The 288,358-nt window shown below is 38.8% G+C and overlaps 2 protein-coding genes, 1 long non-coding RNA gene and 2 pseudogenes across 15 annotated transcripts; 1 reads left to right on the top strand and 4 right to left on the bottom strand.

The window, feature by feature from the left end:
- Positions 1-82,789: 82,789 nt before the first annotated feature.
- CDC7 (cell division cycle 7) lies at positions 82,790-109,548 on the bottom strand. 4 transcript variants are annotated; one of them, XM_003990296.6, is made up of 12 exons: positions 109,418-109,548; positions 108,501-108,695; positions 100,261-100,344; positions 98,688-98,823; positions 95,424-95,517; positions 95,196-95,338; positions 93,586-93,835; positions 92,888-92,983; positions 91,936-92,114; positions 90,999-91,081; positions 88,169-88,318; positions 82,790-84,555 (listed from the first exon to the last, which is right to left on the bottom strand). In XM_003990296.6, exons 2-12 carry the CDS (start codon positions 108,613-108,615, stop codon positions 84,161-84,163), a joined length of 1,725 nt encoding a protein of 574 aa, XP_003990345.1. In that variant the 5' UTR covers positions 108,616-108,695; positions 109,418-109,548; the 3' UTR covers positions 82,790-84,160. The 4 variants fall into 4 exon arrangements, with proteins under 4 accessions (XP_003990345.1, XP_003990346.1, XP_019692980.1 ...); XM_003990297.6 differs by having other exon boundaries at positions 108,501-108,678; positions 109,418-109,543; XM_019837421.2 differs by lacking the exon at positions 109,418-109,548 and adding an exon at positions 109,146-109,271.
- Positions 109,549-109,935: 387 nt separating this feature from the next.
- On the bottom strand, positions 109,936-111,044 carry LOC123379695. Its single transcript, XR_006584543.1, has 2 exons — positions 110,912-111,044; positions 109,936-110,178 (listed from the first exon to the last, which is right to left on the bottom strand). It is a non-coding gene; the product is annotated as an uncharacterized LOC123379695 (long non-coding RNA).
- Positions 110,172-280,011, top strand: HFM1 (helicase for meiosis 1). 10 transcript variants are annotated; one of them, XM_045036174.1, is made up of 45 exons: positions 111,079-111,287; positions 123,334-123,496; positions 123,597-123,701; positions 124,543-124,651; positions 127,415-127,512; positions 142,690-142,799; positions 187,115-187,212; positions 191,226-191,338; positions 192,541-192,853; positions 201,714-201,979; positions 202,356-202,403; positions 208,443-208,513; positions 208,982-209,114; positions 209,772-209,923; positions 210,509-210,586; positions 210,797-210,955; positions 213,419-213,619; positions 213,702-213,790; positions 218,466-218,509; positions 218,617-218,718; positions 219,115-219,260; positions 220,145-220,239; positions 220,871-221,004; positions 221,977-222,024; positions 225,202-225,282; positions 227,139-227,230; positions 229,378-229,484; positions 229,576-229,623; positions 230,223-230,320; positions 230,404-230,535; positions 233,011-233,096; positions 234,232-234,315; positions 234,472-234,629; positions 236,274-236,377; positions 236,979-237,125; positions 253,740-253,820; positions 254,043-254,158; positions 256,310-256,389; positions 257,368-257,468; positions 263,671-263,916; positions 265,294-265,384; positions 272,025-272,136; positions 272,229-272,383; positions 276,409-276,571; positions 279,652-280,010. In XM_045036174.1, the coding sequence occupies exons 4-45, from the start codon at positions 124,560-124,562 to the stop codon at positions 279,751-279,753; spliced, it is 4,974 nt and encodes a 1,657-aa protein (XP_044892109.1). In that variant the 5' UTR covers positions 111,079-111,287; positions 123,334-123,496; positions 123,597-123,701; positions 124,543-124,559; the 3' UTR covers positions 279,754-280,010. The 10 variants fall into 10 exon arrangements, 9 of the variants coding, with proteins under 9 accessions (XP_044892116.1, XP_044892109.1, XP_044892111.1 ...); XR_006584541.1 differs by lacking the exon at positions 279,652-280,010 and adding an exon at positions 273,060-273,213 and having other exon boundaries at positions 111,082-111,287; positions 225,202-225,297; positions 276,409-276,601; XM_045036176.1 differs by lacking the exons at positions 276,409-276,571; positions 279,652-280,010 and adding an exon at positions 273,063-273,657 and having other exon boundaries at positions 111,081-111,287; positions 225,202-225,297.
- On the bottom strand, positions 245,019-246,117 carry LOC109502459 (annotated as a pseudogene).
- On the bottom strand, positions 279,760-281,445 carry LOC101095908 (annotated as a pseudogene).
- Between the last annotated feature and the right edge of the window lie 6,913 nt (positions 281,446-288,358).

The following is a 288,358-nucleotide window of genomic DNA, read 5'->3' as shown; positions in this document are numbered from 1 at the left end:
CAATCATGTTTAAAAACACTGTTGTTTTAAGGATTTTCTTTGATTTAAATGTTGTTTCTCTTGGAAAGGGCTTGTTATTTTTCTAAGCAAGTTAGGTCATTAAACTGGGCATACCGGGAAAGAGGCAAATTAAAGAAGACATTTTAAAAACAGAAACTATGGTTACTTTACTGTATGTGTCTTGACAGAGTTTCTGATGCCTTAAATTTAATTTTACCAATAAATTCTCTTTATTAAAAATAGACTGAAAATATAATTTGAAATAAAGTATTTAATATTTAATCATATCTTCCTAATGGGGTTACTATGAGGAGTGAATGGTCTAAAGAATGTGAAGTACCTGAAATATACAAGATAATCATTCAACATAGGAAGTTTATTACTCTAGTGGGCAGAGCCTATCCTTATGTAACATTTTGATATTTTGTCATGGATTTTCTAAAGGTAGTTTGATTCTTTAAAACATTACATTAAGGGGCACCTGGGTGTCTCAGTCAGTTAAGTGTCTGACTTTGGCTCAGGTCATGATCTCATGGTTCATGGGTTCAAGCCCCACAACGGGCTGTGTGCTGACAGCTCGGAGCCTGGAGCCTGCTTCAGATTCTGTGTCTCCGGCTCTCTCTGCCCCTCCCCCGCTCACGCTCTGTCTCTCAAAAATGAATAAACATTTTAAAAAATAAGGGAAAATAACATCCAAGAACTATTAAAAATAAATAAATAAAACATTACATTAAAATATCACTTATCTTGATTACTAAGTTTCTGGGTTTCCCTAAACTTTGTGTCTGAGGCAAGTGTCTCATTTGCCTTACCCTAATCCTGTCCCTCGTGGGTGACTGTGATCCAGGGATGATTTATCAAATATATATATATATATATATATATATATATATATATATATATGAACTATTCAATTGTATTTATTTTTTTTTAAGTTTTTATTTTCATTCCAATTAGTTAACATACAGTGTTACATTAGTTTCAGGTGTACCATATAGTGATTCAACATTTTCATTCATCACCCAGTGTTTATCATGACAAGTGCACTTCTCAATCCCCATTACCTATTTCACCCATCAGCCCCACTACAGCCCCTTTGGGAACCATTAGTTTCTTCTTTATAGTTAAGAGTCTGTTTCTTGATTTGTCTCTCTCTCTCTCTTTTCCTTTTCCTTTTTGCTTGTTTGTTTTGTTTCTTAAATTCCACATATGAGTGAAATCATACGGTATCTGTCTTTCTCTGATTGACTTATTTTGCTTAGCATTATACTCTCTAGCTCCATCAGTGTCATAGATGGCAAGATTTCATTCCTTTTTATGGCTGAATAATATTCCTGTGTGTGTGTGTGTGTGTGTGTGTACATACCACTTCTTTACCCATTCATCAATCAAGACAGTTGGGCTGCTTCCATAATTTGGCTATTGTAAATAACACTGCTATAAACATAGGGGTGAATGTATCCCTTTGAATTAGTGCTCTTGTATTCTTTGGGTAAATACCCAGTAGTGCAATTACTGGATCATAAGGTAGTTCTATTTTTAGCTTTTTGAGGAACCTCCATACTGTTTCCCATAGTGGTTGGACCAGTTTGTATTCCCACCAAAGTGCAAAAGGGTTCCCTCTTTCTCCACATCCTAACCAACACTTGTTGTTTCTTGTGTTGTTGATTTTAGCCATCCTTACAGGTGTGAGGTGATATCTCGTCATAGTTTTGATTTGCAGTTCCCTGATAATAAGTAATGATGACCATCTTTTCATGTGTTTGTTGGCCATCTATATGTCTTCTTTGGAGAAATGTCTGTTTGTGTGTTCTGCCCATTTTTTAATTGAATTATTTTTGGGGGGTGTTGAGTTTTATAAGTACTTTTTTTTTCAGGTTTATTTATTGATCTTTAGAGAGACAGAGAGCATGAGCAGGAGAGGGGCAGAAAGAGAGGGAGAAAATCCCAAGCAGGCTCTGTACTGTCAGTGTGGAGCCAGATATAGGGCTCAATCTCACTAACTGTGGGATCATGACCTCAGCCAAAATCAAGAGTTGGATGTAAGGTGCCTGGGTGGCTCAGTCAGTTAAGTGTTTGACTTTGGCTCAGGTCATATCTTGTGTTTCTTGAGTTTGAGCCCCACCTGCTTGGGATTCTCTCTCTCTCTCTCTCTCTCTCTCTCTCTCTCTCTCTGCCCCTTCTCCTCTTGTGCTCTTCCTCTCAAAAGAAATAAATTAATGTAAAAAAAAAAAAGAGTTGGATCCTTAACCAACTGAGCCACCCAGGCATCCCTCTAAGTACTTTATATATTTTGGATATTAACCCTTTATCAGATATGTCATTTACAATTATCTTCTCCTATTCCAAAGGTTGTCTTTTAATTTTGTTGATTGTTTCATTTTGCTGTGCAGAATATTTTTATTTTGATGAAGTCTCAATAGTTTATTTTTGCTTTTGTTTCCCTTGCCTCAGGAGATATATCTACAAAGAAGTTGCTATGGCCAGTGTCAAATAAATTACTGCCTGTATTCTCTTCTAGGATTTTTATGATTTTAGGTCTCACATTTAGGTCTTTAAATCATTTTGAATTTATTTTTGTATGTGGTGTAAGAAAGTGGTCCAGTTTCATTCTTTTGCATGTTGCTGTCCATCTCTAGTCATTCTTGATGGCACTGTATGGTCATCTTACCCAAAGGCATCCAACCAATGGGCAGTCAAGTAACCATTTGTATGGTGAGGCTTGAAATGATGAGATAGGGTAATCAGATTCCTTTTTGATGAAAAAGATCTAATAATTTGAAATATGGAAATTCAATAAAACTATTAAGAAGTTAAATGAAATGATTTTGAGGATTTGCTTTAAATAACTCTTTTAAAAAAAAAATAAAAAAGAGATAGAAGTTAGCAAAATGTTGATCATTAAAAAGTAGACGATGGGTTTTTGGAGTTCCATTATCTATTCTCTCTCTATTCTTATCTATTTAAATTGAAGCTATTATAAAAGTAAGCCAATGAGGGGTGCCTGGGTGGCTCATTCCATTAAGCATCCAACTCTTGATTTTGGCTCAGGTCATGATCTCATGGTTCATGTGATGGAGCTCCACATCAAGCTTAGCACTGTGAGTGGAGAATCCGAGCTGGGATTCTCTCTCCCTCTCTCTGCCCCTCCCCGGCTTGCATGCACATGCATTCTCTCCATCTCTCAAAATAAATAAATAAATACATAAACATTTATTTAAAAAATTAAAAAACTAAGCCAATGGACAGTGAAGGCAAAAGCCAAATATCTGTATCAAGAGTTGCCATTAGATAGGATCGTGGGTGGCCGTAATAAGCAATAGGTATTCCAAAGTTATGAGAGATTTAAAAGAATGAGTAAGTATTGGAAACTGGTCAGCCTAGAGAATAAAATGGTTCTGTATTTCAGAAAGGCAGATGCCTTAGGAAAGTGACCTCTGCTCCTTGTAGATTTCTAGTTCCTGGTTCCTTTTCCCATGGGGCTCAGCCATACTATAGCTTCTGCCCTTGAATTCCTATGCCATTCCTGATTCTCTTTTTCTTGCCTCATGTTTATCTTGTAAAATTGATTTCCCTTTTCTTGAGAAAGCTCCAGTTATTTATTTAAAAGAAATAATTATTTGTATTTGTTACGGTTAGAATCTGCCCAAGTGGAGTGGCCCTACCAATGTTGGAGTCAAATGGTATTCAGCATCTCATGGAGGGTTAGGAGAGACCCTTGTGGGAAACAGGATGTCGGGTGATCAAAACCAATTCAATCTGCCCTCTAGGTACAAAGGCACCAGGAGAGAATTAAAAGCAGTTTTCCTAAGAGGTCTTGACAGTAAACAGGCAGAACTAATAGACAGTTTGCCATGACCATTTCCTGGGGGAATATGTTGATCTGAGAAGTAAATATGGTCATTGACCAGTCAAGTTGACCTAGAGGCTCTGTGTGTTAGGCCAGTCTTCTCGCCTGAGGGGGGCCTTCCATTTTGAGTGCTATCACAGCAAGGTAATCTCCCATTTGGATAAAGATGAAAGGCTTGGAGGACTACCCTTTTGCCCTTCAATTTACCACAAAGAATAAAGGGTTTCTAGGCAGGATGAAAGAAGTAATCTAGGAAAGAAGCCAGAAAAAGGATTCCAAAAGGCAGTGTCAAGAAGCAGGTTATGGGGAAGTTAGAACAGAGATGAAATAGGCAGAATTTGGTGCCTGGGGTAGGACAATTCTCTGAGGAACAAGTTGTGATTATCTGTATGCATCAAGGGCACCAAAGGGAGAGGGGCCAACTTGGCAGCCTCCGTGTAGGAGATCTTGCTAGAGCTAGAAGATATACATGTAATTCACAGAAATCTGGGCTGGAAAAGAATATATATTTGTGCTTCAGAGCTGAGCAAAGGAGGAATAGCCCACTTTATTCCTTTCAGGAAAGTGCGGTGGTGCCATATACTTCCTGTATCAAGGAAGGTCATGTACTCACAAAGCAAGGAAGAGACACAACAGAAGTGAATACGAGTATCTGTAAATTTAAAGAAGGAAGTAATATCCAACCATGCCTCACCACACAGAAAGAACCACCTTAAACAATTTGGTTTATTTTCTTATTTTTTCCATGCATTTACTGAGTCAAGAATATATGCTGATTTTTAAGTGTCATTTAATTCAAGAATATTCACAAATCACTTAATTTAGGAAGAGGCATTTAATGATATTTAACATCTGTCCCCAAATGATTTATTATCTTTCTTCATCAAAAAAAAAAAAAAACACACCAACAAGTTAGGTCATTTAACATGAAGCCTAAAGATGCAGAAAAATAATTTCTCAAGTTCTTTAGCAATGAAAAAGTTCATTATGTCATTCTATGCAATACTGCTTTTGTGGAGAGGGAGAGAAAAGACCTTTTGTTTAGTAATTTTCTTGGCACAAGGTCCTCACTATGTAATAAGCTTAGCCATTGTTAGCAAAATCTGGACAAGAACAGCACCAGTTATTGTTATAAGTGATCATCAAATAAGGCAAGAGATTCCATATGAACTGTAGGTTAAAGGATATGGCTCAAGAAATATGTTTCTTGGTGCTGAGAGAGGAATGGAACCAGCAGAGGAATAGCTAAGTTAACACTTCAGGGCTGTGTCACTTGGGATGTTTTTTTGCTGTAAGTGGCAGCAAATTTTGACTCATTTTAATTAAACAATAAATACATATAGTATCACACTGCATGCCCAGGTTTGGTTAATTTAGCTAACCAATAATGTCAGCAAGGACCCTGATTCTCTATATCTTCGGCTTTGCCTTCATTGGTATATTGGTGTGGGCCTTAGTCCAGCCCCTCTCACCGCTGTGGGATGACTCCGGCAGTACCCACACATCACAACAACCAGGGAAGATGAGCCAGTCTTCTATGAAGTGTCTCTCTTTAAGAGAGGGGAATCTTCCTAGAAGTTTCCACCTACAGACTTCCCTTATGTCTTATTGGCTGGGATTATGTCGTATGTCCACATCTAAAGCAATCATATACAGGAGGTCACCCAATCACAGTCCATATCCTGTGTTTGGATATGAAACTAGCTTTCTTTGAAGACTGTGGTTTGTAAGGAGATGGATATGAGCAAAATTGGGGTGGTATTGGAAAGGAGGGAGGAGGGAAGATGTCGGGTAGTAAGCACCAGTGTCTCTCACAAGGGCTAAGTGGTCTCTGAGCTACACAATGTCCCACATGACATACACAGTTTACTGAGTTCCTGAATATGGTTCCTAAGCATATAAGAGAAGTCCTGCTCCTTTGTGCATATGTGTTATTACTTTTGATTATTTTATCAATTGGTCAGTGTATGTCTTCAAATAATGTCCAAGAAAAGACCATGGGCTGATCTATTTTCTGAGTCCCTGACTATCTGAGCATTTCTTTCTATTGCCTTCAGTAATCAGTGACAACATGACTAGATATAAAATTATAAGTCACAATTCTTTCTCAACAAAAGTTTGTAGATATGGTTGCATTGTTTTCTGTCAGCATGGCAGAGAAGTCAGACATTAGATTAATTTATGCTCCTTTGTAAGCAAATTATTATTATTTTTTTAATCTGAGTGCCTGAAGGATTCTTTTCTTTATTTTCTCAATTTAAAAATGTGCTCAAGATAAATCTAGATGTGGGTCATTTTCTTTAATTTTACCTAGAATATAATGAGTCCCATCCGTCTGCAGACTCCAATGTTTTTCATGACAAGAAAGCAAAATTTTTATTATGTCTGATTTGTCTCCGTTTCTCTCGTTCTTGTTCCTATCGTGCTCATTGGGTGGAATCATATCTCTGTCCTCTGTGTCTATCACCTTCTCGCTGCCGTTTTTACTGCCTCATTCTGCTCTATACTATAGAAGAACATCTCAAGTATGATCTTCTGAACACTCACTTGCTTTTCCACAGGGCTTGTGCCACTCTTTATTCATCCCGACACATTTGCATGCTATATTATTTGGTATGAAACTATTCATCCCGACACATTTGCATGCTATATTATTTGGTATGAAACTTATTATAGCTTTGGTACTGTTGATATTCTTAATTATCTCACCCATCTCTCACTGCCTTTCATCTCACTCTGTTGTCTTTGCATCCCATCCTTTGCTCTGTGACTATGCGCACCTCTTTCCTAGAAGCCATGTCTCCTTGTGTCTTTCTGAGGATATCACACAGGCTTCTAAAAATGTTTGCTGGTTCCTCTGCAGGAGGTCATTTTCGGAGGAATGTTCCTCATCTGGTCTTCTGTGTAATTGTTTTTCATGTTTCCAATGACAGTTTTTCTGATTACTCATTTTTGAATGAAAAAACCAAAAACGAGTTTCAGATTCACCCACAGGCAGGGTGTGTACATTTTATTTGGTCTTATTGATTGGACATTTGGGTAATGATGGAATTTTCTCAGATTTATAGCTTGATAAGAATGGGTGCCTGTGAAATTCTGATAATTTAGCTGGCATTCCTGTAGTGTGGCTCTGCTGTGCCGAGTTCCTTCCTCTGGGTCTGGTCCTATGATAACCTCCTCGCTGTGCATTGCTACAGAGACAATTCTTTCTATCCTCAGCTACAGCATTTTATTACTGGGGCTATTCCTTCAAGAATTCAATGCAGCCAGCACCCCCAGTCTCATACACTTCCTAGAATTAGTCTCTGAATGAATGTTGACAGAGATGGAAAGAAGTGTTTATATCAACTCAACATCTAACATCCACATGGTGAAGAGATAACTAGTTTCTTCTAGGGATTAACTAGGGATTCACAGGTTTCTTGTGGTGTAGACTTCAGGTCTCTGAGTAGGGGAATAGAGCAGCCAGGAGGAACAAAACCTCTTCCTGCCTTCCTTAGGATGGCCAGAGATCCTCTATATCTTGAGAAAAGGCAAGACTGTTAGCCAGGTGTTTTCCCCTCCTCATTTAAAAAATTTAAGTAAAACTTCCTTCTAGATTTTAGCAAGTGGTTTTATGTTGGTCTTAGCTTTAGGTGGTAAATGGGGTTTTTATATTTATGTCTTCCTAGGTACTTTAGAAGAAATTTAGGCGAGTTTCTATCAGGGCAGTTAGTCTGGTGCTGTTTAAAATCAGAAGTAGGGGCACCTGGGTGGCTCAGTCCATTGAACATCCCACTCTTGATTTGGACTCAGGTCATGATCCCAGGGTCATTGGATTGAGCCCTGTGTCGGGGCTCCGCTCAGCATGGAGACTGCTTAAAATTCTCTCTATCTCCCTCTGCCCCTCTCTCACTCACTCTCTCTCTCAAAATAAAAATAAAATCAGAAGTTAAAAACAAACATTTTAGTTGATCCAAACTGCATATGAGTGAGCCAGTAATGTACTTGGCTGCTAAAAAAAAACACAAAAAAGAGGTACAGACCAAGGTTGGCAGTATTCTGATTGCACTCTCTCAGATGTAACTGGGAGTTTGGGGTCCACTTATGGCCCCTATTATTAACAAAACTGCCAAAGAATATTTGGTAAATAAGAGCAAGTTCAAAGGTAAATAACTAGGATGCTGGATGTCATATCATGTTGATGGCATGGAGGTAGTTCACATTTAAAAAGAGATGGTGTGGGAAGGGAATGGGGGAGACCTAGTAACTGTGATAAAATATTCAAATGGTGGTCAGGGGAAAAGGGATTACATTTATTCTGGTTTTCTCCAAAGAGCAGAGAACAAAGATCACTTGGAGAAAGTTATAAAAAGGCTCCACATAGAGTTGACTGGTGATGGAGTGGGCACCTCATAAAGAAGACCCTAAACTGCCTGGCTCTCTCTGGAAGGTCAAGAAGATCCTGGCTGATCACCCATCAAGGAAGCTGCAGGAGAAATTCTGTGGGAAGTTGGGTGATCCTGTGACCCATATTTTAAAGGTTTTGGAGTTTCGTCCTTGAGGTTTCTAACTTTCAGGCTGGGTGAGTGAGTGATTTGGATTCTCCTGCCAAGAAATCACCAAACTGTGAGAACTCAGCTGTTCTGAAGACTGGGCTCCATCTGGACAAACGAGCCCCCAGGAGAGGCAAGTACCACTTTCTCCTGGGCTCTACCATTCCCAGAGAAGGCTACTTCAGAAGCAGACCACGACCAAGCTTCTGTCAGGGAAAGTGGAGAATGGGAGCAAACAGGTGGTTTATATGTCATCTCATGTAGTCCTCACCATGGCCCTGGGGGTTGCTTCCCAGACAAGGTACCCGAGATGAAAAGGGGCCAGATAACTTGCCAAGAACAAGAAGACATTCATCCATTGAGCCAGTGGAGGCCCAGAGTTTCTCTGTAAGAGGGGTTCAGGGGCAACAGTTGAGTTGGAATGAGCATCTGGAATATTATCGTGAAGCTGCATTTACTTCATTTGCACTTTCTAATGACGCATTTCATCACACTGACATTGTTTTTTTAAAAACCTTTTTTTAAAGGTTTATTTATTTATTTTGAGAGAGAGTATGTGTCTGTGCAAGTGGGGGAGGGGCAGAGAGGGAGGGTGATAGAGAATCCCAAGCAGGCTCTTCACTGCCAGCATGGAGCCTGATGCGGGGCTCAAACTCACAAACTGTGAGGTCATGCCCTGAGCCAAAGTCAATGCTTAACCCCCCGAGCCACCCAGGTGCCCCCACATTTTACACTGTTGACATACATAATGCTATTTTTATCTTGTCTTGGAGTGACTTGTGGGGGCACATGAAGATGGGGTTAGAGCCCCTCCATCCCACCCTCAGGCCCTCCTTGGCATCATGTGGGGTGAATCAAGATTTGGGCTCTGGTCTGACTCCAAAGCTCACGCTGACCTCATGGTGAGCAGAAAAGCCTCTTTAAATGTTACTGGGGATTTGTTTTGTTCTGTTTTTGTACTTCATCTAAACGAATATAACTAAATAAGGCAGGAGAAAGCAGACTGCATGATTTAGCCTATTTTCCTGAAGACTCCCCAAATACAGAAAAGCTGGCCTGGAGGCTGGCCCGTCTACACTCCGGCTCTGTGCTGGCTCCGGCCCCTCTGCTGGCCCCTTCCTCTGACCTGCAGGTGCTGCCTCTTGTTACATGGACAGGAGGATCCCCCACCTGCTGCTTCCCAGGGGGACGCTGCAGTCAGTCTGGGTCGAGGCTGGAACTCTTTTTTTCCTTTCCTCCTACAAACAAAAATGCCTCCCCTGTTTGTCCCATTGGGCTTGCAGTCCCAGATGTGTCAGGAGTTGGTTCCCGTAAAGCAGCCCAACCAACGGGCTCTTCCACCGCATTACATAATGGCAGGGTTCACGTCATTTTCCATTGGTTTTGGACTGTGATGCATAGTCCGTTGGGGATGTTCTGAAGTTCAGCCTCCTTCAGAGCCAGGAGAGAAAAGCCCAACAGCAAAACAAGTGGAAAGAAAGAGAATACTGGCCACGTGGCCTTGGGTCTCTTCAGAAATGCCTGCCGGTTTCTGTATTTTGTTTCTGGAAGGTTGTGAACGGTCTTAATGCTAGGTCTTTTTTCGCTCATTCTCAATCCTCCTCCCCCGTCTTTGAAGATTTAACACTGCTCGCCACTTCTTTTCTGCTTGAGGCTACTTCCCCCTTGATTTCGGTAACCCTGTACTTTTGGAATTTTGTTTTCCTACTCATTCCTCTTCTCTCCTTAGCTGAGCATTCTGCTTCTGTGCCCCCTTTGCCTTGCCATTCACTTTCAACTTGACATTCCTTAGGGGGTCCGCGTGGTGGACCAATCTTCTGTAACAAATAGTCCCTCAAATTAGAATGGCCTCATTACAAAAGAAGTCTATTTCTTACTCACTTATGAGTCCACAGTGGCTTGTCCTCTTGGCAGGGGGGCTTCCTCCACCTGGGGACCCAGGCCCCTCCTCTCTGTGGCTTCACCATCTCCCTAGACTCCAGGACCTCACTGTTACCTGCATCCAGTCAGCCAAAAGGGAAGAAAAGAATGGAGAAGGCACAACGGATTGAAAACTTCGGCCTGGAAGAGACACACTTCACTTCTGCTCCTTCTCCGTTAGGGATAACTAGTCACGTGGCCCTTTTTAGATGCAAGGGGGGCTGGAAAATATAGTTCATGGCTAGAAAGCCCCTTCCCCAGCAACAGGTCTATCCTACGGTAGGGAAAGTGATTGGGGTATATAATTGGCCATCTCTGCCAACAGCTCTGGAGTTTTCTCACTAGATCTCACTCTTGGTGAGCTACTCATCCATTCTTGTAATTTCCTTTCTTACCTCAGCATTTATGACTCCTAAATCTCCACTTCTCTATCTTTCCCCATCCAAAGCTGGCTCTCTTTCTGGCCCTCCCCAGTTCTGTCAGTGGATCACCATTTTTCTGGCATCATCTATAATCCTTGCCTTTCCTCTGGGCCTTGATCCAGTGCCTCCCTGAGTCCTTGCTGATTCATCCCTTTTCCTGACTCCAGTATCCCACTTTTCTGATCTATTTAGAATGCTTTTGAAAGGCTAATCTTTCTAGAACACTTTTATTATGTCACTGCCAAGAAATTCTCTTTAAGAACCTATGATTCCTTGTTGCCACTTTAGAAATGAGAAACAGTTTTAAATAGTAACAGCCTATAAATAAGACAGCTTGTTAGGCAAAATAGTTATTTTTTAATCTGAAGGGCAAGTCAAGTTCAGTGTGATGAGGTGGAATAACCAACAGACAAGGCAGCCAGAAATTGGTTTTTTTGTTGTTGTTTTAATATACCCTTTTATCTATTTTATTTATTTTTGAGAGAGAGAGAGGCAGAGAGAGGGGGGAGACACAGAATCTGAAGTAGGCTCCAGCCTCTGCACTATTAACACAGAGCCCAACACAGGCCTTCAACCCACAAACCATAAGATTATGATCTGAACTGTAGTCAGCCGCTTAATGGACTAAGCCACCCAGGCACCCCCAGAAATTGTGATTCTAGTTTACCCTCTACCTCTAACCAAATCTCTGAGCCTCAGTTTTCATTTTGTAAAATTAAGAAGGTAGCATTTTAACTGTTTGAAATCCATGTACAGATGACCTCTTTTGGTTCCTTCCAGCATTAGAATGAATGATTCTAAAAATACAACCTCCTGTGCCTAATTTTTTAAGACCCTCCGTGATTTGACTGTACTCTTTCTCCCGCCTAGTCATTCACACCTTCTTCAAGGCTTTCTCTATTCCATCAACTTGTTTTCTCTCCACATCTCAAATATGCCGAGTGTAGTCTAGCTCGTTGTGAGTACCATGCTGCTTCCCCTGTCCGGGATCCCCTCCCCCTGCTTTCTGCCCATCTAAGGCCCACCCATTCTCCAGGCACTGTCAGTAGCTAGCCTGGGCCATCTTGGAGGATTTGAGGCATTTAGAAGGACATTGTCACCCACCTGACTCAGCCACTTAGGAGTTTCATGACATCAGTTACACATGTAAATTTCCCTTTTAAAATGCTGTCACTACATAATTCAGTCCTGTGATTGCTCCATGAGTTAGTTTTGTTTTCCCAGTTAACTGGCTGGCTGGTTGGATTAATTGATGATTGATTGATTGATTGATTGATTTCACCAGTCAACAAGCCTTGGCATAAGGTTGAGCCATGTGAAGTTGCTGATATTTGACCGCTTTTGACCTGCGAAGAAATGGCAATTTCCTATGTAAACCTAATAAAGTATTCTAAAAATATTTGTTATTCTTTCCACTCAGCTTAGTCCAATCCTCTAAGGCAGGGGAAGCCAACATCTGAGAATAAGAGTCAAAATCCTTGTGGAGGTAATTGCTGCATTTTCTTTTACTGGTCATTTTCTATGCTGTGATTTGGGGGAAAGAGGAGTGGCACATTGTATCTCTCTCTGAGGTGGGCCTAGGCTTTCATCTGCATCAGACTGAAGGCCTGTGGTATTTGGAAGGGCAGATTTTAGACCTTGGTCTTGGAAACTGGGCTCCCCGCCTTAACTTTCCACACAGCAGCTAGAGTCAATGAGTGAAGACTTTAGGAATCCAGGTCCTTTTCTTACTTTCTTTTTATCCCTATTCGGTCCTCATCAGAAATTAATAACTATCACTGTGCATCACATGAAGGGTTTTGGTGAGATAGCATGAGTTTTAGAATCAAGCAGACCTGTTTCAAAATCCTATCTGCCACTAACTAGATATATACACAAGTTATTAATTTCTTGAATCCTCAATTTTGTTATCTGGAAAAGGGGGATAAAAATGGTTAACCAGCAGAGACATACCTTTTCTGTTAAGAGCCCCTTCAGGTATTTTTTCTAAAATACTTGTCCTTTCTGGGACACCTGGGTGGCTCAGTCGGTTAAGTGTCTGACTTCAGCTCAGGTCATGATCTCGTGGTTTGTGAGTTCGAGCCCCACATTGGGCTCTGTGCTGACAGCTCAGAGCCTGGAGTCTGCTTTGGATTCTGTGTCTTCCTCTCTCTCTGCCCCTCCCCAACTTGTGCTCTCTCTTTCTCTCTCTCTCTCTTTCAAAAATAAACTAAAAAATGTAAAAAAAAAATTTTTTTTTAAATACTTGCCCTTCCTACTGTAGTAGTCCAAGGCTAGTGTCTCATTCAAGACCTGGGCTCTTTCCTTTCCTCTAATCTACATATTGATACTCATACTTCCCACCTTGAATTCTTCCTGAGCTCCTGCTGCACAAAAATACTAAAACAGGATTTCAATGTAACATTATTTTAAATATGGTTTGCTTATTACACGGATCAAGTCAAGTCCTAGAAGTATACTGGGAAAAGCCACTTACCATCCCACATCAGCAGGGAGGGCCTGGCTTGTGGGTACAGATGACAATTATTCAGTAAAAACATTTACGTTATTGTTATCTCATAAACAAAGCATGGAAGCTATTCCTCCTGTACTAGAGATAGGGAAACTGAGGAGCAGAGGTGTGGCTTGTCTGAGCTTCCGTGGGTTGAGTTTGGGTGTCTCCTGAATGCCGGTTTGGGATGCTGACAGCAGGCCATCCTCTCCCCATTGTGCGTGGCCTTGAGACTCCCTGGGCATCGTGGCCCTCCCCCTAACTCCCTCACGCCATCACTTGCCCTGGCAGGGGAGCACTACCAAGTTGTGCTTTCGCGCAGAGGAGGGGAGGCTATGATTTATTGTTCAGTCGCTCCTTCATTCATCCTGATTTTTTTGCTCTTTAGCAGAGCCAGAAAGTAGGGCAAGTCCAGGGTGGCACTGGAGTCCCTTAAGCTTCTGGGATTCTCTTGTGGGCTCCGGAGCTGGGGATCCCAGAAAGTCTAAAGCTTTTCTACCATTCGCCAGCAACTGGCACCTAGTCCTGATGACATGGGCTTCTCCCAGGTCCCCCAGATGCTTAGGGTGGGTCCAACTCACACTGAAAAGGATCCAGCGGGTTCCCAGTCTGGTCCACACCCCTAATTCCTGGAGTCCAGTGACTCAGGGTTTCATAAGATACCTCTGTGCTAACTCACCCTCCCCGTCTGAGGACGGGTGTTGCCCATTAAAGGTTGTGTCACCTGTGGGCTGGGAAGAAGTTCTAGACCTTTGCACCCCAGCTTTCACTTAAATCCTGGGGTTCACAATGCAAGCTGGTATTCAGCTACCCCATTTCCAGCCAGAGAAGAGTGACATTGTCACAATCTGTGAAGACTCCTTAGTGGCTTGTGGTGTCCTTGACCACCCTCTCTCCTTAGCCAGTTTTAAATTTATTAACTAGAGGAGGGGCACCTGGCTGGCTCAATGGGTGGAAAATGTGGCTCTTGATCTTTGGGTTGTGAGTTTGAGCCCCACATTGGGTGGGAGATTACTTTAAAATAAAATCTTTAAAAAATAAATACATTTATTAACTAAAGGAGAGAAGTGTAAATTGTCTACATGGAATCTGAGGTAAAGAAGGGTGTCTACACAGCCTGGAGACCAACCTGCAGGAGACTGTGGACTTGGCTCTCAGTCACACACTGTAGGTGTGCGCACAGCTACCCTCAGTCTGAGGTTCTTTCTGCTGTCAGTCCCTTGTGCTCTAATCCAATGGAGCTCTGGACCTTTAAGCTGAGTAGCTGAGTTCTGTTCCAGCCCACCAGTGACACAGTCCCTGAATGTGAAACAACGTGCCCTGGGGGTGATTTAGCACTGAGGAATCTTCCAAAGCCCTGAGTCAAAAGTCTGCTCAATGCCTCAGCCACAGGCATCTCACAAGACGTGCCTCTAGCTTCAGCTGAGAACACACCGTGTCCACGGAGGACAAGAGTATTACCCAGACACGGGGGACACACTGTTCAGAAGACACGCTGACATTAATGGGCATTCCCTGCTGGAATCTGTCAAGTGGAAGAGTGAATGCTGAGTGTGGCCAGAACCCTTACAGTTTGATGATTTCCAAAGTTATCATTACTTATATATTTATATATACCTTTATATGTATATAAACAAGACGCTGCTTGTTCTGAGGTGGAATCTGCAGGGCACAAATTTTGGAAACACAGCTTTTAAGCAGCATCTCATCTTGCATGTCTATGTGCCTACCTTTGGCCCACCATATATGTTTACGGCTATATTTTTATTCTATTAATAAATCACAAGTTAGTGTGAAATGTCTATTTACAGGAGAATGATTAGGTAAATTGCTATATGATGGGATAATCTGTATCCATTAAAAATTAGACTAATGGCATGGAGAAGTACTTATGATATCTTGCTAAGTAAAAAAGAAAAAAGACTGAAATATTATATGAACTGAATTTTGAACCCCTTCTCACACAAAACCAACTAAAAGCAATGTATTACATACATCTATTTTTATACATTGAAAAATAATTCACCTGATATATACCAAGATTATGTAGTTATTTTTCATGCTTTTCTGTGATGGTTATGTATTAATTTTATCACTTAAAATGTTACTGCTTTTTAAAAGGGACACTTAGAAATTGTTTATTTTGGAAACTTAGGGGGAAGACTCTGGACCTCCCACCAACATTCGCACACTGTGCACTGAAGTCAAGTGCTGATGACGTGAGTTGAGTCCAGGGAACACAGGCCAAGGTTTGCTGGTCACAGCTGCAACTTTGCCCTTCATATCCCTGAGCTGATTTGTCCCCAAATCAACCAATAAAGTAAAACCATACACTTTGTTCATAAGGGCAGCATAACTCACATTCTTAACCCGAGCTGTGGAGCATACAGGCCTGTGAGGGGCTGTTTCTCTGCTTTGCTGCCCCTCTTGCCCTGGAGCCGGTCCACATTCAAGGATAGGCAGGCAGCACCTGCTGGGGGGGGGGGGGCACCTACGTCTGCTGGTGGCTTAGGTCTGCTTGCCCACATTAGTTTGCTTAGAGACAAAAGATCCTGTTTATCCTTACGCAAACACCTTAACCAAATCAACCCCCAGGGTGAGCTGGAAGGGTAAGAGGGGGTCACAAGATGGCAGCATTCAGCCTGAAAGGTATGGAAAAGGTTGGATGGCAAGGTGCCTCGGGCGGGGTGCAGTATGTAGAGTTCCTGCCGGCTCTGTTCGTGGTGTCCCAGGTATCTCTCTCATCGGTTTAAAGCTCTTCTGATCCATTGCCCAGATGCTGGTCATAGTAAAAATCCCTCTCCTTTGCCCTCTTAAAGGGACAAATCATAAGGCCCAATCCCTTTTGGATGTCTTAGTCTCTGAAGGATTTGACCCTTTGGGTGATTTATGGAATTTGACTTTTGAGGGTCTAGAGGGCCCATGAGTGGTGCAGGTGCTAAGTAAGGATAGCAAAGGGGCGCCTGGGTGGCGCAGTCGGTTAAGCGTCTGACTTCAGCCAGGTCACGATCTTGCGGTCCGGGAGTTCGAGCCCCGCGTCAGGCTCTGGGCTGATGGCTCGGAGCCTGGAGCTTGTTTCCATTCTGTGTCTCCCTCTCTCTCTGCCCCTCCCCCGTTCATGCTCTGTCTCTCTCTGTCCCAAAAATAAATAAAAAAACGTTGAAAAAAAATTTTAAGTAAGGATAGCAAAAACAACAAAAGATGCCACTTGTTCATTCATTCATTTGTTCATCTAATGCATATTGAGTGTCTACTATGTGCTCTTGGGTGACAGCTGGGAACATGACAGATGAGGACCCCGCTTTCATGGAGCTGGCATTCCAGGTTGGTGGGAGAGAGATGATAAGTAGGCCAATAATAAATTACAGTGGAAGCTATAATAATGAAACTATAACATCAAGATGTGATAGAGAATACCCAGGGGTGGGGGTGCATGGTTCTTGCAGAACACCTGCAATGTCCGTAGGGGCCCCTAGGGGAGAAAGGGAAATGATTCTCAGTAAAGTACAAAGGTGCCCTTTTGCTGTGTATATGTATATGTGATCATGTACTGGGGCTCTCCCCTGTAACCTAAGTTTTCCTCCTCAGATTTGTCTCACTTAATGGTAAGAAGGACTCCTGGAGTCGTTTTACATGTGGGTCTTTCCGAGAATGGAAGGAGGTCAAAGAAGCATTGGGGTTCCATGTAGATGGAGAAGAAAATAGGGATCTGGCATGGTATCTCCTACACCCCCTTTCCCCTGCCTCAGAGTCCAGCTTGAGGAACCCCTGTCTGACCTTTCTGGAGAGAGGCTACAGACTAAAGCAGGAGAACCTTCTATCGCTGAGGACTCCAAGAGACACAGGGCCATGGCAGTTCTGACTATGCATGTTGTATGTTGTGTGTCCAATATAATACATGCTCATCCATGCTAATTATTGTACTACTATTTTAATGACAAAATATGAGACAGAATTAGGGAGGGGAACATTCCATACAAATGTACCGAGTGTGGAGGTTCCTGGGCATCTGAAAGGCCTGAAGCTCTGGGAGGATCCAGGGCCCGCCCACTCTATGCAGACATCAGCCTTCTTATGGGAGAGCCACCCTAAGAAGCCAGGACAGCAGCCAGGCGCCAGACAGGGACCTTACCAGAAGGTAGGAAGAGGGAGAGAAGAAGCTGTAGGAGGAAAGGCAGAGAGGAGCTTCCTTTTCCTTTCAGTCCTTCCTATTCAGAGAGTGAAGGCAGAGAGTGTTGGTAGAACGTGTACATAGCAAGATGGGAAATAAAACAATTGCATTAGTTTTGTGCAGTGTCTCTACTGCTTGGTAAGAAGGAAATACATACAAGCTATGTAATATAAACTACAAAATTTTAGTGATTCTTTATGAATTAAATGCTCTTATATTTGTGTGTAAAACAGGTATTGCACAATATAGAGATGAGTGGTAAAATTCATGCTAACAATCTAAAACGTTAATTTTTCTTTATTTAGAACTCTATATAGCAAATAGAAAATACCACGGCAAATAAAGACCACAGATGAAATGAAAAAAGTTTTATATTTTAGTACTTTTGAAATATTTTATTTATTTATTTATTTACTGAATAATCTCTGCACCCTCTGCGGGGCTCGAACTCACAACTCCAAGATCAAGAATTGCACATTTTGACTGAGCCAGCCAGGCACCCCAGTATATTTTAGTATTTTTTTTTAACGTTTATTTATTTTTGAGACAGAGAGAGACAGAGCATGAACGGGGGAGGGTCAGAGAGAGAGGGAGACACAGAATCTGAAACAGGCTCCAGGCTCTGAGCGGTCAGCACAGAGCCCGACGCGGAGCTCGAACTCACGGACCGCGAGATCATGACCTGAGCCGAAGTCGGACGCTTAACCGACTGAGCCACCCAGGCGCCCCTATTTTAGTATTTTTAAAGGCACTTTTTCCCTCTGCTTTTTAAATAAGGAACTCCACATTTTCATTTTGCACGAAGGCCCACAAATTATGTAAGTGGCCCTGGCAGGAAGTCTGTGTACATAGCTTCTACCATCCTTGGACCCCAGGAGAATCTTGGGACCCTTCCTCACCTCCACCCCCAGGAGAAAGAGATGCCTGGACCACTGATAGAACAACTCTGCAGTCGGGCCATGTTGTCAGAGGGAGCCTCAGTGGGACAAACAGCCTCCTCTTTGATTTATCTTTCCTTTCGTCAAGAATGTTAAAGTCTAGGGGCACCTGGGTAGCTCAGTTAAGTGGCCGACTCTTGATTTCAGTTCAGGACTTGATCTCGCATTTCATGGGATTGCTCCCCAAATCAGGCTCTGTGCTGGTGGTGGGGAGCCTGCTTGGGACTCTCTGTCTCTCCCAAAATAAAGAAATAAGCATAAAACAAGAAGAAATGTAAAGTCTAGAGGGCTAAGATGAAGTCAGCCAGACTTTCAGTAAGGCTGCAGATTTGCCTGTAGGCTTGAAAAAATACTGTCTCCTCCTACCTCATCTGAAACCAATTTGAGGGCTTGTGGCTAAAGACCATATCAGGAATATAATTTTATCCCCCTGTGTGTGTTTGTATGTATATGTATCTGTGAATCTCCTTCAGGGCTTATCTTCATAGTTAAGGCTCAAAGATTTGAGGTTCCTGGTTGGGACCCTCAGACTAACACCTCAGTGTGAACAAGTGCAGACTCAGCTCTCAGAATCCAGTCCCAGGCATTTCCCTCCTGGGAGTCTGCGCCAGGGCTGCGGAGAGAGCGGTGAGGACTGAGGAAATGGTGAGTGGCTCTGGGAGGCAGCACAGGAGGATGGCCCTGAGAGGGGGAGCGCCTTCCTCCCCCACTGCAGGCAGGCAGCGGATGTGGGGACGGGAGGAGCCCTACTGCTAACAAGTGAGTGAGGACAGGGGAATCAATCACCGGGGCCAGCTGGGTGACACCACGGCAGGCCTCCTGTCAACGGGCTGGCCTCTCTCCTACCTGGGCCGGGCAGGGGGGAGTCTGGAGGGTCCTAAGCCAGCAAGACTTGTGCCAAGGCAGGCCCTTTCCAAGGCTGCAAACTGCTCCCCCGGGGCTTTGAGCACACTGGTGGTTTTTTATGCCGATTTGCCTATGTCCAAAGAATCCACCAGAGTAAACAAAACCCTTACAAATGACTGAGCTCCTCACAGAGAAAGGGGCAGGATTGCAGGCTTGTCTTTCTATGGCACCATTTTTTGGTCAATGGGAAATGAAGGAATATTATTAGGAACATTCGTTCATTCATTAATTCAATGTTTATTATCTGCCTACTTTGTAAAAGAAGAGGCTATTCTGGGAGATGGCTACTCCAGAAGAGGATATTCCAGGAGAGAATGAGAGAAGAAAACCCAGGGCCGTGTTTGGAGGCGGAAAAGTTCAGCCAGCATTTAGAGAAAACGGATAGTATAAATAATCAGAAAAGATAAGGGGTTCTGGAGTTTGGACTTTATTTTAATTCCTTGGGCAAATGGGAACCATGAAAAGTTTTTTGTTGCTATCATTGTTTTTGAGGTATGATATACATGCAGTAAAATTCATCCTTTTTTAGCATTCAGATGTTTGCAAGTGCATATAGTTGTGTAAATACCACCATGACCAAGCTACGGAACATTCCCATCATGCCACAAAATTTTCTTGTCTCTTATTGCAGAAAACCCTTCCCCCACACTAGCCCCTTGTAACCACTGATCTGTTGTCTGTCTCTATAGTTTTGCCTTTTCCAGAGTGTCCTATACATGGAATCATATAGCAAGTCACTTCTTGATTCTGACTTCTCTTACTTAGAATACCACATGTGAGATTCATGCAGGTTTTTGTATGCAGTTAGTCAGTTCCCTTTTTTGTTCGCCACTGTTCTGTTGTGTGGTTGTGTCACAAGTTGTTTCATCCTTTTATCAGTTGAAGGACTTTTGGGTTATTTCCAGTTTTTGGTGATTATGCATAAACTCACTGACAACATTCATGCACGGGTTTTTGTGTGACCATTAGTTTTCAATTTATCTGGGCAAATATCTAAGTATGTAAGAGTAAGATTGCTAGGTCAAATCAGTGTTTATTAAGTGTATATTTCACTTTAAAAGAAAACCTTGCCAAACTGTTTTCCAAAGTAACTGTGATGTTTTTCCTTCCCCCCAGCAGTATATGAGGATTCCAGTTATTGCAAATCCTCACCAGCTCTTGGTATTGTATTTTTACTTTTAACCATTCTAATGGATATGCAATAGATGTGTAATAGGTTGTGATTTTAAAGTGCATTTCCCTAAAGACTAATGCTGTTGAGCATCTTCTCATGGGTTCATTTGCCATTTGTATTTGTGTTCAGGTGAAAGATCTGCTCAAATCCATTCAAGCGACATGATCATAGTTATGCTTTAGGAAAATCATTCTGGCAGCAGGGCACGGCCCTAAAAACGTTGAATCAGGACCAGCAGCACCTGCATCTCCCAGGAGCTTTTTAGAAATGCAGCACCTTGGCCTCATTCCAACATGATCTCCAGTGGTTAGAATGCATGTTAAACTTTGAGAAACACTCCTGTACAGGAATAATTGGAGGAGAGGGAAAAAATGTAGGGATTCATTGTTGCCATTCAGAGAACTGAGGGAGGCCGAGTGGTCAGAAGGCCAAGCAGCTAAGAATCTCCCCGTTTCCTGCTGACCCCCTCTGGAAACTTGGCTCATAGTTTGAGTTCCTGGGTTCCACTGCTGGGTGAAGGCCCATGTGGTAGCAAAGAGGGCCTTCAGAAGAAACCATTGCCTGGAACAACAGATACACCTGTTTAGGCCTCCAGTAATAGCCTATGGGACCAGAGTATAGGGAGACCTGTCAGTAAGGTGGAACAGGATAGGATTCTGAGGATGCCTGGGTGACTCAGTCAGTTAAATGTCCAACTCTTGATTTCGGTTCAAGTCATGATCTCACAGTTCATGAGATCAAGCTCCACATCAGGCTCCGTGCTGACAGTGCAGAACCTGCTTGGGATTCTCTCTCTCCCTCTCTCTCTCTGCCCCTCCTTGGCTCATACTCTCTTCCTCTCTCATAAATCAATAAATAAACATTTAAAAAATGATAGGATTCCATTTAATCAATTCCTCCAGCCAAGACTGAGATTGTCTCTGTGTTGGCATATGGATAAGACTCTGCCTAATCCTCAGATGTACCTCAGATGAAAGTTCATGGTCTACATGAGGAGACAGACACAATTACCATTCAGTATGATGAGTGTCATAGCAGAGAGATGTATAGAAAGTGCTGTGAAGCCACCCTCAGCACAGGCCTGTGAGGTGGGGACTGTTATAAGCCCCATTTTGTGGAAAAGGCTCCATGGGTAGTCATAGAGGGGTTCAGGAACTCCCTTAGGTCTCACAGCTTGATTCCCACTGGTCTGGCTCCAGAGTTTGTGATCTTAACTGACCATGCACTATGAGCCGGGGGCTGTCCAAGAGAACGCTGAGGTGAACTATTGCAGAACCAGTGTCCCCGGCCCAAGCAGCTCCCTGTCCTTGTTCCAGCCCCAACTTGGCCCAGAGGGACTGAAGACATAGAACAGATGCCTAGATAAATCCTTCTAGCTGCCTGTGGAAGACTCGGGCCTAGGCTGAAGGCACCAGGCTTTCCTGTTTGCTGTTGAGCTGCCCTTGGTCAAGGCTCCATGGTCATCCTCTGCTCAGGCCACTGCCTTTCATTGCAGGCAAAGCTGGACAGTATCAGAAGTTTGGCCCTCCTCAGATCCCACATAACTGTGGATTTCTCCTCTATGTAAGGAGATAAAGCCAAAGACAGGGTTTTTCTGTTTCTTAGCCTCCCTTGACAGCACGGAGTCCTGAACATTGTAAAGATTTCCAAAAAGGTAAATATCACACAGCATGGCCAAGGATGCCGTCTTCTAGGTTTCTGTGCGATTGGCCTTGGGTGGGTGGTCTGATGAGGCCTTTTATCACCTTAGTCTTCTGATGCCCCTCTACTGTGCCCACAGCAGTGGGGCCCCTCCACCCCTCTGGGTACAGCCTTTGGAAGCCCCTGAAGGAGGGCCACATGGAACTGGGTGGGGGGAGGGGGTGAGAGCTGACTCCAGAGAGGTGCACAGGGTGGGATCTCAGAGGGTCTTGACTGCAGAGGAACCTAGTTTGTGTTCTGAGGGCAACAGTGAGCCAGTGATGGACTTGAAGCAGGGAAACAAGGATTTGATGGATGTTTTAGAAACTCCTTTCACAGCTGTGTGGAAGATAAGCTCCTTGAGAATATAAAACGTTGGCTTATTTTTTCTTAAATATACCATATTTTCCAAGTTAAGCCTAAATCACTGACTTTGCTTTTCTCTATGTATTTTTATTTGATCTCTTTAAAAGTTTAAGGGAAACTTTTATTATCTTAAGCCCCTGATGATGCCCTAATCTGTCCTCTCCCCACCATGTGAAACAAGGCGCAGTGAAAGAAAGCAGCCTTTTCAAACTTGTGCAGTGGGTTTTGGCAAAACCAGGAAGGATTTGACACGGTCTGGATTCTCAGAATTGTGCTCTAACGAGATCCTATGACCATCCACCCACACCAACAGGTTCACACTCACCTCCTAAGAAGTTACTTTGGACAGAGAAAAAGGAAGAGCACACCCGAGCTTTGGAAACTTGGCTCTGAGTCCATTACACATTTGCAGGCCACTGCCTCAGTTTCCTTCTGCGTCACTGGGCTCCTGTTGTTAATGTTTCTCGGGGAGTTTCCTGCCAGTTCCTTCACTGTATTATAAAGGTAAACACAGTACCAAAGTTGGCCTTTAGCCCAGTATGGCTCCTTAGGAAATGTAAGTGGTAAACAAATGTCGAACAGAGAAGTCAATGCTGACTGCCTTCTTTTCTAATATTGCCAACATACCTCTCTCTTTACCATGAACATTGGCCTCAGCCCCATGAGTCTGGCAGCAGCGTCATAACTGGGCTCAGAGCTGCGATGCTGCTTTGAGGTCCACCCACTGCTCTCTGTCTCCGGAACACACCCGACAGGAAGGATCTGTACGTAAAGGCTGTTCATGAGACTGCATTTATAGCGTACCGTGGATTTCATGCAAATGCTTCCACAGTTTGAAGTGGAAAATGGTATACCATCCATCACTTTCGCTAAGTGATCTCCAACTCTTATCTGTGCTGTTCCTGAAGGCAACATAAATGCTCCGCTGTCCTTTACACAAAAGCCTTCCAAATTGTACAGTGACAAACACATGTGCTTCTGAACAGTACTGTACAGGATATACTATAATACCGTACAGAACTTCGTTCCCAGTCCGTACCTCATTCATACTCAAGGAATACCCTTGAGTCCTCGGAGGAAAAAAACCAAACAGGTGAAAACCCTTAGGGCACATAAGTAAACAAAGTTTGAGCTTTTTAAACAGGACGTTGTTGGGCTCAAATTGGACTTTGGGTTAATGGGACGAGCAATGCCTTTAACCACAACCCAGGCTTCCAAAGAAAAGTAAGGCAGGCTTGAAAGGAATCTAGCTTCAGGCAAGTTAGGAGTAAAGAAGAGAGAGAGAGAGAGAGAGAGAGAGAGAGAGAGAGAGAGAGAGAGAGGGAGAGAGAGAAAGAAAGGGAAAGAGAGAGAGAGAAAGAAAGAAAAAGAGAGAGAAAGAAAGAAAGAAAGAAAGAAAGAAAGAAAGAAGGGAGGGAGGAAGGAAGGAAGAGAAAGAAAGAAATCTGTCCTTTTTGAGCAAGAACTGGTAAGATATTCTCAGCGGAATAAAAGTGACTTAAAACCTATCTCAGAGACAGACTTATAAAACATCCTCCCAGAAAGCAGAGATGGGAGTGGGGAAAAGTGGGGGAGGTCACTTGATTTTCCCTCAGAGACCGAAGCATGGTCCCAACAGGATACAGTGTTCCCTGGATCTGAATAAAGCCCTGAGCAACACACCCTCTTTCATGGTGACACCATCTGGCCCCTGTTCTCAATGCTCAGTATCCTCATTTTCTGTAAATGACGCACTAACCTGCAACAAGGCAGAGTTTCCAAGAGGACTCACATTCAGCTCAGTCCTTGATGGGAACGGGTAGCAAATGGTGAGCACAGCTGGCAAAACTCCAGGTGGGAGAAACACCCTCCTGGAGGGTGAAGTCTAATGTGTCCCATCCACACTGTACTATAAGTTTCTCCTCTATCTTGATTTTTAAAAACTTCGGAGGCCATGTTTATATTTCCAACCTGTCACTTAGGCGTTTTGTTTCACTATTGGATGTATTTCTATCACTGAATGATAGTTTTGTAGCCTCATTTTAATTTTTCTATTTTACCCCAAGCCTCCTTCCCAGGCCAGATGGGGACCCCAAAACATGATTACCATCAGTTACTATCCCAGGGAATTCAGGAAAAGCTTAGAATAATATCCCCTAGGATCACTTTCTGGAATCAGCATTTAACAGCAAGCCTGAATATTTCTTCCTCTTGCCACAAGAAAAAAATACTTCACTGGAGTAATCATGTTGCTGATGAAACCAAGAAGAGTGCATAGAGGCAAATGTCCCCCATAAATCTGACAGCTGGAGAAATGAGAAGAGCTTCCCTAAAAAGGGAGGAGGCTAAAGGGAATTGTGTTATCATGTTGAGCCATGTTTACGATACTCAAGTTTAGGGTAAACACAATGATCAGGGTAAAACCAGCTTGCTAACCTTGTTTTTAAATGTATTTGAAAAGTCAAATAAAGCAAAACTAAAAATTTATAGAGGGCTGGGAGAGTGGCGTTTTTTTGAAAGTGGGGAAGGCTTTAAAAGCTTTAAAGCCTTTGCCCAAATTTCCATTACTGGTTAGCATTTATTATTAAAATGTGAAACTGATGTTTGAAAAGCTCCATATAAGTTTAGACCAGGCTTGATTCAGACAATGTCTTTGCCAACTTTCCCCCTACATTATAACTACCTGTTCTTTTTTTCCTCCCTTTTATCCTTGTATCATAGGCATTTCCCCATATTATAGACTTCGTAATTATCCTTTAATGTATATGTTAATATTCCCAACCACTAAATGCACAATACATTTGTTATTCTCCTTTTGGTTGCTTCTAATTTCTATTATAAATGCTGCTGCAATGAGCATTTTGGGGACTTTGGCTTGTATTTCTAAAGGTAGAAATAATGGATAAAATAGTATGTACATCTATATGCGTCTGGATATTGTTTGCTATTTGTTTTTCAAGAAGATTGTACATAGTCACCCAGTCATTAGCAATGAATTAGAAAGTTGTTCTCACCAGCTTTGGGTATTAATATGTGAAATTTTCTTGTTAACAGCAAAATAACTTACCTCGAAGCTTTAAAATTTTTAGGAATGCAAACATGGCCATCTCTGTCTCTGCTTTCTTAAACTGCTTTCTGCTTGGAAAGTTGTTCCCTTCCCCCTTTCAGAGACTTTGGATTTGCAAATGTGGGGAGAGCAGATTCTCCCCACAGGGTTTAAGCCACACCTCAGAACAATTACATCAAAACATCTGGAAGTGGGTCCTGGGCCCCAGGTGATTTCCATATGCATCCAAACCTACCATTGGGATAGAAGGTGGGGTTCAAAGTCTGCTTTGAAAGGGCCAAATAAGGGGCGCCTGGGTGGCGCAGTCGGTTAAGCGTCCTCAGCCAGGTCACGATCTCGCGGTTCGTGAGTTCGAGCCCCGCGTCAGGCTCTGGGCTGACGGCTCAGAGCCTGGAGCCTGTTTCCGATTCTGTGTCTCCCTCTCTCTCTGCCCCTCCCCCGTTCATGCTCTGTCTCTCTCTGTCCCAAAAATAAATAAACGTTGAAAAAAAAAATTAAAAAAAAAAAAAAAAGAAAGGGCCAAATAAGACAAGGGATATTGGGGATGTAGAGGCAACATTTTCCCTTTCACGAAGTTTGATGAAAGGCAAAGAGATAACAAAAGTAGCTTGAAGAGGCAGCAGTATCAAAGAAAGGTGCTTTTAAGAAGGAATAGGTGAGCTGCATATGTTTGACGGCAGAGGGAAGGATTCCATGGAAAGGGAGAGAATGATGTGAGAAACTGAGAGAAAGAAAGATGAAAGAAAGAAAAAGATGGAAGAAAGAGAAAGAAAGAGATGTGAAGGAGAGAGTACGGGGAGGGGGGAAATGCAAGGACATTTTGAGGTGTGGGAGTTTGCATCAGCTGGCCCCGATCTTTTCAGAGGAGCAAGAAACTCCTGGGAGTGGGGTCAGGGCAGTGGCAACCATTGTGGTCAACCACTGTGGAGAAAGGAAAAAAAGGAAATAGAGTGTACTAGATGCAGGAGATTCAGTCAACTGGTCAACAACACTCCTGATGAAAGTCCCTATTGAGAAGGGACAACAAACTAATGACTAAAATTAGGGTTGGAGATTATTAGCTGTTATTTATCCACTTTATCCTTGCAAGTTTGTGCTTGTGAGCTGGCTTTATACATAATATCAACCAGGGTTCAATCAGGAAAGCCAAGCCACTATGCAGGACATAGAATGACATTTTTAAAAATGTGGGTTAGAACTGAAGCAATGGTGGGATGTGATGGAGGTCTTCCTAAGACTGTTGCCTCTGCAGGTGGCATTGGGATTATAGGTCAGCAGAGACTGAAAGCAGGATGTGCAGTGAGGGAGAGCAAAGACAAACTGGAACTCATGAGGGCAATTAGTACCCACATTTGTGTGACTGTCTCCACCTTGGATGTGGGTGACCTGCAGAAGTAGTTGGTTTTGTCAAAGTTGCACATGTACCCGGTCCAGGACCTGGAGGAGCCGAGCCCCACAGCCAACAAGGTAGACCAACAGAGGCCCCACAACAGTTGTGAGCTGCCATGGTGCCTGGGACCTACACAGAAATGGCTGCCTCATTTTTGCCTGGAACCGTGGGGTGGGAGGTGGGGGTGGCAGGGAATTCTGGGAGAGTGGGCTTCAGTGTGCTGACACCTTACGTCACCACACACACACACACACACACACACACACACAGTCTCTACCTACATAGTGTTTGAAAGTACTCCACAGACTCAGGCAGGAATCGGAGACACGAAGTCGACTGCAAGCACCATTTGAGTTCTAAAAGAGCAGAAACGCCAGCCCCGAGGTTACAACGTGGACCCAAAGTCACATCTAGCGTTTCGACTGGAATGGTGACATTTAAAACTTTATTTCCTGGTCCGGGTATACCCATGAGCGAGAATGGAGACGCCCTCTCCTGGCTGGCGGCGGAGTGCCAAGGAAACTCCTCGCACGAATGTTTTGCGTCATTGCAGCAAGAAGCGTGGAGCCAAAGGCATCCCCGGCGTTTCTAGACATGTGGCCTTAAGGGAGCTTTTCTCCTCTCAGCACACCCTTGGAGCACACGTGGAGGTGCGGAGTGGGAATGGGAACACCGACCCTTCCCGAACAGGGCTGGGCGGGAGAAGCTAACTCTCGTGGGGCATTTCCGCGGTGAATCTGAAGACGCCACAACGTCCCAGATTCTCATAACGCTGCTCACATATTTGTCGTCCAACGAAGCATGGCTGAAATAACACAACCACCTTGTTACAGGTTTGGGGAATGCAGCGTCAGCTAGCCTCCTGGCCCCGTGGCTTCCGTTCCCCTCCGCGGAGGTGGCCAGCTGAGGAGCCAGGCCCTCTCGGTCTGAGGGATTGGTGACCACGTCTGCTCTGGCCTGTGCCCTGCCTGTTTCCTCTATCACGGGGAATCAACGAGACAGAAATTAGCCAGCCAGCTCTTCCTTCCTGTAGTTCAGCCTAGGTAGCCACGTGCAATGCCTCAGAGAGGCTTCTGTGTTAGACTCGGATTGCATTTACTTTTACTCAGCAAGTGCAACCAAGCTAAACTGGAAAGCAGAGCCATTTAATGGGACCTGGGTTGGAAGCATTTTGGAAAATGTTCTTGGAACCATGAAAGCCTGGCTTCCCAAAGCTTTGCTCAATGTCTCCCTTTTCTTCCCTCCTCCTTGGTTTTCTCTTCCTTCTTCCCTCTTCTCTTTGTCCTTCATTCTCATTCCAGAAATGCATAACCAGCCACGGGAGTGTTTACTGGGCCCAGGCCTGTGATGGGACTGGGGATACTGAGAAGATACAGCCTTCTTCCTCAAGGGACAGATTAATAAGCACCACATTGCCCTGGCGGGGCAGGCACAGGGGGTGGACGCGTGTCAGGTGAGCTGAGCCTTGAAAGAGAAAACACAGTTACCTGGTGGTCTCCTTTGTTTTTAGTTCTCATTTCTCTGCCCAAATGTCCTCTTTTTGTGCCCTTTGCCACCATTAGACTGAAGAAAGAGAGCCTGGCAGCTGATAGTCAACCCTGAAGGCACACTTCTTATGTGCATCTCTGGGCCCCATATCCTGGGTAAAGAAAGCATTCTCAAATACCAAACTCTCCAACTCCCTGACTCCCCAGAGGCACCCAAAGCAAAGTTCCAGACACCTAATCATTGGCCCACTTTTAATTAAGGCCTCTCAGCTGTGCCGGCCTGTTAAAATTTCTGCAATTCTCTTAAAATACAAACATACTTCACTTTCAAGGCTCTTCCCTGTTATTCACAGTTTTCTGGGCTGCTTGTGCTAGATTTTGTTGTTGCCTTTACTTTCTCTCTACCAAAGCTGATAAGGTGGCCAGAAGCTTAAACAGAATTTGGCTCCCAGGCTGAGAAGTGGATTTATCATCCACCCCGTCCCCTGGTATCACACCTGTCCTCCCAGACACCCCCTCTGGTACCCGGCCCAACTGTAACCTGAAGGTGCTGATTGCCAGGGGATGGGAATCAGCCGTTAAGGGAGGGGCTTGCGAATGCTCACATGGTAGCACCAGACCTACAAGAAGAGACTGAGCAAAGTTCGAGATTGCTCCAAGGCTGGAAGTGAAAGTTAATAAACAGGTAAGGCTTTGAAACGAGGTACCAAGAGAGGCAGACTTTCTGTAGATTCTTTACGAGCAGCATGTCACTTATCTGCGTTGCCTTCGGGGTGCTGCAGCTAGACAATCCGAGGGTCTTGGAGGCTGCTGTCAGGCTGATAACCCGGAATGCTGCCCTTCTGTTATATGGTAAATCCGGAAGTTGGGGGGGGGGGTGGTGTCCTTGGACCAGCAACATCTTTGCCGCCTGGGAGCTTGTTAGAAATGCTGGCTCTCTGGCTCCACGCCTGATCTACGGAAACAGACTTCATTTTAACAAGATCCCCAGGTGATCTGCATGCATATGACCATTTGTTACAGAGCTTTATGGCTAATAAAGCCCTGTCACATACATGAAATCCTCATCTGAGGAAGGCAGAGGAAACTGCGGATTTGAGGTGAGTGATTCATCTTTAGTTCACACAGCTGGAACTAGACATTTCTTACCTTCTACTGGTTTGGAGCTGTATCTTTGTATCTGCTGTATCTTTGGCATCCTGGCGACAATCAAGAAAGAATCATGGTTCACAGGGTCCTTATGCTGAAGCTCTCCCCTCATGCCATCAGCGCTCTATGTGACTTGTTCATCTCACTGGACTTAGGAGGTGGGGCTTTTATTTTTCTCATTTGTTTTTCCACTAGTTAAGTGGCGGAGCACCAGAAGCAACTAGTGCATTCCAGACTGTTTGAGTTACCCACCTGAGAGTTGGGTTTTGGATTTCCCAGTAGTGACGGGGAAGCAGCAAGGAACAAGGGGATGACACAGACATGGGTGTGACACTGGATAAGTCACCTCACCATCCTGCCCTTAGCCTGCTGGCCAGCCCCAGCCCAATCTGCTGTGTGGCACCTTGGGAAAATTTCCAATACAGCTGTCCTACAAAAGTACCTGCGACTGAGTTAAAAACCCTCCTTGCAGCTACATTACAGCCTTCCAATTTCAGCTGGCAAAAGGGTACCTTTCAAGAAGGGAAGGTGGTTGAGCCTGGAGTGTTTCCTACAAACCCCACACCACAGACTGAGTTTACTGCCAGTGAATCAGGAACATATGGTACTCAACAAGCTTCCCTCTGAACGCGCACTGTTTAATAACCTAGGGAATCGCTGTTTCTCAAAACAGTTGGGGTTTGTTACCAAATCCAGGCCCTCTGAAAGCCAGTTTGAAATGTACTGTCAAACACACCACACTCTCCAGGGCCAGATTAATGCATCTTTGCTTTATCCACAGGAGATTACTTCCCAATAGTACCATTTGGTGGCTGTGACTCAGAATGGGGTCTGATTAGGACCAAGGTTTGAAAAACACCTGACCAGTTATGCTGAGTAAATGCAGCTTAAAACAAATCACAAGCACTGCTTTGGTCACAGTGCAAAAGAACACACACTTGCTGCTTCTATTTTCAGAAAATTAATGAACGATTTCAGTTATGGCAAAACAGCCCTGCAGACAAGGGTCAGTTTGCTCTTTTAATCAAGAAGCTTTGCCAAATATTTACTAAAATAGGGCAGACTCCTTGTAAAAGTATAAATAGTTTTGTTTCTTATTTAAAATAAAAAGGTCCCCAGCACCTTATATGGTCTGGTCCTTTGATGGCACTCAAGTGTTTTTATAGTAGGATTTCCATTGTGGTCTCTGCTAAGGAAAAAAGAAACAAGATTGCAACACGAGTTCAGAGAAAAATGATGCTTCACATAAAAATCTGATAGAAAACTCTGCAGAGTAAACTGTGAGTAATGTTGTCTCGAGAGGATAGAGCATGTGGTAATGCACTCAGACTCAGTGAAGGCCAAGGTTTTTGTAGCAGACTCAGTTGGTTGCTTACTCAAGATCTATCCCTCCTTCTTGATGTGACTTTGCTCAGTTATCTGTCTCTCCCCAGCATGATTCAGTGGATGGGCTTCATGGGCAAATTCTGTTTAAAGACAATCATGGGAGTACTATCGATAGGTTTAAAAATAGGCATGTGATCCAATTCTGTCCAATGAAAGGTGAGAAATCTGCTGAGGGGGTTGGGGAAAGATTTCCTTGCACCCAAGAAAGAAAAGTAAGAAACAGATTCTTCTTCCTGTGGTTATGGTCACATTTGGATATGATACTTGCAAAGAGGCAGCCATCTTGCTCTCCAGCAAGGGTAAAACTGACACAGGGGTGGGGCAAGGCAAAGAGAGTCAGTGAGACATGGGAAAGAGCCCTGACACATCCCATCTGGAGCCCACCTGCCTCTTGATTTCCTGTTAGGTGAAGTAACAAACGTCCTTCTTGTTTAAATCAGTTTGGGTTGGTGTTGGCAGTATTGGCTGCCCAAAAAGCATCCAAACTTACTATTACGTTGTCCTGAAAACTTCACCTCACCTGTTGTGTTGCCAAAAGGCTTCTGAAAGGTTAAAATGTCCTTAAATGATGTAACATAAAGCTGTAGGTTAAATAATAAGTCTAAATGATGGTCTATACTGGCTATAACTAATTTCGTTTTCATCTCTCAAGGTAGGCAGGTCTGAGTGGTATCCTAAAAGACACTTTCTATAATGAAGCTAAGGTTGAGTCAGTGGTATATGTTGCTAGGACTGGCTGAGTGAATCTCTTCACCTCCCTCATGTGTCCGCCTTCTAACATATTGCTGAGAATGTCAAGACAGCTGATGGGTACCAGTTCATGGTGGAAGGCCTAAAACAGCAAATCTTACTGGGTCATCCAGGAGTTCAACCTCTGGCCGAGGCTGCGGGGACATCTTGAGATACAGACACATAGGTTTACTATCCCAGATCCCATCTGAGATCTCAAGCTCAAGTTTTAGAGGAAAAAAAAAAAAGAAATCTTTGCTACATGTAAAAAAGTAAAAATTAAGGATTCTCAATTATAGTCTGGTAGCATTTATGCCTCTGATTGCATGTATCCCAAAAATAGGCTGCTAATTTTCCCCAACAGAAATTTCATCCCAAATTGTTCTTTCTGCATGGAGTCAGACGGTTGACAAAACAAATAAGAGATATATTCTGTATTTGATATTCGGAATGTCTTTTTTCTCTCCCCTACCCTTTTGTTACCTTCTTCAAAGGTCTTTATACAAATATTCCAAAACGAAACAGTGAAATAAAAAGAGTCAAAGGGAATTCTAAAAGCGTCCTCTGCCTGTATCTGATGAATGAAACGGTTAGAGTTTTCACCTGTAATTATTTGGCTTAGTGCCTGAATTTCCTGTTTCCTCCTATCTAGGAAACCTGGTTCAGCACTCCCCACCAAGTCCATCACAGGAGGTGATTACTGAATGTGCTACCAGCTCTAGCAACGAAAGGCTCAAGGTTTAACTCTGTAAGGGCCCCTGGTTCTTAGATTACAGGTTGGAGGACTGATGGGTTGCCCAACCAAAATCGAATCTGGAAATATTTTTAATTAGAAGTTAGAATACAGGGGCACCTGGGTGGCTCAGTCAGTTAAGCATCCGACTCTTGATTTCACCTCAGGTCATGATCTCAGGGTTTGTGAGTTTGAGCCCCGTGTCAGGCTCTGCACTGACAGTGTGGAGCCTGCTTGGGATTCTCTCTCCCTCTCTCTCTGCCCCTTCCCTGCTCCCGTACCCCCGTGCTCTCTTTCTCTCTCTCAGAATACATAAATAAGCTTAAAAAAAAAGTCAGAATACTAAACTTTGTTTCTGTATTCACTCAATTATAAAATAGGGGTTAAATTCTGTGGAGGACTGCAGCAGAGGTTGTGAGAATCTATTGGCTGAAGAGCAAAACTCATAAATCATTAACCAGATGTTGGTTATGATTCTGTGTTGATGCATTCTCACAATGGCAAGGATATCTCTGGTTGTGCTGACATTTTGGTGCACACCAACACTCTCTTCAAAGACTGTAAACAGTGTGGTGTGAGCTCTGTTTAGAAAGAATTACTGCTCTATGAAGCTAGACACTGAGAGTCTTTTCATTTCTTTCCTTCCTGGAAAGGTACAGTGCCTTCCTTGCAGGCACTGCTCCGGGCAGCATGGGGCACAGAAGCAAAAACTATACTCTGTAGCAGGCACAGCCTGACCTCACATACATAACCTTTGGGTTATCTTTAATGTGAAATCCAAACAGAAGGCTCAAGAACTATGTTAACACAGGCCTTTATCCACTGCATTTGTTACAATTCAAGCCAAGAGAGCGTGACACGGCTGCCATGGTAATCATGTCATCTAGAGCACACCTCAGTTTGCAAATGGTTTTCCATGCATTATTTTATTTGAACCTCTCAATAATCCTGGTGGAACTTTATAGGCCAGAAAAGCAGAGAGGAAATCAGAAGGCTCGAATTACCCACCCAAGCTCACATTTGGAGGGCAGAACTGGCACTTGAGCAAAACCGTCTTACTCCACATCCAGTGCTTCTTCCATGAAACCCTATTGTCTGGACGAATGTAGCACAAGAGCCGTATTACATAAGCCTGAAAAGCACAGTAGATCTAGGCTCAAATTCTAGCCCCACTACTTATTGGATCTTTGAACACAAAGTCCCTACGTCCCTGCCGTGGCTTCCCATCTATAAAATGGAAATAATAATCTGTATATCACAGGTTTGGAGGGCTGGATGCATTTAATGCACGAATGGCACCAAGTGTAGTGCTTAGTAGGAAACCCGGTACTCAGCAATTTCTCAATGAATAATAGTTATTAACAAACAAAGATTAACTTTGGTTGACAATTTTGAGTGCAAATCCCTTTCTGTGGCTTTTCACTCTGCTACTGACTTTTAGTCAAAGATGTCCTGTGAGCTCTATGGAGTGTGTGGGTGGCTCAGTCAATTAAGCATCTGAGTCTTGGTTTTGGCTCAAGTCATGATCTTGCAGTTTGGTTAGTTTGAGCCCCATGTTGGGTTCTGCACTGACTCTGCTTGGGATTCTCTCTCTCCCCATCCCTCTGCCCCTTCCCAACTCACGCTGTCTCTGTCTCTCTGAAAATAAATAAAGAAAAAAGATGTCCTATGATTTCTAGCTTCCTCCCATACCAAATGAAGGCAACAGGGGCTTCATACAAAAACCTGGAAAACCCTTTCTCTCTGACCTCTGTTTTTGCACAGGGCTCTCCACAGTCTGTGAGGTGTGTAGGTGTGTGCGTGTGTGTGCACCCTAGGTGTGTGTGAGGGAGAAAGAAGTGAAGGACCCTTGTATCAAATTTACCAGCTTTTCCTTCATGTTAACACTCACCCAGCACCTAGCCAAGGACTTTCCAGTAGGGGAGATTAAAATGCAAAGGAAAGTGGTGACATTGGGAAACTGCCACAGGTCTCTTGGAAAATAGACACCAGGTCTCTTGGAAATAGACAATACACAGACAAGGCTGCTATTGATTTCAAAGACTTATTGATTCTAGGATGGCAACAACATGATTTGGTAGTTCATTTTCTTAAATTTATATCATTTTTTTAAAGCACTATAGGGCACAAACAAGTAAACTCTGATACTCACATCACCTGGGAGGAATGATAATACAGGGAGAAAGCCAGCACAGAGAAGAGGCTGTTCTTATTACCACACCAAAAGACCTGGATATTCAAAGTAGGGCTGGTTTACTGTGTGCCAGAGAAACCACTCTAACCAAGGCCCAGGAGGTGGTGGCAGTTCAGAGTCCTCCCTCCAACCCTTTTAAAGGTAAATTAAGCAAGTACTTGCTGGGATGTGCAACATAAGAGAAAAACAGGAAAAGCACAAATTCCTGCATGGCGTCAAAGTGATTCTTGAAGGAGGACAACATTCCTTAGGGTTATAATTGGCCAAAGGGGTCACAGCTCAGGCTCCCAAAGCTGTAAGTCTTTATATTCAATGGTTAGTTGTTCCCAAGAAGCCCAACATCACTGGGGATGTGGAGGGGATGGTTTCTGTTCAGACCTTCAACGTTTATTTATTTTTGGGACAGAGAGAGACAGAGCATGAACGGGGGAGGGGCAGAGAGAGAGGGAGACACAGAATCGGAAACAGGCTCCAGGCTCTGAGCCGTCAGCCCAGAGCCTGACGCGGGGCTCGAACTCACGGACCGCGAGATCGTGACCTGGCTGAAGTCGGACGCTTAACCGACTGCGCCACCCAGGCGCCCCTCTGTTCAGACCTTCAGATCAAGTGTTCACGCTCTATACCTACCATTCCCCTTTGACACCTCAGGATCTGGTATGGATTCCAGGGTTCCACTTGACTCCCCTTCTCCTGCCTGTGAGTTCACACATGGAGCCCCCTGGTGTCCTTTCCCAAAAGCAGATTTTTGGTTTGGGCCCTCTAACCTTGGAGATGCTCTAATAACAGGAGCCTCTGCGTAACGCCTGTATGGATGGGCAACCTTAGTCAAGCCTCAAAAAATGTTTCTGTTACCATCCTCAGCTGGGAAGTGAGGGCCTATGGGCTTTAAGACAATTAAGTAAGAGGAATCAAAAGAGGACCATTCACGCAATTTAAAAATAATAGATAGTTATGATCACTTTTCATCAGCATGATTGTTTTGCTTGGGGGCAAATTAATGCTCAGGGACTGAAATTCTCTTTGCCAATAGTTTATTTAACACAGTTTCAGTTACGAATTTCACAAGCCAGTAGTATACAGGATAACGTCTCTTAATAAGCCAATGAAAAAATAACATACTCCAAATCAGTGATAAATTAATCATTGTTCCAAGAAAGAGATGAAAGGAATAAAGTCCAAATTTAGTTGAGGTGTACCGTTATAGCAGCTGGTACTCGTGAGAGTGGCTTAGGCAACTAAGCGCTGTTGTCCACCTGCCCGCACAAAACTAAAAGTCCTGTGTTGCTGGAACATATTGTCAGGAAACTAACTCACCCCTGTCTCCATTGCCTTCAGTTTGTGATTTAGTCAGCTCCTTCTTCCACACTTTTTTTTTAAGTTTATTTTTTTAATTTATTTTGACAGAGAGCAGGGAAGGGCAGAGAGAATCCTAAGCAGGTCCTGACATGGGGGCTTGAACTCACAAACCGTGAGATCATGACCTGAGCTGAAATCAAGAGTCTGATGCTCAACCGACTGAGCCACCCAGGCACACCCATCCTTCTTCCATATTTGTAATGAGTCACATGAACACAAAGTCACAGCTTTGAAAAGCCAACTAACCACAGGGAATTTAATTCCTACTTATAATTTCAGAACACCTTCTTTCCCTTCCCTGTCTGTATCTGGCCACAGCTGCACAACCCAAAGTTACTTCAAACTGGTCTTTCTTTTTTAGGGAAGTATCTTCATACTGAGCACACACTGAGATCGGAAATTAAATTCTCTGTTTGGTTAGAATTACACCTCTCGGTAATCCAGGAAATTAAATACAGCCTTAATCCATCACCCACCACCTAAACTATGTCTCATTATCATATCAAATGATGGGGCTCGGGATCCCAGTGAGAGATCTACTTTTTCTATAGTGTTTTTGTTGGTAGCAATTAGTTAGCCAAGAGCTGTCTAATGGAAAGGCATGGCATGTGAATTGATCAATGTTGTTGTTTTTAAAGTTTAAATCATTAATCGGTAGCTTCTCACCTGACAGAAAAACACCCAGGAGGGATTCTTTATTACTCATGCAGTGAAATTAAATGATCAGTCACTCTATAACCCCAGTACATTCTGGTAAACTTTGAATCAAATAGATTACAGATTTTATGTTTAATTTAGTTTCAGTATGAGTTTATAGTTCTCTAACAGCTGAGCAGGGAGCAGACTGTGTTTTTTGTTTATTTGTTTGTTTGTTTGTTTAGTCTATAAGAAAAGGAAAGTAAGGAAGGAGGGACTAGGGACCAAAGCTGACTTTCAAGCCAGCTGTGTTTCTTCTTCAAGAGGGACCACTGAAGAGGTGACGGTTTGTTTAATCTGAGAAATGTAAACAGAAGGAAGCCTGTCACAATTAAGTTAGAATTTAAGCACTAATTAAGTCTGATGCAGGATAATGGAGATTTAGATTTAGTAAATATTGGTCCCAAATGGCTCTACTTTCTTTATACGTCTCAAATTAATCTTAATGTAAACCAAAGTGCATGTGTTCTTTTCAAAGTAAAGTTTACTCACATCTGTATTCTACAAGAAATGAGATTGGAAACCACAAGGATTACATTTCCCAGGAACGTATATGAAAGACCACAGCCTTGCGGCCGTGCTATCTGTATTTCTGCACTATGCTTGAGGCCCGTCTGTTCACACAGACCAGCCACACATCACAAAGGAATCCTGGGCCAGATTAAACACACACACACACACACACACACACACACACACTCTTATATAAACTGACCTTAGGTGTTATAGACTCTGAGATTTTAAGATCTACTTTTTAAGATTGGTTGTATAACTGGAAGAGTGTGTTAAAAATATTTGAAAACGAAAATTCTAATTAATCTACCAGCAACTACAGCTCCCATTTCAGTGATGGCTAACTGAAAATCCAGATTGCCTTTGAGGGCACGGAGAAATAAACAGTTCCTGATACTTCACAGAAGAGGAATTTATTTAACGCTGTGAAGGGAATTTGTGATTGCCCAGTTTATTTTAAGACCATCTTTGTCACTGAAAAATACATTCTTGTTGAATACGTTAACCTTTAACTTTGGTTTTTATGTAAAGATGATATACCTATATTATATTCTTAAAGTTGTATTGTTTTTTTAAACAGCTGGCATCAGGAAGGAAAAAAAAACCCAACCTTCACTTAAAAAAGGTGAATGATTTTCCCAAGAGAAGAATTTTGTCATATGAATTGGTGGGCAGACCAGGAAATATTTTGGTAATGGAATGTATGGCATCTTAACTTTTAGATCAGAATCACAGACCTGGAAAGGACAATCCCCCTCTTCTGAGTAGGGCTTTCCCTGAAAAACATTAGCATTTTTCTTAACAGTTTGATAACCAAAATAGACATTAAGAAAGTAAATCAGCTGGGCTACCCATTTTACAGGTGAGAGGACTGAGGCCTTCTCAGTGAACCCACAAAACAGATGACAGCTTTGATGAGATCCAGGAGGGATGTTGGAGGGGGAACCAGCAAGAATCAGGCAATGGGTAAGATGTGGAGGGAGGAGAAAAGAGCAATCAAGGATGACTTCTAAGTTTTTGATCCGAGCAGTTGGGCAGGAGGTGAAGTCATGTCCTGAGATGGTGAGGACTGGAGGCAGAGCAGGTTGGGAAGGTGGTGAAACACAGGGTTCTGCTGTGGATGAGGGCTCAGGTGCCTGTTAACCATCTGAGTGGAGATGTTAAAGAAACAGTTGAATATGTGAATCTGGAAGCTCAAGGGGGATCAGGGCTGGAAATAAAAAGTGGAGAGGATTAGGATGGAGAGGAGAAGCAAACTCAGGACTGATTTCTGGGCAGGGAGTACTTCTAGAAGGAAATTCGGAGTTGGAAAATTCAAAATGTTGAGCTGCTCTACTGAGTATCTTTACAATTTTGTTTAGAGTTGTAAATTCCTGGACTAGCAAATATACTCATGTTCAAACGTATGATTCAATTACATGAATGAAAGTGTATTCTGGGTCCAAATGTTGATGGGTTTTGGATTAATTGCTTTAGGATTATTTTTAATCATTGCAAATTGTAAGTTGACTATATTCATACCTTCATATCCAGTAGGAACTAGTTCAATGAACTTGACAAATATTTAGTAAATGCTTTAGAATCAGACATCCTGGACTTGAGTGCTAGTTATATCACTTAATTAGCTGTGCTTTCATAGGCAAATAAATCAGGGTCTGAGCCTTGGTTTCCTGAGGTATAAAATGGCATTGGGAGGGTTAAGTGAGACAATTTACCTTAAATTTTACCTTAAAATACCTGGAACAATTCCAAGCACAGAGTAAGAGCTCACTAAGAGGAAACTATTATTATTTAGATAAGGCATGTTCTCCCAGGACCTTCCAATCTGGTGAGAGGATACAGACACTACCAGGAAATGCCAGAAAGAAGTTTCCAAAGTGAGCAGATTTGATATGAACAGGGATCTCCTTAGAATACTTTCATTCCCTTCCTGTCAACAGGAGTCAGAAGGATGGTTCTAGCCTCCCCTGCTCCCCTTCATGGCTCAAAGCCAGATGGCAGCCCGGCTCTAGTCCTTGGAGAACTCTTTCTGGCCACTGAAGAGACACCAACTCCTCAGAACCTGGGGCCAAGTGCAGCTGGCAGGCCCTTTCTCAGTGCCTTCCTTCCCTTGGGTGCCTCTGCCCTCCCCTTACCGGCCTGAATGTCTTCCCCACCAGAACCTTACTCTACCCCTCCCAGAGTCACATTGGGTTCCCTGATGTGCTGCTGTGTCCCCGGTTAGCTGTTTCAGTTCCCTCTCTGGTCTGGGGTTTCCAGTAACAAAGGTTGTAGCATCCAGAGGACACGTTCTTACTGCTGTGTTGGGGTCCTTCCAGCTGAGCCTAACGTGCAGCCACCTGGCCTAGTGATGCTGAGCTCAAACGAGGGTTGTTTGGGGACCTGGGCTGAAACCCCTGTTGAATGGTTTACCCTGGTCTAAGATGCCACTGTACTTTTGCAGGCACAAATTTCATCCCTTACAATGGCAGCGGCTATTTGTCGCTCCTGGGTATGACTACCTGGCTCATTCACTGGTCTAATTCACTCTGGATCTTGAAATGTCCCTTCTTCTGTTTATCATATCACAGTAGCTTCAGTAGCCAAAGGATCAAATCTAATCAGGAGATGAGATGTGCGTTCTGCCTTAGACATGCCCTATTGGCAGCCAGGCCAGTTATAAAGGCAAAAAGCAGAATTTAGTCTGTCGCTTGGTATGGAGCTCAGTAGCAGTTCAATACCTGGGTGTTGGGGCCCAAAGCAATGGGTGCTCAGATTCTCCAGAGATTGATGGAATTGAAGAATAACAGCCATAACAACAAAAATTTATAAAATGTAAAGTGTATGCTGGTAAATAAACGTGTATGTTTATTTAAAACAGTATATTTTAAAATGATTACTTTTTAATTGATTAACCCAGTGCTTCAATCTATTGATAGTCCTCAGCCTTGCCAGGTTACTTTGTACTCTGATCTTCCTAATTTCTACTGTATGCTTGAAAATCAACAATTAGGCATCTCTGTGGGCCAAGGAAATGAGGTCAAGCCTTGCTTCCTACTACCAGACAGGAGCCATCAAAGATCTCAGGTGGTCAGAGCTTGAGGAGGGGCAGAAGTGGGTTTACTTAAAAGGTAGGTTTAAGCATGAGGACTTGGGATTTTTTCAAGGTCCTGTACTTGATTTTGTATTTGTCATTTTACATTGTTTTTATTTTAAAGGCACAGAAACTATATGAGCTTGAGGCCTCACCAAACCTCAGTCTACCTTTGGAAAGAGTGAATTCACTCCAGGGCCAGGCAAGGGACACCTCTGGCTCCCTCCGGGGCACCCTGTCTTGAGGGGTCAGGGGGCTGAGCTGTGAAACCATGATGGGTACAGTCTCCATGTCAACAGGACCCAGGGCACTGAGCAAAGGCAGTGTCGGGAGAAAGGTCCCAGGGTGCAGGATACTGCTGGAGAAATTTGCAGGACACGAGGCAATGGACATTCACATCCATCTGAGTACCAAAAGGGGGTGTTTTTGATGGAGTGGTGAAAATATAAATTCACATGAAATGTAGGTTGTGAAGTAGGGCCCTGCATATCCATCTAGTCTCCTAAAGGAGCCTCCCAAGGCCTTCTGTCTCCCTGAGCTTGCCCACATGTGACCCGAACCCTCTTCATTTGGGAGACTTACATCTGGGGTTCCCTGGTCTTTGCATGTCCCATTTGGGCTCCTTGTTATTGCTGTACATTTTGTGGTTTCTATTTAATCCTAGCTGTTTCCCCGGGACTCTGGCCAAGTTCCTAGATCCATCCTACCTGCACGGAGGGAAGGGAATGTAAATAGTAATAGATTTTGAACAACATTGTAAATGCTTTATGGACTGTGTGTTACAGGGAGTAACTGAGCTGTAAAATTGGAATTAAACCTATGTGTTTACAGAAATGTGCCAATTGTAAAACTTTTCTACTTTCTAAATAGAGGCCTTTGTGAATGCAGAGCTTTGGGTACACAGAGGGTGGTTCAGAACCGAGGACTTCAGGACCTCTCCGGCAGCCTCCTGTGAACATCTGAGACGACATCTTGGTTCCATTTTCCCCACAGCCCTTTGGAATAACTCTTCTTGGGGGGCATGCAACTTCTTCATTGAGTCTGTAATGCATTCTTCATTAAATACCCCTCATATGTGCCCTTCCGTGTGAGCAGGAAATGCCCCTCCCTCTGAGGTGAAAATGGTGCTGTCAACACCCCTCTTCAGAGAACATATGCTTTCTGAGTGATAGTGATGAGCTCCACCAGCTGTCATGGTCTCCACCCCCTTCACTGACGAGCCAGCTGGAAATATCCCTCTGAGTCACTGTGACCAAGACAGCTTCCTTCCTTCCTTTCCTTCCTTCCTCCATCCTTCTTTTCTTGTTCCCTCTTTTCCTTCCTCTCTCCCTCCTTCCTTTCTTCCTATGGCTTTCCTTTTCTGAATGCTCCAAGACTCTTGGCTTTGCTCATTTAATCACTAATTTGACTCCACAAGCAGTATGTAAAGTAAAAGAGGATTCTGCTAGCTGTTCTGGGCCCAGAGGACACCCCCACGCACGCATACACACACACATCCAAGGAGTAATAGGAGAGGGAGGTAGCTTAGAATCACAGAAAATAAGTCAGCCAGTCCTAGCTTTGAATCCTGGCCCAGACACTTACTAGGTGAGAGACCTTGGGCAACTCAGCTTCTCTGAGCTTCTGTTCCTTCCTCAGATGCATAATGGGGAGAACTTGGCAAGGGCAATATAAGAATTAAAATCCATATAATAGGTGTCCACTAAGTGGTACCCATTGCTATCTGTATGACCTGGACAACTGTTCACAATTTTTCCTGTAGTCTTAAAGAAGGAAATGCCCAGAAATCAGTTATCCTTTGGGTTTCTGACAGATACAGATTGGTAGGAAATAAGTGAATCAGTATTTCAGAAATTGGCATAAAGCCGTGGGAGGCTCAATTCAGAGATCATTTTAGACTGGTCTTGGCTCACTGCAGACCAACCCACCAAAGTTCATTCACTGGGAGTCAGATTAACGAACTAGAATTGAAATGGGAAATATTTAGGCATGTCAGATAACTAAGTGTCATTCTACTGTGGACTTGTGGGAGCTAAGCATTCTGGAGCAGGTTCCAGGATATTCTGTCAGTGGAGTATGCACAATATGACCTGGGGGGACACTAAAAATCCTACCCTGCCCAAGAGTGTTTCTCCAGCAGTTGGTACCCACGTTGGCACCCTGTGTTCAGATGCTAAGTTTTGATACTTGCCACCCTCGAGTCTAGGCTGCCCCAGGCACTTGTGTTCCACATCTTTCCCCAGCCTCATGTACCATCAGATGTTCATCTCTGCATTCCATCTGCTCTCAGCTGACCGTAAATAACACTAAGAAGCCACCCAGCAAACCAACCCTGATAAAGGGATTAATGGCTGGCCACAAGAATAATAGCACTAAAAAGCATTTATTTTGTACCAGGAACTTTACAGAATATATCAATTTCTAATCTGTATGAGAATTCCACATGGTAGTTTTTCCCTGCATACTGTTATATAGATGAGGAAACTGAAGCTCAAACAGGTTATTAATTTGGGCAAGATTGCAGTCTAGTACCTGGTGGAACTAGGATCTGAACTCAGATTTGTCAGTGACTGTTGAAATATTCACCCACATATTGCCTAAAGTCAAGGCTGCACGAGGGGTGGTGTGGATACCTGAATAACAGTGTAGGTACTAAGGGAGGAGGGACTGATGTTGGGGAGGCAGGCATAATGGCCATTGCAACTCTGTACCCAACCTTCATGCCCTGTGCTTTAAAGGAAAATTCTTATTCCTTCTGGGTAAATTTTCCCCTCCTCCATGCTGAAGCCAAAAGGTGACTAGTACTCCACTAAGAAGAGGTCAACATTGGGGCACTTGGGTGTCTTAGTCGGCTAAGCATCCAACTCTTGGTTTCAGCTCAAGTCATGATCTCATAGTTTGTGGGTTCAAGCCCCACATCGGGCTTTGCACTGACAGTGCAGAACCTGCTTAAGATTCTCTCTCTCCTTCTCTCTCTGCCCCTGCCCCCACTCCCATGTGCACTCTCTCTCAAATAAATAAACTTAAAACATTTTTTAAAAAGAGGTCAACATGATGATAAGTAAAGGGGTATGATAAAGCAAAGGGGCATTAACAGGGGCAGGAGCTGTTTCAGAAAGGGCATTGTCAATGTGGAATACAGGCAAGCCACTTGGTCCTCAGGGAGTGGCAAGGAAGAAAGACATGTGGCAGTGGGGAGGGCTCTCAGAGCTATCTTGGGCAATGTGTGTGCCATCCTGGGGGGACTACGGAGTCTGAGTGCCGCCAATTAAGTTGGGACTGCTGGTAGGGGCTTCTGTATTGGTGGTGCCAACAGATTATTTGGTTTACCCAACCAGACGAGAGAGTCCTGGGGATTGGATAATATACCTTGGTGATGAGCGGGGCAGGGGGCGGGTATCCTTGTTGGAGTGCTTGGGTCAGATCCCAAATTGGCTGTTCATGCGGAGTGTGAGTTTTGGTAAGTTAATAAACCCTTCTCACCCCTAGTTTCTTCATCTGTCAAATGCAAATAATCACTGTAACAATACTTCACGAGGGTACCGTGAGGATTAAATGGGTTCATGTATGAAGATACTTAAGACTTAATAGCCTTGCACATAGTAAATACCCAATAAATGTAAGCTTTTAGTGTGATTTGGTTTCTTCATGTAGTATGGTTGTTCTCAACTGGGGGCAACTCTCCCCCACCCCTAGGACACTTGGAAGTATCTGGAGACAATTTTGGTTGTTACAACTAGGGGAGTGAATGCTACTGGCGTCTAGTGGGCAGAGGCCTGGGATGGTGCTAACATCCTGCAATGCATAGGACAGGACCCTATAAAAAAAGGATTATCGAGCTCGAAATGTTAATAGTGCTGAGGTTCATAAAAACCAAACCATGTGGATCTCCCATTGTTTACCAAGGATTTGATGAGATATTTGATCCAACATGAGACTGGCAAGAGCTGGATTCAGGAGGTTAGCAAACAGCCTCTTTGGTCTGGATAAGCGGAGCTAAGCTGCACATCATTTTGACCCAATTCTCAAATTCTCCTTTCAGGGTTGCTTCATCTGCTGCTTGTATCATCCAGCAATATTTGACTACTTTGACCCCCGCACTTTTATCTTTTTTTTTCGGCAGAGAAGATCACCAGCGTTCTGAAAGGCCCGTGAATAGCACCCAGGAGCTAAAATAGGCCATGGCAGCTCCTGAGGGTGGCAGGTACCCTTTGCATTAATGGAGGTCCCCTCCCACCACTGGTTTCACTCATTATACTTGCAGGGCATTTAATAAAATCCTATTTGCATTTCTTTTTTCGAGACAATTCCTCTACCAGGAATTCGGCTCTGTTCATGTATCCCATCTCCCCAGTCACTTGCCTATTGAAATTGGAAACATTGTCCATCTGGTAGGGTCTGCTTCACACCTAACCTCCTGCAACATCACTGATGTAATTGGAAACTGTCTCTCCCTCCCCTGAATTCCTGTCATGATCTGATCACACCCTGACCTAAAGGAAGCTGCCTGATAGCTTTTCTGGGCAAAGACTGTATCCATACATCTCCCCTGGTTTCTAATGCTCAGGCTCAGTAGGTGCTTGAATGAAGAGATAGCCATACAGAGCCCCACAGGAATGCTCCACCACTGCAAGCCAAGTGCAAGTCCAGTACAAGCCCGTGGAGACCTGTGCCCAGGCCCATGCCTCTGCTATGCGTTTCTGGGGTGCCGCATGTCTCTCTGGTGAGGCCATTTTCTCTTGGATTCCTTGGGAAAATGTCCCAGGCATGTACGATAAAGGTCATCACTCTGGGCATGGGACTGTCCAGCTGAATTTATGTTTCTACCCTTAAGGACCCTGGAGCTAAACTGCAAATAGGGTGGGACCCAGAAATAAGAGAAGATTGTGGTGTGAATGTCAGCGATTTAGAGCGCTGGGCCCTCTGCCCCTGATGCAGCCAAAGGCCACTGCCCACTCTCTAAAGGACTGTTGTTAACAGCCCAAGGGTGTCCTGCGAGTGTCAAAGGAAAGTTCACATTTCCATGCAAGGCCCAGAGGCCAAGGGAGAGGTCAGATGCGTCTGTGGGGTTTTTGTCTGGTTGTTCTTTGTTAAAACCCACCTGTGGGCCTGTTTTTCTCTCGCGCATATCTGCATGTGTTTCTGGGTGGGTGAGAATGCTGTGCAGCTGGTCCTGCGAAGTGGTTCCGGCCGACAACGAGGTCGAGGAGGAGCCGCTTAGACAGGGTTGCATTCTGCTCTCGATTTCCAACTTGGCAAAAGAAACTGCATATTCATCTCATCAAGTAAGGGGAGAGTTAAGGGCGTTGCCACCAAATTCTTCTCCCTTCCTACATGTGCAAGTCAGGAAGGAAAAGTTCTGACTGTGTTTTTCTGTAATGCCAACTCATACCCTAGGTATGGCAATAACCGCCTAGTCCCTGGTACATAGTAGGTATTATTTCCTAACTTTTATTATGGAAAATTCAAGCATGTATAAAGATAGAATATACAAGAAGATTCCAGGCATAACAAAGGTACCTATCACTCAGCCTCAACATTTGTGAACCCATGACCAGTAGTGTTTTATATACACACCCCCACACTCACTTCCTCTACCCTATCTACATTATTTTGTAGCAAATTCCAGACATCACAGTTTCTTCTATAAACAGCTCTGCAGGAATCTCTGGAAGAGAAAGACTCTTTAGGGGAAGGAAAAACAAAAAAACAAAAAAACAACCAAGGGGCTCCTGGGTGGCTCAGCCAGTTAAGTGTCTGACTCTTGAATTCAGCTCAGGCCTTCATCTCAGCTCAGGTCTTAATCTCAGGGTCATGAGTTCAAGCCCTGCATTGGGCTCCATGCTGGGCCTGGAGCCTACTTAAAGCAAACAACCTGCCCCCCAGAACCTCATAGCTACAATTCCATTATCACGTCTACAAAATAGCAACAATCCTTGTTTCATCAAATATCTAGCCAGTGTTCAGATTTTAAGTTGTCTCATGACCATCATAATTTTTTTTTAAGTTTCCTTAGTTGATTATGTTCCTTACTTTCTTACGTTCGCCTTCTGTTTTTCCAATAAATTGGTAGTTGGATCTTAGGCTTCATCAGCTTCAGCTCTGATTTTTACTTTTATTTTTTTTTGGTAGGACTGCTTTATAGACGTGGTATTCTCCCATCAGGAAGTACATAGTATCTGGCTTCTCTCTTTTTGTGATACTAGCAGCTACTAATGATAAATTAATGATGCATTAATTCATTAGAAGTTGCAAAATGGTGATGATGATACTCTAATTCTACCATTACTTCCTCATTTATTAGCTGTAACACTTCTATCAAGAGAAGAGAAACTTCTTACCTACTGCTTGATTAGCCAGTACAATCATCAATGCAGGAAAGGCAAGATAAATGCTTGATTTTTTTTTCTCCCGTATTTATCACTGATTAAAAAAGAAAAAAATTGATTCACCAGCCTCCTTCGAGTGTGAACAATGATTATCTTTTAGAATCAACATGAACTCATGAATTTAAATGTATTTGATACATTTTAATCTATTGCAGGTACTATTGACTTTCAAACCATCCCATTTCTGGTCACTGGAGTCTCTTTAAGAGGCTTTTTTTTTTCTTTCCTTTTTTCTTTTTTAGTTTAAGTATAGTTGACACACGACGTAGTGTTAGTTTCCGGTGTACAACATAGTGATTCAGCTTCTCTCTGTGTTATGCTGTGCTCACCTCACGTGTAGCTACCATCTGTCACCATGCAACACTGTCACAATACCACTGACTCTATTCCCTATGCTGTGCCTTTCATCCCTGTGACTTACTCATTCCATAACTGGAAGCCTGTACTTTCCACTCCCCTTCACCCATTTTGTCCAACCCACACTCCCCTTCCTTCTGGCAACCATCAGTTTGTTTTCTGTATTTATGGGTCTGATCCTGCTTTTTGTTTGTTCATTCAATTGTTTTGTTTTTTATATTCCACATATGAGTGAAATCATATGGTATGTGTCTTTCTCTGTCTGACTTATTTCATTTAGCATGATATCCTCTAGGTCCATCCATAAAGTTGGCTTTTTAGTCCCTGGATGCAATCCTAGTAGTTTTCAATGACTTCCTATCTGGTATGACAAGATGTTCCGGGCATATCGTGTGCATCTCCTGCTCTAAATCTGGAGTCAACTGTTTCTTCAAAGAGCCATGTGCCTCTCAGTGGGAAATGGTGTTTCTGGAGCTCATTCTGGGCATCAGGGTGCTCTATGTTAACTGGCTGCTCATTTTTCTAGGAGGTTGCTCATTTTTAGTAGACAAGACCAGGAAATAGTTCCTTTCTTAAGATAAATATATCATGAGTTCATACTGATACTTCCAATTTAGAATCAGGATCACGGGGATTCTGCTTAACATCTTCCATCCTATATCTCCTTTCTCCCAAAGTTGAGAATCTTGATTTTCAAACACAATCCAGGTTTTCAAAAAATCACATAATTATGCACATGTTCCATACAACACACACACACACCTCAGAAAAATTGCCAACATCGCCACCGACAATGATTCCTGAAAAGAGTTTAAGTGGGTTTTCTTCTTGCTCTTGTAGTTCTTATTACCCCTAGAGTGTGTCCCCCTAAGGGACCTGTAGTCAAGCTGAAGTTTTCAAGTCCCATGGAATAGTTCCTCTGTGTGAGGTTATGCAAAGTGCATTCACATTTAGAATCATTTGTTTCATTTTTCTTTTCCAGAATTATTTTTCAATTGATTTAATAAAATATTTACATGGTTACAAAGTCAAATCTATAAAACAAAGTATATCTAACTTCTATTTCATATCTCCTTTACCTATGTTCTCCTATATCTTAGAGGAAATCATTTATTTTAAAATTTTATGATTTGTTCTTCTATTTTTTTTAAAAGTTATGCATACACACAGATATACACTTCCTTTTCTCAGATGTATACAATACACAAATTTCAATACTCTGCTTTTTTTACTTACTGTAGCTTAAAGATCACTCCATAGTGGTACATAGAGATATTTCTTACTCTTTTCTTATTCCTTACTTTAATAATGAATATTTGAGTTGTTTCATCTTTTTTGGCAAAAATAACAATAGTCTTGTACTCTTTCTTCTTTCTTTCTGTATTTTCAACAGTATATCTTTGGAATAGATTCCTAAAAATAGGATTGCTAGATACAGAGTAGTTTAAAAAGCTTTTTTAACAATCTCAAACTGAAAGAAAATTTACAAATAGAATACAAAGAACATTTTTTTTTTTCCGGCACCATTTGAGGGTAAGTTGCCAATATGATGCATTATCACCAGTGAATACTTTAGTATGTTTTCCCTATAAGCAAAGATATTTGTCCTCATAACAAAAACATAACTATCGAAATCAGGAAATTAACATTAGCCTAATGCTACCATCTAATCCTTGGACTCCATTCAGTCTTCGGCAATTGTATTTTTTTTAAGCACAAGGATCCAGTGTAGAATCACACAGTGCACACTGGTGTCCCCCAACTCTTAGTGTCTTATCTTGCAACAGTTTTCTCTTTCCTTACTTTTCATGACCTCTATATGTTTGATGATTATGAAAAGTCAGTTACTTTGTTGTATGTGCCCCAATTTGGGTTCATAGAACTGCTAGGTTTTTTTTTTGTTTTTTTTTGTTTTGTTTTGTTTTTTAAGATGTATTAAATTAATGTTGATCATGTTCTTCTTAGGTAGCGTCAGGATCTTGGGGGAGACGGTGGAGCAAGATGAAGGGAGGGAAGTATCTCTGGAAGAGAGGGGCCCATCTCCTTTGAAAATGTGTTTATCTCATTGTACACAATGGATGAAGGCCTCTTTTAATGAAGGGTGCGGGTAGGGGAAAGGAAGCCGATTCCCCAGGAAGCTCTGCCAGATAAGAAATCTGTGACTCTGTAAACTCCTCTGCTTCTGTGTTTTTGTATTGTCCCTCCTTAGCTTCCTCCTTAGTTCCAATACAGTTATTTGCGGGGGGGGGGGGTAATAATCCAGCTTTGTTTCAGTTGAACTAAAGGGGGAAAAGGATTGGTCAAAAGAGCTGGTCAAGAAGGAGGGCTGGTATGATGGGTCTACCTTCTTTAGGAGTCAAACTCATCAACTGGCTCTTAAATACAAACGGAATGAAATCATGTATGAAAGATGCTTAAATATAGCAAGCACTGGATGGATAGCTGCTATGTAGACAGTTAGGAGCTCCTCCTTCCTCCTATCAGGGCTCTGCTTATAGCCCGCTATAGGCCCTACCCTATTGGACCTGACAGTGTCTCCTTCTTTGTGGGCCTGGGGGTGCCTCCTGGATGGGGACTGTGAAGTCTTATCAGAGCTGAGCAAGGGGAATGGCATGTGCTGAATAGCATCACATTAATCTGACTCTCAGCTATGCAACCCATTAGTTGCCCTGCTTAGGGGGGCTTCCTTCAGACAGCAGGAATGTTTTCCAGAAAGAAGCTGGGTGAGGGCACAATTGATATGGGAGAAGAAAGGAGAAGGACTGGGTAACCATCTATTGATGATGCTTTCAGGTCCATCAGCCAGAGTAATTTCATTTAAATTGAACTTGAGGGGTGCTTGGGTGGCTCAGTCGCTTGAGTGTCCGACTTTGGCTCAGGTCATGATCTCGTGGTCTGTGAGTTCGAGCCCCACGTCGGGCTCTGTGCTGACAGCTCAGAACCTGGAGCCTCCTTGGGATTCTGTGTCTCCCTCTCTCTCTTCCCCTCCCTGGCTCATGCTCTCTCTCTCTCTCTCTCTGCCAAAAATAAATAAACATTAAAAAAAAATTAAACTGAACTTGAGGAGAGAAGGAAGAGGGGGGAAATTGGAAAGTTAAAGAATTTGTGATTGGTTTCCTTTCATGTCCAGAATGCAGGAGCTCAGGTTGGCTAATACTGTCAGGAGCCCCTGCAGCTGGAATGCAGCCAGGCCCAAGCCTGACACTCTAGTTCTGAGTCTATCTGAGAGCTTAGTGAGGCAGGGGGCAGTTTACCTTAACAGCATTTTAAAGCTGTGTTTTCTTTTCTGGCAACAAACAAACAAAAACAGGTAAAACCTTAGTGCAATCCCAGTGTTTGCCCTGCTTGCCAAAGATAGAACAGACATAATTTCCCCTTAGGAGGGATGGTGGAAGTTTGGGAGATGGTGTCTCCGTGTGCATTTATTTCTTTATTTTTAAATGTTTATTTATTTTGAGAGAGAGACAGAGACCCTGCGTGAGGGAGGGGCAGAGAGAGAGGGAGAGAGACTGCCGAGCAGGCTCTACACAGTCAGTACAGAGCCCGATGTGGGGCTTGATCCTATAAACCATGAGATCACCACCTGAGCCAAAATCAAGAGTCGAACACTCAACTGACTGAGCCACCTATGCGCCCCTGTGCGTACATTTAATTGGGTAGATTCCCCCAACTTGAATAGAGCATGCAAAGACTGTGTCCTTTTGTTACTCAGTAGAAATTCCAACCCACTCATCAAGGGATAATCAAGGTCCACCTTCAAACAACACCTTTGAGATAACCTCAAAGACTTAAAAGCCAATATTGGCTTATAGAAACTCTATGCATATTCCACATATTTCATACATTGGTATTTAAAAATTCCTTGTTTCCAAAATAAAAAAAGTTAAGAAAAGATGAGGGGTGCCTGGGTGGCCCATTCAGTTGAGCGTCCGACTTCGGCTCAGGTCATGATCTCATGTTTCGTAGGTTCGAGCCCCTTGTTGGTCTCTGTGCTGCCAGCTCAGAGCCTGGAGACTGGGTCTCCTGGGTCTCCCTCTCTCTCTGCTCCTCCCCCACTCATTACTCTTTCTCTCAAAAATAAATAAACATTTAAAAATTAAAATTCCCTGTTTCTGATGAAGTACAGTTTGCAGATCACCACTCATCAGAAGGTTCCTATTTCCCTCCCTTCCCCCTCTTTTTCTGGACAAAGCATGAATTTTAAACTCTAATGATTGGTATTTGGCAGTAGTAGGAGCTCTCAATAAGAGGGGTTTTGGCATGGTTTGGCCTATTTGTGTATCATTTTATGAATTGGGGAATGATGGCACAATTTGACAGTAGAGCTTGTAGATATAAAAGATTTTGTTAAAACACTTGGAATTTAAAAGCTCTTTTTGCCTTGTAATGAGTCCTTTGAAAGATAATCTGTTTGAGGCCTTATGGGGTTTCTGAGGAAACACGCAGCTTTGAGGGGAAACGCGCTCTCTCTCCCCTGGTCCCGCAAGTGCACATTTCTCAACCCAGTGCTCTCACTGGATCGCTCTGCTTCCTGATGCAGTAATCAGATATTTTGGTGAAGGAAATTTTAAAGCCTAATCGTGCTGTAGTGAGGAAGGTGAGATTTCTTTCCTTGCATGTAACTCAAGGGCACATTTTTCTCAAAAACCAGGTATTGCTTTTTGGCTTCCCATAAGATGTCCAGCCCATTACTGTGAAAGAGCCCATAGTCTCTGCCCTTGGAGAGATTACCATCCAGAGTGGAGGAGAGGCAGCCAGCCAAATAATTTACACGTGTGGTAATTGCAGTAAACTTTTATTACTGTTGTCAGTACATTCAACACATTTATTGCATTTACTGAGCCCAGTGCCTGGGGACACAAAGGTAAATACTAAAATTTATCAAATATATATTGTATATTACTGTCACACCACTACTCCTTTTTTGGGAGGGGGGGGTCTCACCAAAAAAGAACAAAACACTGCCAATTGTAATATAAATGCATCCGGATTCCAGAGATGCTAAAAAACGGAAAATCTGCATCTTAGAATGAATGAGATGCAGTAATCCCTTCCAGATTTACCCAGTAGGCAGGTTGAAATCAACACAAAGCAAGGGAAGAAGCATCATCACATTTGAACAGTGTGCTAGGTTGGTCCACAGCCAGGAACAACTGATGCAAGAGGCAAGGAAGGTAGGCTTCACAGAGGAGGTGACATTGAACAAGGTCCTAATGAGTGAATAAGGATTTGCAGATGGAGAAGACAAGGCATTCCAGGCTGAGGAATCTGGGTGCGAGCTTCAGATATATGTCTCAATTTAAGGCTCACAGGAATATGTTAGGTTTTATTATTACTTCTCTTTTACAAAGGAGGAAACAGGCACAGGGTTAGTAATTTGCCTGCTTCTCAGCTGGTGATCAAGAAATATTAGCTATTGGGGCACCTGGGTGGGTCAGTTGGTTAAACATCAGACTTCTGATTTCAGCTCAGGTCATGAATTCAAGCCCCACGTTGGGCTCTATGCTAGACATGGAGGGAGGGAGGGAGGGAGGGAGGGAGGGAGGGAGGGAGGAAAGGAAAGGAAAGGAAAGGAAAGGAAAGGAAAGGAAAGGAAAGGAAAGGAAAGGAAAGGAAAGGAAAGGAAAGGAAAGGAAAGGAAAGGAAAGGAAAGGAAAGGAAGGAAAGGAAAGGAAAGGAAAGGAAAGGAAAGGAAAGGAAAGGAAAGGAAAGGAAAGGAAAGGAAAGGAAAGGAGAAAAAAGAAATAGTAGCTATTGTTCTTATTTTGGTCCAATTGTAGGGACAGCTGGGCTCTCCAATATGGTAGCAACTAGCCCCATGGACTATTGAGCCACATGTGGTCACTTGAATTGTGGCTAGTCCACATTGAGATGTACCGTAAACATAAAATATACACCAGATTTTAAAGACTTAGATGCCAAAAAAGGTGTAAAATATCTAATAATTTTTATATTAACTACATGTTAAAAATGACAATGTTTTGGATATATTTGGTTAATAAATATGTTATTAATGTCAACTCTTCTCACTTTTTTGAAATCAGCTTTTTAAAACCATATATGTGGCTCACATTGTTTTTCTGTTGGTCAACACTGTTCTAGAGCAGTCTGCCTGAAGTGGTGTGGTGAGCAAAGAAAAGCAGCTGTGCCCATGTTCGCTACCTGCGGCCGCTGGAGTCTGTGCCTCATATACTGGTGCCTCACTGGTTAGGTAGCTTGCCCCAGGCTCCACAACTGCAAGTGGCAGAGCTGGGCTTTGAACCCAGGCACCCTAGCTCTAGAGCCTGCCTTTGAGCTCCAGAATTGTGAGCTGTTGGTGACTTTGAGTGCAAGGGGGCAGGGTCAAATCATTAATGTGTTACTCCCTTCAGGGAGCAGGTATATGCATGTTTCCAGAAGGCCTCTGAGGAGTTGGCGGAATGCTGGGAATTTCTGGCACCAGCCTCCAGGTCTCCAGGAAACAGCTTCAGTCCTGAGCCAGGCTCCTGTGAGAGCTGGGCACCTAGGGCATTCCCTGGAGGGCAACCAGGTTTTGGCCTAGACAAGTGAGCTTCTGCCTGAAGCCTAAGTCCTGAGCAAAGATCAAGCTCCTTCACATCCAGGAACCCCACTCTTGAATATCACTGTTCTACCACCCACCCCACCCCCTACCTGCTGCACATACCCCCCATACTTTGAGGTGACTATACCTCCATTAATGCTTTCCCTCAGCTTACTGGCCCTTTTTTCTGTTGCCTACAAGGCCAGTTCATCCTTCAAGACCCAGCACAAACATCACCTTCTCACCAGCCTTCCCTGACTCACCCTGGGGCAAAAGGTATCATTGCTCCCTCCTCTGCTCCATGTCGTAGTTACTAGTCTCCATAGCAGTGGCCCTGCTCGATGACACATCCCACCTGCACACATGCTCACTGCCTGCTTGGAATGGAATGGAATCGAATCACATTCAGTCAACTAAAGGAGACCAGCGACAACCCCCTCACAGTCAAACTCCCCTCTGCGAATCCTCAGGGAGGCCAGCAGCTCCTGCTTTTTGCCTGTTAAAAAGCAGGACTAAAAGAGGAAACGGGTAGTAGTTACTGTTTAACCTCTGAAGTGATTGTTAGAGAAGCAAATCATACAAGAAGAAAAAAAAAAACCTACCATCACGATTTAGTGACGGGGCACATTCCAGGAGACGCGCAGGTTGGTTTAACTCACAGGCTCTTAATCCCTGAAACTCAATCCCTCTCACTCACAGGTGTCACATGCTCTGATGTCTTGGGGTTGGAGGCACAAACAGTGGCCCGTTTCTGTGACACCTGGAGGCTTCTGTGCTTGATTTCTTGGTTCATTTGTTTCTCACAGCAGACTCATAGAGTGAGGTAAGTTTTGGGATATTTCCATTGGCCTTAAAGTTTTGTCTCAAGAATCAACCACTTGTGACAACTTCTCCCACTTCCCCGTGGTTTGATGACACCTGACGGTCAGTGCTTTGGATTACACCTCTGAGTCAGTTCTTGCTCCTCCCCTGCCACAGCCAGAAGCTTACAGCAGTGATTAGGTGCCAGGTAATATCTTTAAGATGGCGATAGGACCTGGAGGATGTGCCTGCCGGAGGCCCTAAAAGGAGCCCCGAGTCAGACCCAGGAACCCCGGGCACGCTGCAGTGTCTGTGGAACTGTCCCCCAACACTGTTTTCACAACAACAAAGTAAAACCGACTCTTATTCCAGAAAGGAAAAATTTGACCCCCAAGCGCACTGTTATTCCACCCCAGGAGCCTATCTCCTCCATCACCTGAAATATTATTTTGCATTAAAATTTCAGTTATTCTATAACGTCTAGCCAGGGTTCAGCACCTTGAAGCCAGACAACTCAACAGGACGATCTCTCTTCTTTCTGATTGTGAAGATTCTGATTGTGAAGCACTGTATTTTGGGACGTGTACAATTTAGAGAAGGAAGTCTGCCTTCTGCTCAGGGAAAGCAGGGAATTTGCCTTGCATTCGGTGTGTGAAGAGCTGTGTGGTGGCACGACATGAGGATATTTAGCTTCTGTTCTCACTCTTCTCTTTCCTCATCTCCTCTTCTTGCTTCTCTTCCTACCGAGAAAGGTACTATAAAGCCTGGGAGGGTGAAATGTCCTGAGGAACTGCATTAGCTCTCTCCTCCTGCGGGCAATAAGGCCCCATAGAGACCATCAGGGTGACCAATCTTAAGAAGTGTTGGGTAGCCCTATCTTCTGGAAATGAGGAATGACAAGGACCTTTTGTGTTTCAAGGGTTGAAAAGGAAAAGTTGCCAGGCCTGCAGTAGTGTGATCCCTAGGGATGGAACATAGAAGTTTGGGGTCTACAGGGCTGGACAGCCTGGTAGAATCTGATGCAGCCTATTTGGGTGACTGGATCTTTGAGGAAAGGTCACATAAAGGACTGAAAGTTAGCAGGAAAAGCTGCAATTCGGGGAACGTGTGCTGAGCTGAAGACAAGGTAGAGGATCATTTTCCCCATACTCTTTAGCAGTCTGTGCAGAGCCCTAGACCACCGTCATCTGAAGGCTCTATCGGGCACCATCCACAGCCACATGGCAGTCAGTGTTCAGCAACAAGTCTGCTACTGGGGTGTAGAAGTCAGGCTGACCTCTCTTTACGGATTATGTGAGTCTGAGATTCTGGACGAGTCACGGGGTGGGAGACAGCCCCAAGACAGAGATGGCTGGACTTTCTGTAAATCCCACAATCTGCTAAACCACAGGAATTTAAGTCTCTTGTTCTGTGTAAAACAAAAAAAAAAACAAAACAAAAAAAAACAAAAAACAAAAAACTAAACTAAACATGATAGTATTTGCCCCCAGGTTTGTGAGTGGTCTTATGGGTTGTCACCTCCAGAGTATGTGTACACATGAACGATTTGAAAGCAAAGAAGTTTTCACCACCAGCCCCAAATTGAAAGTTGGTGAAGGGGCTGACCCCAGGCTTCTGTCTTGATGGTTCTGAGGCTCACTGAGTCAAATACAAAAAGTAGAAGCCACTTGATAGATACTTTGTGTTTATAATGGGAACGAAAGGGGTGCCTGGGTGACTCAGTTGGTTGAGCGTCCAACTTTGGCTCAGGTCCCGATCTCACAGTCCGTGGGTTCAAGCCCTGCATTGGGGTCTATGCTGACATCTTGGAGCCTGGAGCCTGCTTTGGATTCTGTGTCTCCTTCTCTCTCTGCCCCTTCCCTGCTAGCTCTCTGTCTCTCTCCCAATCTCTCAAAAATAAATAAACATTAAAAAAATTTTTAATAAAAAAATGAGAAGGGAAAATAATCACTCTGGGGAAGATGGTGCTATAACAAAGCAAAATGAGAGCATAAGCATTAAGACAGGTTTGCCACTAGTCATTCTGCATTTAATAAATATTCCCATAGTATCTATTCTTTTTTTAATGTTTATTTGTTTTTGAGAGATGGCAGGGAGGGGCAGAGAGAGAGAGGGAGACAGAGAATCCCAAGGAGGCGTGCACTGTCAATGCAGAGGCTGGTACAGGGTTTGAACCCACAAACTGTGAGATCATGACCTGAGCCAAAATCAAGAGTCAATTCTCCACTGACTGAGCCATGGAGGCGCCCTCATAGTATCTGTTCTTCTCCATGCACTGTGCTATGTACTAGAAAATAAAATGATGAAGCAGATATTGTCCTTGCCCTCTGGAACAAAGGTGGAGAAATGCATTAATCAATCACTCAAGTAACAGTTGTTAGCACTGAGGACTAATTACTGTCTATTTCCAGGCTGATTTATTTTCAGTTAAGAGACAGGATAGATGAGATTCTATATATACAGCTCAAGATAGGAAAGAGTTAAGCCCTGCATGGGGAGCCTTGCTGAGGCTGTCCCAGGGGAAAAGAGGGGCCCATTTATCAGTCCTTGGGCAATGGGTTGGTTCTTCCTCTACTGTCATTTCAGAGAATGTGTGTTCCCTCCGGCATCCTGGCTGGCCCGGAAGGTCACTGCAGGCTCAGGGTGCCACAAATGTAGGATTGTTCACTCTCTTTGGCTGGGGAACTGGGCTGGAGACCAAGCTGGCCCACAAACTCAGGTTTTCCCATTTCATTTCAAGAGCAGCCAACTTCAGGGCCTTAAAAACAGGTTTATGGTAACACTAGGAGTGATGGCAAGGGGGGGGTCAAAGTCAATGCCATCGACAGTCCATCTGTCTTCAGAATAATTTCCCAATTTTGAAATAACTGCAGAGTGATTGCCAGAGTAATTCAGAGGGGAGGAGAGATGGAGTGACTTTGGCTAGCAAGGCTGTATGTTGAAATAATATGAAATAATAAAAAGAATTTCCTAGGGAAATTCTAGTCTATTTTTGAACAGTGTGGTTTTGGTTTCTTGTTATAATTCTAGGGCAAAATGTGAATTAATTTCCTATTAATTAGCTAATAAACTCCACAAATATTTATTGTAGTTCACTCTTTTACTAGCTGTAAGACCTTAGGTTACAATCTATCCACCACTCCTAGCATCCAACCAATAATATTTATTTAGTGCCTACTGCTGCATGTCAGAATTTGTGCTACCCTCAAAGAGGGGAGCCTAACCCAACCTAACTCTGAGGTAGAGTAAGGGGAGAGGAGCTGGGTACAGTAAGGGAGACTTCCCTTTAGCAAAGCCAATGCTTACAGTTTACCTAATCTCTTGCCATTCACCTCTTCCCCCAACACACAGGAAAACTACATTTCCCAGATATACTTAGACTTCTTTATTTGGTTGGGTCCACGTGACTAGATTCTACCTATTAGGAAGGAGCAGAAATGGTGTATGTTACTCTTAGGCCTGGCCATAAAATTCCTTGTGCAATTGTCCTGGGTCTCACGTTCCCTTCTGTGGTGAATCCAGATGGCATCAATATAAGATGCAAGGCATGTGGAACCCTGAGTTACCACTTGGAGGAGAGCCACGGAAGGACTGTGGTGTGGAATTTATTTGTTATAACCTAGCCTCGCCCTCCTTAACTTATGCATACCCTCTAAACATAAGGATGTCTAAGTTTAAACTTAGTGTTAAAGGATAAATTATCTTGGCTAAGTCAGGTAATGTGGCCACTTTTAATTATATTTTTGTAGCTAGAAAAAAAAAACTATATTAAAAAGAGCCAACTTACCACACAAAGTATTTTGACCAAATACCAAAGTCTTGAACGAACCCCAGGTTTCAATTTGAACAACTGGGTATAGTGGTTGCATTCACCAAAATAGATACTGTAGAGATTTCCTGAAAAATTCTAATTCACCCTTTAGAAAGTTTTAATATGACTGAAGAAGGTAATAGTTTAATTGAAAGAATCACTTTCTCACCACAGTAATGGATCATCCAGTCCTTGACTATTTGGAGTTTACAATTTAATGAGGTAGAATAGAAGAGAGCAGGAAGAGAATACCAAGTTCATTCAAATCCGAGAGCCGGCACCTAGATTTCTTTCCCCTTCCAGGAAGGCTCTTCTTATTCACTTGCTTTCTCAGAGAATGCTTTCTGACACCTTGATATAAAGCAGTCTCCCAGTTACTCTCTGCAGTTCTAATTCTCTCTGCAGTTCTCCTCACTCTCTGATAGTTCTCTTGTTTATGAATTTTGTTTGTTTTATTAGCAGCTGTCTCCTCACACTAGAATGGAGAAAAGAATGTTATCTCCAGCACAGTGTTTGACATTATCTCCAGCATGGTGAACAGTGGCTAGCACATAGTAGGAGCTCCATACATGTTTATCAAAATAAATGAATGGCATGTGGCCAAACAGGAGTAAAAAAGCAAATGTTTTATTTCAAAGCAGATTTGTAAATATCTGTTTACAGATGGCCAAGCTTGGGATGTGTCCCAAACGAGAACAGTGAAGTGGCCATGTTTATCATTTTGCATCAAAGAAAAACCGATGTCAATTGGCATCAATATCTTATCTTTTGAAATTAAATTTTCTCAAAAGACACACAGGAACAAGTCCATTTCTGGAGAATTCCTTCTTGACAAAGTCCTACAGATGTAAATGGTTTTGAATTTAATGTTATTCATGTACGTTAACCCTCTTTTTTGCAACATGTCTTAGACAATTCAATGCCCAAGATGCAATTTTTTGCTGTAGACGCTAAAAGAAGCAAGAACTGTCTTTCAAAAGGGACATGAATTCTTGAACTTGGACTTCTTCTATCTGACTTAATTTCTCTGGACCCTGAGGCATGGGCATTTCAGATTAGAATTATCAGGAAATCATAAGAACATGACCTAATATTGTCTTCAGACAATCAGCTAAAATCTCAGTTTTGAAAGTCACATCTGGTAATGTAAAGACTAAAACGATGTGGCTGCAATCCTGAAGCTAGAAGCTATAGCCAGAAAATAGGTCAAGAAGAAATTCCCAGGGGCGCCCAGGTAGCACAGTAGGTTAAGCATCCACCTCTTGATCTTGGCTCAGGTCATGATCTCAGCTGGTGAGACTGAGCCCCGCATCTCAAGCCCCGCTTGAGAATCTCTCTCTCTCCATCTTTCTCTGCTACTTCCCAGCTTGTGCATCTCTCTTTCTCAAAATAAATAAATAAACTTAAAAAAACAAAAACAAAAAACCCTTCTCAGTATCTTCCTAAAGCCCAATAAAACCTGAACTCTTAAAAAAAAAAAAATTAAAAAAAAAAAGCCAAGCAAAAACTACATTGAACTGGGCCTTCCAAGGACTAGCCTTGCTGGTTCACCAAACAAGATGGGCTTCTCAGGAAGCCGCATGAGTGGCCTCATTTCAAACCAAGCTAACCAAGCACTAAAGAGAGGTTTATATAGTAATAGGTTTAGTAACAGTTAAAACAACTAACATTTACTGGGTGCTCGCTGTGTGGCAAGCCCTCTGTCAAGTGCTTTACATACATCATCTCATTTAATTCCTCATGACATGTGCCAGTGAGGGAGGGGTTAGTAATTTCTATCTATAGGGCATGAAACAGGTTAATTAACTTGCCCACATACAGACAGATTTTCCTGACTCTCAGGTTCAAGGTTTTACCCGTAACCTCTCCAACTCTCCAATCTTAACATACATTGTAATTGTCATAAGAAAATGGAACACTTTGGGAGTGGCAAAAATAAAAACAAAAAACAAGCAAGCAAACACGGGCTATGAAAACATATAGATATATTTCATTTGAGTCTTCTTATAATAAAAAGGATCAAAATGTGCAACTCAGGAGACAGTATTTGGTGTAGTGGAAAGAGGAAAGCATGTCAAAGCCTCTGTGTCCTGTCTCACTCCTTTATTAACCATTGGTATGACTTCAGGTCCTCACTCACTTTCTCTCTGTCTCAGTTTCCTGGTCTATAAGATGGGACTAATCTGTCTCCTATATTTCTCAGTCCTGAGAAGCTTTCTGAAAGGCCTAACAAAGGGGAAGATTCTAATTTCAGTTATCTAAACAGTTTCGACCCATTTTAGTCTCTAGGGTTTGTTTTTGTTTTTTTTTCACTATCCACTACGTACACAGAAAAAAAGACATGTCACAATAGAATCACAATACAATCAAAATCTCGTCTACACTACAAGAAATCATTCTTTGTGGCCTATACTGTGCTTTTTCCCTTTAGAGGCATAGAAAAGGGAAAGTCTCATGATCTATGCCGAGGAGGATCAGGAGGTAGCTTGGGAGAGGGGGTGGACAGCAGGTTCTCACCTCACAGCCATGGTGGGAGGCAGCTGGCATGTGTGGAAGCCCTTAGAGCACCAGGAGAGTAGGAGTTGTGCCATATCCATCTACTTAAATTCCTTCAGCATTTTTATTATCTGCTATATAAATTATAAAGACTCCGGATGGTATTTCTTTGTCATGTTTGGTTGATATAAGTCTTAAATCAACTCCATATACATTATACTCAGACAAGATGGAAAGGGAATTCTTGGTCTGGCTGTCTGTCTCTGAGAGGCAGAGGTAAATCAGGGAGGCCCCAGATGGGGGTTTGGGGGGGAAGGTCTGTGGGTCAGGAAGACTGTGATGCCCAAGAGGTGCTGAGGGATTTCATGGCTGAGCTTGATGGGGCTCTGTGTTGAAGGGTGGAACCCAAACGATGACTCAAAACAACATTTTTCCTTCTTTCCACAAATGCTGATTGTGTGACACATGCCTAGGCACTGTCCTGAACACTGGAGAAACAGTGATGAGAAGACAGTCTATTATAGTCCACTTTAAGACAGACTTGAAGCAATCAGGCTTGGGCTTAAATCCTGCCTGGGCCACTAATTAGCTGTGTGGGGGGGGGGGGGGAAATCACTTGACTCTTTGAGCTCAGCTCCTTCAGTGAGAAAGTAGGGACAACCTCACAGTTATGACTGTGAAAATTAAGTTAGATTGTTTAAGTGAAGTATTTAGCACAGTAGTAAGAGCATCCACGCAATGCTGGAAGCCCTTTGAGGGATAGGGATTGGGTCTCGGATTCACTTTGAATCCTCACTGCTTACCAGGGTTATACAGAAGGTACTAAAAGAATTATCTGTTGAAGTTTTGAAGGTTAATGAGAGAATCAGATTGGAGACCAGGAAGCAAACTAAGTTCTAGAACAGGATTAAAAAGTCACAATGTCAAGAACTAGAAAAAAATGGAACCATGATGTAGGAACTGAACATTCATAGTAACCGGTTCCTGGGGGAGACCTCCACAGGAGGTGGCGGGTATGTGGTGGTCATGGAATAAAGGGTTGTGGCAGATACCGCGGTCTCCTCCTCACACCAGCCCCATAGGCTGTTAACAGTTCTTCTTGTTCCCACAAACATGTTTTGACTCCTTCTAGCAACCATAGACCTGCACTGAAATAAATAGCTTCCCTTCATGAGTTTCTACTTGCCTTTTCCACCAAACCCTTTCTTTGGATTAGGAAGTACAAACAGAAAATTAACTATCAACCTAATGAATACACCTTGGTCTACATGCAGGAGAAAGTATCAGGTGACCTGACAGTTCTGAGATGGTGGGTCTTGGGAGGGTAGAGCTCTACCAGGTCCAAGGAATCCTCTGGAGTTTTCCTTCAGATGTCCTAGGGTTTGGTTGTGAGGCACATGGGAGGCTTTGTGGAAGTTGGCCAGTATACTCTGGGCCAAGAAGTGAATGAGGCACTGTGCAGGATGGGGAAGGAATGATCTCTGTCTTTCAACTAAGAGGTAAGATTTCAGATCCTTTGAAAGCCCTGACTAAATGCATGCAAAAGAAATCAAACACGTAGGGAACTGGACTGGATGGCATTAGAAAAGAAAGACTTACAGGTAGAAATGAATTGCACACAGGGTTTTGCAGGAGATAATCCAGGGGGATTAGTGAAAGGGATGAAGGAGGCTGCTGGGTTGAGGGGCTGGAAGGTGGAGGTGCGGAGGCAGGAAGGAACAAGCTGTAGGAGCAGCCTCCCTGGAGAGCCATCAATTCGGAAAGAAATACCTCAGTCTGTCAAGGACCCACAGGGCACTCTATTACTTCCGAGGGTGAGCCCCTGGGACAGCGACCAGCCCACATCCTTTCCTCCAGATCATGATGGTCCAGCAGCACACAGTGCCCAGGGTTTTGGAGACCTCCCCAAGGGTGTTATTTTGATCATTCTTGCCCAGCAGCAAAATAACACCCAACTAATGAGTTGCCAACTGCAAAATATTTCCACCGCCTTCCTCCCTCCCTGTCCCAATTCTCACCTACCCCGGAGAGGCCCTGCGTTGATTTTCCTCAGAGGAGGGTCAAGTGAAAGGCACAATCAGGGCTTCTGGGGAGAGAGGAAGGACAGGAAAGGGCTGCCTTGCTGCAAGACAAAGCTGGGTGAACAATTGAGTCTTTGCCTCATTGACAAAAGAGAATGAGGGATGAGTGCCAGGCTGGCTTGAATTGACTGGAGAAAAGTAACTTTTGTAATTCACGGCCCTCTGCGTGCTATGGAAATGCTGGCAAGGCAGGGAGATAGGCATGTAATTTGCAGGCAGAAAGAGCATGAACCATGAAACAATTTCGGGTCCCAGGGTCAAGGATGGGAACCTCAAGGACCAGGGGAGCCTCAGGGAGGCAGGGACTGCCAGGGGAGGGACTTGGTCAGCACTGTAGGCCCCAGGGTCTACAGCTCCCCCAGTACCACCTGCTGGGCCATAAGGGCTGGCACCACCCACTTCTATGATGACATGAGTCAATGTTAGCCAATCCGGGATGGCCACTGCGGGGTTCTGCAAGGTGTCAAGGGGAGCCATGAGGCTGCTCTGTAGGGAGGGAAGGCACCAAGAACAGGTCAGATGATAGGAGGAGGGAATCCAGTGCCCTCCATCTGTCAGTTGGTCAACAAGGCATTACTGGGCTCAGCATGACAACTGCACTTTGCTCCCACTGCCTAACTAACTCATGGGCTTTGAGGCATAGTGAGTAACTTAGCAGTGATGGAGTATACTGAAGACTTGCCCCCACAGCGACTACAAGAACTCCAAAGAGGGGGTTGGTGGCCGAAATTGAATTAATCATCAGTGTTGTTGGGTACTTCCAAGCTGGAGATCGTGTTTAGAACAAATAAATGTGAAATTTCTTACAACCAAGTGGTCTGGGAAAATCTGTACTAATTATACAGCACAAACCTGGCGTGAGTTGGGTGGCAGTTGAGTACAACTGTGGTGAGGTGGAGAGCTCCCTAGGGCCCAGAGTGATCAGGAAATTGGAGTTAGGTGCTGATGGATAGGTAGGCTATGGACAGGCAAAGGAAAGTGGGAAGGCATTCCAGGAGGGAGGGGGCAGCATAACCAAAGACCATGAGATAAACATGGTGAGTTTATGGTGCTTTAGAGGGATTAGGCTGTTTGGGTTCAGCAGGTGCTCTCAAGAGCATGGGAGAGAAGAAAGCACAGGCACTGGGCAAAGAGCTCATTGCAGGACCTCACAGTGCCTGGGAAGGTCTCAGCTGTCAGGATCTTCTCATGAGACTCATCCTGAGCAACTTTTAGGGCTTTGGGAGATCTTTCATCAGAGTTCCAAGTACCTCAGTTGATTTTTAATTCCCCCTTACTGAACCCTATGGAAAGGAGCCAAAACAGCAGGTGCTCCACTGAGATACTAAAACTGGTGTTGAGTGTCACCTGACTGTGGTGGAAGGAAACTGGGCTTTAAGATAGGGGGCAGGGTTTGGAGAGAAGAGAGATGACAAGAGTCTCAAGCCACTGGTAGAAAGTTGCTATAATGAGATCCTGGGTATCTGCAGTACCTCCTCCTTTTCTGGAAGAGGCATCAGGGATGCTTTTGAAAAGACATCAGCCAAGATCTGTCAAAAGGACAGGACAGAAAAATAGCAAGAATGTTTGTTCTCATCACTTCAAATCAACTTTATACAGGAGATCCTAGTCAATATGGTTGAGCAAGAAAAAGACATTAAAAACTATACATACAGATTAGAGAAGAAGAAGCAAAACTGTTCTTTTTTTTTTAGGTGACATGCTCTTATATGCAGAAAAGCCTAAAGAGTCTACAAAAGTCTATTAGAGCTAATAAACAAGTTTAGGGGCATCTGCGTGTCTCAGTTGGTTAAGCATCTGACTTCAGCTCACGTCATGATCTCGTGGTTTGCAAGTTCAAGCCCTGCATCAGGCTCTCTGTGGTCAGCACAGAGCCTGCTTTGGATCCTCTGTTCCCTTCTCTCTCTGCCCCTCTCTCGCTTGTGCTCTTTCTCTCAAAAATAAATAAAAACATTTTAAAAAAAGAGAACTAAAAAGCAAGTTTAATAGAATTGCAGGATCATTATTAACAAATGACCAAACAATGAAATTTTTAAAATTCCATTCACAATAGCAAAAAAGGATAAAATATTTAGCAACAACTCTAATAAAAGAAATATAAGACCTGTACACCTAAAACCTCAAACCATTCCTGAGAGAAAGTGAAGATCTAGACAAATATAGAGATATGAAGTGTCCATGATACTGTTAAGATAGGAATTGTCCCCAAATTGATCTATAGTTTCAACACCGTCCATATGAAAATCATCCTACCAGCTTTTTTTTCTGTAGATTTTGACAAGCTGCCTAAAATTTATATGAAAATGCAGAAGATCTAGAGAAATCAAAAGACTTTTGAAAAAGAAGAACAAATTTGGAGGATCTATTATAAAGTTATAGGAATCAAGATAGTGTGGTATTGACCTAAAGATAGGCATATAGATCAGTGGGACAGAATAGACTCCAGAAATAAACCTTTAAGTTTACAGTCAATTGACTTTGATCTGAAGGTGTCAAAGCCGGGGTGCCTAGGTGGTTCAGTCAGTTAAGCATCTGACTCTTGATCTCTGCTCAGGTCATGATCTTACAGTTTGTGGGCTGGAGCCCTACATTGGGCTCTGCACTGATAGCACAGAGGTTGCTTGGTATTCTCTCTCTCTCTCTCTCTCTCTGCCCCTTCCCCACTCATGCACATAAGCACACTCTCTCTATCTCAAAATAAATAAATAAACCTAAAAAAAATAAAGGTGTCAGAGCAACTCAATAGTCTTTTCAATAAATGGCAATGAAACAATTGAATGTCCGTAACAAAAAAACAAAAAACAAAAAACAAACAAACAAAAAAAAAAACTTATAATGGAGCACCTGAGTGGCTCAGTAGGTTAAGCATCCAACTCTTGATTTTGGCTCAGGTCCTGATCTCATGGTCATGAGATTGAGCCCTGTGTCGGGCTCCATACTAGGTGTGGAGCCTGCTTAAGATTCTCTCTCTCACTCTCCCTCTCTCTGTCCCTCCTCAGTTGCACACTCTCTCTCTCAAAATAAATAAACAAACAAACATATCTTTGCCCCACACCATATGCAAAAATTAACTCAAAATGAATCATAGAGCTAAATGTAAGAGCTGGAACTATAAAAACTTCTAGAAGAAAGCATAGGAGAAAGGCTTTGAGAGCATGGATTAGGCAAAGATATGACACCAAAAAACATAATCCTTAAAGGAAAAATATTGATAATTGGACTTCCTCAAAATTAAAAACTTTTGCTTTTCAGGAGATGCTATTGAAAAAATAAAAAGACAAGCCACAGAACAGGGGAAAATATTTGCAAATCATATATCCTATAAAGAACTTGTGTCCAGAATATAGAAATAACTCTTACAACTCAATAAGAAGAAAATTGATTTTTAAAAAATGGGCAAAAGATTTGATTGAATAGGGACCTCATTAAAGTAGATATACAAATGATCAAAGAACATATGAAAAGATGCTCAACAATAGTCACAAGAAAATGCAAATTAAAACTGAAATGAACTGATATTACCTACACTAGGATGGCTATGATATCATTGACAATATCAAGTATTGACCAGGATGTGGAGAAATTGGAACTTTCCTACCTGGGTTTTGGAAACAAAATGGTACAATTAATTTGGATAACAATTTGGCAGTTTCTAAAGTGTTAAGGGGCACCTGGGTGGCCTAGTTGGTTAAGCGTCCAACTCTTGATTTTTACTTAGGTCATCATCTCAGGGTTGTGAGACTGAGCCCCAGGTCGGGCTCTGCTCTGGCCATAGAGACTGCTTGGGATTCTCTCTCTCCCTCTCTGTACCTCTTCCCCATGCACGCACACACTCTCTCCCTCAAAAAATAAAAATAGTAAGATGTTAAATATATATTTCCTATATGACCCAGACATTCCACTTCTAAGTATCTACCCAAAAGTAATGAAGACATATCCACACAAACACTTAAGTGCACATTTTCATAACTACATTATTCATAACAGCCCCTGAAGGGTAGCAGAATATGCCACCCCAAAATATGCCTCTTTGGTATAAGGATTATTTTAAGAAACATCAGACACAGGAGAAGTTCTGAAAATAGCAAATTACCCCTTTGGAAGGGAAATTTACATTTATAAAGAAATCTCCATTTGTAACGATGTATCCCTTTCTGTACCAGGAAGAGAAGGATGTTTCTAAATCACAAGAGAATCTTATTAATAGAGAGGGCACTGACCTAAAGCTACATAACAAATCTTCCCCTGTTTTACCATGCTTTTTCTAGTAACCTCCCATAACTAACTGGCCTCCATCCCTACACTCCTTCCTCACACACGACTTTCTTCTTTCTTTAGCCAAAAATGGTATTTCAGCTGGAAGTTTAGGCCACCTCAGGGCATTACGCATTATTCCCTGGGTGTCTCCCATGTATGCACAAGGTATACAGTTAATAAACTTCTGTTTGTTTGTCTCTTGTTCATTTGTTTTTTATTACAGGGGTCTTGGCCAAGTAGTCAGAAAAGTAGAGGGAAAATGGTTTTTCCTTCCCTGCACCCCAAAGTGGAAATAATCAAATGTCCATCAACTAGTGTGTAAATAAACAAAATCTGGTTTATCCATACAAGGGGAGGGACAACTACGCACCAATAAAAAGGAATGAGCTGCTGATCTATGCAGCAACCCAGATGAACTTCAAAAACGTGCATAGCAGAAAAGGTCACTAAGAAGACAACATTTTTTGTATGATTTTGTTTATATGGAATTTTTAGGAAGGGCAACGGTATAGAGACAGAAAGCAGATGAGAGGAGTGGAGGTAGAAGTGGGAATGAACTGCTTAAGAACAAGAGGGACCATTTTGGTGGCACTAAGGCATTCTAAAACTGGATTATTATGATAATTGTGATTGGACCGCTGTTTACATTTACTTAATCAAAGGGCACCTTGGTGGCTTTGTTGAGTAAGTGTCAGACTCTTGATTTTGGCTCAGGTCATGATCCCAGGGTTGTGAGATGGAACCCTGCATTGAGTTCCGTGTTGAGTGTGGAGCCTGCTTGAGATTCCCTCTGTCTCTCTCTCTCTGTCTCTCTCTCTCTGTCTCTCTCTCTCTCTCTGTCTCCCTCTGCCCCTCTCCCTTGCTCACTCTCTCACTCTCTAAAGTAAAAAAGTAATAGTAAAAATTCAAAAAATATAAGTTTATGTAATCAGGCTGTACACATATGATGAGTGAATTTTATAGTATGTAAATTACACTTCAATAAAGCTTTGAAGGATAGGAAGGCTCCTAGAGAGGTCTTTGGGGTGTGTGTGTGTGTTACAGGAAGAGAGAAAACACCCACGGGAGGTAGTTATGAATTTAAGTGCAGTGGAAAAACACAGGGGTTCTGGAGCCAGACCGCTGGGTCTGAATCTGGCATCTACCACTTACTACTACCTGTAAGGACTTCAGACAAATTACTTAACCTCTGAGCTTCCGTGAAGTGGGGCTAATAGTAAATACTAAGCTAGCTGTGAGCACTGAAGGCAATGTACGTAAAGTGCTTCGCTGAGGGTCTGACAACATAATAGGTACTCAGTGAGAGAAATTTCTAAACCAATTACTTCTACAGAAATTTCAGGGCTTTGTTTTAACTATAAAATTATGGGCTCTCTGGGTGTATCATAGCAGAATTACAAGCCTCTCACTGACCTGATTTAGCAGCCTTATTAATGAAGAAGCCTGGGACCATTGTCCAAAAGGCTTGGTTTCCAGTACTGGTTCTACCACATCACACCATATGACTCTAAGGGGGTTTCTTAAGCTCTCTAGGTTCCTGAGGTATGTCTACTTACCAAACAGGTTGCCAGGATGTTCTGGAAGTCAGAGCTTATTGCCAACATTAAAAGTGTTCTGTATAAGGGAATGATAGCACAGAGCACAGAGTCAGGGCTGGGGTCCAGTGTGAGAGGAACACAGTCTGGCCAAGGTTACTGTGCCTATGTGCTGGGATATGTGAACATCAGCCTAGCGGGAGGCCGTGGAAATTTTCACAAACCAAAATTGGCATTTGGAGCTGAACTGGGAAGCTGTGAACACAGGATGTTGCTGAAAATGGTGCTGGGCAGGGCTGCTACCTGAGGTTTTGGCAGGCTTCACCCCCTGCCAGTTGATTGCAGAAGGATGTTGGACCATCAGGAAACAGGGATTTGAAATGATCCCACGGGAAGTGTGAATAACAACAGAGGCAACAAACAAAGGCAGCCAGGCCAGGTCTGCCAGGGGGGTGTTGGGTTGGGAGACATGTGAGTTCTCACTTTCTTCAATGCTTTGGGAACTTCTAAGGAGGAGCCCATCAGGCATTCAAAGATGGCTTCGTGATAGATTCCTCCACACCCTCTGCCCTCCTCCATTAACACCTGCTGGAGGAGCAGATGGAAAAGTAGCAGCTTGAGGGGACAACTCATTTCTGGCCCAGGATGCTGGCAGTCCTCCATGGAATGCTTTGTAGCGGACACCTGCTATATTTTGGGATGCCCAGGACACACTCCTACTTTTTTTCTGGTGAGATCATGTGGATTCTTTCTGGGGGGGAGTTTCCTCTCCCCGTTACTACACTCTTGGTGGGACCATCAATACAGGTAGGCTGCCCTCCTCTGGCCAAGGAAACTCTCCCTCTTGGACTCCAAGTTGAGCTGTTATCCCTAAGAATGGAACCAAATCGATTGGAGAGGATCTGACTCCAGGCCCTCACTCAACCTTTACTGATACCAGCTTCTGCCCCAGGTTCTTAACTCTTCTTCTATTTTGTGAGCCCCTGATATCATCCCAAGAAGTTCTGTTTTGCTTAAGTTAGCTGTGGTCCATTTCCATTTCAAAGAACCAACATGGAGCTTGGCAGGGAAGGACGTGCCCGAGGAGCATGACCATGTGGCCACAGGCAAGCTACTAAATCCATCGGAGCCTCAGCTTCTTCAGCAGAATGGAAATACTCTTTCTTTGTAGAACTATTAGGATGAAATGTATTTATTCACTCATTCATTTAATATTTACTCATAGCCACCGTTTTCTTGATACTCTATGAGGAATGAGAACAGGGACTTCATGAACAAGTCAGAATACAGTCCCTGTCTTCATGGAGGGACACTCTAATGGGAAGAGAGACAGTGAACCTAGGTTTACAAGTCTGATGATGTTATTCTGTATGGTACAAGGCACTGTAGGAGTGGTTAATAAGGGGATTCAAAGAACCCAGTAGAGGGCCACATATGGAAGGAGCTTAATGTGACTTCCTTTTCCCTTTCTTTCTCCTTTCTTCTTCATCCTGATACCTTCACCACTGAATGATCTTTGCCATGTTCTTACAGTAGAATTAGGATACTCCAGAGAAGTCCTGATGAGATTCTGCTTATTGTGTCTGAGGCAGAAATTGGAAGCCACTCACCCCAACACGTGGGCTTACCCAAGCATAAATGGAGGCCAAGGTTAGGAGGACGGGAAAGGGAATAGGAAAGCACTTACACCTTTACAATTGACTGCTTTTAAGGCTAACAAGGTCTGGTACCACTAGGTACCTTTCTAGCATCACAAAGTCTTAAAATTCATAAATTTGTTAGAAATGATTCCTGTTAGCTTGAGAAAAGATCTTAGAGAACATCTAGAAAGCCCCTTCATTTGCAGAGGTAAGGCAGTCTGTTATGAGTATCCTGAGTGTGTAACTTTCTGACACCTTTGGTAGGCAGTGACAGAGACTGGTTCCGTTTTCTGTGGACAAGTCTGGTGGCTGTACCTTCTGACAAATAGTCTAGGTTAACCTTCCAAAGGGCAGGGACAAAGGGAGTGGGGCTCTGTGCTGTGTGTTGGGGTAAGACAAAGACGGTAAGACACAAGTCTTTTAGGGTTCTTTTGAAATAGCTGGGGAGCTGAGATACGCGTAGTGCCATATAATCACACAAAGCAACAATACTTGGGAACTGCCTATTGACCACCGTCACACAGCACAATATGCTGGTGCCACTTCCCTCCTGACATCTGTGAAACCTATCCCATCATTTCTGCCCACTTCCCTCCCAAGTCTCCTGTTGGGGGTGCCTACTCCTCAGATGCCCCTATCTATTGATAGTAATACTATCTTCTAATCACAAAGGCTTGAAATATTGGAGTTAGTTTTTACTCCATTCTTCTCCCACCTCCCCAAATCCAGTTAGTCACTAGGTCCTGTTGATCTAATTCTTAAATTCTACCTCATCCTGTCCAAAGGCACCAGAATAGTAGTCCTTTTTTTTTTAAGTTTATTCATTTATTTTGAGAGAGGGAGAGAGTGGGTAGGGGGTGCAGAGAGAAGGAGAAAGAGAGAATCCCAAGCAGGCTCTGCACTGTCAGCATGGAGCCCAAGGTGGGGCTCAATCTCATGAACTGGGAGATCATGACCCGAGCCGAAACCAGGAGTTGGATGTTTAACCGACTGAGCCACCCAGGTTCCCCAGAATAGCATTCCTAATAGCTCTTATATCATCCCCCTACTTAAAGTCCTTCAGGATGCTGCAGAAGAATTTATAAAATGAAACCCAAACCCCTTAGCTTAATGTCTGTGGTGCCTAATGATCTAATCCCAACTCCCATGTCCTCTCTCAAGTCCTTCTTCTTTCATACAGGGAGGTATCAACCATGGCTTTTTGTTTTTTGGTTGTTTGTTTTTGTATTGTGATTCTTTGACATCTAGGCCTTGCTGACCCTGGAGGGACTGCCCCTCCTAGGGCCTGCTAATTCCTAGAGATAGTAAACAACTAGCCCCAGAGTTCACTTTTGAAAGGCAAACCAGGGGCAGTTGGCTGCCTCATTTGATGGTGAGACTCTTGATCTCAAGGTTGTGAGTTTGAGTCCCACGTTAGGTGTAGGGTTTACTTTTAAAAAGGCAAACCAGGGTGCCTGGGTGGCTCAGTCTGTTAAGTGTCAGACTCTTTTTTTTTTTTTCAACGTTTATTTATTTTTGGGACAGAGAGAGACAGAGCATGAATGGGGGAGGGGCAGAGAGAGAGGGAGACACAGAATCGAAACAGGCTCCAGGCTCTGAGCCATCAGCCCAGAGCCTGACGTGGGGCTCGAACTCACAGACCGCGAGATCGTGACCTGGCTGAAGTCGGACACTTAACCGACTGTGCCACCCAGGCGCCCCGTTTTTTGTTTTTTTTTTTTTCAGACTCTTGATTTAGGCTCAGGTCGTGATCTTACAGTTGTGGTATTCAGCCACAACCGTGTGTGTGTGTGTGTGTATGTATGTGTGTGTGTGTGTGAGCACGCACGCACACACGTGTGTGCATATGCCCTCTCTCAAAATAAATAAATAAATAAAAATTAAAAAAAAAAAGACAAATCAGGGCACCTGTCTGGCTCAGTAGAGCATGTGACTCTTGATCTTGGGGTCATGAGTTCAAGCCCCCACATCAGATATAGAGTTTACTTAAAAACAAAACAAAACAAAAACCCAGTCCAGAGCCCACACCCCAACCACCTCCTTTATCAGTCTCTCACCCTCAGGACGACGCTCCTCTGCCTGAAACACCCCAGGGCCAGCCCCTAGGCCCCTGAACCCCCCAACCTAGGTGGTTACTCCACCTAACCGAGCACTAAACATGCTCATCCCATCTTGCCTATTCCTTCCCATGGAAACCACACTGAAGGCTCTTGGCCATGTTTTGCCCTGCTCCTGACGAGCTGTGATGCTTCCCCATGTGGCCCCCTGGCACATGGTATGTATGACCTTTCTCCTGGGATTGTGAGTATAACTCTTTTCAAAGGCAGTCTTCTCCTGTCAGCCTTGTCATATGTAAGTAATAATACAACTTATACTTTAAAACGAGGAGTCTCAAATAAATAAATAAATAAATAAATAAATAAATAAATAAATAAATAAAAACAAGGAGTCTCATCCTCCAGAAGAGCCCTCTGCTTCCCAAACAGGTTCCTGCTTTCCTGCATACATGTCTTTGCCTATGCTATTTGTCATTCTCAGAACGAACTCCTTCTGCCATTTCCACATCTTACAATTGCATCCAAACTTCAGTGCATTCTCACCAGCATTGGTCTGGATCATTCACGTAAAGATGAATGTGTGAGGTTCAGAGTAGGGCATGACTTGTATTATAACACACAGCAAGTGGAAGGTAGTGTCAGGTCTCAAAGCCCAGCAGGCTTTCTTTGTGTGCTTTTCCATCACTGCACTGGCTCAGATCCTTTGAGTATGTGCAGAAGAAACTAACCCTAGCCCACCTGAGCACAAAAGGATTTCCTGGAAGGATGCTAGGGCAGCTTACAAAACTGAAGGAGCTGAAGGCCAGATCGCAGGTGAAGCGTGAACCAGCACAGACCTGGGAATGAAAGTCTGAATCTTCCATTAAGATCCCAGTCTTTTAAATTTTTTTTTTCAACGTTTATTTATTTTTGGGACAGAGAGAGACAGAGCATGAATGGGGGAGGGGCAGAGAGAGAGGAAGACACAGAATTGGAAGCAGGCTCCAGGCTCCGAGCCATCAGCCCAGAGCCTGACGCGGGGCTCGAACTCACGGACCGCGAGATCGTGACCTGGCTGAAGTCGGACGCTTAACCGACTGCGCCACCCAGGCGCCCCAAGATCCCAGTCTTTAATAGGACCCAGCTCAAGCCCACTCCCTCGAAGTTTCAAACATCTGGAAATAAAAATTTGAAGGAAAGCTGCCTGGTCAGGTGTGAGCCTGGGATAAATCAGCTTTGGTGGGGTGTGTTCAGGAGAGGGCAGGGTAACAACACTGCTATGATCACTGGGGGACCACTCCTGTGTATTAGGGAGTTCCCCAAAGAAAAAGGGAGCTGTTGAGACTTAAGCATGTACCCCAACTTGAGTCTCCTACAATCGTTCTAGCATCTTAAATACTGAATTCCCCAAATCAGACTGGGTAATGGAAGGCTTGGATGAAAACAGCTCTAAAGCGACTTGAACTATCCCACAGAGTCACTGAATGCCTATTCAGTGTAAAACCTATGTCAGACACTGGGTGGGGAAAAGGATGAGTTTGGAACGTGAACACCAATGAGACATGGCTCAAGGATAAACTAGGCATATAAATCAGGACAATGCAAGGCTCTAAAGGAGGGAGAAAGTCCTATGAGATTTTGCAATATGGAGAGATTTCCTAAAATTTATATCCAGAGGAAAACCAAAAAACTAAAATTCAGATTTTCCTTCTCACCGCGACTTTATCGCATGCTGGAGAAACTATCCATGATTCCACATGGAAAGGAACACGGTGTTCTCATTTCCACCTACTGCGGTCCAGCCGCCAATTCAAACATCTGTCACCCCTTAAATGTGCACTCAGGGAAGCATCAGGTTCAGGGGGCTCATGTGCCACTGCCAAGCCCCCGCTTAGGTGGACTGTATAAACATGGTGTCTGGGAAGGAAAAAGGGAATTGCCAGAGGATTCTTGCCTCTATTTCCGCAGGGATTTCAGGTGTTTGTTCCATCAGGGAGACGCTTTTTGAAAATCTGCGAGCACAGACAAGAAGAAAGCCCTCTCGCATCCTTACTGATAGGGTTCAGGACGGAGTCCTTTGCTGATAACATCGCTGTACGAGGAGAGTTTGCCACAACATTTCATAACTCAAGAGCCGCAGGCCCAAGGCCACGCTGTTGCAACATATTTGGATCCATCTCACGTTGTGGTGGTGAGAGAGAGAAGAACGTAAACATCTTGGTCCCACTGGGGTGATCAAAACAACTTGGCTTTATTGAGGGCACCAGGTGCACCTCATGATTCCTCGGGGTCAGGGAAAATCAGTTTAGGATTTGATGTTGGGGTGGGAAATACCATGGCCTTTTCACTTACTACCAATCTTGGCTTGCCTTTCGTCAGTGGCTACAACAAGAGGCGGGGCCGGGGGGATGCACAGGAAGGGAAGGCTGAAGAAGCAGGTGAGCGGGGAGCCGGAGGCAGGAGGAGGTAAGAGGGAGCAGGGAGAATTGCTCAGCCCCATTTTCACTGCTGAGGTGGGGGAGAGTGGGCAAAACAGAATCAGTGTTAACTTCAGCGGGGGGAGAAAATGAGCCACTCAATATTTCTGCAGGCATACTACGTGTCAGGCCCTGCTGCATTTTCTTCCACTTGGGAACTTAGGAACAGAGAAGCCTCCAGCATTTGTACTTGGAGACTAAACTTTGATCAGGCATCTCCTCATCCTTAAACCATACAGAGGCTTCATCTCTAGAACGTGGCTTTCTTTTAGCCAGGTGTTCAGTCTTCACCCATGGGGCAAAGAGCTTAGAATGCTTTTGTCTGGAGGCTCACAATAAGCACTCACACACAGATGCTGTTGTAGCAGGGAAAAAGCCGAGCATAAATAGTAGCCCTGCGACTGTGTCTCTTCCTCTGCTTCGCTGAGCAGCTCAAAACACAATTTGCTTCACTCTAGTCCCACTGTGTACAGGTGTATATTAGTGTTATGTATGCTCAGTTTTCAACAAATATTTACTGAGGCCTCACTGTATGCTAGGCATTGAAGATACAGTGGTTCGTGAAATAGGCACAATTCTCGTTGTCATAAACTTTACAATCTAGTAAACGATACAGGTAAGAGACTGATGATTTACGCCGTGAATGCCACATAGGAATGACTGGAGGCTACAGGGTGCTGTGGAAGTACCATCACTTCTTACCACAGGGTTTTGATGGTCCGCTTGTCCAAAGCACTGCTCTAGGTTCTAGAGGAAGAGATGATAAATAAGTGGGAGACCTGTTTGAGGAGGCAACATTCGAACAGGATGCTAATGATGAGCAGGATCTGAGGGTTAGGGAGGAAAGGCATGGGGCACTAAACTCAGAATGAGAGGTCAAGGAATGATTCCTAAAGGTGGTGATGTCTGAGCTGAGCCCTAAGAATGAACAGGAGTTATTCAGGTGACCAAGGCCGTCGTTTAACGAAGTATTCCAGGCAAAGGAAGGAGGATATGAAAAAGCCCAGGGGAGAAGGAGTAGAACATATGAGAAGTTTGTGGCTGGAAAAGATGAGGGTGTGGTATATGATCACTAGCCACCCCACCCACATTCCCCTTTGCCTGGCAAAATTGTTTTAATTGTGTAAGGGCCATTATTTTTGTGTATGTTTTGTTTGTTTTAATAGCCTTACTGATGCACTAGTCCAAACATGTCAGGACACCTGATAGAACATGCCAGAGGAACTCCTGCCATCTGGTGGATGGAATATCACCAGGTATAGAAAATGAGCTACTAGTGTCAGGCTCACAGCATCCCAGATTATGGCAATCTTTGATTCAGTGGTTTAAAAAGTCCTAATAGGAGCTTGAAAAAGAAAAGTTAAGGAAGAAATATGTAAGAATATTCTTAGGCCAGGATCCCCTGTAGTGGGGGAAATGAAAGGGGAAGAAAGAAAGGAAGGAAGGAAAATAATTATGTACTGTGTCAACATTATACTGAGGGAGCATGCTTCTTACATTCCTCCAAGTGCTAAGGTGGGTATATAAACCCCACTTTACAGCTAAGCAAACCAAGGCTCACAGTACAGGGAAAAGCCAAACTTGGCTGACTCCTTTGTTATGCTGCCTCTAGACATGGTTTATTTTATTTTTTTCTTTTGGCATTTGCTTGAATTTTATTTATTTATTTATTTATTTATTTATTTATTTATTAAGTTTACATCCAAGTTAGTTAGCATATAGTGCAACAATGATTTCAGGAGTAGATTCCTTAGTGCCCCTTACCCATTTAGCCCATCCCCCCTCCCACAAGCCCTCCAGTAACCCTCTGTTTGTTTTGACCCCTCCCTGTTTTTATATTATTTTTGATTCCCTTCCCTTATGTTCATCTGTTTTGTCTCTTAAAGTCCTCATATGAGTGAAGTCATATGATATTTGTCTTTCTCTGACTAATTTTGCTTAGTATAATACTCTCTAGTTCCATCCATGTAGTTGCAAATGGCAAGATTTCATTGTTTTTGCTTGCCGAGTAATACGCCATTGTATATATATACCACATCTTTATCCATTCATTCATCGATGGACATTGGGCTCTTTCCATTCTTTGGCTATTGTTGATAGTGCTGCTATAAACATCGGGGTGCATGTGCCCCTTCGAAACAGCATATTTATATCCTTTGGATAAATACCTAGTAGTGCAATTGCTGGGATGTAGACTAGTTCTATTTTTAATTTTTCAAGGAACCTCCATACTGTTTTCAAGAGCGGCTGTAGTTCCCTTCAGAATGGCTGCAGTGTTTTCCAGTTTGCATCCCCATCAGCAGTTCAAGAGATCTTCTTTCTCCGCATCCTCTCCAACATCTGTTGTTGCCTGAGTTGTTAACGTTAGCCATTCTGACAGGTGTGAGGTGGTATCTCATTGTGGTTTTGATTTGTATTTCCCTGATGATGAGTGATGTTGAGCATTTTTTCATGTGTTGGTTGGCCATCTGGATGTCTTCTTTGGAGAAGTATTTATTCATGTCTTTTGCCCATTTCTTCACTGGATTATTTGTTTTTTGGGTGTTGAGTTTGATAAGTTCTTTATAGATTTTGGATACTAACTCTTTATCTGATATGTCGTTTGCAAGTATCTGCTCCCATTCCATCGGTTGCCTTTTAGTTTTGCTGATTGTTTCCTAGACATGGTTTATTTTTAATCGGTAACAGGTACAGGGGCATTGGTTTCCCAGTTGTTACATCTATGCTTTTAACCTCAATGAAAATATTTAAGGCCCTATGTGGTGTTTAAAAGACACTGGAAGACTGTCTATTTTACTCAAATCAGTTGGTTCCCACAGCAGAAGAGAGACTCAAGTGCCACATTATAGCAAACCTATATATATATATTTTTAATGTCTATTTTGAGAGAGAGAGAGAGAGACCAAGCACACCCAAAAGTGAGGGGAGGGGCAGAGAGAATCTCAAGTAGGCTCCACACCCAGCTCGGAGCTTGACATGGGTCTGATCTCACAACCCTAGGATCATGACCTGAGTTGGATGCTCAACCAACCCAGGGACCCAGGTGCCCCATACAGCAGACATATTTTGTTTTTCAACGTTTATTCATTTTTTGGGGGACAGAGAGAGACAGAGCACGAACGGGGGAGGGGCAGAGAGAGAGGGAGACAGAGAATCGGAAACAGGCTCCAGGCTCTGAGCCATCAGCCCAGAGCCTGACGCGGGGCTCGAACTCACGGACCGTGAGATCGTGACCTGGCCGAAGTCAGACGCTCAACCGACTGCGCCACCCAGGCGCCCCAACAGACATATTTTTAAAGCTAAAAAACTAGAACACATTTCTAAGAATTTTATACTACTTCTAGTTGACATTCTTAAAAATGCAATTTGGATGCAGAAATGTTGGAATCCACAGAACACATCAAGGACTGACATTTTTTAACCTGAAGCAGTCTCAGGAAAATCTGAGATGAACAGGGTCCTACATGTATGAAAATGAATCACTTTGGCACAGCATAATCAAGTGTGTGTATGATGCTTTCCCATAGTACTTTATGCATACTTACAAGTCCTTAAATTGATTTGATTGTTATGGCACCTGGCACATTGTGGGAGGTAAAAACACAACTGTAATAATTATGAAATTTTTGCTCACTAGCCTCTTTCACAAGGATGTGAAGAGTTACTACAGACAGAATGTCCCCCAGCTGTTCTGTCTCCACTGAGGTCAAAGCAATGGGAATGGAACACCAGTAAAATGGAGTGGAGGGAAATTAGAACTGATAGAGCTAGGATGGGGAATCAGGAAATCAGGAGATGTTAAATCCTGTGGATGTTTAAGAATAAAAGGGGTGGGGCACCTGGGTGGCTCGTTGGTTAAGTGTCCAGAGTTTTGATTTTGGTTCAGGTCATGATCTCATGGTTTGGAAGTTTGAGCCCTGTGTTGGGCTCTATGTGGACTGTAGGGAACCTGCTTGGGATTCTCTCTCTACTCCTCCCCTGTTCATTCTCTCTCAAAAAAAAAAAAAAAAAAAAAAAAAAAAGAGGCTGTTCTTAAACTGGGATTATTCTGGTTGCATTTGGAAATACCTCCTGGTGTCAGGTTCCTAGTCAGCCCCAAAGTTTTGACTGAGTACTTCTCTAATGTGATAAGAAATGTGGGATGGAGGAGCGGGGGACATAAAACAGTCTCCACCTTCCAGAAATTTATAATCTGGGTATAGAAAATCAAGGAGATGATCATTTGGAGTCATGAGGGCAGGTTTTTTAGAGGAAGACTGACGTCTGACAGCCTACTAAGAACACATTTGGGATACGCAGGAGGGAAAGGGGTTGTAGGTAACAGCAACTAAAAGTCCAAAGGCTCCTTTAGGTCTCTTCTGAACCTAAGTCCTGCAATCAAAATACTGCTTTCATTTAAATTACGTATTTTGGGGAGGTAATGGGAGTGGGCAGAGACAGTCTACTGAAAAGAGATTATGTAAAAAGGAATGAGGCGTTTCATTTTTATGTCACTCCCTATCAAGTAAATTGTACCAAACTTAAGAGAATAGGCATCCTTATTAACAGAGGTTTTTGGCTTAGTATCTTGCCAGGAAAGCAAATTAATTAAATGTAACTTAAATGTATTCAGTTAACAAATATTTATTGAACGCTTGCTCAGTAAATGCCAGGCCTAGTCTTCATACTGCATAGGGACAAATAAGAAAGATGCTTCCTCAAAACACACAATAGAGATATAAGATGCTGCTCTTTATTTTTACACATAAAAGTGATAATGAGTTTCTATTTTTTGAGTGTACACATTTCATATGCCATTTATCTGTGGAGTTTTAAGAAATTAGGGACCCCTGGGTGGCTCAGTTAAGTGTCCAACTCTGGCTCAGGTCATGATCTAGCGATTTGTGAGTTAGAGCCCCGTGTCTGGCTCTGTGCTGACAGCTCACAGCGTGGAGCCTGCATCGGATTGTGTGTCTCCCTCTCTCTGCACCTCCCCCCTCTCAAAAATAAACAAACATTAAAATAAAATAAGAACTTAAAAAGACAGGACACTCACAGAAACACCAGGCATTCATTTCACAAAACTTGGGGGAAAACTGTAAAGGAGTATTGCTAATATTTGTCTAAAGATTACTCATACTCACACACACACACACACACACACACACACACACACACACAGTGGGTCTGGTTTTGTTTTTAATCAGAATATTTGAGTGTAGGAAGACCAGCTACATGCCAGAAGAAATACAGAAACTTATGGGAAAAAAGCATTAAAGTGAGTATCTAGAGAAATCTGGAGGTGGCTGGATTCCCCTCCTTTTGCTTATGGATGGAGCTAAAAAAAACAATGTGAGGCTACATAGCCCTACGTCTGCTTCTGATCTACTGTCTTAGTCTTGTCTGAGCTGGAGTCATTTCTAGTCTTAACAGAAGTTACAGAAGAAATTTATACAAAAGATGAATACATAATTATACACCTATAAAAACACATCAGTAGAATGTAGGTAAGGAATATATACAAAAATTCTGATTGGAAAGAAATTATAAGGTGGCTCTTGCATTTTCTGATTTCTGCAACTCATTCACCAGCTGACAGTGCTTTTTCTGTTGATTTCAGGTGTCAAAAGCCCATCCCTTGATTCATTTTGGGTTTCCTACTAGAGGGAGTGACACTTGCCTTCTCTAAATCTAGAATTAGAGATGAATCTAGAAGTTATTTATTCTGTTTTCCTTCATAAGATAGTATTAAATTTTCTAGTGCTAAACTTGCTACTTTTCTCAAATTGCTTCAGTAGGGTCCAAGATGGAATCCACTTTAAGGGCTGGGATGGTGTGTTAAACTTAAAATGGCACTTGCACATGGTATATTCTTAAATCTGAATTCTAAACCACTTACAACTGTTTTCTAGTCCTCTTCCTTGCCTTAGAAAAGCTATGTACAGGGGCGCCTGGGTGGCCCAGTCGGTTAAGCCTCCGACTTCAGCCAGGTCACGATCTCGCGGTCCACGAGTTCGAGCCCCGCGTCGGGCTCTGGGCTGATGGCTCAGAGCCTGGAGCCTGCTTCCGATTCTGTGTTTCCCTCTCTCTCTGCCCCTCCCCCATTCATGCTGTGTCTCTGTCTCAAAAATAAATAAACGTTAAAAAAAAAAAATTAAAAAAAAAAAAGAAAAGCTATGTACACACACACACCCATGAGATTTTTACTTATCCTTTTGAATTCTTTTCCATACATTATTTTATTAATTTTTTAAAACACTTAAAACAGTTGTCAAGGACAATTTATTCTTCTAATGCATTTTCTTCTATTGAGAAAAATTTAGGTCACATTAAGCTTTTGCCTTCACTTTTCTGAACTTCTCATCCAACCTGCAACTGCTTTCCTAAAATAATGTCTTTTCATTTTAGATACCTAAAATGTCATTATTTAGTAAATACTTGCCTTAGCACTGACCTTTGTGGTTACTTTGTTGAAAATCTTGCTGTAATTTGACACAGCATTAACTACTTCTGATTACTTATCTATCACATGGGTGATAATACCCACCTTTCAAGAAAGGCAGGCAGTTCAAACAGAATTTGACAAAATTAGGAAATGCCAACATCAGTTCTTAGAACAGAGAAAAAAATCTGAACAGTTGAGTTGACATTTCTGCCGAATGTTAGATAGTGTTCTTTAAAGACCACAGACGGCACGCACAAATGTAGGCGGAAACAATACATCTGCAGACACTGGCAGACAGCATTACCCGCCAAATTTGGCCACAGTTTCTTAAGATAAATAACTTCTCGGTGACGCGTAGGGCTGAAACTACATAAACAGCAGAAATTACTAAGACCTAAGCCTACATGTTTTGTGGGTTTCAAGATTTTATGCAATCAATTTTCTGACATCTGTAACACCATTTTGTTCCTAAAATGCTAATGCCAGAAACATGAGATTAACATCACTTGATGACTTTTGTTCAGATTTTGAAACAAACTAAGTTTAATTCTTTGGAATAATCATTGTTGAGCCACATTTTTATTTAGGTCATTAAGACAACCATAATCATCTCCATATAAGGAAAAGTTTCATTAAAAATGCTAGAGAGCTGCAATCTGTTTCAAAAACCAACACTTGTAGTTTGTTATATTAATAGTTCTAAATGTCTAAGCCTTATTAAATGAAAACACCCTTAACAGTTTTATCTCAATAGTGTGAGCAATAAGAATTTTAAAAAGCTGACAATGAAAAATAGCTGAATATTCTGGGAACTTCCATCATAATAGGAAATGGCATTAACTAGTTACCTTCTTAACCTTTCCCTAGAAATGACTATTTTGACTAAAATCTTGTAGGGCGATATCCGCCATTATAAAATGGTGTTTAGAAGGCTGAAAAACTTGGAAGAACATGTGTATGGAAGCTCCTTATTAATTTCTGCCTATACAGCACCACAGATGGAGGCAAGATTCTCTAGTGGGACTGAGACCCCCAAGAACTGATTTATAGCACTGGCTCCCTTTTACCTCTCACCTCCCCTTCCATATCAACCAAGTTCTATTCTAACAGTGATAATGATAAAAAGTGGAAAAAATTTTTTTCTTTTAATGTTTGTTTATTTTTGAGAGAGACCGAGTGTGAGCAGGGGAGGGACAGAGAGAGGGAGACACAGAATGTGAAGCAGGCTCCAGGCTCCGAGCTGTCAGCACAGAGCCTGATGCGGGGCTTGAACCCATGAACCATGTTATCATGACCTGAAGTCGGATGCTTAACCAAGTGAGCCACCCAGGCGCCCTGAAATGTTCTTTCTTAGATATTAAATTCTCTTAGAGAATGTCTCCTTCCCTGCACTTTTGGTAGTTAAATTTTTCTTCGTTAATTTTCTTAGAATATGTTAACTTGATTGTGAATCACACCAAGAAAATTTTTTTTAGCTAAGACTTCTTTCTGTTACTGAGATGACTTATTGTTTTACTATTTTGTGACAAATTTCCTATAAATGAGGTCAATGAGCACCTTTTCTATAAAACAATCTACTTCCATTTTTCATATATTTGTTGAGCCAGGTCAATTTTTGTTAATCTGTCTACTATTTGCTGGAGAGACAGCATTCATTAGTCTCAAGAGGAAAATATGTCCAGTGACAAATGTGTTTTTAAAAAGAGGTATTTTTCAAATGAATAGTTTGACATAAGAAATAGAAAAGAATAACTTTATTAAACATACAAATTCAAGAACATTCAAGTTTTTTTTTTAAAGATTATAGTATGAGAAGAGTGAGTACATCAGTGCTAATGGCTAAACATATGCCATACTTACCAGAGCAGGTAGACACACTGACTTGAATGTACAAAATAACAAAATGTTCTGTATCCATAAGCTGTTTCTATATTCTATCCTCACTAAATGGGAAACTTCTCCGTGGATCCACACCCCCAAACTTATTTCCCACAAAGAGTTTGATATGCTGTCACTGATATATATCATTTTGGAATGTAGTAATTCATAAGTCTCTACCTCTGGTCCTCTTCTCTGCCCACTTCATTATCTCTCTTCCCAATCTGCCCAAGACTGTAGTAATCAATCTTCTTTGAGCAGGAGCAACTTATTTATAATAGGATATAGAGATCCTGATGGCTCCACTCAGAGGAAAGACTCTCCAATAATATTCTCAAAGCTGTATTCACTTTTCCTTTTAGCAGCTACCTAATTACACCTAGGATGGTGAGAAAAATAAAAGCATTTTGGACTATCAGTCTTCACCTTGGCCCTGCAGCTTTCCTTTAATCAATCCGTGTATGCATGAAGTACCCAACTGTAAACATGTGCAATATTTAACAAAGCACACAGAAACTTTGTGGAAAGCACCACGTTATTTTCAGAGAGAATTTAGGTGTGGGTAGAGAAGGCAAGAAAATCAAGAGAGAAACCATTAATGTGGCAATTCACACAAAAAATACTTTAACAAAATACATTAAAAAATGGATAAATTCAATTTTAAGTGGTATTACCTCCAACATTTTCTCATTAGTTATTTTAGTGTTCATAAAAGGTGTAATATATGCCTCTAGAAGAGGAAATGATCGCCTTTACCTATAGAATGGTTAGAGCACCAACACCAGGTTGAGTTTTCTAAAAGTACACATAGCTCATTGCTTAAAGAAACCAATAAAGTAAGTCTTTTGACTCATTTAGTCCCCATTACATCCATTAATTTTAAGATCACATCCATTAATTTTAAGATTTGTACCTCAAACTTCTATGTACTAAGGCTAAAATAGCTTCTTTCTCTGCATATGGCAGTGACAAGTAATTAAGGAAGCTGAAGATCTAGTTCTACTTGGGTAGATCTAACTCAAAGATCATGTAGTTAGCCCTAAGAACTATCCTAGGCATCTCTGATCTTAGTCCGTATTTCAGCATTTGCCAGACAGCAAATACTAAAATTTTAAAATAAATTATTCATCCTGCCCTGGTCTCTAATCAAGAACTTATGGCTATTACAAAAAACTCTTTTTCATCCCATCTCATAATACACAATAGCAAACATTATAAATAAGGAACGATAATCACAAGCTCATATCTTTAAAAAAAGGGTGCAACAAAGCCTCTTCAGCTGTTATTCTTGAAGCTGGATTTAGATCTAGAAGTTTATCAAGCAGGTCATAAGCTTCATCAGGTACCTCATTCCAGCCTGCTAAATTGGTAGTATCTGTATCCAAACCACCCCCACAGCCATTACTGTCTCCTTTATACAATGAATTTCCTGAATGCTGTGCTTCAGGTGTTTGTATAAGGTGAGAAACTTTATGGTCAGTCTTCTCTGAAAATGTTGGGTCACGAGAAGCAGGCCCTTGTACACCGCTTGTTAATTTCAGAGTGTTAGAATCTATACCTCTGAGCTTCTCACAAAGTTTTCTCAAGTCTTGTGCTGGGACTTCTTTGCTACACAATATCGACTTGCCTAAAAAAGAATAAATACATGTACATTATTTGAGTATACCAGAAGCCTCTCTAACGGGAAACATCCATGCCCAATTGTGTGCTTTGGGGATATATTTGCCCTGCATAAGAGCTAGAGTACCACATGCTAATATTTGTGTCTTGTACTACATAGTTGAAGGTCAAATCATAAAGTGGGCGGTGGTAAGTAGAAAGCAGTGACTTACTAAGCTATGTAAGGGACTCACTTGACTGTCAACTCCTTCAGCTTCACCATATCCTTCTGTAATCTTTCCTCAGCTGCAGCTCCTGTTCCCTCTCCCCCTTCCTAGCTTTTACATTCCTCTGGCTATATGGTTCCTGTCTTTGCCTAGGATCCCCTGTGCTCCCCCATGTGCTCGGGATACTCCAACTTATATCCTCACTCAGCTTCAGGCCTCTGTGAGGCCTGACACTCTGACAGAATTGAACATTCTAAACTTGTGTCGCAAACTGTGAAAATTTCTATTACTTTTGTTAGCCTGTATTGTAACTGTAGAGCTGTCTCCCCTACTAGACTCTGAGCTCTTTGAAGACAGGGTCTATTTTATTTACTTTTGAATCCTCAAAGCCTAGACAATGTCTAGTACATACTAGGTCCTCAATTAATGGTGGCTGGACTGGATAAAAAAGCTTTATTCAGTCTCTCAGGTCATTGTTCAAGTATCACATCCTGACAGATACTTGGGTCCCTGACCAACCCATCTGAAACAGCTGAGCCCTCTTCTCTCCCTTTCTCCTTTTATCTTTCTCAATACTACTCATTTGTCTGACAGATTTGTCTCCCCGGCTAGAATTTAAGTTCTGTAAGAACAGATTCAACAATACTACCTGGGCCACATAAAGTCCCAATAAATGTTTCTGAATGAGTTAATAAGCCAGATCTTAGTTTTTAAAAATATAAATGTCTCCGAAACAATTTCCTGACAATTATTCACATATGGGCAAAAATAAGCTAAGCACACAAACAGGCAAAAGTGTATTGTATTTGCCTTATATATTTCCTTATTAAACAGAAATGTGGCTCTAAACAATGGAGTAGCACAGCATACAGATTTCTGGGGTACATGGGTTGTTAAAAAAACAATCTAGCTCTGGATGCTATAAAGTTACTTTTACATGTCCTGATCTAACTACTGGATTGTTACATAAAGTTACATTTACATGTCCTGATCTAACTACTGGGTGTTCTAAGGCAGGGAAAGAAGGGAGGAGGAGGTGGCAGGCAGGGGAGAGACCAAGGAAAACAAATGACCAAAAACTAAGTCTGCTCAGGATACAACATGGCAATGCTTTTTTACTCTAAATCTATTTTATCATTCTTATTCTCTCTAGAAAATTATAGGCAGAGGAGAATAGACACATAGTTTTATTCATTAATTTATAGGCTATGCTGAAGTTATGAAATAATTAACAGTATGTATTACAGTATCTCCCTAAGTTATACAACATGCTTAAATTTTTTCACATGATCAAAGGAGGGCTCATTCAGGGAAAATAATACATTCAATCAAAATATTTTGTTACAGACCAAGTGTCAGGCCATTTGTTTTAGCTCAAGGTTTTTCTTTTAAATTTTTTATTAAAAATTTTTTTAACGTTTATTTATTTTTGAGAGACACAGAAGAGACAGAGAATGAGCAGGGGAGGAACAGAGAGAGAGGGAGACACAGAATCTGAAGCAGGTTCCAGGCTCTGAGCTGTCAGCACAGAGCCCAATGTGGGGCTCGACCCACGAACTGTGAGATCGTGACCTGACCCAAAGTCAGTTGCTTAACTGACTGAGCCACCCAGGCTCCCTTCATTTGAATTTATTTGATATAACGAGTCCTTGATGACAATCCACAGTGGGGCCAGGTCTAGGTGTTGAGGGCAGTGAGGCACGTTATACACAAGAGAAGTACAAGTACTCTCACTGCTAATCCCAAGCAAGTCATTTCTTTGAGTCATAAAGGAGAACACAAAGGTGACTACTGCAGTTTTGAGTCCTTCTGTATTCAGCCCAAAGTTATAGTAAGATTTGACTGAAACAGCTGCAGAAGTCATACTAACAAACCGAGACAAAAACTACGTGGCATTATTAGTTTCTGAGAACAAACATTATGATGATAAATCTTTAAAAGCCTAGGCCTGCTATCATGACACTTGCCCTTAAATGCTTTTGCATCACTTGTTGTGCTTCCATTGTTGGTCCTCATTATAACTTTGACTACAGATAAGGGAGAGTTAAAGCTCTTCAACAAAATGTTTTGATGTCCATTCTCTGATAAACTTCATAAACTTCTCATGAAGTTTTTCAACACTAGACGAAAAGTTTTCTCAATCAGTTGAGAGTAAACATACTCACGTAAGAATACAATTTCCAAGGTATCAATCCATCTTGCTTTCCATTTATGGTCATTTTCCCTTTGTGTATGTGTATTATTTCAACCTATTATCCTTTGATAACATTTTCTTATATTAGGTGCAAGAAAGTGAGAAGTTGTGGATTGACTTTGCTGAAGAAACACTTTTTGGTAAGCTTCCATCATGGAGCTTTCTTCATAACCACCACCAAGCTTTTCTGATGGATTAGACCATAGCAATGGTGTCTAAGTAAGGGGCAATCATTTTTGCAGTGGTTCTTAGAAGTAGTTCTTGGTTAAAATCACTTGTTTTTCCAAACTAACAAGCCTAGACCCTTCCTATGTATCATATTTTCCTGAATCTTATTTCCCAGGAAGGAGTAGAGTGAGATAGGCATATGTATTTAAGTTCTTTAGATAATTCTGATATGGACCCGATTAAGACCTACTGATCCTGGAGCTGGGCACAAGGGCAGCCCAGCTACTTATGAAGTGGGTTGTTTGAAATTTTGTCCCACAGGGGTATTCTATATTGTGTGGTACAATCACAGCCACCCACTTTGGAAAATGTTAACTATAACTGTGCATGGAGAATAAAAACAAGGTGAACATGTGAGTTAAAGTCATTGGCCAGAACAATGTTGAGAGAATTCACAGGTGCCCCATGAAGTCTTAGAAGTATAAGAACTTGTGTAACTAAGGAGATGACTTCCCACAACATATTATTTATATGCTTAAAATAATACTCCATCAGCAAAGGTGTTCTGCACATTTCTCTTCCTTGCTCCCCTAACCCTAAGGAACCTAACAACCCACATTTTATTATCTTCCCTACTGAGTCCTTATTATTCTGTCTCATAATTAACTGTTTACTTGTGAGTATAAACTGAGATCAATTAAGGCAAGCCCAAGAACACCTGATGCTTAATAAACATATAATAAACTAAAACATCTACTATTAGAAATATTTATGTAATAAAGTCAAACCATAACTACAGGGAGTTAAGATTTTATTCCTTATCCTTTTAAGATTATAAGGTTGAACTTTAAAATATTTAAATAGCACTTTGTGCTTGCTGAGATTAAATGATTATATAGAAGAAAAATGGATAAATTATTTTCTTACACAATGCTATTAGTTTTCAAGCAACAGAGAAATTTTCTACATAACATCAGAGAATTTCTTAATAATTTGATTTATAGGAAATTAAAAAAGGCATTTCTTTTGTTCTATAATATAAAACTGCTTACCAAAAGTTTTAGCTGCTTGGATAGTTTCCCTGGATCCACGAATTGTCATAATTTGAGCCAAAGCAGTTAAATCATCACTTGCTTTATAAAATGGATACCGCCCACTAAGCAAAGAAAGGAATATGACACCTGCAGACCACATGTCAATTGCTGTAACAGAAAACAAACTTTAAAAAAAATTCCATATCTATAACTTTATCATCAGTAGTCAATTTACATCATTGTTACATACATAGTTCTCAACCTTCGCTATGCAAATCTTGAGCCTTTAAAAACATTCTGATGTCCAGGCCCAATCCCTCAGAGATTCTGACTTAATTATGGAGTAGGGCTCAGGTATCAGAATTTTTTAAGTTCCTCAGATGCTTAGAGTGTAATACCATGATTGAGAAACCGTAGTCTAACATCCTTAATACAAAATACAATATTTTCTTTCTTGAGCAACATGTTGGTAAGTTTAAAAGGACATTTCATCATTATAAAACACTAAGTAGATATGTACTTTGTAAGATCAAAAGAAATCCAAAAATAGCTATGTGGAAAATTCTGGATGTTCCTCAAGAATTATGCACCATAGTGAAACTGGCTTATTTTAGTGAAGAGTATTGAATATTAGAAGCTTTTCTTCAGCCAGGTGCTTACCCTAACTTCTGCTATACAATCTTTCATCTCTAGAATTCTGACAGTTAACATTAAGACTAGCACAGGTTCATGTTAAACTAATTTTTTCTTTTAGGGACATCTCTCCTAACTGCTGACCCCCCAGTATCACCAAGTTACTTGCTCTCCATTACCTTGGCCATTGTATCACCTGCCTTTCTTTGTTCCCTCTGTAGCTCTGCCTGCTCCTTCAACATTTTCCCCACCCCTTAAGGCTGAGGTTCCCCACAGTTCCCACCTCTTCCCTGGACTGACCCCATCTACTTCACAGCTTCAACCATCTTTTATATACTGATGACATTTAACTGTATTTCCAGCCTAAACTTCCCTAAGTTTGACTTTTACTCTGTTGGACATCTCTATCTTGGTGTCCCCACCAAGATTGAGATCAAGCCAATTATGCCTCAATCCACCTTATCTTTCCCTGTAAACCAGTTACTTCTTTATTCTCCCCCTTGGCTACTGATACCCATTCAAGTCCCCCAAGCTAGAAATCTGATAAACATCCTGGGTGCCTTTTCCTTCACCACCCCACACCCAAATCTCACATCCAGTTATCCAATACGTTCTGCCTTTCCTTTACCTTTCTTTTCATTCCTATTACTAGTGCCCTCATTCAGGCTTTCATCAACTCTCACCTGGACCACAGCAGGCCCCAACTCTCCAAAACCTATGCTGTCTGCACACCTGCCAGAATAATGCAGTTAAAATATAATTATCAGGGCATCAGGGGGGCTCAGCTGGTTAAGCATCCGACACTTGATATCAGCTCAGGTCATGATCTTGCAGTTTGTGGGATCAAGCCCTGTGTCAGGCTCTGAGCTGACAGCATGGAGCCTGCTTGGGATTCCTTCTCCCCCTCTATGCCCCTCCCTTGTTCTTGTGCACGTGTGCTCTCTCTCTCTCAAAAATAAGTAAAAAAGGGACACCTGGGTGGCTGACACCGGCTCAAGTCATGATCTCACAGTTTGTGGGTTCAAGCCCAACAATGGGCTCTGTGCTGACAGCTCAGAGTCTAGAGCCTGCTTCCGATTCTGTGTCTCCCTCTCTCTACGCCCCTCCTCCCACTCATGCTCTGTCTCTCTCTCTCTCTCAAAAATAAATAAACATTAAAAAATAAACTTAAAAAACGTAATTATTACCATCTCTTTCCCTTGAATAACTTCCCAACACCTATAGGATACAGTCCAAGCTGTTTAACATGTGTGATCTGACTTGCCTACCTATTATCAGGTTTATTTCTCACCATTCCTTCACTTCCATCTTACATTCTAGCAACACTAAACTTGTTTCCAATTGACTAGACTAGACCATGTTGTTTCTTCAGATTCTCTGCTCATGCATCAATGCCAACCACCTACTCCAATTTAAGTTCTCTTCTCAGTGGTTTTCTCTTCAATGAACTTCCTTCCATATTCCCTTCAAACAGGAATAAATATCCCTAAAATACCTCATATAAAGATTTACAATCATGCTCAACAGGTTACAATTATTTGAGAGTATAAGCAGATAATTTTTTTTTTTTTTTTTTTTGGTATCATTAGCAAGTACAGAATACACACAATGGACGAATGCATTTCTTTCAAGTCCATTATCTAGGGGAATGGCAGGATTCATTTACTCAATGAGATTTTTCCTGGGTTCTGGCTTCATGACAACTTTGGTAGATTCTAGATTTTTTTCCTTTTTCAAAACTCTTTAACTCTTTAATTCTACTGTATTATTTTCACAATAACAAAAAATAATTTTAATCAAATACACACTCTTATGTGCAGTGCAGCACAGAAGACTTTTGGGGGGTACTGGGCAAACAGATAAAACGGTGCAAGTCTTAAGTTAGCAAAGACTACTAAACACAATTTTTCCTCTACAAATATGACATTAACAAAATTCGTAGCAAAATCATCTTGTAAATAGATAAGCAAGATGCATTGTACAGGAAAAAGTCTGTTACAAGAAAAAAAAAAAAAAAGCAAAAACAAACCCAACACTAGGAGTAGAAATTTTCAATAGCATTATCTCAAAAATGGGACTGCCACACTGCTAGAACTACTTACATAACTTATTAAAAGCAGAAAAACTTAATATTAGTAAAACATAAAGGTCATAAAATAAAATATACCTGGGATAACCAATTGTAATTGGGTTCTGTATTTCTAGTGCAACATACCTGTGGTTTGATTGGGGCACTTTGTCAAAACCTCTGGTGCTCTGAATCCTGGTGTACCTGCCCTAGGGGCAACCTGTTGTCGCCTTATGATGATGAAATAAGAGTTTTCTAGTTATGTTAAAGTTTAATTATTTAAGACCAAAAAGTAACATTTATCTATTTATTTCACAATAAGTTCTGCCTTGATACCTATATAAATAAAAGTTATTTATAAAGCAAATCATAATCTAGTGTGATGAAAATCCTAGATTCTGCTTCCTACTGGTCCCTCCCCCACTCCCCACCTCTCAAGTTACCAGGCCTTATTCCAGAAAAATTTTAAGGTAACTTCCAGGTGTAAAAGGAGGTAGCAGATTATAAGAACCGTAAGAGAAAAGTAAAATACACCAGAATTGAATGCAATAGAATTCAGAGGCATAAAAATCACTTCTGTTTGGAGTGATATTAGAAAATTAATTTGACATACTTATTGACTTATATACTTCAGTTAATCAGGAAAGGCTCAAGAAAGCTCATGCAAGTTTTGAAAGAAAGGGAGGAATTTATGAGACTAAGGGTAGGAGGTGGGAGTGAGAGAGACACCCTATTATTTGGTTCTGATTATTCTACACAGGTGGGAATAAGGTAACAAAAGATTAAATCAGCAAGTAAAATGTGCAAATCCAAGGTTCCAAAGAAACCATCCCTGCCCCCACCAAAATTACTTGCATACAAGAGCAAATGTGTTTTTCAAAGAGCAATTCATGTCAAATGAACACGAGATGACAATAGTTATCATTTGCTCATCATCGTACCTCTCCACTTTAGTGTCTGCGTAGTTCACAGAACCGTGTTGTTCTCTTCCTTGCACTAAATCAACTGCCCACCAAATCAATGCAATTTCTAATCATGTCTGGCAGCATGCTGATGATTTGGTAGCAGCATTAAATCACATTACCTTGAAAGGCAAATGCTGCAAACTTTATCTGTTGCATAGCAGTCACAGGTCAGGCTAGCTGGGCAAGAACTGGCAGTTTTCCTCATCACACCACTAGTCATAACTTTTGTAGAAATAGGCTTCTTTTTTGTTGCTAACTTTCTAGATAGTACATCCACAGTCTTTGACTGCTTCATAAGCTGTAAAAGAAAAGTCGCATTTCCTATTTCTGTGATATTTAACCTAATGCCTTCAAATGCTAGCATGGCAAAACGTAACAGCAGAAACATAACTTTTAAAAGTGCTGAATGTGCTGTTGGATTGTAAGTAAACAGCTGTCTATTAAAGTATTTAAAATCTTTTTAGTTTTCTTCTGTGGAATAAATGTATTAAAATTTACTAATCAGTCCTCAATTGGTAAATATGTGACTTACAATTTATTAGAATTTTTCCTGATAGGTTACACAAGTATAACAGTTACGTTCTAGTGTCTAACTCCATTTCAGAACTGTAAACTGCACAATTACATTGGCTAAAATCAGTTTTAATTTGTTGCTTATGCTATCTAGCTGTTATAGGATATCATAAGTCAATTTAAAACCGTTTAATATTGATGACAATTTTGTAAACTTTATAAACATCTTTACACCATCAACTGTGTGTCAGAAATGTGTTAGTTATTAGGAGCTCACATCCTAGTAATGAGAGAAAAGGCCTTAATGTTCTAAATGTTCCTTTAGAAAACAGCAACAACAGTCAGCTAACCAAAAATGATGAAAAATTCCACCAGAGAAGTTCAGGAAAAAAACTGGAGAAAATAAAAGTGTTGACAAGATGCTCAAAGCAGTAATACCTTCTGCCACAGCAAAACTCTACTTTTAAAAACGGAGTAATAATAAATGCTAGTCTACCAATCCCTAAATTCTCTTCAGTGTACTGACTGATGATTGCACTATTAAGCTACATTACTTACTTTCACTGCAGGGCTCTCATGTGAAATGGAGCTGTGTATATTGAAATTTCTTTCTCCAAAAACAGAGCGCTGGACAGAAAGGCCTACAGATCCCTCCTACAATACCAACAAAAACAAGGAAAATAAGGATTATATCTGTAACACTTTCTGCCAGCTGTACTCTGCCAGTTTTGAAAGAGTTAAGTGACATGAAACAAAAACAGCTGCATCCAAGTCATTCTCAGGCACCAAAACACTTCTGTGAAAGGAGAAAATAGTCTAGACAGAACTCTTAACACCCATATAACTGTTACCATAATCCACAAATATATATAACTAAAAAATTTAAAAACCACCTGCATGGATGTTACATTTTGCTGTGCAGCTAAAATGGAGATAGACACTTCAGAATTTTTCCCCTATAACTAATGTTTTCTTTAAAAAAGGATAATTAATCTGAACTTTATAACATGCAGGGAAAAATTATTTTCCATTTTTGTCACATAATGTAACATTATAGAGACATTATAAATCTACCAAGTAATTTGTTTTGAAACGATCTATTATAAATCTTAGTGGAATCTAATCAATTGAATATGTAACAGATGTAAAAACAAATTTTTTAATTGCAAGTATTATCCTGGTATTATATCTCCCTCTGTTGGATAAAGAAGTACATTTCTAAAACCGTATTAATACGTAAATAAAAGAGGTAGAACCTTTCCATCTTTTCCTTGTTTAATCTGACTTTGTGCATTTGCATAGGGCCTTTTCACGGTCTTCATGGTAGGCTGCTGATCGAGCTCCTTAGGTGCTGCTGGGCCACTCAAGGAAATCTTGTTTCCTGTGATTATATGGGATTTATTTTGTGAACAACTCTCCTGTTGAGCTTCAGAATGGACAAGTTTGAGAAGCTCTATTTTGGTATCATGGGTTCCTTGGGCCAAACCAAAGTCTACCAATGCATACCTAAGAAACAAAAGCAAGCATTTTTACTTCTTTGTAACAACTAAAGCATAGTAACATCATAATATGCTCTAATCATATTTACACAAAAAGTATAATTCTTTAGGGGATTAAGAATTTATAACATTCTTGGGGCACCTGCTCAGTCGATTGAGTGTCCAACTCTTGATTTCAGCTCAGGTCATGATCTCCCCATTCATGAGTTTAAGCCCTGCATCAGGCTCAGTGCTGCCTGCAGGGAGCCTGCTTGGGATTCTCTTTCCCACTCTCTCTGCCCCCCCCCCCCTCTCTCTCCATAAATAAACGTTTAAAAAAAAACAAACAATTTATAACATTCTTGAAAAAAGACAAGAAAAATGAGTTTATAGCCAAGGTAGTGATTTAAAAGCTAACTAGGCTTGAAAATTAAGGAATGATACATCCCATACACACACAAAAATCTTTCTCCCTTTTCTCCCATGGCCTGTGCGGACAAGACAGACAAGGACTGCAGGATACAAGCCCAATTCTTTGTTCTCTTATGATGGTTAAGATGGCATCATAGTAGATACTTTTTAATTAACAAGCTTAAAAGAAAAATTAATTAAAATCATGGGTTTAGGGGCGCCTGGGTGGCTCAGGTTGGTTAAGCGCTTGCCTCTTGATTTTGCCTCAGGTCATAATCTCATGATCTGTGGGTCTGAGCTGCACATCGGGCTCCCTGCTGCTTGGGATTCTCTCTCTCTCCCTCTCCTCTCTGCCCCTCCACCATTCTTGCTCTCTCTCTCAAAAAATAAACTTAAGAGAAAAAAATAAAATAAAACCATAGGCTTAAAACTTGATTCAATTAAAGAAAATTAAAGAGAAAAGTCAGAAGTGTAAAATCCAAGAAGTTATAGTTCTATACCTCCTACCACTCTCAGTAGGATCCATCATATAATAAACAGTATTTAAGCCAGGTTTTCAGCTTTACAACACCTCTATCAGTATAAAAAACATATATGTATATAAACATATACAATACAAACTTACATAATAACAGAACTTCAGTTTTGAAACAGGAAATTGGCTATCATGTGCTCTAATTCCCTCATGAAGCCCAGAGATAAGAGAAATGTGGAAGTTAAAAAGGCCTATACCGTTTTTAAGTTTATTTTAGCTAAGTGCTATTTCCACTGAACCATGGTGTATCTAATAATGGACACTGCTTTACTAATATAATTTTATCTTTTGTTTCACTGTATTTCCATTCCCAACCACAATGAAAATTTAAAACAAAAAAATCTGTGCATGGCTGTTATAGTATGTTTTCTATCTCCCAGGTGAACCCCATAGCACAAATTCATTCAAGTGTAAATATCTTCTAGTAACTTTTCATACTTACTTTTTTAGGCGCCTATTATATAAAAAATTGCTGGGTTTAACATCACGGTGAACAATACCAAACTGATGAATGCGTTTCAAAGCTCTGAACAGATTAAACATATATTCCCGTACTTCTTGAAAAGAAAGAGAATTCAAAATGTCCTAAAATAAAGTTATGAATAAGATCATAAAATTGCTTTCAATTAAATATTTAGCCAATAAAAAGTCAGTAAGTATTAAAACCTACCAAAAAGGACTCATGCTCCAGATACGGCATAGCAATAACCACATGATCATTTTTCCTAAAGCAGTATTTAACTCCCATGACATTGTCTTGCCCCCTAGTGGAAAAACGCATAATGAACTTTAAAGGAAAGGTCAAATGAAATGAAACCTTATGCTAAGTTTCTTTAAAAATGCAACTTTAGCTATGCATAAAATGCTGGAAAACTACTTAAAACTACTCTCTTGTATGACAGTATACATGTTTAACTGACTTGTACAAAAATAGCGCCATTTATGAGGTTAGTATAATAATTCAAACATGAGATCATTAGTTTTAATTGGGGAAGTAACAGAATGAGAAGGACAAGATGAAAAACAATAATGAATTAATAAGCCTTTGTAGCAGATAAAATGGCAATAGTAATGAGTAAGTTAATTAAAAAATAATAGCTAACATTTATTGAGCATTCACTATATTTGCCAAGCTTTGATCTAAGTAAGCAGTTTACATCTATTAACTAATTCACTTAATCCTCACAATAGCCCTATGAGGAAAGTGCTATTATTTCCTCCCCCCCCCCTTTTTTTTTACAATTAAGGAAATTAAGGCACAGAGAGGTTAAGGAACTTCCCCCCAAGTTAAGTTAAGGAACTTAACTAAACTACTAAGTCATGGAGCCAGGATCTGAATCCAGACAGCTTGCTCTAAGGTCTTATGCTCTTAACTACTATGCTATATTGCATCATAAAAGATGAAGAAATTAACTTTACATGGTTTTGAGTCAGTAGAACAACATGGATACCACCTAAAAATGTAGAGAGATCAGGAAAAGAAGCATCAAAAACGAAGACCTCCCTCTTTTTGATAAAAAGTTCTAGATACAGAACTAAATCTTATGTGAGAAGTGAGAGGTCAGTGACAGTGCTTGTGGAGAAGTGATACCTAAAGCTGTGAAAATGATTAGAGAGAAGAGCAAATGAGCCTTGGAAAATTGCCAAGTTGGAGGGCAAAATAAGGAAAAAGGGGCAGAGAGCCCAGAAAGGGATGTCACCCAGATGAGGAGTTTTAAAAGAAGTAGTCATCAGTATGAAGGTCATAGAGAATAAGGACTGAGGGAAGGCTTTTAGTTTGGCAAAGAGGAATTAACTGGTAATTTTTCTGAGAATAATTTAAGTGGAAAGGAAGAGGCCAAACAGGACTTAAGAAGGGAAAATAAGATACACTGGAAGTAGAACATACAATTTGCCTAAAATATCTGGCAAAGAAAAGAAGAAAAACCAGTGTGGGAGCTAGAAAGGAAGCAAGATCAGATAAAGACTTTTTTTTAGCATGAACTTTTTTTGAAGTACATGGAATAGAAAAGTGGTAGAGAAAAATATTTAAAACAGGGAAAAAGGAACAATTTTATTCAAGGGAGTAGAATGTATGTAATTATGCCTTACAGAGGCCATCTCATTCTTTTGTCTTCTCTAATAAACATAGGGGCAAAACAAAGAAATAGGACTGTCCATTCACTCAATAAATATTTACTGGGCATGGTTATTTGGCAGACAGTATGGTAGATATTAGGGATGGGAAGGTGAATTAAACTTAACATGATTTCTGCCCTCATGGAGTTTACTATCTAATGAACAGTAACAGATAATAAACAAGACAACAAAGGACAGATTATGAGGGTTTTGAAAGAGATCAAAAGGTGCTGTGACAATAACAAACAGGTGAATCTAATTTAATTCAGATGACATCTTTGAAGCTTGCTCAGATCAGAAAGATCAGCCCGCAAAAACTGGGAGAGGACTTAGTGACCAGGGAACCGTAATGGGTAGTGACCCTGAGATGAGAAAGCTCGAGACAAATCTGAGGGAACTAAAGTGACTAGAGCACAGAGAGGGAGGTAGGAAGAGTGCATGATACAAGGTTGGATTTTTTTTTCAAAGAATACTGGGAAACCACTGAAGGATTTTAAGAGGGGGAAATAACAGTATACAATTTATATTACATACATACAAATTTTTATATTTCAAAGATTACTCTAGCTGTTCTGTGACCATGGGATTCAGGGGGAAAGAGAAGAAGCAGGCTATTGTAGTAATCTAGGTTTGGTCTGAGGTAGTGGTTGAGAAAATAGATATGAATGGGTTTTTAGATATATTTTGGAGGCAAAAATAGCCAGGACTTGATGATGGAGGCTGAGATGAGCAGATGAAAACAGGCTGTTGTAGTAGGCGTTTTTGTGGGGGTTTTGGCAGGCAAAGGAGTATTAAAATTTAATTTTCAGCACATTAGGTTTGAGATAATTATTAGGTACTCAAGTAGAAATGTCAAATCAGTAGGTGGGTATATACAAATCTGCAGGTAAGAGGTCTGAGGCAAGATATACACTTATGGGAATCACTATCATACACTTAAAGCCACATGGAAATACATGATACTACCCAGGGAAGAGTACAGAGCAAGAGAGCCTAGGATAAGGCACCAAGAAACTCCAACATTTAGATGTCACGTAGAAGAGGAAGAACTGGCAAAAGATATTGACAATGAAAGGCCAAATAAAGCAGGAAGAAAACAAGAAGTATGTGACAGTATAGAAGTCAAAAGACATTGGTTTAATCAATTATGTTAAACTCTGCCTAGGGTTCATGTGAACAGAAAAAGAAACTGGCAAGATGGAAGTCACAGTGGACTCTTATCTAAAGTGGTTTCAGTTTAGTATAGAGAAAAGTAGACACACGGTGAGAGTAGTGAAGGTAGGGTATGGAAGTGAAAATAGTATGTACAGATCATTTTTGAGAGGTCTGGCTGGGAAGAGCAGCAAAGAAATGATGAAACAGCTGGAAGAGGGATGGCAGTACAGGGGGATAAGAAATACTAGATCATGTATGTTTGGAGATAGGAATGACCTAGAAGAGAAAGACCAATGGGAAAGACATGCCAGATGATTCTGCTGTTCAAAATAAAATATGAGATGGGGCTGTCAATAGCTGGGGAGATGTGAAATAGGAGTTCCCTACATTTTAAAAAATATCTAGACCACCGTTTGACTTGGCAGGAAGATTAGAAAAAGAAGTGGTCAGAGCACAGGAAGTCAAGCTGAGCCTCAAGGATAATCCATTCTAAAAATATAAATTCAATTAACCATCCCAACATTAGAGGGGGAAAGTGCTACCAAACTGCAGACTCCTGACTGAAAAATATATTGAATTCATGGACAATCTAACCACCCCTGTTAGATATCCGCTTAAAAATCTTAAATATACAGGCAGTTCAGTTAAAGATAATGCATACCCAGCCACTGTTAGGCACTGAAGTTCAGCTGCAATTCTTATAGGATGACTTGTTGGAATTAAATGTTTCAGAGCTATTTTCTCTTCAGGTCCTACTTGTAACTGTGCTGTGGCCAAATAAACAGAGCTAAAAGTGCCTGTAAAACAATGTATTCAATTTTTCAATATTTGGTTTTTAAAAATGTTAATGAAACAATGCTAAAATAGATCCTAAAACTGGAGCCCATGAAATTATCCTAATCTATCATTAATATATTTAAAGATATTATACATGACGAGCAAAAACATCTAAAAATAGGACTTTCAATTTTTAATAAATTCTTAACTGTCTTCAATTCTTTAGGGGATATATTAATTTACCAAAGCTCTACAGTAAATCTGCCTGGGTTAGCATAAAATATTTCCATGGTCATGATCCATTCTAGCAAGTATTTTTCTATAGTATTGTCATTTGAAATTACTTCCTTTAGAGTTGGATACAGGTCTGTTAGAAGTAGACTTGTTAATAGTCTTGGAGGGAAAAAACTACAAAACCACCTGGGCTTTTAAATTTAGCATTAAACTAAATAGAAAAAATAAAAGAGCTGTGGTCAGTTAAATTTGAGAAAACTGAGTTAAAACAAATTGATAAATTTCTTTACTACAAAAATTTCCAAAGCTAGAGCTTTGTGTGCTTTGTGTGTTTAAGTACATCACAAATAACCAAAAGGGAGCCATACATACTACATTTTCCAAACTTATTTAGCCTTAGAACACCCTTCTCCCCTCCCCCTCTCCAGGAATAGCTATTAATGTTAGGAGGACAGCAGTGTTTTCCAGAACAAAATTTTTGAACACTAAGTCAGTGTTCAAAAAAGGTAAAGATGTAAAGATCTGCTTCTTACATCCCAAAACATCTCACCTTCTAATTTTTTTGCCCAATGACCTAGGCTTCTTTGTGTTTGACACTTTTCATTGTGAAAAGCAAACAATGAAGTAAATGGAAGCTTTTTTGTTTTTAACTATTTAGGCATTTCCTAACATAGCCACCAAAATCTTTTATTATCTTTTACCTTCTCATTCACTTCACATCTGATAAATTCACCCTTCATTTAACCAACAAGACTGCCAGTCTCTCAATGACATTTATGTCGATACTGACCATCTTATAAATATTGTTACCACTTGATTTCCATCATTTTGTCACCTTAGATTTCTCTGTTTCAACATACAGTTCTACCTAACTACAACAGAGGAAGAAAAAGGAGGACTTTCCTTGATCAAATTCCCCCACATGAATCTTAAATTTTTCATTTTCAATAATTATCCTTAACAATACATTAGTATATCAACACTTTTTACGGTATAACAGCATAAAGATTAAAATAGGACTATTCATTTTACTGTAAATATTTATTCTTTCATTCTTTCCAGGGGAAAAAGAAAACCTGATGTCATAATTAGTAATATGACCATGATCTTATTATTTTAAAAAGTATATACTTTTCAAAAGGAAATAGTAATGAAAATCAAGATTATACAAAGCAAAAACATAAGGGAAAAAAACTTATAAATAAAGTAGATCTCTAAGTTACCTTCTCCAATTTTGTCCTTAATCTTAAACAGATTACCAAGCTGTGGTACAGCTTCATAAAGCTTCTCAATATCTTTTTTAACACCTATCAAGGAAAAAGAATTTATAGTTATAATTAATGAAAGTATATTTTATACTTTAAGTTAAAAAACCTCAATGAAATAAATTCTAAAACGTAATTAAAAAGTTAAAAAGTAGCTATAATAAACTTTAAAATCATGATAAAAATATTTAAAACCCTGTTAAGTTGCTGTAACACACTTCTTGAAAAAACATAAAACTGTTAAGTCCCAGAATCACACACATCAAATTTCTATTACTCAGAATTATATTAACAGATACACTGTCACTGCATAGAGTACAACACAATAAAGAAGCTTAATTTAAAAAATAACTAAACAATTTGTGCTGTGATCACTAGATGGCATGACAAGGACACAATGTAATTTTCTTGAAAACTATTTCTCTTCCCCAAAGATACAAAATCTTACAAGCTTGGGAAAGTTTTATATATTGAGTATTCACAGTGTACCCTCAGAGAGAAATTCTACCAAAGCTCTCAGGAATGTTAAAAATATTTTTAAAAAAACAACTATCCCAATTATCAATAGTATCCTTTATCCTTGAGACCAGATAAGATAAACTGCTACTTTTAAATACATATAAACTCTTTACAAAAATATACATGATTAAAATAAGAAAGGCAGTAATACCAAATGTGATAAACTACTGGATATAAAAGAAAACTACATACTTAAGAGTTATCGGATTTTATTACAGTATCTAAGACAAACATCAGCTACTTTTTAAGTTATAATAGTAATAATGTAAATAATGTATATAACAGTTTAAGACATTTTCAAACCACTTTCACATGTATTATCTTTTCAGATCTTCACAACAGCACTGGGATACTGGCAAAACAGGAATTATCTTGATTTTCAGATAAGAAAACCCTATTTAGGAAAGTGAAATTATGTGTCCTTTTAACAAACACTGTGTTTTAAAAAGTGCTCAGGGTCCTCTGGGTGGTCCAGTTGGTAGGGTGTCTGACTCTCAATTTCAGCTCAGGTCATGGTCTTGCAGTTCATGGGATTGAGCCCCGAATTGGGCTCCATGCTGACACTGGGGAGCCTGCTTGGGACTCTCTCTCTCTCCCTCTCTTTCTGCCCCTCCCCCACTCTTTCTCTCAAAATAAATAAATTTTTTAAAAATGCTCAGCGATGGGAATGTTAAAAAAAATTAACAAATTTGGTGCAACTCCTGTTCTCTAAGAGTTTAGTCTAGTGGAAAAGTCAGGTGTTAAAAGCTCTGAATACAAGACAGTAACTATAATAATACAAGAATGCATATGTTACTAGATATAAGGAAGGGGAGGGGAATGAATACAGCAAGCTCCAGGTGACAATTAAGCTGTGTTTTGAAGCACTCACCAAGTAGAAAAAGTGGATGAAGGCATTTTATGAAGAAGGAACTATGTACACAAAGGAATGGAAAAGGAAAAAAGCATGGATTATTTTATCCAAGGGGAGAGGTCGGTGAGGGAGGTAATGAAATTCAATGTGGCTGAAGAAGGGAGAGGGAAAGAATGCAATTGAAAGCCATGGAAAACTTTTAAGCAGGAAGATGACAAGCAGAGGATGAATTTGAGGGGGAAGAAGAACATTAAGAGCTGGAAACTAAATAACAAGCCAAGATCTAGTCCAAGAAGATCTAGTATTCTTTCCACTGTATCAATCCATCTAAGGAAATGGGAAGAACTTACTTTCCCATCTACTTCATGGGGAACTGGAGAAGCTTCATGGGTTTCAATACACGAGGCAATACCAGAACAGTAATTATGAGTAACAGTTTTGGAGATGAGAGGACTAAATTAAAATCCTGGCTATTATTTACCAGACTAGGTACGACTTTCCTTGAGCACACAGCTTATTACATTGAGCCTTAGTCTCCCCAACCACAGAAAAGGGGTAATAACTGTACCCATGCCACTGAGATACTGTGAGGATTAAATGAAATAATATACATTAAGAAGTTTTTAACACAATGCCTGACACATAGCAAATATTAAATAAAAGTGGTAATTCTTACTGTTGTAGTTATTAACATTATTTCTTTAGCACTTTTGTTTTACCCTTTACTTGAAATCTTTTTCCCTTATTATTTCATGTGGCTGGCTCAAAGGTCAGTTCTTCTCTGATATCTTATTTAAAACAGCATTCCTCTCGTTACCCTGTTTATTGTCTTTGGAGTGCTTGTCCACTATAAAATCATCCTGTTTATTTGTTTGCTCTCTGCCTCTTCCCACTAGAACATAAGCTCCACCAGTACAGTTCCCTGTGTGCATAATTCACCACAGTACACTCAGCTCCTAGTTAGAACAGTGCCTGGTATGCTTGTTCAGTGAATGAATTATTACTATCATTATGGGCATTCAGAGATAGCTGAAGGGAAGAAAAGCAAAAGTTTAGACGTTACAAAAGAGTGAAGAAGTCAAGACAGTAGCAGCTACCTCACTATACACTACCACACTACTTCACTCTAGAAACCAAAACCAAAGCCAGGGGGGAAAAGCCAGCCTCTAGCAGTCACTCTTGCCATAGTCAATTATAATCTTTCTTAATGGGTGTCAATTCCAACCAGCTTCAAATTCCGGTGTCACAGGAAAGGCACCATGAAAGGGTAATAAAAATGATATATTCAATTTTATATTACATGTCCTTGATTCTGAAACACAATTTTAAAAACTCTGAAATTGGGATGCAACTTACAATTATTGTCAGCCAGTATCAATACTTACAGAACAGGTATCAGTGACTTGACGAAAATCTAAGAAATCATAAGAGAGCATTCACATTTAACCCTTTAAGAGCAAACGGTTGTAGGGAAAAGTGGTAAAGGTGATGAAGCAGAATCAAATGTAGGCCAGCTCCACATAATTGGGCTCTTATGAGTGCATTAACAAATGGTAATTAAAAAATGAATTCTTCAAAGAAATTCTGCATCATTAATGTATAGAGAACATTATGAGGGGGAAAATGGGGTGTCAATGAGTGTGACTATACTCAAAGTGACTCAGAAAAGAAAGATGTTAAATATTTAATTTCCTTTTTAATTATGTACCTGAGATATACAATTATTTGTCTAATTACATCCAAAAGAACTCTTTCAAAAAGTATAAAATAAAAAATTCTAGGTGATAAGAAAGCACTGTGTCATAGTATAACTGGCAGCATTTCTGAGCAGCAGATAAAATGGGGTTATCTAACAATCAATGGTATTTAGGGGCACCTGGGTGGCTCAGTCAGTTAAGCATCTGACTCTTCATTTCAGTTCAGGTCATGATCTCACAATTCATGAGTTCAAGCCCTGCATCAGGCTCTGCACTGACAGTGCAGAGCCTGCTTGGGATTCTCTCCCTCCCTCTGTTTCTCCCCTATTTGTGCCCTCTCTCTCTCAAAATAAATAAACTAACTTAAAAAAACATTTTTTTTAACCAATGGTATTTATATACAATGAAATGTTAAGAACCGTATTTGTAGTCTCTTTACTACAAAATGTATTGAAGTGTTTGTGTGGATGTTTTGTTGTGTGTGTGTATATATGAGAATACTAAAAGCTCTGTAGTCATATGATACAGAGTTGTGCTGTCTTCTAGTTTCATGTAACTAAATTTATTTTTTAAGGATTTTATTATTATTATTATTATTATAGTGTTTATTTTTGAGAGAGACAGTGCACATGCGCAAGCAGGGAGGGACAGAAAGAGAGGGAGGAAGGATCTGAAGCAGGCTCTGCACTGAGAATGGAGAGTCCAATGCAGGGCTTAAACTCAGGAACTGTGAGATCATGACCTGAGCAGAAGCTGGACGCTTATCCGACTGAGCCACCCAGGTGCCCCTTAAATTTATAAATTAAAATTTAAAAAAATTAAAAATTTCCTGTCATATTAGCTATAGGTGACAACATAGAAACATTTCCATTATTACAGAAGGTACTATTGGGTGCTGAAATAGAAGAAGGCCCAGATTCAACTCCTATCATTAAACCACATTAATACTCATTTTCTTAACCTGAAAATCAAAGGGGTTAGATTAGATGAATTTTCCTTTGAGTTCTATGTTTTGGAACTTCCCTTTGTATTAGCATGAGCTGGCAGTCAGTAATAGAGACACTGGTTAACTATTAGAAATCACCAGAGAGGAAATACATGTAATAAGGAACTACTGTAATACACAAGCCACGTGAAGGACTATGTAAGCTCAAGGTGTTCTCATGCCACTACTAACTTGCTAGGCACTTACGTATCTTTACAAAACTCAAAATATGTTTATATTAGTTTCCTGTCACTACAGAACAACTCTGACATTTTCAAACAACAGTAAAACTTTCTGACAACCAAACTGAATGCAAAATCCTCATTTCTGAAGGAGATGAGAGTAAATAGCAAAAGAGAACATTAATGTTAAATGACAGAAAACACTACTAAAGGCAGAGACGAGAATGAATATATACTTTGAGCATCAGGGGGAAGATCCTGAAAAGTCTGCAAGCCAAAAACATTTACATGCCTATACTTTATTTCTTCTTTAAAGTTTATCTATTTTGAGAGAGTATGTGCCAGTGGGAGAGGGGCAGAGAGGGAGTGAGAGGGAATCCCAAGCAGGTCTCTGTGCTGTCAGAGCCAAAATAGAGTCAGATGCTTAACCAGCTGAACCACCCAGGCACCCCTAAATGCCTATACTTTAAACATGAAGGTCTAAGCTTCCATTTTGAAATTTTAAGGAAAAATATTTTTCCTGCTACATAATATATCCAAGTGGCTTTAATACTATGCTCTCAACTTTCATCATTGCTGGCCTGTACCATCTATTCGTAACATAGTACCCAGAGTGATCCTGAGAAAGCTAAGTCACCATGTCAGTATTTTGCTCAAACCTAGGAAGAGTTTCACAGCTTGCTTCATATAAAGGTGAAGGAACTACCTCCTCTCCTCATACCTCTCTTTGCCATCACTCCCATCACCCTCCAGCCTCCAGTGATGAGGACCTGGACAAGGCTTTGCTATTCCTAAATGCTAGGCACACTCCCATCTCAGGGCCTTCTCCCTTGCTGTTTCCTCTGCCTGGCATGCTCTCCCCCATATATCTATGTAGCTCATCACTTTACCACCTTCAAGTCTTAGTTGAAATGTTACCACACTGAAGTCTTCTCTGACCAATTACACTTCTTAAAAATCACAATCTCCTACTCCAACACTTCCTATCTCCAGTTCCCTTCTATATTTTCTTCACAATACTAACCACCTTTGAACATATTATTTCTTTTATCATCTATCTTTCCAGTAGATTGAGGGCATTGATTTTTGTCTGTTTCATGCACTGATTTATTCCAGCACCTAGAAAAGTAATTGCACATAATATTTAATATTCATCATATAAACAAAATGTTTTCAATTACTTACAATGGAGTAAAACTGCCACTCTAGGAATATATGTGATGCTTATTCTGAAGCTTTGTGTACTGTCTGACTTACATCTCTTAAGCTAGGAAGATCATATAATTTAGCCCAAACTTAGGCACTCTTGAGAGTGAAAGGGGACACTAATAACAATTACAGTGTGACAACAGGCATAAACTGGATCTGTCCCACACAAATCATACTATAACCCATTTTAGTAGCAAGAGCTAAGAACATCCATATAACACATCACAAGCGCAACTTATAGTATAGTTCAACAATACAGAGGAAAGTAAACATTAGATACAATATTATGCCCAGTATTTTATTCACTGTGGCATTTTTCTTAATAGGAAAAAATGGAAAACAATCTAAAGGCTTACTAAAAAGGGTAAATTAAATAAATTGTAGCATACTATGCAATGAAACATTAGCCAGTCAACTTAAACCAAGCTGTAGATAATTTACATAAGAAATGTTCAAGTTACATATTGCTAAGTAAAAAATAAAGACTAGAAATAAGTTGGTTATGATCCTAATTTAGTTTTGTTTGTTTGAAATGTATCTCGTTATGCACAGGATGACTAAAGGACTGTAACAAAAGGTCAATGGGGCAATATTTGTATAATAATGTATAAAATTTGGACGTTATTTCCTTATTTGAGTTTTCTACACTTTTTAAATGTTCATCAATAATCACATACACTTTTTATCAAAAAAAAAGAGCTACAAAAGCGACATATCCTAAAACAAAGGGCCATGTTATTTGTCCATTACACTAAGTATTTTACTTTATATCCTTGCCTTAAACCATTCATTCATGTATTTTTTTTAAAGATTTTTTTTTTCAACATTTATTTATTTTTGGGACAGAGAGAGACAGAGCATGAACGGGGGAGGGGCAGAGAGAGAGGGAGAGACAGAATCGGAAACAGGCTCCAGGCTCTGAGCCATCAGCCCAGAGCCTGACGCGGGGCTCGAACTCACGGACCGCAAGATCGTGACCTGGCTGAAGTCGGTCGCTTAACCGACTGCGCCACCCAGGCGCCCCTCATTCATGTATTTTTAAGCACCTACTCTGTGCTGGATACTATTAGGTTCTGGGAATACAAACATATACAAAAAGGTCCTACCATTCAAAAGTTATTCCACCAAGAGAAAGTGAATCATACTAGCTCATGAGACAGTTATGGGCCTGGATATCATTAGCTTTACTCCTTACTGAAGTTATTTTTTATATAACCTTAGCTTTTACTAAGCATCATATTAAAAATAAGTATGAATAAGATTTCAGCATGTTTTATGAGTTATTAAAGGTACTGCTTATAAGGTTCAATGTTCTGTTACATAAAAGTCACAAAACTTTAGAAATTTAGACTACAATTCACTTTACTCTTTATTTCCCAGATTTTCAAAATATTAGAATAGTAGCTTTCACCTGAACACAATGCTAAAGCCATGTCGGATTCATCTGTTCATACACTCTGCCTAAAGCACAAGATACACCAGGAGCTATATGAGATACTGCCTTCAAGGAGCTTACAGTATAAATGAAAAGACAAAATACACAGAGTGCTAAAAGATACAAGAAGGTTAACACAATGACTGTTATTATTGTATTATGGGTCCAATGACACAGGAGAAAGCTGAATTGTGAAGAACAGGACAAATGGAAGAGGGACAGCAGCCATGAAACTGGATGAAGTGGCATTTTAAGATTATTCTAGTAGCAGTGTACCAAATGAACTGGAGGATGGAAAAGAAGTGAAAGCAGGCAGTTTAGGTAAGAAACTTCATTGTAATCAGGAGCATGGTGTAAGAGAACAGATTACTGTGGTGGAAGTAGGAATAAGAAGCAATGCCATACATATTAAAAAAGAAGTAAGATAAAGTTGGATAATTTCTTATGAGAAGCAAATATAAATCATTAAGTCGAAGACAACTCTAGAGTTTTTAAAGCACAGGCAACTGGAACAACTGGGACATTAGAAAGGGTACTCATTTTGACACCAAAGAAGAGTTTAAGTTTTAGTCAGAAAGCAAAAGCATGTGATATCATTTTTCTAGAGTGGATAAATAGATCTCGTGGATAGAAGGTCAAAATTAGTATCTTCTGGAGAAGCAAAACATGCTTAAAACAAAGATGGAAAAGAAGGTTTAGCTATCTTTTAGGAAAAAGGAAATGGTCACCTGGAACTCCTCTATTTAACAAATACTTATTAAATGCCCATTATGTCCCAGGCACTGCTAGAGCAGGCATGAAGGTGCACACATTTTAGTGTACACGATCAGGTATTGTTTGACCCTCTCCTCACTTCAGGGTCTGGGTTAAGGTCAAACAACACTGAGATGTACACTGAGATACAGTGCTTTTGTACTGCTACATATATTTCATTATTTATTTGTCAGTGAATTCTGCTTTTCAATACTTCAAGTGAAAATTCCTCCATCGCCGACTTCTAAATCCAAGTTTAATGCAATATGAAGACAGATAAGAACAGAGATCTGGGAGAAGAAATTCTAGTTTGGGTATCAACAAACTGTTCTTGGATAACCACCAATGTTTAGACTCTAGCAGCTTCTGTAAAATGACATGGATGGATTACAATCCTTCTAAAATGCAATCCAATCCTAAATCTAGACCTCAGGAAGCTTTACTGATATGTAAAACACTCCCATGTAAACATACAACTCACTTTACCATTCGGGAAGTTCCTTTTAAAAAAAATAACCGAAATCACAGAATTGTTGCCTGCACATCCTTGGAATTAAACACATACCTGGTAGTTTAAAATTCTGCTCATGTTTTTTTAACGAGCCATCCGCCTGAACCTGGTCACGCTGGGGAGAAAAAGCCATTGGTTCTTCCATCTGAATCCCCAAAGATGCCTCCATCACAAAACAACTGGGATGCAAAATGTCAGCTAAGGGGTCATGTCCACCGGGGGAGCAAAGCAGCTGTGAAAATTAGAATACTGGAGAAGATGAGAAGTTTAAATCACTCACTGAACCAAGCAGTAAAAAAACGCCAGTCCCCACAGGGGCAGATATTTAAAAGCGCACCGTACGTCTAAATCCCCAAAGGGGGTAAAACTGTGGGCCATTTCTAAGGATTACATTTACTTCCCTTTTACCTTACAGCAACACAGGCGGGGGGGGGGGGGGGGGGGCGAGGGGAAAATGTTCTAGTCAGGGGAGCCGCCTCGGCGGCCGGCGGTGGAGCGAAGGGTGGTGGCGGTAACTGGGGCGGCAGCGCGACGGGACGCAAGCCAGCTGGAGAATAGGGGAGCAGGGGCGGGTACGGTAGGCCTTATGGGGAGAGCGGTTTGACCTGAGGGAAATTAAGGAGGAATGAGTACTGAAAAGGAGGGACAGGAGGTTCGCTCAAGGCCCCATGCAAATTGGAGAACTGATCCGATACTGGCCATCAGCGGAGGGGAGAGAAAGAGGGAATGAATGGGATCCTTCTGGGAGCACCGGCCGCGAGCTCCGCGGGGAAGGACCTTCCTCCTTCAGACCCGAGACCCAACGGGATGCTTAGTGCGCAGGCGCATGACTTTCCCGCCGTGGGTCAGCGGGATCCGAACAGGGGTGGGAGGATGGGTTACTGCGCTGCGACAAGACCGAAGTCACGATCCAGAATTCGTTTCTAGTCCCTCAGAATCCCGCGCCATGGAACAAACCGTCGGAAACTCACAGTTTAAGGGAATACGACTTCTGTGGCTCCCCAGCTGCCTGGGTCGCCGCTGCCAAGAGATCCCCACCTAGCGACTCTGCCAAAAGCGCCTGCGCAACACTTCCCGCCTAGCTGCTTCTAGTTGCTCATGCGCACTGTAAAGGCCTCGGAGCCGCGGCATCAGCCATTGAGCGCTTGCGCGGTAGGGTTGGGTTTTCTCCCCTAGGCGATGGTTGGTTAAAAGAGCGGTTACAGAAATAAAGCCCGGGAATGATTCTTTGCTAAAGAATAGTGAACCGTGAGGTTAATGATCCAGCCCAATTATCAGGAAAGATAATTCAGAAATAGAAAAGTCTCAGGTTCTAGGAGTACTGACACATCCTGACATACCGTGGCCACACAAGAAACCGGGCACACTCTGAGTAAAAGGTGGTTTCTTTCCCGACCCCCTGCTTTTCACTTCCTTTTGTTGACCCCCTGCTTTTCACTTCCTTTTGTTGAGTGCCCTACTTCAGGAAAACAAACAAAACCTGCAACCGTTGGTTGTTTATGACTTTATTCGCAGAAATGAGCCCAGAGACATTCAAACACTGATTCAGTCAGTGTATTTATTGAGCCTGTGGCTGCGAGGCAGGTTTCTGGAGGCTGAGGTTCCACAGGTTGAACACCACAGAGAACCACCATCTCTTTGTGAAGTAAAATTCCAGTAAGGAGGAACAAATTCCAATAAGGAACAAATGAACAAATGAAGAACAACATTCTTTCAGATATTCATCTGTGCTCTGAAAGAAAGTAGAAGGATGTGTTAGTGACTAGGAAGGAGGCACCATGATGGGAGCCAACAAAGAGAGACTGCCAGGCGAAGGATAGAGCAAGTGCAAAGGTAGAAATGAACTTGGTGTATTGGCGGGGTGTGTGACTGTAAATTCACAGAACATCAACATCAGACAAAGTCACTCTGACCACGATAAATCAAGACAAAAATAAAAATTATTTTTGTAATTATATCTGTAATCATATCTGAACATAGGCAAAACAAAAACATTGTCCAAACCACAAAAATGAGCAAATGCTTTCCTATCCTGGCTAATATGAGTGACTGCTGCTTCTTTACCTATTACAGTTATAGTCTCAGCCCAGTAAACAATACTCCTTATTAAAATACCCAACTATAAAATTACTCCTGCCTCCCTACAACTTCCAATCCAGAATAAAGTTCCTCTTCCTTGAACCCTCCCCTAAATTACCTAACAACTCCAAACTTCTAACACTCTTACTGAGATACCCACGGTTCTCCACGGTGGGTATTCTCACTTACTGAAACAATAAACCCAACTTGTTCAACTACAGTTTTATTCCTAGTGGTCTTTGGTTGGTAGGCATTGACAATAATCAAGTCTGAGATGCCTGTTAGGTACCCAAGTAAAAATGTCAAGTAAACAGATGGATATATTGGTCTGCAATGGAGTCTCAGTTGGAGACATAAAACTGGCAATTATGAGTTTATATATGAACCTTAAAACCTTGGGGCTAGATGAGATTATCTAAGCAGATTTCAGAGAGAGAACTGGTCTATGAGAACCTCCAACATTTCAAAGTTAGGCGGAGGAGGAAGAAAGAAGAGCCAGCAAGAGACCAAGAAGGAGCAGCCTGTGAGGTAAGAAGGTGATGTCATAGAATTCAAGAGAAGGAAGTTTTACAATTGAAAGGAAGTGATCAACTATGGTAAATACTGCACAGAAGTGAAGTAGTGAGGACACAGAAATGACCAGTGGATTTGGCAACATGGCAATCATTAGAACCTCTGGCAAGAATAATTTCAAGGTGTAGTGAGACAGAAAGACAAGCGTGTTGAAGAACAAAAGATGAACAATCAGCGACAAGTCTTAAGGTTTTGTTTCTTTGGTTGTTTTTTTTGGTGGGGAGGAGGATGAAGATTAGAGAAATAAGATGGTGGCTGGTGGGTTAAGTAGAGCAAGGGAAATTTTTTGTTACTGTTGTGCTGGCAGATAAATGCTTATGTTATGGTGGGAATGATGTAGTACAGAAAGAAATTGTTGATGTTGGAGAAAAGGGGAATACCTACAGGAATGAAATTATAGGGGAGAATGAAGGAATGGATCCAAAGCCTAAGTGGGCCTTTGAGAACAACCCAGATTCCCATCCTTTTAACACAAGGGAAAAACATAAGATGAATTCAGATGCAGGTGGTTTGTGTGTGGGTGGGGGGATAAAGTAGTTCCAACCAGATCACATACATTTTCTTAATAAAATGAGATGAGGTCTTCAGCTGAGAATGAGGCAAGAGGGGGTATAAGAGGTTGGAGGAGTGAGAAGACCAGAGGGATATTCTGAGAGTAAGAAGGTGAACTGCGGAAAGATTGTGCTATTGCCAGCACGGTTGAGTGCCCATTTTCAATTTAAAGTAGTCTGGGGGCACCTGGGTAGCTCGCTCAGTCAGTTATGTGTCTGACTCTTGGTTTCGGTTCAGGTCGTGATCTCACGGTTTGTGGACTTGAGCCCTGAGTTTGGCTTTGCGCTGACAGTGCCAGGGAGCCTGCCTGGGATTCTCTCTGTCATCTGCTCTCTCTCTCTCTCTCTCTCTCAAAATAAATAAACTTTAAAAATATATACAGTCCAGATGGCATACTGGTATGATTTTCTCAACCTTCAGTCAAGAGTATGCAGACATGGAAAAGAATAGTTGGATTGAACTAAGGATAAATATCACAGGGGCAAGTGAGGGTGTTTACAACGAAGTGATTGGAATAATGCACCATGGAATCTTTGGGAGGCAAGAAGGAAAAGTTATATAGGAAGGTGATGGATATTGGTATATAGATAGACAGGTCGATACATAGACAAAATACAAAGTGCTGGGAACTATGGATTGGAACTCTCTCTGTAGTGTAAGAATTGATATAATTGAAGTATATGGTTGAGTTAGAAGGATAGAGCTAGCAGATGGGGCATGGGGTGATGAAAATTGGGTTTTCTTAGATAAGAGCATTCAAGAGGGTAGTTAACTTTGCGGCAGGGGTTGGGGGGAGAGACGGGGGGAGGGGAGATCTGTTTTGGTGTGAACAGATTGTATTATCCTGAGTCCAAAACCCATGCTCAGGCCAGGGAGGTATCAGTTATTTTGCTTAATCCATTTTCTCCCCAGGCAGTAATACCCCTCCTTTGGGTCCCATTAGCATTTTATGCATGCTGCCATTTTAGGACACAGGTATAAGAAAGAAATGAAGAATCTGGGCCCCACCACAGACCTACTGAATCAGAATCTTCAGTATAATAGGGTCTCCAGGTTATTTGTATGATTTCTGGAGCCCCAGAAGCACTGTTCTAGAACACTGATTCTCAACCTTGCCTGCACGTTAGAATCACCTGAGAAACTTAAAAATTCTGAAGCCCAAACTACGCCTCAGATCAATTACATCAGAATTTCTGGGGTTGGAGGGGCACCTGGGTGGCTCAGTTGGTTAGGCATCCGACTTCATCTCGGGTCATGATCTGTGAGTCTGTGAGTTCGAGCCCCACATAGGGCTCTGTGCTGACAGCTCAGAGCCTGGAGCCTGCTTCAGATTCTGTGTCTCCCTCTCTCTCTGCCCCTCCCCTGCTCATCCTCTGTCTCTCTCTGTCTCAAAAATAAATAAACACATTTAAAAAAAAATTTTTTTAAAGAATTTCTGGGGGTGGAATCCAAACATCAGACTCCTATTTTATTTTATTTTATTTTATTTTATTTTATTTTATTTTATTTTACCCTGCTTTACTTTATACTTTACTATTTTATTTTATTTTATTTTACTTTATTTTATTTTATTTTTTAGAGAGAGAACACACAAGGAGGGGAGAGGGGCAGAGAGAATCTTTAGCAGGCTCCACACTCAATGAGGAGCCTGACACGTGGCCCTGGGATCGTGACCTGATCCGAAATCAAGAGTTGGACATTCAGCTAACTGAGCCATCCAGGTGCCCCCAAACATCAGATTCTTTTAAAGCTCCCCCATTTGACTACAATGTGCAACAGAGTGAAAACCACTAATTTAGATTTGGTCACATTAATCTGTAAAGCCTGTTATCATAATCCTTGCCAAAGTTATTTCTCCTCAATTATATACGTGTACAATCTTTAACTTCTTCTCTGTATCTTTTATACTAAGTGTGCAGTAACTACTTCTTTGAATGACTGTATCTTGTGTCTCAAATTATTTATAAGCTTTATACTAGCTGTGTAGCCTGCATGAATTACTCAGTATCTCTGACACTCAGTCTCTATTTCAAAAATGTAAAATGGACACAGTTCTTGCTTGGTTTGGCGTGAGGGATTGAGTTAGATAAGGTGAGATAAAACATGTAAGGTGCTTAGGGTAGAGGCCTGACTATGTTAGCTCATTTAATTTACAGTAGGTTTTTCCCCCTTTCCCTATGTCCTATCCTCAGTGCTGTCCACATAGTAGAGACACAATAAATAGCTGTGGAATTAATGAACAATTAGAGTTTAGGTTTTAAATGGTTACATTTATATCTCCAAGAGCAAATTGAAGATGGGTTGATTGTTGAATTTTGATTATAAAATTCAGTTTAATAATATACATGGGCATATACTTGACATTTCATTATTAAATAAAAATTTAGTAATTTTTGACTTGTGGGTTGAATTAATAGTTGTTACTTAGGGATGTTGCTAACTATGTAACACAAAGTTTTCTTTAGGGTCAGACCAGTGCCTTCACTATTTTTCCTTCACAGCATGTTTATTCAGACTCCACAGGCCTGTGTGTGTGTGTGCGTGTGTGTGTATGTGTGTGTCTTCTTTTTATCTTTTGTTTGTACCTATGCATCCTCCAAAGTTAGTGAAGGTTCCATTTCTTCAGATATCCCAGCTGAGGATTTGTCCCTTTCCTCATGGTTAACTCTTTATGGACCATCTACAAGTAAACTTATCACATGCTGTTTTGTTTTCTAATTAGCTGCATTGGACACTTTAGTTCCTTATTAAACATACTTTCATGTTCTCTGAGGTACACTGCTCTTCTGTGCGTTTCATGTTCCAACTTGACTGCAATCTTGTGAAGGACCTTGTCTTCCAAGGATTTCTTTAATTCTTCATAGCACTTAATTCCATGCTAGCCACAGAGTAGTTGTTTTACTAATGCTTTTTGCAGTCATCATCAACATGTACTGAGTTTTTTAAGTTTTTATTTTTTATTTTTATTTTTTTCTATAATAATTATTCCTAATTTTTATTTATTATTTTTTAAAATATGATTTGTTGTCAAGTTGGCTAACACACAGTGTTAGTAAAGTGTGCTCTTGGTTTTGGGGGTAGATTCCTGTGGTTCATCGCTTACACAGAACACCCAATGCTCATCCAACAAGTGCCCTCCTCCTCAATGCCCTTTAGCCATTTTCCCTTCTCCCCTACCCCCCCACTTAAGCTTTTACTTTAATTCCAGTTAGTTAATATACAGTGTTATATTAGTTTCAAGTGTACAATATATGTACTGAGTCTTTTTATCCTATTTAGATGAATTCATATTCTGAGGAAGGGAGTTTGTTTATCCAGTAGGTTGTTTTCTCTTTCCTCCACTTCCACAGGAGACAGTTAAGGATCTAGGAGGTAGTCTTATTTCAAAGGCATGAGAAAGCTCTGCTATGATTTTCGGCAATTGATATCAGAACAGGGCTTATTATTACATAGGTCCTTTTGTGGTTCTAAACTGGGTCAGAGAAAAGACAATGACTATGTAAAATAACTGTTTTGACTTCTTCATCTTCAAAAGTAAGAGATAGGGAATGGGAAAGGGAAGTAAGAAAGAGAAAGTGGAAGTAGAAAAGGGAATTAACATATGAAAATACAGGTCACTGTGCTGGCTTTAATCTTATTATTCTAGATGTTCTGCTTGGAAGGGAAAAGGTAAATAGGGGATTGGGGCGCCTGGGTGGCTCAGTCGGTTGAGCGTCAGACTTCAGCTCAGGTCATGATCTCGGGGTCTGTGAGTTCGAGCCCCACATCGGGCTCTGTGCTGACAGCTCAGAGCCTGGAGCCTGCTTTGGATTCTGTGTCTCCCTCTCTCTCTGCCCCTCCCCTGTTCATGCTCTGTCTCTCTCTGTCTCAGAAATAAATAAAACATTAAAAAATTGAAAAAAAAAAAAAGTAAATAGGGGAGGAGATAAGCGTCCTTCAGAGGGGTGTGACCAGGCTGGTAGGTCCTGTCCACTGGAGGGGGAGGTGGAAATCTTGAATGGAGAAATGACTCAGCAGTTAGAGGAAGACTGCTTCCCAGGCCTGGCAAGATGCTCATCCCTGTTGACAGGAGCAGGGAAGGACCAAGCAGGCTGGACAGTGGGTACCTTATCACTAACAGGTGGTTTCCTCAGTGCCTTGGTGCTGCATGAGACTCCCCACTCCCACCACCGAATCTTTGCATAATTCCTGCCAGGATTAGAGGGGAATGCAGATATTGAATTTCCTACCATCTCAGCAGAATGATGTCTCGGAGGTAAATGAAAGCAGATTCAGATAAATAATTGCAGCAGTTTTTTGAACAGCCGAGTTGGAAATTGAACCTGATCAATAAGTTCATGCAACAGTAAATGAGTCAGGCTTTATGATTCTCCTCTTTATGTCCCCAAACCTGCTCATTTTCCATTAGAGGAGTGAGCAAGTTAGGGGGACAATTAGCTATTGTCTACCTGGGCTGGGGCCTGGGTACCATATGGCCCCAAGTCCTCTTATGTTTATCCTATTGTGTTAGAAATCTCTCCCCTGTCAGCGCACCTCCTCTCACCCTCTACCCTTTAACACAGCTCCCTCTCAAAACCTTTTGCTCCTGAGTGCTAAGTAAAGCAGAAATTTTTATTTGACAAATAAGGAATCATTTAGGGCTGCCCTCCAAGGTGGCTAAGAATGAATTCTATAGTATCGGAGGCACACAGTTTGGGTAAAGGAATAAACTTTACTGGGAAAAGTTATTAGCTAACGGTGAGCAAGAGAAGTCATGGCCCTCTTGTTGCCAGTGAGACTGGGAGTCTGTTCTGCGGCAAAGATTGTCCTACCCTCCTACTGTTCTTCTTTCTTTATAGGGAACTCACGGGGACAATCTGATTAGTGGGATTGAAACTACTTGGGCATCAGGCAATCTGTGTTTAGACGCCAAGTAATTATAGACAACTTATCTGCAAAAACCAGGTACCCAGCAGGTGGAGACCTTGGGTCTTGAGGAATTTGAATCGGTTACAGTCTATCACTCGAGGAAAAACAGGGAGTTCCTGTCAGTTGTATAGTCAATTCAGAATAAGTTCCCAGCGTAACGTTCAAAGAATTCTGTTCCTCTTTCTTTCTCTCCACGCAGTCAACTAGTAACAGGAAAAGTTATTGGAAGTCTTATCCCCTCCCCCACTTTTTGTTTGTTTGTTTTTTACCTCCATTATTAAGCTGAGGCACTCTCTCAGGAAATCCTCAAAGATAGATAACCTAGGATAAAGATAAAGCAAATATGTAGCTTTTGGATGTGAACAGAAATTTTCTCTTAGGGCAATCAATAGCTATAGATTCAATGTTTCTGTGCCCCCTCCATTCACATGTTGATTTTGAAACCTAGTCCCTACTGTGATAGGTGTAAAGACGTGGTGCCTTTGCAAGGTAATTATGTCCTAAGAGCAGACTACTCGATTGGGATTGGTGTCCTTATAAAGACACCCCAAGGAGCTCCCTGGTCCCTTCCACCCGGTAAGGACATTACAGAAGGGCTGCTATCTGTGGACCTGGAATATGTTCTCATCTGTCTGGGTCTTGATCTTGGGCTTGCCAGCCTCCAGAAATGTGAGAAATAAATGTTTGTTTTTTAAGCCCCCAAATCTGCAGTATTTTATTATAGCAGCCTGAATGGACTACAACAAAAATAAGTAGATGAAATAAACCCCTACCTTATAAAATAAAATTCTACACATTCATTGTAAAATATACATGAAACATAGCATTTCATGGGAAGAAGCCTTTTCAAAAATAAGAGCATAAATTATTTTATGTGTGTGTGTATATTTATTTATTTATATATGGAGAGAGAGCATGGGAGAGTTCAGGAGAGAGGGGCAGAGGGAGAGAGGGAGGGAGGGGGGGAGAGAGAGAGAGGGAGGGGGAGAGAGAGAGAGAGAGAGAGAGAGAGAGAGAGAGAGAGAGAGAATCTTAAGCAGGCTCCACGCTCAGCACAGAACCCAACATGGGGCTCAATCCCATGACCCTCAGATCATGACCTGAGCAGAAATCAAGAGTCAGACGCTCAACTGATTGAGCCACCCAGGTGCTCCCAAAGTATAAATTATTTAAAAGTTAAAGAGCTATGACTCAATTCTGAAACTGCAGTGGAATAGCAAGGATTTTTTTTTTTTTTTGAAATATACAAATGAATGAACAGAAGTTCAGTTTCTCAACTAGTAATGCAGGAGGTAAAAAATCACTGCCTTGCAGAAATGTTACACAGATTAAGAAAACATTTAAGGTTTCTGGTAGAGCTTATAGATTTTAATTAATCATACATTGATTAATCATACATTACATTAAACTGTAGTCATACAGGGGCACCTGGGTGGCTCAGTCAGTTAAGCGGCCGACTTCGGCTCAGGTCATGATCTCGCGGTCGGTGAGTTTGAGCCCCACATCGGGCTCTGTGCTGACAGCTCAGAGCCTGGAGCCTGCTTCCAATTCTGTATCTCCCTCTCTCTCTCTGCCCCTTCCCTGCTTGCTCTCTCTCTCTCAAAAATAATAAACATTAAAAAAATTTTTTTAATGTAGTCATACATTTTAATTAATTCATTCATTCAACAAACACTTTCTCATACTCATGCCTAGCAATAGAATAGATCCTGTCATATGGAGATGAGTAAGACGAGGACTCCTCTCTCAAGTGGCATGAAGTCTATCTGGGGGTTGAAGGAGACAGTTTTCATATTCATCCTTTATGATATGACTTTAAGCACCTCTTTCTCAAGAAAGCCTCACCAACTGAACAGGTTAGGTCTCTAGGTGTATTCTTCCACAACATCTTGTACTCTTTCTTTTGTCACATTTTGTTATAATTACTTGTTAATGTAGATCTTTGTCATTACACTTGCTATCTCTTATGATGGGGACGAGACTGGTCTGGAACATGCATTCTGAAGCTGGACTGCCAGGGTGACCATGGGCAACTTACTTAACCTCTTGGGGATTCAGTTGCTTCATTTATACAATGGTGATGGTATCCACTTCACAAGGTTGTGCTTAGGTGAATAAATTAATAAATGTGTATTGTTTAGAACAGTGCCTGGCACATGGTGAACTCTATGAGAGTGTTAGCCAGGAGGATAACAGTGGTGATGAGATTCCCTAGCACAATATTTGACATATATTAAGTAAGTCAGGAAATACTTGTCAAATGTTACTGAATCTTGTCCAATGAATGAATGAGTAAAATGGAATAAATGCATAGAAGAGGGAGTTATTAACTTGAATCAGAGAACTTTTTCTGGGGAAATTGAAGTCCAAGCTGAGGTTTGAAAAATTAATATGAGTTTACCACTACACCTAGTAGTAGGGGAAGAAAGAGGCATTCTCTTAGCCATTGAAGAAGAACTGAAACAGACAAATGTGTTCACAGAACTATAAGTTATTTAGTATTATTTCAACACAAATAGAAAAAGATTGGAGAGAGATGAGCCAGAGAGTAGACACAGACCTCATCATGAGCATTCTTGTATGCTATTCTCAAAATGGGCAATAATTAGCCCTCAAAATGGGCTAATAAAGGTGTTAAATCAGGGTAAGAGAAATATAAACTTGAGTTATATTAACATCACTTTGAGGAGAGTACAGAAAATAAACTATAAGAGAAAGAGGTTACAAGCTGCATGACCTATTCAATAAATGTTTAGAGTCAGCAAGAGCGAGAACTTGAAATAGATGACCTGAAATCGTCTCTTTTTGGAAACGCTTCAAGTTTTTGAGTCTACTTCTTCATAAGGCTTTATGCTGTGTACAAGTCATTTCTATATTGTGTTTATATCTCCTTGAGGGATGTTGAAAGGAGAGCAAGACTATAGATTGTTTATGAATTAAAAGGTGTACAAGAATGAAAAGTAGCAACCATGTTCTCGTTATTGCTGACTTGACTGAAAGAATGTTGTTTCTAGAATTGCCAGTGTGGTTTCCTTTGCACGAGAAAGCGGTTGAAGCAATATTAACTAGGTCAGCGATTCTAATGTATGGATGTAGGAACAAATTAGCCAATGAAAACTATTTATTTTTATGTAGCTATTTTTACAGGAGGTAGATTAGTAAGCAGTGGGTCCTCTTGGAAGGAGGGGTTAGGGAGGGGACAATGTGAGCCCTGGACACACAAAGCGCTTCCTATGTGTGTCCTGCTTTATCTGGGTGATGGATTGAGCATTGATTCTACCTTTTGGGCTTCCTCCTGAAGAGGAGAGCTAGTAGCAGTCAAAGTCATTGGTCCAAGAAGTCACTAACATGGCACTTGCCTCCAGACATATCTCTTCTTTGAGAAAACACCCAAAACAGGAGAATATGCTACTCTAGAGTCAATGGTGAGAGAATATGAACATTCAGGATAGATATGCCCTGCATATAAGGTGTGGGGTCACATGAGTCTGGCAGCTGGCAGCACTGCTTTCTTTATTGGCTGCTTCTCCTCTAAGAAAGAGGCCTCCTTATTTTTAAGAACCTGGTGGATGGTTGAGAGAGAATTGGGATAAATGATTCCAACTGTTCCCCTTTCCTCAGGGTTTGGTTGTAGTTGAGGTAGGTAGATAATATTTAAGCTTAGTCCTGCATTAAAATAGTGTGGGGAAATGGGCATTTCCTGACATTAGGGGACATAATTATAGTGACCAAACTATAGGACTTTCCTCCCATTCAGGCCTCCTGAACAGAAATTAGGAAAGCTCAATAGCAGTGTTTTATGGGAAAACCTCCAAGAACTTCCTCTCAATCCCATTTGATGTATGCTCGAATTATTGGTATAATGAGAGAAAGAGAAGAAACATTAATGAGCACTGTCATAGGTAATGAGTTGGGCACTGAATTTTGTTTTTTAAATAGAAGCTTCCTAATGAGTGTGAGGTTGTATCTCACTGTGGTTTTGGTTTACATTTCTCTAATGATTAGTGAAGTTGAGCATCTTTTCAAGTGTATATCAATTGTATGATCAAGTGTGATCAATTGTATATCCTCTTTAAAGAAATGTCTATTCATGTCCTTTACCCATTTTTGAACTAGATTTTGCTGTTGTTGAATTTTAGGTGTTCTGTATATATTCTGGATATTAGTCCCTTATCAGCTATACGATTTGCAAATATTTTCTCCTATTCTGTGGGTTGCCTTTTTACTTTGTTTATAGTGTCTTTTAATGCACAAAATTTTTTCATTTTCATAAAATCCAGTTTGTCTATTTTTTCTTTTGTTGACTGTGCCATTTGGTGTCAGAGCCAAAAAGTCATTGCCAAATCTAATATTGTGAAGTTTTGCCCTTTGTTTTCTTCTAAGAGATATATAGTTTTAGCTCTTCTGTTTAGGACTTTGGTCCATTTGAATTAAGTTTTGTATATAGTTTTAGGTACAAGTTCAACTTCATTCTTTTGCATGTGAATACCCAGTTTTTCCAGTAGATATCAACTATATTTTTAAAAACATTTCATTCGGGGCGCCTGGGTGGCGCAGTCGGTTAAGCATCCGACTTCAGCCAGGTCACGATCTCGCGGTCCGTGAGTTCGAGCCCCGCGTCGGGCTCTGGGCTGATGGCTCAGAGCCTGGAGCCTGTTTCCGATTCTGTGTCTCCCTCTCTCTGCCCCTCCCCCGTTCATGCTCTGTCTCTCTCTGTCCCCAAAATAAATAAACGTTGAAAAAAAAATTAAAAAAAAAATAAAAAATAAAAACATTTCATTCAACATAGCTAACAAATAAATGGCTCAGATTAAGTTAAATTTTAAATTCAATTTGAAAGTGTAAGTAATTGCATGCTCTATTATTAAAAAGAAGATACTGATTTTTGTCTTATTATTTTGTGACATAGTTTAAAGAGATTTAATTATCTTAGAATTAGGTTAAAAAAAAAAAAAAAGAAAAAAGGAAGCCAAGCTGTTCAGTATAAAAATCTATCTTGTTGTCTTCTCTGTCTGTTCATCTGTCCATCTTTGTGGTACCTGTAGGTAGTTGTAGCCCAGTTTAAAAATTAAAAATAAGAAGAATAGGAAGCTTTGTAAGAAATATCTGGAAATCTGACAAAGAAGAAAAAATATTTATAGGATAAAATAACATCATGTTATACTTGAAGGTAACTGCAGCATACAAAGAAAACAACGTATTTTTTCCCCTAAAACATATAGATTTCAAACACTCTGGAATAAATCTTGTCATTGTCACTAAAATTCAGAGAACCATAGGAACAAATTCATATTTTTAAAATTTAAATGTAAAATTTAAATGTATGAAAGTTGAGTTTCGTTTTTATTTTGTCTTATTTATTTATTTCATTATATTTTTTCCCATTTACTGGGCTCCAATGTTAAGTAAAATACTACTATGGCTGGGGGGTCAAGGAGCAGATCCTGGGATGTGTCAAGTTTCATCTCCAGGCACTGAAACACTGTAGCATCTGGTACCACTCTGAAGCGTCTGACAATTTCAGTTTAGCCATTAATGGGAAGAATATTCACCCCAGTGAAGTCGTAAAGGTTTGACTTCCCATTCCTTGTTATCTTAAAGAAGATGATTTAAGGTTTTGAAAAATCCCTAGAAATTCCAAGTTCAGGGCCTTTGTCTTGATGCCTTTTTGCTGGAAAAGAAATACACTAGAGAGTAAATTCTTAAAATGATATATCAGTATTGTATAGAACTTTTAATATCCTTGTGTGTCTTTAAATTCCAGGATAAGATTTTAATTAGTCAACTTTTATTTTAAAAAATTCAAAGGAGTAAATGTGCATTATTTTCAAGATGGTTTATCAAGATATAATTTAACACAGTAATGTTAATTGGGGTTCAATGCTAGTGATTTTTCAGATGTAGAATAATTTTTTGTTCTAAGTACCAAACTTTAGGGTTGCCTGGGTGGCTCAGTTGGTTAAGCCTCTGACTTCGGCTCAGGTCATTATTTCACGGTTTGTGGGTTCGAGCCCCATGTTGGACTCTGTGCTGACAGCTCAGAGTCTGGAGCCTGCTTCGGATTCTGTGTCTCCCTTTCTTTCTGACCCTCCCCTGCTCGTTCTCTGTCTCTCTCTGTCTCTCAAAAGTAAACAAATAAATATTTTTAAATATTTTTAAAGACCAAACTTTATCCCAAAGAAGAATTTTACAGTTAGGTTGTAAATCTCTGTTCCTCCCCCAAATATTAAAATGTAATTTAAACTGGAGGCACAGGCACAATTTACTGTAGATGGACGGCGACTTGGATGTTTAATTTTGACACCAGGGAAGAGACGCAAGCAAACACTCAGTGCCTCCTTGAAGTGAAGTGAGTCTTTTCTTTCTGTCTTTGCAAAGCTGGGAATTGTGGTAAAGCCAATAAAATCACTTCAACGTCCTTCAATAGCAGTGCTTGTAATCCTTCTTAACAGTTTAAGTCCAGCTTACATTGTTACATGTACGTTCTAATACATTGTCTCCCCTAGCCACATGAAGTAGTACACATGCCATAAAATTTGGAGCCAATTAAAATAAGTTACATCACAAACTTTTATTTTTCTATTTTTTTTAATATTAAGTTTATTGTCAAATTGGTTTCCATGCAACACCCAGTGCTCCTCCCAACAGGTGCCCTCCTTAATGCCCATCACCCACTTTCCCCTCCCTCCCACCCCCCATCAACCCTCAGTTTATTCTCAGTTTTTAAGACACTTTTTAAAATGATTTTTATGGTACCTTTTGGGAAACCTGGAAGTTCTTCAGAAGGATAACAGGGATCTCAGAACATGCTACCAGGAGCTGAAGAGGATCCTTTGCCTATTAGCCATCGCCGAAGATAGTGAGCTGTGTACTGAGAAAGTGAGTGAGGGTGGCAACCAAAAAATAAAAGGAAAAACAGAGGCGCTGGAATTAAAATGGTAGGTGCCTTCTTACATGTGATGTATAAATGATAATATCCTAAATAAACAGTCTTACCAAGAAAGATTACAACAAAAACCCCATATATTCTATTTTTAGATCCTAGAAGGAGACAACAACTGCTTCTATAAACACTCATCTTCTATATAGCAAGAAATCACATCTCCATGATCTATGCTTGACTCCAGTATGTCAGAAATTCTGGTAAGATGCAGCACATCTGGAACTTGTCAAAGCAAGTTAACTTTACAAGATAGTTCCTTGTAGCAAGACCCCTGGCCAATGCGTTCTTTCCACCACATTTCCACTGCAGTTTACCCATGGATAGTCACTATGAATGTTAAAAATAAAGGATCAGTTCCCTTAAACTTTACATTTTGCTTGAACAAAGTGAGCACTTTATTGTAAAATTGGTCTAACAACCAGCATTCTAATTTTCCTGCCTTTTTTTTTTTTAAGTAAAACTTAAGTAGGCAGTTATAAAGACTAATGTGTTTATGGAATATGCCCACTTCCCTCTTCCATGCCATTATGTGGTTATCATTTTACATTTGCTCTTTTTCAATATGAGATTAGGAAGTAAGTCCTGTAATAGAAGTTAATAGGACTAAATGTTCTTAACACACCTGAAAAACATTGGTATTCTGTTAGAACCCAGGATCCCAGACTCTTTACACTAAACAGATCAGTCCTAACACTGATGCAACAATAACTCTTCAAATATTCTAGATATTAACTTATGGGAAAATAACAATTGCTAAAGCCAGGACATATAAGATGGTATCTTTGTCTGGGTTCTCCTTAAGGCCAGTAACGTTTCTTAAACATGACTCTAGGGAGCCAGGCATACAAGGCAGGAAAGAAGAGAAGGCAACGAGGATGTGTTAAGGGGTTGGCTACCCCATGGGTGATTGACATATCGTCCTCCGAGGGGGCTTTTATTGTAGAAATGTATGTAGAACTTTTCATCTGGGTTTAAAAGAGGAAGCAAGTTTGTATCTATTGGTTTCTGTTTCCCATTGGTCAACTTCCTCTTCTTTTGCAGGTTGCACATGCCAGAACATGGAGGGGGATCTTCTGGGTGTTCTACACAGGGGTGTCAGAGGTTCCCCACAGCAGACAGGTAGAAGGACGTATCACAAGTTGAAGCAAAGGTACTATCAACTTGCTTCTGCCCCAAATTAGGAACAAGTTGCTGCAGGAGTGGCTGAAGTGAGAGTTGTGGTCAACAGGGTTTGAAGAAGTTCACGTCAAGAACTGGAAAGAGCCCAACTTTTACCCTACCTGTGAGCTATCAAGTTAGGCTGTCACAGTTTCATGGATGCAGGCAGAAGACATGAGATTTCTGAGTCAGAGACAAAGGAAAGGGTGGGCTAAATGGGTGATGGGCATTAAGGAGGGCACTTGTGATGAGCACTGGGATATATGTAAGTGACGAATCACTAAATTCTACTTCTAAAACCAATACCACCCTGTATGTTAACTAACCTGAATTTAAATAAAATCTTGGGGGGAGGGGCACCTGGGTGGTTCAGTCAGTTAAGCGTCCAACTTCAGCTCAGGTCATGATCTCATGGTTCGTGAGTTAGAGCCCCACATCAGGGTCTGTACTGACAGCTCAGAGCCTGGAGCCTGCTTCAGATTCTGTATCTCCCTCTTTCTCTGCCCTCCCCTGCTCATGCTCTGTTTTTCTAGAAAATAAATAAATATTTAAAAAATTAAATAAGATCTTGGAAGAAAAAAATAAAAATAAAAAAGCAACCTCAATAAAGAATTGTTGAAGTGAATAAAGCAAAGGAAAAAATGTAAGTAATTATATTACCTTCACGGCAGGAAGAATTATTTATATCCACATAGCATTTTTTTGCAAAACTTGAATGCTAACATATTGCTAAGAGTGCTATGTTCAGAAATGAACACCATACGGGGACAAAATAATCTTAAAGAAAGAAACACGGAAAATAAAGAGACTCTGTTATGCCCATGGGTCAATTTTCTATAATTCAGTTAAGTAAATCGAGTCTATTGAGTATAGTCTTGGAGTAAAGATTTTAAAAAAGACAGAAATGCCCTTTGTTCTTTCTTTACCCTGAGTAAAAGATTGTACACAGGAAAACTCAACATAGGAGGTTTTGGGGTTTTTTGAGAAAGAATATGTAAGCATAAGCAGTACACGTTAGTAATACTTTATACAAAATTGTTCAAACTGGGATAGTTTTGAGGGTGAAAGGGGGAATCGTTAATAATTATGATGGAACAACAGGTATAAACTGGTGTTATTCCTGGAAAACTGGAGCCTATGATCACTCTAGATACAGCTTATTTAAAGGATCACTTCAGGATCACCTTGCTGGCTCAGTTGGTAAAGAGTGTGACTCTTTATCTCGGGGTTGTGAGGCCGTGTTGGGTGTAGAAATTACTTAAAAAAATAAAATCTTCAAAAAAAAACCAAAAAACCTACCACTTCAACAGCCTCAAAGTAGGTAGGAAGTTTTATCCAAAACATTTAAAAGCTACACAGTACTTTCAGTTTTTTTTTAAAGTTTATTTATTTTGAGAGAGGGAGAGAGAGTGTGCATGTACAAGAGTGGGGGAGGGGCAGAGAGAGAGGGAAAGAGAGAGAGAGAGAGAGAGAGAGAGAGAGAGAGAGAGAGAGAGAATCCCAAGCAGCCTCCTTGCTGCCAGCACAGAACCCGACACAGGGCTAGATCCCACCAACTGGGAGATCATAACCTGAGCCAAACCAAGAATTGGATGCTTAACTGACTGAGCCACCCATGTGTCCCTGTTTCAGGTTTTTAAATCTTCAAATAACCTCTAACTTAAATACATAGCACCAATAGTGAGACAAAATTCTGTTAATTTCATTAAGTCCCATTAACTAAAGCTGTTAACATTTAGCGTCATGGCTGGTCAAGATGAGACCACAATATTTTTTCTCCACTAAAACAATTGGAGTTCAGAGAGATGAGTAAATATATTACCTGGAATGTATTTTTATTACAATAGATTAGTGATCATATAAATTATATTGTAATACATTTTAGAATAAGCTTTAGGATACAAATACATGATGTTTAATGTTTGGTGGAACTCATCCTATAGGATAAGAGTATGCATGTGAAATGAGTTCTTAAACTATAAAACAAGGTGAAGGATAGTCTAATCCTTTGCTGCCCATTTATGGCTATTGAACACTCAAAATGTGGCTAGTCTGAGTTGAAGATGTGCTCTGAGAATAAAACACACACTTATTTCGAAGATTTAGTAGAAAAAAGGGTGAAAAATCTCAATTGTTAAATGTTGAATTCATGTTGAAATGATATTTTTTCATATATTGGGTTAAAATATATTATTAAAATCAATTGCACTTTTTTACTTTTGAAAATGTAGCTTCTGGCAACATTTAAAATTACATGTGACCCACCTTGTATCTCTATTGAATTGTGCTGGTGTAGCCTGTTTCAAAAGATGAAAATGAAGATGGAATATAAAACAATAGAGTTACAAATGATCACATGAGACAAATGAAACGATTTCTAGTGATTTTTTAAAAAATATTTATTAATTCTTGAGAGAGAGAGAGAGAGAGAGACATACAAGAGCATGAGCAGGGGGAGGGGTAGAGAGAGAGGGAGACACAGAACCTGAAGCAGAGCTTGAACCCACAGACTGTGAGACCATGACCCAAGCCAAAGTCAGATGCTTAACTGACTGAGCCACTAGGTACCCCTCTAGTGATCTTAATGTAACCTGTGTTTGGCTGAGTCTTGCTCCACCTACCAATGTAGGTTCCTAGCTCTTGGAGACCCCCATCTCATCCCATCGTTACTTCTGGGTATTCCCAAGGGGTCTCATGAGCAAATGTTAGTTCCTATGTGGTTTTTTTCCCTCTTGCTCCAGCCCTTTTCTTGTAGGCCTCACCTTGCCTTGGCACCATGGCTGCTGCTTCCACTGGGAACCATTGCATCTACTTGGAACTGCCACCTGTGTGACTTTAGAGGAAACTTCAAAGGTGCCAAAATAACACCTAACTGCAATTAGGGGAGAATGTTGCTCTGATCCTTTTGTGTATTACTATCAGAGAGAGAGAGAGAGAGAGAGAGAGAGAGCGAGCAGAGGCATACTACCTGTGCCCAAATATCTTCTAGAAGGTTTTATGTGCAACAGCTCAATACAATGTTAAAGTCTCTGTTCTCCATAACACAGACATGAGTCCATGGTGGGGCTAAACAGAAAATTCTGAGCAAGCAAGAATTAGGCCTCTTGTTCATTATTCAGGTTTTGCTACTAGGTCACACATGCCTGCCTGCATCTTCCCTTGTGCAGCGGCTGAACACTGGTGGGGTGGAATTCAACCACAGACTTGCTTTCTTTGGGAGAGTGCAGTATTGCTGTTTGAATGCTTGAAGGCAGAGAATGCATGCCCCAGTTCACCACACTTCCCGCTGGTCCCCAGCATGTTATGTTGTATCCTCCTCCATCGGCTGCAGGCTTGGACTTTGAGTTTGCAGCCCTGTTTTATAGCCTTGCTATTCAGTGTGTGCTCCTCAACCAGCAGCAGCAGCATTCATTGCTGGCAACTCGGGAGAAGGCAGAGGGTCTCAAGCCCCACCCCAGGCCTACTGAAGTGGAATCTGCATTTTTAAATGATCCTACATGATTCCCCTGCACATCAAAGTTTGAGAAATCCTGCCATATATAGGATTTATATAACTTATACATATAAATATATATATGACTTTACATATTTAATATATATATTTATATGGGATTTATACATTTTTATATAGACGCCATAGCCCACACTTGATAGGATTTGGCCTAAGTGATTTCCAGATACAACCAGACAAATCTGGTCTGGAGAAAGTCACTGCTTAGACTGTGCTCCCTGCTACTGCAATAAAAACCATTAACAACATAACTTTATATTAGACACCAAGCCTTGGAAATCAAAGAATTCCTCTCTGTTTTACATGGAGGTCACTATCTTTTTTCAGTTGCTTTCCTCTTTCTTAATATGGTTTATTCTCAGGTAGAATGTCCCATCTCTTTTTATTCTGTGGCACCTCCCTATGTTTATACCTTTAATGATAAATTGAGGGGACTGATATTTTATTTGTATATATGTTTTTTGGGTTTTTTTGTTTTGTTTTGTTTTTTTTAGTAATCTCTACACCCAACATGGGGCTTGAACTCACAACCCCAGGATTAAGCGTTTCATGCTCTTCTGACTGAGCCAGCCAGGCACCGTGATATTTTATATTTTTATGCAACTAAAACTGTTCAGCTTATGAATTTGGGGAGAGTGAAGAGCCTAGAGAAAGAGAACATCTGGATTTTCTTTTGATTTAAGATGGTTTGAGCCACTGGAATGGCAAAACTCTCCTTTAAAAAGTCATTCCTGTGGGCATCTGGGTGGCTCAGTTGGTTGAGTGTCTGACTTGGATTTTGACTCAATAGCACGGAGCCTGCTTGGGATTCTCTCTTTCCCTCTCTCTCTGCCCCTCTCATGCCGGCACTCTCTCTCAAAATAAATAAACATTAAAACACACACACACACACACACACAGCCATTCCCTGTTTGCAGGATGCTCTGCTGTCCTGCCTTTCAGAGAACTTCAGTTGTTGTAGGACAATATCAAACATATTTGGCAAACAATTTGGGGGCAAGGGTAGGACAGGAGGCTCTTTCTTAGCAGGGCATGGAAGCCCCTCATTAATCACCTCCAAACAGTATTTTTAAAAAGGCAAATACCAATTTTTATCTATTTTTTAATTTTTATTGAATTTTTTAAAGAATTTTTTCTTTTTAATGTTTATTTTTGAGAGCCAGAGAGACAGAGTGGAGGACGGGCAGAGAGAGAGGGAGACACAGAATCTGAAGCAGGCTCCAGGCTCTGAGCCTGTCAGCACAGAGCCGGGCATGGGGCTTGAACCCAGGAAGCGAAGCGTGGGATCATGACCTGGGCCGAAGTCAGACGCTCAACCGACTGAGCCACCCAGGTTCCCCTTCATTGATTTTTTTTTTTTGGTGTTTATTTATTTTTGAGAGAGACAGAGCATGAGGGGGGGAGGGGCAGAGAGAGGGAGACACAATCTGAACCAAGCTCTGAGTTGTCAGCACAGAACCCGACTGGGGGCTGGAACCGTGAGATCGTGACCCGAGCTGAACTCTTGACAACTTAACTGACTGAGCCACCCAGGCGCCCCGTAAATACCAATTTATAAACAGTAGCTTTGTGGAAAGCAATTTAGCAAGAAGTATTGTATTGAATATTGTCTCTATATCCACTGTCTACTCCCTCCACTCTGCTCTGTGCCCTGGGAGGCTGATCTCTACTGACTGGGTCACATCACGAACTGGTGTCTGGGTGAGGCTGGGTAACTGGTAAGCAAGAGGTGAGGAGCAGGAGAGAGATTGTGGATTTATTTCCTCAGCTCCCTCCCTACTAGGCCCCAGATTGGCTGAACTGTGTTCCCTACCTAAGGCCATACCCACCTATCCCAAAAGCTCCTCTCCTTCAGTCTTCATCCTCACCAGATTCCAAGAACAGCTCTCCATTCACCCTTCAGGTCTAGAAAATGCAAAGGCTTCCCCACCCTTCACTGCCCCCACCCCTCCCTGTTGTCAGAGCCCAGAAGTTTCACCAGCCCTTAATTCTCACTCCTTTGTAAGTAGTCCTTCAATAATCTCTCCTTAATTACTCTTTTGGGTGTGCCTTCCTTTCTTTTTCTTTTCCCCCAAGGTATTAAACTTCAAAATTTTGTGTACCTTTTGGGGCATCTGGGTGGCTCAGTTGGCTAAGCATCTGACTTTGGCTCAGGTCATGATCTCACCGTTTGTGAGTTTGAGCCCTACATTGGGCTCTGTGTTGACAGCTCAGAGCCTGGAGCCTGCTTCAGATTCTGTGTCTCCCTGTCTCTCTGCCTATCTCTCTCCCTCTCTCTCTCTCTCTCTCTCTCAAAAATAATAAATAAACATTAAAAAAAATTGGGGGTACCTTTTTCCCCCCGCAGTAATTCTACTTGTAAAATTCTTAAGAAAATCCTGAGAGCTACAAAGATTTATGACATGGCAGCCAGCAGTAGGCCCTGTTCACTACATTGTTTCCTGGCTATAGTGATTGTTTGGTAACCACATGATCCATGCATACCCAATCTAGGTGATTTTCAGGTCCCAGTCTCTTGTGTGGAAATTCCCTGTCAATCAGGGGGGAGCTTTGTTTTCCAAGAAGTACGAGTGGAGAAAGGGAAAGAAATTAGATCGCTGATGACAATAACTGGTTTCACTGACCCATCCTTACTTGCCACCTGCTTTTTTTTTTTTTTTTTTAATTTGAGAGAGAGCATGGACGGGGTGGAGGGGGGCGGGCAGTAGGGGCAGAGGTGGGGATAGAGAGAGAACCCCAAGCAGGCTCCAGGACCAGCTTGGAGCCCAAAGAAGGGCTCAATCTCACAACCCTGGTATGACCTGAGCCGAAATCAAGAGTGGATGTTCAACCAACTGAGCCACCCAGGTGACCTGCCCCTCCACCCACCCATCCCCACCCTGGCCCCTGCTTTTTAAAAGAGTTTTGTTGAGGTATAATGACATATGATAAATTGCACGTATTTGAAGTGTAGAATTTGATGAGTTTTCACATATACATATCCTGTAAAGCCAGCACCACAAACAAGATAGTGAACCTATCCATTACCTGCAGAAGTTTCTTCAGCCCCTTTGTAATCACTCCCACTCCTCCCCATTCCCCACCAACAGCTGATGTGCTTTCTTTCACTACAGATTAGTTGCATTTTCTTTCTTTTTTTTTTTTAGTTGCATTTTCTGAGTTTTATATAAATAGAATCATACAGATGTATTGGGGGGGAGTCTGGCTTCTTTCGTTTAGCATAATTATTTTGAAATTTATGTTGTAGACATCAAAAGTTCATTCCTTTTTATTACTGAGTATGATTCCTTATTATTAGCAGTATACCACTGTATGGATGTACTATAATTTGCATGTCTACTTACCTGTTGATGGACCTTTGGTGGTTTCTAGTTTTTGGCTAGTACAAATAAAATTGCTGTGATCATTTGTATACAAGTCTTTGTAGGGACATATATTTCCATTTCTCTTGGGTAAATACCTAGGAGCAAAATGCCCGGATTACACAATAGGTATATGTTTTAGCTTTGAAAGAAATTGCCCCACTGTTTTCCAAAGTAGCTGTACTACCTTACAGCCCACCAGCAGCAGCTGAGAGTTCCAGTTCTGCTACGTTCTTGTCAACACTTGTATGCTTAGTCTTTTCATTTTAGCCATCCTGGTAAATGTATAGTAGCATCTCATTGTGCATTTACCTATTAAGTAGTGATGCTGAGCATATTTTCATGTCTTGTGCCAAATGTCTATCTTCTTTTGAAAGTGCTGTTCCTTTCATCTTTAAAAATTAGGCTGTTTGCTTTCTTGAGTTTTGAGAGTTCTTTATTGTATCTTGCGCACACAAGGGCTTTATTTTATTTGCACATATTTTCTCCCAGTCTGTGGCTGGTCTTTTCATTTTCTTGACATAAGTCACAAGAGCCAAACTCTTTTATTGTTTAAGGCAATTGGAGGCCTAAATTTACAGTTTTACTGAAAATCTGGAAACAACTGGAGAATGAAGAATGAAACATTGAATGGGTGATAATACAAACTATATGAAAAATAAGAAAGAAAGAAGTGGCCCCTGATCTGACAGCTAGCCTGGTGCTATTGGCCAGACATTACTGTTTCCCTGTTGAACATAAACAATTTAATAAAACAGCAACATCAGTCAAGCCTACTCTGCAACTGGGATGGATCAAGGCAAAAACGGGACCCCTCCATACTTAGGTCAGGACAAAATACGAACCTTGTCCAAATCAGAAAAATAATCAAACATTCCCTGATCCTGGCTTATATGAGCGATTGCCTGAACTCCCCTCCACCTTCTTCTCCCCTACCCCTCTGCTTCCACCATCACATCCTTGACTATGACTTTTCTGCCTTCCTCTTATAAGGACTCGTGTGATTACATAGGACCCACCTGGGTAATCCAGGCTAATTTCCTCATCTCAAAATCCTTAACTAAATTTTACCTGTATTATATTCACAGGTTTCAGGGCTTAGGGCAAGGAGATCTTTGAGGGGTTTATTCTGTCTATCCTGCATAATAGGATTATTGTGGGCATTAAATAAGAGAAGACATGTAAAATGCTTTATAATTAAATATTATTATTAAACCTCAGCTTAGGCTTTTGAAATTCATAAGCCAAGAATTATTATCTGGGGCCTGCTGTGTCATCTTTAAAAAAAATTTTTTTTTAATGTTTATTTATTTTTGAGAGAGAGACAGAGAGGAGAGCGTGAACAGGGGAAGGGCAGAGAGAGAGGGAGAATCCAAAGCAGGCTCCAGGCTCTGAGCTGTCAGCACAGAGCCCCACATGGGGCTTGAACTCATGGACTGCGAGACGTGAGATCATGACCTGAGCCGGAAGTCTGAGGCTTAACTGACTGAGCCACCCAGGCGCCCCTCTATCATCTTTTTTTTTTGATCTCATATTCTATCTGCTACCTGAGTAAAGACAGGGTCGTGAGGCATGAGGAAACTTGGGGTAAAACATGTCAGTTAATTTGCAAAGATCCATTCCTGCCACACCTGTAAATGTTTTCATTTTTCCTGAATTGGCCCACATGCAAAGAAGTTTAATGGCCAGTGAACTAGTTGGCTTTGAGGTCCATTCCTCTAACACTAGGATCTTCACATTTAGATCCTCCTTTCTGAGTGAGTATGCGTTGGGATGGGACCCCTTGTGGTTTTTCTTTGCATTCTTTTCTCTCCCCACCTCCCTTCTGACCACATCCCCGGGGAGTGCCAGAGGGGGCGGGCGTAGTCACGGTTGGGGCATGGTTAGAACTGGCATCTGAGAAGGGACAGGGACAGCTCATTTGTGGTGGTAAGAGCCAACCTCACCCCACAGTGGGAAGTAAATACTGCACGGTGCTCCATTAGCATTACAGAGCATGAGCATTTCCAGGTGCCACTGAGAGGGGCTGAAAAGTGAAACCAAGGTTTGAGTGAGTCTTGCATGGTTCATCTGAGAAGAGCCAGCTGGTTCTCTCCCCGTGCTCCTTAGCTGTGCTAGCTTCACTGAGCTTAGGCAAGGCTGCAACTCATCAACTCTCAAAATGACAAGAAGCGGGCAGCATTCAGTTTTTTAAAGCCAGGACGGAAATTGTTTTAAAATGCTGGGAAAAATGTAAGAATGTATTCCCCAAAGCAAGGTCAAGAAGTCTCTAGAGGGGAACTGTGTCTCATTTTGTGAAATGATCTCTAGAAACCAGACATGTGGACCTTGTGGGAACTAAGGATAGCACCAAGGATTAGAATGAATGCTGAGGAAAGAAAGTGATAGCAAATAGCCTTAGGAAAGGAAGATGAGCCATTAATTTTAAGTTATTAGCAGCTGTGGAGATCTACAGCCGCACTGACACATAATTAGGAGGCACTAATAAATCCTGGCACTTAACACTGATAAAAAATTCTAAAGATTACCAGTCATTGAGTTACTCCTATGTTCAGAATCTAATACTTGGTGCTTATTCATGTTATCGTCAATTCTCGGAAAATCCTGCAAGTAATATTATCACATTATGTTCTCTCTCTTTTTTTTTTTTTTCAACGTTTATTTATTTTTGGGACAGAGAGAGACAGAGCATGAACGGGGGAGGGGCAGAGAGAGAGGGAGACACAGAATCAGAAACAGGCTCCAGGCTCTGAGCCATCAGCCCAGAGCCTGACGCGGGGCTCGAACTCCCGGACCGGGAGATCGTGACCTGGCTGAAGTCGGACGCTTAACCGACTGCGCCACCCAGGCGCCCCATGTTCTCTCTCTTTTTTAAATAATCTCTATGCCCCATGTGGGACTTGAACTCACAACTCCGAGACCAAGAGTCTCATGCTCTACCGACTGAGCCAGCCAGGTGCCTCTTGCATCCTATTGTATATTCACTTCTTATCTATAGTTTTCCTTTATCTTTGAAGCTGGAATGATAACATCTATCTTACACTGTTGCTGAGAAATCCGAATTTAAAAGTATATGTCAAAGTGCCTAGCATTTAGCAGGTGTGAAATTTATATTTGTGAAATTGTTGTTGAAATAGGCAGAAAACATGAGGAAAATAAAGACATTTTGATCAGTTATTTCGTTTGGTCATTGTATTGCGTACCTGATATGTTCTGGCCCAATCCAAACAATGAAAATAGAGACTTGACTTTAGGAGGCTCACAGTACAGTGAGCAAAAAAACCAAACAGAATCACTGATTAGACAAAAAAGTTAGTGATTAGAATTTAATACTAATATTTAGGATAGGATGCTTAAAAGGTGCCTCTAAAACCAGGAAGTACATACGTGGATTCCTAAAAGGAACAAATGGGAATTGAGGAGTGTGTGTGTGTGTGTGGGGGGGGGGGGGTGTCTTGTCCATTTATTTGGGTCAGGGGATAATCGTCCCTAGTTTCATACTGGCAAGGAAATATGTCTAGGAGATGGAGTGGACAGGTAGGCAGGAGGTGAATCATGTCCACCTCCGTATCTTTTTCTAAGAAGTTTACAGTAAAGAGTTAGGTAGCCATTGAAAGATTTTATCGAAGATGTACTCTGAAAGATTATGTGGGTAACAATGTGGAGGGAGACACACAATACTAGATGCAGGGAGAGTGAGGAAACTAAAGGGAGGCAGGGTGGTGCAGTGGTTAAGCTGGGCCCACATGTTTTTGGCTTTACTGTTTTCTAGTTGTATGGTCGTGGATCATTGACTTCTTTGCACCTCAGTTTTCTCATCTGTGAAATGGGGATAAAGATAGAACCTAATTGGGGCACCTGGGTGGCTCAGTCGGTTAAGCTTCCGACTTCGGCTCAGGTTATCATCTCGAGGTTCTTGAGTTCAAGCCCTGCTTCGGGCTCTGTGCCAACAGCTCAGAGCCTGGAGCCTGCTTTGGATTCTCTGTCCCCTTTCTCTCTGCTCCTCCCCCATTTGTCCACCCCCCCTCAAAAATAAATAAACATTAAAAAAAAAAAGATGGTACCTACTTCATAAGATTGATGTGACAGTTCAAAAAAAGTAATAGAGATACAGCAAAGAGTACAATGCCTGCCACATAATGAGGCCCAAGCACATGCTACCTTGTTGTTGTTGTTGTTAGTATATTAGTGCAAAAGGGAAATGATGAGGGCCTGGGCTAAGAAGGTGGCAGTGGAAATAGGAAGAAGGGGATGATGTCAAGGAAGCGGAGTGGAAAGGACTTGTTAATGGAGTGTATTAACCTGACTTTAAAAGGAGTGGAGGGGCAGGGGAGCTATTTGAATTCACTGGGTGAGTAAAGAAGGTCCAGATTCAAAGCTGTTCTGGTTTATGTTCTTCCTCCATTGTTCTCTGAGTGGATTGCATGTCCTTATCTATATAGGTAGTGGGTTCAAACCTCATCCACAAATACAGATATACAAGAAATACAAATGTCTTTTTCTCCAGCTCAACTTTAGATCTGTTTTTACCTTCGCCATGGACAGCAAAAACATAATTTCATTTAAATTGGGGTTTTTCCTCCCTTTTCCTAAGGTTATACTTATGTCCTAGGAGTTCCAGGATATGGGATGGGGTTCACCATTAGCTCCTTGGTGTCACCTGGCCAAACTGATACCATCAGCGGCTACCATCACCCCACTGGGTCTTCAGTCTGTGATCCATGTGGGCTGTATTTTGACTCACCTCTCAGGTTCATTCCTAAAGCCTGTTGGGTTCAGGCCCCTCCTCCTGGGCAGTAGCATGTATATTGCTTCTCAGTCAGGTGGTCCCATGATATGCTGAGCAGTGGAAAACTCTATAAGGTGTTGGGTCATTCATCACTTCTGTGACCTTTTTGGCAGGTAGAGGCATTCCATCATTTCTGCACCACACTGAGGCATGCGGGTGAGGCTGTCTAAGGTGCTAGTTCTTCTCCAGGCTCTTGCCACCTGCAGGACTTATTTCTGTTCTTGACTCTCCGAAACCCCTCCAGAATTTCTGTAGACTCCCCCAGGTCTCAATTCAACCTGAGGGATGGAGTGAGGAAGTGCAGATGCCCTTTCCTCAAGGATCCCAAGCTTTTAAGCTCTTATTGCTTCCCTCTCCAGACTCTCCTCGCCTTCTACCTTCCAGGCCTGAAGCCAGGTTCTTATCTTTGTTTTCTTTCTTCTTTTTCTTTTTTTTTCTAAAAACTGGCAGAGTCTGTTCAGTTCCCCTCAGGGCCTAGGTTTTGAAACTCAAAAGCAAGGAAGAGTCTCTTTTAAAATCTGCTTTCTTCTGTAACACCCCTTCCCTGAGGCAATGAAGGAGGGGAAGTGCTAAAAGATGGGAAAATGTCAAAGAAAAATATTCTATTAATACTTCATAGATATTATGCCACCACATTTTAAACAGAGTCATCAGGCGATAACCTACAATCTCTTTTGTCTTTAGCCTTTGAAAGTCTTTTATCTTTTCTCTAGTTGACAGATATGTTGTGTGTAATTTTGATATTCTTTTGATTTATTGATGCTGGATGTGCAGGCAGTGCTGAATGTTACTGATGCAGAAATCTCTCAAAGAGAAGATGAAGCCAGCCTCTTTGAGTTGGGGGGAAATTAGGGTAGGGATGAAAGATGGATTTCTCCCTCAATACCACCCTAGTGCCATGGTGTGGGACAGAAAGACATTGAGAAATGTGTATAGAAAGCTAGGATGAGAGAAAGAATTTGTCTCTAGCTAGACTAGGCACACTGCTGTGCCTGGGACAGTCCTATTCTATACTTCATTTCCTTATATGCCATCTGATAAGTGCCCCTTTCTTTTTCAAAATTGTCATGGCTTAGACAATAAATTATATGGCCACCTTTTTCTACCTTCTATAAGCCTGTTAAAATGTTCCCATATGCAGCTAAGCTAGAGACACCAAAAGCCTTAGTTACCCAGACTTTTCTTGACATAATGAAATCAACAAAATCACCCATGAGTGTGAGATTGAAAAGGGTCTTTGTTTTTAATTATAGGACTAAGTCAACAGTTACCTTGATATAAAAAATCATAATTTTAATATAAATAAATAAGGGTATACTATTTATCTACTTCTCCTTTGTTTCATTATTCACATATACCACTGTGGTTGCTTAAATCTTTTTGCCCATTCAATTTGTGGTGGCAAAGAGAATCTCAAATCATCTGCTGTTCTGTGTTTCATACCAACATTTTTAGAGTTCTTAATTATTCATGAGTAAAATAAAAACATATGCTGCCTATAAAATGTTCTCCTTTTCAGTTATTGATGTGATCTTCCACTAGGATAGTTTCTAGGAAAATTGCCAAAATTGTGTATGTTATCTGTAGGTGGCATATGCGTATATGTATGTCCTGTGAAGCTGATCTGATTCTGAAGACCAGAAATAAGAGATCCGAAGTCATGACGACTTTCAGTAAACACAAATTCTCTGCTGCAGGCCACATCCCTGATCCCCTATAGTGCCTCTTGGCTTCTTAGGAGATCAGTTGTCAAGAGTGGTCAGACAGTCAGCAGGTCAACAGGCATCCTAGAACCTGATGAACTAACTCTAGTGTTTAAAACAACTCTCTTCTTTCGTTTTTGTGTACATGGCATTATAGTTCCTCTTTCAAATGTCTCACTCTACATTTACAGTATATTTAAAGATCACTTTTTGGGGCGCCTGGGTGGCGCAGTCGGTTAAGCGTCCGACTTCAGCCAGGTCACGATCTCGCGGTCCGTGAGTTCGAGCCCTGCGTCAGGCTCTGGGCTGATGGCTCGGAGCCTGGAGCCTGCTTCCGATTCTGTGTCTCCCTCTCTCTCTGCCCCTCCCCCGTTCATGCTCTGTCTCTCTCTGTCCCAAAAATAAATAAACGTTGAAAAAAAAAAAGATCACTTTTTTATTTTTTATTTTTATTTTTATTTTTTTAGAGAGAGAATGAGCAGGGGAGAGGGTCAGAGAAAGAGAGAGAGAAAATCTGAAGCAGGCTCCACGCTCAGCGGAGCCGACGCAGAGTTCGATCCTATGACCCCCAGAATCATAACCCAAGCCGAAATCAAGAATCAGATGCTCAATCAACTGAGCCACCCAGGCACCCCTAAAGATCAGCCTTGATGGAAAACTATATTGGCTCTATTTCTGTCAAGTTTATGTAGGCCTAATATCCAGACAAATTTAAGAGATTCTGTAAGCATTATGAAATGATTTATTATTTTTTTAAATTTACATTTCAGAAATGAAATTGGGGTGCCTGGATGGCTCAGTTGGTTAAGTGGCCGACTTTGGCTCAGGTCATGATCTTGCGGTTTGTGAGTTTGAGCCCCGCTTCCGGCTCTGTGCTGACAGCTCAGAGCCTGGAGCCTGCTTTGGATTCTGTGTCTCCCTCTCTCTCTCTGCCCCCCACCCTGCTTGCGCTCTGTCTCTCTCTCTCTTTCTCTCTTTCTCAAAAATAAATAAACATTTAAAAATGAAATTTAATTGTTCTTCGCTCTGAGGAACTTATAGAACATGGCAATGCTGATAAATTTTTTAAAATTGTGAACAATATTTATAGTGAAACTGGGTAATGTAACTTGTACTCAAACAGTTATCAGGACAAGCATATAAAAATAATATGAGTGTTTTTTTTTTTTCTCAATGAAGCATACTCTGGCATATTTTCCATTGCTAAAAAGACTGGAATAAATGTTTTATAGGCTAAATGAAGTAAAGTTCTGTCAGATTCTTCTGATGCTTTGCAACATTGGAATCTGAGACAAGAGAAAGAATAAAGTAGGGAGCACATGGGGTAAACAGATGGGCAGGTATGGAAAAGAAGCCTGGCCTTTTGGTTGAATTATTTAGCATGAGGTAAACATTGGCAAAGAAAAGGTAAAGCACAGTGTCTGTAAAAAGCAAGTGGAAGGGAGATGTTGTGACAAGGTCTTTGTGATGATTGGCTCTAATCATAATGACAACATAATGGTAACAGCAATAAAAGTCATCTTTTCTGAGTCCCTATAAAGTGCCTATGAAGTACCTACAAAGTGCCAGGCACTCTGTGAAGTGTTTTTCCATGTGTTATCTTGTCCACAATAATATAACCTGAGTTCTTCTTAGAACCTTACCTACCGGTGTTCTTCAGAGCTCTCTCCTTACCCCAAAATATTTCTGGGTGTTCTCAGATGGGGCCTCACACACATTCACAGACAAGTTCAGCCAGTGACCATCTTTGCTGAGTTCCTCTGTGTCCGCCATCCACAGGCTGCTGTGGACTGTTGGTCACTCCTCTTGCTTCCTCTGGGCTTTGGTGAGAGCCTTGTCATTGTCCTCCACTGCTGCTTCTAGTACGTACCATTGACTGTGCCAGGTTTCACTATCAATTCCACTGACTACCACTGTCAACTGCCTGAGTCTTGAGGGTTTCAAAGTTACATGGTGTTCTATGTGAAAGTGATAGAGAATGCATTTGCCACATACTGATAAAGAGGTTCCAATGTATCCTAATTTTTTATACAAGAGTAGTTCTCTGTTTCTGACTTCCTGTCTCTGCTCCCTTCCTGCCTCAGTAGGTTCCATTTGACAAGTTAGGAAACTGAGTGTCAAAGAGCTAAGGAAGTTGAGTAATTTATTTGCTAGAATCACAGATTGGTAGTTGTGACTTGCTGGTGGAACAGAGGTTTGGACTTCAATTTGCTTAAAGCCTGGGCTTTCTCAACCCACTATGCTGCTCTGCCATCCCTGATTTTTCTAGGGCATCTGATGGTTCTGAGTGTCCCTTATTTGGAATTTGAAAGAATCAAAGTCAGATTTTAAAAGTTAAAAATTACAGAGAAGGGTCAAAGTAATGAACCTGGAAACTGAGGGAAAGTTCGAGATGGAGTCCTTCTACTCAATCTTGAAGGAAAATTTGGTAAGGTAGGCAAAGGATGGGTTGGGGTAAAATCAGAATGATCTAAATAGAAGAAGCAATAGTTACAAGATCACACAGTCTGGAAGCTACAATACCTATTGCAGAAACTTCAAGAGGCTCAGTAAATTAGGTGTGTGTGTGGAAAGAAGTAATAGGGAATGATAGGAGGGTATCTACAGGTCACAAACAAAAATGGTTGCAAAGTCTAAGCAGATGAGGCCAATGAGTGAAGCAGGCTGGGTGAAATACAATAGGGACCATGGAGACTGTGACAAACCAGAGAGCACAGACAGCATCCAAATGGGCAACTATTCCTTACGGTAGCCTGATGTTGCCACTGTGAATACAGACCCATGTGTTGTCAGATATTTTTTCATTTTTTGAGAGAAGCCTAATATATAGATTTTTATGTGAATTTTCCCAAATTGATTAAAATACTATGTGGCCAAACAAAATACATGTGCCTGCAACATCTGGGCCAAATCGTGATAAACTTTGTATGACTGAACTTCTTCCTAAACACATTCAGTGGGAAATTACTGAATGTTTTTAAGTGGAAACTGACATAATCAGATTTGTGTTTTACAAAGACTATCAGTTCATTGATAGAAGTATAGTGGATGGATTGAAAAGGGGTAAGACTGGAAAATGGACGACTTTCTGGATGTCTCTGGTAGGAACCCAAATGTAGTGATGAGAACAGAAGCAGTGGAGATGAACTGTAGGGGCAGATACAAGGAAAGCTTGGTGACTGATTAAATATGAAAGACAAAGAGAGAGGAAGAGCTAGGATAATTTCCTTGCCCTATAGGCCAACAATCTTTTAGAAGCCCAGAAATCTTTCTTCTGTTGCAAAAAGTTCCGCAGCTTGGGTAAGGAACAACCAAGTGTTCCAGAATCAAGTCTTGTGTGATGAAATGAAACAAAGAAGGGTGTTTATGAATGTGTTTTATGGACATCACCAAGAGATTCATGGTGCTGGGCCTGCATTATCTCTTCTACATGACAGCTGGTTAGAGCTGTGGATTGGGTTATTTTCCACTACATCACTTTCCTTTCAGAATGCTTCTCTTTTTTCTTATAGCAATCAATTTGGTTCACATCTTCAGACCCTGGTTAATATAATAGTCACCTGGTTGGTCTTCTTGATTCTCCGTCTCTCTCCAACTACGTCAAGGTTAAACTATTCTTCCTGGCTCTCAAGGCCCTCCACAATCCAGCACCAACCCTCGGTTTGAATTGTATTGCTAGCTAGGGCCTGATTTGCACACTCTGCCCTCTGCAGGCTGGTCTCTTTAAAGCTCATATGTGCTTTCAAAACTTGTCTGTGTGGAATGCCCTACCTTCTCAACCCTTGCAATTAGGGAATGCTGCCAAGTCCTCTGTCTATTTTGGCCTCATTGCTTCTCATCTTTCTTTCTTTCTTTTTTTTCTTCTTAATTTTTTTTTAATGTTTATTTATTGTTGAGAGACAGAGCACTAGACAGAGCACTACCGGCAAAAAGAGCAGAGAGAGAGGGAGACACAGAATCCGAAGCAGGCTCCAGGCTTGGAGTTGTCAGCATAGAGCCTGACTCAGGGCTCGAATCCACAAACCATGAGACCATGACCTGAGCCAAAGTCAGCACTTAACTGACAGAGTCACCCAGGCACCCCTTTATCTTTCTAAGTTCCAAAAGCAGTTTGTATTCTCTGCTGGATGAGCCAGTGGAGGACTCCTTGAAGCCTTAAAATACCTGCTGTATACAGAGAATGGCTAATTCTTTCCTGAGTAAGCTGCAATGATTCTAGCAGGATGCTTTCAGTAAGCCCAATTGGCGTCCTAGCTGTGGTAGCCTGGACTGGATAGGCACTGCATGTGCCAGAGATAGCTGTATTTGGGGTGGGTCCATCTCTGAGGTGACTTGTCACAAACCTGACCCCAAAGTCATCTTTCATGGGGTGGTTATTCCTTTTTGGGGGGTGGGGAGGGAGAAGGACAAGATTTTAGATGAACAAAGTCAACTATGTTCAGGTTACTATTATGAGAAACACCACATTCTTAATTCTCTGTGTAGCTACTATGTTTAACAGTGTAGGAGGAACATCACATCCAGGTGCTCTAAATGGCTGGTGAAGCAGCCCAGATTTCATCATATTTTTGTAAATAATCCCCGTCACTAAAGGAAGTCTGTGCATTTCTTACACTAAGTCAAGAAGTTTTGTATTTTTTTCAACTAATGTTTCATGGGCTTTAGGCATCTTCCCAAGAAGACCTCAGAGACATTTCAAATGGAAAGCACATGGGTATCTCCAGGCAAGATCAATTGGCTACCTTTCAAGAGGCCCCACAGGATGGATTATCTTGGTGAGTTTACCACAGCCTATGATCTGGCTCTCAGCCCTGTAGATTTAGAAACTGGATTTTATCAACACTTCCAACATAGATCTATTTGTCATTAGTGACTCACATTAATCAGCCCACAAAGACCGATGGAAAAAGCCAGAGCATCTATATATTAGTAACTTTCCCAAAGACTGGAATACTTGCTTAGAATATGAAGTCTGAGTAAGGATTAGAGTAAGGAGAGTTTCATGTGTCATACATCTGTGAGAAGGAAATGGATAGAGTTGGTGTTAGTGCCAGGAACTCCACACAACCTGCAGCTGATATTATCCTGGGCCAGCTGGCAGTAAACTATTATCCCTGGAGGTGGGGAGAGGAGGTTTTTGCCACAGATGTGGTCTTTCTTCAGCTCAGTGTTTGATAATAGACGATCCATAGGGGAGAGATACCCACCCCAAGGATTAGGATGCTTGCATCTGTAGTCAGGGGTACTCTCTCCATTGGATAATAATGGTAAATCATATCTAAAAAGTTGATTGATTGGATGTGAGGTATGGGGGAAAATTAGGAGTCAAAAATGACCCCAAGGTTTATGACTCGAGTAACTGGATGAATAATGGAGCCACAAACTGAGGTAAAGAACACGAGATCATGAGTTCAGCTTGGACATACTGGATGATTTGGGAATGCCTCTGAGACATTCAATTTGAAATGTCCTGTAGGCAGTGACCTATTCAGATCTGTAACTCAGAAGTGTGATCTGTGCCAGAGATATAAATTTGGATTTGTCAGTGTATAGAAAACTGAAGTCATGGGAATTGATATTTTCTTGAAAAAGCATAGAGAACAAAGAGTGGAGGGCCTAGGACAGAGTTCTGAGGAACACCAACATTTCATTGTTGGGTAGAGGATGAGAAGCTGACATAAGAGACTAAGAAAGAATAGCCAAAAAAAAAAAAAAAAAAAAAAAGCTGAAAGAAAATCAGGAGTGTGCTTGCATGGAAACCAAACCCAGAAACTATTTAAAGAAAACATGTAGGTGCTTTGAATGGTGACGTAAATTCTAAGTATAAAATGTCTTGGCATTGCACAGTTAAGTGTCTGAGATTTAGCAAGATTCCACCTGGTGCAGATATGGTCACTGGCTGCAGTATGTCCTATTAGGGACTTTGAAGAGTGCTGGAAAAATCCTCTGCATCATGCTGCATCTATCCTGCCATGGGTGGGTGGGAGGAAACACTTCATTTGAACTGAATTTCTGTATCTTTTGCTATATAAATAAGGGGATGAGGAACTTAATTGAATTAACAACAACAACAGAACTGAAAAGAGATATTGGAATTTAGTAATATAAAGTTTTCTGATGACCTTAACAAAGCAGTTTTAGTATAGTGATAGGGTGGGGATGAGAGGAGGCTGAGGAACAAAGGCCCACTCCCAGAAAAAAGAAGGTTGAGAGAGAGGGTGTGTGTATGTGTGAGAAATGCAAATATATGTTACTTAACCTGAGGGGAAAAAACAGATCAGATTATTGCTAAATACCTTTTAAAAAGCTATTGTGTTCTCAGACTCTTAACTATAGAGAACAAACTGATGGTTTGGGGAGGTGGATGGGGGGATGGATGGAATAGGTGATGGGGACTGAGGAGTGCGCTTGTCATGATGAGCACGCAAGTGTTGAATCACTATATTGTACACCTGAAACTATATTACACTGTATAAGTAACTGGAATTTAAATAAAAACTAAAAAAAAAAAAAAAAAAAGCTATTGTACTTTCAGCTTTAGAGATTGCACTTTAGCATGCTAGCTTGGTCTTTCTTTCCAAGAGGCATCAGTGATGTCTTTTAAAAAATGTTTGGCAATGGTAGACTGTTTCTGGGAATGTTTGATGCCCAAGGACTATGACCTGAAACACTGACACAAGAGGAATGCTGGTGTCTGAGCTCAAAAGTGAGTAGCTACATATGGCCTGTCTGGATTAAATTAAGGTCAAAGTTCACAAGTGAGAAATATTAAACACGCACTTAGGATGACATCTAACAACCTCAGTCTGTGGGTTGGAACTCTAATAAAATTAAGGCACCACGTGCTGCATTCAGTCACATACCCGACTCCCACTGCTATCTAGAAGCATCATTCTTGGCTTAAACCAGCAAACAGAAAAATAAAAGCATGCTGTTCCTTTGCATTCCATTTGGGAACAAGTTAACTTTGAAAAATTCCCAGAGATGTCAGATTCATGCAGGACCAGGTAAAGAGGAAAATCCAGATGTTACCATGAGCACGAGGGTAGTAGGTATTTTCTCCTCTTAGGGTGGAGGGGGTCCCTTTATTTCTCCTCAACAGTCATCCCCTCACCCTCACACAGTTTAAAATGGCTCTCCAGATTTCACATTCTCCTTCGTATTTTGTTGTCATGATTAAGCATAGCTGTTTTTAACCCATTTTCCAAAGGACAAGGGTCTGGTATACCAGGATGTAGCAGCTACTGCAGTACAATACTGCTAGAAATGTGACAGCTACTAACTATCTTGTTTTCCTGTTGTACAATTTCCATTTGTCTCTGGCAAGCAGGCAAATGCTAATCTGTACTGAAGATCTGGAAGATATACCAAAGGAAAAGATCTGCTTCAGTGCTTTGCTTTTCTGAAATGCCCCCCAAGTGGGACTACATTACTAGTAGGAAGACCCCACTGTAATATTGCAGATTTAAAGACCAGATGCTTTGACATTAGACAGACCTGGTTTCAAATCTTGGTCCTGTCATTTGTCAGCTGTGTGATCTTGAGAACTTTGCTTTGCTTCTCAGTTCCTGTTTTTTTAATCTACATAATGGGCACACATAGGGTTATTGTGAGGATTCAGTGAGGTAATTTATGTAAAAGCCCTGACATAGTATCTGACATAGAGTGAGGATCCTGAATAAATGTTAGCTATTAGTGTTAGTAGATATCTTAAAAGAGCTCGAAAATATATCATAAATTTAAAATAATTGGCGATATGATTTCCAATATTATAAGGGAAAAGTTATTGGAATTATAGCTTCATGAATGAGCTTCATATATAATAAAAATCTTCTAGAACTTAAAAATCTTTAAAGAGACTTTGATTATGATTTTCAAAAGAGCAAGGGTTGAATAGCCCTTTAATAAGACAGGATTTTACCACTATAAAACTAACCCAAGAAACCTTCATTCAAAAATTATCACAGCATTAATTTTAGGAACTCAGGTTGAGACACCATGTCTACCCTGCCCCAATGCCTCTTTGCAAACATGGTGGTTATCAAATTGAATAAATATGCCATGATAAAAGACATTTTAAAAATCCAGTACAGAAGCAATAAATTGCATTTAATTGTATATGGTAATGTAAATGCTGAAAATTCTTTTTTGTTGTTGTTAATTTTTTTTAACATTTATTCATTTTTTTAAATTAAAAAAAAATTTTTTTTTCAACGTTTTTTATTTATTGTTGGGACAGAGAGAGACAGAGCATGAACGGGGGAGGGGCAGAGAGAGAGGGAGACACAGAATCGGAAACAGGCTCCAGGCTCTGAGCCATCAGCCCAGAGCCTGACGCGGGGCTGGAACTCACGGACTGCGAGATCGTGACCTGGCTGAAGTTGGAGGCTTAACCGACTGCGCCACCCAGGCGCCCTAACGTTTATTCATTTTTGAGAGACAGAGAGACAGAGCATGAGTGGGGAAGGGGCAGAGATAGAGGGAGAAACAGAATCTGAAGCAGGCTCCAGGCTCTGAGCTGTCAGCACAGAGCCCAACGCGGGGCTTGAACTCACAGACCGCGAGATCATGACCTGAGCTGAAGTCAGAGGCTCAACTGAGCCACTCAGGCGCCCTGCTGAGAATTCTTAAGATCAAAATTTAAAAAATACAATTTTTATTTTTAAAGAAGAGAAAAGAGGAGAAAGATAGTTATGGAATGAAGAAAATAGGATGAACCTAGTTAACTCTGTTAGATATTTTATTTTCTGTAATTACTTCTAAAATTAGTTGACCTGTGCCTAACTCCATTTAATATAGCTGCCATTAACTAGAAAGGCACAGCTCTCTTACTTTCCACTTCCATTTATTTATTCATTCTTTTGACAAATATTTATTGATATCCACACTAAAGCTTGGTTTATGTGGTGGGCTAAAACAGTCTATTTAATAGTAAAACATTTCTTTGACCATAGAGTATCTTCATACATTAGCAAAAAAAGTCAATACTTAAATCATTTTTTAGTATTTGTGGTTCATTATGACTTCCAAAAGGCAGATGTTAGAGAATGAAGGTCAAGGTATTTTATATCTATGACACAAAACAATGTGAGAACAGACTCTAAAGAATTTAACTTGAAGTGGTTGCTCTTATAGCATACAAAACAGGCTTTGTCTCATTTTACTTGGCTAAGGGTGATAGAAAGGATAAGCAACAGTATTGTCCAGCATTGTCCAGAGGCCAAAAGATCCTAGGGGCAAAAAATTACAGATGGCTTCACAATACAACTCAAGTTCCTGGCATTTAGTAAAAGATGGATTTAGGAATACAGTAAATTTTTGTTTATCTTGGAATTCAAACAACCAGCATATGCAAATAGCTAGGATATTTTCCCTTCCTATTCTACACTCAATTTTTATGAAAAAAAGATAAATATGAAAAATGGTTGCCAGAATTTTGGTTTAAAAATCAAAAACAAAAAACAACAACAAAAAAGCAACCCCAAACCAATCAAAACCAGTATATACCATAGGTTCAGTACAGATTCAATGTAATTTCTCACATCTCCCATATAGCTAGCTCTACACTGAAAACTGTTCAGGGTCAAATAAATCTAATTACACCAGATCAACATATACTGTGCATTTATTCACACAGGTAATAAGTATACATTGAGTCCCATGTGCCAGGTGTACAATAGACTCACAATACAATTCTGTGCAAAGCACTTAGAGAATATACATCGATTAGAACCTTCATGTAAAGAAATAACGAGATAAAAGTTTGGGAAAGTAGTTTGGAACCTAACTCTGAAAGACTTTTGACTATCAGGCTGAATAATCATGGGAGGATTTTTGAGGCAAGGAATGATATGAATGTTCTGGGAATATTGTACTCATTGGGAAACATCGACAGCCTTGTGTTCTCCTTCTCCCCTTACATGAGACCATTGCTTAAATGGGCAAAGAACCAGGGAATGGTGTTCTGGGGGCTTAGGGATTATAACAGGATCCTTCATCTGAGGTGGTCAATGGATTTGCTGGGTCAATAGAAGTAAGCCAACTCACAAATCATAGCAGAAAGTTGAAGTTCAACGTGCCAGATAAGTGGTCAAGGGGTATGAAATCAGAAAGAGACAGGGAACAGAAATAGAAGCTGAGGTATGAACCAAGAAGTTAGAACCAGAGAGGTGAAAGTGAATGAAAGAAGTCAGAGGTGGAAAAGAAAGGAAAGGAAAGTGTTGGGAAACAGTGAACGGGTAGGTCTACTTGTCTTGAAGGGCCAGGAATGGTGGAAGTGGTAATAGAAAATAAGGGAAAAATGGGAAAGATACCATGTAGAAGACATCATTCAGGATGTCTGATCACACAGCTCTTTTCTAAGAACATGAGAGTAGATTGCTATATTTGCATTACACAAGTCTATTTCTTGTCCATAGCTGATTGCATCAAGGTGGACATGACCTAAACTGGGCCAATCATATTCTTTCCTGAGAATTTGCAATTTGGATTGACACACTGGATAAGTTTGAAATCTTCCCATGAACAAAGATGGTATTAATTAGAAAGTTATGTTGTCTACATAAAAATAAAAATGTTGAGGGCAGCTTTGGAAGAAAGAGATAGATTTGGGTGATGCCTACTTTCCTGATGGCTTTCTGGTCCCTTGTCCCTTTTTTCCCCTGAGACTCTGTATCAGTTCTTGCCATTTGAATCTGTAAAGCAATCATAATTTCTAACTGTGATATTGTGATTTATAATAAGAAATATGCATTTGGTCTTCATCCCCATTTCTGGTACAGAGCTCCTAAAAATCTTGGAATTTCCTAAGTGATGAGAGCCATAAAGGTGTCTTTTGTTATGTTAATGTAGTGGCTTTTGGACCCCACCTAAGGATGGGGGCTGATTGCCAGGAGAACTAACCATGCAATTAGAGGGGTGGGGGCTAGAGATTAAATCAATCCCCAGTGGCCACTGATTTAGTCAGTCATGTCTATGAAATGAAGCCACCATAAAACCCCAAAAGAATAGGGTTCAGAGAGCTTCCAGGTTGGTGAATATGTGGGGAATATGTGGAGATTCAGGGAGAGTGGTGCTCTCAGAGAGGTCAAGATCCATGTCCTCCCTTATACCTTGTCCTATATCTATCTGCCATCTGACCATTCCTAAGTTATTTCCTGAGGTCCTTTTATAATGTTGAACTTAGAGATAAAACAGTTAGCTCTTTTACCAGCGAAATGGGTTTATTCAGGAATAGCAGAGGAATTTCAATTCAGACATGTAAGCTATGGTAAAGCATTGTCAAGTCTAGTAATCAAAGGGGAGGAATGTTACTTTATAGGGAAAAGGAGGAAATTAGGAGAAGCTGCTTTGGAATTTGTTGTAGGAAAGTGGGAGTTCAGGGTGGTGAGGGTTTCTCATTGGCTAAGTTGTACCATTGTCTTATTGCCTGAGCTTGATGACAGAACAAGGAGTATTTCTTCCTTCTTCCTGCTGGAAGCAGTAAAGTAGGCTTTTTCTCTTTTGGGAATCCAAAGTACTATTCCTCTTTGGGTCTGCAATTGATCACAAGTGGTCACGTGTGAGAGCTCCCCCTCCTGGCCTCCGAACTTCATATTTATTTATTTATTTATTTATTTAATATGAAATTTATTGGTTTCCATACAATACCCAGTGCTCATCCCAACAGGTGCCCTCCTCAATGCCCATCACCCCCCTCTCTCGCCCCCCCCCCCACCCTCAGTTTATTCTCAGTTTTTAAGAGTCTCTTACAGTTTGGTTCTCTCCCTCTCTAACTTTTTTTTTTCCCTTCCCTCCCATGGTCTTATGTTAAGTTTCTCAGGATCCACATATCAGTGAAAACATATGGTATCTGTCTTTCTCTGTATGACTTATTTCACTTAGCATAACACTCTCCAGTTCCATCCATGTTGCTACAAAAGGCCATATTTCATTCTTTCTCATTGCCAAGTAGTATTCCATTGTGTATATAAAACAATTTCTTTATCCATTCATCAGTTGATAGACATTTAGGCTCTTTCCATAATTTGGCTATTGTTGAAAATGCTGCTATAAACATTGGGGTACAAGTGCCCCTATGCATCAGCACTCCTTTATCCCTTGGGTAAATTCCTAGCAGTGCTATTGCTGGGCCATAGAATTTTTTGAGGAACCTCCACACTTTTTTCCAGAGTGGCTGCGCCAGTTTGCATTCCCACCAACAACGCAAACAATGCAAAGTGTTCCCGTTTCTCCACATCACCTAGACCACTTTCCTACACCATTCACAAAAATAAACTCAAAATGGATAAAGGACCTGAATATGAGACAGGAAACCATCAAAACCCTAGAGGAGAAAGCAGGAAAAGACCTCTCTGACCTCAGCTGCAGCAAGTTCTTGACACATCTCCAAAGGCAAGGGAATTAAAAGCAAAAATGAACTATTGGGGCCTCTTGAAGATAAAAAGCTTCTGCACTGCAAAGGAAACAACCAACAAAACTAAAAGGCAACCAACAGAATGGGAAAAGATATTTGCAAATGACATATCAGACAAAGAGCTAGTATCCAAAATCTATAAAGAGCTCACCAAACTCCAGACCTGAAAAACAAATAATCCAGTGAAGAAATGGGCAGAAAACATGAATAGACACTTCTCTAAAGAAGACATCCGGATGGCCAACAGGCACGTCGCTCCTCATCAGGGAAATACAAATCAAAACCACACTCAGATATCACCTCACACCAGTCAGAGTGGCCAAAATGAACAAATCAGGAGACTATAAATGCTGGAGAGGATGCAAACTTCATTTTAAATGAAGTCTCTTGTATTCAGTTTCATAATAAACAGATGATCCAGTAAGTCCAGTCAAATATTTCTCTGAGTTCTGTGAGCCATTTCAACAAATTAATCGAACCAAAGGGAGTGGGACATTAGACCCTCCAATCTACAACCAGTTGTTCAGAAGCACAGGTGATAACTGGGGCTTGTGACTGGCCTCTGAAGGGTGGTGGAGGCAGATAGGTCTGTGGAACTGAACCCTTCACCTGTGGGATCTGATGCTATCTTCAGGTAAATAGTGTCAGAATTGAATTGAATTGTGGGACACCCAGCTGGTATAAGAGAATTGCTTGGTGGTTCTCCAACTTCCACTTTGGAACTGGAGTCAGAATCATTACCAATAAATTCTTTTGCAGAAGCTAATTTGAAATATGTCTGCTACTTTCATCAGAATCAGTAAAGTCTAATTGCCTGAATTTTCTCCACCATCAGACAAGCCTCCCACAATGGTGAAAGTGACAGATTTCATACTTCTTATCTTTGCTGAGATTCAGAAATTGTGCCCTGAAGGGATGCCAAGGTTAGAGCTAGGGCAAATCACCAAAATCAGGGTTACTAATCCATGGGGAAGGTGGAAGGTGAGGAATCAAGATACGGAAGGTACATGAAAAGATGCAGAAGGCAGAGAGAGGTTAGATCAAGTTTGGTAGACATTCCAAGGGGCTTTGGATGAGGCCATTCATGCTAGCTTATATAGTCCGCCTGGGTGCATTCAGAGCTGTAGTGGCTAATGGTGACTGACTGGAAATGGGGGCCAAGGACCTTGAGATGCTGCCAGATTCTGAGATACCTTTTAAATTGTTGAATAATAATATAAATTTGTTAGTAGGTACTGCAAATAATTAAATAATTAAGATTTTTGTCATTACCGAATACATTTTATTATAGTTCAATTTAACAATAGTCATTTTTTAAGCATTATTAATGTACTAGGTATTGTGTTAAGTACATTATTCACATCTGTAATCCTTAATAATAATAGTATCCTCTAATAACTCTAGAAGGCAGTTGCTATTATCTTACGTATTTGTAGTCCATAGATTAACTGGAAATATTTCAGTAAGTCTGAACTTTATATTTTGAATGCAGCCAGGGTAGCCGTAACTTTCCATGTCTTCTTTATGAAGGAAAAGCAAGCACATGAATATATAATAAAGTGGAGGTTTCATAGAAACGTGTATATTGTCTGTGTACAGGTGGTGCCACATTTCTGGGCTCACAAAATGGCCTGATCACAGAAAGCACCAAAGGTCAGACAGCTTTAATCATGCTCACAAATATGAATGGAGGAAAATTCCAAGAACCTGGACAAGAGATCTTATGTTCCTGCTTTTTAAAAGCTGGACTTGTCTCAGCCTTGCTATGCCTGTGGGGCTTGGTACAGAAAGCTGTGCCTGACACATCTCATCTTTAATTCTTTTCTATCTATTTCCTTTCTAAATAAAAGGACATGAGTTATTGCAGTGCCAGTCATTTATATTCCAGGAGTGCATTCGAAAAGAGAAGAGCTTTTGTTTTCCTTGTCCATCCTGTGGTCGAGGTACTAATGAGCAGAGAAATAACCTAAAGGCAAGTTGCACCTAAGAGGGTAACAGGGATTTGAGGTCTCCAAATTAGCTACAGAATTAATGCTCAGGCCCCAAATAATTGCAAGTTCTATGCATGTAAAAGGAAAGAAAATTATATTGAAAGTATTTATTTATTAAAGAATGTTAATGCTTTATCAACTCCAAAGGATTTTTATGAAAGAGACACTGACTTTTTTTTTTAACCATGAAGCCTCTTTTCATTTTTTTTTTTTTTTTTCCTAATGAAATGCTTCAAAGACAATGAGCATCTTTCTGATGATTAAGCTGTAACAATGTGGTTTGGAAAAATGTGTGATAATTAGACAGCTTATTCCTAATGATTACCATAGCAAGATATTCTGAGAATTTTAAAAGGCAGTGGGAAAAAAATAGCATACCAAGTTGGAAAAAGATAAAATGGAGAGGAATTAATTAAAATATATTAGTAGAAGTGGGAATAATTTTTTTAAAGAATCAAGTAAAGTCAGAGCATATTTATTACAATAAAAATATATCAATCTCATACAATTACTTGAATTTAGTCCTCTTTCTTTGTAAGGCAATTAGTGCCAGAATCTCCAATATTAAATTGCTCTTATTCATTTTTTGAGAGGATCAGGCCATCTAGTGGTAAGGGGATTACCACATGGGACAGTGTAAATTCACTGGGGTTAACATTTTTGCTAAATGAGGGTGGGGGTTATTTTGAGTCAGTCACTTATCTTTTTTACAGCAGAGAACAATGACACAAATATCACCTTAGCCCCAGACAAGATTTTGTAAAAGCATATCATTTTTCCTAGTGTAAAGAAAGGGAGAAATTCATCACAAATATTGAAAACAACACATAAGTGATATCTGATTTGATAGTAGAAAGAAAGTACTTTTATAATGAAGAATTAGTTTCCTGTGATTGAGTTTCTTTGATCAAATTAAATGTTGGAGCATCCAGGTTGCTGCCCAGTGGCTAAGATTTAGTCCTGACATATTTTTATTTGCATTAATTATTCATATCATCTAATAATTATAATTCCAAATAATCAAGGTTTATTAATTGACTAATTTAGCAAATAGTTCTTACGTGCTGGAGGGTAAAAATGTAACCAATTTATCTAGCAGTTTGAACTCACTGGGAAATAAACATGAAGTGATTTTATTTTTCTCTAATCATTGCTCTCTCAACAGACTCTTAGGCAAATGCATAACTTTGCAGTCAACTTCAGTTAAAAATCCTAATCTCACCTTCTCCCTCCAATTACCTCTGACTTGACTGTGGCTCAAGGGACAAGGATAGAGGGACAGGAGCTGTCTTTTTACTGCTCTCCCCTTCCCCTCCCTTGTCAAGCTCTCTTGGGCTTGAGGGCAGGGAGGAGAGGCAAAGGACATCAATCTTTTTGTTTAGTTGAACCCTTTGCTAAAATTGTGGTAAATCACTGCTTCCCTGGTTAATGTTGACTGGGCATTTGTGTCCTCTGTCTGTCCATCTGCTGGTTTCGGTGGGGGCACTTACGGTATCCTTCAGAGGAACCCCTTCCTTGACACCCTCAAAAACGGTGTACACCATTGCCTTTTGCTGCTGGGGTCACTTCAACCAGCAGAATTCTCATCCAGCTGGAGTATAAGTGAGATGGCTTAAAGTCCTCCTGCTCTCCTGATATTTGACCCATATGGAACTCAGGCACTGTTGCTAAGCCTATTCTCCCAAGACCCTTTCTCTCTATTCCTCTACAATTGTTTTTTTCCTGCTCATGTAAGATCATGTACAATCAAAAAGACCACTGCCTGGGGCGCCTGGGTGGCTCAGTTGGTTGAGCATCTGACTGTCAATTTTGGCTCAGATCATTATCCCAGGGTCATGGGATTGAGCTCTATGTGGGGCTCTGCGCTGACAATGGAACCTGCTTGAGATTCTCTGTCTCACTCTGCCCCTCTCCTTTGCTTGCACTCTCGCTCTCTCTAAAATAAAAACAAAAAAAGACCACTGTCTAGGAAGATGCCCACTTAAAGAATGTGATTCCAGTCTCTCTGTGTATCATGAGTACCCTGGTCTCTATAAATTACAGAGTTTGTAAGTTACTAACTCCAAAAGTTGTTGTTGCTAGTGATCCATTCATGACTTGGGGGTAGGGTATGCTTGGAGAATTTCCAGGTCACAACACAGGAAGGGGGAACTCAGGTGGAATCTGGAAGAATCCCTGAGTTGAGAAGGTAGATAGAACTGAGAGTCCAGGGAAACCAAGGCAGCTAGAGTTCACAAGAAAGAGTATTAGAGAGAAGTGACATACACAGAGAGAACTTCAGACGCCTGCAAAGGATCCTCTCAAATATTCAGCTGTGTATGCATAAACACAACCATGAAAGGAGAAAACTTTACCTGCGGCCAGGAAGTATGTGCCTTCGGCTGGGAAAGAATCACCCAAATGGATTCAAAGTAACAGGGCTAGGAATAATGCCCATGTCCCATCAGCCAGACAGGAAAATCTCAAGGTTTAAGGGGGACTAGACAGTGAAGTATATAAAAGCTACTTGCCTCAATAGTGGGACGTAATTAGCTCTAAACTCAATGCTACTCTGCTTCTGTCTACCAATCTTGTAAGCAAGACACAAAATGATTAAATTGTTTCCAAGTAATTTAGCCTGTATCCTAGAACACAGCCCCAAAATATTATAGAAATACAAAAGTATCTAGTATCCAAAAGTTAAAATTCACAATACATCTAATCCAACATTACCAGCTATATGGAGAAGCAGGAAGATATAAATTATAATAAGGACAAACTTAATCAATCAAAACTGGCCCCAGAGCTGACAAAATTAGAATTAGCAGACAAAGGCATCAGAATGATTGTTATAATTGTATTTCACACCTTCAAAAAGTGAAATAGAGACATTGAAGATGCAAAAAGACCTGACTCTAATTTCTAGAGATGAAACAGTATGCAAAACAATAACATACTGGATGAAATTACAGCAGATTAGGCACTGGGAAGAAAAGATTAGTGAACTCAAAATTACTAGAAACAATCTGAAATAAAAAAAGAGAAAAGAATTAAAAAAAAAAAAAAGAGACAATCAAGAAGTTTAATATACATGTAAATGGAGTCCCTGAAGGAGGAGTGAGGAACAGAAAAAAATATTTGAAGACATAGTAGGCAAAACTTTTTCAAATTTGCTGAAAAGTATAAACCAACGGAGCCAAGAACCTCAATGAAGCCAAAGTGCAAGAAACCAAGAAAATTACACAGAGGAACATCATGCTCAAACTGCTCAATCCCGATGAATAATAATAGCAATATAAAATAATAAAAATATATAATGTATTATGTTGATTATAAAATAAGTAGAAGTAAAGGGCGCCTGGGTGGCTCAGTCGGTTAAGTGTCTGACTCTTGATTTTGGCTCAGGTCACCGTCTCACAATTTGAGAGATTGAGCCCCACATTGGGCTCTGCACTGACAGCATGGAGGCTGCTTGGGATTTTCTCTCTCTCCCTCTCTCTCTGCCTCTTTTTCTCTGTCAAAATAAATAAATAAACTTTGAAAATAAATTAAGTAGAAGTAACATGATGGCAATAAAGACACAAAGGCTGCATGGGGGGGGGGGGAGGTAGAAATACATTATTGTAAATTTCTTACACTACATGTGAAATGCCAAATATTGCTGGAAGGTAGACTGCGACATGTTAAAGATGTATACTATCAACCCTAAAACAGCCCTAAAATAACAATACAAAAAAACATAGCTAATAAGCTTAAAAAAGGGGGGGGGGTAAATTATATTGATATAAAATGTTCAATTAGTACAAAAGAAGGTAGAAGAGGAGAATAAAGGGAAAAAAACATAAATGGAAAAATAGAAAACAAATGGCAAGATGGCACATTTAAACCTTCTTATATCTATAATTGCCTTGTAATTTCTTAGTTGTTAGGAGAAAATCTTAAATAATACAGTTATTTTCTGTTGTATATTCTGTGAGGAAAAAATAAAGAAGGATTGAATTAAGCCAGCCTATCCAAGTGAGGAAGAAAATTAGGGGAGATTTTAAACGATGATGTGCTGGGTTGATGTTAAATAAGGAACTCCAGGGAAAACAGGGCAGAAGTTAAAAGCAAGGCAGCAGCAGAATGGTATAAGAAAAAGGGAAAGGGGTAAGGATTAACTTTTTCTAAAAAAGATACTTTGGGATAGGGTAATTTTTTTGTCAAAAATTTTTAATATTTATTTATTTTTGAGAGAGAGAGTGCACATGCGAGTGGGAGAGGGACAGAGAGAGAGGGAGACATAGAATCTGAAGCAGGCTTCAGGCTCAGCTGTCAGCACAGAGCCCAACGTGGGGCTCAAACTTACAAACTGTGAGATCAAGACCTGAGCAGAAGTCAGATGCTCAGTCAACTGAGCTACTTAGGCACCCCAGGGATGGGGTAAGTTTAATTACATGTAAGAAAGAAAGTCAGGAGTCAGTATATTAAAATTTCTAGATAATATTATAAGGGTAAGCTGGGATAGTGCTTATCATGGATGCAGGTCTTAGGAAGATTTTTTTTTTTTTCTAACTTGTCCTTTGCTTTACTCTGGTTTTATAGCCTTGTTAGGCTGAGTCATTTCATTTAATTATCAAATTTATAGAATATCACTAAAGAAAGAATATTAAAAAGTATAATGTGACCTTCATTTGGCTCTTTCCAATGGATAACTTATTACCTCTGGTGACAGCGAAATGTATTATAGGGTAAAATTTAAAAGCCAGAGGAAAAATTAAACTATTGTTATTTAACCCATAACCTTAGAAGGATTGAGTGGATATTACATAAGCCTCTGGATTGTTTTTGGTTTTGCATTTCCCCTGTCAGTGCTAGTCCTGATTCCATACACATGTGAATATACAATACATTATTTTTGATAATGTTTAAATCTGATACTTCAGCATATTCTGTAGAAAATGACAGGTTTCTCATGGTCTTCATACCACATGTAGGAAGTGCTAACTTAGTATGGATACAGATGGCATACCTTTATAAATATATTAACACTTAAGTTCTTTTTCTCCTCTGACACTTCAGTCATTTGATAATAATGGCAATGATAGTAACAATATTCAGTTACAATGTTCACATTGGAAGTTACTGGGCCAAGTTTATTTATTTTTGTATTTATTTTTGAGACAGAGAGAGACAGAGCATGACCAGGGGAGGGTCAGAGAGAGAGGGAGACACAGAATCCGAAACAAGCTCCAGGCTCTGAGCTGTCAGCACAGAGCCCGATGCAGGGCTCGAACTCACGGACCGGGAGATCATGACCTGAGCGAAGCTGGACGTTTAACTGACTGAGCCACCCAGGCGCCCCTTCACTGACACTTTTAGAGGTAGGTATTATTGCTTCCCTTTTATAGGTGAGGAGATAAAGGCCCAGAGAAGTCCAGTGACTCATCCAGGTGCTGCCAGCTCTAACACAGGTCTGGATAATGCCAAAGCCCACACTCCTAGCCTCACCCTGTGCTCCTCTCTGCCCCCTCCCTATAATAAATGAAATGATGAGTTTGAAAGTCCAATTTTAGAGTATAGTAAGTAATCAGATGCTTATAAAGCATAATTGTTTCAGGCCTATGAGAGTTTCAAGGATTACTTTGGCATAATACTGATTCTAGAGGAAGAAGGAAGAACCTCCCGATGGCCTCAAAAGAAAGTAATTAATGTGAATCTGTTAAGCACCTACTAGGTTCAAACCTTGGAAAACACTATTTCAAGTTATAGCTTTTCCACAACATAGTTGAGTCTATTTAACTTGAGTTTTTAAGAAACCAAAATCTATGAACTTTTCAGTCACAAAGTTTATGGATTTTCAAAGCTTTTCCATTGTACTGCTTAGGCCAAAACTAAGCTATAATAGGGTTTCTGCTTATTTTTCATTCACTTTCAATAAGAAAAAAAGGTAGAGGATTTATAAGAAAATTATTTTAAACCCCAAGATAGAACAAAGAAGCACATTCAGAGAAAATCTGCCTTACCCCTAAATCCAACAGCTTGTCAGAAGTATATAGAAATCTCAGCAGGCAAATGTGAAATGTTTTTGCCATACCCAGCAGACCATGTGCTGAAACCCTGAGACATAAAGTAACTCATCAAAGCAGGAATCATCTAGAGAGAGGAAAATAACCAGTACATCACTTAAGGCATTGGGTTTAAAATATTAAAGATGAGGCAATACTTTAGAAAGGACTCTGTGGCTATTGTTAAAATGGAATTTGCTTGGGGACTATGGTTTAGTGTTCCAAAGTAGCTAGTTCCCTGAAGCTGTTCCAGTCTATCCCCACTCTTCTACTTCTATTCTAGGAGCACTATGATTAAAGGGCTACAGAATCACACAGAAAACTTTGCACCCTGTTTACTTCTCTTAACCCTTGAAGTTCTGTATCCAGTGAGCATCATAGTATACTATGGCCAGGCCACAAAAACAAAAAAAAAACAAAAAACAGAAAACAACCAGACAACTAAAAAACCTTTTTCAGCATTAATGATAACAATTTTAGTGGCTTTTAATTTTGAATAAACTAGACAAGTGTTATATAGAATTCTTAGTTTTACTAAATAATGATAGTAACTTACCAACACATTGTTATGAAACATTTAGTTGGTTGGTATGATGTGGCATGTTTTTCTTTTCTATTATTTGGCGTTGGAATTATGTTTACTCTTTTTTCTCAATGATGATAAGATTTCGTATTAATTTCAGATTACAAAAATTACAAAAAAGATATACATACTTTTCATATTTAAAGAAGTTATTGTCTTCTACTAGGAATTAATGAACACAGTTTTTAGAAAGGCGGTATATTCTTCCCTCCATCACTAATAAGTCTTGCAGTATAATATACGCTGTGGCTCTGGGTCTGGCCAGAAGTAGCAGGCAGTTCAGAACTCAGTGTTCAGTTTCATCTTCAAAATGGTCCTCAGAGCACAGAACTCATGACATTGGCAATGGCTCCTTATGAATGGTTGACTATATATTGTGGCTCAGAACTTAACTTTCTACAGATAGTCAATCACTTTTTAAAAGTGGGTGATAAAAAGACATCTTTGTAAAAAGTGCTGAAAGTTAGTAAGATGCCCAGAATTTTTTGTTCTCTCTTAAAAACCAGTACCAAAAAGTTTTAAACAGCTTCTTATTCAGAACCTGACCATATATTTGTCACTATTGAGCAGTGTTTCTCAAGTAGTGGGCAGAGATTCTATATCCACATTCAGGAAAGGGTAATAAACCATGTCCAGCGGTTAACTTACCTACCATGGGAAAAAAAGGACCTAATTTAACGTGATATATTTAACAAAATGAAGGGTACTAAATATTGGTTAAAAGGGATTACCACTTCCTTCCAGTAGGAAACTAATATTCGCTATCCAGGCAAATAGACGTGAATGGTATCACTGATCAGAGCAGCAAACTGGAAGAATATAAATATGGCATTTAAATGAGTCTTCATGGAACGACTAAGACTGCAAGGAATCCCTACCTCTGAATAATTCTCTGGAGCACGAGAAGAGAGACACGGGAAAGCCAAACAATCTGGGTGGCTGGAGTCCTGGGCCCTGGCAATTATTTCTGCTGTACCCTTAGTCAGAGCCACTCTGTTTACTGCTTGCTGAGTATTTTGGGCTTTTACACAAGATTATCTTTGAAAACAGATTAGCACCATTTTTTTTTTCTTACAAAAAGCTTGGGAACTATTGGTGCAGAAAACCTTCCCCTACGTGCTGAACAGGAATAAAATGTAAGAAATCTGGTCAATGTTGCCCTCATTCCCAGTCAAGGGCAAAGTTCATTTGAAGTTGAAATTATAATTCACATCATTGCTTTCAGGGCCCCCTATTCTTATCCATATCTGTACCCCATGTTCACGCCCTTACTCCCACATCAGTAGTAAGAATTTTAAAAATCAGTATATACTAATTTCTTTTCAATTTTTTCGATGACGTTTCTATTTTGCCAATAGGATTCTCTCACCAATTTTTCAAACAGAATTTTTTAACTTGGTTTATTTCTAGAAATCAGTACTTAGACTTAAAATTTATTATGTGTTTGATCCTGTCACTTCTCCCCTTACCCATCTTTTAGCATTTTAAGTTTGTCGAATCAATTTGTTTGATCCTTCCCAAATACTTATACTATGTTATTGGTGAAAGAAAGTATGAATATTATTAGAGATATTAAACATATAGTTCATATTAATAATCTATTCCAGACATCATCATTTCCTTTCCACTGGCTTGAGTAGAAGGGATGTCAAATCTTTCTGCAAACTGTTATCAATTCAAAATACTTATTGTTCTTTGTTTAAAACTAAAATGTAGCCTTTCATCTGTGATAAGATTCTTTTGATTTCTTCTGACATGTTTGTTAAACTTTTGAATGTTCTTTGCTATTTGTCAAACTTTTACCAATTTCAGTATTCCGTCATCAATCCTCAAATAACACATCAGGCTTGTAAAAATTATTTAAATTTAAATTTCAGCATTTCACTTGTGATGTGATTGTTTTGACTACACTTGAGTTCCACTGCATTTTTTTGAACACGATTTTTACTTTTCTAGCCTTATGATATTTTGGTTATTCTGTCTAATCCATTTACATGCTGGTCTGTGTTAGATGATAGGTTCAGCACCTAGATTGAGACCCAAATCAACAATTGCTTAACCAAGTCAGACACTCGTTTCTTCATTTCTTCTTATGAAACAGTCTATTGGTGTTCTAGTGCTAGAAGTGTAGCTTTGCTCTATGAGGTTGTCCAGGAATCCAGATTTCTATCCTGTTGCCACAAGGCACTTCCCATGTACATACTGCCCCAAATTATTCAGTATCACTTCTGTATTCCAGTTGGCACAAAAGGGTATGGAGGGCATATCCTTCCCTTTTAAGACTAGACCAAGAGGTATGTTTATTACTTCCCCAATTCCATGGGCCAGAAGTCAGTAGCGTGACGATGCTAGCTGCTTGGCTGACTGGGAAATGTAGCTTTTATTGTGAGCAGCTAAAATTCTAAGGTTGCATTACAAAATGAAGAAGGGGAGAATGGATACTGGATAACAAGCCTCTACCATACAGCCTTAATTGCATGTTTCTAAAAATTGGTAACCAAAATATTTCCTCTTCCTATTGATGAGGTTGTTCTGGATAATTTCTAAGCAATTTCATGTTTAGGGTGAATGTAAATCAGATTTGGGGCTCTCAGTTGTATTTAGGGAAAAAAGACGAAAGGATTTGGCTGTTGTTCATGTTTCAGCCAAGCCCAGTTTCTAAGGTGCATAAAATCTGGGCATGTTGGTGGCACTAAGGAACCTTAAGTGACTGTTGGAGCGTACCCTCACATCTGCTCAAATCCTGATGAGATTGGAAATGTTTTAATAAAAACGGTCATTGTCACATGAAAAGATGCTCAACATTGCTTATCATCAGGGAAATAGAAGTCAAAAACCACAATGAGATACCACCTCACACCGGTCAGAATGGCTAAAGTTAACAACTCAGGGAACAACAGATGTTGGCGAGGATGTGGTGAAAGGGGAGCATGATTGCACTTTTGGTGGGAATGCAAACTGGTGCAACCACTCTGGAAAACAGTGTGGAGGTTCCTCGAAAAATTAAAAATAGAACTAGCCTACAACCCAGCAATTGCACTAGTAGGAATTTATCCAAAGGATACAAAAATGCTGATCAAAGGGGCACATGCACCCCAATGTTTATAGCAGCACCAGCAACAATAGCCAAAATATGGAAAAAACCCAAATGTCCATCAACTGATGAATGGATTAAGAAGATGTGATACACACACACACACACACACACACACACACACACAATGGAATACCTCTCAGTAATGAAAAAGACTGAAATCTTGCCATTTGCAACAATGTCGATGGAACTGGAGGGTATTATGCTAAGTGAAATAAGTCAGTCAGAGAAAGACAGATATCATATGATTTCACTCATATGTAGACTTTGAGAAACTTAACAGATTAACACAGGGGAAGGGAAGGAAAAAGAAGATAAAAACAGAGAGAGGCAATAAGAGACTCTTAAATACAGAAAACAAACTGAGGGTTGACGAGGGTGGGGGGTGGCAGTGGGGAGTGCGTTAAATGGGTGACTGGCATTAAGGAGGGCACTTGTTAGGATGAGCACTGGGTGTCATATGTAAGAGATGAATCACTGGGTTCTACTCTTGAAGCCAAGACTACACTATATGTTAACTAACTTGAGAATTAAAAAAAGGCAGGGGGGAGGTGGAATAACAAAACAAAAATAAATAAAAAATTCTAAATAAATAAATTAATTAAAAGGGTCATTGTTTTCAAGGCTCCTTTAAGTATTTCCCTCTCCTCCTCTCCTCCTCTTTTTCCTCCTCTTTCTCCTTCTTCTTCCCATACTAACAGTTACCACTAGAGATGTGAATTATCCTGGTCTGAAAATCTTTAATAGAAGATCAACAGTGGCCACATCATTCCAATCTCTGTCTCTATCCTCACATCACCTTCTCTGTGTGTGTCTTCTCTGTGTATCTCTAATAAAGACATTTATCAGTTGCTAAGAAATATCATTTAAATAAAGTATATTTTGAACATTAGAAATATGAAACAGAAAATGCAAATGTTAGAGCACTACTCATTGCTGTCCAGATAGTTTTTAAGGAACTCCTGGGTGGAAGTCCCAAGCTGTCCTCGCAGAGGGTCAATATTGGCCTCTATCCACTCACCACACAGGCATAGTAATGGTGATGTCTCTTGTCTTGACACCAGTGATACACTTCTGCCTCTGGAGAAAGCCACTTGCATCTTAATGTGCAAACACAGCTGTTTTTCCAAATAGTGAATCTACAGGGAAGGAAAGTTGTCCATCCACTCAATTTTTGGCGAAAGAAAATAAAGATTTGCTCTGATATAAACATCCATAGTGAATGAAAGGGAAAGAAAAAGTAACCTGATAGACATTTTAATAAGTTTGCAGATTTGTGATGGCCATGTTTTTCCATATGATGGTCTGCTATGGTCTGCATGTTTGTGTCCCCTCAAAACCCACAAGTTGTAATCCTAAGGCCCGATACGATGACTTTAGAAGGTGGAGCTTTGGAGAGGTGGTTGGGTCATGAGCATGGAGCCCCCATTTAATGGGATTAGTGCTCTTATGAAAAAGATCCCACAGAGTTCCATAGCTCCTTTTGCCCAAGAAATCTACATTCAAAAGAGGGCACTTATCCAACCATAGTGGGACTCTGATCTCAGATTTCAAGACTCTGGAACTGTGAGAAGTAAATTTCTGTTGTTTATATGAAAAAAAAAAAAGACACTTATCATTGAATTTAGGGCCCAACTGTGTAAGCCAGGATGATCTCATCTCAAGATCCCTCATTTAATTATACTGGCAAAGATACTTTTCCCAAAAAAGGTAACATTCACAGGTTCCAGGGTTTTGGAGGTGGGCATATCTTTTATGGGACCATCATTCAACCCACTGCACAGGCTCTATAGTCTTTTTCAAAACTACTCAATTATGCAGTTGTAGCACCAAAATGGTTGTAGAAAATATGTAAATGATGGGTGCGGCTATGTTCCAATAAAATTGTAGGGGCTGGCTTTGGTTCACAGTTTTGGTTTGCTGACCCCTGAGAGCATGAAGGAAGAATTGGAAGGCAACAGTTAAGGTAATTAATCAAGTCAGGAGGGATTTATAATGCTTAACAATAAGGTTGAGAAAGAATGAATAAGACAAAGGCAGTAGAGATGGAGGGAAGAGGATGGAATAGAGAGCTAGTAAATAGTATCAACAGGATTGGGCACCTGGGTGGCTCAGGCAGTTGAGTGGCCAACTCTTGATTTCAGCTCAGGTCATGATTTCATGGTCCTGGGATCAAGCCTGGAGACCAGCTCTGCACTGAGCATGCAGCGGCTTGAGATTCTCTCCCACCCTCTCCCTCTGTCCTTCCCCATCTTGTGCATGCATGCACATGCATAAGTGAGCACACTCTCACTCTCTCTCAAAAAATAAAAATTAAAAAAGAATCCACAGGATTGGGTTGTAGACCTCAGGGGAAGGATCATTGAGGTTCATTACAGAGATGGAAATCATTATTTCACCCTATAGGTTAATACTTTTCAGGTTTCCAAAAGAACATGTCGATAGTTTTCAACTTTCATTGCTTGAAAAGTGTTAGTTTTACCAAGGCAAAGTTGTGTAACCCAGACAGATGAGTAGTAAATACAGAAAAGCTCAAAAGTGTTGAAAGGTTTTACCGTGCAGCAGAAGAATAGTGTATGCAATGTTTTGAAGTCAGAGAAGACAATAGTTAGCCGGTTGGTTTACTTCTTAGAAGGAACAAAACAGCAACAGGAAGGATGTCCTTTCCCATTAAACACTGCAGGGTGTAAATAGTCCCTCCCATCTTGCCAAGAGTGGGGTGATTGTGGGGTGCCTTGTTGGCTCAGTTGGTGGAGCGTGGGATTCTTAATCTGGGGTTGTGTGTTCAAGCCCAACATTGGGTGTAGAGATTACTTAAAAATAAAATCTTTTTTTTTAATGTTTATTTATTTTTGAGACAGAGAGAGACAGAGCATGAATGAGAGAGGGTCAGAGAGAGAGGGAGACACAGAATCCGAAGCAGGCTCCAGGCTCTGAGCTGTCAGCACACAGCCTGACGTGGGGCTCGAACTCATGGACCGTGAGATCATGACCCGAGCCGAAGTCGGACGCTTATCCGACTGAACCACCCAGGCGCCCCAAAAAGAAAATCTTAAAAAAAAAAAAAAGAGTTGGATGATTGAGGTTATCTATTATAGTGACTGTGTATGCATTTATATGGATGCATATATATATATATATATATATATATATATGCATATATATATAGTGACTGCTCATAAAATTCTCAAATGATACATCATGTCATTTGATTCTCACAACATTTATGAGGTAGGGAGGGCAGGTATTATTATTATACCTGAAGTGAGAAGTTAAATGATATTTCCAATGTCACACAGACAGCAGATTTTGGTTTCCCAGTTCAAAATTCCCTAAATCTTGGGCTATTTCCTTTTTTCCTTTTCAACTGTCTCTGAAGTTGGATCAGAGGACTGAGACAGTGTGTGGCCCCTGTGGCTGGGGTGGTCAGCATGACCAGAAAGATAAAGATGAGATTAATGAGGTTCTTGATTAAGCAGCCAGGGTGGCCTTCTGGTGGTCCTCGGAGAGCAGATGGCCAAAGAGAAAATGTGGCCTTGCGAGCAAAAGCAGAACACAACATGGGTAGTGATGATAAGAGTAACTGGACCCAGAGCAGCGTTAAAAAAAATTGTGGAGTGCAGAGATAAAGCAGCCATGTCATGAATGTGGTCCAAGGGAGTGGAGGCCAAACTCATGAGTGCAACAGTTACTTGCAGAGTTTGTTAGCAATGCAGCGTCCCCAGTTCCAACGTAGGAGTCTTCGGATTCAGCCAATCTGGGATGGGGGCCATGGAGGACCCCCCTCAGGAATTCTGGTAGAGAAGGCCCATCGAACAATCCAGAGGATAAAAACAGCAGAAAACATCTGGAGAGATGTTTGATGTTAGAGTAGAAAAGTGTTGACAATATAATAACTTCTATTTTAAAGAAACAGAAGAGGGAGACTAGGCTTCTTTTAGAAAATAATGTAATAATTTTTTTGACACTGGCCTTGTGCAAGGCTGCCAGGCCAGGTACTGGGGGTATAGAAGTGAGCAAGAAATTCAGATATGCTCAGTTCTTGTCCTCTCACAGCTTATATTCTAAGTGGGAGACTGATGTCAAATAATATATAATATTGCATAGTAACTAGTATTACTGTATAATAGTAGGTAGGTAAGCTTTGAAAAAGAAGTGCAGGGTTTTATAACAGGGGAACCTGACCCAGACTGAGAGATCAGAGAAGGTCCCTTGACGAAATGGCATATGATTTCAGATCTGAAAGGTAAGTTGAACTGACCAGGAAATGAGGAGAGGAGGACAGAAAAGGTATTCTCAGAACATTAACTAGCTACTTCAGAACACATTCACTGAGAACCTACAGTGTGCCACATATTCTTCTAGGTTCTGGAACACAGTAGTCAGCAAAGGGGACAAAGCTTCTGCTCTCATGGAGTCTACATCCCAGTTTCAGAGACAAAGAACATTTTTTTTTTTTAATTAAAAAATTTTTTTGGAAGTTTTATTATTTTTTTTAATTTTTTTTTCAATGTTTATTTATTTTTGGGACAGAGAGAGACAGAGCATGAATGGGGGAGGGGCAGAGAGAGAGGGAGACACAGAAACGGAAACAGGCTCCAGGCTCTGAGCCATCAGCCCAGAGCCCGACGCGGGGCTCGAACTCACAGACCACGAGATCGTGACCTGGCTGAAGTCGGACGCTTAACCGACTGCGCCACCCAGGCGCCCCAGAAGTTTTATTATTTTTTTAAGAGACAGAGAGGGACAGAGCACGAGCAGCGGAGGGGCAGAGAGAGAGGGAGACACAGAATCAGAAACAGGCTCCAGGCTCTGAGCTGTGAGCACAGAACCTGACGTGTGGCCCGAATTCATGAACTATGAGATCATAACCTGAGCTGAAGTCGGATGCTTAACCGACTGAGCCACCCAGGCACCCCTGTAAGTGCTTTAAATTTATCTGTTGTCTGCTTTAGTTATTTTCACATAATTACTTTGATTTTGAAGTTTCAATTAGAGGATATTCAGGTATAACTGAGGGAAAATTATTTGGTGTATTAGGATAAGCTATGCTATGACATAATAAAAATGCTCCTCTCCCCACATGCCCAAATCTCAGTGGCTTAAAACAAAAGTTTGTTTCTTGCTCCGTCAGTCTAATTAGATGTTTGGCAGGTGATGTTTCAGGGGGCCGGGCGCCTTCTGTCTACTAGCTCTGCTTTCCTTTAAGATCTTGAGTTCCTCCTGGACCCTCTCCATCTGGCCAGCCAAGGAGCAAAAACAAAGAGTGTGGAGAACACATACTTTCTTCTAACTGTCTTGGCCCCCAAATTCCTTCTAATTATATAATGAGAATTAGTCACTTGGCCCTATAAAATACAATGGGGCTGGGAAATGTAGGATGCTCTGTGGTAAGGAATAAACAACGATTTTAGTTATCCTGCAGTCATCTCTGACAGACCTGGAGCCCAAGGCAGACCACAGGTCACTGTAGAAGTGCTCAGAAAGGAGCTGCTGGGGATGGGGATTCTAACAGGAAGAGTTACAAAGTGGCATCTTAATCGGCAATCTTGTTGCATTCAAAGTTATAAAAATGAAATTGGAAAAAGAAATATCCTTTCGTGATTTGAGGGAAAGAGGTTGTTGTAAGAGAGGTATTCTTTAGACAAAAATTCAAAATGGAGCCACAATTGCATTGGAAGAAGGTGTGCAACAAGGTTAAGTATTTGCAACAGATTCTGGGAGGTTAGTCAGTTCATGAGATACTGTACAGATCAGTGGGTCATTAAGATGAGACAGATAACACAGGGAGACAAACCAGGCAGGACTATGGAATATTTTGCATTCTTTTGCTCTCAAGAGTAAAGTAAGCCAAGAACATGGTACAAATTTAAGCAAGAAGAGTTAAATTCTCAGGGTGCCTGGGTGGCTCAGGTTGGTTAAGCATCTGACTCGATTTCAGCTCAGATTCCTGAGATTGAGCCCCGCATCACATGGGGCTCTGGGAGCTCTGTAGGCTCTGAGCTGATAGTGCCAAGCCTGCTTGGGATTCTCTTGGTCCCTCTCTCTCTGCCTCTCTCCTGCTTGAGTGCCTGTTCCCCTCCGCACCCCCACCCCCTGCAAATAACTAAGTAACTTAAAAAAAAGAAGAGTTAAATTCTCACAAGGAAAGCTAAAACTTACAGCCATCTCCAAATGTCCCAGACAATGGGACAAACTTAATGGTAATAACAGTATAATAGGGAAAAACACTTGTAGGAAACAGTAATTAGACTCTGATGTAAAAGGCAGCTTCTGGGATTGATGGAAATGGTGCTCCTGAGCCTCTTAGCTTCACTTTGGGAGAAGCCTGGGGAGAAGTAGGGCAGGTTTGTGCCAGAGACACAGAACGAGGTCAGGAGGGGAAGAATGTGAGTTATTTTAAGAAGGTTAATTTTAACTCTCTTATTTAAGAGAGCTTCTGGGAATGAGGCATATCTGTTATTTCTTATGTTGACCTTGGTCAAGTTTCTGTAGACAATAACATCTGGCTACATTGTTCCACTGCCTAATCAGCTGACACAGTTGCCTGGAAGGAGTCTCATACTTGGAATGACAGGTGCTTTTTCTTCTGGTGCCTTGTGTAAAAGGGAGGGGGGCAGAACAATTGTAGAATCTGTGGCTTAGACTATTCTCCCTACCTGTACTATTACCTAGAAGATTTGAGACCAAACTCAAGGCATATTAGTTAGTGAAAGGCTGACCTATTGAAATAAAGACACCTACCACTAATTCAGTTTCTTAAAGAAGGTAAACATTTACTCTTCTAACCTATAATAGTGTACTGTGAGTGTTCCAGGCTGGCAGACAACCTTTCTGGTTGTGATCATTTACGGACCCATGGTCCATCCACCATATTGTGCTATCATCCTGGGGCATTGTTACCATCTGCACAGTCAAAACTGGGTCACTGTGGGTCCTGGCTGATGGGAAAGAGAGTGTATCTTTAGATCTGAGTTAGAAGTGACACACTTCATTTGCATCACAGTTCTTTGGTGGGACCTCAGTGGCTACACTTAACTACAAGTGGGAGTCACAAATGTTGTCCCTAACTAGATAATTCCAGTGGTAGCTTTGCATGGAATGTAGAAAAAATGGATCTCGGTAGACATGAAGCAGTACCCATCAAAAGAGAATAGAGGGAATAAAATAGAACCAATAAAATTATTTAAAATTTTTTAATGTTTAGTTATTTTTGAGAGAGAGAGAGAGAGAGAGAGAGAGCAGGGGAGGGGCAGAGAGAGAGGGAGACACAGAATCTGAAACAGGCTCCAGGCTGTCAGCTGTCAGCACAGAGCCTGACGTGGGGCTTGAACTCACCAACCATGAGATCATGACCTGAGCTGAAGTCAGAAGCTTAACTGACTGAGCCACCCAGGCACCCCAGAACCAATAAAATTATCTTATAAATATTATTAAAATAACACACCTATGAGCTTTGTTTGTATCTGGGCTACGCATACCATTTGTTGTAAAATATTCTCAAATCCTGAAAATTATAATTGTTTTGGAAGTACTAACGTGTACTACAATTTCAGTTTTATTCCTATTTCTTTTTTAATTTTTTTTTTCAACATTTATTTATTTTTGGGACAGAGAGAGACAGAGCATGAACGGGGGAGGGGCAGAGAGAGAGGCAGACACAGAATCGGAAACAGGCTCCAGGCTCCGAGCCATCAGCCCAGAGCCTGATGAGGGGCTCGAACTCACAGACCGCGAGATCGTGACCTGGCTGAAGTCAGACGCTTAACCGACTGCGCCACCCAGGCGCCCCTCCTATTTCTGACTTATCTGTAAATAGCCAAGATTTCTAAATCTATATCTTAACAATTTTTTGTCCCTTTCTTTCCAAATTCAAATTGTTAATGATAAATTGACTAATGATAAATATTCAAATACTTTGAATGTTAGGAGAGGTATAGTTATTAAAAGAATGAAGGTAGACATTCCTTTTTAGAGTAACTCTCTAATGTAATCATACTGAAGATTTTGTTCTGAAAGGTCATATTAACATAATGAAAGTGTAAGAGTGTTAGGACAGAATGGGAGGTTGTTGTGATTTAGAGTACATAGAGTAACTACAGAAAAATAATCTTACTTTCTGGTTTTGGTTTTGGGTTGTCACAAGCTCTATCCTAAGAAAGTTTTGTATAAATCATAGTGTATGCAAGGAAATCACATATTTGGGCCCATTATTTTAGTAATATACAAGATTTAAGATGGTAAGTCCTTGTTTGCTTTTGGTATGGAGAATTTGAGTATCTAATGAACGAGTCCTTTTACAAACAATAGTGTAAACTGAACAGGGTATAGAAAAACATCACTACCTGAGTATTCTGGAGACTGAACAAAGCAAAAAGATTTTGGAGGCAAAATTTGGACTGTGCAACTAGAACAAACTCTTCATTCATTCATTCCTAGCTTTATTGGAATATAATTTGTATATAATATTGTATAAGTTTAATGTGTATAACATGTTGATTTGATACATTTATACATTGCAAAATGATTACCACCATAGCATTAGCTAACACCTCCATCCTGTCACATGATTCCCATTTCTTTTTTTTTTTTTTTCTTTTTTTTTTTCTGTGGTGGAACATCTAAGATCTTATTTTTAAGCAGCATTCAAGTATGCAATATAGTATTGTTAGCTATAATCACCATCCCAGAATATGTTAATCTTATAACTGGAATAAACATCCCTGTAGTTTTGATGCTTGGTTCCAAGGCCAATGCAGTCATAGTGGAGGCAGGTGGTATAGAGGTGGCTAAAACTTCCTTAGAAAATCTGCCATCTCTCTGGCTAGAGAACTCAAGGAAGGGATCCTGGGGCAACTAGGGCCATAGTAGAGAAAGGAGGTGTCACAGCCATGAGAATGAACTTCACAAACAAATTGCTACATCTTATATCCCTTACCATATCTACTGCCAACTTAAGGAGATTCTTATTAGATACAGAATTGCAAGCTTCTAATTCTTTTCTTTCAGCACTTGCAAAATGTTATAACACTTAATTTTGGCCTCCATGGGTTTTGATGAGACATCTGCTGTCATTCAAATTGTTTTCCATCTGTAGATTATATGATGTTCCTCTCTGGCTGCTTTTAAGATTTTTTTTCTTTGTCTTTAGTTTTCAGAAGTTGATTATGATGTGTCTTGGAGGGATTTATCCTATTTGGGATTTCCTTAGCTTCTGGAATATGTGGGTTTATGTCTTTTGTTAAATTTGAGAATATTTCAGCCAGTATTTATTTATTTGATTACTTGTCCAGCTCTGCCTGCTTTCACTCTCTTTCTGCCACTCTGATGACCTAAACACAAGATCTATTAGAGTTCCCCAGTCTCCTCAGGCTCTTCTTCCAGTTCTCCTCCTCCTCCCCGTGTCCTCCGCCTCCTTCTTCTTCAGTATATTTTTTCTCTGTTGTCCTGATTGCTTAATTACCATTGTTCTATCTTCCACTTCAAGATTCTTTCCTCTTTTCCATTTATTTTGCTGTTAGACAATCCAATGAATTTTTTTATTTCAGTTATTATATTTTTCAGTTCTAAAATTTCTGTTTGTTTCTTCTTTATCTTATATTTCTTTGATGGAAATTTCTATTTTTGTTTGCCTTTATTTGGATTTTATTCTATTTGGGCCTTCAGTGGGCGAAATGGTTCCTGATCACATTGGTGAAAGTGGCTCTTCTTTACAAATTCTACCAAATCAAATGCTAATCTATTCTAGAACCACTTTCACAGATACACCCTAAAATAAGTTTTACCAGTTATCTGAGCATCCCTTAGCTCAGTTAAGTTTGTGGGTTGGGCTTTTGGCTTTGTCCAGCAAAGCCCAGGATGGCAGAAAGGGTTACTCAAGACTCCATAAGTCAGCAGAGGTGAGAGGGAGGCTAAAGGAAGTCTCCCTGAGTAGCTCTCAAGCTCCCGTATTTATTAGACATACATTATAGGGAAAACATTGCTCAATATGTCCATGGCTACATGCCAGTAAGAACGTGTAGAAAGCATAGAAAGCATGCAAAAAACAAAAACAAACAAACAAACAAACAACAAGGCGTTTCCAAGACTGCAAAAGAGCAGATGCCTAATGCAGGGTAAACAAGATAAGATATTCCATAGATAACATGGTCTAAGGAATTCATGAGCACAGGTAGGACCCAACCCCTACACATGCATTAACTAGATACTGGTCAGCTGTTTTCAGCATGGCCAGAAAGCAGTGTAATGTGTTCCCTATAATCTCCCTAACCAGGACATAGCTCTTTGATTTCCCACACAAATTGACACATAAAATTAACCGCCACAACTGGATATATAGGAATGGAGATGACAGAAGAGTTAGTAAACTAGAAGATAAGTCCACAGAAATTATTAAATCTGAAGAAGAGAGAGAGAGGAAAAAAGATTGAAAAAGACTGAACAGAATCTCAGGGACCTGTGGAACAACAACAACAACAAAAAGTTCTGATAATTGGAGTCCCCAATTATCCAATTAATTGGAGTCCCCAGGTCAAGGAAATAAGTAATAGGGCAGAAAAATATATTTGAAGAAATCATAACAGAAAACTGCTCAAATGTGAAGAAAGATATGAATTTATAGATTCAAGGAGATTGGTGAATCCTAAGCAGAATAAATTTGAAGAAATCTAAGTCTAAGCACATCATGGTTAAAACATAGAAAACCAAAGATAAGGGAAAAATCTTATGCCAGAGAAAAATGACATATTACATACAAGAGAACAGTGATTCGAATGATTACAAATTTCTCATCAGACACCATGGTGGCCATATTACAATGCAATAACATCTACATAATGCTGAAGGAAAAACTTGCCAGCCCAGAATTCTATGTTCATTGAAAATATTCTTGAAAAATAAAGGTAGTACAAAGCTATTTTCAGATAAAGAAACCTAAGAGAATTTGTCCCCACCAGACCCATAGTGCAAGAAATGCTAAAGGAGTTTATTCAAGTTGAAAGAAAATGATACCAGAGGGAAATGTGGTTCTTTAGGAAGAAATAGGGAGGATAAGAAATGCTCACTTTACAAGTAAATGTTGAAACTATATTTATGTTAATTTCTTTAAACTATATATGCCTTTAAGTTTATTTTTTTAAAAGATTTTTTTTCAACGTTTATTTATTTTTGGGACAGAGAGAGACAGAGCATGAACGGGGGAGGGGCAGAGAGAGAGGGAGACACAGAATTGGAAACAGGCTCCAGGCTCTGAGCCATCAGCCCAGAGCCTGACGCGGGGCTCGAACTCATGGACTGCGAGATCGTGACCTGGCTGAAGTCGGCCGCTTAACCGACTGCGCCACCCAGGCGCCCCAAGTTTATTTTTATTTATTTTGAGAGAGAGATAGAGAGCAAGCAGGGGAGGGGCAGAGAGAGAGGGAGACAGAATCCCAAGCAGGCTCCCTGTGGTCAGCACAGAGCCCAATGCAGGGCTCAAACTCAAGAACCATGACATCATGACCTAAGCCAAAATCAAGAGTCAGACACTTAATTGACTGAGCCATCCAGGCGCCCCTAAACTAAATACGACTTTTAAAAGCAAAAATTAGAGGGGGCGCCTGGGTGGCTCAGTCGGTTAAGCGTCCGACTTCGGCTCAGGTCACGATCTTGAGGTATGTGAGTTGGAGCCCCGTGTCGGGCTCTGTGCTGACTGCTCAGAGCCTGGAGCCTGTTTCAGACTCTGTGTCTCCCTCTCTCTCTGCCCCTCCCCCGTTCATGCTCTGTCTCTTTCTGTCTCAAAAATAAATAAACCTTACAAAAATTAAAAAAAAAAAAAGCAAAAATTAGAACATTGTCTTGAGGGGTTTAAAATAGATCCAGAAGTAATACATAGAACAGCCATAACATAATGAATGGTAGGGATAGGAGTAAAAGGACCTATATAGCTGTGGGGTATTATATTAACTCTAAGTGGACTGTGAAAAGTTTAAGGTATATTATAATGCCAAAAGCAACCACTAAAACAATTAAGAGGTATAGTTAAAAAGCCAAAAAACAAGTTAAAAATGAACATCTAAAAAATATCCAGATAATCCAAAAGAAGGCAGGAAAGAAAGCACAGAGAAACAAAAAATTGAGATGACAAAGAAAATATTCATAAAGTTATAGACCTAAATCCAACTTTAACAATAATTACATTAAATGTAAATTGGCTAAACACTCCAATGAGGAAACAAAGATGACCATAACAACTTAAAATGCAGATCTAACCATCTGCTAACTACAAGGATGCACTTTAAATATAAAGATGCACTGAAAATAGTATATAGATAAGATAGAAATATAGATGGATGCATTAATGGAATTAGAGGGTCCAGAAAGAGAACCACACACACATATATGATCAAAAATTTTCAACAAAGTTACCAAAGCAATTCAATGGGGAAAAGAAAACTAATAAACATTGCTGGAAAACCTGGATATCCATATGGAAAAAAAAAAAAAGAGCATCAACTCTTACCTCACACAATACCCCAAATTAACTCAAATGCATCAGAGATTTGAAGGTAAAAGCTAAAACTATAGAACTATCTGACTTAGAGTAGGCAAAGATTTCTTAGGATACAAAAAAGGCATGAATCCATTTATAATTGGACTTTATCAACCTGAAATATTTTCTCTTTGAAAGATACTATAATAAAACAAAAAAGCAAGCCACAGAATGGGAGAAAATATTCTCTATCAAATACATAACAAAGAATGACTGGTATTTAGATGATAAAGACCTCTTCAGCTCAATGATAAGAAGACGAACAACTCAGTAACATCTCTTGAAAGACATCTTATTTTGTGTACATGAAAAGACACTCAACCTTATTTGTCACCAGGGAAATGCAAATTAAAACCATAGCAAAGTACCATTATACCCGTTATAAGGGGTAAAATGAAAAAGACTAACAGTAACAAGTGTTGGTGAGGATGTAGATTAACTGGAACTCCCATGTACTGCTGGTGGGAATGTAAAATGGCACAGCTACTTTGGAACACAATATGGAATTTTCCTTAAAAAGTTAAACATACCTCTAACGTACAGTCTATTCATTTTACTTCTACGTGTAACCCAAGAGAAATGAAAACACCATGTCCACACAAGTTTTTTACTTTTACATAACTGTTCATTGCAGCTTTATTCACAATAATCCAAAGTTGTAAACAGCCCAAAATGTTCATCAGCTGGTGAAAGGGTAAATGGAATGGGGTGTATCCATTCAGTGGAATAATACTAAGCCCATAAGAAGACTGAACTACTCATATACAAAACAATAGGAAATCTGAAAATCATTAGGCTGAGTAAAAGAAACCAGACATAAAAGAGTAAATGATGTATGATTCCATTTATATAAATTGCAAACTACTATAGAGTAATAAAAAAGTGTATCAGTGGTTGCCTGTGTTCCAAGGGCAGAGAAAGAGATTGGCTATAAAGAGAAGGAGGAATCTTGGGGGTGTGGAAATGTTCTGTATTTTTATTAAGATGGGGATTTCATAGATGTATGCAACTGTCATAACTCATTGAATTGTATATTGTAAATGGTTGTAGTTTACTGTATAAAAGTAATTTATTGGGCGCCTGGGTGGCGCAGTCGGTTGAGCGTCCGACTTCAGCCAGGTCACGATCTCGCGGTCCGTGAGTTCGAGCCCCGCATCAGGCTCTGGGCTGATGGCTCGGAGCCTGGAGCCTGTTTCCGATGCTGTGTCTCCCTCTCTCTCTGCCCCTCCCCTGTTCATGCTCTGTCTCTCTCTGTCCCAAAAATAAATAAACGTTGAAAAAAAATTTTTTTTAAGTAATTTATTAATACATTTGATAAGAAAACATGGAAAGGCCTTTTCTACATCATTCTTCCTACCCTAATTCTGTGGTCCTGGTTCTGCCCAGTGAAACCACACCTAGAAAATTGTGAACAAATTACTTATTCCACTACAAGAGTCCCTCAAATACTTGAACAGAGCCTGTGTATTCCTCTATGTCTTTCCCCCCTCCCCGTATTATATACTATTCCTCTCCAACCTCTGCCCCTTGCCTGTTTCTTTAGATATTCTTTAAGTCCTAGGCTTTTTAACACTCTTGTTTTCCCACTTTTGAGCAAAGTTTAGTTTGTCAACTTTCCTAATCAAATGAGTCATCCAAAACTGAATGCAACACTCTATGTGTAACCAATCCATTGTCTTGTTCAAGGGAGATAGTATGCTTTGTAGAAAGAGCAGGGGACCAGGAGTAGGGAAGCATAAGTTGTCTGGCTCTGCCAGTGAATGACAAGCGTTTTGATCTTAAGCAAATCAGTCACTGTAGATTTCTCAGTATAATGAGGGAGCTGGAATTATTTATTTAGCCTATGAATTTGTATTCATTTTTAGCATCCAGAAATGAAAGCACAGGTAGAAAATCTCTGAGAAACTTTCTCAATTAGGAAATATAAATCAACTGAGACATTCTGCTTACAAATGACTGAAGCTGACAAAAAATGTTTTGTGACTTGAAAAGAATTGTTTAGTTTTGTATCAGATTTGTTTTTAGAGGGTTGTACATTTTTCCATTTGCGTGTGGATCAATGACCCCAAACTTCTGATGTTAGAGATTTTCCAGTCATGTGCTTTAGATCATGTAGGTTTGTGACTTGCTATGTAATCTCTGTGAGTTGGAAAAATTCAAAAAATATGGCAGCTCAGATGTTAGGTTGGGAGAAATTAAAAATTTAAAAATTGCAGAGCTGTTTAGAAGATGCACTGGTATAAACATACATTTTATGTGATTTGTATAGATGAATATGTTGAGAAAGATGCCACTTGGGAGGGAAGTCTAAGGAAAGATATATCTTCTTTATACTTTAAGTCTGCTCTAGGTTACAGCAGATGTTGCAGGTAAAATGGGAATTTGTTCAAAGCCAGAGATTTAAAAAATATACATTTTCTAATGACCATATTTAGAAAACAACAACATAGCAAAAAATCAGCAACAACTGTTGTTTGGAGTCAATCGTCTGGTTTGTAGAAAGAGCCTGGGACCAGGTATAGGAAAATTCAGGCAAAATATCTTCACTATGTTAGATATCAAATACTTATTTCTAGGATATTTCCTGATTTGGGGAAATTTTCAGCTAAACTCTGTGAACAGTACTTTTATCTAGGAAAAACATAATTTCTAATTCTCCAGTATTATAGGTCATAGCCTACAAAATAACTTGTTGAGTCAAAACTTCCCCAAATGATTTGTGATACAAAGCATCGTGCTGGAAAAAGAAGTTTCCTACTGGTTCTTTGCCCATTCTTACACATGTGGATGGAATAGAAACTGTGAAAACAGGCTGTGGGGTTTGGCAGGTCTTCTTTTTAGAGTTAATTCTATAATTGTTTCCCCCTAGAATAGCATGTTTTAAGTGTTTTGTTAATTAAGAGATACATGAAATAGGTGAATAAAGTTCCTAGTGTTCAATAAGGTCTTATAATTTGACAGCTGCTTTATTCCACAGGTACCTGAAAAGGTTCTAACAGTACACATTAGCTCATTTCACTTCATATTTATCACTCTCTTTTTTTTTTTTTAATTTTTTTTTCCCACGTTTTTATTTATTTTTGGGACAGAGACAGAGCATGAACGGGGGAGGGGCAGAGAGAGAGGGAGACACAGAATCGGAAACAGGCTCCAGGCTCTGAGCCATCAGCCCAGAGCCCGACCTGGGGCTCGAACTCACGGACCGCGAGATCGTGATCTGGCTGAAGTCGGACGCTTAACCGACTGCGCCACCCAGGCGCCCCTATTTATCACTCTCTTAATCTTACTTGGTGTTTCCTAGGTTGAGGGTTTTAATTTCCTTTCCAGCCTCTATGTGTTTTCTTAAATCCATAGCCTTCACCTTTTGGGCTGTTTTACCTGGACTTGTTTTAACCCACATGTGTCTGTTTACTAGTGGAAGGACAATGTTCCTTCCACTTGAATATGTAATTTATTTTCCATCCACTTGGTTCCACTGCCCTTCCCTAACACCCACATGCCATGAATCTACTCTCTCCTTCATTCACTCAGGGCCAGGCCCGCACACACACAATTTGTATGAATTATCAGACCTTTCCCTCCATCCATTAAATGGATAGATTTTCGTAAATTCTAGAATGCTATGTGAATTTTGTTGTGACACTGGTGTTTCCACAGGTCACTAATCTGAATTATATAAAGTTAGGTAACAATGTAGGTTAACTCTTTCCCCACAGAAGATAATAAAACACATTATTACTCTGAAACTGTGCCTCCTCATTGTTGGAATCCAGCTTCTCTGACGACCCCTGCCCAACAGTCTCCTGTTTCCCAGATGACAATGGGAGGAAGGGGCTTTGCAAACTCTCCTGGTTTCAGCGGTCAGTCTTTAGTACACCCTTATAAACAGCATATACTTTTTCATTAGCCAGGCTCACTTTCCTGGCTGATTTCACAGTTCCTCCTATGCCACCGTAGCCATAATCACAGCTCTGCTGCCCATATCACTGCCTTTGGTCGCTGTTCTGATGCCAGCAGATCTTTCCCAAGACAGGACTTTTCCCTTTGGAAGGGAATCTTGCCTGGGTGTGGAGGGGCAGGCTAGACGCTTGGAGCGGACTGTGAGCATGGCTTAGCAGCCTCTCCTCCATAACCTGGTCCCTGTGGCTACTTTTTTTTTTTTTTTTTTAATAGAGAGAGAGAGGGGCGGGAGAGGGCAGAGGGAGAGAGAGAGAGAGAGAGAGAGAGAGAGAGAGAGAGAGAGAGAGAGTCTCAAGCACAGCTCCAAGCTCAGCGCAGAGCCCCAGATAGGGGCTCGGTCCTACAACCCTGGGGTCAGAACGAGCTGAAATCAAGAGTGGAAAGCTTAACCATCTGAGCCACCCAGGTGCCCCGCCCTTGGCTACTCTTGCTGCTTCCAGCTGAGTTGGCTGCTCCCTGAATGGGAAAGAATCTTCCTTATAGAGTGCCTAGCACTGAGGCTGAGGGGAGTCCTAACCTGGGCACTGAGCTACTTTTATTCCTTTTGCACTTCAAAATGCCCACTCTTCCTCCAGAAAGCTATCCTGTGTTCTCTGAACTGGTGGGAGCCATGAACAGCCAGAATTTCTAGAGAATATCTTTAGATTTAGTTTCTTTTCTTCCCTGGCCATTATTAATGGTGGTAGCTGTTGTGAGAAAACTAATGTGTCTATTTCTCTTTGCGGTGGCTTCAGTTTCTGGGCAGACAGGAATATAGCACTCCCAACTTTGTTCCAGGGATCATTCAAAATGCTAAAATATACGCTATTATCTGCACTGTGCTTTCTCAATACTTTGACATATTTAAACATGAGATTAACCTGTGCTTAAATGTATCATAACATGAATCACAAATGGATAATTATCTGCCAGTTGCAATAGCATCTCTTACCAATGCCCCTACCACACTCCCCTTTGGGAAAGGACTCTACGCAGATGAATTATTCCTGTTTCTTCATGGTGTTTCTTATTTCTGTAATTCTGTCCACACCCAATCTGCCCAGGATCTTAACTGGTTACTTGTATCATTGCAAATCTCTTTGTTAACTACAAAATTATATCATCTCTAGAAACTGTCTTATTTCTAAAGAACATATAAACAATACTAATTAATCTTTGATCATATTGCTGCAAGATCCTGCCAATTATTTTTTTCTCTTTAGATAAAAAATAAAACAAAGAATGCTTGTTCCTAAAATTTGTTTTATACTCTGATTCTTGACATTTAAATAACTTTAAAAGTGTTAGAGTGGCTTTAAAAACTTCTTTCAAATAATCTTTTTGCAGGTATAATGCATCCCATGTTTCATTAAGATAACATGTAAGATTATATAAGATTCTGTATGTGAGAACCTTGATTGTAAGAGTCAGGTAAAGTCTACTTTCAGATACTAACCACGTGACAGAATGTGTTAATCCTTATTTACCCATGGATTTTATCAGAATGGCAGAAGACTTTGCTAAGAATGGTTAAACAAAGTACATACCACAAGAAAAAGTATGCACAGTTTATTGCACAAATCTAAATACAACTGCCCATAGAGACTATACGCTAACCAGTTTCCATTTACTCCTCCTGATAGAACTGATATTGATTTTTAATTAGGAAATAATTCTATTACAGTGTGAAATACTGCTTGTTGTCCCAAAGTTTCTGTGCTGGGATGTTTGCTTCTTACTTCAGGGGTTATGTTACCATATTTTAGATATGACGGTGCGATTACACAAAGAACAGCTGTTGAATACTGAATCTTTATCAACTGACTTCTATGGCTTATATTCTTTGTAATAATACTCTCTGGCTAGCTGTGGCTGTGGGTTTGGTTCACAGTCTAATTGGAGCACCCTGACAGTCCCATTAGAATTAACATTCTTGGCTTTAGAGAACAAAAGATGTTTTAAATTCATTTGAGCTGGAGGAGTCCATTTCTTCCTGAAAAACAAACAGATCTCCTGAAATATGGGTACTAGGGTCTTGTACATCATCATTAAACATACTCCTGAGCAGCTGGAACTCAAGGAATTACTTTCTAATCAATTTATGTCTATTTTCTTGGTTCCACTGAGACTTAATAAATCTTTGCCTAAAGAACAATTATCCATTGATTTGGTCTTCACTCATTTATGGTGTTGCTAGTTTTACACCTACTAAATGCATAGATAACATTGGACTCCCCTACACAGAATTGTACATGACCCCCTAAAGTTTTCTTTCCTCCCAAGTATCCCATCGTACCAGACTACATTTCCTTCCCTCCCCTCCCTCCCCTTCCCTTCCTTTCTCTTTCCTTTTCTCAGACATTCATTCTACACTTTTCAGATTCTTCCAAAATGGTCTCTTTACCTTCTCTTTTTCAAGTCTGACAATAGTGCAACACAGTTCTGGCTGTCACCCAGAGAAAAATAGTCCTGAAACATTTCTTGCTCTAGAACACTAATTTTTCAATATCAACTCCTCTTGAACAGAATTTAAGCAGAGTGGGGGTTACAAAGTAGAACAAATTTTGGTTATGTTGATTTGAATTTTTGAGCCAGAACCTATGGTATCAGTTGTATTCGCAGAAATGCATCTTGTTCTTGTGTCACGAACACCTATTATTTGCCTTTCAAGCTCTCCCAGTCTCTCTGGAAACTATATCCCCCCAACCCTTTCGTTCGAAATGGGCCCCTCTACTAACCTTACTCTACATGAATAAAACTTACTAGTCCATTGACAGGCCCCAAATAGGTCAAAGACCTAAATTTAAGAGTTAACCCTATAAAACTCTTAGAAGACATTTCAGAAAATCTTTATGATACTGGATTTGGCAATGCCTTCGTGGATATAACGCCAAAAGCACAGGCAGCGCAAGAAAAAAATAGGTAAGAACCTTTGAGCATCAAAGGATACTTTCAAGAAAACAAAAAGACAACCTACTGGATGGGAGAAAATATTTGCAAATCATGTTTTACAAGGGATTAATATCCATAATATATATTTTTAAAAACTCTTACAACTCAGGGGTCCCTGGGTGGCTCAGTCAGTAGAGTGTCTGGCTCTTGATTTTGGCTTAGGTCATGATCTCATGGGTCCTGGGGTTGAGCCCTGCACTGACAGTATGGAGCCCGCTTGGGATTCTCTTCCTCTCTCTCTGCCCCTTCCCTACTTGTATTCTCTCTCTCTCTCTCTCTCTCTCTTTCAAAATAAATAAATAAATAAATAAATAAACAAACTTAAAAAAAAAACCCTACCACTCCTACAATTTAATAATAAAAAGATAAATAACAAAAAAATTGGCGCAGGAGTTGAATACATATTTCTCCAAAGAAGATACTCAAAATGGCCATTACGCACATGAAAAGATGCTCAGCATCATTAGCCTTTAGGGAAAGGAAAACCGAAACCACAATGAGATACTACTTCACATCTAATAGGATGGCTAGACCTTTTTTGCAATGGAAAATAACCTGCGGGCAAGGATGTAGAGAAATTGGGCCCTCTTGCATTATTAGTGGGAGTGCAAAGTGATACAGCAGTTGTGAAAACCTGTTTAGTGGTTTTTCAAAAGGTTTAACTTAGAGTTACCATATGACTCAGTAACTGCACCCGTAGGTAAATATCTGAAGCAGCGAAAGCGGGGACTCAAACAGATATTTGTACACGAATGATTATAACAATAGCGAAAAGGTGGAAACAACACAAACGTCTATCCACAGATGAATGGATAAACAAAATGTGATACATACACAATGGAATACTCAACCTTATAAAAGAATAAAAAGAATGAAATTCAGATGTATGCTACAAATGGTGAGCTTTGAAGACATTACGCCAGATGAAATAAGCCAGACACAGGACAAATACTGTGTATTTCCACTTACGTAAGTTACCTAGAGTAGGCAAATTCATAGAGAGGAGAAGTAGCATAGAGGTTATGAGGCGCTGGGGGAAGGATTTAGAGCTTTATTTTATGAGAATAGGCCACAGAACACGGAGAGAGCAACGCAGGCAAAGCTAATAGTAACTTTTGGAGCTAAAAAGTAAGAGGCGGGAAGGGAGAGGTCGGAGGGAGACCCCTGTGATCCATTGCTTGGAGCTCGCTTAGCCAGGCTGGGGGTCCTCCGAGGGGCCGGTGAATAGGCGCTCCGCTCTGAGAACTAGGCGTCCGCACGCCGGGTGAGGAGTGGGGTCTGGTCGGACGTCTCCGGGAGGCAGTTGGAACCGGAGATCCGGGATCCCACGGGGAGGTGGGGACGGCCGGCCGCCGGGGGAAGCGGTCGACCCTTGGCGACTCCGAGTTGCGGGCGGGCGGCGGAGGGGCTTGGTGAGTTGAGCACAGCGCCCCCGGCTGGCGCCCGCGCGGGCGCTCTCTCCCCGCGTTCCTGTCAGAAGCCGCGCGAGGCCTGAGGCGCTCGGTGCGGGACGACCCCTCGCGGGGGCGGGGCTGGCGGAGGGAAGGCCGAGCCGCTGAGCGGACGGAGCTGGCCGACTCCGGTTTTGTTGTGGCGGTTCCAGGACCCGCTGTGTTCATTTCTAGGTGTGTCTGTCCCCCCTGAGCGATTGCAGGTGGGGGCTGCGTGTGTAACTGTGGCCACCTTGCTCTCTTTCTAGCGGAGGGAACCTTCAGGGGAGGAGCGATCGGCCCCGGCGCTGCGGTCTTGGGCCACGCGCGGGTCCTGAAGGCTTCTTCCTTCAGGAGTGTGGGGTGGGGTCTGCTTGGAATTCGGGTATTCCCCGAAGGGTATTTTTGCATCGAGCCCTGATTTGCTTCCGGGCTTGCCCCGTGGGAACCCCAGGGGCAGTGATGCGGGTCAGGGGCCCGGACTGGTAGGGACCCCTCCCTGGCCCAGGCTCGGAGACTTCGGCTAATTTGTTGGCTTGTTTATACTCTTACCTTGTTACATTCCCTGCGGTCCCTGTGATGGTTTTTTCCAGTGAATGCTGATTTCAGCTTCTTTATGGACTACCTATTTCTGGCCAGTTAATACTTTATATCTGAGTTTCTGAACTTTTGAAACAAGGAGTTTTTTTGTTTTTAAATTCTTTTTTAACGTTTATTTATTTTTGAGACAGAGAGAGACAGAGCATGAACGGGGGAGGGTCAGAGAGAGAGGGAGACACAGAATCCGAAACAGGCTCCAGGCTCTGAGCTGTCAGCACAGAGACCGACGGGGGTCTGGAACTCATGGACCGCGACATCACGACCTGAGCCATAGTGGGACGCTCAACCGACTGAGCCACCCAGGCGCCCCAAGGAGTTTATTTCTGAGAGTACAAATCGTAAGGAAGGAATGACTAATAGATCAGAAACGTTTATATAATAAGCATTATAGAAGAGAAGAAAAAGCTAAATTGTCACTAAGTTATATAAAATGCGGGTCATCTCAACAGGCAACAAATGATGTAGTCACACACACAGTTTACGTATTTTAAGAGTGGTTAGAGCAGAAGCAAACATCTAAAAAAATAATTTTATACCACATGCTGAACCTAAAACTTGGTGAAAAATGATCTAACATGGAAACTTACTCAGAAAATCTGACTCTAGACCTGAAACTTTAATTAATTCAAAGTCTAGCGTCTTCTACAATCTCAAACTCGTATTAAAATGTAGCAAAGTTCCTTTTAGGGCCTGTGTTTTAAAATATTTGTTTATGGTGGTGCCTGGGTTGCTCGGTCGGTTGAGCGACGGACTTCCGGCTCAGGTCATGATCTCACCGTGTGTGGGTTCGAGCCCCGCCTCGCACAGCCTGGAGCTTCTTCCGATCCTGTGTCTCCCTCTCTCTCTGCCTTTCCCCACTCTCACTTTGTCTCACTCTGTCTCTCAAAAATAAATAAATGTAAACCAAAAAAAAATTAAAATATTTTTTTATGTAATGAAAGTGTGAAATTAATAGCCTTTTAGAACCTTAAAGAATTCATTGCATGAATCTTGAACTAGAAAAAAAATATCACATTTTCTAAATTGAATATTAAAAGTTTGGGGTGAAATTCTAAGTTTCAGAGCTGATGGAAAAGTATTTTTATTTAAAATTATTTTTGGGCGCCTGGGTGGTGCAGTCGGTTAAGCGTCCGACTTCAGCCAGGTCACGATCTCACGGTCCGTGAGTTCGAGCCCCGCGTCGGGCTCTGGGCTGACGGCTCAGAGCCTGGAGCCTGTTTCCGATTCTGTGTCTCCCTCTCTCTCTGCCCCTCCCCCGTTCATGCTCTGTCTCTCTCTGTCCCAAAAATAAATAAACGTTGAAAAAAAAATTATTTTTATAAGCTGGTCATTGCTAATGCTTATATCCCACAATGAATTCTTACGGATTATTTACTATGTGCCAGGCACTGTTCTGGGTTATTAGAATATGTTAGTAAACAAAAAGTTCCTGCTCACTCAAGAGGGAGAAAGGTAAATAACCTATAATGTAATGCCAGTTATCAGTTAGTGTTATGAAGAAAAATAATGCACGGTAAGGATGGAGACTTTTAGATAAGTGGTGTTTTCTTTCATAGAGGCACATCAGAACAAAAATGCATACATGTTTCTATTCTGAACCCAAAAAGTTATATTCTCTTTTATGCCAGAACTAGAAACTGAATCAAAAGTTCTTTTGAATATATTTGCTGTTTGTATGGGAGTTTATTGGTTAGTTTAGGAAATAATTGCGTTTCCAAAACAAATATTTTTAATTTATAGGTTTGCTTTGTTTGCAGTTTCCTTTAGAATAAAGAATCAAAACACATACATGTAAGCCTTGGGATTTTCTACTTAAATTCTGAGGTAGCAAAACCATATAAAAGTGGCCTGGTGAGTTTTAATTTTCAAAACTTTTTTTGTTGCTTAAAATGATATAGTTCTCCTAAGATGAGAAAGGGAATGTTTTACTTGTTACTTTTTGGACAGTATAGTAAGCAGCATGGTTAGTATTTTCATTTATACTTTCATCAGGTAATTGTTATCAAGTTCTGAAATTGATTACTTACAGATATTAAAGACTCCTTTAGCATATTTCTGAAGGACTCCTTTCTGTCTCCTCCCTTGTTATCCTAGGTTTCTATTGTTAATATAGTCAATTGTTTTAGACATTTATGGAACCATGGTAATTTGTTTCAATTTCACTGTTTCTTTTTGTTGGTGACTAAGTGATTAATAAATTCAAAAAAACGAAGAGGGCAATTAAGTCAAACAGATGGCAGGGAGAAAAAATAACTAAAACAATGAAAAATCCTGCAACATTCTGGATAACTAAGGACAGTCATAAGATACGCATATATTTAGTCCTCTTACCAGTAGAATTTTGTCAAGGGGTGCATGTGGCAACATTCCTCCCTCCTCCACATACTCCCATGTGTATCTTGTCCCCACATCGTGGAAGACTCAAAATTGAAGGGGCATTATCTGACTTGGTTATATGGATTTGCCCACAAGATGGCACTCATATAGTTTCCTCAGTTTTAGGTTCTGTCCTAAGGAAAGATTTGCAATGTATTAACTATCACAGAATAAATAGAAATCTGATTTGTGCTTTGTGATTTGTGCATCTATTTCATGTTTTGTCATCTAGAATTTTCTATCATGTTTCAGAATTCAGAAAAAAAACTGGGATGCAGTGTTGATGTGCAGGAGAAAGAATGGCAATGTGAATGGAGCAATGTATGTGTCTGTAGACATGGTTCTTTGTAGTCTCCTGTCAAATTTGAGGCTTTGTTCAGCCCTAGAATTTTATTATATTCCCGTGTGGCCAATGCTGATTATTTTTATCCTTTACATTTAGATAACATCTATGAATGTAAAAATTGTCTTTCTATATGTTTTATGTAGTGTGAATGTAAATATACATATAGATGTTAAACTTGCAATTTTTTTTTATTTTGGAAAAGTTCAAACATATATACAAAATTGGCAGAACATTATACTAAACTCCATATACCTATTATATAGCTTAACCAATATCAACTCATTGTCAGTCTGGTTTCATCAGTGTCCCTCTGCATCTCCCCATTTATTTTGAAGCAAACCTTTGCATAATTACCTGGTATATTGTTAGAGACACACACATTCATGGTAAAGTACATTATCCTAAATAAAAAATAATGCTATGAACAAAATATTGTAAGAGCCCCAAAGAAGCAATTAATTCTGCCTCAGAGAACAGGACAAACTCAGAGAAGCCTTTGAAGAAGGAATGACATTTGACTTATACATGAAGGATGGGTAGGGATTTGCCAAGTAGAGAATGGAAGAAAACACATTGTAAGCATTGATGCAGTATGAAGAGAGGGGTACAAATGTGAATATGCATGAATGAGTGGAGAACAGGGAATAATGTATTTGAATATTGAGGCACTTTGGAGGAAGCTGCGGAAGATACAGCAGAAAGATGGTCTGTGGTTATTCTGGGAAATTAATGATTATAGTTAATGTGTATAGAAAATTTTTTATAGCTTTATAAATAAAATATAAACTTCTTTTTCTGTATTTTGGTAGGTTTATGACACAGTCCAAATTTTAACAATGCTGAAATCAAATGACTCCTTGTTTGCTTTGGATACTTTGTCTTTTGAAAGACCAGATGAAGATGAAAAGTAAGTCTGCCTTAAAGAATGATAACGTAGTATATTGTTTTAGACATTTTTTATTTTTAAGGGGTTTTAATTTTTTCTCTGGAAATATACAAATGAAAAATGAGGGATCAACAGAATGATGTTTCAGGTAAACATGGAAGTCAGATAAAGGGAGTAACTGAAGTTTAACATCTTAAATGTTATAACTTAAAAAATAGAGTAGATTCTGGCCTGTTTGGCTTTCATGTATTTGCGTTTCTGGGTTTTTTTCAGATTATTTTTGGCCAAGGTAAATACTTGAAGTAATGGTCAAACAGTAGCCCTGGACAAGGAGTGATGGCACCTTTTGGCAACGGAATGGGCAGTGTGCCAAGGGCCAAGTGTGTTGGTCAGATTCAGGGCAGGCAGGAAGTAGGGGTGGCACTAAAGGAAATAAGAATGGAGAATAGATAGTATGTTAAATACAGGCTTTTAATGGATTTTCACATGTGAATTGTTCTCAATTCTAAGTTTTCTGTGTATTCTCTTGTGTTATCTTTTTGTAAAAAAAAAGATTTTATTTTATTTATTAAAAAAATTTTTTTTGGTGTTTATTTTTGAGAGAGAGAGTTTGTGTGAACAGGGAAGGGGCGGAGAGAGGGGGACAGAGGATCCAAAGTGAGTTTTGTGCTGACATCAGCAAGCCTGATGTGGGACTTGAACTCACGAACTGTGAGCCAAAGTTGAACATTCAACCGACTGAGCCACCAGGTGCCTCCAAAAAGATTTTATTTTTAACTAATCTCTACACCTAATATGGGGCTCAAACTCACAACCCTGAGATCAAGAGTTGCATGCTCCACTGACTGAGCCAGCCAGGTGTCCCTGTATTATCCTTTTTTTAAAACAGGAAGCATTGTGTAAAGTATTTATTGCTTTATTTTTTTCATTCATTCAAATCTTCAAATATTGATTGAATGCTGAAAGGGGTATAAGAAGGATGAAACAGACTTAAACGGAACATGAAACTGAGGAGATTAAGCACACATATGGAAAGGCCATTAATAAATAATGCGACCATGTAATTCATTATCTAGAGTAGGACACTTTGAGAGTGAAAGAATGCATCCATTTGCACAACACGTGTTAATCACGACTGGCCTGCGCAATCATATGGTTGCCAGGACTGGCACCATATGGTTGCCTTTCTAACAATACAATGTCAGGAAAGGGTGCAAAACAAATGATAAGCATATTTTCATGCAATGAAATTTCAGATTTCAAGGGAGACCTGGTACAGACTGATCAGGTTAGGCTTTATGGTAGTGGGGAGAGACGTCAGGAAACTTTGAAGGATTTGATAATTCTGAGAAGCAAAGGGGAAAAGACCACTTGAAGGCAGAGTTTAACAGCAAGAAAAGAGAATGGAGGTGGGGCAATTTGAAGTACTTTTAGGAGATAGTGTGTAAAAAATTTCCTGGAATAGAGGACTCATAAAGGAGAGACTGTGGGACGTAAAGTTAGAAAAGTAAACTGAGGATAGATTGTGGTGGGAGATAAATGTCAGAATAAGGATCTTGGACATGACTGTATGTGTTGAAAGCCACAGAACTGAATCAACAAACATTTATTCACTAATATGCCTAATTATCTAAAGGACTGTGCTATTATTAATGTGAATGGAGGTAAATCAAAACCCTTGTGTGTTTATGATCTGGGGGTGGTATCAGACTGATCTATCTGTCCATCATCAATGTTTTTATTGCCTCTATATAGACCTACACACAGACACACACAATGCAGTAGGACTGTGGTAAATATTATAGGTTCACATAGTAGTTACAGAGAGAGAAGGGAGACAACCTAGGAGGATTTCATGAGGATAGGACTTGAGCTGGGTTTCGAATGAACATAAGCTCTAGTACTTACAACACAATACTCAGTGAATAATTATTGAATAGGTTAATGAAGGAATGAAACAATTGAACTTCTATGGGTAGATAGGGCAAAGGGTCATGTACAGTGGCAAGCAGTGTAAAGGAAATATTTTTGAACAAAGATGAAGGACAGAATGTAGCATCTATTTGGCATACAAATAGTTCACTTTGGTCTTGACTTATGGTAAGTAGTGTAGGAGAATTAAAATTGTAAGGTAGCCTAAGGCCACTTGAAGTTTGGCATTGTTTGGAAGCCACTAAAGTATTTTGAATGGAATAAATATGATGAAAACAATTCTAAATTAATGTGACAGGAGTGTGTAAAATATATTAGAGACAGCTGGAGGCAGTGAGGCCAGTGAAAACCCTTTTGTTTTTAAGCAGACATAAGTTGATTAGAGCCTTGATTAGAATGGTGACAGTGGAAAAACAAGGAAATGATGAATTCGAGAAGCATTATAAGAAGATGAAGTAAGACGTATATGTGTGGTTATAGTGGTAAAAGATATTACCGTGATTTGGATTCTGGATGGCTGAGAGAAAAAATAGGCAAATCATAAAGAAGATTTGATTTTACTGGTGGGGGCTGAATAGTAGAGCTAGATGTGTGCTTTTTGTATCTTGTTAACATCTTTCTTAGATTTTCTGAAATAGTCTCTGTCTAGAAAAGAGTTAATACATCAGGCCTAAACTGCTGTCCTTGAAAAAGTCCTGCTTGCAAGAATGGCTTTTGGCTGGAGTCAGAACTTTAGGAAAGTTCCCACCATTTACTGATAAGAGTGGCTCAGTGCCTAAACTGTTTATACAGATAATATGGTTTATGCTGAACATCTGCTTTTCTTCTGAGAATCTAGAATTTAGGTATGTACCAGACAGGGGATGCCCACATGATTAGTCCCCAGTAAAAACCCTTGGCATTGAATCTCTAATGAGCTTCTGTCATTGTCAACACTTCACACATGTTGTCACAGATTGTTGCTGAGGGAATTAAAGGTGTCCTGTGTTACTGTACTGGGAAAGGATCTTTGGAAACTTGTGCCTGATTTCCCCTGAACTTTGCCCCATAGTCACGAGTAGGACTGAATGATGAGTCCTGTGAATCAGCCCACTGCATCATTGGCTCTGGGGTGATCTTGGGGACCCTCTGACATAATACTAAATTTCAGATGTTTTGGCCTATCATCCGACAGTCTGTCAGACATTGTTAGATAACGTGTTGTAGGTTTTTGATTTGGAAAACATAGTTGTAGTAGCTATGTGTTATATGCTGTGAAAGGCAGAAAAGTAAAAGGCTGGGTCTCTCACTTTTGAGGGCTTAAAATTCTAAATGAAGAGAGTAAAAAGCAAATCATAAGATCCTTTTAACTTGGTGTAGGCAGTATAGGTGATGCTTTTCTCAACTTTATTTCCTGTCACTTAATACTTATCTTTTTTTCCAATGAAGGACAAATCAACTTTGATTGGAAAGTAAATATTAAAGCATTATATGTTAATAGGATCATGGGTGAAAGATAAGGAGAAGTAGTTCACAGTGACAACAGAGTCACAGAGTGGCAAAAATCTCAACAATTACTGTAGGTTTACAAAGGGATTGTCAGTTTCAACTGGTTTCTTGGATTTTCTGGGGTTTGTAGATAGTTCTGGATCAAGAATATTTGGATTAGTACATTAATTTGTAATAATGTTTTAGGAATGTTCTAGAGTACCAGCAGTGGTGTCATTTACACACTGATGACCCATGATTAGTTGTAAGGTGTGTCATAAATAATTTATTATTTGTGATAGTTAAGATGCTAATGTTTCAGAATGATTTACTATTTTTTATATTGGAGAAGATTTAAGATTCTTGCCACAAGCGTTTGAATTAGACAAAAAGAGACGGAGTTATAGCCATTATTTAGGTAGCATATCTCACATAGCAGTGCCATTAACCCTATGACACACAAGAAAAAAAAGATTGAGCACACTGCTGTGTACAGGGATACATCAAAGTCACCACAGAAAGTTAATTTATAGGATATTTATCTAAGAGTCTGTAATTGAGTAATGTTTAATTAATAGATAGTTTCTGATGTAACTTTATTAACATATATATTCACACTTTTATATTTTATACAGCTATCCAGACATTGAAAAATCATTGGATTGGTTTCTCCCACCTGCGCCATTGATATCAGAAATTCCAGATACTCAGGCATTAGAGGAGGAAATAGAAAGTCATAAACTGTTAGGTAAACTATCACATATTTGTTATGAAAGTCATAAACTGTTAGGTAAACTATCACATAAACCCATGCAGCTTATGTCAGTGTAAAAAATCTAGTAACACACTAAAGTGTAATTTCTTTATTTTAATGGAATAAAATAAAGGAGACTTCTTTTATTCAAAATAGTGCTCACCAAATCTTAAAATCTAAAACATTTTTCATCTCATTACATACATATACATACATATGCATATTATATATTTACAATACACTGTTGCACATATACATGTTCTATTGTATGAATTTGTTTCCTTTTACCCTTAAAACTGTCATTGTCATTTAGTTTGTTTCTTCCCCTTTACTAAAGATAAAGGAAACCTTTACCAAAACAGATTCCAAAAAACAATATACAGAATATTATATATAGTTTGGTACCATTTTTATAAAGCTAAAAATAAGCATACTCAATATATGTGATCTAATGTGATATTTTGATAAAACTTTTATTTTTAAATTAGGTGATAGTTCGTATACGTATATTTTCTTAAGCTTTGTAATTTGTATATATTTTGTATATGAAAATGTACATTATTTATATTCTTGTATGTACCAAATAATATATAGAATATATAGGCTATATATACTATATATAGTATGTATAAAGTATATATAAAGATGGAAAAACAAATTTATGCCCTAACAAGGCCTATAGACTCCTGACTTCTTAAAGTTGCTTGTAAAGTCTCTGTAAAGAAACCTTTAACATTTTGTCACCTTGATGAAAGCATTCCTTTATTTTGATTTTAGAAGCAATATTACAAAGTTAAAAGGATTGTATCATGTATTTTAATACTGAATCAAATTCAGTAACATTTTATGATTGCTCATTGTATTTCTGTGTGTAAATTAGTTATATAAATTTTCAAATCTTCATAATTGTATAATTATATCATTTCTAGTAGATCAAATACTTAAATATTATAATTATGGCTATTTCTCTGAGTCAGGAATTAAAACCTGTCCTATAATATAGTTTTTATATAAATTTCAAATTTCAGTAATTCCTGATTAATTTCTGAATGCCCTTCAGTGATATAATATACATTAATAGTTACAATTACCTGTATCTCAAACTTTTGAAAAATTTTATTACAATTTTTCATGGTCATTTTGAAAATTTATTTTCATGAAGAACATGTATTAATCAATATATTCCATTTTTGTAGGTCAGGGAAAGAAGCCAAAAATGTTACCATCAAATTTAAAGATAACTAATGAAGACACAAATTATATTTCACCAACACAAAAATTCCAGTTTGCCTTTTCCTCAAAAAAATATGAAGAAGATTATCTGAATTTAGGAGGGGCAGGTAATGATGACTTATCACATGTTCCTGGCAAGCTGACGTATGGTTCTTCTCAGAAATACAAAAATCACATTGGCACTGAGATAGCACCTGAGAAAAATGTTCCAGATGATACAAAATTAGTTAATTTTGCAGAAGATAAAGGAGAGAGCACATCAGCGTTCCGAAAAAGGTAATTAATTAAATGAAATACACACTATTCAGTGATAAAGTTAAATGTTTATGTGTCTTTCCAGAAGTATGAAGTATGATAGAATCTAAATGGGAAAAACATCAACAACAAATAGAGTCTATATACCAGATGCCCTGTTAACTCTGGGATTGTAGTCATAGGTTCTTGCCTTCAGAGTGGTACAACTTAATGGGAGAAAGACAGTAAAATAACTAAAAATAATTGATTAAATGCTTTGTAGTATGACAATTATTTTGATGAAATATATGGTTAAAACAAAGGTTCTCAAACTTTTTGTTGTCAGGACCCTTTTACATTTAAAAATTATTGGGAATTCCCAAGTTTTTGTGTATGTGATTTATATCTATCAATATTTAACCATATTAGGCATTAAAACTGAAAAATTTTAAAGGCAAACATGTTAGTAATATTATGAAAATTGCTTTGACCTTATGAACTCTCTGAAAGAGTCTCCACCATCCTTGATCTCATGGTTCATGAGTTTGAGCCCCACTCGGGATCTGTGTTGTTAGTGTGGAGCCTGCTTAGGATTCTCTCTTTATCTCTCTCTCTGCCCCTCACCCTCACACCAGCATGCTCTCACTCTCTCTCTCTTTCTCTCTCAAAATATGTAAATAAATTTAACCTTAAGGAGATATAGAATTAAACTAAGGACAAATAAAGAAGGAGAGTATTCCAGGCAGAAGGAATACTATGTGCAGAAAAGACCTAAGGTAGCACAGAGCTTGGCCTATTCTTAGAAAAATTCCTTTTGTTTAGAATCAGAGGGAATGCTGAGGGATAAGGTTTGGAAAGGCCAGGTCATTCAGAGTCAGGTAGGCATGATAAACTTTGTGCTTTTTCTTAAAGCACTGTTTCTTTTTTCTTTTTTCTTTTTTTTAATTTTTTTAATGTTTATTATTTTTGAGAGAAAGAGAGAGACAGGTTGTGAGTGGGGGAGGGGCAGAGAGAAAGGAAGACAGAATCTGAAGCAGCCTCTAGGCTGCGAGCTGTCAGCACAGAGCCCGATGCAGGGCTCGAACCCACGAACCGTAAGATCATGACCTGAGTCGAAATCTGACGCTTAACTGACTAAGCCACCCAGGTGCCCCTTTTAAAGGCACTGTTTGTTAAACTGTGGCCTGTGGACCCACTGTATCAGAATCACTTGGAGTGCTTACTAGAAAGGTGGATTCTTGGATCCTACCATTGACCTATTGAATCATAGTCTAGATAAAGGTAAGGATGGAACCCAGACCATTTTTAATAATTTTTTTAGATGATTGTTGTGCACACTAAAGTTTGAGAACTAGTGTGCTGAGGTCCTGCATTTTAAGCAAAGGAGTAAAATTAGATTTTTTAAAAAAATTTAAAGTCCATCTTGGCATCAGTATGATGAATTAGAAGGGATCTAGGATGCAACTGTGAGAAGTTACTTAGAAGGTTGTTTTATTAGTCCAGGTGAGAGAGAGTGGGAGCCTGATGTAGACTGTGGTAGCAAGAATGAGAGTTCAGAGTGATTTATGAGATCGTATCCCATAGGACCCAAAGGATTATTAGATATGACACCTGGACTCCTAGTTTTCTGGCTTGAGCCCGAATGATGTAGGAGGGTAGTGCCCTTTCGTGATCTAGAAAACTAAAGGAAGAACAGGTTTAGAAGAAGGCGATGAGTACAGATTCGGACATGTTAGTTTTTTGGGGTTTTTTTTTGATATGTTGATATTAAGTACCTATAAATTGTCTAAATGGAGAATTGGATGTATGGGTTTAAGATTCAGAAGAGATCTAGTTGATAGTGTTTGTGTTCTCTGTGATATAAGAGATGAAGTTATTTATGGAGTTTGAGGGGAAAAGGTATTAAGCAAGTATGAGAAAGGTAGAAGAGATTATGGAAAATGGGAAAGCAATTCACTTAGAATAATAACAGGATTGTTGGGTACTCTAAAGGGCCCGATTGAGGTTTATGTCTATGCATTTTTGTATAATAGCTCTATTAACATATAATTACATATAAATTCACTCTTGTGTACAGTTCATTGGTTTTTAGAATAGTCACAAGAGTTGTGCACTCATCACTACTATCCTCAAAAGAAACTCTGCATTCATTATTGATCACTCTCCTTTCCAACTCATCATCCTCCCCTCTCCCCAGACCCTGGCAACCATTAATCTTTCTGTTTCTATGGATTTACCTATTCTAGACATTTCATGTAGTGGAGTCATACAGTGTCTGGTCTTTTGTGTCTGGCTTGTTTCACTTAGCATAACGTTTTCAAGGTTTATCTGTACTATGTCATATATCAGTACTTCATTCTTTTTATGGCCAAATAATATTCCATTGTGTGGACAATACCATATTTTGTTTACCCATCAATTGTTGCATATTTGAATTGTTTCCACTTTTTGGTTATTACTAGTAATGTTGCTGTGAACATTCATATACACGTTTTTCTGTGAACATATTTTTAATTTTTATTTATTTTTATTTTTTTGAGAAGGGGGAGGGGCGGGGGAGAGAAGGGGGGGCAAAGAATCTCCTCTTGGAGACTCCCACGGAGGAGCCCCTGTGGAGCTCGATCCCACGACTGTGAGATCATGACCTGAGTTGAAATCAGGAGTCAGGTGCTCGACTGACTGAGCCACCCAAGTGCCCCATTTTTTAAAAATATTTTGAAATTCTTTTGGATTTATACCTAGAATTGGAATTTCTGGGTCATATAGTAACTCTATACTTAACTTTTTTGAGGAACTGCCAAAGTGTTTTCCAAATTAACTGCACCACTTTACAATCCCACAAATAATATGTGAGGGTTCCAGTTTCTCCACATCCTTCTTAGCAGTTGTCTTTTTTATTATAGCCAATCTAGTAGGTGTGAGTGCCTCTCATTGATTAGCATTTTTCTAATGATTAATGATATTGGGCATCTTTTCATGTGATTATTGGCTACTTTTATATCATCTTAGGAGTGATGTCTGTTCAAATCCTTTGACTGTTTTTTTTATTGTTGAATTATAAGCATTCTTTATATATTCTTTATAAAAGTCTCTCATCAGCTATATGATTTCAAATATTTTCTCCCATTCTTTGTGTTTTTTTTCACTTTTTAAAGCAATTTTTTAATGTTTATTTTTGAGAGAGAGAGAGAGACAGACAGACAGAAAAACAGAACCAGAGACAGAGCATGAGCAGGGGAGGGGCAGAGAGAGAAGGAGACAGAATCCGAAGCAGGCTCCAGGCTCTGAGCTGTCAGCACAGAGCCTGACATGGGGCTTCAACTCATGAACCATGAGATCATGACCTGAGCTGAAGTTGGACACTTAACTGACCGAGCCACCCAGGAGCCCCTATTTTTCACTCTTTATCAGCATAAAAGTTTTTAATTTTGATGAGGTCCAGTTTATCTGATTTTTGTTTTGTTCCTTTGACTTTTGGTGTCGTATCCAAGAAACCATTCCCTAACCAAGGTTGTAAAGATTAACTACTACATTTTCTTCTAAGATTTTTATAGTTTTAGCTCTTACATTTAGGTCTGTGATCTATTTTGAGTTAACTTATATAATGCAAGGTAGAAGTCCAACTTCATTTTTTTTTTTTTGTATGTAGATATTCAGTTGTTCTACACCATTTGTTGAAAAAAACTGTTCTTTCCCCATTGAATGTCATAGCACTTTCATTGAAAGTCAGTTGACCGTAAATGTAAAGTCTGGGGGGTTTTCTGAACCCAGCAAGTTCTCTGAATCTCTGGTACCAATGGGTGTCCAACAATTCAATTCTATATTCACACTAACTCCTAGAGTTAGCATTACACCCTATATGTTAAGGACTCAGTTCCATAAGACTGCCCCATTTCAGATGCCATCCACAAATAGGGTGCCAGGCTACCCACATTTCTGCCCTGCAGACTACAAATTTGGGGTTCCCATAATCCCCACATTAGGTTTAATAACTTGTTAGAATGACTTATAGAACTCAGGAAAACACCATACTTATGTCTACCGCTTCATTATAAAGGATACTATTCAGAAACAGTCAAATGGAAGAGATGCATAGAGCAAGATATTCAGAAGGAGGGTGTGTAGAGCTTCCATGCCTTTCCAGGTACATTACCCTCTGAGCACATTGGTTTGTTCACCACCTTGGAAGTTCTCTGAACCCCCTGTCATTTAGGGGTTTTTCCTTTATGGTAGTTTCATTAGATAGGCATGATTGATAAAATCATTGGCCATTGGTGATTGAACTGCCTCTCCATCACTCTCCCTTCCTTGGATGCCACAGGTGAGGCTGAAAATTCAATCCTCTAATCAAAGTTTATTTTTTCTGGCAGTTAACCCCAATCCTGAAACTATGTAGGGGTCCTACAAGATTCACCTCATTAGCATAAACTCAGGTGGGATTGAAAGGGGTTGTCATGAATAACAAATGATGCTTCTCTTACTCCTATTACACAGAAAATTCTAAGGGTTTTGGGAGCTCTGTGCCAGGAACTGAGGACAAAGTGAATACATATTTCCTATTATGCTAAATAGGAAATGTCCTACTATACTAAATAGTTAACTGTATACTAAATAAAGGTTTATTTCTGGACTCTGAATTCTATTCCATTAACCAACATGTCTGTCCTTATGACTTGCATAAGGGCATATCCCACACTGTCTTGATTGCTGTAGCTTTGTTGTAAAGTTTCGGATTGAGATGTGTGAATCCTCCAATTTTGTTCCTTTTTTCAAGAATTTTTTTTTGGCTCCTCTGGGTTTTTTGCATTTTCATATGAATGTTATGATAAACTGGTCAATTTCTGCAAAGAAGCCAGCTGGAATTTTGATAGGGATTGTGTCAAATCTGTAGATCAACTTGAAGAATATTGGCATCTTAATAACATTAAGCCTTCCATTATGTGAATATGGGATATCTTTCCATTTATTTAGTTTTTATTTAGTTTCTTTCAATGATGTTGTGAGGTTTTCAGTAGACAGGTCATACTTACTTTGTTAAATGTATTCCTAAGTATTTTATTCTTTTTGATACTTTTTAAAATAAAATAAAAAAATTTTTTTCAGATTGTACATCGCAAGTGTATAGACATCAGCAATTGATTTTGGTATATATTGATTTTTGTATCTGCAATCTTGGTGATGATGACTCTGAATTTTTTTTTTTTTAAATGTTTCTTAGAGAGAGTGAGAGAGAGAGAGCGTGCATGTGCACGTGAGCTGCAGAGAGGCACAGAGAGATGGGGAGAGAGAATCCCAAGCAGGCTCCACACTGTCAGCACAGAGCCCAACATAGGATTCGTTCTTACGAACTGCGAGATCATGACCTGGGCCGAAATCAAGAGTCAGGCACTTAACTGACTGAGCTGCCCAAGCACCTCCTCCCTTTTTTTTTTTTTTTTTGTGACACTGAATTTTAATGTTCAAGTATTATATCATCCACCTAACTGCTTTTTCCAGGAGTGTTCCCCTGCCTAGCTGCAATTATTTAAAATTTTTTTTAATGTTTATTTATTTTTGAGAGAGAGAGTGAGCAGGGGAAGGGCAGAAGAGAAGGAGACACAGAATCCGAAGCAGGCTCCAGGCTCTGAGACGTCAGCGCAGAGCCTGACGCGGGGCTCGAACCCACGAACTGTGAGATCATGACCTGAGCCGCAGTCGTATGCTTAACCGACTGAGCCACGCAGACGCCCCTCCAGCTGCAATTATTTTATTTTATTTTTTAAATGTTTATTTGTTTTGGAGAGAGAGAGAGAGAGAGAGAGAGAGAGGCAGAGTGCAAGCAGGGGAGGGGCAGAGAGAGGGAGACACAGAATCTGAAGCAGGTTCCAGACTCCGAGCTGTCAGCACAGAGCCGTATGCGGGGCTCGAACTCACAAACAGTGAGATCATGACCTGGGCTGAAGTCGGACCCTTAACTGACTGAGTCACCTATGTGCCCCAAGCTGCAATTATTTTAAAAAGTACATGGATTCATCCAGGATTGAGGTTTTGCAAGATAAGTATGTTAAAAGGATAAAGGAGAATTGGAGTTTAGAATATTGGTAAAAAAGAGTGGTCAAAAAGATAGGCCATGGAATCTAAGTTCATTAAAGATATATGAGAAAAGAGAAGGGAAGATAGTTTGGGAGAAAATAAAGAGGTTCATTAAAGTAAATTTGTTTTTGTTTTTGTTTTACCTCATTGGTACCTTGTGCAAACAAGCTAGAAGGATAAGAGGTTGTGGTCAGAGAATGATATATCAGAATGATTGATTTGAGAGGAGGAGCAGTTCTGGATAATGACAGTGTTTAAGATGATAGAATAGGTGGATGAGATTGTTTGAAGAAGAAAGCCACTGGAGATGAATGCCTAAGAAATGGAGGGGAGGGGATTTTGAATGGCTCATCTACGTGAATGTTGAAGTAACGCAGATAGTGGCAGAATTTGAGATTGAGAGGAAAAGATTCTAAAGTGACCAGAGGTTAATATATGATAAATGCCATGAGGAGGGTTGCAAGGTGGTGTAACTAGATAGCATAGATACTTTTGTAAGACAATGGAAGAATAATGATGCAGATTTAGGGTGGAGGAGGCACAGACTCTCAACCCTCAAGTACATTGGATGTGGAAGATTTAACAGTTTCTTCTTAAGATTTGAAGAAGCAAGAGTTTTTTAGGGTAATGCAATATTTTTGTTAAGATCAGGAAGTAACTGTAACAATCAGTGAAGAAGCTGAGAACATGGAGGAGTATATGGATTGGCAGTTCTAGAGGAACTAGGAAGAATCTGAGGTCTAGAGAATTTAGGTAACTAGCACATGGATAATATTTTACTGTTTGAAAAACTTATTTTTAACTTTAAAGTCACACAGCTAGAAAGTAGAGAGCTTTAGATTTATTTATTTATTTATTTAAAAAAATTTTTTTAACATTCATTTTTGAAAGGCAGAGAGAGACAGAGCGCGGACGGGGGAGGGGCAGAGAGAGAGGGAGACACAGAATCCGAAGCAGGCTCCAGGCTCCAGGCTCCAGGCTCCAGGTTCCAGGTTCCAGGCTCCGAGCTGTCAGCACAGAGCCCCATGTGGGGCTCGAACTCACGGACCGCGAGATCACGACCTGAGCCGAAGTCAGCTGCTTAACCGACTGAACCACCCAGGTGCCCCGAGAGCTTTAGATTTAAACCCAGGTTTTTCTGAGGCACCGGGGTGGCTCAGTAGGTTGAGTGTAAGACTTCAGCTCAGGTCGTGATCTTGTGGCTCGTGGGTTCGTGCTCCACATCGCGCTCTGTGCTGACAGCCCAGAGCCTGGAGCCTGCTTTGGATTCTGTGTCTCCCTCTCTCTCTGCCCCTTCCTTGCTCATGCTGTGTCTCTCTGTCAAAAATAAATAAACATCAAAAAATAAAAATAAACCCAGGTTTTTCTGACTCCAAAGTCTATGCTTTTAACTGATAATGACAGCATACAGCAAGGAGTTATCCTGTGGCATAAGTTGTTTTTCTTGTCCTCGATACTATTTCATAATCAGATTCTATTATATTATCCAAGGCTAACCATCTGCTTTTGAATTTTCTATCTTCAAAGAGAGCTGCTAACTGAGGGTTGATGGGGGGTGGGAGGGAGGGGAGGGAAGGTGATGGGTATTGAAAAGGACATCTTTTGGGATGAGCACTGGGTGTTGTATAGAAACCAATTTGACAATAAATTTCATATATTAAAAAATAAACATTTAAAAAAAAAGAGAGCTGCTAGTGTTGGAGGATGCGCACCTACAGTTTTCTCTCAAATGTATTTCTCAATCTATAGTGTTTTTAAAGACTCATTCTTTCTTATATGGAAACATGTCATTAAAACTAATAGTAGGGGCACCTTAGTGGCTCAGTTGGTTGAGTGTCCAACTTTGGCTCAGGTCATGGTCTTGTGGTTTCTGAGTTCAAGCCCCATATCAGGCTCCATGCTGACAAGTTTTGTCTGCCTCTCTCTCTGCCGGTCCCCTGCTTGTGCTCTCTCTCAAAAATAAATAATAATAACAATTTTTTTTAACTGATGGTAAAAATAATTTAGAAAGTGTCCTGTATTTGCACAATACTTGTTTGGGTGTCATTTCTTACAGAATTCTGATACCTGCTGTCATCCCTATTATTTACTTTGTAAATGTTATATTAAGAAATTAATGGTCACTTCGTCCCTTAGGGCCCTGGTGAACAAATTAGTTGGTGGGTTGTCTTTTGATCAGTTGAATATAATAAATTACAATCCTAAAGATGGCCTGTGTTTTTTAGAACTTTGCAAAAAAAAAATGTTTCTTTGCAAAGTATTCTTGACTTCTATACTTCTTTAGTATTTCTTATACTAAAATGATTATTGGATATTTGGGACGTTGATGCAGTTACTGACAAGAGGCCGCAATACCTGTCTCTGTGGGCCTCTCCATAAAGTTGCCTGCGTATTCTCATGATGTAGTGGCTAGCTCCTCTGAGACTGAATGATCCAAGAGACCATGCAGAAGTGACAGTATTGTTTATGACCTAGCCTTGTAAGTCACACACTTGCACTTCCATCATATTCTTCTAGTCTGATGAGTCAGTCCTGACTTGAAGTCCTAGCTTGAAAAGGGTGTGCATAGCAGGAGACAGGGATCATTGGGGCTGTCTTGAAGGTTGGCTACTACAAATGGATTTATTTGGGTTTTAGAAAAGTGAAAAGACATAATCCAGTGGTAAATTTAGCAAGTCATATTTTAGGGGAGTGATTGAATTTAATGTTTGAATAAACCACAGTCTATGGATATTTTTAAAGGGACCAATTTTATGTTAGTTTTTTTCCATTCTAAGCAGCTGTTACAAGAGCAAATGTGGTTTTTTTTTGTTTTTTTTTTTTTTTGCAGATTATTTAAAATATCTGACAACATACATGAGGATGTTTATTCTAATGACAGTACAAACCTGGACTTTCCTGTTGCTTCAGTGAAAATTGTCCCAACAGAAATGAACAAAGGGGAATCATGGAAATGTAGCAATAATAAGCAGAGACATCAATATTCAGACATTAACATGTTTACAGCAAGTAACGTTTTTTCTCATTCTGAAATCAGAGAAGACATATTCAAAGCACCAACTTTTTCAGTTACATCCCAGCCTCATGAAGTTCAAGGTAATTCCTTGTTTTTTTTAGTTAATTTTAAAACAGTACAAACAAGTCTATGTTTCTCAGCATAAGGAAAAGTTAAAAAATAGTAAATTTGAGTAGATTATCTATGTGTAGTTTTTGCATTTCTTTATCATACTGTATTTTTTTAACTATGATATAGGGGCACCTGGCTGGCTCAGTCAGTAGAGCATGTGACTCTTGATATCAGGGTCATGAGTTCAAGCCCCATGTTGGGCATGGAGCGTACTTAAAAAATAAAACTACAATTTAATATTTTTTAACTGCGCTCTCAGTAAAAAGTTATGCTACTTTTATTGAAGCAGTTTGTATGGAAGAGGTTAAAAAATACCTATATAAATATGTATAATTTTTTTTTTAGGAGTAACAGAAAATGATTTAGATTCCTTGAAGGCTGTCACAGAAATCCGTATCCTTTAAGTTATTTTACTACAACAGCTTTATATTTGAAATCATAATTTGTAAACATGCTGTTTCATTGTGTCTGTGTTTATTTTGGTTGACAAAGAAAAAGAGGGGAAAGTAAATTTTTGGGGTCATATAAGAGACCCAATGCGTGTGATATTCAGTGCTACTCAGAGTGTGGTCTGCAGACTGTGCCAATTTGTGAACTGCTTGTTACCAGTGACAAGTTATCTTTGTGACAAAATAAGTACAGAAACAAGTTTTGTGTTATTGGCTAAACTCTTAGCATATTCACTTACAAATAGATACACATAATTTCTTATACTTTGGGTAAGGAGAGCATATTGGGATAAACATGGGTAGGGGAAATAAATGAGAGTGGGACATTCTGTGGATTGGGAACATTTTTACAAATCTAGTATTTTTTTTTAAAGAAATTTGTAGTTTCTACCTATAATCTGATTTACATGTCTGGGCATTTCCAATATAAATATTTTGAGTACATATGTGTGTTCTGGAGGTAACATCCTCTTTGCTTTTTTGATACCCTGTGTATGTCTGTAACACAGTGTACTTACTGTTTTTTTGATTATAATTCATCAGCTGTGACTATTGTGTTTCCCTATGACCTATGAACTCCTTGAAGGAAAGGGCCATCCCTTATTTATCTTACTATCGCCAAATACATTGAAAAGCAGGTAAAGTAAGGAAGTTGTTCTGGCAAAAAAGTAGCCATGTGTGAGGATGAGGGTAGAATAATATGGAATATGTTAGAAAGGCCAAGCATTCCAGTTTGGCTGAAATGAAAGCTATGATTCCAGGACTAGTCAGAAATAATGATTGATATGTATCCAGGATCAGGTTATTTAGTGCCATGGATACCAAGGTGAAGAGGTTTTTTTTTTTGTTTTGTTTTGTTTTTTGGTTTGTTTTTGTTTTTTAATTAAGCACTTAGGAGAAACCATGCAGTATTTTTTTTAATTTTTTTTAAATTTTTTTTTAAATTTTTGAGGCAGGGAGAGACAGAGCATGAACAGGGGAGGGTCAGAGAGAGGGAGACACAGAATCTGAAACAGGCTCCAGGCTCTGAGCTGTCACCACAGAGCCTGACGCGGGGCTCAAACTCACGGACCGTGAGATCATGACCTGAGCCAAAGTCAGCCGCTTAACTGACTGAGCCACCCAGGCGCCCCAACCATGCAGTATTTTTGAGCAGGTCAAGTTATGTCATCAAAATCATGCTTTAGGAATATAGAATTAATGACTCAAAGCTAGGGAAGGCTCTAGACTCCACAAAAGTTGTTGTCTAGGTGGCAAAACAGAAAGTGAAATCCAGATATTGGGCAGTTAAGTTGGAGGAATCTAGAGGAGAGTGATTCTAATCCTGGGTACTCAGGGGACTGAGACAATTCTGAAGTATAGTTAGAAAATATTTTCCTGACTCATCATGAAATTTTGCCTCCAGTGCAGATAACTGAACTAAGTTAGAATGAGGGGAAGGAACAGTAAAGGGTATACATGATGATATCATAACTTCAGATATAGCTAGCCTTTAGTGCTTCTGTTCAGCATGATGTCTCAATCCTGCTATACTTTCTTCTCCCTAGTGATCTAAATATGGTTGGAACATAGGAAATAGGTTAGCTTTAAATAGTTAAAGTTAGTTTCATTAGCTGTACGATGGGAAAGTCTTCTTATCCCTAGAATTTGCCATGATATGACACTTTTCATGCTATATTAGCACAGCTAAAGTTCTGTTGTTTTTGAAGAACAAAAAAAAGTCCAACATAGCTAGAGGAGATTAGTCAGATGCAAGAGTAGTAGGATATGAGGTCAGAATCACAAAGATGGAGAGGAGAGGCAAGATCATGTAGGGCCTTGTAGCCATATGCTTTAAGAGAAAGCAGGGAATTTGAGCAGAGAAGTAATACGTTCTGATTTAACTTTTCAACAAGATCACTTACTACAATCCATCAATTTTTATAGATCTTCATAAAAATATAATTGCTTAAATAATAATGTATTTGTATTTTTAGATATATTATCTATTTTATGTCTCTTAATAGATTATAACAGCCTCCATTGTAGGAACTCACTTTTCTTCTTTATAGCTTCCCCCAGCTTTCTAAATCTAGTAATGTATTTTGCATATAGTGTTTAATAGATGTAGTTGATAGATGTGACTCAGATTGAGAAGAATACCATGTAAATACAAGTATCTTCCAAACTGACAACAGGCTCACCTTGGAGAGGGGACAGTCTATTCTCCATATCTACTAATATTTTTGAGTTTTCTTACAGAGGAAGTACAGTGTAAGTTCTTATTCAGCCAGTATGCTGATTAATTGCATTTAAATCCACCACTTAGTACAACCAAATTGTTGATAACAAAGGGATTCAGGGTTAGGTGACCAGAAACCCACATCAGGTAATGAAACACAGTCAACATTAAAAAGTGAAATTTGGGGGACACCTGGGTGGCCCAGTCGGTTAAGCGTCCAACTTCGGCTCAGGTCATGGTCTCATAGTTCGTGAGTTTGAGCCCCATGTTGGGCTCTGTGCTGACAGCTCAGGGCCTGGAGCTTGCTTTGGATATCTCATTGTTGTTTTAATTTGCATTTCCTTGATGATTAGTGATGTTGAAATCTTTTTCATGTATTGTTGACTATTTGTGTCTTCTTTGGAAAAATATCTATTCCAGTCCTTTGCTCATTTTTAAATTGCTCTACAGAAACTTTTTAGTTTGAAGTAGTACACTTGTTTATTTTGCATTTTTGCCCTTGCCTTTTTTCTTTAATTTGAGAGAGAGAGAGAGAGAGAGAACGCAAGCAGGGGAGAGGGACAGAAGGAGAGAGAGAGATAATCGTAAGCAGGCTCCATGCTCAGTGTGGAGCCCAACACAGGGCTCAATCCCAAGACCCTGGGATCATGACCTGAACTGAAGTCAAGAGTGGGACATTAAACCAACTGAGCCACCCCGGTGCCCCTTGCCTGTGGTTTTAAATCTAGAAAAATAATTGCTAAGACCAATGTAGGAGAATTTACTCCCTGTGTTTTCTTCTAGGAATTTTATAATTTCACATCTTACATTCAAATGGTTAATCCACTTTGAGTTGATTTTTGTATATAGGGGTCCAGTTTCATTATTTTGCACGTGGATATTCAGTTTTTCCAGTATCCTTTATTGAAGAGATCATCTTTTCCCAGTTCTTGGCTCCTTTTTTGAACATTTATTGACCATATACACACAGATTTATTTCTAGGCTATCTCTTCTGTTTCATTGATCTAGGTGTCTGGTTTTTATGCAATACCATCCTGTTTTTGATTACTGTAGCTCTGTAATACAGTTTGAAATCAAGAAGTGTAATGCCTCTGGCTTTGTTCTTTCTCAAGGGTGCTTTGGCTGTTCGGCGTCTTTTGTAGCTCCCTGTGTGATTGCTTTTTATATTTCTCTGAAAAATACAATTGCAATTTTGATAAGAATTGCATTGAATCTGTAGATTGCTTTGGCAATTTACAATTTAGCAATATTCTTGAATCCTTGAAGAGATATCTTACCATTTATTTGTGTCTTCACTTTCTTTCATCAGCATCTTCTAGTTTTCAATGTACAGATCTTTTGTCCCCTTGGTTAAATTTATTCCTTAGTATTTTGGTTTTTGATGCTATTATAAATGGGATTGTTTTCTTCATTTCTCTTGCTGATATTTTGTTATTAGTGTAAGGAAATGCACCTGATTTTTGTGTATTTATTTTGTATCCTGCAACTTCACTGAATTTATTAGTTCCAATAATATTTTGATGGAGTCTTTAGGATTTTCTCTATATTATATCAGGTTGTCTGCAAATAGAGACTGTTTTACTTCTTCCTTTTCAATTTGGATAACTTTCATTTATCTTTCTTGCCTAAATGCTTTGGTTAGGATTGCCATTACTATGTTGAATAAAAGTGGTGAAACAGGGCATCCTTGTCTTGTTTCTAATCTTAGACAAAAAGCTTTCAGCTTTTTACCCATTGAATATGTTAGCTGTGGGCTTGTCATATATGGCCTTTATTATATCGAGGTACATTCTTTACCTAGTTTCTAGGGAGTTTTTTATCATGAAAAAAATACTGCATTTGTCAAATGCTTTTTCTGCATCTATTGATATGATCATATGATTTTTAAGTTTTTTTTTTTAATTAAGCTCTATGCCCAATGTGGGGCTTGAACTCATGACCCTGAGATCAGAAATCACATGCTCTACCAATTGAGGCAGTCAGGCACCCCTATCTTTAACTTTTTAATGTGGGAGTATCTTGCTGATTGATTTGTGGATGTTGCACCATCTTTGTATCCCATAAATAAATTACATTTGTTCATGATGTATGATTCTTTTAATGTGCTGTTGAATTTAGTTTGCTAATATTTTATACAAGATTTCTGCATCTATGTTCATTAGGGATATTGGCCTGTAATTTTCTTTTTTTGTAGTATCCTGGCTTTGGTATCTGTGTAAAATAAGTCCCTTAAGCTATCTTAATTTTTTTTTTCATTCTTCTCTCATTTTGCTCCTTTGACTGGATTAATGTCATTGCCCCATCTTTGAGTTCATTGATTCTTTCTTCTGTTCGATCTGTCTGCATTTGAACCCCTCTATCGAGTTTTTCAGTTCCCTTATTGTACTCATTAGCTTTATGATTTCTGTTTGATACTTTTTTGTATCTTCTATGACTTTGTTGATATTCTCACTTTGTTTATGCATTGCTCTCCTAACCTTGGTGAGCATCTTTATGCATTTTTTAAAAATATTGAGTAAATCACTTCTCTCTATTTCATTGAGTTTGGTTTCTGGAGATTTATCTTGTTCTTTTGTTTGGAACATATTCCCATTTCTTCACTTAACTCTCTGTGCTGCTGGTTTCTACACACTCGATAAAATATCTGCCTCTCTCAGTCTTGACAGGCTGAGCCTCATCAATTAACCTAACCCAAGCTTCTAGCTGCCTTTCAGACCATTTTGATTGCCCAACTTACTGTCTTTGTTCTTAGTGGCTTCTAGAAGTTGAGGGTGTGCCAAAATTTATCAGTGTCCCAAAGGGGAGGGTTGTAATTGGCATCTAGGTGCAAGCTAATTAGAAGCCAGGACCTGAGGCAGCAGCTGAGAAAGTCTGCAGTGGAAATCCTTTCTAGGTGGAAACTAGAGATGAACATTTTTGCTGCTTTCTCTGCACCAAGCCTAGATGTGTACCTGTAGAGGAATGGAAGTTGTTCCTGTGTCCATTTAAGAATTGATTATTTGTGGGGGTGCCAGGGTGGCTTAGTCAGTTAAGCATCTGACTCTTGATTTCGGTTCAGGTCGTGGTTTCATGGTTTGTGAGATCGAGCCCCATGTCAGACTCTGTGCTGGGTGTGGAGCCTGATTGAAGTTTTTTCTCCCCCTCTCCCTCTGCCCCTCTGCCCTGCTCATGCGCGTGCTCTCTCTCTCTCTCTCTCTCTCAAAAAAAAAAAAAAAAAAAAAAGATTTGTTTGCTATAGTCCTATGGGACTCATGAATGCAAGCCCTCTTGGTTTACAGAGTTAGGTGTTTGGGGATTTTATCCCTTGGGTGGGAGGCTTAAAGGTTGGAGCTATAGCTGTGTGGTCTGAAATCTTTGCTCCTGAGAGAGAAGCTGGGACTTGAGAGTTCCTTCCCAATTGTATGGTGCTGTGCCAAGGATGGGATTTAGGGTAAGAGTTGTCTCAGCCTTTCCTACCTTCATCATAGGTATTTTCATTTACCCAATGTGTAGAAGTCACTTAAATAATTTTTGAACTTTTTTCAAAATTGCTCCATGTGTAGCTATGTATTTGGTGCATCTCTGACAGGAGGGGAAGTTAAAGAGCCACTTGCTCTGTTGGTCCTTTCCTCTATACCTATTAATTACTTTCTTATGATGTTAAAATAACAAGTATTAAAGTCTCATTATTAAATACTGTCAGTTAATTAACTGAATTTTAAAATTAAAAGTAACCAATTCTTAAAATTCTGAAATATTTGACTCCTTAATGCTATTCTAAGCGTCAAAATTTAGAAGTATTTTCAAAGAATTCCCATATTTTAACTATATACAGTCCAAAGCCTTTGATGATGTAAGTATTTTATTCTGATTTTTACTTATCTGCCTCTTCTTACTAGATAGTGTGTTCTTTAAGGGCAAGGACTAGATAACATTCATCTTTATGTTTCTAGTGCTATGCTCAGTGACTGGTACATTACAGGAACTCAAAAACTGTTTGCTAAATGAATGCATGTGATTTTCATAGGTGGGTTTGTTTACATTTATTATATTTCTAAAAATTTCTCTGGAAACAAAAGAAATTATTTTCTTCTAGGTCTGACATATTACTTTCACATATAAAATAAAATGATAAATTATTAATAGGTTTTTTTGAGAGTTGTAGGTCTAGAACAAGGTTAGAATTTTAATAAGCTTAGAGGTAGAAATAATTTGAATTATTATTCCAGAGAGTCTTTCTTACATATTTTCTAACAAATCGAGAGTGTGAATGAAAAATTCTATATATATCATGATTGATTAAATTTTTTTTTTTTTTTAGCTTCTTTACACAGATAGAAATTTTGTGATTTGTGCTCCAACTGGTTCTGGGAAAACTGTAATGTTTGAACTAGCTATAACAAGATTGTTAATGGAAGTACCATTGCCATGGTCAAACATTAAAATTGTTTATAGTAAGTATTTATATATTGTAAGAGTGATTAATTATAATAATGAAAAACCACTAAAGCAAAAGTAAGAAATAAATTCAAGTTCAAGCCATAGGAATTAATATTTGGTTCTCCATACATTTTTAATGAAGACACATCACATTTGCTCTTGTCTGTTATATTCAACACACATTTTCCCAGAGTTGTAAATAAAAAGTAAAATTTGAATTGAGTATTTGACCTTTACAAGTTTATTTTTTAAAGGACAACAGAATGAACAATAAATTGAAACATCTTGTAATTCTAAAAATTTCCATAGGAACCTCTACTCTCCTTTCTTAGGTATATATGTATTTAAAATTTTTCATCAAAGTAATTTATGTACATGGTTAAAAAAAATCAATTATCACAAAAAGGCTTGTAAGGAAGACCAGTCATCTCCTGCCTTACCTTTCTTCATTCTTAGTTACAGTTCCCTGAGCACTTACTTCTTTTTCTATTTTTAGTTCAGTTTGGTTATTACATATCTCTAAATAATATGTTTATATTATTAACTCTCAATTAATAAATATTACACAGCACCTGGATGTATAGTTTTATCCTAATTTTATTAACCAATGTTTGTGAAAGTAATTTTAAAACTGTATTGACATTCAAAGTAAATATCTCATATTGTTGTAGTGGCACCAATAAAAGCCCTGTGTAGTCAGCGTTTTGATGATTGGAAAGAAAAATTTGGATCAATAGGATTGAATTGTAAAGAACTCACTGGAGATACAGTAATGGATGACCTATTTGAGATTCAGCATGCCCATATAATAATGACAACTCCAGTAGGTGTTATTTATACTCTTATTTTTTTGGTTTATTAGAAAATATGTTTCTCTTCACCAAGAATAAAAGTTAAAAGAAAATACAAAGTAGAAGAATATATTTGCAATGTAAAACAAACAAACATAAAAAGTACTAGTGTTCAGGTTATATAAAGAATACTTACTAAATCAGCAGTAAAAGACAAATTACCAAATGGGAAAAATAAGAAAAAGATATGAATAAGCAATTTGTTATTTAGGATAATTTGTAATGATACTTTTTGCTTGCTTTCTTTTATCCAAATATTATGTATCGCAGAGGGAAGAACTTGGGAGGGCTTAAAAAGGCAATTAGACTAGAATTTTGAATATTTTTGGTTAAACTTAAAAATAAATGGGGGTTTAGTTTTTTAAGCACTTGTAAGAGTATCAAAATCCTTTAAAGTGTTTTTAATCTTTACATTTTTTTCAGGATACTTTTAAGAACTAAAAGTTTGAACTAAAATATTGCCCATGATTTGTATCATGTTGAAATTTTTTATTGATATCTTAATAATATTTATTATAATTCTTTATCATGTTAAGCCACTTGCATTTTTTCTCTAGGAAAAATGGGATAGCATGACTAGAAAATGGAGAGACAACTCTTTGGTCCAGCTGGTTAGACTGTTCCTCATTGATGAGGTAGTGAACACATTTTCACTTTTAGAGATAAAGGTAAAATGATTAGAATGGATAGAAAGAAACAAGACATTTTCAACTGAACTATATGTTTTATCCCTTGAAGTGGAAAAGTTCATTTTCTTAAGGAAGAGTGATAATATTAAGGATTTTAATTGATTAAGGAATTTTTTAATTTTATAGTCAATCATTTTTTCTTGATTTCTTTCTTAGGTACATGTTGTAAAAGATGAAAATCGTGGACCAACTCTTGAAGTTGTAGTCAGCAGAATGAAAACTGTGCAGTCTTTATCTCCTGCTTCAGAAAATAGCAGCACAATTATTCCAATGAGATTTGTAGCTGTATCTGCAACAATTCCAAATGCTGAGGATGTAAGTTAGAATTTTAGTCTGTCAGATTTTTTTTTAATCACTGGTGCTGGGGGAACATTTTGTCATTTTCATCTTAGAGGAAAATAAAGGGTTTTTTCCTGAAAATTTCAGAACCAGTTTAGTAGGAAAGTATGTTGTAGAAAGCTATGGCTGTATCTCATAGATATGGCAGTATCAATATTTGGTTGATTTGTTTAATAAAACATTTTTGGGATAAGTCTATTGTTTACTAATATCTAAGAGTCTTAGTTTTTATGAGTTTCAGATGCCTCATAATAACTTGACTAATAATTGTTATGGTTGTTCTAATCAGCTGACTCTGGTTGAATAGCAAAGTACAATAGAGAATAAAATAATTGCTTAAGTGATTAGTACCCACCTTTCCACATTCTATGTGAATGGCATTATGGTAAGCACTAGCAATAGATAAAAAAGTGAAAACATATAGACCCTGAACTTGAGGATCTCATGGTTAATGGGGTACACAGACAGGTAAAGGAATAATTGTATGCCATATTATACTTGCTGTAATGAATATATATCCTAATTTTTTTCCTCAATATTTAGGGAAACTTCTTGAAAAATAATTATTATTTCTCCCTCTTGTTTACTTCTCAGCTTACTATAGTATGACTGTTTTCTCCCACTACTTAGAAATTTCACAAATCGTTCCCATATTGTCTAATACAATGGAAAATTTTATCTTTATCTTTAATTTGGCACCATTAAACATTTTTTTGTTCTTAAATTGACAACTTGTTTTGTTCATGCTCAAGAATAATAAAGAAAAATTTTAAGTATATGTAATCAACAGAAACCCAGTGTTTGTCTAATTCTAGATGTATAGGTGGAATCAAAATGTACATGCTCTTTTGTGACTTGCAAGTCACCTAGTCTTTTCCATGTCATTAAGTATTCTTTTTTAAAAAAATTTTAATGTTTATTTTTGAGAGAGAGAGAGAAACAGACAGAGTGTGAGCAGGGGAGGAGCAGAGAGAGAGGGAGACACAATCTGAAGCAGGCTCCAGGCTCTGAGCTGTTAGCACAGAGCCCGATACAGGGCTCAGACTCACAAACCGCGTGATCATGACCTGAGCCAAAGTTGGATGCTTAACCGACTGAGCCGTACAGGCATCCCTAAATGTTCTTTTTTAATACAGTTTTTGTGGTTTTATTGTAATTTATTTATCTAGCTTTAATGATAGAAGATTATTTCCATTCTTGCTATTGTAAATGGTGCTAAAATTAATATATCTTTGAAAACATGATTATTTTTCTAGGATGAACTTCTAGTGTAGAATAACTGAGTGAAAGGATATATAAAACTCTAAGGATGTAGTGCTTTCAATAAATGGTACAGGCATTTGTACTTCCACCATTAGCCGTTTCTCTATTCTAGCACTGGATATTATAATAAGTTATTATTGTTATTATTACATTTAAATAGTTGTCACACTTCTTGTTTAAATGTACTTTACTTTAAAATTTTATACTGCTTTGATTTTTACTGAAGTAAATATTTTTAAAAAATTAATTACTTTAAGTTCTTTTTTGCAACTTGCCAGGTCATGTTCTTTACCCTTTTTCCACATTGGGATAATAAACTTTTCTTTTGATTTGTAAACAGTCATTAAATATTAGTACTCTGTAATTCTTGAAATTCTTTCCCCCTTTGTGATAATTGCTACATCTGTGAATGCTACTTTTCTCTCTCTTTGTACAAATCCTCTTCCTCAATTTTCTCCTAAATTAGTGTCTTTACTCTTGGCCTTCTGCTCCTTTCAAATTAAATTCTTGTGTGATCTTATTTACACCCATGATAGTCTTGAAAATGTTTTTGTATTTCCTTCCTGTGCAACTACAATTTCCTGTAAAAGCAATGGTCAGTTTCAGAGCAGGGCATGAAGTCTGATTACTAACCGAGTTATGTGACAATGAGGTCTGGTCAAAATAGTTCCAGAAATTAGTGACTTCAGCATTGAGCCTGTAATGTGCTTTTGGCATTGCCATTTCTCAAGTATTTATTTACTCTTTAAAAATTGTCAGCTCTTGCCAATCTAGGCCAACCATTACTTTGGTACTCTTCGGCTGTTACTTAGCACAACTCAAAAGTTGTGTCACCCATATCTAGGTATAGTTCTGAAAAATAGGAAGGTTATAATGATAGTGAGAAATTCAGTTTCTCTGCTGAAATCAATTTTGTAGGAAGGAAAATAAAACAAAATAATTATAATTAATTGGGAATTTATCATAGTGAAAACGGGGTATAATCTTAAAATACTGCTACTGATAATATTTACCAATATATCAATAGAGCAGTGTCAATGGAATATTTAATACTGAAAAAGACTACTTGATTACATATTTTTATACCTTGACTTTAAGGTATTCTGTTATTCGGTTATTTTTAGCCATAAAACTTCACTAGACAAAACTTTTAATGTATATTTCTGTTATTTAAAGATTGCAGAATGGCTTTCAAATGGTGAAAGACCTGCTGTATGTCTGAAAGTGGATGAGAAACATCGGCCGGTGAAACTTCGGAAAGTGGTCCTTGGATTTCCCTGCAGTAGTAACCAAACCGAATTTAAGTTTGATTTAACCCTCAACTACAAAATTGCCAATGTTATACAAACATACTCTGATCAGAAACCCACACTTGTGGTATGGATTGTTAGTTGCATATTTTTGAGTGTAGTATTCAGTTTTTAATATGATTAATCCAAGAATTTTCATTTATTTTCAGTTTTGTGCAACAAGGAAAGGGGTGCAACAGGCTGCTTTGGTTCTTGTGAAAGATGCTAAGTTTATTATGGCTGTGGAACAGAAGCAGAGGTATTTTTTTTCTTTTTTTTATTGGAGGTACAAAGACTTAGGGATTACCTTGATGAGATGAGAAATCTGGGTTCATTCCTTAACCTTTTGAAGTTACTCAACCTCTCTAAGCCTCAGTTTCCTTGTCTATAAAACAAGGATAATAGTAATTTGGAAGATCGAGAGACTCAATCTTAGTGACACTATGATCTTGTCTTTATTTCATAGCCAAGTTTCTTGAAAAATTATTCATATTGCTGTCCTCATTTTTTTTTTTTTTTTTTTTGCCCATTTTCAATTCAGCATCTGTTGTAATCTTTCACTAAAGCTAATTTTGCTGTTGATCTCTCAGCAGCCTCTAAAACATTTGGTCCCTCCCACCGTATTTAAAAACTCTGGACTCTGTGCTTTCAAGATCATCCTCTATCAGATTTCTTCCTACTTTGCCAGCTGCTCATTCTCAGCCCTCTTTTCACCTCTTCTATTCAGCTCTTAAATGTTGACATTCTAGAGGTTCTGCCCAAGGTTCATTCTTTCGAATTCCACACTTCTGAGTATTTGTATCTATCACATGGGTTCAAAGAATATACATACACTCATATTTATATATGTCCGTGAATTTATAGCTCCAACCCAGATCTCCATTCTGAGTTCCAGGTCTATAGTCCATGCCTAACTGACATCTCCAATTACATATCTATGGGCATCTCAAACTATTAGAAACTAATAGTGATTTGAACTAAGGAGGTGGCAGTGTTGATGGAGGTAAAATTATATATTTAACATATATTTAGAAGTAAAAATCAACAGGACTTGGTAATCGATTACCTATGTGGAGGAAGGTGAGGGAGGTGTTAGTGTTAGGTTTCTGCAATGAGCAACCAGGGAGTGCAATGTAATTCAGCTGGGAAACACTGGAGGAGGAGTTGGTTTGAGAGAAAGAATCATAAAATAGAATTATTTTAGATACATTGAAAGAAAAGGAATGGAATGCCATTTTGAGTTGGTGTGGACCAGGGAAAGAGACTGATGCTTACCTCAATTTGCCTTTAACTGCTCACATTCTAACAACTTCTACAAGACTTCTTTTTGTCCATCAGTCCCCAGATTCTGTTACTAAGGTTTCTAAGTCTGTCTAACATCCCCAGCTATGACCTATTTTGTACTGTGGTTTCTTTAGCTTTTTATTAAATACTTTGCTTCTGTTTTTACATATTTATTTAAAAAATTTTTTAAAATGTTTATTTATTTTTGAGAGAGAAACAGGCAGAGTGTGAGTGCGGGAGGGGCAGAGAAAGAGGGAGATACAGAATCCAAAGCAGCCTCCAGGGTCTGAGCTGTCAGCACAGAGCCTGATGTGGGGCCTGAGCTCACAGACCATGAGATCATGACCTGAGCCAAAGTAAGATGCTTAACCCACTGAGCCACCCTTGTGCCCCTGTTTACTTATATACTTTTGAGAGAGAGAGAGAGAGAGAGAGAGAGAGAGAGAGAGAGAGAGAATGAGAGAACGAGAACGTTGGAGGGGCAGAGAGAAAGGGAAAGAGAATCTTAAGCAGGTTCTGCACTGTCAGCACAGAGCCCAAAATGGGGTTCGAACTCATGAACTGTGAAATCATGACCTCAGCCAAAATCAGGAGTTGGATGCTTAACCAACTGAGCCACCCAGGCACCCCAAATACTTTTTCTGTTGTAGCATACATCCAAATAACAAAATATTTCTGTATTTTGAAATTTCTTAATTAACTTCAGGAAGTTAATTGGTAGTATTTTCATAATGAGAATGTTTCCTGACTTTTTTTTTTTTTTTTTAAGTTTTTATTTTAATCAACTAGTCTGAGCCTTTGGTTCTAATCAAGAAAGCTCCTTGGCTGTTTATGTGCCATGATCAAGCACATTGGGAGACTGTATGCATCCATCAGGTCATTTTGCTAGCACAAACCTTTTCTATGATCGAATCACAATTGATAGTTTTCAAACCAGCAGCACTTGGTTTTATAACATTCTTGATTATTAATTTTCTAAATGTTATCAGTAAAGATGGTGTTTCAAAAACTGATTGACCAGGTCATTATAAAACTAGTAATAGAATAAATGTAAACTGGGTTTAAAAAAAAAAGTAGGTATAAAAAGACTGTAAGTAGCAATGACTAATTTGAAAACTACTTGGGTGAATAAACTAGTTGATCAAGTTGGGACATGTGACTTTTAGTGAGAAACACATGTGGCTGTCAAGCAGTGAAGCTTATTTTCTTGATCTAAAACTAACTCTGAAGGAAATTTTTAAAAACTTACAGAATTTTTTGTGTAGTGGTGGCATCATTAATACGGAATGACCATATAGCCTCCCAAAATGAATACTTAATAATTAGCATTTTGGACCTGAGCCTATTTATAGGAGTAAGGAACTGAAATAGTTAACCTTTAAGCATCCTTAAAACTAATTTCCATTCCATCCTCTCCCTTTTCCTCTGTTGTCTGCTGCACACAAAGTAGCTAATTTTGTTTCAGATAATCATTTTCTTAAACAGAAGCATGTATCGTACTTCTCCTTTTCTCATTTCCCACTCTTACCAAGTAACTCAAGAAAAATTGCTCTTTTAATTCCCTGCTGTCTTCACTCTTTGTCTCTCCTTTTTTTTTTTTTCTTTAGCCCCCTTTTTTATTCCTTTTTTTTTCAGGAATGAAATGGTAGTGTTAGAAACAGCATGAACTTAGTGACCGTGACTTGGATTGCAGTATTGCCACTTTACTGGCAGTGTATCATTGGGCACACCTCTCCATTTCAATTTCTTAATCAGTTTCAATTTCTTAATATGGGAGTCGACTATCTGTATCATTATGTTATTGTGAGAATTAAATAAAGCAACATTTCTAAGACACTTAACAGTGTATAGCACAGAGTTTGTGCTTAATACCAACGTCTTTTCCTCTTGCCTTCTCTTCATTACATTTGAATCCTTAAAAAAATTGTGAATGTTATATTAGAAATAATGTGTGCTAGTGTCATTAAGTGCAACAGTGAAATGGAAAAACACAAATTTGGTGGTTCTTAGACATAAATAAGAACCAAGCCCACCAACCTCCAAAATCTTCTAAAATACCCAGAATTCCTTTCAGATTGTCAAGAAACTCTCTTAACTTCCTCTTCTCTTGATTTAACCTAGTTTTCTTTCTTTCATATCTCTATAAGACTATAAACAACTATTTCTTATTTTTATCTTTTTTGGCTTACTAGTAATATAGTAGAGATTTAAAAATTGTTACTTCCTGTGAATATTTTTCAGGCAAATTATGGGAATAGACTTATATTCTGACCCATGAATGTAATAATCACCATTTATGTATTTTTCTGGTGGAAAGTGAGGTTTCCAAATTCCTGTTTTAAAATGAGCTTCAGTGTTACAGCTGATAAAATAGGGACTTCTTTGTGTGTGTGTGTGCGCGCGTGTGTAATTTGTACCCTTTTGGCAACCTCTTCCTGTTTCCCCCAGCTTCAACCTCTGGCAACCACTTTTCTACTCTGTTTCTGAGTCCCTTTCTTTTCTTTTCTTTTCTTTTCTTTTCTTTTCTTTTCTTTTCTTTTCTTTTCTTTTCTTTTCTTTCTTTCTTTCTTTCTTTCTTTCTTTCTTTCTTTCTTTCTTCCTTTCTTTTAAGATTTCACATGGAAGTGACACTATGCAGTACTTGTCTTTCTTTTTTTGGCTAATTTCACTTAGGACTATACCCTCTAGTTTCATCCATGTTGTCAAAAAAGGCAGAATTTCCTTCTTTTTTAAGGCTGAATAATATTCGTGTGTGTGTGTGTGTGTGTGTGTGTGTGTGTGTGTGTATGTCAAATGTTCTCTGTCCATTCATTTGTCTGAGACTCTTGTTTGGCTGTCTTGGTTATTGTGAATAATGTTGCAGTGAACATAGGAATACAGATATCTTTTTGAGATACTGATGTTTCCTTTGGATATAATTCAGATATAGAATTTCTGGATGATTTAGTAGTTCTATTTTTAATTTTTTGAGGAATCTTCATACTATTTTCCATAGTGGCCATACTAGTTTACTATTTTCACCAACAGTGTCAAAGGGCTCTCTTTTCTCTAGATCCTCTACATTTGTTGTCTCCTGTCATTTGATACTAGCCATTCTAACAGGTGACATCTCATTATAGTTTTGATTTGTATTTATCCCTGATGTTTAATAATGTTCAGCACCTTTTCATGTATTGTTGGCCATTTGTGTCTTTTCTGGAAAAATGTCCTTTTAGGTTCTTTGCTCATTTTTAAATTGTTTTTTGATTTTTGTTTTGTTTTGCTGAGTTGTGAATTTAGGGATGTCTGAGTATCAAAGTTAGATATTCTTTACTTCTTGGGGCCCCCGGGTGGCTTAGTTGGTTAAGCATCTGACTCTTGATTTGGGCTCAGATCATGATCTCGCAGTTTGTAGGATTGAGCCCTCTGTTGGGCTCTTCACTGACAGTGCAGAGCCTGCTTGGGATTCTCTGTCTCCCTCTCTGTCTGCCCTTACCCCCCTTTCATAAACAAACAAACAAACAAACATTTAGATATTCTCTACTTCTTAAAGATGATTTCAACAATGATATTGTGAAACTGTTTTGATATCTGTACCTTCACAATAATTAATAAACTAAGAGTTTTTATATTAGTGAATAACTTAATAATTTTATGATTTTTTAAAATAGGTTACAGAAGTGTGCATATTCCTTAAGAGATTCAAAACTGAGAGGTAGGTTTAGAGATTATTTTTGAACTGCATTTTCAGCTATAGATAAAAGGAATCAATTATTGATACAATATTAACAGTGTATAACAGATTATATATTTCTGTTATAGATATCTTAATCTATGGTGTTGCTTATCATCATGCTGGTATGGAGCCGTCAGATAGAAAAGTAGTTGAAGGAGCTTTCACTGTTGGAGATCTACCAGTTCTTTGTAAGTAAAACAAATTCTTGTGGCTATTATAAGATATTTTGGAAAACTATTTATTAAGAGAAAAAAAAAAAAGCCTAATCATTCTGACTTATTTCTGCTTTTCTTCCAAGATTCTAAAATTATGTAACTACCCATGCATACACATGCTACAGTAAACTTTTTGGCAGTTTTAGTTATCATGTTACTGAACACAGTGCTACTTGAAAAATAAGAATTTAATAGTTTTTAGATGTGTCATTATTTTGCATTGTAGTGTTCTTTTCCTCTTTGTTCTTCATAAATTCCCTATGTATGAGTTTTTATTACATTTATAAGAATATATATTTTATAAGAAGATATCTACCTGAAGCAATAAAGTTATAAAGCTTGAAAATACTGTTTCTTAATCCGATGCAGTTACTACCAGTACTTTAGCTATGGGAGTAAATTTGCCTGCTCACCTAGTAGTTATAAAATCTACAATGCATTATGCTGGAGGAATGTTTGAAGAATACAGTGAAACAGATATTCTACAGATGATTGGTAGAGCGGGTCGACCTCAAGTAAGTGACAATGTTTATTTTTGTAACTTGTTTTAAAACGAGGTAAAAAGCAAAAACTCTTTTTGTGTACTTTTTGTTAAACAGGAGATTAACATTTCCTATTTAGATTAAGTGTAAAAATAAATGTAATGGAAAATCTACTTTAATAGAAGTAAAACAAGTCTTACCAAAGGACACATACTGCTCTACTCCCTCTGAGTTTCCATTGGCTGATAGTTGGATTTATGAATGTGTGTATGCTTTTTTTGGTTTTGAGGGTTTTTGTTTTTTTTGTTGAATGGGGATGCTATTTGCATTTTAGATGGGACAGTGTTTCATTGTGTAGAACTGTCATAACTTGCAAAATGTGTAGTATCCCTGAGTCTTAGCACAAAATGCCAATAGTGGTCCCCAGGTATTGTGACAATTAAAAATTGGCCTATATATATTACAAAACTTGTCCTACTCTAACAAATACTTATAGAAGTCATTCGTATGGGTAGTAAGGGAACATGTAGGAAAAATAATTTTTCAAAGAATGTCAAAATACTATGTTATCCAAATCCATGATTTTTATAGGATCAATTGGATTATATGTAAAATACACCAAATCTTATAACTTTTATCCAGTTGCCTAAGTTTGTTTTGATTTTACCATTGCCAAAAGTATATTACATTGAAACCAAGTGATAGTTTTGCATCTATACTCTTGGAAGGTTTTAAATTACATTTTCAGTGAACATTCAAATTCAGAAGTATTTTTAAGGCCCTTTTGACCTATTGTTTAGGACAGAGACAGTTTAATATAAAATGAAATTCATGAGTTATTGAAGAGGACTGGTACCAACATGTACTCTTTTTTACTACATTTCTCTGTGTCTGTGTGTGTGTGTGCTTTTTTCCAGTTTGACACTACAGCTACTGCAGTTATTATGACTCGGTTAAGTACAAAAGAGAAGTATATTCAGATGTTAGCTTGTAGTGACACTGTAGAAAGCAGGTAATACAGAAAATACTCTAAAAAGATGTTAATACAGCCTATATTTTTCCTTTTCACATATAAAAGGAAATTTGATTAGGAGATTTTCTAAGGCTATTTTCTTGAAATTTTTCAATAATCTAAGTGGAAAGTTTGTATCCTTTTAAAAAACTTAGTAGTAAAAAAAAAAAAAAAAGACAACATAATATTTTTATCCAGTAGTTTCTTAGCATGTGGTACATGTATCCTTGTTATAAAAGGCCAAATTAGTAATAAGAGGAAGACTATAATTTTCACATCTCTTCACATCTTTAAAATTTGTTTATTAATAGATAGGCAATCTGGGACCTTTTAGTAAAGTATATAATTTTAATACTCTGGGAGAAAATTCACTCCCCACTGTTTTTTAAGTAATGTCTTCTAGAGGCATGTAGTAGAGAAAAATCTATAATTTTTTAACAGTTTAACTCATTTGTTAAAGTTTTCTCTTATATTTTGAAAATTAAGTTATCTCATGAATTTTTATATAGCAATGAGTATATTCAATTATATTATTGAATTATTCAAAATATTATTGAAGTTTTAAAAAAGTAAGCGTTATGGCATTGAAATACATGTTACTAAGGCAAAGTTTGTTTTTTTTTTCTGTTAGTTTACACAGACATCTTATTGAACATTTAAATGCAGAGATAGTGCTGCATACCATCACAGATGTGAATATTGCTTTGGAATGGATACGATCAACTTTGCTTTATATCAGAGCCTTGAAAAATCCATCTCATTATGGTTTGTTACTTTGATTTGAAAAAGTAGTAAATTTTTCAAGCCAGATGGTTCTATATTTATACTATTAGGCATAGTATTAGGTCACAGAATAGATTACAGACACTAGTAGGTAACAAAAGCAAAAAGTAATAACATTCAGAAATACATTTAGAGGCAAGAGTAGACAAAAGTGAGAAATCTTTATCTTTTATGCTTCTAGTCTTTTAATAAGGTTAGAAATCAGCACCATTAAAAATAGATCTTTTAGAAAAAAAATTAACTCGAATAAAAATTTAAAATATGCCTAAAATTATTTTTAAAAAGTTAAAATAAAAAATTCCTGAATTTTGTCTGAACTAATGTTCACATCAAAGTGTGTAGTACTGCTCTTGCTTCTGGAATTTGAATCCTGCTTCTAAAGCTAATATACATGTGGTTATATTGCTTCTAGAGGGTTCTTCATGTGGTACAGATTATAAAGTAAAAATACTTACAATTGCTGAATATCAAATTAAAACCTGATTTGCTGCAATACTATTCTAATGCACACACGTTTGAAACTTTAAGATCTCCTACCTTTCCATTTATTTGTATCTTCTGTAATTTCTTTCCTCAACATGTTGTGGTTTTCAGAGTAGAGATCTTTAATTAAATGTATTCCTAAGTAAAAAAAAAAAAACCCAAAAACAAACAAACAAACAAAAAAAAACAAAAAAAAATACAAAAAACTTTAAGACCTCCAAGGGAAAAAATACAGAATGCCTGGTCATGGTTATAAAATATGCAAAAGATAGTCAGTTGATATTGAAAGGATTTCACAACAGTGGTTATATTCTGTGGATAGTTAAGCCTTACTTTAACTCAGTAAGCTATTTTTTTTCCCAATTTAAGATTTAGATTACTCTTTTCTAGTTAACCAGCTGTAAACTGAGCCTATAAAGTGAGTTAAATCCTCTCTATTTTATTTTTTATCAATTTTCATAACTTATATAGGTTTTGCATCTGGATTGAACAAAGATGGAATTGAAGCAAAATTACAAGGTTAGATGCATTTCCTTATAAAAAATTATATTTTACAAAGTTTAATGAAAAAGTTTGGTTAGAGTGAAAGTAAGAATACTTTTTGGTAAATTATTTTTTAAAAGTATTTTTAATTTAAAATTTAATTTAAAATTATTTTTAAAAAGTAAACTTGTTTCCTCCAGAAAAAAAAATGAACTATTTCTTTTTCACATGCAAATAAAGTTTAGCACATGTACTTTTTTTCTGAATTAGTTAATTCTATCAGAATATCTTCCTTTGTAAAATATGTTAACTTGGTTTGTTTTTATTTTTACAATGATCCTTGACTTTGAAAATATTGGCTGTAGATACACAACTCTTCATTTTTTCTAGTTTAATTTTAATTGAAAATATAAGCCTACCTTGATTATGGGCTTCTTGTCCTAATCTGTGCTAATGGTATATTCCCATCAAACCCTAGCTTCATTCTAATTAATCACTCAATACTTCATGATCTCTCTTTTAAGATGTCAAAATATAGTTGAGCATTTATTAAGATTAGAAATTGTTACCTCTTCATTGTATTGAGACTCTCAGTAGAAGAAAAAATGTTAGATCCACTAAAAATATTTAGCCATTTTTGGGTACCTCACTGGCTCAGTCAGTAGAGCATACATCTCCTGATCTTAGAGTTGTGAGTTCAAGCCCCAGAGCTTCATGCTAGGTACAAAGACTACTTTAAGAAAAAAAAAGGATCAAAAAATAGATATTCATCTACAGAGCAACAATACTAGTCTGGACCCTCACCTGGTGTAGATCTAAAAATATTTAGCCAACTTTTATTTATTCTTTACTTGGATATACACATATGCATATTAAAATGCAGAGATAAGGATGAAGCAGTAAAACTGTATTGATTAAAGAATAAATATATTATTGAGGCGCCTGGGTGGCTGAGTCAGTTAAGTGTCCAACTTCGGCTCAGGTCGTGATCTCAGAGTTCATGAGTTCGAGCCCCGCATCGGGCTCTGTGCTGATAGCTCAGAGCCTGGAGCCTGCTTCACATTCTGTGTTTTCCTCTCTCTGCCCCTCCCTCATTTGCCCTCTGTCTCTCTCTTTCTCAAAAAAAAAAAACAAAACAAAACAAAACAAAAAACGATTAAAAAATTAAAGAATGAATATATTGTTGAAACAAGGTGATAAGTAATAGCGTATATTCATAATGCTGCTGTTGAGAAACAGATCTATAAAATAGTTGTATTGTCCTTTACTGGGCAATTTTGAGTGGAGTTTTTTAAAACATATTTTGATCATAAGGAACACAAGAAATCAGAGATAGTCCAAAAAATGTCTTGCTATATTTTGACAACTATAATTTAATTAAGTTTAATTTAGTTTAATTAAGCCTTAAATTTAACTTCGTTAAATTAGTAGAACCACAGTTTATATTTGCCTTATCTTTGGTCATTATAGGGTAGCTAAGTTTGCTTATAAAGAATAGCCAAGTTTATTATATAACTGAATATAATGTTTTGGTATCCTTGGAGATCTGCATTAAATCTCTTAGAAAGGATCCTTTGTTTTCCTAAGTTTGTTATGTTTTACTCAGTATGCCCCAATATTGTTATATTGTTAAATATTGCTAAAATTGTTATATTTGCTCAGTATGCTCCAGTAGTTCCCTCATCACTCTTAGAATAAAATGCAGACTTTCCACCAGAGCCCACAAATCCTTCTTGGTATCTCACTGTTTCTCTGATTTCATCTCTTGTCACTTTCCCCCTCCTTCATTCTGTCTCTAAATTGGATCTCTTGTTGTTCCTTAAACACACCAATACCTGAAATCTTATTATTGTTAAACTGTGTACTGATTGTTTCATTCAGTAAAATGTAAGTTCTTTTGAGAAGGAACCTTGTCTTGTTCACTGCTTTAAACCTAAAGCTTAGAATAGTGCTCTCAGAATGTAATGTAATAAGCATTCCTTTGACTGATTAACTTACTGAAAGTTATTAGTGAGAAATTAAGAAAATTAGCAAAGACCTCAAAGCCTTACTTAAACAAATACTTAAAACTATCAAGCTGCCTAAGCAATGTTGCTTAAACTGAAGTATTTCTCAAAGAATTCTGCCTTCCAAGGGCTGTGTTTTTGTGAGTGGCTACTCTCTTTAAGATTGAGCAGGTTGTCGGGGCACCTGGGTGGCGCAGTCGGTTAAGCGTCCGACTTCAGCCAGGTCACGATCTCGCGGTCCGTGAGTTCGAGCCCCGCATCAGGCTCTGGGCTGATGGCTCAGAGCCTGGAGCCTGTTTCCGTTTCTGTGTCTCCCTCTCTCTCTGCCCCTCGCCGGTTCATGCTGTCTCTCTCTGTCCCAAAAATAAATAAATGTTGAAAGATTGAGCAGGTTGTGGTGTTTTCACTCCTGCTCTGAACAACCTTCAGTCTTCTGAGCTTTATAGCATGGAACAATGAGAGCACTGTAAGCAGCAGGCTACTATAATTGCTCTGATCTTCATCAGTCAATGAGAGTGAACTTCCTGTTCAAAAGTTCCTTCCAGGTAGCAATAGTGGCATTTTAGAGATGCTGAAGTAAGTACTAAAAGCATCAGCTGAAATGTTCTTAAGTGGCGAACTCAGAAAAGTGGCAAACTCAAAAAAGTGGCAGACTCAGAGGAGGGAAAAGACTGGTGTTTTTTTGAACAATCTTTATAGATCTATTTGACTCTATACTTCGTGTGTATACATGTTTGATAAAAGCTTAAAAAAAAAAAGAAAAAAAAAAGAAAACCATGCCATATTGGAAGTCAGACAGAGAGTGGTTGCAAAGACCTTGAGCAAGTAACCTAGCCTGTTTCTTTGTTTCCTAGCTTGTATATCAAATAATATTAATACTTAACCTCATTGTGTTATTTTGATTAAATGAGGAGATACAAATTTCCTTATTAAAATGAAAAGTTCCAAGTTGTAAATGTTATTTTATCACTTAATGAATGTTATTTTGATTATTTGTATTATTGTTACTGTTAGAAACAATACTTTTTAGCCTATTAGCTGGCTCTTTTATTTAATGAGTTTTTTCTTACCACCTAAGTAGAGACTATAGTTTTTCCCACAGCAAATATACAGAAACACAACTTTAGCATATTTGATTATCAATTCTATTTTGTGCTACTCCCTTATCTTACTAAAATAGAAAAATATGTTTCTTATTACTGAACAGAATTGTGTTTGAAGAATCTGAATGATTTATCATCTCTGGACTTGATTAGGATGGATGAAGATGTTAATTTCAAACCAACTGGTAATTTTTCCATCAGTTAGTAAATTTAACACTTGCTTAAAACTAAATTTTAAAATATGTTCTACTAAAATTTAGATGATGCTAAAATTAAATTGTGATCTCAGTTAAATATCTCATTAAATATCTCAATGATGATAACAGGGTATCATCATTGTTAGCATGATCTATTTATACTGTATGAGTCCTGTTTATAAAATTAATAGAGCTTCTTTTTGGCAGGCACAGACTTTGTCTTCACTGATTCTGGTAACTTGAGTTGAAATACTCAAATCTTAGGGTCATTTCAAATCTCTTATAACTCTTGTAGATGCTCTTTTGCCAGTTCTTTGACTCACTTGCTTCATGGCTTCCTTTCTAAGTTAATTTTATCCCTTACCTAGGAAACTTTCATCCTTTCTAATAAGCTAGCAAGTATCAAGTCTTTTCTCAAACATTTCATTTTCTCTGGCAGGGAGAAACCTTTTATTAATTTATAAACATCTAGGATAAGAGGAGCATCTTTAAATGTATCCTACGGGTTAATGTACTAGTTCCCATGGTAACCATAGTCTCTATATCTCACACACTGCTCCCAGATGCTCCCTTTTATGAACCACTGCATCACCTACATTTTGGCTGAACAAATCCATCAGGATCCTAATTGATAAAGTGACTTATAAGCTGCCCTGGTTACTTCTCTATTCTTGATTCTTAGTTCTTTCTACTCTACCATGTCCTTGATGCCTATATGTCTGATGGGATGTCAAATTCTTCCCTTCTTCAGCAAAACCTGTAGCACATACATAAATGTTAGCCCTTCCTTGAGAAGCAGTATGCCATTTTTCTCTTCCCAGCTGTTTTCTGTGTGTGTGTTCACAAGACTGAAATTCTTTGTAATGCTTTTAACAACGTGTAATTGAAACCAGTAGCTTTTTAAATGAATTTCATTTCATCATTTACTCACCCCCAATCTACCCATCTTGCTACCCCCAACCAACTCAAAGTTCTATTTCAAAACAATTTATTTTCAAACTTCAGTTTAATTACAATTTGCTTTATAATTTTAAGTGGTCCTCTGTTATTTTACAAATCAAATCCAAAATCTAAACTCCTTTACTAGTATTTCCAGGCTCTTCAGGCCTTCATAGTTTATTATTCATCATGGTTTGGCAATAAAAGTAGGCAGTATTTATTTAATGTTAGGCACTCTGCTAAGTACTATATATGTATTACTGCATTTAATCTTCACAAAAAATCTATGACATACGTACTTCTGTTACCCCCACATTACATTAAGAAACTGGTAAAATAACTTGCACATGATCACCTAGTTAGCAAGTGGTGGAGCAGTGATTTGAAGCAGGTCAGTTTGACCTGAACGCATAGTCACTGTTAAGCCATATCTCTCATTACAGTGTTCTAAAGATAGTCTTTTTTATTTTTCTAAAGATAGTCTTTTTAACTTTACTCCTTTGATAAACAAGGCTTGATTTTTACTGAGGTCATGACAGCTTTATTTTCTTTCTGCCAAGGCATATTAGTTATTTTAAAATCCTGCTCAAGCCCCATTTTCTCTACCAAGCCGTCCCACACTCACCATTCTCTTAGGTTTTAATTTCCTCTGAACTTAAGGTTGTATATATAAACATTATCATTAACTGGATTTTGTCCTCTAGTCTAGCTATTTTGCATGTAGCCATCTCCCTAGTCAACCTATAAATTCCAGACACTGTGTCTTCGAGATTTTTTGGTGTGTCTTTTTACCTGATGCTGTTATAGGTACAGAATACATGTTAAGGAATCTTTGTTAAACTGATGAGAAAGCAGGTTGCTTCAACTGATGGAGTCAATGTTCCTTTTTTCATCTTTTTCCACAGAGGCAGGAAGATTGATGGCTTGGTATTATATTACATTTGAGACAGTGAAGAAATTTTGTACCATCAGTGGAAAAGAGACTTTATTAGATCTGGTAAATTAGTTGCCACTAGAAAATAAATATGTAATGACATAGTATAAAATAATATTGGGGAAACAACTAATTTGCATATCTCTTGCAACTTAAGATTGAGCAGATAAGAAAGCATTTCTTTTTTTTTTAACTTTTTAATGTTTATTTATTTTTGAGAGAGAGAGAGAGAGACAGAGAGAGACAGAGAGAGACAGAGCCTGAATGGGGGAAAGGCAGAGAAAGAGGAGACACAGAATCCAAAGCAGGCTCCAGGTTCTGAGCTGTCAGCACAGAGCTGGATGCGGGGCTTGAACTTGGCGAAGTATGAGATCATGACCTGAGCTGAAGTTGGATGCTTAACCAACTGAGCCACCCAGGTGCCCAAGAAAGCATTTCTAATAGTGCTTATGTCTCCCAACCTTATATACCTTTGATCATTAGATATGGAATATTACTCTTTATAATGTATTTTCAATTGTATTTCTGTATCAGGGCTAAGAAAATTTATATACATACCCGAAGTATGGATGGAAACTGCCTTTCAATTTATGTGATAATGCCAATTACCTTGGTAGTGGCTACCAAGTATACTTTGTTGAGAAGGATCCAGGATGATATGGCATGATATATTAGGCCAGTCTGCTGTGAATGACGGATAGTGAGGGGCAAGTGTGCCATATACTTGTAATTCTTCCCTAAATCTTTTGCGTAAGAATAACAATAATAGTAGAAATAGAATAGTATTGATGATAGACCAGAGAAAAGCAGTGATTGTGGAGAAAATGGGAGTGAAAACAAGGTTATACTGAGATATCAACAGGGGGGACAACTTTGCAGCTACAGCAGTAAATAGTACCATAGTCATGTTGTTGATACCTGACAACTGTATTGGTCCTTTCTCTCTTTACAGGGGACATGAATATGCAATAAGACATTTATTTTTATTCTCAAATTTAACCATTATTTTTTTAAGTTTATTTATTTATTTATTTAGAGAGAGAGAGAGCACAAGCAGGGAAGGGGCAGAGAGGGAGAGAGAAAAATCCCAAGCAAGCTCTGTACCATCAGCACAGAGCCAGATACAGGGATCGAACTCAAAAACCGTGAGATCACAACCTGAGCCAAAATCAAGAGTCGGGCTGCTTAACCGACTGAGCCACCCAGGTGCCCCAATCATTAATTTTTATTTAAAATATCTACGTTGATTACTGAGATAAGATTATTATATGAAAAAATGCACAAAATTGATGAAAAGTAGAATGCTTGTATTGTATGTAAATATTATTCTTAACTAAGAAGAAATCAAGAATAATATTAAATTCACTTAATATTTAATATTAAACTAATATTAAATTAACTCATCTTAATTTGAGTTCAGTAAGTGTGTAAGAGAATTAGAAGGGATGTGAGTTTCATGTTACAGATATGAGAAACCAAAGTACAAAGAGTGCTTTGCTCAGTCATCTGACAGAACTAGGCTCTATAACACAAATTTTTTAATATCTAAAGTACTCTTTTCATTACAAAATTAGTCTCAATCAGGATAATGTTTTGCAAACTACAGAAGGGTGAATAATAATATAATAGTAGTAGAAATGAAAGCTACATTTACTGAGTGCTTACTATGTGGTAGGCATGGGACTGAATATTTTAAATTTTATTTTGTTAATCTTTACAATTTTATTGGCATAGTCCCAGTGTGTAACATAATGTCTAGCATATAACAAGTGTTTGTAAACACTTGTTAATGAATGAATGAATGAGTGAATGAATCCTTTAAAAAGCAAAATATATAAAGTAAATCTTTAATTCTGTTATGCTAAATGACAAAGCTGTGATGTCCCAAGGCAGCCTGAAAAATAAGTAAATACTGGGGTGCCTGGGTAGCTCAGTTGGCTAAGTGTCTGACTCTTGATTTCAGCTTAGTTCATAAATCTCACAGTCATGAGATTGAGCCCTACGTCAGGCTCTGTGCTGACAGTGTGGAGTCAGCTTGGAATTCTCTCTCTCTCCCTCTCTCTCTGCCCTGGCCCTGCTTGCTCTCTCTCAAAATAAATAAATAAACATTTAAAAAATTAAAAAAAAGAAAAAGAAGTAAATACATAGAGTATGAAAGGAAAGAAGTAAAGAATGGGCATAAATGAATGAGCAAATGTGAAATTTTATAGGTCACAATGATAGCCAGCTGCAAGGAATTTGTAGATGTGCAGTTAAGGATAAATGAAAAGAAAACATTGAATACATTGAACAAAGATCCACATCGGGTAACTATCAGGTATGGAAATATGTTTTACATAACTTTTAAAAGGTTTTATTTAGTTAAAATAAGTAGTAATAAAAGTTTTGCCTTGTGTTTTTATTTACAGATTTCCAATGGAAGGAAGAATTAAAACAAGAGAAATGAAAGTAAATTGGTAAAGATGATTGTTAAATGTCTTAAAATACTGACTACTGTTTGTGATTCATATTTCTGAAAGTTTTTTTTTAGTTTTAAACCTTTAAATTTGTTTTCTTTAATACAAAAAGAACATATTTGCATAAAACAAGAATATATATCAGAATATAGATGTGAAATTAATGTCCAAAATCTCTTAGACTTCAGTTAAAATAGATAATTTGTGATTTTTTTTAAATCAACAAACGTTTTTTTGAGAGTGTGTTCTGCTGAAGCAAGGTAAATGACAGAAAAGAAGCTAAGTTTTTCATCATCAGGAGCTTTCAGGTTGGCTGGAATGAGATTCATGTATATAAAGATAACAGTATAGGAACACATGTAATAAATGTGTATTGAATGTTAGTGGCATTCTGGGAGAGACAAAGAAGGGGACTTTTAGACACTGGAAAGAGAAAGTCAGCAATAACTTGTGACAATAATGATATGAGGTATAGAATCATCTAGTGTCACAGAGATTAAGGCAGAGAGACATTTAAGAAGAGATAACTTCAATAAATGATATCAAAAACTATGAGATAATAGTTTGTAAAAGGAAATCATGAAATTTCTTTCCCTCAGCCTTATTCAGGCTCAACTAGGATGCATTCCCATACAAGACTTTGCTTTGACCCAAGATACCTCGAAGATTTTCAGAAATGGCTCACGAATTACAAGATGTATGTTACAGGATTAATGGACTTTTCAGTATTTTTTCCAGTAAACTAGTATACTAGATTTAACATCAGAAAATTTTTTTTAGGGTTGTCAGATTTTGTGGCTGTTCAAGAAAAGAAGTTTGCTGTACTGTTGAACAGTTTGATTTTAGCTAAATGTTTTAGATGTAAACTTTGGGAAAACTCTCTGCATGTATCAAAACAGCTGGAAAAAATTGGTAGGTACCAAATACAGGCAGGCAATTTGTCAATGTCTGCAGTTTATTTTATTTTTTATTGTTAGGAAAATTATTCTGTGGTGTTTATAGACTTTGAGAAAAAATGTGTTTGTAGGCCTAAATAAGTACTGTACTTCTCTTGAAAATCTGATTTTTGTTTCCTCCTTGAAGGATTCTATTTGAAATCAATTGAAACCCAATAAAAGTGAATGCTCTTATTTTTAAATTTGTTCTCAAACCAAGAGTGAAATTTTGTTTTAGTGATTGGGTAACTCTGTGTTGCTCTCTCTTCTGCTTTTATGATTATTTTGGTTTGATCTCAATGATAAGTTACAGAGCTAGCAATCCTGGCTATTCCTAATACATTACAGAAAATTATGCCATCTAATTATATCTTAACTTTTCCTCTTTTTTTTCAGTAACAGCACAATATTTGTACTTATCTTCATAGAGACTGCAGACAAAAGATTGTGCCTAATTATTGCCTATCTATTGAGATCTAACTTGGGTATGAACTGAAAACTATGGAGTATGTCAATTACAAAGATTAGGGTATAACTAAAGTCCTATAGAGTTTTCCAGCTTGGTGCCTTTGACTTTGTGACCCTTACTCTTTCCTAGATACCTAGAACTCTAAGAAGAGAGTTGTTATATTCCATGACTGACAGCTTTGTTAGCTTTATAATTTTACATGCATCTTGGGGACATTAAAAAATTATATAATGGGTTATTAGAGATTGTCTCATTATTCCTTAGAACAAAGTTCTCCAGCTATTTTGTGAGGAAGTCCTTTTTTATTTCTTTGAGGTTTGAAATCAGTGGGATGGCAGAGGACTAATTAGTCCTCTGGGGGGGGGGGAATAGAAACTGGGGGGAAATAGGGATTGGCTGATGAAAGTAAGGTCAAATTAGAGGAAAGGTTCCTGACATTAAGGTTCACCTTTCTGTGGAGGTCCTGGCAACCAAATGCTGCACCCATCTCACAAAGATGAGTTCTAAATTGAGAAGGAGGTTCCATACAACATTAGGAAATGGCAACTTATACAAAATTTTGAAATTAGATTAAATGATTACTAATAAAATTATTAATGAAAAGGCCAGCCTGTCTGACTTTTTAGAATATTGTCAATCAGGGATCATTTGCATTCTTTCCCTTCCAAATTGTCAAACACTAATGTATTTTTCATACTTACTTAGTACAGCTGAAGAGAAGGAAGCAAAAATCGCCCAGCAAAACTCATATAATAGAAAAGTGAGGGAATCCAAACAAAAAAGCAAATCTAAGTTCTTATTGAGTATCAGGGGGAAAAAATGAATGCATATTGATTTTCAACAATGTTTATAAAAAATTAAAATTCAGGAAAAGTTTTAAAGGAAAATGAACATGAAGGAATTATTAATACTAGGAGTTGTATCTTAAGAATGAATAAGAGAAATTCCCAAGGATAGTTAAGGATCTGGAAAAAGAATAGTGTAATATTCCCACCAGTAATGTATGTGCCTTAGACAATATGGTAATATTTTGGAACTTTGTACTTCTGACAGTATCTCCTATTTGGGGGTTTGGTTAAATTCATTTATGAGTGTAAGAATTTTAAATTCCAGTTTCTTAAAGCATAAAGAAACAGGGAAGATACAAATATGGAAATGAACTTGATGTACTTGAAGAACAAAATTAAAACCAATGTGACTAGAGAGTTAGTCAGCAAGAGAATGCTAGGAAATTAACTAGAGGGATAGGTAGACTGTGGTCAAGTCAGATAGGTAAGGGATTTTGGCCATGGTAGGAAATTTTCACTGTATTCTAAATGTAATGAAATTTTAGACAGAAGAATAAAGTTATCTGATTTCAGTACAGAAACAGAGAACTCTTTCTAAGATACAAATGTTCAGATGGGGCAGCTGGGTGGCTCAGTTGGTTAAGCATCCCAACTTGGGCTCAGGTCATGATCTCACAGTTGGTGAGTTAGAACCCCACATCGTACTCTGCTGTCAGCACAGAGCCCACTTTGGATCCTCTGTCTCCCTCTGCTCCTTCCTCATTCTCTCTCTCTCTCTCTCTCTCTCTCAAAAATAAACATTAAAAAAAATGCTGAGAGAACGATAGCTTTATGAAGCAATATTCCCATCCATGAATCATGTTTTTTTCAAACATGAGTATAACAATAGGAATCTCTTGGTACTTGCTCTGTGGATGACATATGATAAAAATAAGGGTTGAGTCATCATGTGGACTAGAGTTCCTTTTCTATAAAATGAATACATGTTTTATTTTAGTTTGAAAAAATAAATATGAACAATTGAATAAATGTCACAGCCCAATTAATCCAACTGAAAACTTAAAAAAAAACTTTAAAAATTAGTTCTTATTCTAGATCTTTTAAAATATTTTTTTTTACTATTGTTGAAAACTTAAGTATAGATTTAGTTTAAAATGGATTGTTTAAAAACTGCTATTTGATTAATTTTCCACAGGTATAACATTGTCAAATGCAATGGTAAATGCAGGTTTGACCTCCTTTAAAAAAATAGAAGAAACAGATGCAAGGGAGCTTGAACTGGTATTTAATATTCACTTATTACTAATGTTATGTGAATTTTATCTAAATTTTAAAGCCTACCTTTTATTTATTTTTATGTTATACTATTTTTTTAAATTTACATCCAAGTTAGTTAGCATATAGTGCAACAATGATTTCAGGAGTAGATTCCTTAGTGCCTCTTACCCATTAGCCCATTCCCCCCCACACCCCCTCCAGTAACTCTCTGTTTGTTCTCCATATTTATGAGTCTCTTATGTTTTGTCCCCCTCCCTGTTTTATATTATTTTTGTTTCCCTTCTCTTATGTTCATCTGTTTTGTCTCTTGAAGTCCTCATATGAGTGAAGTCATATGATATTTGTCTTTCTCTGACTGACTAATTTTACTTAGCATAATACCCTCCAGTTCCATCCACCTAGTTGCAAATGGCAAGATTTCATTCTTTTTGATTGCTAAGTAATACTCCATTGTATATATATACTACATCTTGGGGCGCCTGGGTGGTGCAGTTGGTTAAGCGTCCGACTTCAGCCAGGTCACGATCTCGCAGTCCGTGAGTTCAAGCCCCGCGTCAGGCTCTGGGCTGATGGCTCAGAGCCTGGAGCCTGTTTCCGATTCTGTGTCTCCCTCTCTCTCCGCCCCTCCCCTGTTCATGCTCTGTCTCTCTCTGTCCCAAAAATAAATAAAAACGTTGAAAAAAAAATTTTATATACTACATCTTTATCCATTCATCCATTGATGGACATTTGGGCTCTTTCCATACTTTGGCTATTGTTGATAGTGCTGCTGTAAACAATGGGGTGCATGTGTCCCTTTGGAACAGCACACCTGTATCCCTTGGGTAAATACCTAAATAAATATTCCTTGGATAAATTACTGGGTCGTAGGGTAGTTCTATTTTTAGTTTTTTGAGGAACCTGCATACTGTTTTCCAGAGTGGCTGCACCAGCTTTCATTCCCATAAAGCCTACCTTTTATATCTTTATTTCTTCTAATCTTTTATATCTTTATTTCTTCTAAAAAATACTTTCTTTCTTGTGGTCATAAGTTATTTAAAGTTTTGGATAATAAGCATTATTAAAACTATTGACTCTATATTTTACTAAAAGAACTTCTGGTGTTGTGGTAAGAATATAATGATATAAATGTTTTTAGATTTTAAATAGACACCCTCCTTTTGGAACGCAAATAAAAGAAACAGTGATGTATCTACCAAAATATGAACTTGAAGTGGAACAGGTAAATATTTTGGTTTTGTTTGTTTGTTTTTGTTGTTTTTTAGGTATTTTCATTGTCTTTTCAGGAATAAATCTACCTCTAGCTGACTTGGAACTGAATATGAGCAGTAAGGTTATTTTTAACACTTTTTATTCCTATCTTTTTTTTTTTTTTAAGATTGCAAGATATAATGATACCGTGGCAGAAATATTAGTGACCATTATATTAAGAAACTTTAAACAGCTACAAACTAAAAGAACAGCGCCAGATTCTCACTATGTTACCTTAATCATAGGTGATGCAGATAATCAACTGGTTTTCAAGCACAAAATTATGTAAGTGTATAATTTCTATTTGATTTTATTTTTAAGTGTATACTATTAAAAGAAAAATTCTGAGAAAGAGTAATAAAATCACTGGCAGATCAATTAAATTACATTTTCCTTACACTGTAGTAGGGTTGTTTCTCCACTTGTCCTTTAAAGAAGTTATTAACTCTGGGTTCGTTGTTAGTACTCAAATCAATAAAGTGTGAAACCTATCACCATGGTTTGAAACAAGCGAATAAATGACCATTAGGGGTGGCTGTAGTCCATTGTTGCTGAACTTTCTTACTTTGTTGCTTTACTACTCTGATTAGTATCTTTCTCCTACTCCTTTAAGATACATCTTCTATTTCCAAATTAAAATGTAACAACCTACTGTAGCTCCACTGTAGGATCTAGGCAACCAGATCAAATATGTAAAGGAGGTACCTTCATGCTAGTTGTCTAGCATGCCATTCTGTAATTCTTACATCAGCCTTTTTTCTAATACTGTTATTTTCTCCCAGGATGTCATAAGCAAACTCTAAGGATATCAGTTATAGCTATAGCTAATAGTTTTTGAGCACTTAGTATGTTCAGGTATTGAATTATTTAATCTTTGTATAGATAGGTGCTATCATTATCTACATTTAATAGAGAAGGAAATTGAGACTAAGAGAGTTTAATTAATTTGTCCAAGGACATATAGATAGTTTATAGCAAAGTCTAGATTTGAGCCTAAGCATTCTGAGTCCAGAGGCTATGTTCCTAATTATATTGATTTACTTATAAGTTCAGGAATGTCATTGACTCTGAAATGGGAAACTCCTCATTGTTGCCAGAGTACTGGAGGATACCATCCTGAAATGTTCTATGCAAGATTCCTATAGGAATTACAGTGTCTGATAGGATATCCCTTTCCTGTTAACTACTCTCCTGCAACTAGCCATGGCACATTTGTAGAGCATATGTCATTATACAAATCTTTGTTCTCTGTGAAAATTAAATCTGATTATAGTCTTGACTATTTAAGGCTAAAATAATTTCAGTCACAATATTGGTTGCTGGTTTGTGATGTTACTGGATATGAGCTCTCTTATATTAATTTTAAAGATACTAAAGTTGTCACAAATTTGTGTAACCTGTGTATAGCCATTTATTTTTTTTTTAATTTTTTTTTCAACGTTTATTTATTTTTGGGACAGAGAGAGACAGAGCATGAACGGGGGAGGGGCAGAGAGAGAGGGAGACACAGAATCGGAAACAGGCTCCAGGCTCTGAGCCATCAGCCCAGAGCCTGACGCGGGGCTCGAACTCCCGGACCGCGAGATCGTGACCTGGCTGAAGTCGGACGCTTAACCGACTGCACCACCCAGGCGCCCCGTGTGTATAGCCATTTAAAAGTGGTAGTGATTTAGGGGCAAGCTCTTGTGTGGTTGACAGCAACTATGTGTTCAGGTGGGCCTGAAATGAGGCAATGCAGTTTGGAATCAGCTGTTTGGTCGATGGTTGTGGTATCTCCATTGACACCCCATTTCTCCCCTCAGAATTTGTAGCAAGTGATTTTCAGTATTGACTTTAGTTTACTATGAGATAGGACTTATCTAAAGGTCAATAATATTATTTCATTTAGTACTTGGATCACTATTTAAATGATAACTTACTCTTTTTCAGGGATTCTGTTTTGCTAAAAGCTGGAAATTGGACTAAAAAGATTGATGTGAGGAGAGCTTTTAAATCTGAAGATCTTAGCATAAATCTAATTAGTTCTGAATATGGTAAGTTCATTGAAGTAATGAACACATGAATGTAAAGCATGTGATAGCATTTAAGTTATTTCTTTCATGCTGAAACAGAAAAACAATTTAAATGATATTGTGTAAAAATAATTCATTTAAATACTACGAATAATTTTAAGGGAAGTTTCATGTATTTAGAGATATAAAAGGTAGCATGGACTAAGATAACAAAATTAAAATTTTATTTGTTCATTTATAGGTATTTTAATTTCCAAGATAAATTTTGAACTTGTAGGAACTTTGATTTTTATTTTTATGATGATAGATGTATAAATTTCCTTATATTTTTAATGCCTTTTTAAAAACATTTTTACTTCCTGGACTTGTTGGCTCTTTCATTTCAAAAGGTATAGAAATGGGTGATGAGTATAAGGAGGGCACTTGTTCTGATGAGCACTATAGGTCATATGTAAGTGTGTAAATTCTACACCTGAAACTAATATTACACTGTATGTTACCTAACTAGAATTTAAATACAAACTTGAAACCAACTCACCAACAAATAACAACAAATAGATGGTCTCATGGCTAGATTTATACAACTTAAATTAGCACTTGTATACTTTTTTCCTTTTTCCAGTTGGACTTGATATACAGCAGAAATTTACAGTCTTTTACTTAGGACCTAAGAGGTTTGGAAATCAAATAATTATGCAAAAAAAATCAGAAACAGAGATTTCCCATTCTAAACATTCAAATAGATCTACTATAACAGGATCCAATAAAGGTAAATAGCTACATTTATTCTTGTTTTGCCTTAAAGCAAAGTTATGGCTAGGGAGAAGTATCAGTGTTACAGTTCTGTTCCATTCAGATGTGGGTACTCTGGAATTAGATGTTTAAGCTTCATAATAATTGAGTTAATAGTATATAGCAGGAATTCTTTCTTAAAATTAATATTTGTCATATTGGAGTGATATTTGTAGCACAAATTATTTGGCTAGTTTTTTGATATACAGTGCCTCTTTTTTATACCCACTATATTGTTACAGCCATTGTTGGGGGAGAGCAAGTGATTTACAAAACTGTAGATTTGATGAGGTAAACCAGATGACAGTAAACTTAAAAATTTTTATTATGGGACATTTCAACTATGCACAAAAGTAAACAGACACGTATAATGAACCTTCATATGCTCATCACCCACCTTAAACAATGATCAACTCATGGCTTATGTTGTCTATACCTCTCTTTAGTTTTCCCCTTCTATAGTTTGAAGAAAATCAGGTATCCTATCATATCCTCTGTAAATGTCTTAGTATATATTTGTAAATGGTAAGGATTTAAGAACAATTATCTCATAAGTGCAGCTTTATGATCTTAATACTATCTAGATATACCAGATTGGCTCCTGAATCCTTTTGGTCTGTCCCTAGTACTTTTGAGAGCTTCCTTAATGTGTGGGATGCTATGATATTTCAGGCTTATCATGTATATTTCTAACCCCAAATCTGTAATAAGCCTTTTCTCCAAGGATCCTTGGTTTCTTTTAGTGATAAATACATTTCCAAGATCACAGTCTGTGGGCTAGAGGAGCTCATTGCTATTATGTGATCTTTATCTCTTGGCTTTTTTTTTTTTTTCATGCACAGAATTAGGAAATATGTGATTTTTGTTTGTGTTTAGGGATAAAATAAGTAACCCATGCTTAAATGTCTAAGTCAAATTCAGGGCTATAGGGTTTATCCTTAAATGCAATTATTAGTATATCCTTCTTGCCATGCTGAGAAATTTGCTTCTCAGTGACTCCAGAAATGATGGAATGTCACTCATTTTCTTTATTCCACATTATACACACAACAAATAGTCTCAGAATAACAAACCAAACTACCATTCTTAATATAATTGTTAAAAAATGCTTAAAATTTTTGTGGAAATATTTTTGTTCTTAGAATATAACTCACTAGGCATGTATAATCAAATTACTGTGTTTTAAGTTACTTGGAATAGATCTGTATGTGGCTGTGCCGCTAACTGGATACATTTTGTTTTGATTTTATTTATTAAAAAATTGTTTTTAATGTTAATTTTTTTGAGAGAGGGAGAAAGTGTGCTCAAGCAGGTTAGGGGCAGAGAGAGGGGGGACACAGGATCCAAAGCAGGCTCTGTGCTGACGGCAGTGAGCCTGATGTGGGGCTTGAACCCGGGAACTGTGAGATTATGACCTGAGCCAAAGTTGGGTGCTTAACCAACTGAGCCACTGAGGTGCCCTTGTTTTATTTTATATTATATTTTATTTTATGTTTTTAGAATAACTTTTAGGAATTTTCTTTTAGAGTAATGTAAAGCATTTACATGTTTCTATAGTTAAATCTATAAAGCAAAAACTGAATGTTGTTAACTTGAGGCATCCAGTTCACTGCTTTGGCACAGTAAGGGGAGCAATTCATAGGTACTGGGAACATGAGAGCAATGGCTCCTACCAAAGTAACGTAAACAACTATGCTTTCTGAATAGTATTGGTAGTTATGATAAATAGTAACTGCAGAGGGGGCACCTGGGTGGCTTAGTTGGTTAGGTTTCTGACTTCGGCTCCGGTCATGATCTCACAGTTCATGGGTTCTAGCCCCACACACTGGGCTCTGTGCTGACAACTCAGAGCCTGGAGCCTGCTTCAGATTCTGTGTCTCCCTTTGTCTCTGCTCCTCTGCTGCTCACACTCTGTCTCTCAAAACTGAATAAACGTTAAAAAAATTATTTAAAAAAAAAGCAGAAGTGAATGAAATATAGAATGCAAATGTGCAGCAGAAAAATCAACAAAGCTAAGATTTGGTTCTTTGAAAAGAATAAATTTAAGAAGCCCTTATCAAGACTGATAAAGAAATAAATATAAATTAACAATATTAGGAATGAAAAGGGGGATACCATTACAGACATCAAAAAGTTAAAGATATTATGAATAAATTTATACCATTAAGTCTGACATAATTTGGGTAAAAATGAATAAATCCTTGGAAGCAAAACTTACCCCTCACAGAAAAAATAGAAAATTTGAGTAGTCTGATACTTGTAATGAAATTTAAGCAATTGAAAATCTTTCGACAAAGAAATCCTAATGGTCAGATGATTTCACTGGTAAATTTCTGCAAACATTTAGGAAAAAATATCAAACTTACCCAAACTTATTCAGAGAATAGAAAAGAAAGAATATTTTCTAATGTATTAATTTTTTAAAGCAAGTCCAACATGATCTTTATTTCAAAACCTGACAAGGACATTAAAAAAAGGGGGGAAATTATTCACCAATCTTTCTCATGGATGTACATCCAAAAGTTCTTAACAAAATATTAGCAAGTTGAATCCAACCATGTATTTTAAAAGCATAATATAGCACTATTAAGTATGGCTTATTCCATGTATGCAAGAGTATCTTAGCATTCAAAGATGGATCAGTGTATTTCACTACATTAACTGGCAAAAAACAAAACAGAACAAAACAAAAAACCCCCAACCAACCATGTGGTCTTCTTGACAGAGATCAGAAAAGTTTGACAAAAATTCAGTGCTCATTTTTATTAAAAAATATATACATGTAACAAATGTCATACACAGTAGTGAAATAGTTTAAAATGTTTCCTATTTAGATGGAGAATGATACAAGAGTGTTCTCTATTACAATTTCCATTTAACGTTGTGCTAGAAGTTCTCAGTACAGTTATATAATAAAAAAATAAAAATGGCAAGGATTGGGAAGAACTAAATAAGCTGTCATTACTTGAAAGCAACATGATTATGTATCTAGAAAATCCAAAAGACTAGAGACACACTGTTAGAATTAACATGGAAGTTTAGAAATACACTGGATACAGAGTCAATATTAAACAAACCTGTGCAATAGCATTAAAAAGAATAAATTATTTAAGAATACATTTAATAAAATTAGTGTAAGATATGAACAGAAACTACAAAACACCATTGAGAGAAGTTAAAAAAAGACCTAAATATATGGAAAGGTATCCCATGTTCATGGATTGGAAGTCTTAATATTGTTAAGATGGCAACATTTTCCAATTCACAGATTCAGTGCCATCTCTGTCAAAATCCCAGCTGTGCTTTTGGAAGAAATTCATAAGCTGGTTTTAAAATTCATATGGGAATGTAAGGGTCCAAATTAGCCAATCAGTCTTGAAAAAAAAAAAAGAGGACTCATAATTCCTGGTTTCAAAGTTTATTTATGTGTTTTGAGAGAGAAAGCAAGAGAGCACAACCACAGAATGGGCAGAGAGAGAGGGAGAGAGAGAATCCCAAGCAGGCTCCACACTGTTGGGACAGAGCCCAACATGGGCTTGAACCCATGAACCATGAGATCATAATGAGCTGAAATCGAGAGTCAGATGCTTAACAGATGAAGCCACCCACACACATTCTTTGTTTTTTAAAGTTTATTTTGAGAGAGAAAGCAAGGGAGCAAAAGCAGCAGAGGGGCAGAGAAAGAGGAAGAGAGAGAATCGCAAGCAGGCTCCACACTGTCAGCACAGAGCCCACATAATTCCTGATTTCAAAACTTATTACAAAGCTATGGTAATCAAGACAATGTGGGACTGGCATAATAATGGACACAAATTAATGAAATATAATTAAGAGTACAGAAATAAACCCATACATTGCTGGTCAACTGATTTTGGACAAAGATGTCAAACCATTCAAGGAGGAAAGAATAGGCTTTCAACAAATAGGGCTAGGCAACTTGATATTCAGTTGCATTAATTATACCGTAATTACTTTATATCATTTACAGTATTACTTCATACCATAAATACTTCATACCATATATAAAAATTAACTCAAAATGGCTGAAAGACCTGAAAGTAAGAGTTAAAATTATGAAACTCGTAGAAGAAAACATAGGTTTGTATCTTCATGACCTTGGATTAGGCAGTGGTTTCTTAGATATGATACATGAAGCTCAAGCCGCTAAAAAGATGAATTGGACTTTATCAAGATTAAAAACATTTTTGCTTCAAATAATACTACCAAAAAAGTGGAAAGACAATCTAAAGAATGGGAGAAAAATATTTGCAAATTATATCTGATTGCAGATTATGTATAGACTAGTATATATACAGAAGTCTTATAACTCAACAATAAAAAAGCAAATAACCAAATTCAAACAGGTCAAAAGATGTGAATAGGTATTTGTGCAAGGAAGAGCTACAAATGGCCAACACACACATGAAAAATTGCTCAACATCATTAGTCAATATGGAAATGCAAATCACAACCACAGTGTGATACTACTTCCCACCTACTTTAGTCAAAAAGGTGGACAATTAAAAAAAAAAAGGCAGACAAAAATAAGTGTTGATGAGGATGTAGAGATATTGAAACCCTCATAACACTGTGAGTGGGAATGTAAACTTGTGCAGCTGCTTTGGAAGACAGTTTGCCAGTTCCTCCAGAAGTTAAACATAGAATTACCATGTGACCCAGCAATTCCTTTTCTGGGTTTATAATTCCGAAAGAATTGAGAACATACAAAAACTAGTACATGAATGTTATAGCAACATTATTCATAATAGCCAAAAAGTAGAAATAACTGAATGTTCATCAACTGATGAATGGATAAGTAAACTGTATTAGAACTATATAAGGGGATATTCAGCCATAAAAAAGAATAAACTACTGATGCAAGGATGAATGCTAAAACACTATGCCAATGAGAGAAGCCATTCAAAAAATATCAGATAGTGTTAGATTCCATTTATATGAAAAGTCTAGAATAAATAAATCTATGAAGATAGGAAGCAGATTAGTAGTTGCAGAGGGTGGGGTAGGAAGAAATAAGGAGTAACTACTAATAGGTATGTGATTTTTTTTTTTAAAGTGATAATGTTCTGGACTTAGATACTGATAATGGTATACAACCTTGGGAATATACTAAAAACCTACTGAATTGTACACCTTAAAAGGGTGGATTTATAGTATGAATTATATTTCAACTAAAAAATTTGAAAAATAATTACCACATACCAGCAAACAAAAAAGAGATAGAAATCATAATTTTAAAAATACCATTTATAGCATCAGAAATCAGTTTAAGAAAGACAATTTAGAATTAGAGCTGCACAAAGATAGTATAAAGTCAGAGCTGTCAGTTGGCCATCCTTTACCACATGCAGGATCACAGACAGCTGGACTATGGAAGAGAAGACTAAAGTAGAGATACAGAGAGGTGCAAAGGTAAAAATGCCAGAGCTGGGTTTCTGATGACTTTCAGTTTCTTGGTTTCAGTCCCTTCTGATGCCTAGCTGAATTGCTGCTTTGGATTCTGTGACGTATCTATGTTCATGTAACACATTTCCCCCACTCACCAGCTGTTTTTCTTTAAAATAGCTTGAATTGTTTGTTACTTACAATGTAGTGAGAAGTTGGAATGTTTACTATACTTCCTGCTAGCTTGAGCCTTTTAAAAAATTTTTTTATTTATTTTTGAGAGAGAGAGACAGAACGTGAGCAGGGGAGGAGCAGAGAGAGAAGGAGACACAGAATCCAAAGCAGGCTCCAGGCTCTGAGCTGTCAACATAGAGCCCAACTCGGGGCTCAGACTCACAAACTGTGAGATCATGACCTGACCTGCAGTCGGATGCTTAACTGACTGAGCCACCCAGGTTCCCCAAGCATGAGCCTTTTATGAGGGCAAAAGTTCCCCGCATATTTAGAACAATCCTGTGGAAAACAGATAAAAGATGCTTCCTATCATACAAATAATGTTTTATTACACACACTCACTTACACATGCACCCTTCACATACACATACACATAACCATCCCAAATCTTATGAACATTCCAATTATAGTAAACCCTTGATTTGTGCACATAATTCTTTCTGGAAACATGCTTGTAATCCCAAGCACTTGTATATCAAAGCAAAGTTCCCCATAAGAAATAATGGAAACTCAGATGATTCATTCCACCACCCAAAAATAGTCATATAAAAATGATTACAATGCTATAATATGATACAAAATAATAAAGAAAATACAAAATATAAAGAAAAATAAACAACCTGCGCTTAACCTCTGAAAACCCTCATGGCTGGTATGAGGGAGACGAGAGAGGAAGGTTTTTGTGTAGGATGACTTTCACTGTCACTAATGAAATCATTGCTGTCTGTTGGCTCAATGGAATCTTTTTCTTTTCCTGCAATTTTAACAAGGAACCTATCCAATGACACTTATTTTGCCTCCTTCTGAGGAGGAAATGCGACATTGTGTTGTCGTTAAACAGATTCATTGCTCGCACTGATACAACCTTAGGGGGTGCTTTTCTGTAAAATTTTGTACTGCTTACCACATTTTACACATCTCTCTAGTCTCATTTTAAGTGAGGGATTCTCTGCCTTTTTCTCCTCCCTGTTTGCAGATGAGATGCACATGTAGACCCTCTTATAAAATCTTGGAATTTCGGCCACTTGCATACCTCATTTGTACTTCTCGATGATTTCCTTCAACTGTAATCATCTCCTTCTCACTGCCTTTCTTTTCAACCTTTATCTGCATGGGGGCCATTGTATACGCTCACACAGATGTTGACTACAGTACAGTATTAACAAACTCTTGTCATATAGTGTACTTAATGTACTTGGCATTAAGGCAGCAGATGAAAGGGTCTATGTTTGCAGGCAGCCTGACCTAGAATGAAGCAAAGCATTCCTAGGCTTATTCTTTTATGGAAAAGCAAAGGACTGTCCATAGGTGCTTTGACAAAAAAATACACTGGTGCCTGTATGGGCATCTTCCAACATTCTGAAAAATCACTGATTCCTGCCAAACTGAGCATCTGAGCATGGGAGATGATCACCCACAATCCCGCAGAGAGAGAAAGAGAGAACCATTGGCTCAGTTGTGATCATGCAACATTCAGTGTCACGTACTACTCATATTGCAAGACATTGCTCATTTATCAAGTTAAAATTTATTAGAAATCTTTGCTCATCTTGTGGAACACTCACAGAATAAGTTACAGTCCAAGGTTCTACTGCATATAAAAATAGAAGTATGCACCTTAATTTACATAATATAGTTAAAAATTATTTTCATGCTTCCTGTAAGTCTTTGAAAGCATTCTTTTCTTTTTTTTTAAGATAAAGTGGGTATTTATTTGTACTTAAACCTATAAACCACCAGCCAAACTGGCCCTATTATCATGATACATTAAAATATAAAACAGCTTTCTACAAATACTGGTTATAATGAACAGGTTAGGAGTTGGGGCAGAGAAAATCAGTGACACACATTATAACTTAACCCTCCACCATTAACAACTGAGCTTGTTAACAAGCCTCACAATCTCAGAAAATACAAATAATCCTTCATCACATGTCTCTGTATTTTTACTTTCTATTCTTGAGGTTAAATTCTGGGGCCTAAAGATATCCAAATTAGTATTATATCTAGTTATCTATAGCCAGAAACATCTTTTAGCATGTTGTCCATAGCAACCAAAGCTATGGAATCCTCTTTGATTAGACTCCAACCGTACTCCCTTGATTGACAGAATAAGCATAACGAAAAACAATATCAAGGCAGAGATGCTGGACCCTAAAAGACAAATCCTAGGAGAAGTAATATAGCCACCACCCAAATGGAGATTGGCTAATATACTCATCCTCTCGCATCTTCAGGCTGTAGGTTCAGAGGTATTTGGGAATAAATCTATTATTTGCTGAACATTAAAATACTTAGTGGTTTGCTGTATTATACTATGGCTTTCCCGAGTAGTTTCTAAGATGGACTACAAATTGCTGACAGAATTTTGCTAGAACTGGATCTGGGGCTGCAAGGATTCCTCTCCACAGTCATGCAGCTGGTTGTTCCAGGCCTGGTCGTTCCGGGCTTGGGGGCACCATGCCTGACTGTTTCAGGAATGGTTGCTCCACGACTGGCCGTTCCAGGTCTGGTTGCTCCATATTGGAAGGTTTCCGGAAGTGTTCATCAGGTATCCCTGGTGATAGGAATAGAAGCCTGGGTATTCTGGAGTTGCAGAGCTGTTCTGAATCACACTGTTATTATTATGTGGACAGTTGCTTTTCTGCCACCTCTTACATTTCATCTTCTGGTTCTGGAACCAGATCTTAACCTGCTTATAGCTAAGGTTCACAATGTTGGAAAGTTCTTGCATCTGCTGGAGATTGAGATATTTCTGCCTCTGAAATCTATCATTGAGTACATATAGCTGGGTCTGAGAGAAGATGGTTCTTATCTTCTGTTTCTTGCCCTGACCTGGATCTTCCTTCTTCACCATGATCTCTGCAGAAGTGGGTAGCACTTTTACTCTGGGACTGGTGGAAGAACCTGCGTTGTCCTGAATAAGCAGATCCATGGAGGAAGGAAGAGGAGAGACAGTCTCTGGGGGAGGGGGGGAGGGAGGGTCTCAGCTGATGACATTTGCAAGGATGCATAATTTTCTTCAGGCCCATAAATCTCAGGCATTGGAGAAGACTCCCTAGAATTGGGGGCTTCGGGGCAAGGCAGGCATTGGGGCTGAACTGGATCCACGCTCATATTGCTGAGCTGAGGGTAGAGAAGAAAAAAAAGAGGGAGATACAGGCTTATGTATCTAGATGGAAGAACTTAGAGAAATCTGAAGATCTCTAGATGTGAGAATATCCGGAAAGACAGGATGAAGTGGCATCACCACTGAAGTAGCCAAGCGCCACCCAACCCAATTTAGCAAAAAACCCGAAAGCATTCTTTTAGCAGTAGTTTCTCATATACAGTTACAGTCCAATAGATAACTCTTTTGTTAAAGGAAAAATAATTTTGCTCTTTTTAAGATATAGCAATGTGAAAAATACACTTTTTGGTTTTAAAAAGTTTTAAATATTTTCAGGTCAATTCTTTTTTTTTAATGCTTATTTTGAGAGTGTGTGCATGCAAGCATGCACTTGTATGTGAGTGGGAGAAGGGTAATGGCAGAGGGAGAGAGAGAGAAAACCCCAAGCAGGCTCCAGACCCATTGCAGAGCAGAACCCAACTCAGGGCTCAATCTCACAACCAGGAGATTGTGACCTGACCACAATCCACAGTTGGATGCTTAAGCGACTAAGCCACCTAAGTGCCCCAGGTCAATTCTTAATATATGAGGTTTAAGCATTTAAACTTCTTATTCTTTAAATAGATTCATAATAAGAAGTATGGACTTTGTTTAATTTGAAGAAAATTGATTTGACACTAATACATTTGCATTTACTATGCCATTCTGAGTTGAAAATTTAATATATTTGAAAAATGCAAGGATAAAACAAATGCACTGTGAAAGTATGGCAGATTTAAATGCTAGTCAAAATGCATTTAGTTGTTCTTTATACCTTTTGGTGTATAAATACATTAAATTGCAAAACCAAGGACTCCAATTCATAGTGTTAACCTTTTCCTGATAAATAACAAGATGATAGTATAAGATTTGACAAAAAATTAAGAGGAGATGTCCTCATTTAAAAAGTTAAGTCATAAAGTGCATAAATCTGATTAGCATAAATCAGAAACTGCACAAGTCAAAGTAATATTCTTTTAGAAATACTAACTTCAGTAGCTTAGGCACAGACCACTTATTAAATTTATAATTAGGATGTGAAGCTAAGTGCATCAGGGATTATGTGCCTAGTATTATCAGTTTTCCTTAAGATTTTTTTTTCAAGCAACTAACCCTTGCCCCACCAACCCTTATTGATCCTCTTAAAGTCATTTTATTTTATTTTTTAACTTTTTTTTAAACTTTTATTTATTATTCAGAGACAGAGCATGAGCATGAGCATGGAAGGGGCAGAGAGAGAGGGAGACACAGAGTCGGAAGCAGGCTCCAGGCTCTGAGCTATCAGCATAGAGCCCGATGCAGGGCTCAAACCCATGACCTGTGAGATCATGACCTGAGCCGAAGTTGGATGCTTAACAGACAGCCACCCAGGCGCCCTGTCTTAAAGTCATTTTGAATATTTTCCTTAAATACTGTTCTAGTTGACATTAATAAATTTATGTTTTAAATAAATTTATTTTACTTTAAATACTTAGAATTAGAGGTTTAAAAACATGTAAATTCATATGTGACAAATCTGTGAAAATGTATGTATTTCAGATTATTATAGTGATGGAGTTATGGATCTCTTTAAATTATACCTGAGTACAGCATAGGTCAGTTTTCTTTGAGAGCCTAATTAATTTTTCCAATTATCAATCTCTGTAAGCTTAAGTTTATATTTGCTAACAAGACATATTCAGACACTTCTCAGGATATGGGAGGTGGGTGGGGATGGGGGAGCACTTACAGTTTCTAAGTACCATTTCTAACAGAAATAAAGTTTTTCTCCCTTAGATAATTAACATCCATGTGCTAATATTCTATAAAGAAATTTGTATACAGTCCTTATTCCTGACAAAATTTGCCAACTCTGCCTTGAATTTTTTGGGATTCTCCAGAATCTCTAAAATTCAGCTCCCAAATGGTGGTTTTTAACCACTGGGAGTAAATATGTGTAGTCATTGTGCACCATCTTGTGGTGACATTTAGAAATATATCTATTAGGAGTACTTGGATTAAGAGATGAAAGCAATTCCTTATCCCTTATTGCAAAACAACAAGCTATAAGGCACTTCCTCTTACTTTTCCCATCTCCAGCTCCTTCTATTCCTAAAAAAAAATTTTTTTTTTAACATTTATTCATCTTTGAGAGAGAGAGACAGAGCATGAGCAGGGGAGGGGCAGAGAGAGGGAGACACAATCAGAAGCAGGCTCCAGGCTCTGAGCTGTCAGCACAGAGCCCCGATGCGGGGGCTTGAACTCATGAACTGTGAGATCATGACCTGAGCTGAAGTCGGACACTCAACTGACTAAGCCACCCAGGTGCCCCTCCTTCTATTTCTTTACTAAATAAATTAAATGCATTATTTGAGGAAGAGCTAAGGTAGCTAGTATAACTAGGGAGGCAGATTGGTTGAGAGATAAGGCTCTGGAATTAAACTATCTTAGTTAGAATCTCAGATTTGATATTTATTATCTGGATAGTCTTGAACATATTACTTAATCTATGTATGAACTACTTTTCTCATCTGTGAAATGGAGATATAATAGGACTGCCTTATAGACAGATAATCAAAGATGAGACATTTGAGGAAAATCTGTAGTATATGAAAGAAAGCCCAAAATAAGTAAACCAAAAATGGATAAAAGAACAACAGGATAATTCAGGAATGTAATAAAACATCATATGAACAAATTAGTAACATCAGAGAAATTAAAGATTTAATTGCAAACATGATACAGAATAGGATGCCATGGGGAGGGAGGAAGAACAATTAGAAAACAACAGTGAACACAGGGAAGTAAAAACTATGGGGAAAAAAAAAAGCTGGAGAACCAGAAGATAAAGTCAGTATGATCTAAATGAAAGCAAAAAGATGAGACAGAAAGTGTAGGAGATAAAGGGAAATATAAGAGTCTGATAGCTGACTAATAACTGTTCCAGAAAGAACGAACAAATCAGAAATAATTTATGAAAATTTCCTACACTTGGAGATATAAATCTGCAGATCAAAAAGGCTTACTCAATGCTAGTTAGGATAAATGAAAGAATATCTACAAAGGGGGAATAATTGCAACATTTTAGAACATCATGGATAAATCATAAATACTTCCAGGGAACAAAAATTGAAATTTTATTAATCTTTATCAGCAGCACTGGATGGTAGAAAATTTGATAGACTTAAAAATCCAGGGGGAAATGATTTTCAACCCTGTGTTCTATACCCAGCCAAACTAGTAAGTGTGAAAGTAATCTTAATACATTCAAGGATTTGGAATGTTTAACTCATAAACATCTTTTCCAAAGCAGTTGCTTGAGGATGAGCACAAGCAGTTAACCAAGCAGTTAACCAAGAAAGAAAAAGTCAAAGAGGGGTGCCTGGGTAGCTCAGTCAGTTAAGCGTCCAACTCTTGATCTCAGCTCAGGTCATGATCTCGTGTCTTGTGGGTTCGAGCCCTGCATCGGGCTCTGCACTGATGGCGTGGACCTTGCTTGAGATTCTCTCTCTCCTACTCTCTGCCCCTCACCTGCTTTTGCACGCTCTCTCTCTCTCTCTCTCTCTCTCTCTCAAAATAAACTTAAAAAAAAGTCAAAGAATCCAAGAATATTGGATTCAGTCAAGAAGCTAAATGAAAGGAAGTTCCTGGATGACAACTATAGGACAGGCCTAGATTGCATTAGGAGGAAGATATAAAGCTCAAGGAAGGAGGTATCTATGAGGGGGAGAATAAATGGCTGGTGTTTCCATGTATTTGTCTTTGTCTTTAAAATATCAAATACACTTTAAAAAAAAAAACACTTTAGCTATTGCTAGACTGAAAAAAAGGCAGTAAAACTTGAGAGAAAACAATGTGCTGCTCAAGAAAGAAAAGCCCTTCACTTGGTTCTGTATTAAAAATATTTTTACTTGCTGTATAGCTCTTAAATCAGTCCATTCTCTGACTCTACTACTACCACCACTCTAGACTGAGTTGCCATCATTTTTTTTTCCTTTTGCCTAGACTCCTATGGTAGCCTTTTTTCAAAATGCAGATTCAGTTATGTCCCTTCCTTGGTTGAAGCTTTGTAGTAACTCCCCATAGGTCTTAGAATAAAAGATCCAAATCATTAACATCCCTACAAGGTTCCATACTGGGACGTGTTCGGTTAGTTCCTAAGCAGCAGTAGGGTGGCAGCCGCTAGGTACTCTCGCCCCACCTCCATAGAATTGCCTGGTAAGGACATAAGAAACCTAAATGGATCTAGGTAGTGTATTATTTACATAGACAGCAAAACAAGATCATAATGTTCTCAACTGCTTACATTCCTAACCCCACAGGATAACACTGAACTGGAGGGACCAGATGACAGAAATGGTGGTTTGCTTTGTTTTTGAGACATCAATCATAGGCTGCACCTGTACCTTGCAAGACGCAAGGTTGAAAGTCCAGTGCCTTAGTGGAACCAGAGGTGGATGGGAAACTGCTTCATGGCAGTCTCATGCAAGATATGGAGCCTCTTGCAAGCTAAGGAGACAGATGAGAAATGGTTTTTAACACCTCCTTACAAGACTGCCTATCTAGAAATATCCCAAAGAGGATCAGAAGGCATTCTGAAAATGATTGAGTCTTACCTATGTGGCCTATTTGGAGACCTGGAATTGCCAGGGTACCATGGTGGAACCATTCTCCTACAAATGTAGCCTGACCTTTCTCCACTAATCTCATTTTGTGTACTCTCTTAGATGCTAAGCATCAGCCACACTGACCTTTCAATTTCTAGGGTATGCCATGCTTTCCCTTGTCATAGGGCTTTTGCATATGCCATCCTCTCTGCCTGAAGTACTCTTTCTCCTACCTCTGCCTTCTTAACTCCCATTCTTTTTTTTAATCCTCAACTCAGTTGTTGCTTCTTAGGAAAGCCTTCCAAGACATCCCCTAACCAGAACAGTGCCTCCTGTCGTCATATAGCATTGTGTCCCTCTCCTTCATAGCACTCTGAACAATTTTAATTTTATACTTACTTGTATAATCTTTAAGTAATGATAGTAAAGATAATACATACTCTAATATATTAGTTTATCACTTAATTTAAAAATGCTTTCAGAAGCGCCTGGGTGGCTCAGTCAGTTAAGTGGCTGACTTCAGCTCAGGTCATGATCTCATGGTTCATGAGTTCAAGCCCCACATTGGGCTCTATGCTGACAGCCCAGAGCTTGGAACCTGCTTCTGATTGTGTTTGTCTCTCTCTTCTCCTTCCCAACTCGCACTTGCGCTCTCTCTCAAAAAAATGAATAAACGTTTAAGGGGCGCCTGGGTGGCTCAGTCGGTTGAGGGTCTGACTTTGGCTCGGGTCATGAACTCGCAGTTTTTGAGTTCGAACTCTGCGTCGGGCTCTGTGCTGACAGCTCGGAGCCTGGAACCTGCTTCCTCTCTCTCTGCCCCTCCCCCACTCGTGCTGTGTGTGTGTCTCTCTCTCTCTCTCTATCAAAAATAAACAAACATTAAAAAAAATTTTTTTTAATGAATAAACATTTAAAAACTTAAAATGCTTTCATATACTTAATTTCATTTTATCTTTTCATCTCTGAGATGAACAAAACAGGTATTATTTCTAATCTGTTTTTTACAGATAAGAGCCTATATTAAGACTCATGTTTTCTATTTATTTATTTATTTGTATATTTATTTATTTAAAAATAGGCCACACCCAACATGAGGCTTGAACTCATGACCCTGAGATTGTAAGTTACATGCTCTACTGACTGAACTTGCCACACACCCCCCAAACTCATGTTTTCTTACTTTAGTTTAGGGTACCCTGTACTTCACCACTGTGTTTTTTGTGTAAATACATTTCATGTAAGGCAGCATGCTGTGAGCCAGAGGGACAAAGAAAATGCTGGAGGGGCTCAAAAGGAGGGAGAAATCACTTCAGATGGAGTGATAAGGATAGATCATGATAAAAGTGCCATTTAAGTTGGCCTTGAAAGTTGATAGACCTCTGATGGATGAAGAAGTGAGGGGCTTCTAAGATGAGGTAATATCAAAGGTACAATCATAGAAAGTCTTGAGACTGTTTGAATAATGGCAAGCGAATGTGTTCTGATGAATTAGGGTTAATATGGGTGCCAGAAAGGGAGGCTAGAATTACATTGTGGAAGATTTAAATATGGAATTAATTTTGTTGGCAGTAGGAAGTAACTAACATTTCTAAGTGGGCAAATGATCTGATCAGAGTTGAACTTTAGGAGGACTAATTAAACAACAGCGTGGAGAATAAATTGTAGCTTGGTAGGACTAGACAAGGAGACCAGGTGACTGAGATGAAATTATGAACGGGGGCAAAACTTCTAACCAGTAAGCCATGGCATATCTTGCAAAGTATAATATTGAAACCTTTCAGCCGAAGACCACTGGGAGTACACGTATATTTGAGGAAAGTTGATTAAGTATTTTTAAACTTGCTATAGCAAAAGAGCACAGCTGTGGCAGAGCTGTGGGTTATCTCAGGGAGTTGAGAGGAGCTTATTTATAGGATTTCAGCTTGTGCTGGTGATTCTTGGGAGAGTTTAGGGAGAGCAGAGGTCAATTGTACATTGGATATTTTCAAAAAGTGGAGTTGGATATTTTGGTATCTTATCTTGGAGATGGGAGTATTAAGGAAATAGTAGTCATTTGTGTTAGCCAGAAGAGGGGGATGTTTAGTTATTTTTGTGGTTCGTGAGTGTCCTTGCCTCTAGTTTCAGAAATAATTACACAGTAGTTTTTATCTCTGTCTTTACCACAGTCACAGAATGGTCTTATCTGAGTATTGTTTATATTCTGCCAAAGTTGATTGTATTCAGTTGGGAGCACTATGGTCCAGCTGTCAGCTTGCAGTTTCATTCCTTTATCACTACCCAATACATTGATCTGCTGGCCCTTAAGGCATCTAACCAGTTCCCTCTTGTGGTGAGTAGGCTTATCCATGTAGTCTAGGATGCTATACAGATGTTATCGTTATCCAGATATGTCATGTCTGAAAATGAGCAACAGCGTTGAAAATTAAGAGTAAAGGACCAAAAAATGATTGTAAAGGTTTTCAAAATTCTTCACTATCTTCAACATTTCTAGTTAAAATCTGTGCTCCAGCAAAAATAAACTTATTTCTATTTCTACAGTATGTGGTTTGCCCTCTTTGGGTATTATGCCCTCTATGTGAACATGTTCCCCTGGTCCCCTTCTCATGTCCAGATCCTATGTATCAATTCAGATGTCTGTCCCTTCCCCCATGTTACTAAGATCAAGAAAAAACCTACTTAAAGTATTATGAAGAATAAATTATGTATTTGGATATACTAGCTCAGTGGGTCAAGCAGGCAGCAATCTCTTTTCTTTATGAATTCATATGGCAAATTTCTTATACCCCTAAAACACTTATTTCAATGTTTATTAAATACGTATGGTGTCCTCCCTACTAGAAACTATCACTGATGCCATTAAAATGACATGACGTTTGTTTCTTTCCAGGTTCTTCTTAAGTGTAAGTATAAAGCAGCAGAGAAGTTTAAAAACTCCACCCTCATTCTTACCTCATTCAAGATAAGAGTTACTGATATTCTGTGGTATTTGGCTCTATTTATGTCAGGGAGGTTAAGAGAAGCTTATAGGTGGGTCGATGCTCCTTGCAAAAAGCTGGGATTGGGCAAATAGCCCAACAGGGACTAGCTGTTATCAGAAATACCATTTTAAAATATTAAACGGGTTAACACTTGAGGAAGTGTAAAATCATAATCTTTTTGTACTGTCTGAAAGGAAATAAATTCTAGTAAAAAAACAAGTTTTTTTCTTATATTAATTTAGGAATGACTGCTTGCAAAAAACCTGGGAACCGAGAATGTAATCATCACTGTAAAAATAAACATACATGTGGACATGACTGCTGTGAGTTCCATAAAAGATGTTTATTTCAGGTTTTAAAAATTGAAAGGTCTTCGAATAGTAATAACAGCCTAATTATCTATGTATGATATTTATATTATGCAGTTTATAATTCAAATGATTTTCTTTCATGAAAAAAATTAGATTAGAAATTATAAAGAAACTTGGCTTTACATGAACACTACCTAAAGTTTAACCTAAAGGATCTAGAATTTCTTCTCATAGGTAAAACTGGAGTTGCACAAAAGTCAGTAATGAAAGAGTCAACAATCTCTTCATATTTATCTGATTTAAGAAACAGGAATGCTGTTTCATCACTTCCTCCAGTTAAACGTCTCAAGGTTAGTTTTAATAACATTTATCCCTTGCTCTGTAATTTAATATATATGAATATTCCTTTATATTCTTTCTGTATATCAATTAGGTAGGTATCTGCAGTGTACTTTAGTTACTTCAGGGCTGTATTTTCAAAATACTTCTTCTGAAGGAAAATATACTTCTTAATAATGAATCTGTAAATCTACTTTTGGGACACAGTTCTACATAGTCCCTTATTAGTCTTTTTGTTGTTGTTAACCAACAATTGAAACTAGAGACACTTACCCTTTCCTGTGTTCTGTTTGTGTTGAAACTGGTGTGGAAAGTCTGAAGTTGATTTTGATTCAGGTACTTGGATGAGTACTGAGCAAGAGCCTGCTTTCCAAGTCATGAAAGAATGGTAGCTTATACAATTGATAGGCTAGTCAGTAGCAGACTTATTCTGAGCCTGCATCATCATATCCAGGGCAAAATAATTGATCAGGCCACAGAAGAGAGGCAAGAAAATAGCAGAATGTCTGTTTCTTCTGTTTCTCTTCTCTTCTTTAACAAGAATGAAGATTTTAAGTCATGAGGCTTAAACAAGGGGAATATTGGGAAACAGGGAGTGACATGCAGTTTGAAACAGCTACCACCTTCTCTGAGATAATTTTTTAGTAGCCCAAGCTTTTCCTCCCTCCCTTTCTCCCTCCCTTTCTTCCATCTTTCCTTCCTCTTTCCTTCTCCATTCCATATTATTCCTTCTTTCTTTCCATATTCATTTTTTTAAGTTGATTTATTGTTTTTAGTAATATGTACATCTAGCATGGGGCTCAAACCCACAACCCTGAGATCAAGGGTCTCACACTCTTCCAACTAAGCCAGCCAAGTGCCCCCCTTCCGTATTCATTGAGCACCAAGAATATGCCAAGGACTGTTATAGATGCTAAGATACTGCTGTGAAAAAGACAGCTTTAGTCCCAATCCTCATAGAGCTTATAGCTTAGTAAAGGATATAGATAGCTAAATAGGCTTTTTCAATGTAGTGTGATGGATGATTCTATGACAGAAATTTAAGATAACTTGAATTTGGATAGAAAGTGTACTCATTCCACATTTGATAGGCCAGGAAGGGATTCCGAACAAACATGACTGAGACTTGAAGCCAAGTATGGAGAGGGAGGCACCATAGTGGTGGTGGAGAGGGATAAAAAAGTATTCCAGACAGAAAATGTGCAGTGGTCCAGAGCTAATAAAGAGCCAGAGGAGATCTTTTAAAACACTGAAGTTATACAGTACGTCTGGAGTTCAGTTACACATTGGGGAGTGGAGAGATGAGGGTGAAAAGGCTGAAGAGGTAAGTAAGAGCTGGATAATGAAGGCCTTTTTGCTATTTTAAGGATTTGGACTTTATCCTGAAAGTATTGGGAAACGACTAAAGAGCTTAAAGCAGTGACATTACCAGAATTGCATTTTATAAATTCACTCCTGATGCAATGTAGAGAATGGATTAGAGGATGATAGAAAAGGAACATAAAGACTCATTAGATAGGTTTTGCAGTAATCTAGGCAAGATTGGCCTACTCTAATGTAATGGCAGTAGCAGTGGAGAGTAGTGTCTAGGTTTAAAATATTTCTCAGAGATAGAATCAATTACCCTGGTACTTAATTGCTTATGAGGGGTGACGTAGAAGGATCAAGATGATGACCAGCTTTCTGGGTTGAGCAGCTAGGAACAAAGTGAGGCTTCACTAGGGTAGGAATTCCAAAGGAAAAACAAGTTTAGAGAAGTAGATATACATTAATTTCAATCTGGTAAATACTGAATTTAGAAACCTGCAAGATGTCTAGGTAAAGATGTTCCACAGACAGTTGAATATAACAGAAAACCAGGAGAAGGAGCTGAGTAGAAATACATATTTGAAAGTCATTCACATGTAGGTGATAATTGAAGCCAGGGAAGTAAGTGAGGTGTTTGAAAATGTGTAGAGGGAGAAGAGAAGGCCTAGTAAAGAACCATGAAGAAATACCTACGTTTAAGAAGTGCCTGAGAAGGAGATTTGATTTGAAAACTAGCCTGAATTTCTCATAGTTCATTGATTTTGGGACTTTATGTACTGGCAGGAATTTTGCTGTTTGGCTTGTTAAAAAGTGTTGCTATGAAATTGATAGTTGAATTTTTTTTTCATTAATAGATGCAAATGAATAAATCTCAAAGTGTGGATCTTAAAGAATTTGGTTTTACTCCAAAACCTTCTCTTTCCAGCATATCAAGGTATAAATATAATGTTAATATCCAAGGTAGAATAGTCCTCATAAATTCTTTGCTTCTCCAAATAATCATGTGTTCAGAGAAAGGTGAACACTGGCAAAATTCAAATTACAGTAATCACGTAGTTCCATAATGAAGTAATGGCATCATAAGAGTTTGGTTATCTAAATTTATTTAGAACTCTGTAGTTATAGAATATTTTAACATTCATTGAATCATCTCTTTCGTGGGAAACTACCCATCCTATATGTCATGCCCTCAGGCTTTTTCTGCCTTCTAAACTTAACAGGAGACAAAAGTATATTTTAGAAAGAGAAATCATGTTGCTGTACAAAGTCTAATCTTTTCCATTTAGGGGCCCACTCTATATTAATAACACTTCAGATTTATAAAATAATTTATAATTTAAAAATTGCACATTGTGCATTATCTCTTTGACCTTAACAACAACCTAGCTCATAAAATGAGGTATTTCTATCCCATCTTATAGATAAAATAACCGAAACTCATATTCCTGGTTTTAAGGAGAAGACCCTAGATGATAACTCAGCATTCTTTTCCTATATCATGATGCTAGAAGGCAATCGTATATGTCATTTCCCTTCCAGATAAGGGTATTCTGTATTCAGGGATGACATTTAATATACTTAACAAACAGTACAGAACAGCCACTGACCAATCAGAACAGATGCCAACACTACTTCAAGATATCCTAGCTTTTGTTATCTAATTGAAAGTAGCATTAGCAATAGATTTTTAAGGCTATACACAGATAGCAGATATCTACATATTTGGGACATGTAAAGATGACTAAGTATCTTGCTTCCATTAAACACCTATTTTTTTTTTACCCTTTACTACCCAGGCTAATGCAGTCTATCATAAAAGTGTTGATTTTAATTTTAATTGTTGATCTAATTTTGATTTAAGTGTTGATTTAATTTTAATATTTAATATTTTTATGGCTTTATCTTTATAAAGGTCAGAGTGTTTAAATATACCTGAGTTGTCTATAATGGAACAGAGGGATCAGCATGAAATCTGTGCAAAAGTTCAAGAACCATCTGAATATCAAGACAAAGGTAAATTACCATTGATACTGCCTTGAAAGAGAAAATTATTTATTATTACTTCAGAATGACAATGTTATTGAAAAACCAGCATCTGAAATTACTATGATTAACTTGGCAACATTTTTCTCTTGGGTTATTGGACCAGTTTCAAATTCTTAGGTCTGTTATTTCAGATGGTCTTGCTATATTTGTCACAGATTTTTTAAAAAATCTCTGCCCTACATAGCATTGACTATTTTTATTTAAAGATAATATGAGGAAAAGCTGAGAAAATAAGGGATCTCAAGATGCACAAAGTGTTAAAATGCTGAACTATTACTTTTATATGTCTTTAGAATTATTTAAAATAATTTTATGTTTATAAAATTAGTCCAGTTTTACAAAATATCTGTGTGACCTTGGGAAAATTATTTAACCCCTTTAGGTCTTAGTCTTATCTTTTAAATTAGGGGATTAAATTAGGTGTCCTTTAATATCTCTCCAGTTTCTAAACCTATGATTCTTACAACTTCCATGATAATAAGAGAATGTAACCTAGTTTGTGGAATATAGCTTGTATGTAGTCTAGATTTGCTTTTCATCTGTGTCAGTCATTAAATTCTTTTTCAACATTGGGATTGGTTTATCAATACTCTGGATCCTGATATTAATAGCATCCTTTGTCTGGGTCATGCCATTAATAGCCAGTCTGTTAAAATGTGTGAGAAATAATCCTAGCTATAGAGTTGTTTGTTTGAGTTGCTGTATATAGAAATGATAAACTTGGGGTTTCCCACAAATAATTTCATGTGTGTGACCTTAGCATCTGTTGACACTCTTTCTTTCATGCTGTCACTTAATGCTTCCTCTGGCCATAATTTAAGATCTTAAGTAGGCAAGGGCTGGTGTACCAATCACCTCTTATGACATGGCAGTCATTAGGCCCAAATAAGAACAAGAAAAGTCCCCTAATCTCACTTAGAGTATCAGAGCATTTATCCAACTTCCTCAAAGCCTGAATATCATTACAACAGGGAGAGAAGGTATGAGATTGTCAACTCTTATTTTTATATCCCTTCAACCTATAGCCCTCTAACTTATTCCTTGTTCTGCTGCGCTGTTCCCTGCACTTCTGCTTACTTTAATTATCCCTCTTTACTTACGTATCCCTCTGTTTACTTTCATGCTGTCTTTACATAGTTTCCCTACTTTGATTTCTTTCCCACCCCCATTCCAAATCCAGTTTATATTATGATATTAAAGTCTCATTAGACATCATTGATAATTGTATCCCTGTTTTACTGAATGGGCCACTTTTTTTTTTTTTTAATAGAAGAAGCTGTGTAGTATAGTACTTAAATTCACAGGATCTATAATAATCTGTCTAGTGGTGCCTAACTGAATCAGTTGGTAGAGTATGCGAGTCTTGATCTCAGGGTTTTGAGTTCGAGACCCACATTGGGCTTAGAAATTACTAAAAAATACATGCTTAGAATAATCTGTCTAGGTTCAAATTCTAGGTCTGCCATTTATTAGTTGTGTCACATTTCATAATATATCCAACCACTTTATCTCAATTCCCTCATCTGCTTATGTTTTAGGGATTTTACAATTAAATGAGATAATGTACACAAAGCTCTTAGCATAGTATCTAGTAGTTATTAATAGTAATTGAGTATATTCATTATTCCTTTCACATATTAGTTTTGCATGGCAAAACATACTTTATATGTATTCAAATATTGCTCTTGAGAATGTTTTAAGAAAAACATGCCAATTTTTGTCATCCTAATTCCAATTTCAAGAAGAGAAAAAGAAAAATGTCAGAAACTATATGAGAAAGCATGTTGAATCATAAAATTTAAATTGTAAGGGACCTTTGTGTAATTTTTCATTTTATAGTGAAAGAAACCAAGACTCTGAGAGATTAAATTACTTGCCTAAAATCACATATCTAATTAATGGCAGGACCAGAAATAGATTCTATATCTCTTGATTCCCAGTCCAATGCCATTTCTATAAAATGAAATTGACTTTTAGTTGTCAGTGGAGAATTGAAAATTGAATCTATATGAACTCTTTCAACTTTCCACTGTACAACTATATATTTCTCTATTTCTGCATCCATCCTTAACTCTGTCTTAAAAGAAGAATTATCTTTTATTCTATTCAAGGCTTATCTCTCCAGCTGTAGTTTTAATCTTTCCAATTCTGCCTCCCCTTAGGGAGGGCCTTAGGAGACCAGTATCCATTTCCTCTTTCCCATATTGTCCATCTCTCTTCCTTATTTCTTTCTCTTCAACATATAAATATGCTCATGTCTCTTCCTTCTTCAGCTCCCTGTTCTCATCTAGCTACTCCTGACCGTTTGGGTGGTAAGTGGCGGAAATGCTACTCAAAGTGACTTAATCACAAAAAAAGAAGACCACTCATGTAAACTTGTAAATCCAGACATGCATCTGGCTTTAATCTTGCTAGATCCAGGCACTATGATTTTAGTCATGCTTCTAGTTTTCTCTCAATCTTTTAGATATGCCTGTTACTACTTGGCTTTATTTTTTTCAATAGTCTTTCTCACATGACAGGTCACCCCTAACTCACATCTTCCCAGTTTAACAGACTTGGTAGAAAAACAGTCTTCCCCTTTTACCTTTGGTAAACCAGAGTTCATTCTAACTGGCCTCAGCTGAGTCTTGTATTTCTCTCTTGATCAATTCCTACAGCCTGGGGATTGGGTCATATGTTCCCCCGCTGTTTCCCTAGGGACCAGGGTACCATGAAAGACATCCTCACCAGGATCACATGGAATGGGTGGAGGCAGTTTCCCCAAAGGATGAAAAAGATACACCTATTAAAAGAAGTGAAAAGGGGCACGTGGATGGCTCAGTTGGTTAAGCATCCAACTCTTGATTTTGGCTCAGGTCATGATCTCACAGCTTGTGAGTTTGAGTCCCATGTCAGGCTCTATGCTTACAGCCTGCACGGAGCCTAGTTGGGATTCTCTCTTTTCCTCTCTCTCTCTGCCCCTTCTTGCATCTCTCTCAAAATAAGTAAACTTAAAAAAAAATTTTTTTAAGGGAAAGCATGTCAGGCAGACCAAAAAAACAGAATCACTAGAGTCTTTATATACTTTAATGTCTTGCTTTCCACATCAAAACAAAAATTCTTCAAAAGGCAATTTATACTCACTGTGCTCATTTCCTTACCTCCTAGTCACTTTTCATTCACTAAAATTTGGATTCTCCATCACTCCTTTGAAACTGGTTTCATTTAGACCATTTAGTGATCTTCTAAGTTCTGAATTCAGTGAACTCTTTTCAATTTTTATTTTCTTTGACCTTTGTATTTGACACATTTGGTCTTTCCTTCCTTTTGGAAATCTCTCCTTTGGTTTTAATTAAGCCATTCTGCTTCTCCTTCTACTTCTTGAATTGCTTGGGCTTTTCTTCCTTTTGATATTAGAAAAGTTTCTTTCTTGCTTCTTTATTCTTCTTGCTTTGTAAACTTTTCTTATTCACTGCCACTCAAGTCCATGTCTACAATTACTAACTATATTTAGATGATTTCTACATCTGCATCTGTATCTTTCTGTCTAGCCCCTGACCCATCTATACAATCACCTTCCTGGGTATATCCACCTAAAAGTTAACATATCAGCCTCTGAACTCTTTCTGTCTTCTCTGTATCTCACACTGCTCCTTTTCTTTTCTCCTTAGGTTGGTGAGTGAATTCTCTTCTTTTCTAAGCTGCTAAAGGCAGAAAAAGAGTCATCCCAAGTGTCTTACCTTACATGCAAGTAATCGCCATGTCCTATCTATTTTGTCTCCTAAACATCTCTCATATCTGTTCTTCTTCTCTCTCCCTTCTGCTGATACTCTAGCTTAGACATTCAATGTCTTTCCCATTGTAATATGTCTTACTTTTCTCTTTGCTTTCAGTCTCATTATCATTCCATCTGTAACTATTCTGAATGATCTAACAGGCATCTCCCATCACGTAAACCTCTTGCTAAAATATCTTCAGTAGTTATCCATTGCCTATATGGAAAAAAAAATTAATTCCTTAACATTGAAGTTAAGCATCAACATAATTTGGCACTTAAATGCTTGTGCGGTCTCAATGAGCCCTTTTCTTCTACCTTGTGCTCTAGAAATCCTGAAAACATAGTTTACCAAACATTCTCTGGTCTCCCATACTGCTGTGTCTTTCACATGTTGCTCTCCCCTCACAGAGTATCTTGCCTTCCCCTCTTGCCCATTTCTGCAGGCACCACTCTATCAAGCTCAAATTCCAACATTAACTTCTAAGCATTTTACCCTCTTAGAGGTGTCCCCTCTGACTTCGTTATAGGTTTAAGTCCTGTTTCCTTTGCATTCTCATTGCACTTTGTGCCTACTTCTATTTTTAGTATGTATTATATTGTGTATGTATATCAATGAACAGAAGTAGAAAAATGTGAACTGGAGTTGTAGAACAGTTGAGAGATAATGTAAGATTTGGCTAGGTGAAGAAAAGTGTAGAGGATATTTAAAAGTGAAGGAAACTCAGTGCACTGGAGCAAACTTGTGCTGGCTTGTGAGAGATGATTATTCTTGGGAATCGTTCAGCCATTATTAAAAGTTTAATTATATAAAATTTCAATTAAATAAGTTATACTAAAAACAAAGACTGTATTCAGAACTAATATTCTACCATATATTACTGTTTTCTGTGTTCTTGAGATTATTTACCTCTATATTTGTATCTGTATGGTGGAAATACTATATTATGGGGTGCTACTATGCATTTCTTCTCAACTTTACTTTTAGAGATATTACATTGGAAGCTTGAAATTAATCATAATGGGAGTATTTATACCATAGAAATCAGCAAACACTACAAATTAGGACTTGATTTATTGTTTTGTTTAGATTTATGAAAGTGATGGATAAAATGTTAATAGCGCAGATTAGAGGCACCTAGGTGGCTCAGTTGGTTGAATGTCCACCTTTGGCTCAGCTCCTGATCTCATGGTACGTGAGTGTGAGCTCCACATTGGGCTCATTGCTGTCAGCGCAGAGCCCGCTTTGGATCCTCTGTCCCCCACCCCCCCCCCCGCCCCTTTTCCACTCATGCTCTCTCAAAAATAAATAAACATGAAAAAAAATCATGCAGATTAAATTTAATAAATAGTATGTTGTGTACATAGCTATTACATTGAGAATACCATGAAAAATTGAAGGAATATTGTAGTATTTGAAAACCATTGTCTAATTTAGCGAAGAAGTTGCCTAAGTCAGTGAATGAATGAGTAAAGTCCCAACCTCTGTCTTTGTTATTTTACTTTCATCTTAGTTGCTAAAGTCAACAAGAATGTTAAATAGCATTTTTGTGAGAACTGTATTCATTTGTTAATTGTAATGATAGGTTGGTTATAGATGTAAGAATTTGGCAAAACAATGAAAACATTCAGTGAAAATCAGATATATGGAATTTATAATTATGCATGTTATATATTTTATTATTATTTGTAAATCATGTGCTACATATCTTTTACCTATAATAAATACATATAATAAACACATGTATGTATATAAATGCATACATGTTTTGAGAAGCAATTTATTAAACATTTATTAGCACAATTACTTTGGAAAACTGCAAGAGTAAAGGCATTTATTCCCTACAACAATCTTATGAAAAAGGTACTTTTATAATTCCCATTTTGCAGAGGAGAAATTAGGCTCAGAGACTTTAAATTACTTGTCTAAGATTATACAATGAGAGAAGTGGAATTTTTCACCCAGGTAGTGTGGTTCTAAGCCCAGGCTATAAATAATAGATAACACTGAGGATTTTTTAGCAGGAGAAAATTAAGATCTATTTTGGGTAAATATATCTCATAACAATATTCAAAATTCACCTGTAGGGAAAAGAGCTGGGGGGAGGAATACCATTTTAGAAATTATTCATTTTTAGAGTATGGCTATTCTCATCTAGAAATTAATAGGGAAAATTAATTCTGTCTGAAAGAATCTATTGAAAATTCAATTTAGTGCAACTATCAATATATGTACTACAGTAAATAGAATTGATTGAAAACAATATTCAACAATATTGCTTGACCCAATACTTTTGAAAACTACTGTTCAAACCTCAGTTTAGTAGTTGAAAGATGTGTTTGATATATCAATAGAAACTGATGTTAATGGTTTAAAAAGTACCTATACTCTTTTATACGTGCACATGACAGATTTTTCTAGATGGAACTCTTCTACAACTTCAAATGAGAAAGCCCCTCAAACAGTACTGTTCAACAGACATCTTAATGCATCTGGAAACCAGAATTTGACAGATGAGGATAAAAGTAATTCTCCATTCTCAGAAGTTCCAAATGTGAACTTTGAATTGGGAGATGAAGTTTGGGATGATTTTGATGATGAGAACTTAATAGAAGTTACTGATTTTTCAGCCGGTACTGAGAAGACAAATACATCAGGTAAAATTGTATCTTAGCATGAAATAATTTCGTGAGAAATTCTTTGAATATTTTTCAGTTCAGTTTCTGGGACTCATTTTCTTTGTCTTTTTTATGCGCTTGCTTAACTAGCTTTGGTTTGTTAAGATTATGATTTTTAGCGAAACTGAAAAAGTAACCCTTCCATAAATTGCATTTCCTCCTCTAAGGACAGAGGTCAAGGTTATTCCATGATAATGATGCAGCACATGAGCTTTTTCTATTCTGTTGCTCCCCTATATTGTTAAAAACGCTATTCAAATTCAGATTATTTATTGAATTTTCCCTTATAAAACACACTATCCAGCTCTCAATTCTGTGATCACACGTAATCTGCTAATGTTTGTGAAGGACAAAAAATACTCCATTTTTAAAAGTATTCATCTGTTAGCCAGGAAAATGAAAGACACCTTTTATTTCTAGCAGACATAACTGATTTTTTTTCAGGTATAAGTAAACAAAATTAGGAAAAAATTAATTTCTTCTGTATTGGATATTGTATTTAAATCATTTACAACCCCAAAATAATGGGACTGAATTTTCTGAATTACTGGCAGATTCACTCTATCTCACTAAAACAGAAAATGAAAATCTTGGTAAGTATATGAGAAGACAGCAAAATGGAGATACTGATGGCTGACAGAAGGAAATCAGTCCTTCAGAACTATAGTTGCCTCTTAATGTATCCCACCCCAGTGCTCTTTAAAAAAAAAAATCTTCTTAAGGGAAGCAATTAGAAGTCAAAATATTATTGTTTTAGGGCTCTAAGAATTGCCTAAAGAGCTATTATTCCTTCCAGAAGGAATAGGATTTCACCACGTTCACAAAATAGGTCAGGAGAATATATGATGTGGAGTTAGTAGGCACAATTTCCTGTATTGCTGTACAACTACTAGTCCCTACCTCAAAATTAATAGTCATGTGTATTGCAATTTAAGAGGCAATTTGTACTGATTCTTTGAGGTAGCTTAATCCTGTGAGGGCATAGCTTTGACACTGGAAAAATCAGTCTCAATAAATGTCATGTATATAGCACTTTAAATGAACTTAGCTACATGCAGACCATTGAAAATATAGAATGAAATTCAAACTGATCATTTACATGAGTTAAGTAAGTAAGTAAAAGTGGTTTGGGACCTTTTAGTATAGTGACTAATAAGCTAACCCGTGTGTTTATAGTTTTACTCCCTTAGCTTTGCTCCCTTATTTCTCTATGCAAATTAAATGTGATTAGTGAGAAGTATTCATTCCTTCTTTAATCAGATCATATCTGTTGGAGACAGCCCTTGTAGAACTTCTGAAAAGATCCATTCTTCTGTTTCCTGACATTTTACTTCAAAATGTTATCTCTTTACATAGGATTTAGAAACACTTTGAGTTCAAGTATCCAGGGAAGTAAGCTATCCCTTCAAGAGTCAAAGAGCAAATTCCAAGGAGAAATGTCAAAAAGGCAAGTTTTGGAATTTTGGTTTGAAATACTTTACAAGTGTATATCCTCCTGACATATAATTGGAGAATGGGGATCAAATCATTAGATGTCAGAGAAGCTATAAGGTATTAACTAACCTGAACCTTCTTACTCTTAGAGCTGTGTTTCTCAAAGATCTATTGACAGACCAACTACTTCAAAAGTATTGAAATATATTAAAAGTGCACATTCCTAAAAAAACAAAACAAAACAAAAAAAACACATTCCTGGGCCCCACACTAGACTTACTATATCATGATCTCTAGGGCCGGTGCGCAGGAATTTTCACTTCTCAAAAGACTTGAAAACTAAATAGTAGGAATTTGACAGGTAGAAAAGAGGAAGATAAGGCATTCCAGATAGAAGAAGCATGTGTGAAGGGATACGGCTTGAAAAGGCATCTCATGCTCAAGGGTCAATAAAGTGTTGTCTGTATGGTCACAGCATTGAGGCTGAGAGTGCTGAGGTCTGATTGTAAAGAGCCTCAAATGCCATATTTAGATAACTTTACCATATCCAGTAGGTCAGGGCTCACAAACTGAAACCACCTTCAAGATGTAGTGGGCCAAGGCCAACCACAGAGTGTCCCATCTAAAAGGCACAACTGTAGAGATATCACAATTACAGATTTCAAGGTATACTACAAAGCTGGGGCACCTGGCTGGCTCAGTCTGTAGAGCATACAACTCTTGATCTTGGGTTTGTAAGTTTGAGCCCCACATTGGGTGTAGAGCTTACTTAAAACTAAAATCTTAAATGGGGCACCTGGGTGGCTCAGTTGGTTAAGCATCCGACTTTGGCTTGGGTCATGATCTCACACTCTGTGAGTTTGAGCCCCGCGTTGGGCTCTGTGCTGACAGCTCAGAGCCTGGAGCCTGCTTCATGTTCTGTGTTTCTCTCTCTCTCTGCCCCTCCCCCACTCATGCTCGCTCGCTCTCTCTCTCTCTCTCTCTCTCTCAAAAATAAATACACATTAAAAAATTTTAAATAATAAAATCTTAAAAAAAGATACACTACAAAAAATATTAATCAAAATGGTATGGTACTGGCAAAAAAATAGACACAACCACTTTTTATACCATATACAAAATAAACTCAAAATGGATTAAAGCCCTAAGTATAAGACTTGAAACCATAAAACTCCTAAAAAAAATACACAGGCAATAATCTCTTTGACATCAATTTTAGCAATATATTTATGGATATATTTCCTCAGGCAAGGGAAACAAAAACAAAAATAAACTATTGGGACTAGGCCAAAATAAAAAGCTTTTGCACAGCAAAGGAAACCATGAGCAAAACAAAAAGGCAACCTACTAAATGGGAGAAGATATTTGCAAATAATATATCCAATAAGGGGCTAATATCCAAAATATATAAACACTTTTACAACTCACACCAAAAAACCAATTTAATTTAAAAAATGGGCAGAGGGCCTGAATAGACATTTTTCCAAAGAAGACATACAGATGGCTGACAGACGCATGGAAAGATGCTCAACATCACTAATTATCAGGAAAATGCAAATCAAAACCATGCGATATTACTTCACACCAGTTAGAATGGGTGATATCAAAAAGACAAGAAATAGTGAGTGAGGAGGTAGAGAAAAGGGAACTCTTGTGCACTGTTGGTGGGAATATAAATTGGTGCAACTACTGTGGAAAACAGTATGGAGATTCCTCAAAAATTAGAAATACAACTATAGTAATACAACTGCTGAGTATTTACCCAGAGAAAAAAACACTAATTCAAAAAGAAAATGCACCCCTGTGTTTTTGCAGCAGCATTTACAATAGCCAACATATGGAAGCAGCCCAAGTTGTGGGTATCGATGAATGGCTAAAGAAGATATGAGATATTTATATATTTGTATCTATAATATTACTCGTCCATAAAGAAGAATGAAATCTTTCCATTTACAACAACATAGATGGACCAAGAGGGTGTTATGCTAAATGAAATAAGTCAGATCATGTGATTTCACTTAGATGTGAAATCTACAAAAACAAAGCAAATGAACAAACAAACACAAAAACAAGAATCTTAAATACAGAGAACAAACTGATGGTTGTGTGGTGGTGGATGACAAAATAGATAAAGGGGATTAAGATGTACAAGATTTCTACTGGTAAAATAAATAAGTCACAGAGATGAAAAGTACAGCACAGGGAATATAGTCAATAATATTCTATGGCACAAAAACAGACACATAGACCAATGGAATAGAATAGAAACCCCAGAACTAGACCCACAAACGTATGGCCAACTCATCTTTGACAAAGCAGGAAAGAACATCCAATGGAAAAAAGACAGCCTCTTTAACAAATGGTGCTGGGAGAACTGGACAGCAACATGCAGAAGGTTGAAACTAGACCACTTTCTCACACCATTCACAAAAATAAACTCAAAATGGATAAAGGACCTAAATGTGAGACAGGAAACCATCAAAACCTTAGAGGAGAAAGCAGGAAAAGACCTCTCTGACCTCAGCCGTAGCAATCTCTTACTCGACACATCCCCAAAGGCAAGGGAATTAAAAGCAAAAGTGAATTACTGGGACCTTATGAAGATAAAAAGCTTCTGCACAGCAAAGGAAACAACCAACAAAACTAAAAGGCAACCAACGGAATGGGAAAAGATATTCGCAAATGACATATCGGACAAAGGGCTAGTATCCAAAATCTATAAAGAGCTCACCAAACTCCACACCCGAAAAACAAATAACCCAGTGAAGAAATGGGCAGAAAACATGAATAGACACTTCTCTAAAGAAGACATCCGGATGGCCAACAGGCACATGAAAAGATGTTCAGCGTCGCTCCTCATCAGGGAAATACAAATCAAAACCACACTCAGGTATCACCTCACGCCAGTCAGAGTGGCCAAAATGAACAAATCAGGAGACTACAGATGCTGGAGAGGATGTGGAGAAACGGGAACCCTCTTGCACTGTTGGTGGGAATGCAAATTGGTGCAGCCGCTCTGGAAAGCAGTGTGGAGGTTCCTCAGAAAATTAAAAATAGACCTACCCTATGACCCAGCAATAGCACTGCTAGGAATTTATCCAAGGGATACAGGAGTACTGATGCATAGAGCCACTTGTACCCCAATGTTCATAGCAGCACTCTCAACAATAGCCAAATTATGGAAAGAGCCTAAATGTCCATCCACTGATGAATGGATAAAGAAATTGTGGTTTATATACACAATGGAATATTACGTGGCAATGAGAAAAAATGAAATATGGCCTTTTGTAGCAACGTGGATGGAACTGGAGAGTGTGATGCTAAGTGAAATAAGCCATACAGAGAAAGACAGATACCATATGGTTTCACTCTTATGTGGACCCTGAGAAATTAACAGGAACCCATGGGGGAGGGGAAGGAAAAAAAAAACAGGTTAGAGTGGGAGAGAGCCAAAGCATAAGAGACTCTTAAAAACTGAGAACAAACTGAGGGTTGATGGGGGGTGGGAGGGAGGAGAGGGTGGGTGATGGGTATTGAGGAGGGCACCTTTTGGGATGAGCACTGGGTGTTGTATGGAAACCAATTTGTCAATAAATTTCATAAAAAAAAAAATAAAAAAAATAAAATGGATATATATATACTATGGCAAAAAAAAAATATTCTAATGACATTGTATGGTGACAGATGGTAATACACTTACTGTGGCGAGCACTGAGTAATGTATAAAATTGATGAATCAGTAAGTTATATGCCTGAATTTAATATAACATTGTATGTCAATTATATTTCAATAATAAAAAGTAAAATAAGTAAATAAATAAATAAATAAATAAAAGGAGCAACCACTACTCAGGTCCAGCCAGTTGTTGCTGTGCAAGTAAGTATCTAGTGTTGTCAAATATTCTGATTTTCAAAAAAAGCTAGGTATCTAAAATTCGGTGTGACATCTCCTGACTTAAATTTTGAAAACTAATTTTTAAAAATGTGATATAATCTATAACAACCCCCACTCCAGGTATAGTCTAGTTTTTAGTCTCCATAGTAAGCAGTAGGAAGCCTTCCAAGATACTTATGCACAGGATAAACAATTTGATGAGACAAAATTATTTGTAGATGAGATATAGGTATATGATATAATATATATAGAGAGAGAGATTGAATTGTAGAAGGTGGGACCATGAGAAGCATGGTGGCCAGCACAAAAGACAGGTTATGGTAAGGCCTAAACTAGAGCAGAGGTGATGGGAACTGAGAAGTAGATTTTTGAAACATTTCATAGATAGCACATACTACAGTAGTTGAGGAAGAGGGAAAAAATACATGGCAAGTGAGTACACAAAGATGTTAATCTGAGAATATAAGACACACAGACATTTGTAAAAGTAAATAGTAATTTTAAAAATGTTCAATTTTGGGGAACCTGGCTGACTCAGTCAGTCAGTAGAGCATGAGACTTGTGATCTTAGAGTTGTGAGTTCAAGTCCCACATTGGGTGTGGAGCCTACTTTAAAAAATTGTAAAAAGAAAAAAAAGAAACTTCAACTTGAAGTATTTTTGCAGAAATGCGAAGTGCATCTGGATAGTGGACTTGGCTAGAAGTCAAGGAGAGTAATTATAACCACAGCCAAAACTTTCCCCAAAAGAAATACTGACAACTTTTTATTCAGGGTCTAATTTACTTAAGGATTATTTATTTCTCCTAGTTTAAAAAAAATATGAAATTTGTGGTGTCTCTTGGTATTTTTGCTCTTATTTAGTCATTTTACTTATCAACATCATAGAATCATAGATTTCAGAGAATTCCAGAGCTGAAGTGTGCTTAATTTAAGCATCATTTAGTTTCTCCACTGCAAGATACTTGAATCACCATCCAACGTCATTGCCATAGATATTCATGACATCTCTACTAAAACAGCTCTAGTGACTAGGAGCTCATTCACTTCAACATGCCTGATCCATGTTTGGATCTCTCAGACCTTTCAATAGCTTTTAAGAATATTTGTCTAAAATTTGTCTTCTTACTATTTCCATTCATTGGTTCTAACTCTGAGTCATACAAAATAAATGGATTAGAAGCATCAAAGTAGAACAAAGCTGTGGGTGTAGAGAAGCAAAAAATAGGTAGAAAGTAGGAAGATAACAAAGCACATAGACAGTTTGGTGAGCCATACTTTTAGAAGCTATAAATAATTTGGGGAGAGTTTAAAAGTGATGAACAGAAAATAAGTGGATTTAAAAGGGAATCCTTATCAAGTAGCCTCTAAAGAAAAAATTGTGCCATAAGTTGGAATTAGAAAGAAGGCCTGTGGGACCTGAGGATTTGGGGTGGGAAGGAATCATGCTTTTCCTTTTGTACCCTTTTTGACTATTTTAATTCCTTGCTTTTGATCAAAAACAAAAAGATTCAATCCTATCAATACATGTACTTCTCTACTACCGGTATCCACTGCTTATTACTCTTTTTTTTTTCTTTATATGAAATTTATTGTCAAATTGGTTTCCATACAACACCTGGTGCTCATCCCAACAGGTGCCCTCCTCAGTACCCCTCACCCACCATCCCCTCCCTCCCATCCCCCATCAACCCTCAGTTCTCAGTTTTTAAGAGTCTCTTATGTTTTGGCTCCCTCCCTCTCTTTTTTTTTTTTTTCTTTTTTTTTTTGGTGGGAATGCAAACTGGTGTTTATTACTCTTTACATGGCTATCATATTTTAGCCTTTGAGTGTCATCTTAAATTGTCACCTCCTCAGACATGCATTCATGACTACCTTTTTAAAGTGGGCTTATGTCTTCACACTTTTTCTTGTAATATTAATTAATTTCCTTCATATAACTTCAGGATCTATAATTATGTGTATTTATTGTTTACTCATTGTCTGCTCCTCTACTAGATGATAACTCCCTCAGGATTTGTTTACCTCTTCATACCTAGCTCCTAGTACAATATCTAGCATATGGTAGTGAATAATAAATGTTTTTTAATGAATAGATTTAATACAGAAGATTGAAGGTGAATCCTAGTGTAGTTTTAGATTGGAAGAGAAATAAAGGTGTCTATCTACAGTGAGACCAGAGCAGGGAAAGGAGATTAAAAGTTGAGCCAAGTGAGATTTAGAAAAGATTTACAGACTGCTAGGTAATAGAAAATTAAGCATGAGACCCAATTTTAAGGAAAATTACTGAATGATTACTTCTGTAGCCTTTTAAAAATAGTATTTTTATCTAATTTGAAATATATATAGATTGGGGGACACCTAGATGGCTCAGTCAGTTAAACGTCCAACTCTTGATTTCTGCTCAGGTCATGATTTCACAGTCGTGAGATCAAGCCTTCCGTCCAGCCCTGCCCTGAGCATGGAACCTGCTTAAGATTCTCTCTCTCCCTCTCCCTCTGCCCCTCCCCTGCTTGTGCTCACACTCTTCCTCTTTCTCAAAAAAAAAAGTAAAAAATATATATATAAAGTGGTATTTTGTCTAAAGGAAAGGAGATAACACCAGATTTTCCATGAGTCTAAGAAACAGAGCATCTTTTTTTTTTTGTAATAAATATGACAGACTATAATCATCTTCCCCAAAGAATCACTATTGATCTAATTAAGATGGTTTGTTTCTCTTATTCCCATATTTTAAAAATAATTAATTTTGATTTTTAGTGTTGTTTCATCACATGAGAAGCCAGATATTTATTTATCAGATTCTCCTGTGTTCAAGTTTGATGCATCCTCCATGACAAAATTGCCTCCACAAGCTGGAAATGCAGATATTGTAAGAAGCACTTCATTGTTTTTCTTTTAAATTCTGCCTGAAGAGTTAAACTTTCAGTGATTGCCTTTTTTTCTGTTTTCCTCAAAATATAGGTCTGTTTACAAGAAAGAAAACAGCAGAGTCTGTCACCAGAGATTGAAAAGCTGTGCTTTACTCACTCTAAAAAAATACCAAATTCTTCACATTTTATTGAGAAAGTGGATTTCTTTATTAGCAACAATGAATGTAAAAAGGAAATTGATTTCAGGTAAGAATTCTTTAAAGTCTTTCAAGACTATACCAATAAAAACTTTCTGTGAAGAAATTCAGCATTCCTTTTTCCTTGATTTATTTTAAAGATAACCTAAACATTTTATTTACTTAAAGACATTGAAAAGTTATACCCCTGGTGACCTAAACCCTTAAGACAATTCATAATTTTAAGTATGTCAGTTTTTGAGAATATATGTTTGATACTTTTAATGAAAATATATTTTGTTGCTAAACTTTTTTTTTAAGGATTTGAACACAACATGTTGATAATGTAAAGTGTAAAGTTACTAAAATCCAAATGAGATTTGCTAGTTTTTCAAAAGTTCAAGTTGTATTTTAGCCATGGAGCTTTTTCACAATTGTACAGGTTCGGTGAAAAGGCATATTAAGTCAAATTAGTGCCCCCATGACTGGTCACTTCTATGGCTAACTATAGCAATTTCTCTATCTCTCTTTAATAGTCAAGGTTTACAGACTTGTTCACATATTGATTAAATATTACTTTTTTAAATGCTTAAAGAAATACCTAAGATGTTTGGTCCCTACTTCTCACAGTTTATGAAATCTGATTTCCCCCCAACAGACTTCTTAAGGTTATGCATATTGAAGTTCATTTGATATATTACCTCTCAGCAATCTATATATATTTCTATATTTGCTTTCCCCCCCAGTAGGTATCATCCTGATGATGAAGCTGAGGAAATAAAGTCTTTTCTGGGAATATTTGATGGTATTTTGTAAAACAAACCAAAAAAATGTATCTTATATTAATAAGACAAAGTATAAAGACATCCAGTTATAAAGCAAGCATTTTATTTTTTAAAGGTAGTTCATAATTGTTCAATTTTTTTTTTCTCTTGGATTTGATCAGTTCTGTTGACTGATGTGCAACAAAATATTTGGACAGATTCATTTTCCTATTGTAACTTCATGAAAAGCACTTTCACAGTGGGTTTGTTTCAGTAAGCTGAAAATTAAGTTGCTCTTAGCAATTATTTGGTTATTAAATACATCTTGATTGGATTTTGACAGGAACTAATTAAAAATTTTTCTTCAAAAACAAAAAACAAAAAAAATTATTCTTAATTTTCTCAACAAGAAGAAAGGTATTCTATGAAAAGAAATGATGCTAGGTTACTGAATCTGTTTATTGTATGGATTATTCACCAATATTGTTTTGTTTTACTAAAGATTTTTAAGAATCTGTGGCTGTCTGAAACTGTTGTTATATAACTTCAAATAATAATAAATAAAACATTAATCAACATAGATTGTTTTCCTTTAGCTTGTTTTCCAGTATGGTGAATCCTAAAACTTTGTTACGTTGACCTTTAGCAAACACTATTTCATGTTATTTTCCCATGAATTTTCTCTCAAATTTACTGATATTTATTGATAAGTAGTGTATAGGCAGTCTAAGAAGTGTTTATTATTCTATTTATTTATAGATACAGGTGAAGTTGAAGCCCACTTAAGAAATTTTAGGAATTTAGGGGCATCTGAGTGGTTTAGTTGGTTAAGTGTCCGACTCTTGATTTCAGCTCAAATCATGACCTCACAGTTAATGAGTTCAAGCTCTACATTGTGCTCTGCACTGACAGTGCAGAACCTGCTTAGGATTCCCTCTCTCTCTCTGCCCCTCCCCCTTTCAAGCTCACTCACTCTCACTCACAAATACATACATACATACATACATACATACATACATACATAAATAAATAAAAGAAATTTTAGGAATTTTTCTTTAAGCATAAAAGCCTTAGAGATGAGAAAAGTAGAGAAGAGAAACTCCCAGATGAGATTGTTGTTATTATCATTGGTAAACATTTATGAGGCATCATATATTAAGCATAGAGAAAAAGCTTAAAACAAAACTAAGAAGCTTTATTACCATGTTGAAAAATAAGAGCAACCAGTTCCTTTATTTTAGTCATCTTTACAATTGGCATGTTTCTGCATCTGAATCAATCATGCTACAACCTTTAAAGGTTATTAAACACCATTAAAATGAAAAATTGGTGCACTGCAATCTGTTCATCTTGCATACATAGACTATGACACTAAAGAAATAGCAATTTAATTCAACGAGACTTATTATGATCTGCTAAGCAAAAGCCCTCTGCTTGATACTGCAAAGGAAGCAAATGATGAAAATACTGTTTTTGCTCTCATGGAGCCTACTTTACATTCTGGGAGAGAAACTAAGACATATAGTAATGCAATAATAAAATACAGAATACATTAGAGATGTGGTTCTCAAGCTTCAGGGTACATTGCAGTCATCTAGAGGGCTTGTTTGGAAACAGAATGCAGGGCACCATACGCAGAGTTTCTGACTCAGTAAGTCTGGGCTGGGACCTGAGAATGTGCATTTCTAACAAATGCCCAAATAAATGCTGATGTTGCTGGTCCAAGGATTGCACCTTGAGAAACACTGCAATAGAGGTTTAAAGAGCTCTGGGAGTTCATAGGAGAGAGAACATAATCCTGACCATAGAGTCGGGGAAGCCTTTATACAGGAGTTAAATTTTTTTTAAATTTTTTTAATGTTTATTTATTTTTGACAGACAGAGAGACAGAGCATGAGCGGGGGAGGGGCAGAGAGAGAGGGAGACACAGAATCCGAAGCAGGCTCCAGGCTCTGAGCTGTCAGCACAGAGCCTGACACGGGGCTTGAACTCACAGACCGTGAGATCATAACCTGAGCCAAAGTCGGACGCTCAACCGACTGAGCCACTCAGGCGCCCCTATACAGGAGTTAAAATTTGAGCTGAGCTTTAAAAGATGAACATGATCTTGATGAACAAACACATGAGAGAAGAACATTCTGGCAGAGGAAACAGCTTGAGCAAAGCTCCTAGGGAGGAAAATATCTATTTGGGGAATAATAAATAGGTAATATTAAACATAGGTTAGTGTTGTAGGAGGTGTTTGAAATGTATCTTAAGGCCAGACTGTGGAGGACTTTAAATGCTAAGAAACATGAGCTTTATTCAAAGACAAATGTTTCCCAAACTTGCCTGATCATAAGAAACATATGGATAATATATTAAATATAAAAATTCCTAGACCTTACCTGTTTCAGAATCGCCAGGTGAAAGGGACTGGGAATTCTATAGTTTTAACAAGACTTCAGGTTGTTCTTTATTATCAAGCCAATTTTGGAAACACATGGGTAGGTTCACTTCATAAGTAAAACAAATGGCAAATTAACAGCTTTATCATAGACATGCCTTATTTTGTGCAAGTGTTTACCTGGAAAGTTAAGTGTAGTAGTTCTTAAGAAGTAGACTGATCTCTTAAAGGAGTCTAGTCACTGGGTATTCTTTCCATGAGTGAATAACCCTACGGTTTCCATTTTGTAACATAAAGTTTAAATATATTTCGATGAACCACACAACAGAGCTTTACACAAAAATCTTTGTTGGATTCAATTTTTTCATCTTTTTTTTTTTTTCAGTTAAAAAAGTCCTTAACAGGCTGTATTTTTCTCACAGTGTTGGCATAATGGCTCCTACCTCATAGGTATGAAACAAGAATTTAATAAGCCACTGCATAGGCCTCTCTTAGTTTAGGGACTGATGCATAGTATGTTCTTAGTAAGTGGTGGTTGTTCATACTTAAAAAATATCCTTAGCAGTACTTTATTTTATTATTATTATTTTTCAAAGTTTATTTATTTTTGAAGGAGAGAGAGTGCAAGTGGGCCAAGGGCAGAAAGAGGGAGACACAGAATCCAAAGCAGGCTCCAGGCTCTGAGCTGTCAGCACAGAGTCTGAAGCAGCCCACAAGCCGTGAGACCATGGCCTGAGCCAAAGTCGGACACTTAACTGACTGAGCCACCCAGGCGCCCCTACTGAGCAGTACTTTAAATAGCCCATGGGGAAGGGGTGAAATAATACAAACAGACTGTCCCCAACTTCTGTTTGGACTCATAGTTTTTTAACTTTATGATGGTGTGAAAATGATATGCATTCAATAGAAACCATACTTGGTCTGTGAATTTTGATCTTTTCCCAGGCTGGTGATATGCATAGGATACTCTGTGGCAACGTTGGGCAGGAGCAAGGAGCTGCAGCTCCCAGTCAGCCACAGGACCATGAGGATAGACAACCATACACTGACAAACCATTTTGTACCCATGCAACCAAACTGTTTTACTTTCAGTACAGTATTCAATAAAGTACGTGAAATATTCAACACTCTGTTATGAGATAGGCTTTGTGTGAGATGATTTTGTGCAACTGTAGGCTCATATAATTGTTCTGAGCATGTTTAAGACAGGCTAGGCTAAGCAATGATGCTCAGTATGTTTGGTGTATTAAATGTTTTTTAAAAGATGTTTCATTGGGGCGCCTGGGTGCCTCAGTCAGTTAAGCATCCAACTTCAGCTCAGGTCAGGATTTCATGGTTCATGAGTTCGAGCCCCACTGACAGCTGTACTGACAGCTCAGAGCCTGGAGCCTGCTTCAGATGCTGTGTCTCTGTCTCTGTCTGTATCTCCCCTGCTCACACTCTGCCTCTCTCTCTCTCTCTGAAAAATAAACATTAAAAAATTTTTTTTTTAATTTAAGAACTTCTACTTTTGTGGGACTAGAGAAGATACCAGTGAGGAGAAAGTTAGGGCAAAGAGAAGTAAACTAAACTAAGTTTACTAAGTTTATTATGTAAATAATCTAAGAATTTCAACGTGGGTTTTGGTTAGTGGAACAAACAAAACAAAAGGAAAGGAAAATACTGGCACTTCTTATCCTTTAGCTTGTCACTTCCTGGCTGCCAGTAGTTAAAGGCCTTGCCACTCGATGTCTGATCCAAAGACCAGTAATAGGAGAAACTCCTTGGAGCTGGAGTTAGAAGTTCTCAGGCCTCACTCCAGAACTACTGAACCAAGAGTCTGCATTTTAACAAGATCCTCGGTTGGTTACATGCACGTTACATTGTGAGAAGCACTTATTTAAGGTGGAAAGGAAAGGAAAGGAGGCAATATCAGAATTTTAAAAGAATCCATTCCAGAAGACAAGTAGAAGAGTAATGATGATTAGTTGGTTTTCTGCACATATATTTCCTATTTTAAATGTAATATGGTGATATCACTCTTGTTTAATTGCCTTTCAGTATAGGTTGTTTTCTTCACCAACTGTGTAAATTATCTTTATAATTCCCATGCATCAACTGGGTATTTTTTTTTATGTAGCTTGAGAGGCACTTAGATGCTCTATAGAGTTTTGTTTTAATTAACATAATAAAAGCCGATAATTCAAAAGAGCAATCTTTGTCTTGCTTATTTTCACATTTCAGTTCAGAAACCTTTCCCTAAACTAACATATGCCTTAAAACTTCTTACGTATTTCAGCAAAACAGAATGAAACAAACACACAAACAAAAAAAAAACCCAAACCCCATACTATTCTGAAAGATTTAGAAAAATGTGCATAAACCTGCACTCATATATGTTGTAACTATAATTTTTTTTGTCAAAAAAGGAATGAAAATTCAGCTGATATTAGCATTTTGCCCATTGAAGCACATCCTTATGACAGTAGGTGGCTTCAATCCTTTAGAAAGTACACACACAATAAAGTCATTATTCTGGGGTTTGTTTCTGTATTGATCAGTTTGGAAATATAAACCTTTTACCATTTAGAAATTTTTAAAAATTTTGAAATTTAAATGAATTTTACTACAATATTTTTTCTCATTTCAAGTTTATTAAAATGTTAGCAGTACAAATTATTCAGGTTGCAATTTATCAAAAGATCAACTCAGATGAAGTCTACATTAAAAAAAAAAAAAGGACAAACATAAAACAAACCAAAAACAATGAAAAGAGGAAGACAACAAAAAGATTTATCAGCAAGACTCTACAACTTAAAATTTGAGACAAAATGGAAATGAACTTTCCACAACTCACTCATCCACTATTGTCTTCAAGTGTTCTAGAGCTGGACTCATAGTCAACTTTTTTATGGTCAAAGTTTTAATTTTTATCATGTGCGTGGTCATTTTATTAACCCTTTGATTTTTGGTTTTCCTTTTCCACTGAGGATATGGACTTTGCATGCTCCTTATTTTTCAATGTGAAGAACTTTAATTCTTTGTCCTACTTTGTTCTCATTTTAAGAATGACTTTGATCTCTATCAGCCTTTCCCCCCTGTTATTATTTGGGCTGTTAGGATGTTTTTAAGAGTAGATTCTTTTCAGGGCACCTGGGTGGCTCAGTAGGTTGAGAGTGAGACTTCGGCTCAGGCCATGATCTCACGGTTCTGTTCGTGGGTCTGAGCCCTGTGTTGGGCTCTGTGCTGACAGCTAGGAGCCTGAAGCTTGCTTCGGATTCTCGCTCTCTCACTTTCCCTCTCTCTCAAAAATAAATAAATATTAAAAAAAAAAAAAAAAGATGCATTCTTTTCTGACCTTCAGCATTTTCTTTCCAGTGTGAACTTTCTTGGTTTCTGTATTTTTTGTTGTTTCTGCTTTGATTTTCTTCTCTCTCTGAGCTCCATAAACCTCTCCTCCTTCTCCTATCTTTTTTTCTTGATGTTACTCTTCTCTGCTTTATGACCTTCCCCTCTTGTACCCTGTTCTCTGTATCTGTGGGACTCCTTGCTTCTGCTGCTAGTTCTATCAGGGCTTCTAGATTGCACCCTTCCACTCCAGCCCTACTGCTTCTTTCTCTCCTTCTACCATTGTAACTGGTTTTCCTTTGGGGATGCTTTATTTTATAGTTTTACCCTGTACACCACTTTCTACTCTGACAACCACAAGCACTTTAAAGATACTGTATACATGTTTCTCATAATATCCCTTTGATATTGGGGTCAGATAAAAGAACCTCACTTTATGGGTGACAAAATTGAGTTGATTCTCCAGGTCACATGTTTCTTAAACTATTAAGAAGTGGCATCTGGTTTACAGTCTTTTTGTAGCTGGTAGAATTAATTTTTGTTGAAAAAATGGGACCATTTTATTGTATTTCAGACACACCTCAACTATGGAAAAAGAAGAAAAGCTCTTTTCTTTTTTATTTTTTTTTTTAATTTTTTTTTTCAACGTTTATTTATTTTTGGGACAGAGAGAGACAGAGCATGAACGGGCGAGGGGCAGAGAGAGAGGGAGACACAGAATCGGAAACAGGCTCCAGGCTCTGAGCCATCAGCCCAGAGCCCGACGCGGGGCTCGAACTCACGGACCGCGAGATCGTGACCTGGCTGAAGTCGGACGCTTAACCGACTGCGCCCCCCAGGCGCCCCTCTTTTCTTTTTTAGAATCCTGCTGGGCACCCTGTCTCCTATGTGTTTGTTGGAGCCCAATTCCTTCCTGATGAGAGTGAGGTACTAGGAGGAGGGCTGAGGCCCCAGGACGAGTGAGGACAGAGGAGTAACTGTTGATGAGTGATGACCATGTAACTGTTCGCCTTTGGTTGTATCACGTTCCCTTCTAGACTATGTGCATCTGTTATTTGTCTCACTTTTATTGTGATCATGCTCACTTGCTCTTTGATTTCTATTTAAACTTCTCTTTAATTTTACCCCTTTCCTGATCTTTTCCTTTAGACTTTGACTTTTCTTTAACATTCTCATGATCCCTTCCTTTACTCCTTGACCCCATATTCTTTTCTTCATGTCCATTATACTTTGTATTATGTTTTTTTTTTCTTTTTTTGTGTTATGCTTTTCTTAACTCTGATTTCTGTTTGCTCTTATTGCCTCTTTTAGATTTGGCCCCCTTTTCACCTTGTTTTTATTATATTATCTTTTTTTCTGAATTTCTTCTGATGTCTCTCTCTTTGCTGTTAGATTTATGGTCTTAAACTTTCTTTTCCTCTTTACTTTCTGTTTGGACTCTTGGACACATGCCTATGGTCAGTTATATTTTTCTCTTTTACTCCAACTGGGCTTTTTTGATTTTCTTTTGTTTCAGTTTTAGCTAACTCATTCTTAAGCTCCTTTGATTCATCTTTCACCATTGGATACCCTCATTCTTTGAGCTTTCTGAATCTCGTGCCTCCACTGTGAAGTAGTCTCACTACATCTGAAACGATCCCTTGAACTGGATCTGGAAGGAGTTTGATAATGTCGTAGTTCTATTCCTTTAATTTTATTGCCAGACCTAGTAACTGAAAGTCTCCTCTGCTGTGAAGTAGGCTGGAAGTTAGGTAGCGCCCTCTCTCTCTCTCTCTCTCTCTCTCTCTCTCTCTCTCTCTCTCTCTCCTCTCTCTTTGCCATCAGCTCTGGGAGCACTTTTTCTAATTAAGAATCAATTTTCAGGTATAGGAGGGAACTCTTCTGGATAAACAATACACTTGTGTTATGCTTTAAGATTTTCAGCCTCACTTTCACTAGATGTGATTTTCTTTTCTTTCTATTGTGTGTGTGGGGGGGGGGACATTTTTCCTATGTTTCTTTTTTTCTTTTTTTTTTTTAAAGAAAATTTAAGAGAAATTTTAAAATTTCTTTTCAGAAGCACTTTTAGAATCAGAATGGGACTGAGAATCTCTTGAGCTATATGAGTCACTGGATGGGGAGGGAGGAGGAGGAGGATTTATGCATTTTTTTCTTTCTTTAGTTTGGGAATTAGCCCTCCACAACTGAGTGTCTACCTCAGCAAATGGTTTGCTCACTGCATCTGTTTTCTGGTTTTCTCTCTTACACAACTTCTTGCAGAGAAGTCATTTACCCCCAAAACAACATGATACCCATCTAAATGAGGAGCTGTTTTTGTTAGGAAGAACTATGAACCATTTGTATCCTTCCTTCTTTCACTGATAAGAGAGATTCTCTCTTGTGTTTAACAATGAAATCCTCATCTTCAAAATATCCTCCATTTTCTTCACTGAAGTCACCACCTGAACCATAATATCTTTGACAATGCTGTGAAAAAGAAAACTCTTATAATGGCCCCTGAGTGAATATCCCTGACCCCTTTTCACTTGTAAAAAAACAATGAAATTCATCCCATGTTTGGGGGAACACATCAGAAAAAAATTCAAAGATGACTCTTCCAGCAGGTTGATTATTAATGGCAATGTCAAAAAAAAAAAAAAAAAACTCGTAAAACATTGAGGATGCTGAATCATTGTTCCAATGGCTCCAATACTTAAATCTTTAAATAGAGAAAAATCAGGAACAAACTAATTCAATCAAGGACAACTGATCCAATCCTTTTGCTCCTGTACTGGTAACACTCTCCTCTCCCTGGGATCCTGTCCTTTAATGTGCTTCAGAACTACACTGCCCAGAAAAGGCACTGAAGTCCACTACTACAATCACCTTTACTGATTAATTCACTACAAAAGTTTTATTTTACTTTTAAAATTAATTTTTTCTTTCCGTTGTTATCTGATACATTTTTAAATAGGGAAATAATTGAATGGTACAATAAAACAAACCTTAGATTCTAATTCAGAATTTCAACTTACAGCACTAGAAAACAGCCCACTAAAATACTAAACTACTTACCCGCAGTAGAATTACTTGCCCTTGGCAGAACCAGAATTGAACCCAGGTTGGCATTATACTTTTCCTACTTTAATTCCTATTCTTAAGCAATGAGGTTATACCTCATACTTACTTTTGTAAACTTTTTATCTTTTATCATAAATGTAAAATGTACTTCACTCTCTTCTTCCCTAAATGTATTAAGGAATTCTTTTCTAGCTATGAGGCAAAATAGTTAAATTCTAAATACAATTTAGATAGAAGTACAGCTATTGCTATACTTATAGTTTTGGAATATTGCACACATATAAATTTTAGTATATTGTAGATTAGAATGGTCTTGCTATGCATCACTGTTTGAAAATGACCAAATATCTTATGGTTCTTTCATTGAACATAGTGATTGAAGAGCTGTTTTATACTACCTATATTAGAAAGATGAATATGAGCAGGTCATGTTTCAAGGGACCCATAGATGATCCGGGTAACAATGATCAAAATGCAACAAAAACACAGGCCTTTTAAAGTTATCAAGGTGTTTTTTTTTTTTCTTTAATGTCTGTTTATTTTGAAAAAGAGCAGGGGAGGAGCAGTGATAGAGAGAGAGGGAGAATCCCAAGCAGGCCCCACACTGTCACTGCAGACGCCCAACACGGGGCTCGATCCTATGAACTGCAAGATCATGACTTAAGATCAAAAGTCAGACGTTTAACCAAGTGAGCCACCCAGGTGCTGCTAAAGTTATCAATGTTTTTAAAAAATTAATATTATCACCATCAAATTACATTACCGACATGTTTTTTTCTAGACTCTACAAAAGAGTTATAGTGTCTGGACTTCTTATGGAGGTAACATGCAGACATAGTCCAATCTTTGAAAAGGAAGGCTACACATTCTTTTAGATAGTGGATTATAAAAAGTTAGAGAATGGAGTGACTTTGGAAAGGAGCAAGAGATCACAGTACAGGTTGACAGATTCTGGAAGAAGAAGGGAATAAAGGGACTGAAGAAACGAGTCATGGGCATCTGACAGATTGGAGTCAGGATCATTTACATGCATATATGGTATGTAATTAAAATGTACAATTTGGGCTGAAAGGAAATTACGAAGTGGAGAACTTATTATCAGTGTATAAAGTAACCCATGTTTCTAATGAAAGAAAAATATTTTAGTTGGAAGACTTATTCATTATGGGAAGTTAAAGTATTTAAAATTTAAAACAGTTTTAGATGGGAACGATAAAACATATATCCTTCCCTACTTTAATGTATTTTTGAGATATTAACCAATGTTGTTGTTATTTTGTTTTGTTTTGTTTTGTTTTTCCTGTTGTCTCCTTCATTGAGGCAGCTAAACTATGAACTAGATGTTCCTCAAGGAAGGGTTATCAAATCCTTGAATTTTAAAATTTCAAATCTAAGATCCAGACTTGAGATAAAATAATTTGAAAAATACCTGATGGGTCAAAACCTATTTTTCCTGCCCCCAAGACTGAAGATTCTCTAGACTTGGAGAAAAGGAGAGAAGTCAGTGGAAAAGAAAAGAGCTCAGATGCTGGGTACCTGAAAGAAGACCCGGGCTCAGCTTTCTCTTGGATTTATTCTAAAGTCATGTGTGGTAAGATTGGGGGAAAAATAGAATACTCCTCTCTGCTCAATTTTAGAAATTTAAGAGCAGAAGGAATGTCACTATTCCTGTGTACTTTGAGAAGGTGGCAAGACCCCAGAGTTCTCCCTCACTCCCACATGCCGATGGCACAGAGCAATAGGGTAGAGATGGTGGTGTGGTAGGTTAATGTTAAAAGGGGAGACTGAGGTAGCCTTGTAGAGTCCCTGTGGGCATGTAGAGCAGCAGAAGCATTTCCCATGAGCCAAAGGCTACTATAGGGACGAGATAGGGCCTGTTGGTGCCACATTCCTTTTCTCACTCTCCCAGAAGTCACAGAAACTAGTGTCCAACACAAGGAGTACACAGCTGTAAATTTTGTGGACAGCCAATCAGGACCAGGATGTGTGCCTCATCAGATAGTAGCACAGAGAGGATGACAACAACAGGAGATGGTCCCCTGGATCATAAACACAATCCCAGCATAAGGGGAGGGGAGACCGCATTGATGGAGATTGATTCTCCAACATCTAGTGGAATGGGGGTTTGCAATAGAAACTAAAAGTTGGCATTTCTTGCATACTTGAGTTTATGATCTTAAACTTGGACCCACTATATTATTAACAGTGATAGGTTTGTGAAAGAAGTCTCATTTTGTAATATCATTAGTAACAAGTAACATCTTCAGATTCAATATGATCTACCAAAAGCATTACGACATACTAATGTCAACTGGTGTAGAAACTCAGATCTGAATCTCAGTCATCAGGTAGAGATTTTGCTCAGGTGCTAAACATATCTTCTCTTTTTAAAAAAAGCAAAATAGAACAAAACAGTACTAGCTAACATTACTAAGTATATGTCCTGTACTTTGTCCTAAGCCCTATGGATGGCATATTTAATCCTTTCAATAGTCCTATGAGGTAAATACACTCATTATGTATGTATCTTATGCATGCAAAAGCTAAATGTATTGCCAAAGGTTGCAAATCTTGAACTTTATGTGATTTGAGAACGCTTTGCATAATCATTTTGCTGTTCTGTCTAGAATGAAGTACTGAAATACTACATCTTTAAAGTTACATCCAATCATCAAAATCCATGTTTTTCTAATCTTCAGAATTTTCCTGTTGGAGAATTTAAGGCAAATTCAAGGAGGCTCTTAGTCAAGACACATACTACAGTCTCTTTCTCTGGTTTCCAGAGAAGCAAGATGACCATGACCTTCTCCATAGATGTCCCGATCATTGAACCAAGCCTTCCCCTTTACACGTCACCTATCGACATGAGTAGACATCTTTTCTTCCCATTTGGCTCTGAAACTTCAGGTCTCTATTTTGATTTTTAGTTTTTACACTTAAGCTACTGTATTTTAGTTTTTGTTTCTCTGACCTGCCTCTCCCAAGGCTATTTATCTTCCCTAGATAGATGACTTCTTTCTGAAACGCAGTATTTTGAAAAGAGAGGGAAAAAAAGGAGGCCCTGTTTTTAACAAAATACTCTTTAAAAGGGAAACTTGGGTTTTTTTGTTTTGTTTTTGTTTTTTTGTGTTTTTGTGTGTGGTGTTTTATTTTGTTTTGTTTTGTTTTGCCAGTGCTGTGTTATAAAGCTTCCCTGCTGCTAATCCATGAAAACTAGCCTAAATAAGAGAAGAGACACAGCTTTTTGTGACCTCTTCTGGGATTATAGTACTTCAGTCATATCTGCTTGGAATATAATTGTCATCTGGCTATTTTTCTCCATAATATATAGTTACATGTGATTTTTTTCACACCTCTCATTTAGGAATATATTGTTTTGAAGAAAAGTTTGAAAGTTAAACACAAACCTTTACTGAGAGTATTTGATTATCTATCTTATAAAAATATGACTGAATAAAGTTACACCTGAAGTTCTATTTTTATCCTTAAATTAAAGTTTAAAGAAAGAAAAGGGATTAGCAGTTATTATTAGATTTTTATGTTAAAAATTATGAACTTTCAATATATAAATTTCAGGTTTTTCCCAATAGGCTTTATTACTTCTTCTGATTGTCTTTTCATTTTCATGTGCTGTCCATCAACCAACTGTTTCCTATCCTTTTGGGATTTTCCTCAATTTCTGTTTGCATTACAATGTCATATTTCTTTTATTTTAAATGACTTTAATTTCATTTTTAATATATAGTGAGAACACACTGTAATAAGTTCATTTCACTACTTTTCAGTTTCAAAATAACTTTGTCTTTTGAAATTTCTGCCTCCTAAATTAAGTCAAGCATTTCAGAGACTTCATAGAAAGAAACATTCTCTTTTCTCTTTAAAAGAATTCCATGTGTCTAAGCACTTTTATAAAGTAGAGGTATTTAGTAACATAGAATCTCCAGTGTAATAAATATTTCTCCATTGGGATATTTCTATTGGCAAAATTATGTAAAGCAATTTATAGCTTCATGCTCTTATAAGAAAGGTTGTTTTTTCTCTTCTTTCTTCACAATAAAAAGAGCTTTATTAGATTTTTTCTCATGAAAGCACATGCTTATTTACAATAACTATACTATAAAAATAATTCAGCAGTTACATGCAGTAGACTTGTACACATAGCAACATAGATCTGAAACACATAGTACTAGGTGGAAAATGTAAGAAACAGGATGAGAAACCATCTAAGTAAATTTAAAATATCTGTACAAAAAAAATTTTTTAGGACTATACAAACAAAATAAAAGATTTATATTAAATGCATTAGGATAGTTGTTAGTGGAGGTGGTTTGGGTGATCTAAGTAGGAAATGGGGTTCAAAGATAGTAAAAGAAGAAATTTCAGATAATTTAAAAGTATGAGGAATTTAAAATCACCTTCAATTCCACTCCTTGATAATATCACAGTGCATAGTTTGGAATATAGACATCCAGATAACACACACATACACATGCATACACATACACATGCATGCACACACACATTTTAAAGTGGGATTATAATCTGCTTTTAATCTTATTTTCATTAAACAGTATAATATAAATCTGTTGATATAAATCATTTTTAATGTAGTATGTGCATGGATCTGCATAACCTATTCAATGACTACCCCATGGATGTATATTTAGGTTTTTTCCAGTTCTTTTTAATGACTAATGTTACAATTAACATTCTTATACATATATCTTTATCTACTTGCCTTTCACTAGAAATGCTTATTGAAACAGGGGCACCTGAGTGGCTCAGTCGGCTAGTCGTCCGACTTAGCTCAGGTCATGATCTTGCAGTTCATGAGTTCAAGCCCCGCATCGGGCTCTGTGCTGACAGCTCGAAACCTGGAACCTGCTTCAGATTCTGTGTCTCCCTCTCTGCTCCTCTCCCTCTCGTGCTCTGTCTCTCTTTCAAAAATAAACATTAAGAAAAATTTTAATTATTGAAACAAGTTGTCAAACTGCCTTCCAGAAATACCATTTTCACATTCATAATATGAAACTTTCTGATTCTCACAAGGTGTTAAAGCTTAAAGCACTTGTAAAACAAAGAGCAACAAAATTATCTCCATATTCCAGGCCATTCAAATGTCCAGATCTCCTCAATAGAATTAATTTCCTCACTTAGTACCTTCTGTTCAGTGGGAGGTCAAAGACTACAAACCATGTTAATGTCATTACACAGCTGACTATTTAGCACTGCCTTGGTCTGACCTATACATCAGGGACTGAGTGAACTACCAGAGAAAAGCAGAAAGGATGCAGATTCACTTAAGTAGCACATCAACTTTTTTGCACTTGTACATGCATCGGAATCTTGAATGTCAAAAAAATTAAAGTCTTTAATTACTAATAGTGGGATCTATATTCTAAGTAGTTGTGAGTTGTCTGTTTTTCAACTTCATTCCTAAAGTGGCTTTTATTGTGTTTTGAAGGTTCTGACCTCATTGGCAACAGTCAAATTCATTTTCAAACATAGCCTCCCAATCAGACAACAATTCCAGCCTGGTGGGATGGACAGAGTTGGGCTGTAGAGCCAGGCTGACCCTGGGCTGTGTGCAAAGTCATGTGGCCGCAGGACCTTAGGCTAGTTACTAAACTTGTCTATTTCCTCATGGTATTACACAGAGGTAAGAACCTCCATTGGGTTGTATCTCCAGTATCTAGAACAAATATATCAACAAATATTTGTTCGTTCATTCAAGGTAACAATTAGCAATAATGAATGTGAAACGTCTGGAATCTAGAAAATACTAAGTGGTAGCTATTGTCATATTAAGATAAAGTAAAGGGATGTTGTTGAAGGAGAGAAGCTGAAAGCAAAGAATTTCAGATAGTCTGGATTGCTGGTGAGAGCCCGAGATCAGGTTCTAGGACCACTGTGAGTTTGGAAATGTGGAAATTAATATTGACAGCTTGGAAGAAGAAAAGGAGTTGCTCTGAATTAGGCTCAGCATTCAGGGTTACCAACAGCCCGTCAAAATGGAAAATACCTACGTGGCTTTTAACCAGGTGTGAACGTGAATAATCAACTCATCAAGGTAAAGTCTTTAAGCTTTTTCTACCCGGTATCATTGCTATACCTAAAGCCATATTGCAGGAAGAACTGCTAAATGCATGTTTTCTTAATGCCGCTATGTGGCAGGAATTTAAAGTTATAATCTCTTTTCAAGGCACATCTTTATTAAAGGGGAATCATTCAAAGCCATCTGAGTGCAATTACTATATAAAGGCTAATTGACCTAATTAATCTAATATGGGTCAATGGCTCTATACTACCCAAAGAACATTTTCAAATGAAAAGGGGGAAAAAAAGCAACTCCAAAAGGGATTTCTTTAAGTGAACATCCTTAAATTTAGTGAGCCTGATTTATTCCTTGCACACAGATATTATATTGCTACATATTATATTGCTGGAGTGGCTGAGCTGGGATAAAAAGAGATAGACTAATTCTCTGAGGATCCTGAGGAATATTCTG

The sequence above is a fragment of the Felis catus genome, chromosome C1 (assembly GCF_018350175.1).
Source record: "Felis catus isolate Fca126 chromosome C1, F.catus_Fca126_mat1.0, whole genome shotgun sequence".
In the NCBI taxonomy this organism is placed as follows: domain Eukaryota; kingdom Metazoa; phylum Chordata; class Mammalia; order Carnivora; family Felidae; genus Felis; species Felis catus.
This window is presented reverse-complemented; position numbering and strand designations above follow the sequence as displayed.

What these genes read in the sequence shown, in the direction of transcription:
- CDC7 (XM_003990296.6), bottom strand. Translation starts at nt 108,615, where the DNA reads ATGGAGGCATCTTTGGGGATTCAGATGGAAGAACCAATGGCTTTTTCT. An exon ending in TGGAGCATGAGTCCTTTTTG is followed by an intron (nt 95,339 to 95,423) that starts GTAGGTTTTAAT and finishes ACTTTATTTTAG; the next exon opens with GACATTTTGAATTCTCTTTC. An exon ending in AACAAGGAAAAGATGGAAAG is followed by an intron (nt 92,984 to 93,585) that starts GTTCTACCTCTT and finishes TTGGTATTGTAG; the next exon opens with GAGGGATCTGTAGGCCTTTC.
- HFM1 (XM_045036174.1), top strand. Translation starts at nt 124,560, where the DNA reads ATGGAGGGGGATCTTCTGGGTGTTCTACACAGGGGTGTCAGAGGTTCC. An exon ending in TGGCTCACGAATTACAAGAT is followed by an intron (nt 230,321 to 230,403) that starts GTATGTTACAGG and finishes AATTTTTTTTAG; the next exon opens with GGTTGTCAGATTTTGTGGCT. An exon ending in TCAGTACAGTATTCAATAAA is followed by an intron (nt 276,572 to 279,651) that starts GTACGTGAAATA and finishes TTTCTTTTTTAG; the next exon opens with AATCCTGCTGGGCACCCTGT.